The 281,972-nt window shown below is 38.8% G+C and overlaps 2 protein-coding genes and 1 long non-coding RNA gene across 8 annotated transcripts; 2 read left to right on the top strand and 1 right to left on the bottom strand.

The window, feature by feature from the left end:
- The first annotated feature begins 32,027 nt into the window (after nt 1–32,027).
- On the top strand, nt 32,028–61,647 carry SLC39A8 (solute carrier family 39 member 8). 2 transcript variants are annotated; one of them, XR_010884344.1, is made up of 9 exons: nt 32,028–32,318; nt 39,490–39,658; nt 46,606–46,775; nt 47,316–47,438; nt 48,607–48,774; nt 56,897–57,104; nt 57,626–57,810; nt 59,069–59,213; nt 60,421–60,504. XR_010884344.1 is itself a non-coding variant. In XM_067297566.1 (8 exons), exons 1-8 carry the CDS (start codon nt 32,157–32,159, stop codon nt 60,565–60,567), a joined length of 1,332 nt encoding a protein of 443 aa, XP_067153667.1. In that variant the 5' UTR covers nt 32,036–32,156; the 3' UTR covers nt 60,568–61,647. The 2 variants fall into 2 exon arrangements, 1 of the variants encoding a protein (XP_067153667.1); XM_067297566.1 differs by lacking the exon at nt 59,069–59,213 and having other exon boundaries at nt 32,036–32,318; nt 60,421–61,647.
- A 40,025-nt stretch (nt 61,648–101,672) lies between these two features.
- On the bottom strand, nt 101,673–254,964 carry BANK1 (B cell scaffold protein with ankyrin repeats 1). Of its 5 annotated transcripts, XR_010884343.1 has the most exons (18): nt 254,935–254,964; nt 233,817–234,215; nt 225,028–225,093; nt 212,903–213,051; nt 211,022–211,160; nt 209,302–209,444; nt 201,708–201,828; nt 186,550–186,746; nt 130,996–131,092; nt 129,075–129,392; nt 126,054–126,332; nt 116,131–116,199; nt 114,141–114,325; nt 112,259–112,322; nt 110,157–110,227; nt 106,702–106,751; nt 103,997–104,148; nt 101,673–102,336 (listed from the first exon to the last, which is right to left on the bottom strand). XR_010884343.1 is itself a non-coding variant. In XM_067297561.1 (17 exons), the coding sequence occupies exons 1-16, from the start codon at nt 254,945–254,947 to the stop codon at nt 106,707–106,709; spliced, it is 2,355 nt and encodes a 784-aa protein (XP_067153662.1). In that variant the 5' UTR covers nt 254,948–254,964; the 3' UTR covers nt 101,673–102,336; nt 106,702–106,706. The 5 variants fall into 5 exon arrangements, 4 of the variants coding, with proteins under 4 accessions (XP_067153662.1, XP_067153664.1, XP_067153665.1 ...); XM_067297561.1 differs by lacking the exon at nt 103,997–104,148; XM_067297563.1 differs by lacking the exon at nt 103,997–104,148 and having other exon boundaries at nt 114,141–114,322.
- A 1,119-nt stretch (nt 254,965–256,083) lies between these two features.
- Nucleotides 256,084–280,164, top strand: LOC136992178 (uncharacterized). The gene is made up of 3 exons (XR_010884247.1): nt 256,084–256,167; nt 279,490–279,590; nt 280,131–280,164. It is a non-coding gene; the product is annotated as an uncharacterized lncRNA (long non-coding RNA).
- Nucleotides 280,165–281,972: the final 1,808 nt, after the last annotated feature.

Genomic DNA, 281,972 nt, shown 5'->3' with positions numbered 1-281,972 from the left:
TGGTTTATGTGACGTGACTAGCGTCACACAGTTCTGTGTCCTCTTCTGGCACAGAAGAGGAGAGAATACAGTTCACCTGGTCAGAATTAAGAAAATAATCCTGTCTCTTCCAGCAGTTACCTGCTTTGTTTGCTATAATCCTCTCAGGTTTTGCTACAAAAGTCAGAGGCCCTATGGAAAGAAGTCTCTTTAACATGCAACTCTTCTCTAGAGAAGCCCCTTCCTAGCAATTCAGCGTGATACAGATGCCCTGAAGGGGCAAATTCCAGACAAAACAAAGGAAATTTGGTAAAGTTATGAGTGAAAATAATTACCTTTTAATAAGAAGTGCTCATCAATAGATGACACTGTTACTACTAGTAGTTACTAGTAGTGTTACTACTACTAATATAACCAGCCCCATTTGTAATGGAAAGGCCGACTTGTGGGTAGAACATAAATCTCAGAATCTGTGTTCTCGATGTAGATTTCCTGTGTAACTTTGGAGAAGTCGCTTTTAAAAGTACTTCAACGCCTTGTCTCATAAGTGGAGGCAGTACATTGCCATAACCATTACCCATGCTGTGAGACTTAATTAACACTGCCATGCAATCCTGTAATAGTATTTTTTTCTGCCATTCACAACAATAAGTCAAGTTTAGATCCCAGACTAAGGATCTGACTGCTTTCAGAATATTTCATTCTGTGGAGTAGAGCAATCCTCAGTGTGCAGCACTAATGCTAAGAGATACTTACCAACTCTTGTGTTGGTCATAGCTCTATGTTTTCTACCTTCTACCAAAGTTACTTTTGTTCTTGATTCTTTTAACTACTTACAGGCTAAAAGAGGCATAATAAGGTTTAAAATTACTGCTCCACAATAAGGAGCAACCTCAGAATGAGTAAGTGACATTCTAAAATATAGAACAAAAGCTATAATGCTGAATAAAGCAAGAACAGGAAGAAGAGGCAAGAACTATGATCATTTATGTCAGAGGCTGGAGAAAGAGTAGGGGGGGGAAGCTCAAACAAAGGCAATAGCTAGGGACCTATTCTTGTTTAGTATTACAGGTAACTCTTAGGTTATCTTTCACCTTGCAAACAAACAGGCAGTATGTCAAATTAGCAAATTTTCAAATCCTAGTTTTGCTGATTTAGATAACAGAGCATTTATTCTTATTTTGGTCCTCCACTGACACGCAGTAGTTTGATCTTTTGGTTGCATGAAACACCTGTGGCATGAAGCATTAAACCTTAATAGCTGCCACATGTCATACAGTCTCCCAATCTACCGACAGTTATGTTAAGCTGTGCCTGTTAGAATAGGGGCTTTAAGACCTTGAAAGAGTCTTGAATGAACTTGAAACTGGAAGAGACAGAGTCAGATTTAATCAAAATACATATGATTCATTTTCCACTTTTTAATCAAAATTTTTTGTGACAAAGTAGCAGTGTCCCCGTCTGAAAAATACTGTCTCCTTGCAAGTGGAGCCAGTGATTCCCTCTCTAGAAAGATGATTACGAACAGCACAAGTTGAAACAGAAATGCTGAGTAGGAAGGTAAACCCGGAAACTGGACTGCTGAGCTATAAAGCTCTGACGCCTTTTATCACCATGACCTACATAAAAAAAATCCACCCCCACTAACTTTCATCCAATATAACCTGAAACTGTCAGGCACCATTGTGTCTCAGGCATTTATTAGTTCTTTTGATGTTACTGAAATTGAAGAATTTTTATCATCCTCACTCTGAGTTTAGGAGAAAAATATTTCTAAAGTCATTGATGGTCTTTGCCCCCCATATAAGTATATACATAAATCCTTACTTGTGACAAAATACTGTAAAGTCATGAAATGATCAACAGTACCTCAAATAAGGACATAATCATCTCAAACTGCCAGGAGCCGCATGGTTTTCTGAGGATTGCACCAGTGCTTCTCAGTCAGACTGTGATTCATGTCTTTAACAGAACAGGTCAGAGATTTCAGTAGAGAAGCCCGATCACATGAAGCACACGCCCAAACCTGTTGCAGTTCTTTATTGAGGGGCCAAAAACAACCACAAGTCTTTCTTGTCTGTCACCTTACCCCTTGACAGAAAAAGCAGCTAGTTAGATTTATGTTTGTTATTAAGTTCTCTAAATTGCTATGCAAAGTGTCTCTTTTATCCATGGGTATATCAAAGCCATATCATTGTGGAAAAAAAAATAAAGAGGAGTTCTGACTCTTTAATTTTTAACTCTTGCGCATGCTTCAGTATCGAGACTGCTATAAAGACCTGAGCTGGACTCTGTTTAGAACATGTGCAATGAACAGAATACTTTGCCAAATTCCCACTGGCCATTTCTAGAAAGGAAAGCTCCCATTGGTTTTAAGGGCTAAATCTTTTCCCTTTTGGTTTGCATGGAAACACTTGAAAGAGGCATTACAGAACAGACATAACAGAAATAATATTCAAGACAGGGATATATCAAAGAGAGTCACATCTAATTGATGGAGACTACCCAAAAATTAGCCCTGCTCCAAAATCCACAGGAGAAATAGATGCGTTCTGTTTTCTAACACCTAGCTTAAAAGACATTTGACAATTTGAAGAAGCGTCCAGAATTTCCAGATTTGGTAATACTCACATGTCAGACATTTGTTAGTCAAGTACTTCTCCTGAGCTGTGAACAGCAGCTCTGGAATCTCCAGACTTGCTAAGTATGGCTAAAAAAACTGGGCGGCATGTCAGACTTCCTACATCAATCTAAACTTGTTTAACAAAGATGGGCAGGAAAAAATACAAAGAAAATTCTGAGAAAAAGGAGTCAAGATTTATCAGCGTCTTTCTTGGCCATGCAAGAAAGGAGACAAATTCAACACAGAACAAACACAAAAAGCCCCAGTGGATTTCCATCTAATCCATCACATTAAACAATAACCCACATAGACACCTGGATACAGCACTCTGCTTACCACAGCGTGAAGGGTTTCCACAACAGAACCAAAACGCCAAAGCATTGTAGCGCAGACCCAAAATCAGAGGGTCACAGAGTTAAGGGAAACACTATTTTAAAATAACAGCTTTCTAAACATTAAGTAGATTACCACAGAGAAGAAACAGTGTTTTTAGGAATACTAGTAAAGGCACACTAGTACTGCAGTCACCTGAAGAGAATCTTATCACCTGATAGAAGGCTTATTAAGGAGTCATCTGACAGAGAGACTGAAAAGTCCTAACAACAGCTGAAAGATCAGTTCTCTTTAGCTGCTATAGCATATGGTTTGTCAGGAAGATAGCAATAACAAAATGTATCCTGCTTTTTTTCATTATGTGTGGAACCTCTGAGACACTTAACAATAAGGTGAGCTGGAGTAAAGGTGTTTGTATTTAGGGATTTTGCTCTTTTTTTCCCCTCAACACCTGTAAATGCTTTTGTTCAGAGTAAGTGTGCTATGATATATCTTTTGTAAGCTTTTCTGTTTCTGAAGGACTCAGTTTTGTGCTACTGTGGGAAAGAATGTATTTAAGCTCCTGAGGGAGTCATGGCTAGGCCCTGTAAAGAGGATGTTAAGCTGCGTGTCTGGCTTCTTGGGGAGATGGATCTGTATCCCATGAGTGTTTTTAGGCTATGTCTTAACAGGATTCACCAGAAAATGAGCAACTACAACTTGTGTCCAAGGAGAGCCATAGCCTGGAAAAGGAGCAGAATCATTGAACCAAGTAAGCCTACAGCGTATTTGGTGATAGCAGGAGTTCAGCTACAGTTAGGAGGAAATTAGCAGGCTCTGCTTCCTTGCAAAGTACTCTTCCATAAGTAAGAGGCAAGCCAGTCCATAGACAAAGAAGCAAACAGATTAAAGCAGCCATCTCTCTCTGCAAGTAATACAAAATTTCTGGTTAAAGATACAGCAGGAAAGTGGAGGTAGCTTATTGTATGATTACTTGTCCCATGGCTGCATATATACATATAGTACAGGCAAATTATGAACCTCAAAGGCAATTGTTGCTTGACACCATGGTTTCTGAAATGGGAGAATCTGGGAGGCAGCAATTCATCAATGATGCTTTCTGTGACCCTGCTGAGTGGCTCTGCCTAGCGTAGTTCTCCCTGCCTCCCGGTGCTAATAAAGAGGAGAAAAGTATCAAGAAAGCCAGAAAAAAGGAGTTCTAGATAGGTGTTGGGTTGGTTTGTTTGTTTGCTTCTCTTCCAGACAACGACACTGTGCCCGCTAAAGAGCTGTCTTTACAGGAAGAAACCCTGGTTGGTAGAGGGAGAAACAGACTGATGTGATAGATGATCTGCCTACCAGGGCAAACAGATGACTGGCTTTGAGAGTCCAGAGAAGGCTACGTAATGAACTGTCTGTGGGGTACAAAGGCAAAAGGTCTTGTTACCAGTTATATGGACAGGCTTTTGAGAAATGCTAGAGAGGAACTGACTCCTGTGGTGATATGGCTATACTGACATAGGGAGGTTCTGCAGTCAAATTTAGGCTGTGATGTAGGAAACCAAAAAGCAGAACCTCCATGCATCATTTTCTGATATCCTTTTAATACTACATGCAGTGTCAGTGAGCTGGAGAGTTAGCTTCAATATCCGACAGAGAAAATGACATCAAGAGGAAGTGTTGAAAGTCGTCAGGAAGTGGGCACATAACATACGATAGGTTATAGCAGGTGCACACCGCAACATGCCTATGAATCCTGATCTCCAATTGCTTGCACTGGGGACCTGCCCAAAATGCATGTTCTTCCTAACTGCAGAAACCAATATGACAGAGGCATGTAGATTTTAATTTTTCCTTTGCTGTGGGGTCAGGACACTGTAGGGTGTAACCCACCATCTACAAGTCGGTCTGTAGCCAGAATTGTTACAATTGTGCTTCCTTCACAAGGTTATACAGAGACACTCCTAAAATCTCACCTTAAGAAGATGAAAGACACAGAGTTCTTCCTGTATAACTCTTACAGGTAGGTTCATCTGTCTTCATTGATCTGAAATGGATATTTATTATCAAACTAACATAATATTGGTGATAGAGCTAAGACTACTCTGTAACATCTGTTATCCATTTACAGCTTATAGAATTCAATAGGTTGTATGATGTCTGCAACCCATTGGTTACTGACAAATCCATTATATAATTCATACAGTAGGTAATAATCCATATAGATAAAATTGGTAGTGAAAGTAAATAGGACTAGAGGTTCCTCTCTCTACTGCCTAGTTTGTAGTCTGGTTTACAGATATCAGAGTTAGTTTGGGGGCTGCTGGATGCAGCAGTGGGTTCATTACAGATTGATGCAAAACATTTTGCTTTTGCCAGCACAGATACAGATCAAATCCAGAATTGGACTGATTTATTAGTGATAAAGTCAGATTATTGTGATTACTGTGTTGCTTTTCCTTGAATATTAATTCAGAATTAATTTTAACAGCAAAACTGTCCCTGAACTCTGGCTCTTAGGATCAGTTCCAATTCTGAACAGAACAAATCAATGAAGTCTTCATAGAGGACATCAGTACTGAGCCTAACTGATACTTAAAAAGCAACAACAAATCTTTAGACAAGACTACAGTGTGTGGGGGTGGCAGGGGGGAGGTTGCATGGACAGGAAGGAGGGAAGCAGTTGCTGCTGGAGCATTAGCGCTACATATAGCTGGGAGAGTGCAACTTTCAACCTTGCTGTTCTTTAACAGTATCCTATGTTTAGCAGTGGAGGGCTACGTCAAAAGGTGATTGTGAGGTTACATCTATTAATGTTAGAAGTGTTTTCATATTGTAGGGATGAAACATTTAAAAAAAACAACAACCCCCCCCCCACAAAACAAAACACAAAACAAACAAAAAAAAGCCATGGGCAAATCAACAACACTGCCTTTAGCCTGAATTCTAATAGGATTCACTGAACAATATACAGGAACACATTCAGAACAATGAAAATAGAACAAGATATTGCTGCTCGTGTGGTGAACACTGACTTGGAGTCTCATGTAGATAAAGGCAGTCATAATGTATTTGGATAAGATGTAGGTGCTTGTACGTGAAATAAGGACATACAGGCTGCTGACGCTTTTGTTGCTGTTTCTGATATTGCAACCATAACGTTCTTTTATATAACTACATGTACAAAAATACATAACTTCTTAATCATCTGTGATATTTGGGTTGCACCTTAACTGTGTTAAACCCATCAAGTAACTCAGAAACCATTTGAGTTCAGTTTGATCTTACTAGCTCCAACCCTGTGGCAGCCAGGCCAAAGCTGAGTGTCTCAGCAGTGAAACAACCTGGCTATTTCTAGTATGCTCACCAGTACGCACTATCTAAGTTTTATCTCTGATCTGCCATCGTCACTGTGAATGTCAAAGCACTGTCCATAAAACTAAATTTTATGGTTTTGAATGACTTTTTCTTTAATGCCTATTTGAGCTCTAGCCACTTATCCAATAATAAAGAAAATACAAAGGAGTGGTATGTTTTTAAAAATGAAGGAAAGCTGTACATTACATCTAGACATCAAAACAAGCCCATTTAACTATTAAAATACAACCGTAAATGATGTTTTGTAACAAATTACAACAAATCCCCCTCTAAGCAGCATGCCTGAAAAAGCATTAACTTTACTGTCTTAGATCCAGAACACGATCTCATTCTTGAAATAAAAAAAATATATATATTTGAAAATGAGAACATCTTACATCTTAATATTTTGACAACCACAGGGGCAATGCTTCTTTTTTCTCTTGGTTATGACTGTCCTCCTACCACCTATTTCAAAAGAAAGGAAAAAAATATTTTCTTGCCTTTTTTGTTTTGATTTGGTTTTGTTTAGTAGCTAAATGTGTTTGCAAAAGGGAAACAGGAAAAATAAATAACTGTAAAGCTACTGCCACCTGCAGTCTTGTTGTAAAATGTCAGCTTCAGAATAAAATACGGAGGTGTCGATAATATTGGGTCTCAATTGTTCATCCAGTCAGCATGACAATAAATATCAAATGATTTAAAATACATTTAGGAGTCACCTAAGGATTCTGAAGTACCTTTTCCAAGGAGATCTTAATCACCGCCTATTTGCCTAGCCTGCATTACCTGGTAATTGATTTTTCTTGCAAATGTAAGACGCCCAAAAAGTTCCTCACTTTCTTTTCCCCACATTATGCAGTGAACCATGTTAATAGCCAGCCAACAGCGGACATAAAGAGGAATGAGTTACTGCTGATGCCCCAGCAATGAACACTGTTGCACCAGCTGAGCAGAGGTGAGGTGCGTCTGGAGAAGCTGGAGGGTTCCAAAAGACATGGTTGCAAAGGGATTGTGCTCAGCGCTACAGTAAGTACCTCTGGTCTTCCTGACACTAGGGAAGCAAAAAATTGAAGGCAGAGAAAGAGATGAATAAGAAGTGGAGTCCCAATAGATCAGGCAAATAAAAACTACAGACAGTGGGAAGTTAATGCTGTCCTCTTTGGCGAGTGCCTTGTTGTTGGCAGTAAGGAACATTTTTTTTCCTTCTCCCTCTGTCTCAGTCGTTTCTAATAGATGTCAGCCAGCATTCAAAGGACACTGAGAAAGTGAGTAAACAGCATGTTTTTTGGGAAGCCATCATCCAACTTTAGAGAAAACATTGAAAACCATTCAGAATGGTTGCATGATATGTTTTCTCAGTTCTCTTTAACCAGCCCATGTGTTAAAGATATATTCAGTGGTGGTATTTGTGTCATTATGCACAGACACAGTCTGTTCCAAAAGTAACACAGGCTCTTGGACCTATGTTTCACTGGAAATCTGATACCAAACTTAACTTTTCGTAATGCCTCCTTATTAAACGTTGTTGTATTCAACAGCCTGTTTTCAGGTTTTAGGCTACAGTAGTAGTATGTTTAACTCCACTTGATGGCGATATAGCTATAGAAAGTATGGATTATATTGTCAGACTATAGTCCTCTTTTTAGAAATTTAAAAAATAGTAATAAATCAAATCCAACTCATATGGTCCTAAATTAATCACGTAGGCTTGAATTTTTCACTGGGTTTGGACAATGACCGTTTGCATACTTGTGTTTTCTGCAAAATATAGAAGACCTTTTGCATTATCTGACAATATGTATGTATGTATCTATCTGAGAATATGTATGTATCTGAGAATATGAACTAGAAATCAAAGGTAAACTGATAGGAGAATGCATGCACTCTCCTGGCAGCAGCTGATGTTGCCACCAACTAGGAACAGATGCTGCAGGTTTGTGACCGACTGTAGATGGAAGAAATCCAAGCTGTGAGCCATTCTGATGTTGATGGGTGAGGCACCCATGGCACTGAAGTGTCTTACTGTGGCTCTGGATTAGACAGTAAGTTCCATGCTCAGAGACAATATTAATTGGGATATTGGGATGCTTAAGAAGTAGGATATGGGTTGAGCATCCATCTCCTTTTCCTCTGGCAATCAAATAATTGTTGAGATGATATATACAAATGCAAAGATGATTCTGTGTGGTTAATGCACTACAGAAAGACTTGGACAGCGCGGGTTCATTTCTGAACTTTGTGATGGTCTGTGTGACATGGCATATGCAGGCCAAGGCCAATAAAAGGGCTTAGGCAGGGAACCCATGTTGGAATTTAATGAATGCTATACACTTAAATTTTGCTGTGGATTTATTCCTTGATCTGTTTGTGCCAGTTTAATTTGTCTGAAACAAGGATGTTTTTTCTCTCCTGTGCTCCAGTTTTGCCTAATTTATTTGTGTAAGCTTTTGAAAAAGGACTGTTCTTCACCAATATGTGGAGTGAGCAGTAGTATCCTAGTCTCAGTGGACAGTAAGATAATTCACAACGGTCTGTAGGAATAGTAGTGATAACCACACCCAGCCACAGGAAGAAAGTTGGGATAAGGGCTTTTGTTCTATGCTTGAAACTTATTTATTTCACTGACAGGGAGCAAAGGAGAAGCTAGGCAGACGTGTTTTGCCCAGGGAGCAAAGATTTCCTACTACAAACCTGTTGTAGCTTCTGATAGTCTCTTAAGTGACTAAGTTCTCTCATGACTCTACCAAACAGTAAATGATTTGTGGAAAATGAGGAAACTTAGAATGTTTTTCTGAATTCTTATGACTCAAAATCAAAAGAAAATAATTTCAGGAGTTGAGATTTTGGTATTTCATACTGTAAATAAGTCAGGACACTTTAGTGCATCACTTCTATTAAAAAAAAAAAAAAAAGTCTTGCCCTCATTGTAACACTTCCATTTTTTTGCCGAGTAAAATGTTGAAGGAAATAGATCCTACAGAAAGCTTAGATCTTTGCTAAATATCATTTTGATGGAAACAGATATGTTTAATCACTGCTTATTTCTAATGGTATCTTCAGTGATGGAACTTTTCTGAAATCAGTGGAAAGGCAGAGAGAGTGATCGGCTCCCATGGCAATCTTATGGACCCTGCACCGCTCAGACCCCATAGCTGGCGATGCCACATTGCTTACATTCCTCTTTAGAACCTTAGGGTGTTCTTCAAGTGGTAGTAGTTCCCTCCAAAATCCACAAATAAAATATATTTTAATGACCTCATATCTTAAAATTCCAGAAGAAGAGTCAAATATAGTCAGACTAGCTCTTGTAGTATCACTGCATTTTATATTTTCACCAGGCAAGCACTATAAATGGATGCAAATCATAGAACACATTTGCTCTCCTGGATGAGTTCTGCCTTCATACGAGTTGTATTTGTGAATTTAAGGCAAGTTCTTTCTGTCCTTTGTGTGATATCAGAAAGATGCATTAAGGGGGGAAAAAAAGCTCAGCATTCAAATATGGTGCCCAGGAAGGAAAAAACAAAGCTAGGCAAAACACATCCAAAATTTTAACAGATTTTTCAAATATAATATCTGATTAACAAGACAGTAAGTGAAGAAAATTACAGTACTTACCTCCACTTGCTGATACTTCTCAAATATTTTGGTAATTTAGTGAAATGCATCATTATATTAATGTGAAAGTGCTTACATCAATTGTATTATTCTTAAACATCGCATTTTTGGTACTTAGGTAACTAAGCCACTGTTTGACCTCTGTTAAATTATTATTATTTTTAAGCTTGCTTTTTTTTTTTTTTCCTTCCCTTCCTTTTCTTCTGGTTGGAGAAATCTACCATAAGAGGTATCTTCACCTGGCCCCTTTTATTCTGTAGCAATTTAGTGGTTTCTTTACTTCTCTTTGGGCTGTGTTTTATTTTTAAAATCAAAGGCTTCAGAGACTTAACTGGGAATGGAATCTTTATTCCATGACCACCAGTTTGCGTGCATGAGGCAGTGGCAGGCTGCAGCACCTGCTGTTGGAGGTTTTCTCTCCTTAGATGTGTAAGAAAAAAGCATGTTCTGAGTCTTCCAGTTTACAGCTACTGAGCAGGAACCTTTGAATCATTTCACCCTTTTTCTGGTCTGCCTAGATTGCACGTATTAGAGGGACTAGCATCCTAATATTTAGTGGTCATCCCACTGGCACCTTGATTTCAGCTGGTTTCTCTGAAGCCTATTGAAACCAAACAGAGAAAATTAACTGGTTATTTTTGTTTGGATTCAGACCTTAGCCTTGCCAAAGGCCTATGAATGAGAGCCAGTGCATGGGGAGTTCTGCTGAGCTGAGTTCTGAAGCTGGCCTGCTGTAGCTAGTCCTTGGGAACACAGTGCTGCTCCTTTTCTGAACCTCTTAAGAAGGCAGGAATGGGTATGCATTTCATGTAGTACTACAAAACATCTGGAAACAGTACCTACCACAGCTTCCCTGTTACTGTCACTGCAAGCATCTCGTGCTCAGAGCCTGTGCTCTCTAATTTTAATGTTGCATAATAGACTAGACTAAAAACTTTTCATAGAACAGAACACTAATCATTCATGCTTTCCCCAGATCTACATCAGAAAGAGGATTCAGTTTTACTCCCTCAGCCCAGATGAATTAGTTGGGGAAGAAAGTATGAGAAGCTCTTCCTCTTCAAGTATGCCTCACAAACGAAATTTAATCTCCAGCAGTGTAACTTGCTGTAGCTCCATCAGGATTAGTCGCATTGACTTGGATCATCTGGGAAGATGGTCAAGAAATCTTCCCTCTATGGCAAAGAAGACTTTATGTTGACAAGTGGGCTAGTGACTACTCCTTGATGAACAATTAATGCCAAAATAGCTAAAATACTTAAAAGGGTGCAGGGCTGCAAGCTCAGGTTAAGAGGTTCCTGAATTTTCTTCATGTTCAGTTTTTAGGAGGTAAATGGTAGAATACTACTATTGTAAGTTTGATAGAAAAGGGATTTTGCACAGTCAGATAAGATATTTGCTTATTAAGAAACTCCTGAAGTGTGGGACCAAATGCTATTGGATGTAGGGATCTTCCAGAAGGAACCTTGCTTTCCTAAAAGAGATTCGTAATATTCTGTAGGCTTGTTTGTTTGTGAGAAATGTACCTGTATGTTTAGAAAACAACTGATAGAGAAACTTAATCTCTTCATCTGGGGACGGTGATTTTAAATAAAAGTCAGACATACCCCAAAAGTAGAAAATCACACAAGAACAGCAGCTTGCATCTCAGTTGTTGCATTTCCTGAGTAAGGGCAGTTAAACGCTTGAGGCGTTCACTCACTGTCTGCAAGTTTCCACAGTAGTGAGTATGTGTTATCTGAAAACGCTACATTAACATTATAGTTACAAGGCTGAACACTGGCTAGTTAAGAAGTAGTGGTACTCAGGTGCTGCTGGTGTTATCCCTTGGCAAAAGATGGTTAGCATCATGCTTGGGGACAGGGGTTCTCTCTGAACGTAGTGCTCATAATGCGTAGTGCTCATAATGCTTAGGTTGTGTCTCTGACATACAAAGATGATGTATTGTAGAATTTCCTGTGGCATGTGGACTGATGCAGGACTTCCTGGAAATTACAGTCAGTATGGAAAACTGAAACTGATATTGGTTTGTTTTCACAGGCTGACTGTAAACTGCAGTGGCTCAGTTACTACTTCATGTGCTGCTCAGCTCACTACATAGTGGTAGGCTGTTTGGGGACAAGGAAAACAGCTGGGGCAGGGTACTGCTACAGTTATCTCATCATGCCTTCATATCAGTCAGAGCCGTCCATGCCTTCTCAATGCTGCTGACAGTACTTCTAAGTACTTTGAAGAGACCGGAATCTGGAATCTGTATGGGATAACTTAGGCATGTGCTGATGTGAGTAGTTCTCTATGTACTTGTCCCATATTTATATTTCAAGTGCAGCTACCATCCGTGACTAAAATGAGATTTTTGGGATAGGGACTGTCCTTGCTCTGTCCAGTCTTTAGTACAATGGGATCCTACACTGGGGTTTTTACATTACTATCAGAGGACTTTCTGATATAGCAATACCCTGAAGTGAGACAAATCTAGTGACAAAGTTTAAAAAAAAAAAAAAAAAAAAAAAAAAAAGAATTTTGTCATATCACAAAATAGGAATATTACAAGATGTACCAATAGTGATGGTGAAAATGGGGCATTTTGGGGGTTGAATTGACTAGGTGGACAGTTATGGTGCTGTCACATGCTGGTCAATGCTCCTTATCTTGATATATACTGCCCATTTAGTATCACTGCCTTTACAGTTAAGACTATGACTTTGGTTATCCTTCCATTTCAAGCCTGGTATAGCCAGGACTGTGTTAAAGATGTAACTCTGAGAATAAAGGTGTTAAGAGCAACAGACCCATAAGAAACACTGCCTGACTCTCTTTAGCTAAACTGATTATTTTCAGCAAACCTCTTCCATGCTGACATTAAAGTTTTATAGGAAGCTTGTGTCAGGGAAATGCACGCGATCGTTTCAATGCAAATCTAATTCCTCTGTGGGACTTCTCGCATGCTTAGCAAGTCCTGGTCTGAGGTTGATTGCCTCAGCTCTTTAGTGATTCTAACTTTTGAGACCAATGCTGAGAAACTGTCACTGCTGCTTAGAGGCCTTCATGATGCAGAACTGCAAATTCAGCACTGTTCTTGAGCTCTGATTTGAATGAAAAGCAATGACAACAACTAATGAAACAGTAGGCACTATAGAGAGTGCAAAGATGGTTTGAGTCTCTGGAACAGTCAAATGAAGTTAGAGATGGTGCCAGCTGCAGAGGTGAATTAGGGAAGGCAAAGGAAGCACTTCTACATCCTCCTAGCTTTACAGGAAAATACCTACTGAAGCACCATGCTAAATCCTGTTTCACATGCTGCAAATTACTTGTGCCAATGTGTTAAATGGTTATTTGGCCGCATGCAGCACTGCAGGATGTATATTAATCATTGTATTGGTTATTGCATGTGCAAAATTGATAAGAAAGAGCAAGCACTGTTGACAGTGCAACTGCAGAAGACTTTATGTTGACAACTACAGTTGCACAATGCCTTTCAGAATTATTTAGTTTCTCACAGTTAATAAGAGGGAAAAAACGAGAAGCATTTCCCATTGCTTTGAGGTGGTAGGAAGGTAAAGGACTTTGTTTTAACACTGCTTCATTGACTTAAAGATAACCTGAGAGCTCTCTAAGCTGTCAAAACTCCTGGAAAGGGTAATTATCTAAAGTATTTCCTATCTCCAAAGTATTTTCCCTACTTCCAGTGAAAAAAGCACAATGAATAAGCAATAACAGAAGTGCCACTGCTGATTCCAAATATTCAGAAAGTAGATTGCCTAGACTTGGGTTTGCTCCAGATTTCTTTTGTAAACATCTATGAAACTTCACAAATTGCTAAATAGAAGTTTGCCTGTACCTCTTACACAGAGCAGAACTCTTCTATATTATAAAATGTTTCTTACTATGCTGGAATGACAAGGACGTCAAAATAATCTCATGAAATAACTGATTGCATTTTTGTATTACTCATGTTGTGCATCCACTTATGATCTTAAAATAAAGTTAAGTTCAAGGTAGTCATACAACTCAGGAAACATCAGAGACTTCTTGCCAAGAGGTGTCTCCTCAGTTCACAGATCAAAAAACCTTTGATCGTATTGTCCTGGTGAAGGCCACTATTGTACGAAGCAACTACTTCAAGCATCAAGCAGACTGATATTTGAACAGGTCTAAGAGTTCCAGTGGAGGAAGTTCTTTTACTAACATCTTCCTTGCCAAATCATAAATCTCACTAGCATGCATAAATTAGTGCTACTTGTACTTTTGGGGGGGTTTGGGGAAGAGAAGGAAGTGAGGACACATTCAAAGATAAACTAAAGATAAATTAAATATTTAAATATTTATAAATTAATATATAATTAAATATAATTTAAATATCTCTCCAGTTGAGAGTACTATGACAGAGTATCACAAAACCACTTTTTTCCCCCCCATGACTTGATGTGTTCTTGTGTCTCCTAGTGGTTTGACTTGTGCTTTTGAAGGTCATATCCAAAACAAGTTTGTTTGGATGTTTGTTTGCCAAACAACAAACAATACATACTTATGGATTCTCAATCTTAACTTCCTTGTTTGATTACTAGATGACTGTATCTCCTGCCTGGGGACATAAAAAGGATTAACTGATTTCCTCAAGGTAGAAACGATAGCATGTTTGTTTGTTTCTTTTTAAATTCGTTGTCAACAGATGATAAAACCTTTTGCTGTCCGCTGTTCAAGCTATTGGAGGAGCCAGCTGTATGCCCCACAGGAAATCAGGTGACTTCAGCACTGAATGTTTTGTTCATTTCCAGAACTGGTAGATGTGTCTGTTCTGAGATGTGAAGAAGAAGGAGGTTTGAGGGAAGGTATTGGTGGCAGCAGAACAAGAGAGAAATGGTTCAAGATCTCTCTCCTGCTGCTGCTTCAGTGACGGCTGCTTTCTAGGTTTGTAAGCACATGCATCTCCTTCCTTCCCTGGGGTAAGGGCTGTATACAACTGGAAAGCTGTCTGCTCATTTATAGCAAGACTGGAGAAAATCAGAAACTGGGATCCAATATTCTAAATCTAAGGCAGTGGCTTTAGCAGGATGATCTAATGCTTGGTCCTTGGACTTAGTGAGGTATGGCAGAAACAGAAACCAGGACTTAAAGCTGTCTGGCAATGAAGACCATCTTAACTACAGCACTCAGATTGTTTGGAAAGCTTCTGATCAGTAATTGCAACTGTTCTGTTGATAGCACAAATTAACTGGTCTGCTCTGTGTGTCCTCTTAAGACTTTACTGGTATCTAGCAGTAGATCTGATTATTTTTAAGTAGCCGTCCTATGCTTCAGGACAGGACAATACTGTCTGCAATGTCTATATAGGGAAGGAGGTAAACAATAAACTTGCATTGTGTTTGCAAAAAAGTCCATTGTGACCTTGCAGCATAAAAATAAAATCTCTCCTTTTTTGAAGAGAGGGAGCACAACCTGATTCTTCAGTGTATGGAAGACAGTGCTGAGATATGAAGAATCTGGCTATCCTTCTCTTTCTCTCAGTGGAGAGAAAAAGAAAGATCTGAAGCCCAACTTGCTTGTTCAGTCCCTGCTACCTACTTTCCTATGTGCTTGTAGTTAGTTGCCTACTTTGCCAGCAACACAATATGTAGAAAAGTACTATTTCCTGGACGTAGTGTGTATAACATGCAAATCTAGCACTATCATCATCACTTACAAAAAATCAGAAATGGCACCACCACAATATGGTACCTCTCTCAAGCTAAACTTTCACCAAGGTTTAGTGTGGGTGCAATTGTAGTCACAGTATCGCTGTTGAGAGTTTAAGTGAGAACTGCTGAATTCTTTATTAAGCTAGCAAAGCTGTACAGCACAGTAAGTATCTCTACTTGAAAGCCCAGAAACAAAGTTGTCAAGTTCATTTACCTTAAACTTGCAGGAATGCTCTCTGACCTTAGGCATCCATAAAATGCGTCTGGAAGTTGTTAATGTTTATACAAACTGTAAAGTGTTTCCCAATGAACGCGCCATAACCACGGTACAGGTGAGGCAGTCATGGTTTGGAGCCCATGTACACAAGTCTTGTCATACCTTTACTGGCTCCAGGACTAGGAGTACAGCTTAAGGACACCTGAGAAGCTATAGACTGAGTCAGCCTGGGTTGTCAGTTTGGTCACAGTGCCCACACTGTTAGAGCTGGAGGACTGAAGCAGCAGCAGGGAAGAGGAGTTGGTGTACGGTGTGAAGCAGAGGAGGCAGCAGAAGCACTAGTGAGGTTGGAAAAAGATGTGGAAGAGGAATTAGAGAGAAAGGGAAAGGAGCTGGGCTGAGGGAAGGGTGTGGGGAAATGAACCTGTGGAAGCAAAATTTTTCAAGTAAATCTTCACAAGACTGCCACACCTGCTTTATAGGATGTGTTAAATTCACTTTCTGCTCCTTCAGAGTTGCCATGTTTGTGCAGGGAGAAGGCTATAACAGGGATGGCCAAGTTTTCAGTTGTTCAAACAAATCGAGGAGTTTCAAATTGTCCTCCTAACAGCATGTTTCTTATAAAACATCCAGCACAGTCAGATTACATCACTAAAAACAAAAATACAGTCAAGCATAAGGCCAGAAAATTTGCTACGGTTTTAGTTTATCAAGAACAACAAAGCTTTTATCAGAGCAGAGAGGACTGAAGTACTCTAGCATTTGGATACATGGTAATTAATGGTTCCTTAATAAGTACAGTACGTGGTGAAAGGCTGATATACTGGGTGTTCCCAGTAAGTAACTGAAAGTCATGTTACTGGTGTGGCAGAAACTCAGACCTGGATCCATAGCTGATTGCTTTCATTAGAGTCCTTGGTTCCTTAGCAAATGTAATTGCCCCTTTACCTGTCAGTTAGCTCATGCACATTGTTGACTGTGTCTAATGTGGAGACAGAATAGTAATGCAAAGGCCTTCTCTGCCCCTATCTACTGCTCCCCAAGGGGTTTTAGAAGTACAGACTTTTTCACTAACGCACCGGTGTGTGCTGCACATGTGCTTATAGAGTCTAGTTTGAGATTAACTTCTTAAAATCAGCCCTGAACTCTGTAATGGACTATACTTAAAAAAAAAAAAAAAAAAAAAAAAAAAGATATTGACGCTCCACTCAGATTTGGAGGCATTCAAGTTCTGGATTCTAATCTACACCTTACAGCTTGGTTGCCCTCTAATCAAGGGTAGCTTTCCGTGGATTAGAAACTGTGCTGTGTCTAACCGCAATGTAAATGACACACACTAACTCTTGCCCAGCAAGCATCAAATAACTGTTTTTCAGGGTAAAAGATGGATGAACTAGCGTCCGGTATCTATACTATGAAAAATAACAACCTTCCCAGGATGTACTTTATCTTTTTATTATAATGACAGACTTTTTTTTTCTTACTTCCATAAGAAATACTTAATTTTATGAATGAGTCCATCAGTGTTTGACTAATCACTGACTTGGAGATACATCAGATATTACCTCCATAGATAAAAGACCCATGTGATTGTTACGAATTGCAGCTTGACTTTGCATAGCCAAGGACAAATATTACAAATGTTAATAATCTGTCTATATTTACCCTGATTTCTTTTACAGTTCTCTGCCATATATGGTTTTAGGGCTCTAAAGTAACTGAAGACTACCATATGGAGTCTCATGTTGTCTCACTAATCAGCAAGTCCTGTATTTATATTGCCCTAAATCTTGTTTAGTTTAGGCAAATTGCATGCACAATTCTTGAATAAAAGTATTCATGTTGATCTATATGTCTTTGGTAGGAGGACAAAATCTTTAAGCTTTGATGAAGCTGCTTGGTATCGTTAAGTAGCTGTAATAATCCAGTATGGCCCTGATCTAGGAAGCATGCAGTACTTTTTCTGACAACAATGTGCTGGTTTCTTACAATGCCCATCTTTTTGGCAAAGCCCTGCCCAGACAGACAAAATTGCAACTCAAGGTAGATGGCAGCATCAGGATTTTTCTATAGATTTTTATGATCACTTTTGAGAATTGATCTCTCTACGGTTTGACAGGCTACATGCGTGTCTCGTGATGATATAACTCTTGCTTAGTATAAGGTAAATAATCAGGAATAACCTCAGTCCAGGGGGTGATGTGTTAAAAGTAGCTAAAGTTTGCTCAAAAGGCATGAAGTAACTTCCCACTGTCTCTCTTCCTGATTATGGTAACTATGCTTTGAGCATCGCTGTCTGTACGTAATCAAGAACATTAGCTTAGTAAGCTGAAGTACAAAGGGATTTGAATGGATAAGTACCCTTTCTTGCTTAAGTTCAGGCCAAACCCACTAATTGAGGCCTGCGCTTATGTTGCTGTTTTGAAAATGTGTAAACAGGGAGAAGGAGGAGAAAGAATAATGACTTGCCATGCTGCTCTGTGTGCTGCTTATACATGGGATCCTCAGTATTTAAACCTGATGAACTTGAAAAAAAAGCTCACTTTTGCAAGTGCAGTGTCTTGTTGTCTTGCAAGCAGCTTCAAGGGAGTCCTACCTATCAGTGGAGTACTGACAGTTGTAGGGTCACAGTTATTAAACAGTGGGAGCAAAACAGCTCCTGCAATTCCAGAAGAAAGTGAAGGGTTGGTGTCTAATGTTGGAGAATGGGGAGGTCAGACTTCATTTTGGGGAAAGACTGCAGTTTTAGTTGCAGGTGTATTGCTTCAAGCCAGATTCAGAGATCTAGCCAGCAGAATAGGGGAGCTCAAATAATTTAGTCGTACAAGCTGGAAGATGATGAAGAGCTAAGGGGCATCCTCTAGGATTTCTGGTACATATTTAGCTATGCTTAATTTAAAATGAATTTTCTGTTGTTGCTGTTCTAGCTTCTGTAGAAGTGCCTGCAACTACTGGCAGCCAGCATAATTTAGAGGAGCCTTTGACTTATGCAGGACTGTGAAAACACAAAACGCCTTTGCATCCTCTAGATCCCTGTGCACTTTCTGTGAGCTGGTTTTCTGACTTGCAGCCAAGTCTTCGTATGTCTGCAACTGTCTGCTTGCTTGAAATGCTGCCAAATGCCAGCACCTGTCAGAGCAGACCAAGTTGCGTGGGTACAGCCTGCATTGTTGGTCATCAGGACACTAGGATTCAAGGCGAGGAGGATGGAGGGAGGCCAAGGGGACAGCTGTAAATCTCTTGGCAGGAGCTCAGCCATGTACTCTCTGGTGACGCTTTGGGTTTGCTGTAACAGGACAAAAATGCAATGCCCTAACAAAGCAAATGTGTGACCTGTAGAATTAAAGAAAAATGCAAGATAACTGTGAGCTGTTACTGCATGATATGGGTTTGGGTTCATACCACTTGCTAGGTAGCAAGTGACAACAGTGTTTAAGGTAACACCACAGTGACTTTCTCAGGGTGATTGCAGTTCCCTGCTCAGCAGCTCCTTTGTTTACCAGACCCTTTCTTAATGCATGTCTCTGACTTCCCTCTCTGTCCCTTCTTCTATGTCAGCCATGACTACTCTATTGTCTGTATCCATGTCAGCCTGCTGTCTCTATGCATCTCTTAAAAATGATGAAACAAATTTCTGGACTTACACTGCAGATCTGCTACTTTCTTTTATAAACAGCTTTCTCCTCTCTTACTAGTAAGGAGAAATAGAGAGCTTCCCCTCCTTGTCTTGTCCTTTCCCTACAAGATGAACTAAGAAATCCTTGCTCCTCTGAAGATTGGAGAAGATTTTCTTTGGTTTTAGTGAGGCAAAGGCTTAGTCTGTTCAGTGCCAATATTGATTAGTGCAAGCAGAACACAGGGATATAGCTTATAAAAGGCATGTTGATATGGCTGAGGGCAGCCAGTTATAATTGTAGTTACTCTCAAGCCTACAGTCATGTACCATCATAGATTGTGATGAGGTGGTTACATTTCATCTCCAGCCACCTTGTTGCTGTGTATATGTTCTTGTGATTTTAAAATACAAAAATCCTTCCCCACTCTGTTTACCGGAACAATTGGTATCTCTTTGAGAGCTGTGCCTTTTTGTATTACTGATTTGTTTTCTTTTCTTATCAGTATAAAAACAGTAATTCAGGTCTTATTAGAATGTTAAATTTTTCTGTATCTTTAAAACTTGGCACTTCATAGCCCTAGAATTGCTCTTCAGCCAAGGCAGCTGCATGAGCCATTGATTATAATGCAGTCAGTTTATGTTAAAAACAACTAAAAACAATAAGTGGTAGCTTTTTACTTCCATTCGGAAGGAAGTATGATCCAGGTTAGATCCTGCTTAAACTGCTTTAAAAAGCTTTTAGAATCCAAAAGAACATTAATGGACTTCATGGCTTTACAGTGCAGATCATGAGCGGTGAACTTTTTCTTGCCAAGCTGGTTTTTTTTGTTTCTTTTTTCCTCCACCTCTTTCAGTACAAATTGTCTTTCAAAAAATCTTTCTTGATGACCTGCTTCCATATGTTGGATTTCCCTAAAGAGGGAATAATACAGAGTCTTTTTCAACATCAGTTTGGAAAGAATTAAAGCAAATATAGTGATTTCAAATTAAAATTATGTCAGATTTGAAGTTTCAGTTCAGGAATCTGAAATGGCTTTAGAACAATGAGCAATTGCTCATTTTTAAGAGCTCAGATATGTAAGTGTTAGTGGCAGTTTTCTGATGGAAACTTATCTTGGATAAATTATTTGGAAGAGTTTCAGTTGTTTGACACAATCTTTCTTGAGTGTTGGCAGTTGTTTTCACATATTGGAATAAGGAAGTAACTTCACAGTTAATATTAAGTTATGCTAGTCCTTGAATCTTGTAGCAAGAGGTGAAGGTTTTCTCATTCTTCAATTTAGCATTATGATTAACACCTGCCTGCCTCCAGTTTGCATATGGGGGCAATATCCTTGCCAGATATTTCATAATCAAGGAGTTGAATTCTATCACTTCATTAAAAAGGCCAAAAGGGAAATTGTGCAAGCAAGTAACTGCATTTAGCAAGAAACCTTTGTCAACTGGGCAACGTTAAAGTGACCATGGCATGTGCATTAGGATATTAGTCACTGCATTTTTCCATCATAAGGCTAACACCTCTTTCCTATATTTGTAATAGCCATCAAAATATCTCAGAGAAGACTTCATCTTAATTTTTTTAGATATAAGCAATGAAATAACTTTCAGCTTTCAGTCCAACCTTGAGAAAACTACATAACAAAGTATAGAGAAGGAGCAAGAACAAGTGACGCTGGAATGACTGCCCTTGGGTGGCCTCCTTAGTGTCCTATCCTTTGGCTTTTGTCAAAGGGGATGGCTTAAGGCCCTAGGAACAACTTATCGCTCTGGTTGCGTCTTCCTCCGCCCCTTGTACTCTCAGTACAAGGAGGTTTTGTTCTGTTTTCAAACATTCTCATGTTACTTACTACAGAGTCAAGTGAAGGACAGGGAGGGGAAAGTTTTGCATTATAAACAATTAGGAAAATAGCATGTCCGAGATGAAAGAAGTATGGAGATACAAATGTTTAAGTATATAGCCACAATACTTATGTAGCTGGCATGGTGACTAAATCTCTTCTCCATAAACAAAGGTATGTATACTCATCATGAAATTATCTGTATTTTATTTATGTTATCTTCAATTACCTAGTTAGGTGTAAGCAAATCCATTCTGAATTTGTGTTGTATATCTAATAACTGAAATTTAATTATAGCATTATTTTTCATCACAAAAAGACTATTAAACACATTCTTTCAGAGAGGAAAAAAAAAGAAAGAAAAAAAAACCTTAGGGATACTACAATGTCAAGAAGACCCTGTTAGAGGGTAAAACATGCCTGACACGCTGCAGGGCAATTTAAGGATTTAGGCCTTGGATACTCTGAAAACATCACAGAATTGGTAATTTTACAATGCAAAATGTGTATGTTTGTTGGGTCTTTAATGATATAATGTGTAATACTTTATCAATATTGATCAACTTCTCTAGAAGTTTAGAGCATAACAGTGCTAGAAGATATACCAATAAAAAATTAATCTGTTATTAATAATCTTCTATAAACATTTTAGCAAAATAAGGTAATATATGAGGCTGAGCTTACTAAGCCCAGAGCTGATTTCTATCATGGGCTCTGTTGGAATAACTCTGCTTTGTTCCTGCTGTCTTAAACACTTATATCTCTGAGAGCTTCTGATGTTACCAGTCTGTGAGAGATCATTTTGGACTTCTCAAACACCATCTGAATGGTTAAGTTAGGACTTGGTATCATTAGGATCCTTATTGCAATAAGGATGTCAAAGATGATAAAAGCATGAAAAATAAAATTTAGGGACACATTTGAGGTCCTTTTTTTAATTTTAGATTCCTCTTGCAATGCAGTTGCAGATTCCTACCCCCCAAGCAACAGAAACGGTTATTTGATGCTTTCCAAATCCTTACCTTCCTACTCCTTCCATGAGGTCCAAAGATCGTGTTCTAATGCTATTTTATCTGGTCTTCGGAAGACAACTGGTCTGACCTCTTGGCAGTTGCCACTTGACCTGATAACAGATATCTCAGTGATATAGCAGCTCTGCCAGACATCAAATTCTTTGCCTGTCATTTATCTCATAGGTGTTAGTGATGAATGCTTTCCTTACATAAAAGATCAATTAAAAGTTTGGAACTGCTAAGGAGGGTCACCCCTTGCCAGGGTTAAGTGATGCATGGCTGGAAATAGGAGTTACTAGTGTTTCTCCCATATATACTGTCTATCAGTGCTTAATCTTGCTTCCTCACCCTCAAACAAACAAAACTACAGCATGTCCTTAAACAGCAATGTTTTCTGTGCCCTGAGGTGGGGGGGGGGCAGAAATCTTGGTCAAGTTCTTAATGTAACTCTCAGGCTTCGGGTTCATCCCTTCTGCTTTTCTTACTAGGAACTTAATCTTATACACAGACTTGCTGTCATTGAATAGGGTTTGTACAAAAGCTGCTCTAGAGAGCGGGAGGGGATTGTGTGTGGTAAGTGTTAAAGAAGTGTGTTTCATGTACTTGTTTGCATTGAAACTTCACTATTTTTAAGCTCCCTTTTCCCAGTCTGTAAAAACTAATATAGTATTTCCTTCAAAACCACAGATGTCTTGGAAAGATGAGCTCTTTACACTCAATTTTTTTGAGATTCTGAGATGAAGGGCACGCTTGAGGGGCATATTGCTATTAAACTGTTGCTTTGGTTACCCTTTAGCGAGGCCTGAAGCTGTGTTGACTTAAAGGGATTAGACAGTGAATCTTTCCTTCCTGAAGAATCATAAGTAACTGCTAGCAGTTATGTGAGGAATCTCAGCAACTATGTGGTGTCAACCAGTAGACTGGTAATTATTTACTTATTATGAAGATTTCTGACTTCTTGTGCCGTGTTTTTCTATCATGAGGTAGTCTCTCCTGCACCCCCAAGTTCCTAAAGCAGTTGTCTAAGGCCATTTCTTTGTTTTATTGGTTCTCTTTCACTTATTAGTGATTTTCCACTTCTAAATTGTGATCCTAATTCTTCGTCTGTTCTGCTCTGACTCTACCCTGGTTTATACCAGAAAAGCATAAACTGACCCAAAGGACTTAACACAATGTATTTAGTCTTCAAAGAACTTTAGAAGTGTTAATTGACTTTAAACCCTCTACAGGATTTTAGAATTAAGATGAAAAAGGAACAAATGTGTGAATAGAATTGAAAAATTTCAAGCACTTCTGCAGTCAGCTTCCCCAAGCTAATGGTACTGAATTGGTTCTCTGTTTTTTTTTTTTGTGGATTTCTTTCATCTGACCTGCAGTAGTAAATCTCTGAGCCTTTTTTATTTTTCTTTCTTATTTATTTATTTGTATCTGTAGCTTCTTCAGGAAATATTCTCTGCCAAATGTTTGTATTGTGTTATCCTTTAGCTATTTTAACACTTTCTGTTCCAGAGCTGATAGTAAATTTACTTCTGTGGGTTTTTTTTTTTCCCCTCTTTTTTTTTAAGTTTGAGTCAGTTATTTTCATGTTTGAGTTGTGGTAAACTAAACCAATGGTTCTTTGGAGGTTTTGCTGGTCTTCTGGAAACTGTATGTTAACTTATTATATGGTCAAGTTTTTTAGTTTTGGGGGGTTTTTTGATTTTTTTTTTTTTTTTTGCATAATTTTTAGTCAGAAGCTTTCTGATTAAACTGAAAATCTCAAGTTATTTCATTCCTACTTTAACACTGATAATGCCTCCATACATCCATGACTTCCTCCTTGACCTTCTATACACATCATGTATAAACACTACTCAGCAGAACTGGCTGTACTTCTGCCTCAGTGAGCTAGGCTTAATGGCCTTAGGCCTAAAAGAGAGTACAAACTTTAAAAGAAAGAATAGCCAAATATGGAAAAAATCTGTGGTCATTCACACATGGTTTTCATCAGAAAAAAATTATGGACACACACTGTAACTTCCAACTACAGCACTAAATAAAATTCTTGAAACAGGTGTGCCATGGTAAAGTTACAAATGACATTAGAAGTCTTACATAAACAGTAAGCATTCAAAACTGAAAATAGCAACTACCATTTAGATGGAATATGTATTAAATACTTGCCTGTAACTGTCAGAAATAATTGTTCCACGAATATAGGCAATTTTGGCACTTTTATGAATACCAGTGACAGTTTGTTGAAGCTTGCACTTTATACTGCCAAGAGCTGTTGCAGACAAGTTAGTCAAATAACACTGAAATCTCACTCTGTACATGCACAATTTTCCTCTGCTGATAAGTGACAATGCCAAAGGAATATATGAATTTTGTATTTCTTCTCATGCTTTGCTCAACTGAGTGAAATACACTGCAAAATAGAGTACTGTGAGGAGAGTGGATGCTGAAATATTCCCCTTGATTAGAGAATTTATGTTGGTAAGAGAAGAAAACAATGAGTGAATGCTGAGAAACAACTGCTTGTTACTGGAAGCATTGCATCCTGTACCTGAGGAGCCCTAATAGAGATCCTGCTGCCCCTCCATAAATTCTGGTGAGCTCTAGAACAAGCCCTTATGTAAGTTGAATCCATTTGTTGGTTTATATCTGTGACTTAAACAGGTGCTTTTTCTGTGATCCTGCTCTAATCACTGGAGAAAGACCTAACACCAGCCAATATCAGAGTTATGCTTTGACAGGGCTTATTTCTCTCCACTGATTTTTAGCAAACAAAAATCAGCTCAGTTCAGTGCCTGAGGTCAGATGCATCCATGCCCTTAGTAAAAGTGTGCAAAACATCAAAACCAGGAAGAGCTCACTGTTTTAATTGAATTGTGTGTATTTTCCTTTAAGAGACAAGCATTCTAAAATACTTGAAGAATGTAGGTTGCTAACAGCTTTCAGATTCCCAAGAGAACTTTTTAAAAAAGATTCACAAACTTTATTTGCAATAGTACTGGATATAATTTTCTTTTCATCTTCCTTTATTAGATTCTTTAGACACTAGGTTTTGAGTGCTGTGCATAGCTGTACCTCTGGTTGTATCTGTTAAAAACTTTTCCTATAAATTACTTACATGTAGAATATCCTAAATACCTCTTGTTTATGTGCAAACACTTTCACATATTTAGTGAAATAAACATAGAAATGGATTCCAGTGTTATGTGAACTAAGTCCATAGTAATTCATACCCATAATGCTTTAGATGTAAATAACCTAAAGGAGAAGTAGGAGTTGCCTATGGTTGATCTAGTGTGCTCCTTCCATGGTAGTATATGCTTCACCTTGACACATAAGAAAACCAAACTTGAGTAATTAGGAAATAATTTGCCTGAAGGCAACCTTATACCTATTTTATCTCTGTGTAAGGGTTCATATCCTTTTCTGCTTCATTTTATAAAATCTTGTCTGATGTATGTGAGTGTTCCGACTATCAATATGAATATTCAGTCCTATTTGAGTCCTGTTTAGTTCTTACCTAGCCTCAAAGGCATCCTGGAGCTGCAAATTCTGCAGCGTAATTATGATTTGTGAGAGCTTAAAAAAAAAACCCAAACTATTTGCTAATACTTTCATCAGAAGCAAAACTTATTTTCATGTCAGAGTTCAGGCTTTGAATCTTAATCAAGAGCACAAATATTCATAACAAGTTTATGAAAGTACCAAGAATTCAAAAGCTGTCATGAACAGCATGCAACTCTAATACTCTCTTGATACTGCTGGTCTTGCAAAAGAATGATACAAAATATCTTTCAAAGCATGTTAACACACTTTGTTACTTGCCTATATCTGCAGTTAGACACAAAAATATGCTTTGAGAATAAATTCAGGATGTCATTAAGAGTGAGATGCTTTCTGTAGTCAAATAATATCCCCCAAATGACTGAACTGTTAAAATTTCAGACATGGCATTATCAAATCTTAGGGCAGTCATTTGGGAGATATTATTTGACTACAGAAAGCACCACAGTTTTAACTATATCCTGAATTTAAATTTGGCGTGGTGACATCATTTACTTAGTATTCCAGCCCTACATGAATTCTTATCTTTTAATTAAAACTTTAAAAATCTTAATGTTGAATGTATAGAAGGGCCTGAAGGCAGATAGGGCCTGATTCTGTACGATAGAAAACTGCATCCTGAACTAATGAAGACGTTAGCTGCAGCTGCAATTTTCTTCTGAAATAAGATGTCTTCTACCTGCTTTCCCTTCTCTCCACTCTTGCATGTTATCAGGTGTTTAAAAATTAAGCTGGGTTCAGTGCACATTTGCCAATCCCAAAGGCTTGCAAAGCACCTATTTTGGAGTTTTGACAGCATTTTCAAACTCAGAGCTGAGTGTTCAGGTTTTCACTTATTCAGGCATGTTTAGCAGCTGTATTTAAAAGAAATGAAGGAAGAAACAGGTGTATTGGAGGCCACTGACCTAGAGAAGTGTCCAGAAAAATTGTTTCCCTTGTGGGTCCTGTAATGGGAGCTGGTAACACTGTTCTGATCCCTCTCCAGAAACTCTGCTCCTTCATCCTACTGAATAATGAGGGGAAAAAAACTAATTGACTCTTGCAGCTGGTATAGCATTGCTCTCTCGCAGGGTTCATCTTGATCCCTGCAAGAACCAGCCTGTAAAATACAGCGCCAGCATGTTGTGTCTTAGACATCCTGCTGACACTACTATGCTTATCTAATCATACTAATATTGACATATGACTGCTGCTCCTTTATTCTGTGCTAACCCTTGTTCTTTAGCTACATACAATTCAGTACAGATATGTTAATACAATCTGAGGTTGTAGCTTTCAGTCATGTACTGCCCCTCCCCTGGGATCCTCTTGTACATTTAAAGCTCTTCATCAGGTAAAAGAAGTTGCTACTAGACACGTTGCTATAAAACATGTATTCTGTTTTGTTGGTGATTTTGAGACTTCAGAGTTGGTTTTGATCTAATCTTAGAACAATACAAAATTTAAATTCTAAAATGTTTTTAAAAGTCTTTTGGAAAATAGCTGAAATATTTCAGTTTGAATTTCATAAATGTAAAAGTACTTTCTGATAATGCTACACTTCAAAATATGGCTGCCTTGAAAGAGAACTCCAAACTTTTGAATCTCCTTTTTTTTTTTTTTTTTTTTTTTTTTTTTTTTTTTTTTTACAAAATTTCTTATCTCTGTATTCTGCACGCTTATCTTGCGTACTCTGAGTTGCAGCTGCTATAGGGTGGCTCAGCTCTCTGGGGACTATCTTGCTTCATACCATCCAAAGCTGTAGCCTAACAGCTACTGGATTTGTAAGTAAGAAGTCTGTATTTACCAACTGAAAACTAGAGATGGGCCTAGGCTAAAACTTCAGATTAAAAACAGCTTTAAGCTTTGACTCTAGAAATATTATCTAAATAGCCTTGGCCCTACACAAACAAGGTGGGGTCAGATAGTGTTTCTAGACTGTCAGTGGATTTTTTGTGAAGTTTTGCTTTCTAATGAGCTATGAATGGAAGATCCATTCTTTTGCATATCTCTGTTAAAAATAACTTGTATTCTTGTTATAATGAAAGACCCTTAAATATCTCTATATAATGGTTCTTGGAAAAAAAATAGCGAGGATTTTCATCTGCATACTTTATTACAGAGATTTTGTTAAAGATATGTGCTTAAACAATATTTAGTCCTAAGTAGGAAATGGATGGCATGTCTCTTGTCATAAACAGGGTATTTTACAGTTTCACAAAGATCTAATGAACTGGCTAGTGGAGAGCTGTGGAACAGGTAATGCCTCTTTGGGTGAAACCTATTGCATAATATTGACTTTTTTTTTTTTTTTTTTTTTACATGAGCTAAGCTTCTCAGGATAGTAAACAATATGCAAACATTACTGACAGTGCAACCTCAGAAAAGAAGCAAGTTATGACTGTTTTACCATGGCAATACCATTTCACAAACTGTGGTTATAAAATAGCGAAGAAATACTCTTTTTCTCCTGAAAAGATATTGTTCTTCTGAAGTACCCCAAACTGTGGTGAATTTGTGAAATAGGAAAATATTGGGAAATATAAAAGGAAGGCAAAACTGTAAAGGTGCCACAAATGGAAGCAAAGTCTAGTAGCACATCCTATACTGAATTTTCTGTGATGTATATGTTTTCCAAAAAACTACTTAAAATAAAGAGAAATATTTCAAGAATTGAAAGGTGGAAAGAGTTTGAAGAATATGCTTAATGTATAGAGTTTAGTATATTTTGTATTGTTAGTAATATGCCAACTACTTTTGCTGTTCGGGGAGAGTTTTTCATAACTCTTTTTATATCCTTTTATACTTATAAGCAGGGAAGAGGAGGCCATAATTTTTCTCTATCATATGTTTTATCCCTGAACTGCAAGCCAATAGACATTAACCTAGACTAAATTGGACATAACTCCCATTGAACTGACTATAAGTTATATCTTTTTTGCACTTTGCGGTCCATACTGGGCCCCAAACACTTGTAATTCACTCTTGAACTATTAAAACTACGGAATCAAAACCTCCTGCAAATCCTGAGATCCACTTTTCCCTTTGAATGTTTTAGTGTACCAATATTAAGTATTTTGGCCAATGTGCCTTAAAGAAAAAATCCCTTTTAATTCTGTAACTTGCTTCAGAAACTTTTCTAATCTGATATACATGGATGTATTTCTAGTGCCATACTATGAGCCCAAGCTTTCAAAAATGAGTCAAGATCTGCAGATTCATGAGATTCAGACTTTTTAGCTTAAGACTTTTAAATAAACCAATATGTTTTGTGTTTGGCTTCTGTGGCTTTGAGTTTTCACAGTACACTTTGACTGTGTTTCCAGAGCTCTAATCCCGAAATTTCAGTATTTGCAAGAGCCCAAAATTCAGGGGAGCCACAAGATTCCTGAGGTGGCAATATTGAAAATGATCTGAGTATCTGCCTCAGCATGCTATTAATCTGTTATTTATTTGACTGTGAGGCACTGGAAGCTAGTGTATAGAGGCTGTGAGTGTTGGAAAGGGAAAATACATTAAGGAGGAATGTGTTAGAGCTGTCAGTTCAATATTTTTACATATCTATCTAGATACTTCCACTGGAAAAATCCATTGCTAGGGATCATTATTTTCACAGGTGTTTTAATTAAAGGATATTGTCTTTTATTATTCCACTTAAATATGTTAATCTAACCAAGAGTTGAAAGAAAAAGGATGGGAATGTTAATACAAGGGTTGGACATGTGTATCTCACCTACCAAACTACACAATGTAATATGACTACTATTTTCAAATAGGTTATTTTAGTTGGCTTGAATGAAAACAAACACAGGGGGTTCCTCTGGCTCTGAGACATGTAAATAGCAAATAAGATTAGAAACCATGCTGGCTTTGATGTAAGTGGCTACAGCTTCACTGAATTTCCTAAGACAAACCCACTTCAGAGAGGATTTGGCCCTTTAGAAGATTGGAAGAACTGATTACACATCTTGTTGTTCGCTACCAGTCACCATCTGGCATGCTGGCACTTGGTGGTGATTTATACGTGACAGTCATGTTACGCAGGTGTAAATAACAAAGCAGGGAACAAAACAATAGTGAATCAGGACCATGAAGTACTGTTGGGAAACATTTGGTTTACAGTGTACGAACAGGTTATTCTTTCATTTTAAGAAAGAGAAATTGGCTCTGGGAGAGTTTGGCTACGCTTTATCAGAGCTGACCCGAACAAAAATCTGTCTTTCTGCTTGGGTCCTTTCATCACAAGAAAATACATAAATCTGAAGTAGTCCTTCAAGTGCTATATGCAGTTTGAAAGGTACATGACCTCTTGGGTCTTATGTTAGCATGCCCTTCTAACTCTTGGGGTCCTTTTCAGTAATATTCACTTTAGAAATGTCTTTTTTTTTTTCTTTTAAACTAAAGGAGTATGAATGCATCACTCCTTGAAGAAAAATTTTGACTGTCTCTTAAAACAGAGCATGATTTTCATTCTGTAGAGGATTGGCAACAGAAAACAATTCTTAATGGAATTATCCAGAAATTCCTTGAACTTTTCAGAATTATGCAAGTGCTGAAAACTCAAGAACTAATGCAAATATAAGTTCATTTAATTATACTAATTTAAATAATCCTTTATATTTCCATTACTGATAAAAAGAAGCCTATGAAATAATCAATTTTGCAATTAACCCTTTGGCCCTGCATTACACAGCACTGACAAATCTTTCTGAGGCGTCAGCAGCCTGTTTTGTTTTGCCTGTTTTAACCAGTTTGCAGTTGTTTCCAGTTTATCTATATATTTGAAAAGTGTTCTATGATTAGTAGACTTTTCAAATTTCAAAATGCTTTCAATAATCGGCTGTCATTAGAGCTGTTTTTAGAAACAGACACTGAAGAAGAAAGTATAGGAGGCCCCAGTTCAGCTACTGATGTAAACACTTTCTTGTGATTCCCTTAGTGGCAAAGGAGACCTTGTGTTGATTTCTCTGGAAAAGACCAAAAATGTGCATGTAGAGTGGTGGGTAGAGTGGAGCATCTTCAGGTGCTGGTGGTACAGCCAGGGCAGGTGGGGACTTATTTGGGCTTGGAACAGATTTGCAACAGCCTGCAACTAAATTGTGCCAGTGGTTGTTTTAGCCTCTACCAACCAGGCATCAGGGAAGCATGAAAGTACCTTGTTTTCCCACATTCAGCTTCTACTTCGGGAAGAGCAATGTCTGTGTTTTCCAATAGTAGAATTTATGACTGTAGGACTCCCTGGATTCTTCTGAGAGTTGGTTATATTACTGGCATTTTTTTTTCTTCTTGATGCTTTGTGCTTTGGAAATTGTTTATGAAGAATTTTTCCAAACAAGTTTCATTTCTTGTGAAGTATCTTTAACCATGCCTCCATCATGTTGCTGTTACCCAGGCTACTTGGCACAAGCAGTGTAAAATTCTGGTTTCAGGCTTTAGGAAAACTTGGAATTGGGACCGGTGTCTCACCTCATCTAATTTAGCAGCATTCCACAGAGACTTAATGAGAATCTGTTTCAAAAATATGTCTCTGTAAAAACATCCCTGTAGTGGGCAGTATCAAACAGTTCAGAAACAGCCCAAGAAATTTCATCAGAGTAACTTGGTGGTAGTAGATGTTTCTCCTGAGCGGGAGCTGTTAGTGCTTGGCTGTTGCCCTGCAGCATGAGGGTTTTTAATCTCAACCGTTTGAGTGACAGGCCCTAGGACTATGCCTCTGACCAGCCGCACATTTCCTGGGTTTGTTTGTTTGCTAGAAAGACTACATGCACTTACACTTTTTTTTTTTTTTTTTAGATGTGGATTAAACCTTCCTAAAGGGGCAGAGTGGATGCAAAGCTGTGTCTCAGCCTTTAGGAGGGAGGGGGGCCGCCCCAGGGAGGCGAGTTGCCTCACGCTGCGCGCGGCTCCGGGGCTTTGGACCCCCCTGCCCCTGCGGGGGGCGCGCGGGACGGCACCCTGCCCGGCTCCCGGCTGCGCTCGGGGCCGGCGGTGAGGCCCGACAGGTGGGCGGCCGCCCGCGCTTCTCCGTGGCCGGGGGGGAGGGGTCAGCCTGACCCCCGGCAGCGGCCCCGGCCCCGCCGCGGGGCGGCAAAGCGGGGAGGCGCCCTCGCGGGACCGGCGTGTGTGTGTGGGGGGGGGGGGGGGGGCTGCTGCCGCGTCGGGGCTTTACTTATGTCCCGCCCGCCCCGTTTCCCCACTACGCCCCCCGGGGAGGCGAAGGGAGGGGAGGGGCCGGCCCAGCCGCCTCTCCCGCCCCGCGGAGCCCCGGGCGCGTGGGCAGAGGTGGCGACGGCGCGAGGGCCGTGCGGAGGTGCTGCGCGGTGCTGCGTGCCCAGCGATCCTCGCCGCGTCCCGCGGGGCCGGAGATGCCCCCGCCCGCGGCGGCCGCTTTCGCCGACGATGTGCTGCGCGTCTTTGGGGCCAACCACAGCCTGTCGGCCGGGCAGCTCTCCGCGCTGCTGCGCCGGCTGGGCGCCGCGCCGGCGCTGGGCGCCGCACTGCCGCTGCCCCACCTGCACCACAACCAGGTACCGTGGCGGCCCCGGCGCGGTGGCGGCGGCGGGCGCCGGTTCGCCTGCTCGGCTCCGCGGCGGCGGCGAGGGCCGGGCTGGAAACGCGCGCCCAGGCGCGGGGGCGCCGAGCCGGGCGGGCAGCTCCTGTGGTGTTTAAATCCCGCTGCCGTCGTTGAAGCGGGGAGGGAAGGAGGGAGCAAAGGTCCGCGGCGGCGCTGGGCCCGGGATTCGGGAAAAGGTGCGAGCCCCGTGGGACCTGCCTGCAGCAAGGCAGGGATCCATCAGTGAGCGGCTGTGTGCGCAGCACGGGCTGCCTGTGGCATCGGCTCCGCCTGTTCACTGCTCGGCTCTTAAACTGGCACTTGGGTAAACAGCATCTGGGCAACACCAAAAAGGGCATGGGAATCTGCTAGCTTTTCTCCACGAGAGTTACAAGCAAAACTTCGGGACTTTTAACAAAATAAAATTGTCATGTGATAGCAAGCACTTGATTATAGAAAGCTCTACTTGTGTAAAGAAACTTTTGCAGAAATTTTCACATCTTTTCTCCAAGTTGAGTGCAAACTGTATGTTCATAAATGCATATACTACAAGCTGTTTAAAACGTCGTTTAATTTACTGGCTAAATGTTTTTGGAATAGCTGTCACTTTTCAGGAAAATACTGTTTAGTGACTCAATAAAAAATGCAGACCTTATTGCTACTTTTAAAGTCTACAGTAATTTAATGTTTTTCTAGTATCTTAGAATAGTATGAAGTGGTAAAGGGGAATCTTGAGGCTGGTGAAGATTTCTTTATGTTAAGCCAATTGTGAAGATGAAAGGAAAACAAGGATGACTTCGCTCTAATTTGATTTAACTCTTTAAGATACAGCAGAGGTATGCCTCTAGAGACCTTGAGAGAATTTTCTTGTGTTTGGAACAGTAGTTGTTTTTCTTTTGTTTGTTTGTTTTGTTTTTTACTTGTTCTGTAATGTAGACAAACCCTGAAAAGTCTGCAGCCGCCATTTGTCTTAGAGCGCAATTCTGATGTCTTTATCCTGAGTGGCGGTTTAACTTGGAGTTAATGCCACTAAGATCAACATAGTATTCAGTGTAAGCATGTCAATGGTTGCCAAAGTCACTGCTTCTATTCCACATTTCACCAATTGAACACTGTTATACTGTTAAAACACACATAGTTTGTTTAAAAAAAAAAAAAAAAAAAGATAAACATTCCCAGCCACATGCACTAAATACAGGTTTGAAGTGTTGAATATGGTTATGAAAAGAGGCTTTCTTTAAATGGGTGTGGAAATGACTAGAATCCTCAGTCCTTTGGGTTTTAGCTCTGCAAAAACACGTAGCCCTCGTACACAGGCTTTGGCATAGGCTACAGGGAAAAAAAAATTGTGATGCCTCTTCTTATTACTGTAGATGCATATTCCTCATCAGTAATTTGAAGTTTAACTGAAATGATTAAATGTTTTTACAGGCCTGTTTTAGTTGTGTCCTTTTTGAAAAATATCTAAGGTACTATATTGAAATGTGTATTCTTTTATATTGAGAAGTTGAATTCCTTCTTGAAACTGGTCTTACGGCTGCTCAGCTAGTACTGTTTAGGCACTCAAGAGCTGCTCCTGGATCTTGATCCCTTTTATATGGTATACCAATGATTTTGGGCAAATGCTGTCCACAAATGCACACTCATATCAAATACCTTAGATATTTGCCCACAACGTGTGTCATCACTTGAAAACACTGTAACTCTTTCTTTGTCCATGTAAGTTCGTAATTTAGAGCATCTGCTGATTATGATAGAAGACATGGAACCTGAAGAAGCTAAAGTGGCCTAACCTAACTTTGAGTGTCGTAAGGCACTGGAGGCCTAAGTTCTACCGATACTCTAGGAAGGAAAATAAATACCTCTGGAGAGTGATTCAGGTCTTGCTCAGGTAGGCTGAATCATCCATTGAGGCTGCATAAATATATGACTGTAGGAGGAGACAAGAGTTATCTTAGACTTTCAGTTCCTAACTCGAATGTCCAGAGCTAGTGGGATAACTCCAGACCTCTTTCCAACCTAGATAATACACTCCTGCTCTATCAAAAGAATCTGTCATCTAAGCTCAGAGTCATTTTTAGCAGAGAGCTGACCTGTCAGGGACAGGTGCTATAGCACTTAAAAATTGGCAGAAAGGAACAATCTCTTTTAGTATTATCCCAGTATTGGTGTTTAGTTTTAATGTTTTGCTCACATAACAATTTCAGTAACACTATTAATCTCACAAGAGAGGATCCACCAGAAGCTGATCCATTTTCTTAAAAAATTGGAAGAGTTTGGATGTGTAAGCCAGAAGAGGGATGCTTGATTTCTGTTTTCTGTTGATACCAGATTGACTTGAAAAGATAAGGCAGAAGAAAAAGTGCTTTAATTTGTGGATGATGGTGTTTGAACATATACTTGTGTGAAATTTTGTAAGCAATTATGATAACTTATATCATATGATGTCCACAAAGACCCTCATTTGTTTCCTAAGATATGCAAAATGAATTATGAAATATTCTGTGCAGTTTTGGAAAATTTGATTTAACTGTCTCCATCTTCTGCTGCTTTTGCTCTCTTTTCCTTTTATCATGTATTTTTATCATGTATTTTGTCATGTTCTCTTATTTTGTGTTTGAATTTCCATTGCTCTTTTTAAATTATCTTCTTAATATGTAAGCTAAGACTTATCACAGTAATAAGTAATAACTGAGCAGACTCAAATACTGTTCACTACTGTTTTTTCACATTTTACTGTGAAATTCCTACATATTTTATTCCTATTAGTAGGAATTAAAAATAACAATTTCAGTTTAATAGATGGTGACGTGTTTACTAACTATATGTTTTACATTATTAACAAGATGTAAAACCACAAAACTGTACGTGAGCTTATTTCATTGGGTTCATTGTAGTATGATAGCTATACATATGTATGCTGGAGGATAAAACTATATGCTCAAAAGTTTTTGTCAAGAATACTTGGACGGTAAGTGGGCATTAGAAATAAAGCTTGTTAATGCCGCCTTTATTTATGCTTTGGAATAAACAATAGATGCTAATATCATACTCTGATTTCTTTCTCTGGCTTCTCTAAGAAAACTATATGCACAGTCCTTTTATGTTATGATGGAATATTCTCTCTTTAATATATTTTATTTTTAAACAAAACATTTGGACAAAATAAAATTAAAATCTTTAATAATATTGCTGGTCAGATATCATTAGAGACTACTTTTCACCTAGAGATGAGTCAAAACTGTAACTCTACTGTTTTGGACGGAATAGAACTAAAGTAGTATCTGCTTTGATTCTGTTTTTTGTAGCCTTTCACTAGTTCCATCTTCTGCTTCTTAAAAAAAGGGTGAAGGTCTTGACAGAGTGCCAGAGTTATCATCTTGATCCAAAACCATGCTCAGAAGTTTCCTGGGCAGTGAGAAGATAAATAGGCTCTTGTGTTCTCTTGTATTCTTATTTCTAGAATATCTCGGTGAATCTCAGTGTTCATGGACAGCTTTCAGCTCCCAGCATGAACAGCTGCTTGGACTACGTCAGCATGTGTGCAAAATCACTAAAGTACACAAATGCACTCAAGCAGCTTCATCTGGTTTGGCTCTTTCTCCTGGAGTGCTGCTTTTTGAAGGTTTCTGTGTGGTCATCGCCCGGTTCTCACCTGTGCCAAGTCACCTCATTAGCATTAGATGCTTTAATCTGTTACTAATAAGTTTTGGAAGACGTACTACTCATTTGTGTCTATTCTGCTGTATCCAGTCTCAGTCTAAGTTAAAAATACAAGTCAGACAGGTATGCACCGCTTTGCTACTGTGTGGCCTACAAGGCCAGCTGTTCAGCCCTTGTGTGGACTAGGCTAGTGTTTAATCTGGTAACATCTAGAAACTGCAGTGCTGCGAATGGCAGGTTGCTGTAGGATAATAGCTTAGCACTTCACATCTGGAGCACTACAGATAGAACAAAGGTGGAACGAAGATAAGAATATGAATGAAGATCAGAAAGAGAAATGAAACATTTACAAGACATGAAATGTAGTTGTTTGGTATTTTAGCATATTTTGTTGTTTTTTCTGTCGGAAGTGTCTTTGCATTACTGTTGTCTGAACAATTATTCCATCGTTTCCTTGAAAGAATGTGGTGAGATGAGGTGCGCTTTTAATTTATAAAAGTATATAATGTGAGTGTAAAGAGATCCTAGATAGCTGGGTATCACTTTATTTCATTTACCTTCTTAAAAATCCCATACTAATCAATCATTTTTAGCAGTAGCTCACCAGGAGGAAAGTAAACATCTGATTATGAGTAACCTGGTTCATGTTTATTTTGTGTGTGTGTGTGTGTGTGTGTGTGTGTGTGTGTGCTTTTGTTTTTTTTTATCTGAACACTGTGTAATTGTGTAAATTCTAATGATTGAAGTCCCCTCTAGTCATTTTTTTATGACTTTTTCACAGTTCAGGGACATGATCAGTTATGTCATATCTTCTTTGCAAATGTGCATTAGCTGCTGGGGGACAGTCACGTTACAGCCAGTCCCCTCACCTGAGCACTGTGACAAGGCTAACCGAATAGCAGGAGACAGACATGATGGCAGACTTGTTGACCCAGGAGGTCCTTCTCAGTCCCCTGTTCCATGAGGCTAAGTTACCTTTCTGCTGAGATCAGCTGTCCGTCTTGCAAAATAAACAGCTTATGTTTTTACAGCAGTGTAGTTGTCATAATGTATTTATCCTCCAAAGATAAATATGGAGTTTTGCAGGGTGCAACATGGGTTGCTCCGATCCAAGGTTTCCAGTAGATTTAATCTTTTAATTAATCCTTTAATTGTGCAGATGAACTCATGCAAGCTTGTTTTAGCTCATGGATGCATGTAGGAGTTACTGAGAGGATGAAATGACTGTCCCTGATCAAAATAATAATAATAATTAAATAAAATGCTGTTTCTTGTCCTCACGTAAAAGAGCTCTTGTTCAGTGGTATTTCTTGCTTATTTGTTTGCATGTAGCCAAAGTTACAACCCTCAAGCTTACCTAATACATACTGTGGCTGATAAATATTTCCTATGCGTAATCTGGTCTCCTATTTACTACATGGTTGCCTTGCGTTTTGAAAAATGTAGCAAAATTTACTAAAATCTGTTTTCCCATTACAAACCCACTAGATTATATAGGGTGTCGTAATCGCATTTTTGTGAAATAATATTAATCCTAATATATTAGTATTTAAAATACTAGTCATCCATTTTATATTTCTCAGAACTAGTGGGTTACAGAACTAGCTTGTTTTTCTAAAGGCTGTTCAATGCAGGATTCCAGAAATGTCTCTGTGTGCCAGTAATACAAGAAGCACACTATAGGAGCTATTGCTTTAGACCACAACTGTCATCTCTTTGTTTCATGCTGGAAACATTTGTCACATAATTTGCATTATTTCATACTGCAGAGTTAACAGTAGAATGATTAGATGCAGAACCAATTTAGAAAACTCTGTAGAGTTCATGAATTAGGCTGTAACAGACTATTTCTCTCTACAATACTTCCATTGAGATTAAATGGAGCAACATGCTTTAAAATGAAAAACATTTTCTGTTAACAAGCTATGTTTATTTTAAATGTGAGACTGGAACATTAGCACTGACATTGAAAGATGAAAGTATATGTACATGGCTTGTAGACCTCAGTTCAGGAATTAAGTATATATTTGAATCTTCAAGCTCTGTTGGCTTCAACAGAACTTAGGCTTACATTTAAATTCAAACATGTTAGAGAAAGGACAAAAAAAATCCTGAATGTAATTTGGTTGAAGTCACTTGAATTGGTCTGAAGATTCTCTTCCTTCAAATTAAATGAGAAATAGTCACATTCAAATGATGTAAGGTGTTTCGCCTTTTGGACAACATGAGGAAAAGTATTTACTAATGGAAATGGAAGCAGCATTGCAGTAAATGACTTGCGGCTCTTTGGCTTATCTCTAAAAGGAATTTGATTTATAAGTAATCATCTTGATTTATTAGAGAAGAACTGTGGAATCTGAAGCTAGCAAAACTGAAAAGAGCAGAGAGTGACTATTTGTTTATATTTTGTTAAGGCTTCTAGTGTTCTACTTTTGGAACCACACTGAGGTTTGCTATAGGGAGTGTTATGTGCTAACTTAAGGTCTCATATAGAAAGAAAACACTTGACTTTAATTTTTGTCTTGAGACTCAGCCTTGGTATGTGGTTGTTTTACAGTCAGCACAGCAAAACATTTTCTTTTTCCCCCAAAAAAGAACTATTTTCTTATTGATCATTGTAGGAAATCATGAATGTGAATAAGCGGGAAGTGTTAGACAAAAGACTTAAGATAGTAGTAGTGTGGAATATTTCATGTAGAAATATGTGAGATATATACATACACACACCCGCGTACGTACACACACACAGAGTTTGTCTTTTATCTTTTGGGATGAAAATAACTAAGAACAACCAGCCTTGCCCCAGCCTGATTTAGACTGCTAAGTACCTTTGTTTTTGACCCTAGGTACTATTGTGTCCTGTGCTAAGGGCAAAATGAAAATCCAAAGTAAGAGTTTGTCACATTGGAGTATGGCATGGTTTTGCAAAATAATGTTTGCTGTTAACAATTATTGCTATGAGGTTAATGAAAAATGTTGGATGTAGCTAACATTTGGGCCATTTTGAAACAGCTAATTTGAGGAGGTAAATATGAAGCAGAGGTGTGAAGTAAAGTGGTCACTTATGTGAATAAACAGTTGCTGAATTACCAATCATTTTCTCACATACTCTGTCACTGAGATTTTAAGTGTATCTGCCCTGTTCTTAAAATTAATTATTTTGTAACTACATGTGATTTTATTTATTGTGAAGCTATTTTTCCAAATATATAATGAGATTTAACTGGCCTAGTTTGTATGGCATAAGATTCTCAAATGTCAGTTTAAGACACATTTCATTGATTTGTGAACTTATCTTAAGATACTTTGAATTCCTTTCACTTCACATTAAGCAAACACGGTACTGTCAGGCCCAGCATACAAACTGTATATGCTTCCTTAAAGTTATTGAGTTATTTAAAATGAGTTAACTCATATTAAAATATGATTTTTTTCTTTTTTACATTAATGTATTAAGCTGACCAAATAAATTTTTGTTCCAGTGCTTGACTGGTGAGGAAATCTTTTCTCTGCATGGGTTACCGAACAACAGTCAAGTATCAAATTCAAGTTTCTCCACAATATGTCCTGCTGTTTTGCAACAGCTCATTTTTCACCCATGTGATCTTCAGGAAGACTTTGTGGATACATCTAAACCACAATCTTTACAAGGTTAGTTAATATAATTTCATAGTATCGGGATTAGAATGGGGTTTCCTTGGATGAATTGTGAGCATTTATCTATAGATAATAGGAATGTCTTTTGTTTAGGAGTGTATAATTGTAAAGTGGGAGCATAAAATTAACGTGGCTTTTCAGATGAATGGACTATCTAATCATATATCCTGTCTCTTGACAATGATCTATTTAAAATGCTTTAGAGAAAAGCAAAAGAACCCTCCAGGAGGATGTTATGGAATAATTTGCCCATAAAAGGAAGAGTCTTTCTGACCTGTTTTGCTGGATAGTGGTTTGTGCCCTGAGGCATAAAGACTCTCACTAATAGCTGGTTAATAGAACAAAGGATGGAAGTAGGTAAGGGAAGTCTTTGCAAGTGGTTTGCAGAGGAAAATCGGCCTTAGCAGGATATGCTTGCATCTGAGCATCTCAAGCTAAAATTACCAGAAGGCTACATTAGAGTGGAATTATTTGCAGATGGGATTCAGGGAAACAAGGGAGCCAGTGGACTGTTTTACTGAGGAAAATACTCGAATTTCTTCCAAACTCCCACTCTTGCCTTCATGTCCTCTTCCATGCTCCCCCATCTGCATGGAACATTTTCATTTAATCTTCTTTCCTGCTATTTTTCTCATTATTATTTCTGTATTTACTGTGCACAGAAATGTACAGTTCAGTAAAAATATAGGGTAGGAAAGAAACAGTTGGTTAATGAAATCACTTGCTGCAAATGTACAATAGCTTACTTATTGACTTTCTATTTCAAATTAATTCGTGGTTCCAGGGACTCAACTGAAATAAATTTAAAAGTTGGGATGTCAGATGAGCTGAGGTCTACAATTTTACATTTCCGAATAGAAATTACATTACCTAAATAGTTTGGAAACTATGGCCTATAGTATTGGAAGGATCAAGGGCCTAGATGTATAACTGCTTTAGTAAGTAATTGCTGGATCTTATTCTTACCTTTCACCTTCTCTTTCTTGTCCGTTTGTGACTGCAGATAATTTTCACTGATGAATTCAGACCATTTAAGCATACAAGTTAGAGAAAAATTCCATGCTCTTATTGATGGCTGTTGAAATGCTGTTGGGTCGTAAAAGTTACCATAATAGTAATGAAGTAGAACATGTAGTGTTAAGCAGGAAGCAGTAGTAATTCATGCCACTCATGTACACTTTTTGGACCAAGTTCCTGTACTCTGCTGATGGAAGTCTTCAGTGCCTGTATAGCCATTGACTGTGTAGGTTTTAGAAAGAGAAAATTGTTTTCCCAGTCACTGTCGTTCATCTGCTCAGACCAAAGGCAGCTGTGTAAAGAAATGAGCTTCAATTTTGCATTAGATCAGATAATTAGTGCGCTGGACCAAATAGGCAGACATGGAAGTGTCAATATATTGGAATTCAGTTAGTTTTATATCACTCTAGTATTATATAACCTAGCATATAATAACACATCTAATATTACTAATTATGCACAATTCTCATTGCTCATGACAAATCAATCTCAAGCTTTTTTAAAGGTGCTTAATTAGAGTTGGAAGTACTCGCATCAGAAAATTTTGACCATCGTCTGTAGATATTGTCTGTATTTTGTTCAGAAAAGGTCTGCCCAGATAATTTATCAGAAGGCCCACATCTTCATCTGCTCTATTTCTTTTAACTCCAAGCTGGACTTAATACAGGAAGCTGAGCAGCAGCCCAGCATGTATCTTGGTCTTGCATACAGATGGAATATTCCGTGCTGATGTCCTGCAGGTTGAGTCTAAGCCAAAGCTAACTATGAGCTGTATTAAACAATAATGAAGACTTTATTTGGCTTGTTGTCCGGGTACAGACTAACATAGCCATGTTAGCTTCTATGTCAGACTGAGAGTCCTATTCTTGTCACTGTTAGCTTGAATAAAAGAATTAGTGGAAGGGCCATAGATTGCTTCTTTCTATTGTATATCTTATAACTGTTATTGGCTGAAAAAGCTATTGCCATTAGATGTAACAACCATTATGCTCTAGAGAAATATGCTATTAATTTCATGAGGCATTTGCCCATCTAATTGGCCTTGTTTGGATCCCTCCTTTCCTTTGTACGTAAAAACATGTGGATTGAACATATAAATTCAATTCTGGCCCTTCAGACACTATGGCTCACCCTCATTTAAAAAAATAATTATGAACACAGAATACTGGGCATTTGAAAATTTTATCGGCAAAAGGATTAAAAAGTTGTCTCTGGACCTTTTAGTAAGATTTAGATAGATTTTGTTTTCTCTTTCCACTACAGGGATTTATTTCTTTTTAATTCTAACAGTTGTGGCCTGGATCTCTAAAATCACTATGTACCACTGTTGCTTTCTGTACCTTCAGTGACTTTTACTCTGTTTTTTTATTTTTGTTTTTCTTACTGTATCAAACTATAAACAGTAGTGCGTACTCTGTATACCTTACTCTTTTCTGCCTTGGTACCTACAAATTCTCAAACCTTTTTTAGGAAAAAGCTCACTTTGCTGAGTTGCTCTAGGACATTACTTGATTTTAAAATTGGAATGGAAGAAGCAAGCAATATGCAGAATTAGTTTAGAAATTTGTTTTAAAACCCTTCCTCTGATCCTTTGCGCTCTTAATGCCCAACATTTCTTCTGATATCAAAAGAAGTTGTGTATGAATGGGATCCTGTATCAGGCTGGTGGTAGTATTTATTAGCAGAGGTACAACAGTGTTTTTTCATAACTTGTGAAATATTAGTATTAATAATATTATGATTAATATAATGTGGTAGTATTTATTAAGAACTATAGATGCTTCCTAAAACCTAGATATGCCTGTAAATAATTACAATTATATTTGATTAATCACTGAATCCACGGCATCAATTTACTGTGATTGTTTTAGACTTACAAAATGTGAGGGCACATATGGTCAAGAAGACCATAACCTCTGCACAGAAGTGTAGGATCTGTCTTTCCTTTTTTTTTTTTAATTTTCTTGGTGGTGACTAAGTAGGTTGTTCATGGAAAGCTTGACCCATAGTTGACCTCTTAAGCTATTTAGACCATCCCTCCTATTTTTCTTTTATCCTGCCAGCTCAGGAGCAATGTCCAGCAGCCAGATAAGCCAGGCAGCCTTCTCCCTGCCCCTCCCTTGGTGCAGTGCAGGAAATCTGTGAGGCCCTAGTTAGGGTGTTTTAAACCATGAACTCATGAGTCTATGATACATAGTGGTACCTAGTTTGAAGGGAGATCCACAGAAAGGTCCACTAATGCAGAGGCATCCCTCTACTGATCCTTCCTCACCCCTTCACAAAACAAATCGGTATTTTGGCAGCACTGAGACCAGCTGCTTTCAATTACTGGCCCTGTGATGCAAAATCCTCTCTGCATGTTTCCAGCTGTGCTTATGTGAATTTTGTGCCCAGGGACTCCTACACGCTTAAGAATATCTTGACCTCCAAAATATGAATAGACAAGACATACAGAACAAATCAGTACAATAGGCTTTACGGAGCAGCTACTTGCAATAAAAAAAAATGTGTTGCGAAAACAGAGTAAAAGTTAAAAGGCAGCATACAACACATCCATTTTCCTTGGTGTTTGTATATCTAATACCTAACCTAGCTGACCTTAGGGACATGCTCATGCCCTTCGCTTTCTTGCTCCTCTGGAAGGTGTGGGGTATAGAGCTGCATTAAATAGCCAGTAAGGCCCGGTGGTATTCCTTCTGTCCAAGGCAAACAGAAATGTTTTCACACCCCAAATTCCTCTTCATCTCAGGATTAGGCTCATGAGGAACCTGCCTCAGGAAGGCCCAGAGCAGTGGTTCCCCTTTTTATGGAACAGTGCTGAGCAATGATGTTTGGAGAAGAATATCGTAATTGCTTTCCTGCTGTTTTGTGTTTTGGATTTCTCATGGCTGTGGGCATCTTGGAAGTCTCTTTGTTGGGGCCGCTTTTCTAGGGACAGAAAGAATAATGGTCATTGGCCAAAGCTGTCTGTGCCACCACCAGTCATTGGGGAAGAGACTTGTGTGTCCTAAGCAGAATGCTCCACTCTGATACATGAAGTCAGACTAGCCAACTAGCTGGGCTGTGTGGACTCAGGAAGAGTTTAGTCTGGAAGAAGTCTGACTAAATAAAACCACTTTTAAGAGAGTGGTGCATACATGACTGTGAAATACAGTGCCTAATACAGTAACTTTGGTACCATTGATTATCTCATAGTTTTTGCAGCTTATGGTGTTTTTCTTGAAGTACCACTTCCTGTAATTGTGTAATTATGGGATAACGTTTTTTTCTTTTTCTTTCCAATTATACTTCAGGTCCCTGTGAACTCAAAGAAAAGCATGTCACAAGGCCCAAGAGTACCTTCCTGGAGAATATATTAAAAAAATCTGAGATTTTTATTTCTTTAAAAATTTCATTAGCTTTAAATTAGGCTTACTGCAGGATTTGTGGAATGCCTTGGATAGATAATATTTAATTTATTCTTTCTTTTTTGTCTGCTGTTATTTGATCACTTATTTTAATTGTTCATCATTATTTACCCATTTGGGGTGAGTAAAATGGAAATAAAATATCAATATATAAAAATCCCAAGGGGTTTGGGCCATCCAGATCTGAGCTAGAATTTTAAAAATAAAACCCCATCTGCCTTTCCCTGCAATGTCTGGTAAAACAGGAAGGAGAAAGGCTTTTGCTTTTAAATTTTTCGTGAAGAAAGAGTGCAACATACAGTGGATTAGAATATGTCCCCAGTTGCAAACACAAGTCCTTTAGTACATTGAGATATCTACCATAGCATTAAGCATATCAATGATGGTAATTGTATGCTTTATAATACATATTTCAAGTTAAGTGTCCTGGTAAGTTTTTTATTCTGAACAAAGAGTACCAGCCTGAATGTTGATTCATTAGTAAAGCATCTACTGGGGTAATAAGTACTCTCAGAATTTGGCAATAATGTCTTCTTTTTTTATATTTGCTTTTAAATTCTGTTCTCCTAACCATTTTCATCTTCTAAAATAGTACATATACATTTATGAATTTATCCTGTTTGTCTTTTGTTGTAAAAAGTAGTTAGTACTAGCTTGTTTTTTTATTGCAATTTTTGAAATTTGTTCTAATTTCCTGTGTCTGCTTAAGTATTTAGTGTACTTTCCCAAATTACTTCACATGTGGTAAATGGGTTTTATATTTTTTTAACTCAGTTTAAAATGTGTGTTGTGCACAAAATAATGGTAGGTGTTGACTGCATGCTAAGCAGAAAGAGATTCTTGCTTTTGTAGTATTCCCTAATTGTGCAAACCACCATTTGTGGTTCATGATGGCACTGGGACCCCATTTGATTATCACAGACCTCTCACAAATATCTTTTCACAAAGATATTTACAAGCTTAATTGCCATTTATTTTAATAAGTGGGAAATAAATATACAGGAAATGAAGCTCCTATATAGTTTAGTGAATCTAGCCATAACTAGTCCTGTGCAATTTTCTTGCTCTCTCCTGCTCTCTCAAAAAAGACAAGTGAACATTTTAATTGGCATTGACTTACCTTTTGCACCTGTTTTAAATGTTTCTAATGCTTTCTGTTCTTGACATCCTGTAAAATCCTTTACATAGAAAAACTGTGACACTGTGCAAACAAAGTGTATTCATCCTGGCTGCAGGTCGGGAATTTGGTCTGGTGTGTTTGCTGCATTATGATGCAGGAAAATTGGGCTGTAGACCATGATCTGATCTGTTTGTATCTATTTCTGCTATGCAGAGAGGAATTTCTAGTAATTTCTCTATATACATATTGTAAAGCTTATAATGAGACCATTTTATTGATACAGCTTTCTGGATTACACCAAACTGTTCTCATGTGCCCAACATCATGTTGGCTTTGATTATTTGTGGATGATTTTATAGACAGACCCACTGTTTATGTAGATAATTCTGTGGCATTGCTTTAGGCAGTGTTGTAGATCTCTTCAGTGCAACCTTTCAGGATTTTCTGTATACTCACAAGGGCTTGAGATGTTACTGGGGGAAAAAAGTTGGCATGCATAGAGGCAAAACTTTCCGATGCTTATGAACAGCAAAAAAACCCTCATACACTATAATCCATACTCAAGAATACTCACGCATGGTTTTGTACAAGTCGTGGTGTCTGAACTCTGAAAATCTGAGGCTATCCTTATAATGCAAGGAGCTAAGGTATGGTCAACCCTGATGCATTTGCCAATTCTTAGAAAAGATTTTCCTCATTTTGTTCCTAAATAACTTTTGCATCTTTTTGAACCTAGCACCTCTTTCATATATACTTTCCTCTCTCTATCATATTAACCTGTAATATCAGCTATCTGCCATCCCACCTGTTAGATAAGCAGTGATAGGCAGTGTTTGCAGCAAGCAGACATACTTGAACAACTGGAGGAGGAGGGGAGTTAGGAACAGAAAGTTATCACCTCGTGATGATTTGTAGGAGTTGTCTTTATCAGGAAGAATTGTTGGGTGTAGTACAGCCAAGACAGCAGGCATTCTTTGTTGGAGTTCCGTAGTGGTAAATGATAGTTGGATCTAAACCTGGAACTAGTAAGAATTTGCATCGTGAATCTATGCTATAGATACGTTGACTGTTGGTCTAAGCTTTGGTTTAAACTCTTCACTGACTTTAGAAAGAGCTGATTTATACTAGCAGCTTTTAGGCTGTCCCAGTTATATACTAGCACGGCTTCAGTTTTTAACATGGTAGTCCCAGACAACATTTCTAGCATTTCATTTTCCTTCTGTCAGTGGATATTTATCTTAAATATCTGTGTATTTTAAGATTTTTCTATTTGTAAAGTCTAATTTCAGATGGGGAGCCATTCTTTTTTTCACAGTTCCATGAACTGTTAGAAAAATCACAAGCAGCGTGAAGTAGGGATTTTACTAAAATGTTTGTTTCTGCTTGTTCATCCACAGTTTGGGGTTTTGGGTTCCTGGCTGTGACTCTGATTAACCTGGCATCGCTTCTGGGATTGATTTTAACTCCCCTCTTAAAGAAGTCGTATTTCCCCAAGATTTTAACCTACTTTGTGGGCTTGGCCATTGGTACTCTCTTTTCTAATGCCATTTTCCAGCTCATTCCAGAGGTAAGCAAGGGGAATCATTATTTGTTTTCCATACTAATTTCTAAAGTGTATTAATTTTAGAGGCATGCTGCAGTGGTGCTCTCAGTGTGGTTGTAATCACCAAAGAGTTGCAGTTAGCCTTCAGTGCAGCTGGCCACCCTCACTTTCCTTCTGATTGGGTGAGCAGAGCTGTCAAGAACCATATGTAGTTGTAACATGAGAAGGGCTGAGGGCTATTCTGCCTCTAGATGGAGGCAAGGAGAGAAATGCATTGGGTAAGATTCTAGTGGACTTCAATGGGCTATAGGTTAGACCTCCTTGTTTTGCAATTAATTGATAGATTCTGCATGTAAAATTTACTATATTAAAACATGGTTGACATTGAATCCAAATTAAAAAAATCTAAGAGGGTCAGAATCTTTGATAATTTCAGGCTCATTGAAACTCATGGGTGGTAGGGAAACAGTCTGTATTTTAGAGGAGTGGGGGGTTGTTTGTTTGTTTTTTGGAAAGGTACTAAGATTATTGACTAACCTCCATTGCTTTTATCTTCACTGGTAGGCATTTGGGTTTGACCCCAAAGTAGATAACTACATTGAGAAAGCAGTTGCAGTGTTTGGTGGATTCTATATTCTCTTCTTTGTGGAAAGGATTCTTAAGGTGATATTGAAGATCTATAATCAGGTAACAAAGGGTGTTACTAACTGTATGAGCCTCATGTTAAAGTAGCTATTATATTTTCTGAAATATTGATAGCTTAATAAAATATAGGGATTTTTCTTTTTTGTTTTGTCTGAGGATTTCAGCCTTTCAGAAGTGTTCTGAAGTATCTGTTTAAAATCAATATGGAGAGTTTCACTTTTTTCAGGCAGTTACAAGCAGAGCTGGGAATAGAATCCAGACGTTGTGAGTGTGGTCTCCTGTTGCTGGCATATGATCTAGCTGCTCTCAAGGGCCAAGTCTTCATCCTACTAGCTAAACCTGTCAGGAAAAAGTGGAAATGTGTAAGAGCTGGAAAGAATGGAGTTCTGCCTCTGGAGCTCCCCCTTAGGCAGGAGAAATCAGTGTGACATACACACCTTCATATTCAATCTGTAAAGTGTAATTGGGCTGTGCTGGCAAGGCTTCAATCTCACATTTACCTCTATGTTTCCCCCATGCTCTGGTACTCAGACCTGCTTTAGTGACACTGCAGTTGCCCATATTGCATCAGGCTTGGCTTTCTACCCATGTGTCAGAGTACTTGTTTTCAGTGCGCTCACATGAGTGAGACTGATTTGTCTCAGAGAAGGACTTCAGACTTTGTTTCTGGTCCTCTCTGCTCCTGTCTTGTCAAGAAAACTGTCCTCTGTTCCTCCCCTTCCTCACTTAGGGTCCCCCAAGCATTTGCTGATATTGAAGATTACGAAGATCAATTTTCCCTTGTTTGTAACAACTACACCGAAAAGAAGAGAAAAAAAGAAAGTAATGGATTTGTTTCCCTTTATTTTTTGGGACAGTTGACAAAGAGGCAAATGAGCTCCATTTGACAATCATATTACATTATGAATAACTAGCGAATGTTGTTTGGATCACTCGTGGTCAGACATTCAGGTGTAAGAATGAAAAATCCACACATATATTCTGATTAACTAAAAGTAAGAGATAAGTTAAGAAAAGTTAGAGATAAGTTAGGGAGTTACATAAGTTTGGATTTCAGTCTCCATGGACTGCTTATTTAAACATTTACAAAGTGTAGAAAGCACAGCAGTATGACTACGATGCCACCTGCTTTTTTTTTTATCTGTATTTTCTTATGCTTGTTATCTTGCTTTTGTTTAATTAGCTGCCTACTTATCTATTTTTCACTTAGACTGGCCACAATGACTTTGAAAATGGTGAACAGAATCATCCTCAGGATAAGACTAGTCCACCCAAACCCCCAGCATCCAGCAATGGGGTGACGTGTTATGCAAATTCAGCTGTCATAGAGAGCAATGGAAATCTTGGTTTTGACAGCATTAGTGTGGTCTCAGCACAGGTATGAAAATTGTGTCTGTTTCTTCTTATTTATTTTATTCCTGATAATTACTTAAGTATGTCCAGGGGGGGACTTAATGTCAACTTCTATTACTTTTGCCAGGTTTTTGTGAACCCTTAGCTTGTAACTCACTTGAGCCTTATGAAAAAATGGGGGTTTTGGGCAAAAGCTGAATGATGCATTCAGTTGGTAGCCACCAAAAAGAGCTAGTGTATATCAGTGTCAGGATGGGTAGGACATAGGTAAATATCTAATCAGTTAATTTAGTTAATTATGATTTGATATTTTTGTTTTGTTTAAAGAATGATAGCACATTCTAGATGTTGCATGATTCATACTGTGTTCCTGTCAACATGAAACCATAAGTCTGGGAACCTGGTTCTTCTGAAACAACAATTAATGATGGAAACTGATACAGTAACTGTTGTACAGTACACTGTGAGTACTGCTTGTGCTAGTCCAGTATATTTGGATACACTGGGATTCATGGAGGTAATATGCTGAGACAGGAACTGTTCCTCCTGGTTTTAAGTGTTCTTTTCTTCTAAATTTATTCTCTGTATTTGCTTGTTTTCATACTATGTATATGACCTCCTTCTGCCTGAAAAGAAAATGGAAGGAGACAGTTGATATGCTTCTCAACTCTCTTCTCCCTGTACAGAGAAGAACAGTACTGCCTCTTATTTAAAAAAGAGAAAATCGCATAAAAACAGCTGTCTGATGGCAAAGGTAGACTTTTCAAAGTAGAGCTTTCTGTTCTACCACCCATGCTCTTCACTCAGTAGGTTGTTTGGGGTGGGGGGGGTTCAGTGAGAAGCAGTGGAGGAAGCAGGAGGAAGGCCCCAAGAGCAACTGGGAGAGAATCTGTGGGAGAGAATCTGTCAGTTCTGCATTGACCATTGCAGGCTCGCAAAGCAATTGATGCACACAGTTTAAAGTACCAAAATTTTATTTTCAGAACTGTCATGCAGCATGGCAGATACTGTGGGATACTGGGCATTTTAAAGACATGTTTAGTAATTAAAATTGTATGGGCACTAAAAGGGAAATAATATTATGAGAGTTCCTAAAATTTTGAGGTCAGTTCTGATCAACAGTGGTTCTGCTGGTACCACAGTGGCAGCTTGTGGATAGAATGAGCTATGGTATGAGCTTAATAAAAACTTAGGTAACTTTCTGGATCCCAGCTGTATAAATCAGAGTTTCACGGCAGAACTTTTGGTGGTACTCCTACCTTGCTGTTCTCTGGAAGCGTGCTGGTGGAGTTGCATATGACCCTATTGATTCTTACTGTTTTCTTAACTGTAGGGAGCTGTGAACATCCTCTTACATGCATATTTTTTCTTAGGATGATGAGCTTCAACAACACAATTAATGTTAGAAATGGCAGCTATTTTTTTCGTTTGAATTTGCTAGCAAATAGTGCAGCGTAAAAGTGGTTATCTTAAAATATAAAATAACTTTTCTATCTGCTCTCTGAACTGGAATGTTTCCATTTACAATCCCAGCTTTGCAATATAAGGGTATCTCTGTACAGGATGCTGACCTTAGGTTCTCCAAAACAAATGGAAAGCAGGTCTCATCGCCTAAAGGAAGTTACTTCTGTATCTGAGGTGTAGGTTGGTCTAATTTGGGGCAAAATTGCCTTGTTACATTGAAAACATATTAAGTGTTAAAAATGCATATCTTATGAACCTTAAAAAAGTATGCTGTACTGAAAATATAGGGAAATATTTTTTTAAAGACTAATTTTGTGATGGGTAAAAGTATTGTTCATACAGAATGACAGCAGAGCTCAGCATAAAGCCTCAAATGCACCATCAAGTTGCCATGGTTTAATGAGTTAACGAAAGTCAGCTGAGGCATGGTAACTGCTGATGGGAGTGTTTTCTGAAATTAGTTTAATAGATTTGGTATAGGCTACAAGCAAGTCTTTTCAAATAAATGTAACTTTTTGTTTTTGCAGTGGGCCATTACCATGGCTGAGCTAGCATGCAATAGCAAGACTGCCTTTAAGCCCTGGGTTCCTCAAAACTAGCCTACTGTAATGAAAGATGACGAGAAAACTGTGTTCCATATTGTTCTTCTGTCTGTAGTACCACCAAAATTTAAAAATGTCCTGAAAAGTAATTGTATTTTGTAGGTTTAAAAAAAAAACCTACATTCCACTGCGTGTGGAGAGAGTCATCTCCAGTGACATAGGTATTGTTTTTCTGACAAGAAGAAGTTTTACCTGGACCCATTGCCTTACCTTTTTGTAGCCATCTGCTATGAAGCTAAGCCTTACAAGTAACATACACATAACAAAATCATACCATAAGCATTATAATCATCAAATGTAGCTATATAGTACTTATTTCTAACAACTACTTGCAGTGTTCGTGATCCAAAATTATTGCAGATCACCCCAAGATCATTTGCAGAGTACTTTTCCATTTCCTTTCACATACAGTCTTCTTTTTTATCAACCTCTTGGCTTTAAGTGCTTAAAATTTCATGAAGGTTCTCCTCCGCTGCTTATTGTTCTTTTGAAAATTCTTGCCTTCCGTTCTTTATTTCTTTCAATTTCTCCAAAGCCAGGAAGAGAATGTGTTCATCTGCAAATCTCCTGAAAGTAACAGGTTCAAGTTCACTTCAGAGCCAAGGCTGACTGCAGAGAAGATGGCTGAAGAATAAACCACGGTGGCGTGGCAGACAGTCTGCTGTTGGTATGGGAGGTAGCAGTGAAAAGTCATCATTACTTTTCCTCCTCCTGGCAGATTGAAAGGGGCCAGCATAGCCATCAGAGTCATCAGGGAGCTGGGAAGGGCTAGGATGACTAGGGGGTGTTGGGGCAGTTAGAAGTTGCTGCAGCACCAGTATGTGGGGAAGTCTGCCCAGTTCTCCCCAAGACTACCTTGTGGGAAGTAGAAACCTGTGGTGTGCTGGCTGGCATTAGCTTGGCAGGGGAGAATGTAGAGGAGAGAGAAAAGGGGAAAACCAAGGCCCCTTAGCTCCCTGCCTCACAGAAAATCTCTAGGTCCAGCTGACAGGTTTAGCGTACCCTGTCGAAGAGCTCCCACAGGACCCCAGTTACCAATTACAGCTACTTCATCTATCCCAATGCAGAAGCCCTAGAGAACATGTGGGCAGCCTTTCTAGAAGAGGCCAGTAATCGCCCTGCCCATATCCCTTTGGAGACAGCACAATGCTGGATATCTTGGACAAAGCTGGGATTTCTGTTAGAGGCAACCGTGGAATTGTGTCCAGAGGGCGGACTGTTGTGCTTCTCATCTCAGGGTCTGGACCTGTATAAACTATTATGTTCCTGGCCTCAACAGTCTCTTGAAACAGTGACCACTATATCCACTGGGTTGTGCAGAACTGCCTTTTCTTCTGTCAGTTTTGAAATTTTATCTTCCTGGTACCATTCATTATCTTGTATGTTTGCCACCTCTGTAAATGAACTGGATTCCAGTGTTTTCTTTTTCTTTTTTTCTTTTCTTTTTTTTAAATTAAAATGTCACACCTGCAGTCATTTTCACCATTGTCACCTGGACCTCTCTTACTCTGTCTTTTTAGGAAAGAAAGCTTTACCAGAATTTAAGACAGCATCTCAGACAAGGAAAGACATGAATTTATTTAATAGCCTTATACTATTTATCTGTTTGTTTGTTTTACTCCTATGTGGAGCCACCAGGACTAGGCTTCGTCTGAAACAACTCCCCTATGGAATGAGGGTTACTGGATTGCTACAGGGAAATTTAGTTTACATTTCTCTGTGTTGGCCACGGTGAATCTGCTTGCTGGAGTTAATGTTTCACCTTCATGTATGCATACAGGTCACAGCTGCTAAGTTCAGTGTCTCAAAGGTAGCTTATGCATTAAGCTTTAGAGGCATTTGATATTGATGAGGCATCCATTTGGCATAGGCTGACATACAGGTAGTAGATTTTCAATGCATCTTTGCCATCTAAAGCTTGTTAGAGAGGGTTAACAGAGTGCAGCCAGGAGAATTAATCATGTAGACTTTAAAGAGAGAGCTAGGAGTCTGACTGTGCCAAAGTATGGTATTTGTTTTCGTCTGTGGGGATCCAGCCATCTTTTCTCTTTTAATGCTTGAGCAGACTGATCATCAGAGTGAATGTAGATGTTTAATTAGTTGCATACTTTTAAATTTCACTTGCAGCAGGAATTGCAACCTTAGCAACCTCTTTTGTGTTGACCTAAAATTCATATCTACCATACCTTAAGATTATATGGTTTGAAAACAGTAACCTCGAAGAAAAGTTGTTTCAGAGACAAATGGCTGAAAACGTCTGTATCCCCAAGCACACCAAGTTAGAGTTGCTTAGTAAAATTTTACAGTGGCCTTTGGCACTGCCTACAGGGCATAAATACCGTTCCTACTAGGTCCTGTGGGCATATCCAAAGGACGCTATTTTTTAAACAAAACTTGTATTTCAGTGCTTGATCTTTTGCCTGTCTGAAGGAAGATGTTACGGACGGGAAGGTGGTGCTCCATTCTGACCACTGCTGCATCTTCCACTGATCTGCAGAATATTAACTTTTTCTTTTCTGCAAAGCTTTTAACAGACTGGGGTCCTGGTCCATGGCTGAGAGACCCACAGATGTATTGGATATAGCAATAGTAACCTGATGAGATATCATTGGATAAAATAGTATAGTCTCTGTATCTGTCCTTCGTAAGTTTGGGAAAAAAGGAGGGGCCATTGTTTTTAAAGAAAAAAAACTGTGTTCAGAAGAGCAAAAATACCGAGGATATCTTTGGCTTACAATAAAATGTAGAGATACAAATAGTACAGAACTGCACTTAATAAAAGTTGGACCTAATAGACAAGCTGTGTATTCTAGAGCTCCATAGCTGGCATCTCTGCTATGACCACCGCTAAAATACCATGACAAAGTGGGAACAGTCCAGCAGAGATAAACATTGTTCATTTTGGCTTTGGAATCTTATATATTTGTAAGGTAAATTTATCAGTATTCTGCCTTATCTTGACATTAAGAATATGTATTAGAGTCATTCATCTACTTCTGTGGAATCTATAGTAAAGTTCATAATGTAAACCTGGATGAGCAATGTCCTTGGACTTTGTATAATTTACAAAAAGTCAAAATATTATCTAAAATAGATTACGAGCAAGAATTATTATACTTCAAAGCTACACAGTAAATTGCAGATAGCAAGTAGCTTACAGAACCCTCTCAGAATCGTATTCCTAATTTTAAAGCTACAATTGTCTCTGCATTTTGAAAGATTGGATTAAAGAGGTAATTTTTAGAAGTAAATCAATACTGTTTTCCTAAATTAGTTGCAATGATCATTACTTTAAAAAAATTCTCCAGACAAAGCAACCCAAAACCCCCGGACCTCAGATAGTTTCTGGAGTCGGTCCCATTCATGATCCATTCAACAGCTAATTCTTAATAGCATCTTCTTACTCAATATTTGTTTTCTTCATACAGGCATAGAAGGTTCAGCATGCTTATTATTTATAAATCATTTATTTCACCAAAAAAGCACTTGAGGTCAAATTCTTCTTTGTCATACATATCCAGTGCTTTGGACTTTCATTGCACTTCCCCCTTGTGTAACTGGTACAAGAAAATGGGTCCTTTATTTACCTCTGTGGATAAATTGATTTATGCCCCTACAGACCTCGCAAAACTGTAGACATGCACAGGGTTCCTGAACAAAAAATGTGCATCGATGGGCACAAACATGAATACATATGTGCAAGTGATATTTCTGCACATTTGTATTACTTGTACACTGTTTTCATTGCTATTTTAGGAATTTTCAGCCTAATAAAGTCTTCTCATAAAACCATTTCTTTCACAGAGATGCTTGGCATTTGATGGGAGATTTTCTTTTTTTTTTTTTTTGGTAACAAAGTTTTTAAAGCACAAAAACACTACCACCTATCTTTTTTATGTGTAACAGAGCTTGCTAGTATGCCTTTTCAAAATACGGGTTTAATGAGTTTAATGCTGTTGCTTTATCAAAAAATAGTTGCCATGGTTGGTTTTTTTTCTTTTTCTATTGTTTCTAAAAAGAACAAGGTTCTTCCTTAGTAGAAAATCATATGAATTATTCAAAATGAAAATCTGTGCATTGCCTCAAACTCACTTTCCTTAGTAAAGCTTGAAACATGCCCATGAAAGATGATGTGCTTTTGGCAGAAATTGGGACTATCTAGGAAATGATACTTTCATCGGTTCTTAGGCAGCTTGAAGGAGGGTTACCAGGGAACAGAACTTCAGCTCGAGAAGCTGGAGAAATAGATGGAAGAGCTTGGCTAATTGTGTTTGGGTTTTATCATAATCATGTTTCTTTTTTCATTCGGTTACCTAATAAATACATTTTCCATGCCTTGCTTTATAATATTTCTTTCTTGAAGTAAAACTCAAGTTGCCTCTGTGGAGTAAGGGAGAGATTGATTATTCAGAAGTTTTCCCATCTCTAACAGAATTAGTATAAATTACTCATCTTCCCCTAAAAAGACTGGCGTTGCCTGTATGTTAGATGGGTTGTGAGAGCGAACCCTCCAAACACTGAAGTTGAACGTGTAGTACAAGTGTAAAACCTATGTATCTGAATCAGCAGGGAAACTCCCAATTTTTGGATGCTATTTTGCTTTATAAAAGTATAATTTCAGTATTTTTTATTTTCAATAGAAGCTATAACTGTGCTTTATGGTGGTGGTGGAACTGATCCACCAAGGTTTTATTAGCTACTAGTTCCAGGTACTATGATAGATGTTTGACTCAGAAATCCCTGACCTGAACTTTTGTCCTGTCCCAAGGCAGCTCCAACATACATGAATATAGTATGTCAGATAAGAGCTTGGTGAGCAAAGTATGAGACAGACCTTATTGCTGTGTTGTTAAAGATTTTGTAATCATTTATTATATATTTCCATTTGCTAAGCTCATAAACTTTAATTGCCAGGTAGCATTTACATTTGACATGGCAAAACTAAATGTGAAATATTCTTTTTTTAATAATTAAGGAAAATTTATTGGAATAATATCTTTCTACGATCCTTTCATAATCAAAGGAATTTGTGTATCCATTGGCATGTAGGGCTTCACTACAAGAGAGGGAGAGGTGTTTAAATGTGTATATATGCAGTCACACAGATATATTTTACTGCTTATATTTTCCAGTTTTAAGCACTAGTTAATGCCTTATATGCAAAGCCATTTTTTGCAAATGCTATAATGCTTACAAATGTAATGTAACTGCAATATACATGTGTATACGGAAATTAAAGAAATGATCAGAATGGATCATCAGGAATTTTTTAAAGGAGATTAGTTTGTGCTCCCAACTAAAATGACATTTCCTTTTATCTGCTTGAAGTTTTTCATTACTTCATGGCACCAAAGGTATAAATTATTTCCATTTCTGGGAGGAATTATTGAGAGGCCTGGCGTGCATGTGCATTAAAGTTTTCTAATAGCCTGTTGCTTTTATGCTCTTGAGCCTTCAGCTAACACAGTCAGAATTACCTACTGTGGTTTCTATTAAACATACACTTTGTAGAATATGATTTGAATGGCAGGACTTGGCTAGCATTGCCCAGAATTAGAAATAAAATTTATGGTTTACCTGGGTGTGTGTCTAGAATCATATGTGGGTGGCTGTCACTGGGGTGTCTATGTGTGCATCTGAGAGCAGGAGGTACTGGCAGTAGTTAATTGGTTGAGATCTGCTTTAGGTGGGAAATATAGGTGCTGTCAGTCGCTGTGTTCCAGATCCTTCCCACTGTACAGGCTTAATAGAGGTGGCTGAGGAGGCTATAGGGAGCCATATCAATTCTTGGCACGCTCTGTAATCTGAGACACGTGTCCAGAGAGATGTTCAGACCACCTGTGGTTGGAATTGCTTTCTGCGTCAGCTGAAGGGGAATTGGGCACTACATGTTAACTTGAAACAAAATATATTTGCTGCTGTTACCTGTACCTTTTGCTTCTTGGATCAAGGATTTTGGTCTCTGTAAGTAATAGTGCTTTATTATTTATGCTGTGTTCGTTTAAAGCCAGAGTGTGATTCATTGGCTTCTTTCTAGTAGTTTAATGTTTTAAGTAATTGTCTGTGATGTTATTTCTTCAGGAAGAAGAAAGCCAAGGCAGCTTGTGTAAATGTCTCAATGGGCGCCCCCTGTCAAAGATTGGAACAATTGCTTGGATGATAACACTGAGTGATGCCGTACATAATTTCATAGATGGTTTGGCTATTGGTGCCTCTTTCACTTTGTCTCTGTTTCAAGGACTTAGTACCTCCATAGCCATCTTATGTGAAGAGTTTCCACATGAACTGGGTAAGGAACTTCATTCAGCATGTTAACTGTGGAAATAGCTGCTGCAGGAGTTTGTGGTTGCCAAAAGTTGGCATAAATTTGAAAGGATGTGTATACAAATTAATGGAAAAAATATTCATCAAAAAATTACTGAACACCAAAATACACATCTAGCACAGGAAGTTTCTAAGTACAGGTGAATGGAAGCTGGAAGTATGTATTAGAGAGGTATTAATTACCCTGTTCATACATGCCTTTCTAGGCATGTACTGTTGTCTTCATTTGATTTATTTTTTATTTTTTATTTTTTTTACCCATTATGGATAGTTTTGTGTTCCTATGCTCTTAGCATCCTTGTGTATCATCTGCTTGTTTAGAATATTTCAGTTACCTTAGCATTGAAGGGAAATGCTCTTCATTTATTTGAATGATGAAAAGTAGTTGTGGGTTATAACTTGTATACAAATCACATGTTTTCCTTCAGACGTTCTTTGAAATCAAAAAATAATCACAGTATCATGTGCTGTTTTTTCTTTTTTTAGGGGATTTTGTCATCTTGCTTAATGCAGGAATGAGTACTCGGCAGGCTCTGTTTTTCAACTTTCTGTCTGCATGCTCCTGTTACATTGGGCTGGCTTTTGGTATATTAGTAGGCAACAACTTTGCTCCTAACATCATCTTTGCCGTAGCTGGTGGAATGTTCCTGTACATCTCTCTGGCAGATATGGTGAGAAACAATTTTATTTGCAGTTATTTATTTTTCTGCAAGAAAACAAAGGCTGCACTAGCAGTCTCTCCAGTGGAATTTAGTACTTTGTTCCTCTCCTGCCAGAGTCCTCTACTTATTATTATTAGATGCTAAATCATCAGTTATAACCTTAATGAAAACCTTTGATTTCATGACTTGGGCTGGTCGTATTAGTGAGTTTTGAAGGGAGACAAGCTCTTTGTGAATTTGGGCTGGCTACATTAAAAAGCCTTTCTGTGAATGCGTTTAAATAGTTTGTTTCAACATTTTGAAGTGAAATGCCAAAGCATTTCATGTTATTATTTTTAAATGAAATATCTGATTCTTTATTTAAACCACTTTAAACCATTTTAAAAGAAAAGCAAAAAGAATATAGTAAACAAAATAAAACTAAATTTTTATTTCTATGTTGAATATAATGTACTGTGTAAACAGTATTGATAACTTGGGGGTTGTTTAGGTGAAAAATTTGATTTAAATTCTGTTCTGGATTAAACTGAACAGTGCCAGCCCCAGCTTCTTGGTTCAGACTGAAAAGGTTGTGCTGATCTCTGTTCAAAACAGTCCATCTAAAATTTGTTTTTTTAAGTGTTATTAGAAGAGATAAGTCAAAGAGAGTCTAAGATCCAGATCAGATTTAGATGTTAGGATATAAAAATCTGGATTCACAGGAAGGCACCAATATTACATAAGTCCCTCTTATGATGATGCTTTATTTCCAAATGGAAGAGGTATTTATTATCTTTAATTAAAGTATTGCAAGAGCAGATGTTTCTTTAAAAGTATTCATATTTGCCACACGAGAATCTACTTGAGTGTAGCACTACAAGAGTGAGACCTGTATTTGAAAAGATTTGAGGCCCCAGTTTGGTTCTACATGAAGTACTGTATACTATTATAAAATAACTAATATAATAATTCCTATTATAGTTTGGATGATAATATAGAAGTAATCATCAGTAATTCATAAGTAATCTTGTTAGAGTTAAATGAACACACACAAATAGTTTCCTTTACAAGTTTGCAGTACCTTATTGCTAATGCTTTTCATTTAGTTGCACTCTTGTATTATGAATAGTACACTCAGCAATGATGTGTAAAACTCATGGCATAAATTTTGAATGGCTCAACTTAAAATTGTTATTATTAAATCCATTAAAATAGATAACATTCTTTTCTTCATATCTGTTGTCTGTACTCTCTTTCTGTATCTCTGTCTCTGCCTCTCTTTTTTTAGGTTTTGGATTGTATCACTTACCTATCTGAAAATTTCTCCCCCCTGAAAATCTGAAATAGGGTATGCAAGTGCTCTGTACAGAGATCTGATTTTCCACTTTCTCTTACGATTTTCACACACTTCTGGACTGCCTGTCCAGAAGCAGGTAGGATTAACAAGAATGTCATTTCTGCTTTTCTTCTCTCCTCCAATTTGAGCACCGGCCCAGTCCAGCCTCTGTCAGTAAGAATGCTGCATGGTAAGGCTGTGGGCGTGTGAGAATGTAATATGCTGAGGTGTGTGAGCATAAATGACCCTTGTCGTATGGCATGAAGTTGATCTGGTTTGTTGTTGTCCTTGCCTCTTGCGCAGAGAATTACAGCGTTCTGGAATGACTTCTGAGAAGGTTTGGCCACTTCCGCACTAAACCTAGTCTGTTCTTTGAGAATTTCATTGCCTTCGATAGTTGTTTTTGCCTTGTGAGATCAAAGAAAGATACAGCTTCTGAGTCATGCAGCCTAAAGGTCTCTAAACTAACACTGAAATTTACAGTCTCTGTTGTGTTCTGGTAATATTACTCTCAGCACACCAGCAAGATAGTTTAAAGTCTATCTGAGTATGTTTGTCAATGTCAACTGCAGTTTTAAACCTTTATCTGCAGCAAACATGCCCTGGATCACCCTATGTTAATGGGGACTTTATCACCAGCGTTCATCTGTCACCGCCTCCATTGTCTCTCTGAAGAATATCTTTGCTTCAGCAGTTAAAAGTAGATCAGTCATTCATGGCTACTATGTGGCCCTTTAAGTGCATATTGCTGAATGAAGATGGGATATACGTTACCGTTAGTTTCATGGCAGCCTTGTTCTTTCTTCCTTGCTTTATTACTAACTAATCAGTCAACCAGACCTTCCATTTGTAAAAGGTTTCCTATTTCTGAGGAGCTGTCCTCGTTTTCAGCTTCACTTTGTTTATTGATAAAGCAGAAGAATCCTAATTTTCCATTTCCTGAAAGAGGATTTCTCTGTCCACATTGGTGAAGGAAACAACACAATATTTAGCAATACAAGGGCAACTGCTGTTAGCAAGAGTTGGACCCTAGGAGATTCCTGAAGTAAAAAAGGGGAAATTTGTATGAGAGTCAACCAGGCAAGATCGCAACAGAGGAGAATAGAACACCATTTCAGTTTTCTATTGTTGGTAAAGTGGTTTTTCAGGGAAACTAGGGTGACCTAGTCCTGTGACTGCCTTTACCCTCCATTAATTCTATACTTCAGTCCAAAGCAGCAATATGCTTCAGTTCTTAATGCCTTAAGTTATACATGCTACCACGAGATGGCAATACTTACCTAAAAATATTACTTTTTTTCTAGTTCCCGGAGATGAATGATATGCTGAGAGAGAAAGTGACAGGAAGAAAGATGGATCTCACATTCTTCCTTATTCAGAATGCTGGTTTACTAACAGGGTTTGCTGCTATACTGATGATTACCTTGTATGCAGGAAATATTCAGCTGTAATAATGCAAGTGAAAATGGAATCAATACTGAAGACATCAAGTAAATTACAAATGGAAGACACTTGAAATCCATAAAGGGACATTCATTTAATCTACTCGGTTTTGAAACAATGACAAGTTTTTCCCCCACCCCTACAAATCACAGAAAGTTAATTTTTCTTCGGAACTTGCAGTCAATCCAAATAGTATGAGCTGTCAACTTCTGTACTTTACCAAAGAACTGATTCACATATTTATATTTCTACTTAAAATCATCAGACATACGTGAACCATGGTAGCGAAAAGATGCCACTTGGCCAGTAGAATAATGCAATACATGCAACTACTGCATGTGCATGTCATGCGACTCAGACCAAATGAAAGCTGAGGTCTTCCAGGAAGATGCTTATTCAAAAGGAAGTAATGAAGTTCTGTATATATATATATTTTTTAAACTGTGATGAAAGCAAACAGTTTCAAAGCTGGTTAATTTTCATGATTTCTGTTGCAGGGTTTGTGTAACATCCACTTCCCCCATGAAAAAATATCAAATTATTTCAGAATAGGTACTAATGAAGCTAAGATTTTTAATTACTAATTAACACTGGAAGGAAAGATACCAGTTACTGCTTTTGATCTTTTCTCTTTATATGTGCACTAGGGGATTGTTGATTTATTTTGAGAACCACTTTTTTTTAATTAGCAGGAACTTGTGTTAAATTTATGACAATTTATCAACTCCATAATATTTTAGAAACATTGAGTATTTTAATTTTTTTCAAACATTTTGTATTTTATGAAAATAGTCTTGTTTTATTTTTAATTCCACAGATAATCCTTTTAAAAATCAGTATTCCGGGTTAAAATTTTGAGAGGGTTTATTGTTAATTTTACAAAGTGGATTTTAGAAAAAACTTGTTAAAATCATCATTCTAGTAAGCTATTTTGTAATTTGAATAATTTTCTTGTATTCAGTTGGGTGAAAGTAAGTAAGTAAGTGTTACAAAAATATACAAACTTCTATCAGAATCTATTGTGTCTGAACTTTCTAAAATCATGCTTATATGTATGAGTTCTTGTGAAATAAATAATTCAGCTTCTCTGGTGTTGTGAGATGTATGTAAGGAAATTCATACAAATATATTCCATTTCAGTCGCCACTAAGCTTTGAAAGAAGCATTACTATTTTCCTAGCAAGTTACTGTGTTTTCATTGATTCCAGACAGGTTTTACTGTTTCAAAGGGAATACTGTTTCTTGACTTATTTCTCACCAGTAGGAATGGACATATCTTTTATTTTTCATTCACTAGTAAAATATGTTTTCTATGAGATAAATGACTTAAAATTACTTACTTAATATTTTATTTGAATCTAATCTATAATTACATTAGAAAAATAACTTTTCTAGGTGCCTGGTTATAAAAAGAAGTTTTTAAGGCAAACTGCACAGAAATTACAAATGATACTTATTTTAAAATATGTTATATGTGTTAAAATGTATTTATGATACTCTGTGATATTTGCTGTATGGAAAAAAGCATTTATTAGTCACCTAATGCCCTCTGAGTTTATGTGGAGAAGACCCACCCAATATTCTTTCCTTTAACCCTTTCTTTTGTTGAGTCCTTGGATATAAACTGCTTGTACATCTGACTATTATGTGTGACAAGAATGTATGTATTATGTATGACATGAACCTTTATTGACATTTTTAATCATGTGACCATACCTAGTTCATCAGATTATTGTAATAATATGCTTACATGGTACTTTTCACCCTTAAAACTAAACATGTTGCAAGGGAGGCTTGATTTTTGTTATCTCCCTAAGGAAGAAAACCTGAGACAAACAGGCCATTGAAATAACCTATTTTAGATCACAGAGCAGACCAGAGATGGAACAAAGCCTGATTTTCAGACTAGTGCTTTAGTCACAGAACCAAGTTGCCTTCTCTGGTAGTGGAATATTTAGCAGATGAGAAAGCTGTTTGCTTTCTGTATGAGTTGGGCTGTTTGTATAATCTTTGAATCTATTTCAATTTCAGAATGGCCAGCCATTTCCTGGATTTTGCCAGTGCATCCAGGGAGGAAGAAGCATGAGCAAAAACTCAAAAAATTGCTTGATTGTGACAAATAAGAATGCAGTAAGTTGCTCCCTGAAAGTTTAGAAGTCAGTTGAGGGAAAATTTTTATATTCTTTTCCATGTTAATTTCATCTGTAACTGTTCATCTTATACGCTGGCATCTCTTAAACCTTCTTTCTAACAAATGTGGAAAAATCAATAGTATAACCTAATTTCAATGGGCTCTTGTATGCTTATGTATTTGTTATTTCCATAGGTCATTTTATCTGACTTGGGAAAGTATTCTGTTTTAGCACTACTTAGATCACTGTCATAAACTTTTCTCTCTTTCATGATGTGGTTCATGACCCAAGACACACTTCAGTAAATTTCAGTGGAGTCAGTGGCTGAAAAAAAAAGACTCACCTATAAAAGGCTCTAAAAATGGAAGAGCAATTGATTTTGGAGCAAACAGCATATACAGAGGAACAATATGGACAAAGGATAAATCCTAGAGTGCTTCTGATTGCTTGAAGAAGGTATATACAGAAAAATGATCTAGTCTATGGGGAAACCTGTCAAAAATGTGATACGTGATACTGTCTATGGCTGAGGAAAAATGAATTGAAAAATTAAACTGGCGCTTAGTTTAGGCTTATTGCTTTTGACAATGAGATTTCAATGAGATTTTTACTGAATAAAGATTTGAAGTGTCTTTAAGTTGAAAATTTGGTCTCAGCTGTAACTGGCTAAATTAAGTATCAGCCGCATTCTAGTAGCAGTCTGTAACTCATTGTGATCCAAATGTCTGAGCATTTACTCTGCTTCTCCATCAAGTTTTGCAGCCTGCCTTAAGCTTTGTGTTGCCTCAGTTAAACTGCAACCAAAACCAGACCTATGTAGTTTAAAAGTGACTTGAACATGCATAAATTACATTCAATTATGCTAATGATAGCAGTGTAAACATCCTCATTTGTTGCACACAGAGAATCAACTGTGTGTGCTCATCTCTGTGTCACATTCCATATATACTTTTTTTTTTTTTAATCTGAAGGTTTGGGGACTTTTTTTGAAGAAACTACTTGTTTTACCAGTAGATACGTGAAAAGATTTACATATTTGTATGTTGTTTTGGCTTGTCCTGTAGCGTCTAATCTATGTAAATTTGAAGAAGCCTAAGATCCCGGGAGAGAACAGTCTTAGATGATTGTTTTTCTCCTCCATGCAATTCTAATGAACCTGCTTAGAATTGTGTTGAGCCAAGTTTAACTTTTTTGAATGTGTAACTTGTGGCTAAATTTGGAATATGGATTGAGCATATGTTTTTCCTGTAGCTCTAGACAATAATGCCAAACAGTAGAACTCAAGAAACCTTACAGAACCCTCAAAATTGCAACTTAAACTGGTTGTGTGGGTTTTGTGTTTGTTTGTTTTTAGTTAAGTACAAATTATTTGGATAGAAATCTAATTGTAGAACAGCAACTCATAACAAGAGATAGAGTCCCACTCTCCTTCCTACAGTTATGGGAGTTAGTCAGCTATAATTGAACTCTTAAGTGTGTCACACCAGTTTCAGGTGTGTTTCAGGCTTTCAGCATAGTGATAGGTGCAGTCAGGCACAGATGCTGTGAGGCCGTTCCCTAAAGGATCATTTGCTCAGGATTCCTCAATGGGAGTTGACTAAGTGAAAAGAAAATAGAGAAAATTGGCTCTAGTTATGCATGTTTTATTTCTAAAATCAGAAATATATGTGAAATTCTAATTATCCTTGTGCAGACAATTAGCCTGCATGGAATGGTAGGTCCCCGCAAACAGTTTCATGTGTGCGTATGCACCCAGTGAGTATATTAGCTCTTGACTTTTATTCTGCTATATAATAGCCCAAAGTTTCCAGGAATGCTGCAGCTGCCTTATCAACTCTTACAACACTTGACGAACAAGTTACCTCTGTAAGATTTTTAGAAGAAACTCCCCTTGCCATATCTTGAAGTTCAACTTAAAATGTATTGGTGTGACAAGCTGACAAGCATTGCTAAAATGAAAGCTAGAGAGAAAGCCTCGTGTCTGTTAGTAGTAGATACAATACATCTGCCAAAGATAAAGTCACATTGTATGTTTAGGTTTTATCCCTAATACTTTTTCATTTGTACTCTCTCCCTATATATATATATATATATATATTTAACTTACTACAGTACTTTAGAAGGAGATCATAACGTTTTCTTCTAATTTTTAAAACTTTTCCCAATTTCTACACCTTTTTCTGTTTTAAAATTAAGTGCTAAAGCATTTAAGGTTTATAGAAAAAAATTAGAGATATTGAGTGGCATAGGAAGTGAACTGCAAGAGAGATGTAGTTTGAATTTATGGATAGCATGTGAATTTGGAAGATAATGTAATTCTCCATAGTGTAGATCAATAATGTAACTGCTGCTCTAGGTGAAAGCATTTTAAGATTCATAGAACCCAAATATGATTTCTTTTAGAGAGATTTCAGTTACTGATACTACAAACAAACTTCTCTAATAAGGATTATTATATTCTTCAAGATGCAAGACTGAATCAAAAAGAGCAAACACAGAGCATAGGCAACTACAGCACCCACAGAGGTACCTAGATGTTTGTACCACACTCAGAAAGCTGTTCTGCCTTGTGACCCTGTCATGAACAGTCTTTGTCTTGTGCATAACAAAAGAATTTGGGAGAATCATTGATGCAGATGAGTAATAACACCTGTAATAGTGACCCACCAGGCTCTGTGGTGCTCAATATTCCACCTGCTCTCTCTCCTTCCTCTAGAAATTGTGGAGGCTGGTAGCTCAATACATTTCTGAAGGGGGCTTTTTCAGTTGTCTCTGCTCTGTGCAAGAATATAAGGAGAATGTACCTAAAAACACAACAGGAGTATAGTGCTGGTAAAGATGCCCCCAGGAAATACTTTTTTATATAGAACTTCTGCAAAGAAAGAATATAAAGTAGAATTATTTTGTAATAAAAATTATTTTTTCATACCAAAGCTACTTAATAATACTCCTCTTGAAGAAGTGTTCCTTTAGACCAAACTCCAGAAAATATATTCTGTAGACTTTCCATTCTTATTTCGTTTCTCTGAACCACAGGCAAGGCTTTTGTAGCTGAAAGCCCAGCACAGGTGAGCCAAACATTCCATTTATTTCACCCTGTTTAATCCCAGTCTAATCTTGTTTTTCCTTATCTTGTACACTTCCATAAATAGTTGTTAATAGGCAACTGATTACTAGCAATCTTGCATAGTCTTTTAACCTCCAATGTTAGTTTGTACTAGAGGAAAAAATTGTCAATATTTTTACTTTAATGTTGAATAAACAACCCACCCTCTCTATGATGTACTGCCTTAATTCCTGTGGTTTGATCTCCTACAAATAATGCGTAATTGGATTCTTCTATGAGCTTTGAATGTAAAATATTTCTACTGTGGTTGTGACTATGAGATCCAGTGCAAGTTAGGTTATGCATTGACTTCACATTGAAATATTTAGCTCTCGCATACTAATTTCTGATCTAGATCACAAACTGTTTCGTGAAAGGGGATCTCTGTAAATAACATAGTTTACAGATAGAGAAGTAAGTCAATAACATGAAATAACTTACCCTGAAGTAGACAAGAAGTGGAGTTAGGAGTAGAATTTGTCTTTTGTTTTTACATTTGTTAGCTATCTTTTAAACCATTTGAGAAGATTAATGGCATCCCAAAAGCTAATGTTATCTCCTTGCTTCCATACCTTTTCAAAATTATCGGTTACAGTCCATCCATTGTCTTCTGTAACCTTTGCACATGTGATGCTGTTACTGGTGGCACTGGGAGCAACACATGCATAAATGAAGTTTAGCTTAAAGGAGGAAAAAATGCTTTTCTCCAGCAATAAAATCCATACCTTACATAAGTGAAAAAATGTAATGTTTGTGAATGGCTCTTGCCTGAGATCATAAACATACTGCCTTTTGGAAACTCTAAAATCTGATTGCCACAATTCTGCTTTCTCTGTATTATCATGGCTCTTTACCTCATCATTCATAGCCAGTATTCCCTGATAGCAGCTACATACATCCCATTCTTATTTACTGCTTTTATCATCTTAGCCAGCACTGAGGAGGAGCCCATCATGATTTTGTTTGCTAAGGGAATATAGTTGGACTTATGAAATTACAGAAATTAGTGATATTTGTGTTTTGTGGAGTTGGTCTCAGCAATGCCTGAATTATTAAAAGAAAAGAAATAATAAGAACTACTAACCCTTTCAATAAAAGCATCTATTGATTATACCAGATATTTTACTATATAGAACAGTAATGGTATAGACACTCAAGGACAAGAGGAAAATCTAATTATTCAGTTGGAGAGAAAGCAGCCCTCATCTCTGGATAGATTGGTTCTTTAGAAGAAAACATGCACAGTGGCATTCTCCTACTGCTAAAGAGTGAGAAAAACAATCTAATTAGAAGAAACATGAAACCAACTGATGTGAGTCAAGTATATTTAGCTAGCTAGAAAATACCAAATAGCTTTGATGTCACTGACCTGAAAGATAAAGAAACTGCAATTGAACCCACTTTTCTAATTCATTGGTGAAAGCTAATGGAGTTTATGTCTCACAGTAAATACAGCAAAAGTACTGACTAGAAAAAGTTAAATCCTTTCCAGGTTGTTCTTGTAAATAAGACATAAAAAAGTTAATGCTACCTCACTGGTATATATTTTTATTCTTGCAATAAATTGCACTAAGCTGACATTACCATATTGTGCTGAAAACTTTTTTTAGAGTGCCTCTTATGTTGAGATAAGCATGCTTATGTGTGATGCTGAGATTATGAAATTATCAGGTTTTCATATACAGAAATTAATTGCTTTTAGTAAAGATTGTCACAGAGCTTTTGCTGTCTCTTCTCCTCTCTAATTTTCTGTATATTTCTTGCACTCTACAGGAAGCTCTTGACCATTTGAATAAGGTATTAGTAAGATAACACAGATCCCCTTTTGGTTGTAAAAAGTGTTGGTAGTAATTTGCAATAGGTAATTGTTCATTAGAAGTAACTTATGGTGCAATTTGTTTGAAACTTCCTATTACAAACAGTAGATCCAGGTGCAAAAAATGATTCAATTATGATTAATGTTCTCATATTAAAATAAATGGTACTCTGTGCCAACAGCAAAATTGTCCTCTGTTCACTAGAATTTTAGTAATTTTTCACCTCATTGGTATATTAGTGAAATCAAAGCTACAGATTCTGTTGGGTTGGTAAGTAATTATATGAGGTATATAATGTTCCCTGACCATTTTTTGTTTTTAAAAAGTCAGTCCATAAAAATTACTTCTCCCTTTTTGCATTTTTATCGCTCTTCCAGTCATAGCTAAATCTGTGGTTGCTTGTCTTACCATAATGGAAAGTCACTTAGCAGCTCAAAGGAATTATTTACATTGATAACAACAAAAGGGCCTTGTTCATTGAAGTATTTTTAACAAAATTCTTTTCTGATTCAGTGGGAGCTTTGGGTATGCAAGGAGCATAGAACTGATTTCTAAATACTGTACTCACCATATTTCACACTGAGGAATACATGTCCTTGAAGATGTCTTCTGTAAGATTGTTTTGTGAACTTAGAAACCAGTCTGGCACCATCTGCCTTGCACTGTGTATAACTTCTTGCTTGACTTACTGGAAAGGGTATGTCTGTGCTGCACAATGAAGAGTAGTGCTAAGATCTGCACTAGGTCAGGTAAACAGAGAAGTATGTACACATAAATAGTTCACCTTTCTGATTAGGGTTGACTGCCTTACCAGTATGGCTGTCCTTTTTCCTGCATACATTGTCATGAAGTGATAGCATCTCCTTATGTATTTGCATAGTAAGCATCAGGCATAGCATTGGTCATCTTAAATGTATATATCACTGAAGCTTTACTGCACTAAAAAATTGTTCTGTCATAATTGTATTCTGACATATTTGAAATAATAGCTGCCTATAGATCAATGTCTTCACTCTTTAGTTCAATTTAGTATACTCACTTTTCTGTTTTCTTTCAGATTAGAATGTGTATGCAGGTAGATGTTAATATTAAACTGTTATACCAAACAGTGAAAATAAGGATGACTTGAGGAACTTTTGCTTGTGCACTGAGAGTAAGACTCCTAACTTTTAAAATACTAAAGATGGTCACAGCAAAGCAGAATGTGCATTTTGTATCTTATCTGAAAAATCATAACCTTTGATACTTTCAGCACCATAATGTAATACTGGTTCAGCATAGGCTCTACAACAACTTATGAGTCATCAGCTCTTGAAGACTTTTTAATCACTTACTGGATTGCTCACTTCTTAGTTTGTCATACATCAGATGTGAGACAGCAGAGAAGCACACAAGCTAATGCACTATTTCCTATCCTACTTAGCTGCACTGAGGAAAAAGCTCAGAGGGAGCATAGCAGAGAGGTGTCAATCTATTAATAAGGCAATTCTCACCAGTGGGACTTAAGAGCACTTCTTAGTTGATGACCAGATGTGCATCCAGATGCATCTTGACTGCCTATTGGGATGAGGCCCAGGTAAGTAACATCCTCCCTCCACCCCCCTTATCTTTTGTGTTCACTCTAGTTTCCATTGGATGGAAAGTGGCTTGCCAGCAGGGATGGAGCTGTAATTCTTTGATTTAGGCAACTGGGGAACCCAGGACTGTGGCTTGTTCTCCAGAGCATACATGTCCTGCAGTTTAGACAAAAACATAGGTGCCAAAGATAGCTATAGATCACCAATGGGAGCTGTAACAACATTTGACTAGGAATTACCTGTGCATCTGAAATACCTATATCAATAGGTTTTCTGGGCTGTGGCTTTGGGGAGGACCTGCCAAGTTTCCAGCCTGCAGGGTTCATGGAGAATATTCTGTTTCAGGAACAATATCCTGGATCTTCAAAGTGAAACTGTATCCTAATTTGCAGTTCATAAGAAGTTTGAAAATGTTGGTATTGGTAGCAAATTTAACCCGTAACTAAATAATAAACTCTATGAACCACAAATCCTGCTTTTCCCCTAGCCATATCTACTCTATGTGTCTCCTGAACAATGGACTTAATAAGTTTAGCATCTGTATTAGCAGATCAGAACAGGATGTTTTTTTCCTGTTGCTGGTAAGTAGTGAAATGCTGGGTGTGAGGAGTGCTGTTTCAGACTACACTAACTGAACTTTCTCATTCCCTCTGATGGGGAAAAAAGAGAAAGTATACAAAGAGCCAATGTTAGAAATGCAAGTCGGGGCGATTCAAGATCTGAGAGGGCACAATTAGTAATATAATTGCACCACAGTAACAATAATTATTGTAATTACTTTTATATACATAGATTTAATTCTGCACTAAATGCTGTAATTAACATTATGGACACATTGTGATTTGTGGCTTGTGAAGTGAAAGATGATTCAAGCAGAACCTTTCCCTTGCACTCTGCCCAGTGACTTCCTTTTTGATGCTAGGAAATGCTGTAGTTTTATTACTTTAAATAACAGCAATCAATTTCTTTAAGAAACTCAGCCATGGACAGGAGCATATGGAAGGCACTTGCTCCTCACAGCACTGTTCAGTATTCACTGAGAGTGAAGGAGTTAGAGGTCTGCTCAGCTAATCATCTGAAGTCTAACTAATCATTGTGTAAACAGGAGTCTCCACATAAGCCTGCTATTCCTGGATGCTACATTAGGCTAGAGCCTCTGAAAGGTCCTCAGTAGTGAGTATAAGAAGGGGGAGAAGATGAGATGTGAATATGGAAAGGGGCTGGCACAGCATCTACTGCTGCTGTTTTGGAGGGAATTAAGGAGGAGATGCAATTTGTTGATCAAAAGCTGGAGATTCCCAGAGGATAGATCTTGCAGAAACTGATGGGAGAATAAATAATGAAGAGTACCCAGGGCTTGAGGCTAGCAGTGTTGTTGCTGGGAGGATAGAAGTACCTCTTAAGTAAGAGTCAGCTGGATGGTTTGGGGTCAGGTATCCTGAGAAAGCTGCGGGGGTAATGTGGGGAACGGATCTTTGGAGAAGAAAATTAGAAAAACTGCTAATGCTTCATCCAGACTGGAAAAGGGCACATAGAAAAGGTGGGTGACTATGGATCAGCATGCTGCATCTGATTTCTGGTAATGCCACACAAGTTTGGAGTTCACACTATAAAGAATTGAAAGAAAGTAGCATAAAATATCCTTCTTATGGTGGGAAAGATGGGCTGGGGCACACAACAGACTAAGTTAGTCTACTCAGTGAGGTGAGGTAAATACATATATGCTGTGGCATGTGTTATAGACGTGTAAGCTGTAGAAAATGTGGACTAAACCATGACAAAAGAGGCTCCTGGTGGGGTGGGCTGCAAAAATATGCCTAGGCAGTGCCCCCAGCCCAGGTGGTGTGCGTAAAGTCATTAGCTGTAGAAATTAACTTCACAGCTTCTCCCAGCTGCATTCAGGTGGCTAGCAGGGTGGTGAGGCTTTTGCAGGGCCAGGCTACAACCTGCTTTAAAGGCTTACAATATCTAAAATTGATGAAGGTGTATGCACTAAACCAATTAAAGAAGCACTCTTAAGGGTGTATGTAGCAGAACAACTGATTTCTCCTGGGCTTTACTGGTATTTTTAGTTATGTCTGCCTCTCATACTTCCTGCTGGGGTTGGAGGTGAGTAGAGGAGAGACTTCACTAGCTGGAAACTTGTAGGGGAGTAAAATGCCTGTATCTGAAAAGGGAGCACCTGCAGCCTGTATCCCACTAGGAGATTTTGGAGAGGAGGTTGAACTGCTTTGGACTTCTGTGCAGATTTGAGTTGAAGAGGAGGTAAGAGGGGTAATGTTGCTGGGTAGGGTGACCTATGGAAGCTGAAGAGTCTCTTACGTTGTTGATGGTATGAAGCTGGGTTTTGTTTTTTCTGCTTTTCTGAGCCTCCTTGGATGATACTGTTTCTGAAATGAAGTGCTGAGGCTGCTAGCTAGAGAGCTGTGCTCCATATCAGCATGTGGGAAACCTGAGGGAAGCATGAGGCAAAGGGACTGCAGTAGCAGGTTTCTTCAGGAGGAAGTACGCTGTAGTAGTAGCCATAGTACAGGAGTTTCATAAGGGAATCCTTTAACAAACTCTTTATGTTGTTCTGGATTATTGCAAGAAGACTTGGAAGATAGATAATTGCTGTGGGGTATAACCTGTGGACACCATAAAAATGGTGGAGGGGGAATTAATTGTAGGTTACTTGTATTTGTCTAGGTCACATGTTCAGCTGTATATCAACGTACAGCTAATTACAACAGGATGTTGGGAACATGAGACCAGGTACATAAGGGATAACTAGGGACTATAGCAAGTAGAGAGTGAGGGGCAGGATAATTGAAACATGTATCTGTGTGTTGGCTATGTAAATGAATTTTGAGCAGATCCAAAAGAACGTTGGAGCAAAGCATTATCTGGAAGTAGACACTACTATTCTTGCTACTGTATATGGCATTAGTGAGACATAGATATTTATTTAACTAAGTATAATAGCCTCAACAGTATAAGGCTGTTGATTAAAGCAGGGAGGGGAAACAAATCATAAGCCCCAGAATCTATATAAAAATTGGACAAGGGCATTAAATAAAAACTGGCCTTTTCTTAAAACTAAAACTTTAAATTGCAAGTGCGAACTGATGGTTCAATAGGGCATACATACCTTAAGCTCAGTAACAGTTGCATTCTCAGATTAACTAGCCCTGCCCTGTTAGCCCTGCTTGCTACATCTGTGCTGGGGAGTTACTCAGCAGAATGTAACCTGTGTTCATGCAGCACAATATGCTCGCCGCTTGAGCTGTTGCAGGAAGTCAAGGTGGAATAGTGGAGTTGACGTGCTGTACTGCCTGGGGTAATTAAAAATAATTGTTTATAGCTTATAAATTCCTATCTTTGTTTGGCTGTTGGGACTTGTTATTTTTAAGGGGGTGAGAAATGTGATTTCTGAGAAGTGTTAATGAGTTTGCTTGATTGTTTTCATCTAAGCATACAAAGTTTTTACTAATATATCATTCTTTCTCTTTTAAATGGGTCTGTTTTGTTAGGTGCCTAAACTACTGGGTATTTATTTAAAAGAAAAAGATGCTATTGTAATGAGGAGTGAGATCCTATGAGCTGCTGGGTGTCTTCTATGGGGAATGAAACCACAGGAGACTGGGCCATTCAAGGGTGCACAGCACCTTTAAACAATTGGGTCCCTTTTAATATTTCCTTAACTTTAAGGGATGTGAATGGGTCTTACTGGAGTGAAAGGTGTGGGAACCAACTTTTATCACTTTCTCTCTGCTCACTGTTAAGGCGGGGGGGGAGAGGGAAGCAGCATATTTCTGGAAATTATTTACCAAGGAGAAAGAATAGCAAGGAAGATGCTGTCTGTAAGATGGGAGAAGCAAGGAATGTTGAGAGCTCTCTGCTTTGTGTTTCAAATCTGTGAGATGGAAATTTCTTAACTGTCAGAAGCGGTATAAGCAAAATTCATAACTATGCAGGTATTATGGCGGCTGCTGTGGAGAAGTTCATAAGTAACATTTAAATAGTTTCAAATGCTTTCTGTGTTCTCCTCTGGAAAATAAGAGGTCAAGGAGAAGTAAGACTGTGACATGCTGTCACTGCAGATGAAGAAATATTCAGGCTGACAGCTCAGCTTGTAATAATTCCTAAATGGAGGCATGAGGAACATGGTCCAGGGAGATGCCCATGTTTCCTGGGTGTGCGACAGCATGTGACCAGAATAAGGATGACCATTCATGTGGTAACACAGCTAATGAGGAAGGCCAGTGTCTGGTTAAATGGGATATGAGTTTGTATGAATGTGGCTATGCTGTTCCCCAGATCATGCCAATTGGTCCATTTCTTGTGGATTTGTTGGCTAGCAGACAAAGGCAGATGATGTTTCCAGCTCAGGTCTGACTTCAGCTGCTGCTTTAATGTTGTGGAGATTGCTTAAATTTGCCTCTTTCCTTTAATTTTCTCTTCATTTTCCCTGCCCATCTCAAATGGAAATAATGGTCTGTCTTGTCTATCAGTTCAGAGCATTGCTAATTACACACCGTTAATGTTTGTAAAACACTTCGAAAATGAATAGTCATCTTGGGTGAGGGCAAATTGCCACTCTGTTCTCACCACCGAGAGAAAAGCGCATCAGTGTCAGCTTGCCTCAGATCCGCTTATAACCCCAGGCCTGATAACACTGAGGCCTGCACTCAGGGAGGCAATTTGTGACTCAGTGGCAGCTGAGCTATTTGCTGTCTCTTCTTCAAAAGATACACAAATTCAGGAAAAGTGTTTAAACCTTGGAGGTAAAACACTGCCTCTGTATTACTTCTTGGCAGGCAAGTTGCAGGGAAGTTTGTCAGGATAAAATCCGTGATGTTGAGCTCCTTTTGAATAGACTTGGGAATGAGAAGGCAATATACAATATGCTGCAAGTCAGCTGGGAAAAATGTGTGGGTGGCAGTAAGAAATGAAATTCTTATTCTTATAAAGGATACTGAGTACACTCATAATCCTGCCCTTCTGTATGTTCTATTAGTAAGTAACAAAAACCGGCTGTTTGTAGATATGAAGTCAGATTTATGAATTTCAACAGCTCTCCTTAGCTATCTCAGGACAGCAGAACTTCTCCTTTCACAGATATGGCACAGTTCTGCAGGCCCAGACGACCCAATGTTCATTACCTCAGTGAGCAGTCCTGGCTAAATCCTGGCTCTTCTTACAGGAGTAGGATTTAGCCTGGCTGGCTGCTTCTATTAACGTTAATCTGTCTGACAAACTAACTGGAAGTGTCTTTTCTAGTTCAAAATGCTGAAATGATAAGGTGGCAACTATCTAGTCATATCTAGTCAAGTGTTTAGCTACGGCTGAATTTTTAAGCTCTCGATTCTTTCGAAGAAGGTGGAAAAAAACACAGAAACTATCTGAATATGAACAGAGAAATGCAGGAGTCTTAACTGGTTTAGTCAAGTTGGAAGGACTTGCAGTCTATGTAGACCAGGTTCAGGCTGATGCTATGGCCCATATCATGGTCAAAGTAAATGAGCTGATGTTGCTTTTAGGTATATAAAATACGTGGCCCTGCTGAATACACTCAAGTTAAAAATCTCTCTTTACTGCAAATACACAGGCTGAAGTTGAAGGTTAGGATTAAGGTAACTGCTGTAGTATTTGTGCTTTTATATGTGACTACATATATGGTATATCTTCTATAGCAATTTCTGCTGGCTTCCTTGAGCACCTCCTGTTCATACAGTAGACAAGATCTTGGTCATGTCCTTTCTAGATAAAAGTAAGTAGTTGAAGGCCCAGTCCTTATGAGTGGCTGTTGGCTTTTGTAGTCTGGCTGGTATAACGACACTAGCCAAGACCTTGGCAACAGAATCCAGCCAGGTTCATATGCATGGGCTGTAGGTCAGAGCAGCTTCTAAGTACTCAGCGAAGATACCAAATGCTAGAGGAAATGCAGCTGTAGGGGAAATGCTTCCCAAGTCACACAGCAGTGGGTAGGGGAAAGGAAGAAATGAACGTGGCTTTTAGGCTGTGGCATAGATCAGAAAGTAACATTAGTATGCTTAGACTCTGGCAAAGATCTGTAAACTGAGATATTTGTGATTCGGGACCTGAACAGGCAGTATGGACTGAAAGAGATCAGACAACATTAGACTATAGTGCTCCCATCTGAGAGCTTAAACTTGCTTTAAAAGTTTTGTCCAAGTGATTTTGGAGACAGCAAGTTGGAGAAAGTGTATGGAGTCAGGCAGGCACTGGAGGCTCAAAGCAGAAATGGATTTAGCAGCTGGATTGCTGACAGTCTGCTGCTGGTTGCTTAAGCTGTTTTTTTGTGTAAGAAATGCCAAATTGTCCTGTCTTGCCGTAGCAACTGGATGCAACTGTCCTTTGCCACAGAATGAAATGAAGATATAATCAAGATTAGCTACATCAATTTTGTATTTAAGACTAAAACATATAGGGCAGCCCCCCCCGCCTTTTTTTTTCTTCTCTATTAGAAAAGTTACCAAAGCCATACTGAACCTTTGAAAATAAATGGGAGGAGAGAAAAGTGGAATAGGGCAATCTCTCTTTGAAGACTTATCTGGTGTAACTTTGCATTCTGAACTGTTAATGTCACTTGCCCTACTGGTAAATTTGACCAATTTTTCTTTGCTATTTATTGGTTCATTCCCTTTGTGGGAACTGCTTGACTCAACATTGGTGCAAAGAGTTCTGGTGAAATCAACAGAGCCATACCTGCTCTGTTTACTGTTAAATTTGAAAAGTGCTGGTTGCTCAAAATTAAGATAATCAGCTTTGTCTGTAATGGGTATACTCATGTGAGGTAACAGTGCTGCGTGCTGTAACCTCTCAGTGCCAGCTGAAGCTCTTGAAATTATTGTGGTATATTCTGTGGTATGGGCACTCAAAAAATGGAGGCTGCAGAAGCCCATGGCCTGAGCTTAGCTGAGAGGAAACACTGATGTGTCTTAGGAATTTCCTCCATTCAAGATGTCAGTTCTAAAAACCTTCCTGGATAAGAGCATCCAAACTTTCTTCTTAAAAAGGTGTTTTTTTTCAAGTGGCAGGTCCTGTGGTAGTGTTCTCTTTAACCCAGTAACTAGATGTATAAAAAGGTAAAATAAAATTTGCTTATGATGACAGACTAAGAAATGTGACTCTCTGTATTCTTCTCTTGGTAAACTGCAACTGATTCTATTAATGTGAAAATTCTCTGCTCATGAAAATCTCCCTAGCTCAATAATATATGCAATATTGTGGATTTTTTCCTCCAGCAATTGGTTGTTTAGTTATGGTTTCCAAGAAAGGTCAAGAGGAAAGTAACTATTATCAACTGTGGTTGAAGCCTTTCTGATCTTGCTGACTGATATAACAGCTGGAGAAATTAGTTTCCTAGCCTTGGACTTCTCTCTTTGCAATTTTCTCCTCTTTGCTATGAACAAAGAGTAATGCTTGTCTATGCTACAGATAAGCGGCTGCTTTTGTGATTTCTGTAGCATTTTCATTGCCTTTAGTGTTGTTGGCAACTCAGCTGATGATTGCGTGGGAGCATTGCCACTGAAATACCTGGTTAATATCTGCTTGTTTTCGTTTTCCATATGAGATATTTTACAGAAAAGTAGTGCTGATTATGCAATTGTGCATCATATATGAGCTGGGGAGAGGCAAGCTCCTCAGCTGGCTTAAACCGGCCTCACTCTTTATGCTGTTGTGAGGTTTCGTGCAGTGGTCCTGTAAGTATTGCCTGTATTGGAGAAGGCTAACACCTTCTTCTCAACTACATTACCCCAACTCTTAGTCACAAATGTGTGTTTCATTAGCTGAGGGATTTTGCGACCTTAGACCAGTGTTCTTTCTCAGTCTTGCTGGATTGCCATCTCCACGGGGCTATAACATAAAGGCCAGTTTCATTCTTCCCTTGTCATATTCAATCTATGGTGACTCTCTCCCTCCTTTCCAAGGGAAATTACATACAGAAAAAGAAATTCATTATCTTCATCTTCTTTTCTTCACGTATGATGAGTTCCTGCTAAGATCTTGTTGTAAATACCCTTTGGAAATACCTGAAAATGGATTTGCTACCATAATTTGCACCACCTTACAAAACTTTGAGCAGGGAATTTGCCATCAATTAAAATAGTGGCTAGATATGACAAGGAAAATAGGTTTTGATTTGATAGATTGCGGATATTTGGTACATACATACATATATTGAGTGTTCATATTTGGAAACAACCTTCCTCTTCCCTGTGGGAGAATTAAGTGAGAGGCAGGTGCTAACCACAGAATTGAAAGGTGCTTTAGGTTATTCTAAGGCAAAAACAACTCAGAGTTGTCATATGCTTATCACTGTCAATCACGTCACTTCCTGTCTCTGCATAGCTTCACTGCTGCAATAGGGTTCTTGCTCCACAAAATCTATGCTTATTTATGACATATATAATTACATGTTTAAATATCTCTAAACTGCCAAGTAGCAAACCAATCCCTAACTACTGGACACTTTCTTAAGTGGAAAAATTACCCCACAGTCCAGGGAAGACCTTCAAGACACTGAAATAAGCTAACTGCACTGTGGAGAAATTCTGGGACAGTTTTAGGGTGCCAAAAGTCCACCTTGCCTCCACCTCTGGCTTATGGAGGCACTTGATACCTCTACTAATTCTTCTCCAAAATCATGAGTGCTGTCTGTGCCCTGTTTGGATATAAAATTTATTTTTAATTCCTTAGCATTTAAATTATACTCAACAAAGTTGTACATCCTCTTCCCGGACACATGGGCATGTAACTATTCAAGCTGTCCCATCAAACTTAACTACATGTTCTTACCTGATGGGCAGATGTGTAGGCTGGTCTTCACAGACAGCTTCAGTTACGGCTGTGTTACAGGATGGCCTTCATCCAGTAGAGCTTGCCAGCCTGATTCTCCATGGCCTTGCAGCTTGTGCCACTTATCCTTATAATGTACAACGCTAGCCTGTCAGAATTCCCTTCTGGCACATACCTGCTTTTTATAGAGGGTTTGTAATAGAGAGCTAGTTTCTGTGTTGTGTGTATGTGTGTTCACTAGAAATGGCTCAGTGTGGTTCCCTTGGAGCATGATTTTAGGGTTGGATTGGTTGAAGGGAAATATATAGGAAAAATGGCAATGTTACAACGGCTTTGCTGAAGAGCTCCTTTCAAATGTGATACGAATTCCTGTCTATCTAGCTTGGTCGTTTCTGTACTTTTCATTTGACATAGGTGTTTCAAAAAGATCTTTATACTAGGGAGAAGAAGCTTGAATTCTCTTGCAAAGCTGAAGCAGTTTTATTCCAATTATATAAGAGGAGATCAGAATTTGAGGCTGGAATGAAGTGTAATCCCTTTGAAGTGCTGAACAAATAGCACCACCTTCAGAAGGACTAAAACTGACAATGCCTGAATCTTACTGACATGTAAAAGATACAGTGTTAGCTATTGGAGAAAAGGGGGTATGGTGTTTTTGTATCTCTGCTCTCATCCTTTTCTGCAGACTCTGTCCTGCCATGGCCTGGAAGTTTTTCATATGGTAACAAGCATTTTGACTTTTTTCTTTAATTGGACACTATGTAGCCAAATCATTCTGTGCACCCCTTAAAAACTTAGCAAATATACTTGGATGGACTTTGATTTCAAGTCTACCAAAAAGTGACTGAAGACAGCTCAAACAAGTAGAGGTACCACTACCAATGACTATTGTGATAATGTGATAATTTGAAACTTTTGTACAGCTGTCTTCCCTCCTTTCCTTTTCTAATCCCAAAAGTATGTGGTAAAGTAGAAATAGAGATTTTTAAATATCAGGATGATATAAAGTATGGTGAAATACAGCAACTAGAAAAGCTTCTGTGTGTATGTGTGCATGCGTGCACACAAAACTTATTTTTGCCTGCAGAATGTAACTTGCTACTTTTTAATTTGTGGTGCAGATATAGTAAATCTGCAATTAAGCCTTCTAGCAGGTCTGTAGGATTAGTAATTGTTTTGTAATTCTTCCTTGGAACACAGTAAATGCAAACAGTAATCACAGGTTTAATGAGTATAATCCATCATAAAATACCTAACAAAATACTATGTGCAATGTTATCTTCTGGTTCATGCTTCAAGTATTCTAACTATATTAAAGGAGTGCAGCAATTGCTGAGTACCTACCTAGAGAGGAAGCAGAAAACAGACTTCTGAATAAGTAAGCAATATGTATCTGAATGATAAACAAGAAAGCCTATTCAAAATCTGTTTTGCTCTCATGGAGGTTAATGGAAACTTTTTATTGATTGCAGGCACATGCACTTCTGCTACACTAAGGCCTAGTTTATCTAAAACCATTTTGGACAGATCACACTTAAGATGCAACACGACGTATAGGAGAGGTTCTTGAATCATGAACTGTAAGACTCAGTATTTATCTTAACTGCACCTCTGCTGAAATTCTTGTCCATGTCTTCATCACCTCTTGTCTTAATTGCTTCAGATTCCTCACCTATGCATTTACCTTTCAAAAACTGTGTAAAATACTCAGTTTCTGATTTCATGTAAAGCAAAGGGTTACCATACAGCTAATTACACAGGCTCAAGTTCTAAACTAGTCTTATACCCCTTTATAAAACATATCTTGGAGCATCGAGAAACTCTGCCTTCCCAGCTCCCTGTAGCCTTTCTGTGAGCATGTGTTACTTGACAGGATCATGTGAATGTTCCCAGTGAACTCTTGCTTTTAACTTCAGTGAAAGCAGCAATGAAAACTAATTCACAGGCTATGAGTCTGCAAGAGTCTGAAATTAAAACTCTAGTTGTTTGAGTCTTTTGTAGGGAAACTGGAAAGCTATTGATAATAGATAACACTGTAATTGTTTTGAACTGAAGTTTCTGGCCAGAGCCACTGAAGGGCTTGAAACTTGTACACTTGGAATTGGGAAATCTTTTTGTGAGTTCAACCTGAGATTAAACCAAATTTACCTGTCACTAGCTGTGACTTCAGGCAGATCTTACTGACCTTTAGGTTAACTAACTCTGTTGCTCCCCTTCTTAGCACCCTGAAATGTTATCAGAATTTGTTGCTTGAAAAGCAGATAGTTGAAATGCTAGCACAAATCTGAATCTCAAGGGATTAACAGTTTCTGCTGAGACAAATGCATAAATTAATCTTTCCAGTTTCCTCCTGAGCACACCAAAGAATATGCTATGGGGGAAGCTCCTTGCCTTGGTAGGAAGTTGACTTTTGAGTATATACATGTTCTGAAAATCCAGTTGCTGTGGTGCGTGGTTAGTCTTCTGTAGCTATCTTGTACTGCCACCAGAGAGAAATACCACTTGCTCCAAACTCATGCGTGAGAACCATTGCAGGTAATCTCCTAGTCCTTCCCTTGGTTTACATCAGTTAAATCCACTATGGAATCAACTAAAGGGAGTCATTTTTCTAGTAGCTTATATGGATTTCTTTTCATCTGACTTGCAATGCAGTGTTGTTTTCTGAGATCTGTCAGTCTGATGTCAGTATTAAATACAGTATTGTATGTCATGGGCCAACCATTTAATTCCTTGTGGCAATTATTTTTCTCCAATGTCTGAAGTTGTAATTAGGGAAGAAACGTGTGTGTGTGGGGGGACAATAAAAATCAAGATATTGAAATAATAAATGAGATTGCAAAGGCAAAGAAAGAATCTTGTAATTTATTACTCTGAGAAATATGGGAGCAATGCTAATTGTACTTATATGTCCTGGTTTAAAAAAAGATAACTGTTTTGATTTGTTTTACTTAAATCTGGAGATTTTGAAAAGCATTTTTTTCATATACTGCTAGAAATTAAGCTAATCAAGTAATAACTGAAAGGAGTAATACTCTTTGCAACCTCAACAGATAAACTCCAGAGTGAATATGCAAGTTTATACTGAGCTGCAACTGTAGAAAGGGCCGAGTGTACCAGCACTCTAGTCCTGTACACCCCATACGCGGGTCTGAATTTTCTAGCCTGAGTTCACTTCAAGCAGCCTGTGTTTTGTAATCAGAGGGCATTAGTCAGCGGTTGTTAAAGAGAGACAAATTTTGGAATAATCTGGCTCACCAAAGAGCAGTGTGAGTGGATTCAGTTTCATTAGATCAAGGTTAATTTACCTTTGAGAACTAATAATTATCATGGAAATAATGGCATTTCTGGTCACATGTAACTTTCAAACACTGAGGTGAACCATTCCCTGTAAAAATACAAGTGAAGGTGTTGACAACTTCAATTTAGTATCAGTTACAGCCATATTAAGTTTACAGCTATTAAGACTGAAAAGTTTGCTTGTGCAGATCAGAGTAAGTAGCTTGTGGAGGATATGAGGGGGACTGCTGGTAGGCAATAGTTTCCATCCTTTATAGCTTTACATAAAGCTACTATATGCTGTTAACTAGATTTGGCTTTTTATGGCAGCTGTGGCCTGTGTATGGTTCAGATCAGAGGTATTTAGACCAGCTGCCCCCTAAAGCAATATGTTCAATAAGCACCTTTCTGTCCCTCCCTGCCATGATTCAGGGCCTGGTCATGAAGAGAGCCGACTGAAATCATAACTGTGAAGTATATGAAATTCCCCTCTCCAGTTCCTAAGTGTTCTGAACATAGTTGTTTATCAAGTGTAGCGCTTTTCTTGGTAAGAAAGTTTGGAATGGGGACTCTGTCCTCTGCGAAATCCTTGTTAAAAGCCAGGTGTAACTTGGTGCATCTGGTACTCTTATTCAGCTGTGTAAGGTGAGCTGGGTTGAGTTACATCCCAGACAGACCTGTCCTCTTTGCCGGGACAGAGAAGCACAACAACAAGCAAGGCATCTTGAAGACATCCCAAGTAACATGCCACCGGGGAATTAGCCAGTGTGCAGTGAGTTCTTCATCTAAGCCAGTTTAGGCAGCTTTTCAGAACATTCTACTGTAGGACCCTACTTCTTGAAAGGATCCTAAACTGTATACAGAGAACTCCTCTGTGGCTCATGTTGGTTAGAGTAGATTTTGGGAATAAGATTTGATAATCCTGATAACCTTTGATAATCTTCCCAGAGCTGGGTACCTTCATCTTTGACCAGAGCTGTGTGGCTAACCCAGTCCTAGACTGGAAACTGGGGTGGCAGTTCTGTTTTCAGTAGTCTTTGTGCAATGGCCTCACATAGAAATGAAGATCCTGGGGAAGAGGGCTTGTCTGGGAACTGCCTCACTACAACTTTTCTCATGGCATTCCCTTCCTGTTATTATGCCCTTGTTCCTTCCATCCTTCTCCTACCTTTTTCACTGGCTTCTACTAGCGCTAGTGCAGGCAGGCTTGGAAAGTGGTCAGGGGAGCAGGGAGAATTTGTTTGCTCCAGAATTCAGCATTGTTCTTGGGCACCTGGGAGCCAAGGCCACTGGGAACAGTGGAGGATTTAATATGACTTAGTCGTTCATTCCAACTCGTCCTTTCACCTAGAGGCATTTAGCATGTAGGGAGAAAAGTAAGGAGTGGGCCTGTTCTTCGAGGCCTGCACTTGTACCACATGATGTGGCCTGCTCCTCCAGACCCAGGCTAGTCCAGATCTCTGAAGTACAGCCAGCAAATCTCCTGCCTTTGAGAAGGTGGCTGTGTAACAACTTTAGATTTACAGCAGACTGGCGGTTGCTGGGTAATTATTCTGTTTGCATTTTACTGCTTGGTGAATGAAAGAGCACTTGCCTCTCAGCTGCTGCTGGTGAGAGCTGGCACACAGCAGCTACCACGGCTGTGTCTGAAGGGCTGGGAGTCTAAATCGAGGAGCTTGTACCCTGGGCTCCATAGCACCAAGGAGTGCTCTGCCTACAGCTGTGCCAAGGTTTGCAATGGGTTGATGCCTTAGAGTTACTAAAACTCATTACAAAGAGTTATCTCAGAGACAGAGATGTGTTTGTGTGTGTAGCGTTTGTATACATAAATATATATGCACACACATACACACATATATATATATTTTTTTCATTCTCAATACCCTTCCTTCCCCTCCAAACAAGCTGCTTTCATTTCACACTAGAATCTCAAACAAGTGAGGTATGCTCATATAATATAGCCATTCTCCTGATTGTCAGGCATGGATTTTATATTGAATGGAACTTGCTGTCAATTATGCTTCTTATGTGGAGAGGTTGATGGTTCCCCTAATGGGATATTAGGTCTGCTTGCTTTTTAAACTTACTATAATCATATTTCTTTTTGTGAGAAACAATATATTGTGAAAGAAAATAAGACAACTAGTTGCAATATTAAATACATATTAAAAATGGAGTTAAGCCTCTAACCAATGAATCATATAACAGATTAATTGTGGGAGCTCATATTCACATTTGCAGAAGTAGTCTGCGTTTTGACTGCAGTTATGCTGTGTATAATATATGTATGCATATTATGTAAATAAATGGTGTGTTCTCTGTCTCATGTTGCTCACATTTTTCCTGAAGGTACCTTATGTGAACACAGAGAGAGCACTTCCTTTCTCCCCTGTAAACTGTTTTAGTAGGGACACTGATGCTCTGGAACTACACCTCTTTGTCCAGGGGGGTCTGATCACAATAGGAGCGCTTCTGTAGTACAAATTACTATCTTCTCTATCAAATACTTACATCACTTACAGAACGATGCTGCGACTTCAGTCACTTGCTTAGGTCATGAAACAATCTCTAATAGGGGTTTGAAAGAAAATTGTCTCTTTGACCAGTTGCTCCAGGAGAACCCTTTGAGTCTTTTACTAAAGCAGCTAGTGCTGACAAGTATTAGAATGATTTCTGAACTAAAAAAGTATACTTGAGGTCTGGACCATTCCAACAAGGCTGGTTTTGCCCTTGTTGGAAGTTCCCTTTTTTAAAAAAGAGAAGCTTCAGATACATCTGTGATCTCAGAACTTTTTTTTTTTGTCTTCTGAAGGTAACCACAGGATCTCTTGGCAAAAGTCTGTTTCCTGATTTGCACAAAACCATTGGAACATGACAAAAATAAATTTTTTCATTATTAAATCTATAGAGTGAATGCAGGCATAAGATGGCTTTTTGGTGTATGCAAACCTGTAGAAGTTACAGTCTTCATAGAGAAACACTTCCAAGCTGGTTGTAAAATACGGACTGTAGCTCTCCTTATGCCTGGCATAACTGCCTTTTCATAAATTTTGGAAATTACATCTCCTGAAAAGGCAAGTTGCTGAACTGGCTTTTGGGGTATGGGAGAAGGGAGAGAAGAGGAAAGTGAGAAAACAAAATGCTTTCTCTTTTTCATGAGTTGCCTGAAGAAAGGCTGCATGAGGTAGAAATGGCAGGCATGCCAATGGACAACCAACCAACCAACCCCCTCTGCCACCAGTGTAATGTGTATAACCGAATTCGATTCTTTTTCCTACTTTTGTATAGCTATAAATTATGTAAATATTATCTATATTGCATTCTATTCCAAATGTTATTCCCTCTTCTCAGAGTAAGTTGAACCACTGTTCTCTGTAAATAATACCTTATGCTAGCAGCAGAACAATTGCATTCAGTGAAACTAGTTATAATCTATTTCCAAAATAACCTTGAGGCAAAGTAACGGAATCTGCCTGTGTTTTATGAGTGGAGAGCTCTTATCCAAATAATCTCTCATGCTAATAGCATTAAATAGTGTTTTTTCCCCACTTCTCCACCAAAAGGTTTGAAAACTGTGCATATGACATTCACTTTTGAGCTGGAAAGGTGAGTGCGTGGGAAAGAGTGGTTCCAGTACTTCAATTTTGGAGAGGAGAGCCAGGAAGCAGGGAGAGAGGAAATGGGGAGAGGATGAAGTGTCTCTCTGTACTTGGTGACACCTGATTCCAAACTGGTTCAAGCAGCAATTGGGAATCATGAACCGGCTCAGGAGAAGCACACCTGTTCTGAGTTGCATTTTCAGCACACTGCTATGGGTATGGTAAAAGCTTCTGGGTAGTCCTTGAAGCTGTTTTGACTATGTTGTCAAAGCCAAATGCTGCAAGTCTGTGTCCCTACAAAGCTTGTCCCTATGCCAAAATCCATAATTGCCAATGAAATTAAGCAAACTCCCCCAGCTGCTGCCCTTTATAAAATGAAGGGCCTAGATTACCCACTGACTCATCGGTCATATACAGTGGTAAAAAGGTACAAAAACAGACCAATATCTTGTGCCAGACTGCACAAGTATGAACAAATATCCAAAGTGCAAGATGAGGGAGGATTAGCTGTAGGGCTCCACTTAGACACTTTCCTGTTGGTAGTAGCTAATGATTGACAGACCCCTTTACAATGAACATGTGGTTGGAATGTGTCTTCTAGGAGTGACATTTATTATTTGCATCTTATGACAAAATAATGTCACCTTGATGCAAATCAAAGAGCAGGGACTGCAGATGTGCTAGGACTAATTTGTTTGCAAAAGCTCAATAAAAAGAACAAAAAGAAAATGAAAAGTTTGGGGATGGGTTAGTTAAACATTTTGCATTCCCTTAAATCATATAAACAGAACTGCACTATATAAAAATGTATCATCTATCTGTTTTTTATGTATATAGCACCATTATAAAATTCCTTTTGTCAAAGAACACCAAAATGGGTGTGAATTATATTGCCTTTTACTGCGAGCACTTTTATGCAAGTAGTGTAGCATTTTTGCATGCAAAGAATCAGATTCTGTGTTCTGAAGAAGGTAAGATTTACTAAGTTGTCCTAACACCCTACTGAGGATTGTGTTGGCCTCTTGATGTGTCAGGCATCATTTGGGGATGTAGTGTGAAATAGTGAATTTCTTCAACGCTTTCCTGCTATGTTAAATTGCGCTAATCCAGTGGCTATCCTACATATAACGGATTATTTAAAGGAACAGTCAAGTGTCTGTGTTTGTTTAATATCTTCATAAATGATTGTTTAAAGTGCCAAAAACTTATTAAAATTCTAATAGCAGTTGAGAAGGAAGGAAATGGCAGTTTTGTCATAAAGAACAGCTATTTGGAGTCTACCATTCTTGAAGTGCAAACACTAAAACATTTCCTTTCCTTTCAGTAGAGGAAGAGAGATCTAGAAGCATGTCAAAGCAAACAGAATATCTGTCAACCACAACTACATTTTTACTCACAGTAAATATTCCTTTTCCAAATTGGTTGAACTCTGAGAGAGATATGGCATGAGTACAGCTTGCCGAGGTCATATACTATTGGAGAACAGACAGGGAGCAATGAGCTGAGTAACAGCATATCACTTAGCAAATGTAAAAAGTCAACTCAGGAAAAAAAATGAACCCTTAATAGTTAAAGGACACTCCTTGTAGCTCTTAATAAAATTTTCTTGCTGCAATAATTTGTTATTCATTTGCTTCTGGGATGTAACCCAAAAAATTCGATAGCAAAAAAATCCTAATTTTGATATATTTTAACCAATAATGCATCCAATGTGATGAGCATGTAGCCTTACAAATCTGCATTTGCTTGGAATGGGATCTGCTTGTGTTGCTCTGCTAAGCTTTTTCTTTGGCTTCCTATAAGTTACTTTGATCTTGTTGAGGGGTTTAATAGTCAATGTTTTACCACGAAGCGCAGAGGTGAATTAAGGTGGGTGTTCTTGAGCCCTCCGTGGTGCAACGCCACCACAGGGCTGGCTTTCTCTTGCTGCTTCAGCAGAGGCAGCTTGTGTGCTGCCTGTCTGTGGTAGGGCTGCACAGTGAGGGAGGAGAAGACCCACGGCCTTTAACTCCTGCTGGTTTCAAAATGTTACTCCTGTCACTGAGACCTGATAACAAGGCTGTGTTGTACTTCTTACTTTCAGGCGGATTTTTGAAGGACACGTGGATGCTTGTGTTCATTATCATGGCTTGCAGTGTTGTTTCTCATATATATATATTTTTACTTAAAACTACAAACTGGATCAAATGCTGTTTCCTTACCTTTGAGAAATTGGGTGGGGAATATTATGCACATCATAATCCTATGGTTGAATTTAAACAAGAGTTGGGTTTCTTTACATTTAAGTGTTTTCTTGGATACATCAGATTCCACAATAAAAAGAGAGCAGGGTGCAGCAGTGGTAGAGATAAGCAGCTTTTTCCTACTGTTAGCTGGGGGTTTAGCATGCTGTGAGGTGGGAAGATAAGCATAGGCTAATCTTATATTTGCTGTAAAGAATAGGCAGGAACGTAGAGAACTGTGATACCAATAAGTATAAAGTATCCATTATAGGTGATTTTTTTTTTTTTCCCCAAATCCAGTGGCTAGGTCCTGTCTTGAGGTATCCGTTTTATGAATATGTAAATCTTATTACTTATTCTTGTCAATATTCTTTTAAATTGCTGGATTTTTGGCCTTACTTATAGTTTTAGCAACACCTTCAGTGACTAATTTACACGTTTTTCTTTTCCGTTGTTTTTAAACTTGCCTTTTGTGATCACTGGAGACCTTTTTGTTTTGTATTCTGAAGGCACAGTTAATAGATGTGTCAGGTTTACTCCTTCTATAGCTTTACATATTCTGCTGTTATCCTTTTAAACTCGACTTCTTTTAAGTGGTGAGCTCTTTCTAGTCTTGCACAGTTTTCCTGTGGTGCTTATCACTTGCATATTAAAGACATGGAAAAGAACAACAGGTTTGAGGGCTGGGTATGTGAAGATAGTTAAAGCATGTTATCTAAAGAGGAAACAACTGATTTTTATAAATGACGATGTGTTTTCATCTTTATCCTCCATCAGTTTCTTACTACAATCTAAGATTTTCATTGGTGCTTTGATAACAGTTGCAGTTTCAGCAGAATATGTTATTGAATTAATCAAAGTGATAGCCGAGCGTTTCTTCCAAGTAAGGTGTATAATATATATCTCTATCTCTATATATAATAATTAATTTATTCAAGCTCCCAGAGGATGTATGGATTATTCAAACTAGAATGAACAGTGTGCCTGATTTCAGAACGTAAACTCAACCTGGCATCTTGTTGCCTTGTAACTTCAGTCCTTCTGGAGCTTGTCACAATTCTTTCTCTAGGCTTACTAAGTAAGAGACTTGGTTTATCAATACATCACGCCCCAGTGATGCTCAGAGGTTATCTGATGCTGGCTTGGGCTCTGGAATCAGCATTTGTATGCTGCTCCATGCAGTCTAATTAGCTTGTGTTCATTATCATTAGACATGTATATTCTATGTGGAATACCACATTTAACGCATGTGGCTAGTCACGCTTAGCTGCAGTTGCACTCACCTGGACAACCATGGGAGTCTCTGTGTAGCGCTATATTTTGCATTCTAGGCATGCATTGCAAAAATTTTGAAAAACAGAGGTGTAACTGAAGGGCCTGTCCATCTCAACACAAATATGAAAAGAAGCTGAAGGTATGTTATGCTGCCAGTTCAAAAGTTTGCTATTGGCAATTGCTTTTGATCAAAAAGAGTTTGCTAAAATTTAAAAACAATTTTGGGCAAATGTGTTAAAGCAGAAGTCAGATTCTAGATGAATGCTAAGATTAACAAAGAATATATCAGCTAAAATGTCAATTACAATTTATTCTTTCCTATCCAGTGTTGGAACTGGCATAGTGCAGTCTTATCTGCTGAGTTGAGCCTTCTCCAATTTTTTTATAATTAAGTTTTTTCTAGGCTTTAGTTTAGAGACTTTAAGAGTGAGAGAACTTCTTATGTCATCAGTCCTGTTCTTTGCTCCCACAGACAGAGCACTGAACTCTTTAATATTTAGAACTTAAAAACAAACAGCCCTCCCCCCTCCCGAATCCTGCATAAGCCTGAATTCTCCAGATACAATGATTAAAATGGCCTTCAACAGCACAGTGCGCTCTGATGAGGCAAATCTCCGCCAATTTTACTACAATGCAGGTGCCTGAATGTGGGGGAGAGAAAGCAAAGCGTGTTTCTGACAATGTGATTAATTATAAAATAATTTGCTAGCACAGCTACTTATTTTGCTCCGTTAATTCACATTTTGCAATGAGCACAATGAGAAGCCGTTTCACTTAATGCAAGGTACTAATTTAAAGCCTGCCTTTCTTAGGCTGTGGGTGTCTGTAAAAATGATTTCATTTACACTGGAGCTCCAGAGACTACCGTGTCCTAGAGTAGCTTGTGAAATCTCAGTTTAAGAATTATGAAGAAACAGTGTAGGTTAATGTTTCTTTGTCTGCTCAAAGAGATTAACATGAGGCTGTGTTGTTAGAACATGTTAATCATTGGCAACAGTGATTTCAGAATAAATGGCTTTTAAGCCTCTTTTATTTAAGCCTCATTTATTTAACTATCTTTAAGCATCTGAAGAGTGTTCCCCCCAATATTTACTTCCCCCACTGCTGCTAAGAAATATCTTGCATTTGCTAGATGCCTTTCACAGTGAAGAGTTAGACTCCAGGAGGCTTGCAGTGTTTGTGGATAACATGAATTCACCTATCTCTGCAGTGCAGCCAGCTGCAGAGCTGAAAGTGTCCTGCATCTCAGCAACAGCTAAACAATTTAGGACAGAATAGCTGAAAAGGGAGCTTTATCCCCTTGCTCAAGCTCTCTTGTATTCTTTGTCCGGGACAAGATGCCTGGCACATGCTGTAACACTGCCCTAAGTCTTAGCCTTGCAAATATAAACTTTTTTTTTAGCAGCACCTGAAGCCCACTGTGAGGGGTTTTATGCTTCTTAGAAGTAAGATGAAAACTGCTAATAGCCTAAGTAGGCCTGACCAGGCTGGGTTCCTAACAGGACGAAGGCCTTGTGATGTTCAGCTTCTCAGTGCTGAACTTCTAGGTGTCGCATCCCTAATTCCTTACAAGCAGGTATTTGGTCCTTTGTACGATGCAGCAAGAGCCTCAGAATGGGGAGTGTATTGCCACTGTGTGGCCAAACCGCTCAGGTGAGACAGTGGACAGTAATGTCCTTTGGGCTTAGATATTAGGGTGAATCTTTGACCTCCTCGTACTCTGTGAGGGCAGTAGTCACTAGACCAAACCTTCCAGGGCGTTATATGCATGCACCCGTAATGGGGTTCAAGCTGCTTCAAATGGATCCACAAAAATCCCAGGAAGCAGTGGTGCGAGAGGGGGAGGTGGAGCAGGGAGCCGCTGGCAGCCATGCTGGCTGCCACCCACCTGGAGAAGTGCAGTCTGCTTCTCACAACAGCGATATGGATGTTAGGGCCGCGTGCCCCAACTGCTGTGCTAGGATAACGCACCCTGCTGCCTAAGTCTCAGCTGACACTTTAACAGCAAGAGCATCCCTCTCTTCCCTCCCCAACTCTTGAAATGAGAGTAAACTTCGCAATATAGCGCTAGCAGGTAGTCACCGCACTTGAAACTGGCATACTTATTTAGTGGCCTGTGTAATTTAGGAGCTTGGTTTCATGCATTCTGGGTTGAAAGCCTTCCCTTGCTAATTATTTTTTCATGCTTTGCATATCGTGTTGCTATACAGTGTTTTGTGTTCACTGATGGTTATCTAGCTGAGTTGTAATTCAGCCCCTCTGCTACATTGAGACATGGTGATTCATAAGAAACCTATACCTACTCAGTAAACCAAATAGATTAAAATGACAGTTTCAATCTGTAGCAGCAATGGGGGTTGTTACAGTCTGGTTGCTGGAGAATTTACTGTAGTCTGTGTCGCTGCAATCAGTTGAGCGCATCGGCTGATAAGAGATTGTGGGTTTTGTCCTGAAGAGATGGTGAAATGTCAAATAATGAAGATGAAGTAAGGAAATTATGTCATTTCTGCTATTATGTTCCATGTCTGTGTCGCATTATGTCTTCCCTTTGCCTATCGTATATATTAAGTCATGCTGGTAACACCCAAGTTCATGAAGTGGGTTTCTGAGTGCTTGAAATATTGCATGCAGGGCTGATGTTGCATAGCTTGCTGCTGGATCAGACTGGATTTTTTGCTTTTTTAGGCAAAAGTGTATAGTTTTGCAGCTCGTCTTGTACTCAGAGAGGGAAGAAATGCTACTAGAAAAATGTAAGAAAAAAGAGTGCCAGGATATGTCCCACTGTCGTAGTTCTAATGGTGTCTGTAGAAGAAAATTCCCATGTCTTCTAAAACTTTGTAGTATTGAATTTCTTCTGTAATGATCCCTGGGTTGGGATATGGGTTATTAGGGGTGAAGTGGAATACATAGGGGAATGGCCAGGTCTTCCTCAAATAAGACAGGGTATTTTCCTGAGCAGAGGAAGAGCCGGGTAAGTCTGTTCTGAATGAAAGAAGGGCTGGACAACGCGGCACGAGAGGTAATTAATTATCTTAACTCTCATCTGCAGCTGATCCAAGTGCAGTAGGTGTCCGTTCTCTCGCCTTGTGGATGCAGAAGCAACCAAGAACATCTCCAAGTTTGGTCTGTCACACTGGTCAGAAGTCCTTTTCAGTCAGGTAGCACGATTGGGCGCATAGTGGAGAAAAGATGGTCAAAAGGGAAAGGGTGACTTTTCCCTTTCCCTCTCCCAGCTAATGCGTTTGGGCTCTCACTAGCCTGCTGACTAGCGAAACCCACGGAGCTGGGGCGGAAGCACTGCCAGTACTTGTTTGCCCTGGGGAGATCCTGCCGCTCAGCGGTGGGAGGCTTGTGCTCGGTGCAATGCCGGTGAGGCCGCAGGCAGCGATGGCGTGCAGCGGGGCACGTGGGGCCTGGCAGCAGCCCTTGCCCTTGGAAAGGATGGTGCAATTTTCCTGGGTATTTCTGTGCGATGGATCTGCCTGGGGGGGGCAGAGGAACCTCCAAGCGAGAGACTGTAGTGGGGAGCTGCCTTTTTCATGGCTATTAAGGCTGAGATCTTCAAATGGGCCTAAAAGAAGCGGGCATCTAGTTCTCTCTGGTTTCAGCTGCCTTCAGCTTCTTTGAAAACCCCATTTTCCATGTTTGATGGCTACTGATGCTGCCTCCAGGTCTAAAATTAGCAAGTACTTGCTCTTGCAAATAGCCCTTGGGGGCTGTTTCAGCAGCTTTGCGTCAATAAGCTTGAACAGTGGCACATTACATGCGAGTATGATGTAAACCTGCAGCGGTCCATCTTGTACAGCCTTTCAGAGGCTGCTCTCTCCACTGCTGCTCTTATTCTCTCAGTTCCAAAATCACAAAAGCAGTTACTGTAATTCTGAATGCATATGTGCAGCTGGGCTGTCAGCAAGGAACATATGTGGGCGAGTGGCTGAGGGAGCATGAATGAATGATTGAACAGAGGTAAATGCAACAAAGGCTGTGGGTGGAAAGAGAAGGCTTGAAATTGGCTCACCCACCAGTTTAATATATTCTTTACAATGATGTATACAAGCGAGAAGAGGATGGAAGGGTCTTAACTCCCCCAGTCCTTTGAATTCAATTTGTTTTTGTCTTGGGGATATTTTTGTTTCTGTGCTCTCTTTAGGAATGGGAAAAATACCCTAGATGTAAATGTTCTTAAAAGCATACTTGAATTTCCTGAATATATAAGCTGCAGCTCCTGTGAGTGTAGGGAATCTTGCTTAATTTACTGCTCCACGGCAAACTGCTAGACAGTGCGAGCTTGCTGTGTGAGACTCACCAAGCAACTGACCGCAGAATTTTCTGGTATCCTAAAAATTGCAATGTTTAGCAAACAGATTAGGTCAGTGGAGCAAAACAGGATTCATTTCACTAGTCTGTTCAATTTGATGATATTTTTCATCCTGTTCATGGAAGGAAAAAAAAAAAAAAGAGGAATGTTTTCGACCATTGATCTGGTTTCTCTCTGAGCTATGTTGTGTTTTGGCTGTAGGTGGTTGTGCAGAAAAGTAACCCCCTCAATGCCTGCGCGCCTGCAAAAGGCACGCCTTGGGGAAAAGCACATCCTTTATGGCCTGCTGCATGAGCAACCAAGCAGAAGGGAGAAGCGTGTGGGTGGGATATCAGCTTTTCTTCCTCAAGGCACATACTGGCTAAGATGGGTGGGAATCAAGGGATGAGGGGGTGCTAAACTGCGCTGCTCGTACAGATGCAGTAAGTGTTTGAGCAAGGTAGAACAGAAGAGAGACGGTCATTACTGTGGGGTTTCTTTTGGGCTAGGGGCTTGTATGCTTTCCCATATATGAGACAGCGTGTAGCTCACTCTAGACCTACCTAATCTCTTGATTTTCATTTATATTTATTTGGTATTCTGTGGAAAAATAGTGCAGTATCTTAAATGCCTTCTGTCAACTGCCTTTAAAAAAATTATCTTGTACTCTTGATTGTGGTTTGCTTTGTAGCCTTTGAGATATTACCCTGGATAGTGACCTAAAATAGTTTCCTCCCAGTTTCTCTTCACCGTGTTGTTGGTACCACAGGAATATGCACGCGTTCTTCCCTGCGTAATTCAATTCCCATGCCTTGTCAGGAATGCCATCCAATTTTGTACCTTGGCTGAAGGATAAGGGGGCCGCTTAAATTAGCATGGAGAAGTGGAGCCTGCCATAACTGTGTAAAATTTGGTTAGGCTTTGCTTCCACTTCAGTTGGAGAGTGACCAGATGCAGGTCAAATTCCTGCTTTTCCTCAGTAGTACCATAGGCGCTTTAAATTACGGCTTCCTTACAATTTTAACCATTACACTGGGCTATTTGGTGTGAGGTAGACTCTTGAGATTCAAAAGTCATTTATAGAGTAGTCAGCCTGTGAAATTTGTTATCACAGGGTGATAATAATTATCAGGCCCATTACTGTAAGGCCTGGATAACTTATAGTCAGTGACTGTGGTGTTGGACATAACATTTGGAATAGTCGGATCTCATGTGTGAAGTATTAGCTGGTCTGCGCAGGAGGTGGGGAGCTACGTCTTGCTACCACTTAAACAGCAGAAATGTGTCACTGTATTTTAGCCTTCACGCTATTAACCCCGTTCCTGAGTGGGGACTAAAGACAGCTCAGTCACTGCTCTGGGCAGGCTGGAAAGGGAAGACTCGGAGGAAGTATCCCTGCATAAGTTTAAGCATGGAGTCCCGTGCAGAGGTGTTAAGCCATCTTGCCTCGCTTGGCGTCAGAGGCAGGGAAAAGGAGGCTACTCTGGATCAACAGAGCTGGTTATCTACCTTCTTTTATAAAAGAGTACTACACCTGCTGTCCTTCCAAGAGTAAAATTAGTCAGTGCTTAACAGCGCTGGGTTGTAGGAAGTGTTACTTATTGTTGCAAAATAGCCGTTGCTAAGTATAGGGGTATAAGGGGTACTAAGTATAGCTTTTTCTAAGACTATACTGGGAATCCAACCTGTGCTCTAGACAGCTCATTTCATTAGACTCCTGATCTCTGCTTAATTTTGCAAACAAGATGTGCTTTTATTCTGAAATGTCTCTGGTGTGCAGTTTGGTTTGTTTATCTTACGTATTTTTGCAAGGTGTATGATTAGACACGTCTGATACCTAGTATGCAAAAATGGCAAAAGAAATAGGCACTATATTCAGATCAACAGCCAGAAATGGAATATAAGATGTTGTTAATGACATTTGTAAAAAATAAAAAATAAAAAATAAAAAAAATAATAATATATATATAAATAAAAACAAATTTGAGGTAACATGTACTGCATGGTGGTACATGAATTCAGCATTCACCCTCACTTAGCAGCACATAATATTAAAAATTGTCCAAAGAAGACATAGTCCTGCCTGAGAAGTTTTATAATGTGTCTTTCCTCCAAGCTTCTTTTACATTCACATCTTGTTAACTTCTACTTTAGATGGACAGCAGTCAATAATAAGTGATCTGACAATGCTCAAATGGCAATGAATTTATCAGACCAAAGGAATGCTGCCTCTTCTCTCTTTTCTTTCATTCTACCCTTACCCTAGCTGTTTAATGCTGAAAAAGAAAAATATTCTCCCAAGTAATTTTTCCTGTAGGAGTTGGATTATGTTACTGAGGTTTATCCTCCCTTTCCTTTAATAAATTAAGGCAAGTAAGGTGTGGAGTGAAGGTAACTTGAAATTTTTAGATGGATCAAGGAGAGAAGGATCTTCTGTAGAGCTGAGATGGAAGTTTCTTGTGTTTTGAGTTCATCATTTTTCTGCCAGTCTTGCTTAACGGAGCACTTGAACCACCATCGAGTCTGATGCATTAAGTGAGACTGAAACCATTTAAGAAGAAGGCTGTGAAGCTGTGCAAAATAAAACCCATACAGCTATTAGTGAATTTCCCTGTAGTACCTATATGCCATCTGTGTATTAATATCACTCCAAAAGTTTTTAGTGGATTGGGACTTGGAAGAGTTTGTTTTTAATAGTGTTGATATTAATAAAGAAGCTTGCCTGGCTCCAAAGGGGTTTAAGTGATCAGTAGAACATCAGCAGCTTCATTTATTGCATCCTGTGGTTACAGGCTGACTGAATCCACTGTAAAACATCAGACTAATGGAAGCTGTCTGTGTTGGCTGGTGGTAGAGCTTCTGAGGGCACACTTATACACAGGCTCCATTCTTGCACTAATGGGGCCATTTAGACCTTGCCTAATCCTTTCCCATTTTTCCATCTCTTTCCACTGCCCTCCTTCCCCCAGAGCAGTACGTGTCTCTCCATACTGCCTTTGCACACGACGAGCCCAAAGCTACGATCTGGGAGAGTGACAGCCAGCGCGGGGCCCTGTGTCGCAGCCAGGCAGCTTCTGGTATTTGCTGGTCTGGTTAATGGTAGGTGGCGAATTGTTACGCTGCAGCTCATGCCCGGGGCATAACCGCTGCTACTGATATGGCTCCTAATTTTTATTATGCTCAAGTGCCCTGCTGTCTGTACTGCGATTTTATTCGCAACAGTTCTGTGGCGTTCAGGAGTGCGAGGGAAGCACTGAAGCATCCGTGTAAGTGTAAAGGAGCTTTGACACAGCAGTACTGCATGCCGTATGCTGAACTTTCAGGCACCTGGTTCCAGCAGTGGCATTCCCATGCTTATTCTGAGCGCTGGTATTCTCTGGGTGCCTAGAAGTGGAGTCAAACAGCCAGAGCATTTGGGTGAAGAAGGGTGTTGAAACGTACCAACAGGAGACAGAGGTGTGCTTGCTTGCAGTAATGCTGTTTATTAGGCTACTTGTTGCTACCTCATGGTGCCCGATTCTTGCCTTTTGCTGTACAACTGAAGTCTAAGGTACAGACAGGGCCCCCCTCTGTATTATGTACATGGATCCCCAGCTCCTGAGGCACATGGGTTTTTCTGCACTCTAAGTAAACAGCAATGATGTGTGCCAGCCCGTGCCTGTGTAGCTTGTACGTAGAACTGTATGTTGTAACTTCAGTTGATGCACCTTGTTGCATCTTCTGTGTTTTGTGATCTCAATTTAATACAGGAAAAGTAAAATGCAGTAATTATTTTTCTTTATCTAGAAGTATCTTCCTATGTACAGAGAAGACTTCTGAGGACAGCACTTCCTCTTAACCTAGCAGAGCAAGGTATTACAAGAGTCAGAGAAGGGAGACTGATCTAGACAAAATTCTGCTAGGAACAGGTCATTTGGATACTAGTTACACCTGTGTGACTTGCCTTGTGTGCACAGGATTCAAGGTTACTTTTTAGAGAGATGCTGCAGCCCAGCCAGGCTTCATGAAATCTACTGGCTTGTCTTCTGCCAGGTATCAGACTGGGGGCTCGTAACCAGCCATCTTAGAATTATAGTTTAGGAACTTGAATATTAGCTGATAAAAAGTACTTACTGCTTTTTATATTTATGTGATTTCTTTTTTTCCCCTTCAACTGTTAGGTGTTCTCTCTGTATAGATGGCAACAGTATATTTCTGTTGGTAAAAATTCTGCATGTGTGGTTTTATGTTTTTGGACAACAAACGTGGCATAGATATCCCATATGAGCAAATGTCTTAAGTCACTTATGTCTGCAAACAACAGCAGCTACTATATGTATGTTTTTCTCTTTATAATTCTGTTTTGCACTGCCTACCATAGCAACAAGATATGCCTAACTGCATTGGGCGCTCTCTTCAATGATTACTTTGCCTATATTGAACCCTTTCTGTCTTCATATGCCAGCACTTTGCAGAGATTTGGTAAGCTGAGACCTGGGACTTTCATTCTTGGGCTTTCCTATCTGTAAGATAAGAAGTGGCTCATCCAAGGTTTTGTTTAAAAAAAAAAAAAAAAAAAAATTGTTGAGAGCTGGCAGTGATGTTGGCATAGATCTTCTGATTTCTTGTACTAAGAGTCTAGCGCAGGCTGCCTGTCCCCTCCCTGGGACCGTTTTCTCTCTGCATTAAACTCTTCCTGCTCTGCTGATGCAGTTCTTCATTTCAGTACTGGCAGCCTGGAGGTTAGAGGCAACTTGCTGCCCAAGGCATCTGAAGTGGAAAGGGACAGAGAACTTTTCCTCCCAACCTCATTTGTTGATGACACATCTTGGAGCCTGTTTCTCAAGTGATTCACTTCAGAACTGCGTTTTGGTAAAGCTGAAGTTTGTCAGGATGAATGTTGGTCACAGTAAATGATGGGGCCCAGCAGTCAGTGTACATGGTCCTGCCTCTCCCCTTCATTATTAACACCCCCTCAAGGACTGTCAGGATAACTCTTGTCACTTTGCTCCTGCTCTTGTCACGCTAGGGGTTTCCTACCAAGGCTGAAACATATCTTCAGCATCATTTACATTCCTACAAGATTATAGCTTCTTTAATAAAATCAAGGCAGGACCTTTAGATTTCTTCTCACTCTGCTATATATTACACTGCTGCTGAGACACTACAAGCCCTTTTTCATAGGGTGAGTGTCCAGCAGGGGCATGCTGCCCCCTCATGCATGGTGAGCTGTGCCTGGACCGTGAATCACCTCAGCAAAGAGTGGACAGTATTTGAGCACCCACGATTCAGCAAAACCGCTGCTGCAGGGAGGCTTGTCCTGGCAGCTCAGCCTGGCTGCCTGAGTCCCTTCTGCGGTCAGCACCGCGACGCGGCGGGCTTCAGCCTGCTGATAACTACAGTCGTACCGATTCTCTTGCTATTGTCTTCTTTCTCCTGGATGTTACTGTTGTTTAAAATACTTCCATATTTTTGCATGGATTATCAGGTGACACTTAATGGAATCTGCTCTGATAGCTGGAAGGGTAGAGTGGCTTTTCTTTGCTAATCGGTCAGTTGGTAAATCTCTTAGCTTATTGCGAAGATAGAATTGCAGAGCACCTACAACAGGGATCTCATCTCAGCCGGGCTTTTAGGCTCTTGTGATTGACTTAATTCTACATGCGCTGCTAACCAGTGACTTGCTGATGTTTCCTGTCAGTAATGCACTTTTGGTTAGCAAAACTTCAGGACTTTCTTTGTGTCAACATGCCTGCTTATAAATGTGTCTGAAGTTTAGTGACACACCTTGGGGAAGTATATGGAAACTTGCAGCAGAAAATAGAGCATGAATGCTGACTATGAGAGGGGTGGGGAATAGAAGCTTTTATATTTGCAGGATGTATAATGATTTTTACCTGTAACTTGCATGCAATTAACTACACTGAGATTCAGAAATTCCCTTTTTGCAGGAGGAGGAAGCCTCATTCCCTTCCCTTCCTTTCTCCACTAAGGCTGTGGCTGTCTGCCTTAGGTTATGGGTGGGGGGAATTCTCTCCCCCTCCCCCTGTGTGTGTGTGTGTGCACGTGTGTGCATGTAAAAGAAAAAAAAAAAGTCTTGTACTCGACTTGTTGCTAGCCATCATGGAGTTTTATACCATAGAAATTACTCTATCATGGATTACATACCATTTGTCAGATTTTGCACACTGACAAGAATTGATCTGAGATATAGGACATGTAAGACACTGAAAGGACTTCTCCTTCTACATTAAAACACCAGGAGTCAGAGGAGACATTAGACTATTAGTGTCAGATCCTCCCTCAGTTGAAGATCATAGTGAGGAAGGTAGGAAAAGCTGTGGTAATGCAAAACTTTTTCTTTACTAAAGTGACACTACGTGTCTTCCTCATTGACTTCTTGGATCTTTTTGAGACTCGTCTGTGCTCTGTAGGAGAGCTGTACTTCTGTGACAGTGGCAAAAACAGCTGTCCCAGCTGCAAGAATTGAAAATAGTTGCTTTTTTTCTTGTATCTACACCAGGGCTCAAGAGTAAAGTTGTTGTTGTGACAGCTTTAGCTGCTTTAAATATTTACTGTTATTATGCTTTTATTGTGTAACAGTGAGACACTGTCTGTCAAACACCACGTGCACTTGCTGCCTGAAGGAATGACACAGCCTTAGGAATTTGTGGGGAGATTAAAAAAGAAAAAAGAAACTATGCTGGCTGGGAGGGCTAGGCTGAAATGTGTCTGCATCTTTAGTGGCTAAAGCTGGCTTGTGAAAATTCCCTTCTAGGCAAATGCTCACTGATGAAAAATGAGAGGTGCCTCTGACCATCCTCTTCCACCTTTCCCGTTCATGGATTACAGAAGACTTTTGCCTTCAAACCTCACTAATGTTGCTAAGGCTTATGCATGTTACTTGAGGGCTGAATTTGACCTTTAAAATTCTCAAAACCTCTTTTTGCTGTTTTTTTTTTTGTTTGCCTTGTTACAGGGTAACAAACAATAATTTCTTCTGTGCTTAAATTTGTAGCAAATGGGAATTCCCTGGTTGTGTTCACAACAACTGAAACTGAAGCTAGACTTGGAAACCGCAGAAACCTGAAATACTGACCCTACTGTATTCAGGTATGCTTAGACTTGGGGGTTAATGAAGTGACAAAAGCAGCGAACAGAAGTTACTTAGGATTTCGGGCAATCCTAAACTACTCTGGGTTGCAAGTTGTGAAGTATAACACCATACAAGGTATAGACATGTAATACATGAACATACACGGAGAGAGCACTCCTTTCTTTCCGGAGAATTACAACTCTGTTTTTTTATAGCTTCCACAATGAGGGTTTGACACTGCTGTTATAGTGGTACATAAGTTTCTTCCAGGCAAAGGATAAGGTGTCCTTGAGGTAACTTTCTGCCTTTCCTTTTTGTAAAGTTCCAGTTCCCTTAGTTTCTTACCACCGACCTCAACTCTCGACCCTTCCCAGGTCCCTTCCTGCTGGAGCAAAGGAGCCACCGGGAAACCTGCCTCTCACTTGGCAGCACAGAGAGCACCCGGATCCTGCTCGGAGGTCTGTGAGGACTGACCCCAGAAAGGTTACTCTGTCTGCACCACTACAGAAACAAACAACAGAAACGTCAGAAAAGACACCAGGTACCAACCGACACGAAGAAGCTTCTTAGCTGCTTTGTATTCTCTCTTCAATTTATATTTTGGTTCTTTGGGAATGATTGCCAGGGGATACATTGACTACCAGGCTTTACAGGAATATATATATTTTGGGGAGGGAGCCTCTAAAGAGAAAGCATCTGTTAAAATAACAGCTTATATACATGCTTAAATGTCCAGGTAATTCTCTCCACCCTGTTTCCATATGGCCAGGTAAATCTAAAATATCACAGCTCCTCTCTTGTAAAGTCTAACAGTCTTGTGTCTCTCAGTCTCCAGATACTGCATTTTGAGATCTGGGAGGCGTTGTGCATTCCAAGGCTTTTGCTGTGGCTCAAATAGGATAAGAGAAGCGTTTGTCTGGAATACAAAGTTATGTTACCACCTAGTACAGTAGTCGCTGAATACTTATAACTTTATAGCAATACATCTGGTGTTGCAGAATTTCTGGGAGTTTTTCTAATGGAAATGGTAGGTTTCCCCAAAGAACAGATAATTTCCTGAAAAATTTTCATCAGTCCATTTAAAATAGCATTTTAATCAGCCTGAAGCTATATGTGGATACCAAGTCACAAGACTCAGTCATTATTATAAAATCCTGATACTGTCCTTTTGGATTATTTTTATTTTGTTACTTGCTCGACACAGTTCTTGGCACAATAATTTGCAAAAACTGAGGAAATAACATGACCCTCAAGGCTCATAAGACTGAGCATCAAATTCTCTCTTCCCCCTTTCCCTCCAAATTTTTGTCACATTAAAATGTAGTTTAGGGAGAAACATCTATTCATACTTAAGGATTTCTGACTTAAAGCAGCTTTCACTGTTTCCTAACTAAAGTTGAAGTGCAAGCATCTCCAAAGCACCTGCAAAGCACAGAATCAGACTACTGAGAGCTTGAGGGGAGGCTTGCTCCGAACAACCCCAGCGCCTAAAGGTAGCAGTGAATAACATGTAACTAAAAAAAAATTGTGATCTCTGTGTGTGATCTCCTTTTTTGGGCCAACAGTAAGTTTACCAGCTTTTTAAGAATGTTTCCACAAAGCTCAGACAAGCAGGGTGGGGTAAATCTATTTAAGCTACTACTTAATCTGAAAGTTAAAATATTCTCTTATACCCTCTGCCTGTTGCATATGCAACCTTTTTTTCCTTTATGTGTATGAAATGGGGCAAACTTTTTTACATCCTCCTGCATGGTCACGTGCTCATTTAAATTCTGGTGTATGTCACTATGTGAATGCAGAGTTTTATATTCACTAACCATACTTTTTTTCCTTTACTGAGGCTGCATAAATGCAACAGAGACTTTTGTGTTCATGGGTATCATTTACCTTATGCAGCTTATTAAACAAAGCACAATTTCCTTGTGAACATAATTCTTGTAATCACTTTAATGCAGTAGCAGATAATTAGTGCTGATTTACATTTTTTTGATTTATACAGTTTGACTTATAGAAATTAACTTTACTTTGAACATAATTGTTTGAACTAGTAATGGAGTAATATTATTCCTAGGAAAGACAAATTTACATACATAAATTTATACAAAAATGTCTTAAAATGAAAACTAAAAACTAAGTTCTATGTATCATAACTTCATAATTCCCTTGTGATTTTCCATAATATCCCTCTTGTGTGCATTAATATCTGCTTTTAAACAACTGTCTCATTTCAGTATCTCAGCCAGTGGTACTTTTCTAAAGCATTATGGAAAAACTGAAATGAGTTTAAAAACAATTAACTAAAGCACACAGTGTATATGTGTCCTGAGCTGTCATCTGGAGAAAATAATTGGCAAGGAAAAATGTAAAAATTCAGTGCTGACTTTACAAGAAATTTTACTAATTTGCTTTAGTGATACTGGACTTCTTCCATAGTTGGCCCAGGTAAGCATTTCCAAGACAGGGGAAGTGCAGCAATGATAGCATGGCCACATCATAGCCGTACGCCGTGGAGCCTGAGCCTAAGTCAAGGTGCAGTCTGGAGATGTACGGGAGGCCTGAAAGAGGAAACCAATGCGCAGCTGGCTGAAGAAATGCACTGTAAAAAAATAATGAAAAACGCCTATTACTGAAAAGGCTGTTGGTGTTTGTTTAGGATAAGATCAAACACAGTATTTCTTAAAAATGAGCAACAGAGACTCAAGAGCACTGCCTGTTCCTTCAGATCCACCTGCTGGATACTAACTGCAGTCCTCCTCTCCCCTTGCGGGAAGACAGCATGATGTACATATAGGCATGAGCAACATAGCTAGGAAGAACTTAGCACTGGAGTTGGAGGCTCAAGCACTTGGAGACCCTGCATGTTAGCAATAGATGCTAATTTTCTGAATGTTTTATCTGCAATTTTCAGAAGTAATCATATGCTCAAAAAATTCCCTGCAACTAGCCAGCAAAAATGCACCAGTATGAACCGATACTGGGCTGTCTTCAGATGTTTTTTTCCCTCAAAAAAAAAAAAAAAAAAAAAAGGCACAGGAAAGGGTCAGGTCTCCTCTGTGTACACCACTTCATAGCTGTGTAGGCTGCTGAATGTATTTCATCACTTTGAGAAAGACCATTAGAGCCTTTTTTAAATAGACTTCTGTTGGGTTTGTACTGAAAGTATAAATTTCAGAGATGCAGTTTATAGGAGATTTTAGAATTGCACCTTAAATTGTTTTCCAGTGGATGCATGTTAAATGAATAGTCCTCTTCCAACTCTGTTATCTTTCTGTTAATATGAGCTCTCCGTAAGTGGGGTAAAGGGGAGGAGAGAGAGAGGAAAAAAAAAAAACCCAACCCCAAACAAACAAGGGCTCTTCCACTACTTTACAGCTGTGGCACATGGCCCTCTCCATAAACTCTGCTTTTCAAATACTAGTATCTCTAATACAACAGTAGTCAGGCCTCCAAATCAACTTCAAGACAGAGAACAGCAAAAAAGCTATGCAGAGATCATATTTTGGGAAAGAGGGGATTGTCCGAGTTTGACATGGATAATTCTCAAACAGAATTGGTTGAATTTGCTGGATAAATTGTATTTTGCAAGTTCTCCCACATCTAATTCGCTCTCTCACCCACATAATGATTTTCTAAAAGTGACAGAGATCATCTATTCTAATCCCAGGGGCAATTCCCCTCCCCCCCCCAGTTAAATGACTCATCCTGCTTCAGCAGTCTGCAATTTATAACCATCACTGCTATTACTAACTTTTTCATCATAATAGCTTTCTCCAGCTACAGATCTTTTGACATTCAAAGCTTTTTTACCCATTTGGTGTAGGTGATTTGAGCTCTGCTGAAGGAAAGAGTTCTGCTAGCAACCCTGTGGAGGAGCTGAGGTGCATCCTGAAGGGGGAGGCACAATTTTTCATTTTCAGGTCATGCCATAAGCCTTCCCCCCCCCCCCCCCCCGAGAAGTTTGAGGGAGGGGGAACCTGAACAAGTGGTTTAGAGGGTAAGGACCAGGAAAAGAGGTACCTGTTTTACGGAAACCTAATACCATTGAGGGATGCTGTGACGAACACTGAGCCTACACCTCATCCCCTTTTGGTCCTCACTGGTTTGGTGTGTGTCTCCAAGGGGTAAAGCTGGTCTGTTGCAAAGCAGGAAGCAGGTCTCAAGAGAAAAGATATAGGACAGGCCTCACTGAAAGTATAATTTTTGTTTTAAGACTGCAGATTTAGTCTAGATCTAAATCCATATATAATTAAACTAACTTAGTATTTTCATTTCTTTTCCCAGAGATGCCTTCACTTTCCTGTCAATCATCTGTGGGGTCATTTTTGCAGCTGGAGTGAATTAATCTTGATGCTGAAGGCAAGGCCCTTTCCTTGCTGTGCTGTAATGACTTCCATCAACTTCACAGGAGCTGGAAGGAAGGTGGAGGAGAAAAAGAAAGCACAACATAAGAGCTAACACTTATGTCTTCAGCCTCATGCAGTAGGCAGCTGAAGGTCTGTGGAAGTCTTCCTCTGCATGTAGGTAAGCACTGACTCCTCCAATTTAGTTGAGTATTTGCACGTAAGTAACAGGCTGAGTAATGCACAGCTGATGAGACTGCGACACTGAGGCCTCAATCCCAGAAGAGACACAAAATGATTAGACAAGCAACTACAGCAAGCTAACTGAAAAACAGCTAAAAGTTGTAATCGCATGGAGAGAGAGACCTACTTTAAACTACATCTTTAGTAAGGTGTAGAGCTAGGCCTTAAAAATGTAAGCTGACAAAAAGAAAAGTGTTTTTTTGTTTGTTTGTTTTTTTTTAAATAGGTTTCTGCATATGTTCCTTTTCTGGGCAAGATGGTAGGGAGAAGCAAAAAAACACCTTTCTCCCTCTGGTGCCCATTTCTTATCCAAAACAAGGGAAAAAGCAGACCGGAAGGAAAACCTTTTAGGTGGTGCACCACTGGCTGTGACCTGGGAAAGAAGGCCTGCAGAGCAAGCAGCAGGAGTTGAAATGTTTTTGTAGCAGATACTAACTTTCTACAGTCTTGTCCTGGTAAGACACTTGCAAGCAAGTTCTCCAAACTCACCTTAGGCCTCTGGCAGTGGAAATGAGATACTGAATTTATATTCTGTATTAAAAAAATCCCATTGTACCTGTGGAACCCAAATAGAAATGCTGTTGTTTGTGTTGGAAGAGAGTCATACTCAGGTATTCTCCCTGTCCTGGTCGTGTTGCCATTCCCTAAAACATAATCTCAGCTGAAAGACAGATTTCTTGTGACTTTTTTCTTGTTTCTCTTCCACTGTCATTTCCTGTGCGCAGGCACTTTCTTTATCCTTCCCTTTTCCTTTTGCCATACCACAATTCTCTGCTCTTTTTTGCCCTGGTAGAAATGGTAGCAAAATATTAAGGAAACCGAGCAACAGCTCAGTCCTGCGGCACACTTGGGCACTGTACTCCAGCGGGCAGCAGGGCAGTGGCTCCAGTGAATGCACTTCTCACAGGAAGCAACTACCCTCCCCTTCATACAGAAGGGTGGCATAGAGGACCTTACTGAAGACCATCCATTTTCAGTACCTTAACAGTATAACACATCATTCCCAGGCCTGGAGAAATTGGAGAAGCAAATTGAGTCACCTTGCAAAATAACCGTTGACTAACAGGGCCTTTCTTACATTTGTCTTTAAAGATATGTTGCATCATTTTGTCATTGTAAACTAATGTTATTTAGTCCCTTTCACAACTCTAATAATGTAAATTGCAAATGCTATTCATATTTTAAAATGTAAACTTTAATTTCAAAAGTTTCAGTATCCCTATCAGGTCCTAAACTCATCTGAAGGAAAGGAAACTGAAGAAGAAAATCTAACTCTGGCTTTTGGAGCTGCTCAGCACAGACTGTTCTTGCAGACACCAATGAATTGAGAAATTCAGCACCTATGAAACCCAGGGTATGTGAAATTTATTAATGATTTCAAGAAAAAGATTTGCATGTGTACTAACAGGATGCAGACTTCCTTGTTGTGGGCCTTAAGCTTTTAATGGTGATCATTCTGCTGTGAATAGGAAAGGTTCCATGACTTCCATCATTTTCAGAGGGATTCAAAATAAGAAATTTCTAGGTGATTATTTACTGTACCCTATGTTCACAATGACTGTAAGATAACTGATGAAGTCTACAACCTCCACTGATGATCTAAGTGCTGCTCCTAGTAACCTTGTTCTCAGCACAGAGATTGAAAATGATATAAAAGACTGATTAAAAAAAGACAATGGATGCTGTAAAACAGATTTATTTACTTCTATCTCCTAGCAGCAAGCTTAATGATTACATTTCATTGAAAGCTAGACTTAAATAGCTTTAAAAATGCTATGCAAAATACAAGAGAGCACACAGGTAGTAAATAGTAATAAAACAAACTACTAAAGATCTTGTTAAATGTCCAAAAGTAAAAAGGTCACAATTGCTACCAGAATCATCAGAAAATTCTGCTTTTCTTGGAGACAGTACCATCACCTGTAGTATTTCTAGCACTTAAAGGACCATTGGTCTCTGTTAATGCTTGCACCTATACCTTTCAAATTTATTTCAATATTCAGTATATTGTGTGTGTGTTCAGTATGTAGGACTACTCTCTAAAAGCGCCTTCAGTTGCACAAGCTTAATTAGTTGTAATGACTAATGGGAACCTTCTTCAACTGCACCCACAAGTCAGTTGAGTTTCACATGGCATGCAAATCTGCCCCTACAGGAACAAGAATAGACTGAAACCTGACAAAAAATAAACTTGAATATAAACCGGAATGTATGACAGTTATGTTTATCTATCTTGTGAAATCGGACCTCTGATACACTTGATACACACTTCTGTTCTACTGTTAAGAGAACACACTCTGACAGAAAGCACTTTCACAAGCACTGGTTTCCATGACAAATAATAATGTCTCTGTGTGCATTTGTGTGCATGCTCTTACCTCTGTTAATTAGGCATCTGTTCCTTGTCTGTTGGGTTTCTAGTTGGAGACTAGAAAGAAATAGATGCAATTAATACATAGTCATGTATATATCAATGATAAATTAGGCCAGTAAGGAATGCCTTTCAAAGTTGAATAATCCACATAATACCTACCCAGTGTGAGTCACTTTTTATGTTTTCCTTCAAATGTGAATACAGCACGTGTCCCTGAGAGCAGGGTAACAACAGAACGTCCACAACAGCGTTGCGTTAGAGAATGGCACGAGGTGGATTTTGTATGAATGGAGCTTACTTTTAACAGCAGGTCAGTCCTCTCTTGCTGGTGTCAGGGTGCGCATTTGTGAGGATAAAGCAAAGTAGGAGGGGCTAGGAAATACATGCAATACTTAGTTGTCTCTGAGTTCCTCAAGCAACAGTTTGGCTGTGGGCTGGCCTCATGAAGGCCTGATACTGTAACAAACAGGAAGGAAACTGTGGGGGTTTGGGTGTTATTTTTTTCCCCCTTGATTTTAAATGTCAGTCTGAAGTGAAGCTACAAAATACTTAAGAAACTGGAAATAAGGCTAAACAGGCTAAAAGATGTAGCATTAAAAGTCCAAGGGCCATTGCCTTCAACAAACAACAAAAATATATTTTCAAGACTGACAGTCCTGATGATTGACATGCCTACTGGTCATAAAGAAAAAAACCTGTTCTATGACTTCAGTGGTATTTAACTAACTTTATCACTTTCCAGTGGCATATACAAAAGTCTGTCTATGCTTGATGATCCTGCATTTCTTCACCCTGGCTAACAGGGTGGAGTAAAGAAGTTTGAGTTCCTGTGGATACAAATATCAAAATTGGGGTCTGTGTTTGTTCATCTTCCCTACTGGTCTATCGGAGACAACGGAAATTGGTAAACAAACAAACAGTCTCAAAATTAAGAGCTGTTTTTCAGTGTTCAGTGTTTCAGTGTTCTACTTAGATACTACCTGCAAGCTGCAGTGGCATCAGCTGATGAATAAGCAATCTGCTAGCAACTTGGAATAAAAACAAGGTGCTGATGACGGCTGAGGACTGAAGCCAGCTATTTGGGACAGTGATCCTAATCAATAAACTGGCAGTTTGTGAAAGTTGCTTAGTGCTCTTCTGAGTATTTTTTGGATGGAGCTGAGGAAGAGATTTGGTCTTTGGCAGCTGGTTGGGCAAACTTAATTAAACTAAATCTGCTTTATTGTCATAGGCTTCTCCAGATTTGGAGATCAAAATTTGGAAGAAGAAATTCTGTTGAGGCTGCCTTTGCTGCAGTGGATGACCTGGCTGTATACAGTGCTTTACAGGAGTGGGTCACTATTAAACAGTCCACTGCAATAGGTGGTAAAGTTATGATTGTTCTTGCATATGAAGGCCACTTTCAGAAGCAGAAAGAAAGCAGTAATGACTAAACTTGTAAGTACCTATTGATTATCAGCTGATAGCTATGAAATAAATGGTTTTGGCTCATTTCCCTGTGAAAACTCACTGGAAAAAGCCCTTTTCCACAGCAGGCCACCTACCTTGCCAGTCTCACCAAAAGTGCCAAGAATGGAACAGATGCAAAGACTGATTTGCCAGTTTGCTCCAAAGGTGTATTTGTCACTGGAGGACAATTAAGAGTTCCCAAGACCTATCTTCACTTATAACTATTATGTAACTGATGACATTATGAAAAAGATCAGGCCTAATACTTGCTTAATACAGTATTAGTCTTTCGAAGCCCACCTGAGCTGCAGTTTGTCTTCTGTGACCCCTATCTTGCTCATTACCAGGCAATGAAGCAGTGCCACCGGCTAGTCTAGTCTTGCTGCTACGCTGAGAGTGGGAAATGGAGTATCGGTTACTCCCAGTTTTGAGGCGTCTGATGCTCTGCAAATGATATCCCTGAAATGGGACCAAGGCCCAGGTTCTACAGAGATCAGCTACAAGGAGATAACAAACTGCAGGCAATTTGAACTGTCTTATGTAGTTTCTGCAATCTTGCACTTATTTTTAGACTGTGGATGACTAAATCTGTGAGATGTGACACATAAGGCGCCATAACTAACTGCAATAAAAGCCAGATTTTTAAAATGCTTAGTCCCACCTTCAGAAGCAACTAAGTGAAATTCACATAGGTATTCAAATGTCTAAAGATGCAGATAGGCATCTAATAGTTTTCAAAAAAGTGTTTAGATGCTAGAAAGTATGGATGCATGTGAAAGCCCCACAGTCCCTAAGACTTTATAGGAAACTTGCCTAGTCATGCTTAAATAAATTTTGTCTAAGCTGCAGACAGTAGTTCTGCTGGTGGCCATGCACAAACCTATGCGAGTCTTGAGCCTTACCTTATGCTTAAGGGTACGGGCGAGAAATGAGCTACCTCAGAATAAGCTGAGGTGTGACCATTTGTACGTGCATCCTGCCCTGGTGGGACCCCCCAGCAGCACGCATCTGCCTTACTGTGAGAGCACAGGCTGCCTTCTGGCTGTCCTGGTTTGGAAATTTGTTTCCCAGAGGAGACCTGCAGCCGAGGACTTCAGATGCTAGAGATGCACCTTGTCAGTCTAACTGTTTCAATCCTTTTGTTCTTTCTAGTCTTCCTCTAGTTCAGTACTATAGCAGTTTCAGAAAAGATGTCAACAAAACTTTAAACACCCTAAAAAGTCTGGGTCAGTCATATTTGAAAATGAAGCTTTGGTCCCCAAATCATTTATATATTTCCATGAAATTTTACCAAAGTTATTTTTTCTGTTCTGTTAGCTGACTTCCCTTAATATCTTACCTTTTTTTCTGAGAAGAAAAGTATTGGTGTCTACGGATAAGACCATCCGTATATTCTGTAGTAATGATATTCAAAGTATTGTCTGCATCTGTACTTTCTGCACCATTCTACACACCTAGTCCTTTTTCATTTGTTCTTAAAATAGGCTTTTGTAGATACTTTACTCCAGGAGGAACAGAACTTTCTTTTTGCCTTGTAAGTGCAGATTTTTCTTTTCTTTTTCTTTTTTCTTTTTTGGTTATTCAGTCCTATATTAAACTGTCACAAAATGAGATGTGAACTTCAAGATAGTATCAAATGTTATAATGGAAGACTGAACTGAGTGCTACTCTCATTAATAACTCTCATTAGAGTGGAAGCAAGATCTAACTTACTTACCAGGAAACTAAAAATCATGTTCCTTACTCATTATAGCATATATTTTCTTTCCTCATTAAAATAAAAATGAAATTACTTTTCTAACAGGATTCTGATGTGATCTCTTTGAATCCTAAGTGAAGACTTACTTCAAAGAGGATCTCTGAAAAAGGATATCCAAAACTTAACTTCAACTGTGAAACCTGCAGAGAGAGGCCCATCTTTTTAAAGGTATGGCTGGTGAGTCTGTTTACAGATGTAAAAGAACTCAAATCCATTAAACGAATCAGAGGATTGCCAACATTCATACATACCGCTTTATTAAATGGCATGTAGTATAACAGGTCTCTAAAATGAATGCTCTCTGGTCTGCTTTCCTTATGAACTACAGAAAGAAGAAAAAAATGCAATTGTCACTTTTGCTTCAGGAAGTTTGTCTGGATTTAGGTATTGCTCTTCTGAGGTCTTGTTTACTCTTGCCATTAGTGTGCCTCCATCCCCAGGGGAAGTTTTATCTTTTAAAAGTTCTTATTTTCAGTAACTTAAATCTTTGATAATGAGTGCACTGTTCGGTAGGCCAGGGGCCTCCACGATGATTCTTCTCATTGTATTTCTACAGTGCAAAGCGGCTGGTTTAAATGCATCACGAGATATAAGGTAACGTAACAAAGGGCAGAGAGGCTGGGATCAGAAGGGAACATAGTGATCATTATCTGAGTTACTGGAGAACACAAAAGCCTCACTGTTTCACAAAATTTAAAATTCTCTTGTTGATGCTACATTTCTGTTGACCTGGCTGGTATGATTCCTTAACTGGACTCTGGAGCTAGAGGAGAGCTACAGAGCCAGGACTGATGTGGTCTTAGGAAAAAAATCCTACAGACAAACCCTGCAGCCAGATTCTTGCTTTCCAAGAAACACCCTCGCATCATTGCGAGCTCTGCCTTGCTTATAGCAAACTGACTCTTAGGAGCACTGGCCACGCAGGACAGGGCAGGATCTCCGCCTGTTCGCCTGCTCAGGATGCTGCACCTCTACCAGCTACAGAGGATTGTGAGGCTCAAATATAAATAACCTAGAATTCCTCTTAAAGGAAGGACTCAGTGATGACAAACACATTTCTGCACAGGACTTGGTCATAGGGGATATGTGGGGAGAGGTGGGGGAGGCAAGGCTAAAGCACTTACTTACTTAAACAAACCCACCAACCACCCACCAGCTATTAACACTTACCTTTTGGGTAAGTGGCGATTTTGCCCATTGGAAGGGGCTGGGGAATCCACTGTTGCAATTATTTCTGTCACTTTCTTACCTTACATGGAAGCACATGCTTGCTTTTTAAATGTGTTTCAAAAAGAACATAGGAATTTCTCCATTCATATTCAGTTTTGTTCCAAAAATAGTGGAGTCTAAATTGCATGCATTTGTATGCTAAGTAGAACCTTAAAGCCAAACCTTAGAACAACTGCCCTTATGTCTATCAAAAATAGTTCAGAGGGTATTACTATTTGATTGTAATGGATGGTATTAGTGTTTAGGTATGCCTTTTATCTGGTAATTCAGTCACTGATACAGCTAAAAGATATTTCAAAAAATTTTCAGTAAAGAGCTACTGATCGAATGCTACATAAATGCAGGTCTACATAAATGCAACACTGTCTAATGGAATAACGGAAGCAGTACTATGGATTATTTTCCCCTCTCTTATGGTGTGGAAATAACACACTTAGGTGATAATTATAAATAGAAATTTATATTGATGGTACTAAGTCCAATGTGGAAAAGAAATACTATATTTCATTTCCAAGAACTTGTATGTACTGATGTTTACAGAAATCTTGGGTCCAAAGTCAAGACTAACACAATATTTTCATAATAACAAGAGAAAATCATTTATAGAAATGCAGGTGATTTGTACTGATGAAGGTATTCAGTCCCAGAAGGGAAAAAGCATCTTAAATGACCAATTGTACAGCTTTTATTAATGAATCACACTACTAAATTGCTGTAGCAGTGGAAAGTTTATCAAGAATTTACAAGTGCAAACTGACAGCTAGTTTACAAACAAAATATTGAATTAATCAATTAAATTGTTCTAAATAAATGATTTATTCTAATTATAACAAAGCAGTAGAAAACAGCAACTACAGAAAAGCTGAGCCATGGAGAATTGATAAATTTTCTGCCCCATTAACTCTCACTGAGCTCATCTTTTGGGATGAAATCCTGACACTGCTGAAGGCCTGATTTTACACAGACACACACACTCTTAGATGTGGCAAGACATAGAAAATGCTCTTTACAAATCCAATTCCTGATCCAAAGGTCTGCTTATACTCTGCAACAGGCTGTTGCAGTATCTTTATTTACAGTTCAAGTCTTCAGTGTTTTGAAAGGGAAACCAAGTGTAACTCACCATTCAGATTGTCCTTTTCTAGTCTGTTTCCAATGTTGTTTTCTCTAAGGTTGCGTACTCTTTCCTTTAAGTTAAAAAGCAAGCATAAAAGCAGCAGAAGTCAGTAATGAAGGTTTACTGTAGAAATAATAAATGAATAAATACAAAATGCTGGATTCTTTAGCATTCTGAATACCAAGCTTCTCTATCCAGGAAAATAATTAAAAAAGACTATTTTTTTTAAATGAGATTTTTTTAATATCTTAAAAGGGATTTTAAAAATATCTATACTGCTTTACAGATTGATCTTATTTTTACCATTTATATACCTCAGAAGCCTTGTGGAGTTTTTCGCATCAGAAAGTTATGTTGATTCTGGAATTAGACTACAGAGACACTTATACTGAGACTGATTTTAGGGTTTTTCTCTTTGAGGATAGGAAACCACTGAGTTTTGGAGGTCTTCATTTTTCACTTTGGACAAGTGATTTTTAACTCAAAATTCCAGTGAAGACTAAACTACTGCCATGATAGTATGAAGTAAATTAACTAAGTAAGTTCATAATGGGAGTAACAGTGAAAGACTTTTCTAAGGTACAAAACCAAAGAAAAGTCAAAAATACAGTTCAGGATATAAATAACCACTAGAAAGTGGCTTTTTTCCTTAAGCAGTGAAAACAGGCCCTGTAAATCCTCCTTCAAACACAGATATCTTCTAGTTAACCAAGAAAAATGGCCGATGACTTAGTGCTGCTCTCTTGGCGCAAAGTAGGCGTCACCTTGCTCCACAAGCCAGTCAGTCCACTGCTGACGGAGCAGTGCCAGCACTTCCCAGCTGGGCACTTGGGCGCAGACAGCTTCAGGAAGCGGCAGCCACCACACGCACGTACTGCTGCCAAACAAGCAGCGCCGTGCTGCTGGTGTGCGGCCTGGAAACTGTGTGCCTCAGTCGCTCTGAGCTCTTGCGCTTCTGCTCTTAGTGTTTCACTGCGATGACAAAGCTAATGCATTTACTGAAGATAAATTGTAAACAAAAAGGGCATTTAACCTTTCCTTGTTATCAGCATCTGGTAGCTCTCCTATTCTGTAGAGCAGAACCAGACACTAACCATGGTTTTCCTCTTTCTATTAGATGTACTTACAGGACAATAAAAATATTTTTAATTTAATGCATGATCTAATGTAAAATAAAGGCATGACCTCTGCCTCCAATGGTCGTGTTAGAAGTAATTAACAAACCACCTCACCTTGTCTTTCTCCTTAGTCTCATCTAGCTTTGATGCAATTCTTTCAGTGACTCAGTGTGTGGGCTTTTGTAAATCCTGTTTTTGTGCACCTTAATTTACTCCATGTATTGAATAAAAGAGCTGAAGTGCATTTCTGAGAATTGTGAATTTCGCTAGGTAGCTTGAACACTTTCAGATAGGCCTAAATCATGATGTAGTCAATATATATTAACAATGTACATTTGAAGTAGTTATAGTTCCATTAGCTGGTAATGTTCAATAGCATGTTCAGTTTGCTCAGCTACAGAAGGTTTGTGGCTTCATAGAAGATGCACAGACCTAAGCAGTTTAGAACAAAAGTCTTTTAGCAGACCAACATGTTTACCTCAGGATTTTAACCAAATGCACCAGCACCTGAAGTTGGGCAAAATAAATTCAGCGAGACTCTCAGATCTTCAAATAACAATACAAACCTAACTCCAGTGGAAACAGGTACCTAAAAGCTTCAGTACCTTAAGCAGCAAGTTTGACAGGAGCTGATGGGCATGTAAATCATGGTGCTATAAATCATGACACTTATTTGAGACCTCACATATAGGGGTCAAAATGCAAGAGTGCATTTTTGGAACTTCTGATCAAGATTTGCACCAAGAAACATTAAACATTCAGTCTCATACCTGCTGAGCAGATTGCAGTCTGCTTTTTTCATTCTGCCATTGCTTAAATTTTTCAAGTGCTTCGTCCACAGAAATTGCCCCCTTTTTCACCTGTTTCTGCAAACGGATCAGATCTTCTTGTTCAGCTGCGATGGTGTGTTTCAAAGTGCTGTAAGTCACCATATCAGCATGGCCTCTGTGTGCTGCTATGAAACATAAACAGATAAAGGCAGAAAACATTAACTCTTTTCATTTCTTTTTCTTTATGATGCAAGTACTTTTTTCAAAAAAGGTGCACAGTGATTTTTATGAACCATTTTCAATTAAAATAGACCATCTTTAAGATGCGTTCTTTCTTTTTTTTTAATGGGAGAAATGCAATAAACCAATGAGCTATTCACCATCACTCCTTGGCAGCAGAGTAGCTTCTTTAACATTTCATTAATTGCCATTCTCTGATCCATACATTTCCAATTAGTGTCAGTTCATATAAAAATTTCCTTCTAGTGCTAAAGCTACAGTACTGACATTTTAAAGGAAGTCCTTGACATGTTAATGCACAAATTTCCACAGTGTCTTTTTCCCCTCCAGCTTTACGCATCACATTTCTCAACAGCTAGGGCTGAAATGTGTCTGGAAGCCATTATGTAGTTTCCCATGATTTTTTTTCAACTATAATCATTAGATACATCGCAGTGACAAGAACATGTTAGAACCTCTTTCTCTTACAAATTACAATGCAAGTGTATTGCAACTGAAGGGAAATAACAGGGATTTGGCACAGCTTGGTCCTAAGAGCCGTAGCACCATGTAGCTCCGGGATCCTGACACTGAAATGGCTGGTGTGGAAGACGCGAGCAGCCATGAACCAGGGCTTTCCCAGGCCTTGTATGAGGCGCTTGCAACAGTACATAAAGCACCGGCTTCAGGCTGTGTGGAGAATGCAGCTAGGTTGAACCTAAGACTTTGAGCCATCATTATTGATGGGGTTAGTTTCCCTGCCGGGTTATGCACAGGGAAGGTGTCTTTATTTTAAGTGAGGAAAGACTCTGCAAAGAGAAATACATTAAGAAAGCGAAAAAACAGCCACTTCTCCTACTTCCTCTTTTGGAGCATATGAAATACTAGCCTACACTGGGCATGAATCACTACTTTCTTGCATCACAGCTAATCATTTATGTCTTGACAGCAATGAACTAATGCTTTACATCTGACATAATTATTTGCAGATCAGATCAGTTTATGGAAAATTGCCTTTTTCATATCAGCAAAAGGATGGCATCCAGCAAAAGGATTTCCTCAGACCGTAAGAACTATTGTGTTTTAACTATATATATGTATATATAAATTTTGCAGAGGTATACTAGCAACACTCCATTATTATAGTAAGCTCTAGAAGGCTCTAAATTCCTTTCCTAAATGACTTAGCATTAATGAAAAGTGATGTCAGTAACACTGGAGTTTGCAGTGCCCTGGCATAGCACTAAATAGGCAATTGCATGCTGCTTTGTACACTTTAATCCTGATCTGCTACTTGTTATCGGAATACTGTTACTATTGTAATTTATTTTAGGGAACCATTAATGGAATTTACAGTAGCAACTTTTTGACATGTTACATCTCAAATGACAACTGGACTGCCACTGGTAATTCATTTTAAACAGATTTCAGGGCATCCAGCACAGACCTTTTGCTCCACTCACTACTGTTCTTCCATTGCTGGAATTAGTGCACAGCTCAGCCAGCCAGTAGTTCCTTTTCTTGATTTTAATCGTAGTAGAGAAAGCAAACCAAAAAGCATATAGTAACTCTGAGTCTACAAATCTTCTGCAAAAGACTAACTTTTATTTTTTTCTTATATCTGATCTCTTAATGCTGCAATAGCATTATGGATATAAATCATGTACAGAAAAACAAATGCTAAATCAGTCAAAATCAAGTTGCAGCAAAGCTCTACTAGTTGTACTGGAGAGCATCAAAGCAGTTAAAAGAGCCAAATTAAAATCTGTACCTTGCTTCCTGACATCGCAGCACATCTTGTTGTGGTCACTGGGTGTTCTAGCGGCCTTTTGCTGAAACACTGCAGCAAAATTAAGAATATAAGGAAGCTGGTGAAAATGGCGGTAAAAAATGTCACACATGCTGAAACAAGGAAGGAGTCTCTTGCAAATAGGCTAGAAGAAATTTCTTATTCTAGCTTAGGAGCACTTCTCAACCCACTTGTCAGTCTAATGGTAATTACCTGAAAAATTGTTCTGTTGTGCAGAATGGAAGGATTACTGATATTACAGACACCATGACAAGAAGCTTTGAAGAAAATAAAATAGACTTATCACATTAACATATTACTTGCTTGGAAAAAACAGCTAAACCTCTGAATTCTTCATATGGTACAGACACCTACTGTACCCTGCATCTTATTTTATGGGGGAAGCTAAGGCAGAAAAAGGAATTAACTGCGCAATAACACTAGGTGAGAATAATGACAATTACACGAATTACAAGAGCAATGCCAGAGTAAGAGTTTGTGCATATTTTTACCTACCTAGGTCGGGTACTGAGTACAGCAAACCCCGAGCGCTCACTCTGTCGGCCTACCTGATGCCCTTGCCACCACACCCTCTGTCGCTGGAGCTGCCTCACGCGCAGCCAGCTTGGCTATGCCCTCAAGTGCTGCAATCAAACTTGCGCAGGCAGCATACGTAAAACCCAGAACATCATAGAAATTGCTTCGTTTCTGACTTAACTACTGACATATGATTTTCCCTCCCGAGATTCTGTTCTGACTTTGGCTAAAAACTGATACTCTAAAATAATTCCTCACAGTGAAGTAATCTTACTGACATCACTGCAATGCAGCAAATGTGCCAGTTTAATGGAGCAAATACTTGTTTTGAGACGAAGGCCCAGTGCAGCGTAGCTGGGTTTAAGCTGCAGGGCAGGCACGTGCTGCACTGTACCCTGGAGTGCTGGCTTCTTGCTCACGCGGACCAGAGAGACCTGGCGGACTTTGGCTCCTTCCTGGTCTACCTGCTATGGCTGCCTTAGATGATGCATCAATTTCTATCAGGGAAACTTGTGAAACAGAGGATCAAGATCGCTCTGACATTTAAACTCTCTGCACCTGCTGCGCCTATTTTCATCTGTACTTGAAACAGTATCCTCTTTTTTAAAGTAACCAGAACACAGAGGTATTGCAGGCAGCCTGAATTTTACTGCATGAGGAGGAGGAGGAGGGATCCACTCAACAATGTCCCTGTTTGGGAAGTACTTCAATTGATAGGCTTTGAAATTTCTGCTGAGTTTTGCAATGTTGGAGTAATCAGAAATGGAATTACTCTTCCAGTTGTTTGAAGTGAAATTGTTAAAACCACTTTAAATGCTGCATCTTGCTGAAATGATTTCAGTTGGCAGCAAGTATTCACTGTGGGTGAAGTAAATGAAAACAAATTATTCCTGTTTCTGGAATGCCTGGAACGACGCATGCGCACACTGCTGTACGACTGCCACAGGTTTAGAGAAGACTCGAGTAATTTACTCTTTCATTTCCACATTCTAATTATGTCTATACTGCTGGAATGACAGACTTGGGGCATTTCGTACAGAGATATATTCTGTTCCTTCTTAGGTATGGAAGATAAAGTGAAAATTGCTTCAGTAAAGCAATATTAATATAGCAGTTCTTCTTTTAAATTTTAAAATACTGTGGTCCTTCCACTGAGGAAGGCTGTATATTTCCATGGCCTCTCTGGCACAGATAATCTGATTAAAAAGTTGCAGTACTTCTATTACACTTTTTTATTTAACAGGTACCTTCAATAATATCTGTATGATCAGAAAGAGAGTCCTTTAAAATTTGTGGTCACATTGTGACTGATTAAAGTACCTGTACCTGTCAAAATCTATAAATTAAAAGTATATAATTTTTATCCATGATGTATCTACCTTCTTTCTCAATTTCTCAGAATTAAGCAAGGTTGAGAGAACTAATAAGTAATTCTACTTCATTCCCCCCGCTACAGGGCAGAGATGAAGTTCTCTGCATGCCCTAAATACATTTTTATGTCTTAGATAGTCAGATTGCTTTTCAGGCATGTAATGTAACCTCAATATTTCTCCAGTAAAGCAAACTCAGAGAGTGAAGAACTACTGCACTGTATTCCAGTAGGTCTGAAAACAGAAAACAACATTTTAAAAGTGGGGCAAAAGACAAATTTTGTGGCAAATACACAGAACTCTAGGAAAATCCCTAATGGGAGGCTTGAAAAGTAAAAGGGGGATCTAAGGAACTCTGAATTGCCTTTTTTATCTCAGTCAGACCTGTTACAGATGCAGTTTCAGGCTGCCTGCACATGTAGGTAAATAAGCTATGAGGCTTGAAATGTGGTTAATATTTTCATGGTTACCACTGCATATATAAGGACTAGAAACATGATATCTAAGTTGCTGGTACATAATTCTGTACTAAGAGGAACATCCTATACATTTCATGCAACTGCAAGAAACAGCAAAGAGTATACAGCATCTAGAAGGAGAATTTGTAGATCTTAACAATGGCTGCAGGCTGACAAAAAACAGGAATTTCATTTTCAGAATTAACTGAGGTTCTAACAGAAAGCTGTAATGGTAAGGAATTATAGGTGCACTATGATGTATCAAAATTGCTTAGTGATAAGTAAGTCAGTAAGAAGCTATATAGTTAAAAATACAGGCAATCAAAAGGTGGAAAATTTACATTATAAGGGATGACTACTCATATCAATTAAGAGGTACTGGTCAATTAAGATATGGTTTTTAATTTAGTTTTTACTTTAACTGTCTAAACTATGAAGGATGTTTCCTAATTTGATGTATTAGCAATATTACTTCTAAAAATCAAGTAACTGCTTGGCACTTTACACTAGAGATTCAAATAAATCTAGACTGATGAACCTATCCTCTGGAAGGAATATGTGAGCTAATCACACCATCAGCATAATACTACCTATTCAACACTTCCAGCAGAAAAAGAGCAAGGAGGAAGAGACACAACAAAATCATTGATAAATATCACTAATTTGAACTCACCTTGCCTAGGGAAATTCCAGATGCATTTATTCATCAACTTCACTGAGTTGATGTACCAAACAAAATTATCAACTACCATAACAGTTTTATTTAGGAAACACTGAAAATTAAAATCTGGTTGATCAAAATCTTTATAAGAAACATAGGGCTAGGTGATAATGCAAATTAATTAATGAACTAGGGTTTCGCTTATTAACACATCTCCATTCAGTTGCAAATTAGAGCAAGTTTGTAAGCTTCTGCCTTGTTCTTAGTAGATTTTTGCTCAATTCATTTTACAGTTGTCACACAATTAACTGTCATTATTAAGGGAAGAATGAAAAAGGAAGGCTGAGCTGCAAGCTGGGATAAGTTGCAGTGAGAGACACCTATCTTTGCCCATTCCATTTTTTTTCCAATATTTAAACATTTCAACACATAAACTGCGTGCGCATAGTACCTAGGCAAACAAAACTCGCAGGTCCTTTTTTGGTAGAGATTAGATTGCAAATTAGATGTAGCACAGCAAGGGATGACAAATACCTGGAGAATACTAAGGAAGAAATATAGAAGAGTGATGCTTATTATTCAGGAGACAAGAACTCTGCAGATATTTGTTTTCACATCTTTTTAGATCTCGCTTTTCTTTTGTCTGTTCTGTTTACTAACGCATGGGGCACCGTCAGCAAGATGGCTAGGCAGAGGTCATCAGTGCAGTACTAACCAATAAGTTGTGCGTCAGGACCATTCTTAAAATTTATGCAGAATATTTCACATATTTAAGGTTAAAATACAAAAAATCTAGTGTTTCATGACATGAAATCAACTAAGGAAATGGGACCCTGTAAACAGTATGGCAATTATTTTTCTAAGGCAACACAGCTGGGCACAGGCATGTCGTATGACTGGGCAGAAGGGAGGCCTGTGCTGCACTGCCAAGGCAACAAGGGTAGCTCAGGAGCCAGAAACTGTCCCGTCACGGTAGCATGGATGTCCAACAGCACTCTCACCCTCCGAAAGGAAGGGGAAAGGACTGGCCAGCTTCAACTGTGCTGGTGTGAGAAAACCAGTTAGAACATCTAAACTGGTCCAAAGGTCTGATTTGTTTTAAACATGACTTAAGACACTTATGAGACCACACAATGGTCATTTCATTAGAATAAATTAAATCAGCAGTAAGTATTGGACTAAACAATATCAACCACCCTTGTGGAAACATCACACTGCTGTGCCGCTCTATTATTTGCAGCAGCCCAACACATGCTGTTGGAATTTTTCAGTTACAGCATCATATCCACTCACCACAACTTACACAGTCTGTTGTCAGCCTCTACCTTCTCTAGGCACATAATTAGTTAGTTGAGATTGAGAAACCCAGTTTTCTCAGATCAAAAGTAAAATGACTTTTAAAAAGAATCACAAGGCAATGACAAAGTGAAAACATTAATCCAAAAATAAATATAGACTCACCAGCGATTCTCCTCCCAATTTGCAGTCAGATTCTGAGTGTCAAATATGAGCTCAGACCCGTTAGCACCACAGCAGCCTTGGCCTGAGGGGCCCTCAGGAGACCTCACAGTGCTGGCAAGCCCCCTACACTGAGGCAAGACCGCCAAAGCAGTCCCGGAACGCCGTACTACTGAAGGAATCGAGAGAGGCTGCCGAGTTAGACCATGCGTACCGGTCAGGGTGACATGCCCTTCAGACTGTGCTGGCAAGGTACTTGCTCTACAATATATGATGAAGACAACTCTCCCACTGTTGCTCTTGTCAGAAACTTAACGTAGCGGATCTGGAAGGTGGAAGGACTCTAGCAATATACTGAAGAATATTTGTTCCAGTATGTAATCTGAACATACTTCTGCAGTCCCATTTTTCTTCAGCAGAGAAAAACAAAAAGGAAAAGACTGTATCTGGTTTTACCAGAAATATACTACTTATAACAGTTTGCTTTTCAACCAGGCTGCATCCTAAAAATATTTTCTTTTCTGCACCTTATTCAGCATGTATTTTAATCTACTCAAGTTAAAGTAGCAAAACATCTGATTGAATCAGTATGGCAAATGATGCCTGTATACCACTTTCCAAGCAGTTCTGTAGAAAGGGTCTGTACTGCTCTAAGACAGCTGAACAGTGGTTCCTACCATTTATTCATGGAAAAACATCCTTAAGTTGGGGATACATAATGGAATTCATCTGCAGTGCAGTACTTCATACTCACTGTAGGAAGCTACTGAAAAATCCCTTTGGGGGACATAAATATTTTGCAGTTTGCATGGGCTCCAAGGCTTCACTTTGGGAACTCCTGTTTTAGAGCATTTAAACAAGCTGCATAATAGGAATTTCTAACTCAGGACACAATCGCTATTGTTCCCAGTAATCAGCCTGTTAAGTTTCCAAGACACTAGCAATTCTGTGTTTGATTATTATTATTATTATTTTTAATTGCATTTGGGTTTATGCTGTCTATGCTGGACACAAAATATTCTGCCTCCCTAAAAATACCCACTGGCTGCTATTTTTGCTGCATACCCTGTGATTTTGATGAGCAATGGGTAAGCAATTTGTTCTCTTCCGGAATAGTAACTGTTTTTTCCACTTCTAACTTTTAACCCTGGTGTGAGTCTCACAGACAGCTATCTTTATATAATAAAATGTTTCCAGTGCACAGAGGAGAAATGCATTGCTTCAGGGATTTCGGAGAGGTCAGTAAAGGGACAAAGGCTGTAGCATATGAAGCAAAGTAGTAAATGGTTCTTCCAGACTTTCTCTAGTGACATATGAAGCAAATGAAGTTTTATTTATGCTGTTGTAGGACAGGTGTCCATGCTGCAGAGAACTTCATGGTACTGGTGGTCTCTGATAAGAGGTAAATGATTGAGCAAGAGTAATAACATAATCCTTTAGCCCCAAGGCAATCCAGGTAGGTCAGACTTCAGAAATGCTAAAAAGGCATTATAGGAACTCTTGCACCTGTTTGCAGAATATGCTAGGAACTTTGGTTTCTAGCTCAATCAATCTCGTATCAATAGGGAGCATTAAAATTTCACTGTAAAATGAAAACAAAACACCTCATACATTTATTTAACAGTTGTTTTGGCAGAACACAATCAAAAAACCCCCACTGAAATAACCTACAAAAGAATAGTAAGCACTTAAGGAACGGAAAGGGAGCACACGAAGAGTGCACACCATCTGGACAATAAGCTCTTTGGCACCAATTTGCAACTCAGTTGCTTGATGAGCCTTTCACATATAAGGCAGAATTCTTACAATGGTCTAAATAAAACAACAAATGTGTTCACTGTTTGTTAATGATGCAGTACATTTAGCAGCGTGTCCAATACAGTAGTTTGCACTTTCATTATAACTTGAAAATAAAATAAAGCAAACTAAAACTGATTAAAACACTTTCATTTTATGTCTTTCACTCACTTTTAAAAAAATTCACATATTTCTTAGATTTTATTTGTCAGAAAATCAAGTCCGCTGCTCAAACTTTGTAAATTGTGGTAGTTCAGTTCAGTTGCCACAACTCACATCACTGAATGTCTACAGCCTAGGTTTCAGTCCTGAGCTCATTTTCTGTAATGCAGCAGGTCCAGCGTTGTGTTCTGCAGAGCACCAAGTGCTAATCCACACAAAGCAGGCTTTTCGCATAGTGTGAATTTGTGTTTCCATGTATTTGAAAGCTATTTCTTATTACAAAGAGGGCTATTTTCTAGCTTGCTTTATCGTTATCCTCATGGAAATTCCACCACTTTTGCCTAAACCAGAAGATATTCTTTTGCAACTTCATTGACTTCAACGTGTGGTGAAAGCAGTCACAGGAACCTGAGCACTTGCTTTGAACTGATTGATAGGAAAACTAAATTCAAAAGCAGGTCCCAAAAGGCAATCCAGGAGGTACGCAAACATTTCTGCTACACAACACTTACTGTATTTTTGACCAATAAACGAGCCCAGATTTTTCCCTCACTTCCATGGGGGCAAAGATGGCAAAAAGAAGTCCTCTTCCTGCACCTCTGCACAGCACTATCACAACAGCCCCTACAATAGCAGAACAAAGCTCGTTCTTTCCGTGAACTCCTAGAGCACACGGGGGTCTAATTCTGGGTGACTGTGTTGCCTTAATACAGCCTTCCTGTGTATGTGCCTTGTGATCCATTCTCTAATCATGTTTTTTTTCCATAGGACCTATGTCTTACTCAACGCCAGCAGAAAATGGTTCTGAAGATCAACCAGAGCTGTGTAGTGAATATGATTTGTTTCTCATAAGAATATTATTTAATTTGTTTTAGAAATTAAAAGGTATTTAGCGAATAGAGAGAGAGTACAGAATGGCGAAGGGTGTCTCAGGCTAAGTAACTAAAAGCTGCTCTGGGGAATCAGATTTTTCCCTCCAGCAAAGCTTCTGTGTAGCTCCAGACAAGGCACTTCAACAAGCAATCACACTTGTGTGTCCCTTATCTTAGGGTGCTGACTAGACACATGAACGTTTCAATTTGAAGTTCTGAGCATTCACATTGGCAACTGAAATCAAGGGGATCTCTGCTTTGAATGAATGAAGTAGTATATAATGATGTTAATCTTAAACATGGGATCATAATTATTTCAGATCGAGTATCCAAAAACTCAATGAATACAGTGAAAATGAACAGTTTTATCTGCACAGGAGGGTCTGAAACAACACAGTGTAACTAGGGCAGGAATTATATTTTAACCAACACTAAGAATGAAAAATACATTGACCAGTTTTGCATCTCATGCTCACTTGTTTTAAATACTAAATGGAACAAAATATCTGTGCGATAAACAGCAGCATATGGTTATAAATTTAAAGACTGTATCACAATGTGTGTGGCAGGGAGAAAGAAGTAAAACTGCAAAACTATCTCAATTCTAACTTTCCGATTATTTGATGTTGCAACTTCAGTAACGCTCTTTTTAACATACTACATGAAAACAAAACCTGAAACTATCATAGGTTTGTATGAAGAATTAAAAATGTGTCTATACACTAGTCAGAGTAATTTGATATTACCCCAATTAGAATACATTATAAAGCCATCACTGCAAACACATCCAGATTTTAATGATGGACTGAAATGTAATTTTCTGGTTCTTATAGTTGAAACAACTTTTTTTTGATTGTAAGTAGTTCTAATATAATAAACTGGAAACTGGAATATTAGTAGGCCAGATGAAGAGTTTTTTAAACCATCATGGAGAAGGGCAAAAATTGCCAGTACAAGTAGCAACTGAAATCTTCTGGCTGGATATATCACTTCAGTCTAAAATGTCATTGGCTACCTCGGGAATTGAAAACAAGAGGATGAGAAGCCGCAAATCTGGGATTAACATGACAGCCAGGAGAAGTAAGGGCCCAAGCGGGTCAGTATCTCATTTTTCTTTTCTTTCTTGAACACTTCCAGTTTGCTTATTTATTGTATAAGTGAATGAACTTGGGACAGAGGCTGATTTCACAGAATGGTAGGAAAGGAATTTGCTTACCACTGCTTGCTTATAAAAGCAAAATTTAAAACCTTGGGCTCATATACATGGAGTAAAAAAACACAGTCCCATCAAAACAGTTACTCTGATAGTCTCTTTCTTAGTGAATAGTTAGGGTAGAGAAAGTAGAAATATTCCTGTGCAGTAAAGACAGTAAAAGCAATCTTCCAAATAATGCATCTTCACAGTAAGGGTTTTCAAATCACCGGCTCACCTCTGATAATGGAGGACCAAGATTCAAGGTGCTGCTCTACCCATCTCAGTAAAAGCAGCTATTTCAAGACCTTTGTACTTGTAACAGGTCCCCTATATGCATTGGTTCTTGGTTTACACTTTAACTGCTGTACTGATTCATACTTATACTTCCCGAACATGCTGAATAAAGAGCAACCAAATGCCGAACATGTTAGCCCACGCATTCTCGCCTTCACTGGGAGTGCTATCAGGCTGGAGGAAGGCAGCTGCGTAGGAAGAATAAAAGAAATCACTGGCTGAAATAGGGGTGAAAAAGGAGGTACTCTGTATTTGTTAGAATGATTTCGGTAGCATTGTCCCTGTTTTAGTTCAAAAGGATGGCGCAAGTAACCTACTGGTGCCCTTTTCAGCCTCTTTTTCTACAATTCCTTCTTATGCTTATTCTTATACAATTGGCAGATTGTTGTAGAGGAGGCTGGAAATGCAGAGAGTGTGTAATTGGGGACTTACAAGGAGATACTCCAGCTGTAAGTTCACAGGAATTCTTTCTGCTATTTTGAAATTTGGCTTCAATCTCAATTGGACTAATCAATACCTAGAATCTCCTCCAGCCTTGCATTTCCATGAAAAAGCTTAAGAAAGTCCACCAGTTTTCACAGGAATGGTAAAAGGACATAACCCTTCCTCCAGATGGCAATTTCTAGCACCTCCTTGCATTAAATAAAGGATATTTGAAAGAGGAATTCTCACATAGGCATTTTTCCCTACTTTTCTTATGAGAAGAACAGAATCTGCCTGAAATATAACTCTTAGAATTAAAAAGTTTGATAAAAAGACACAGAAAGGACAGGCTATTCAAACAGCATATTCTGTATCACAATGTTAAAAGAACACACTCATAGCTAGCCCAATGATTCTTAACCTTGCATCATGCTGTCATAATTCTTACAAAATTAAACTAAAAAAGTGATGCTATCTTAGATGCAAAATGAAAATTAACTTTAGTCAGCGATGTTTTCTGTGCATTTAAAAGTGAGAATAGGTTGACTGAATCAACCGATTCTTTGGTTTGAAAGTTACTGAACAAGGATCTCTATCTTTTAGAAAAATATTATTCATCAAATAGAATGCACACACCCATACTCTAGCAGCAAATATTTGCAAAGAAGCAACACTAACCTTGCACTATATAGGGAGTGTTCTCCTCTCTGACCGGTGAACATACAGGACGAGGGGCAGGAGCTGGAGGCCTGTTCACAATAAAAGACCTGCGTTCTTTCCTTTTCTCCTCCTCATCAGCCAGTATCATATCGTACACAGATTCATCCAACTTAGCAAAAGTGTACGGGTCTTCCTCCTCCTCCTCTCCCTCACACGTATCTTGGTCTTCTCCGTAGCACGCTGTTAAGTCTCCATCACCGTGTTCTCTTTCACTTCTGTCTTCCAGCAAATTCCTCTCTGAAAAAGAGAGGAATTGTGTTCAGCATACAGGTTAAAGAAAGGAGATTCAGACTAAATTACTGTTTTAGATTTTTCTCATGTAAGTCAGAGTCCTAACTTCACACATAAACTGAAGTGCTCTGATTTTCAGAAATTCTGATCATCTAAGTCAACAGAGAGGATTTTCCAAAGGAATACTTCCAACTTCAGGGCTTCCTCATGATTTCACCTCAGATTATCAAAAATGGATGGTTACGTATTGGCCCCAAATAAATGACCTTATTTAAAAGAAATATTGGGTGTCCCAGTTGCTCCCACTGGAGTTGCACAAACACGTCCTTTAACATTCAAGCGAATTAAGTGGCACTTGTGCCCTTGGCATTTTGGAAAGGCGATTTGTTAGCTGTTTCAACAATGACTTAGGAATTGAAACCTGTTTTAGAAAATGTTGGGTTTTACCTTTCCAGCATCTTCAATGTCCCATTTGTTTTTGAGGGTTTGACTAAGACGTACTGTAGGACAAGATGAAAAAAACAAAAAAAACAAAACAAAAAAGCCCCTTACAATGCATTTGAAATTTATGACCTCTTGGAACCTATGTTAAGAACATCCAAACCCACACACTCAAATAACTTCCCTGAGTCACTGTTTCTTCTGTCCTCCCTCTATTTCATATATTCCATAGTCCAACTAATCCGAACTTGCTTTCCATTAGCTTTTACAGCTTTTAAAAGGAATTAATAAGGTTCCTGTACCTGCATTTGTTTTAATTTATTTGTATTTAAAAAATCCACAAACTCCTAAGAATTAGAAGCTGTTACTGAGGCTCCTGATCCCATGAACGTTTATAACTTCCTTGTGCTGATCACCCACCTTCCCTGTACAAACACAAGACCCACTTGGAATTTTTGTACTAGGCCACATTTTCCCTTGTGTTGTAGTCTTCTGCCTGTACATGTGTTAACTGAGGAACTAGGCTGCGGTCACAACTGGTGTTTTAAATCCTTTGGCTGCTATTTAGAGTAAAGAATTGTTTTTATCTGTTTAGGGGTTCAGAAGAGCTTAATGATCTTTATAAGTGTGGTACAAATGTAATTTATAAATGACACACATTATTAGTATGTATTCTGGCTAAGATATAAAATGTTTTAAAAAAACAAATGTGATGAATACAACCGCCTTATTTAATATGAAAAATATTTTGTTTCCATGACATTGCAAAAGCTCTGTTTCTTTCTTTGCAGGATTTTTTTTTCTTTTAACTCCCACAGGGGGCACTCTCATGCCATTGCCAAAAGAAAGATACTTCAAGAAGAGGGCTGAACTCCGACTTGCCTTTTAGGTATTCCACAGCAATATCTTCAGTAAGCGGCTGACTAAAAATATGTAGCAATGACTCATTACAGCTTGTCTTTGAAAAGCAACTATCATCCCAATTTAGAGAATTCCTGATGTTTTCTCCCCACCACTAAAACTGAAACGATGAAACTAAGGCTAATAGTTCAGGAAAAGCATAGCTTGTCTTAAATGAACGATTCAAAGAGGAGCCTTTTTAGATGAACTCTACATTACCCTTGGAGTCAGCACAAAATCCAGCATAGCAGAGAAACTTTCTCTGCTGGTATCTGTATACAGGCATTTATATCAAACCTATACTAACAAATCCTGTATGCAAAACCTGCCCCCCTCATTTATGCACTTATACATCTACCGTTGAATATTTCATGGGAAAGAAAGGGTATTTTCAAAAGTAATTTTATTCTGCCTCTCTTTCTTTTAGAAACTACCTGTGACATCCTGTATGCAGCCAGCTTTTTCTTTTACAGTAGGAAACAGGAGGCAGAAAACCTGAAGCAGGACATAAGGCTAGAAAGCTATTCCTGTGTACTTAGGTGAATGCCAGAAGTGCTTGGAGATGGTAATTTAGGTCTCTGATAGGTTATGCCACATTTAAAAATAGAGTTAACAGTAATAAGCTTTGGAGCAAACTCACAAGCTATTTGTGTGCACACTTCAGCTTTTTTTTCTGACTACTTAAGACTGGTATTTAGCTTGAAGTCTCTTCTATATATTTTTTTTCTAATGAGAAAAAATGATAATCATCCCTTCGGAAACAGATGCCACCAGTATTTTAGGCTTTTCATGCTTGAATCAAACTACAATGCTTAATTTTAGATTTTTACTCTGGGGTCAAATTATTTAAAATAAGAAAAAAAAAAAAGAAAAAAGCACAGCATTTCATTAAAGATCATGATTTCTCCCTCTCTTGAATGTACAACACAATATATTGTTATATTTATAACCACAACACTGACTAAAACATAATAAAATACTGTTATTTCTCCCACACAGTCACCTTCTATTAATTCTATCTGTTAAATTCCAAACTGTATTCAAAATAATATTTCATATTTTTAAATGGTAGCTATTTAAGTCAACTTGACAAAAATATAAGCTCAATGCTTTAAAACCGCTGTTGTAAATCCAGTTCATCATGCATTACTTGGCAGTTCTCTGAGATGGGCAGAAGGAAGATTTGAAACCTGAGCCCAGCAGTCGACACCACAGTATTAGCTGTCATTCCGGGTCATGATAATCTTGATGCAGCAAAGCTGACAGGCATATACTTGCTTTACAGAATTAGGGCCATACTGTCTAGCTGCTACTATTAGAAGTGATTGTACACAATCTCTATAGGAGCACCTGATCTGAGTTTGTGCATATGCTTGTATTTGGGGGTTTTTCCTCCCAAGATCATACCTTGTGGTAAATTGTGCAGATCATCCTGTCTTAGGGTGCCAGGCAGATTTCGAGGGGGAGGAAGGGGTGGCATCTTATAGAAAAAACAGTCTCTTCTGTTCTCTTCAGGATCGTCACCACATATGTTGGCATACAAACTGTCAGGATTGTTGTCGAAGCTGTATGAATCTTCCCGTACTTTATCTTCTTCGTGTTCTGTCTCTATTTCTTCCCCGCTGTCTTCTACATCATCTTTCTTTTCTTCATCCACCTCAGCTTCTCTTTGGCATCTTGATCCAATTCTATGCTGATCCCCTGGGTTCTGCTTGGCTTTTAATGCTAAAGAATGCATTATTTCATTTAAAATTTGCCATCTGGAAACATTTCCTGTTTCAGGGTTTTCCACAGAAGTAACACAATGGCTAATAAAAATTTTATGAACTAATACAGTAGAAAAGCTGTCAAATACGCACTGTCAGTGAACGGCTTTTAAAATATTTACCAGATCAACTGTGGAAGTTTCTATTATATTTTGCTACTCTGGCACGCAACATCTTTGCGCATGCAATACGTTAAACTTTTCTAGAGTTATTGTCAAATGGAATCACACACACTTACCTTGCTCTGTAATTTGTATTATCTGATTTTCAGTGCGGCACAGCATACCAGTTAGTAAAATAAAGCCATAGCTCACACAGCTGTGCAACTTGTTTTTAATACCCTGTGGAGGCTGGCTGCCTGTTTAAATCTCTAAAATGAAATAAACGTTGCCCTTGGGAGATGAACTCCACTTTCCTGTGGAAACTGAGCACTTATGTCTTTAGTGACCCATGGACCACAGAACAAGAATACAACAGAGGGATGTACAAGTGTAAATTTTCACCACCTTGTATAGCATCAAGCTTTGGGTAGTCGACCTAAGCAACATAACAGAGCAAATTATACAGCTCCTTCAGCAGCCTTATAGCCAATGTGTAACAGGTAATGCACAGCCCTTGAGGTAGGTTTTCCACTCAGAGTTATCCTTTGGAAAGGCCTTTCTTTCACCACTGATTAAAATGGGAGGTTGGGGCATTTAGCTGGTTAACACAGTCAGCTGTTATGCTCTGTGTTCTCCCTTCATGTGTCCATCCCAAGATGTTCCCATATAGTGTGGAAGTGTAACAGGGACAGTGGAAATGTGACAGGGCTAATCAGACTTCTAGCTCACAATTTCATGGTGTCTACTGCCTACCCAGATGTGCTAAAGCAATAGGCTTAAACTTAGCAAATGAGCATCAGTTTCATACTGAATATGAGACAGTTAGAAAGATAAACTTGTCAACAAACAGATAAGATAAAAACAGGATAAAGTTTAGCCTTGCTTTATAGATACGTGATACTGTAAGATATACATAACTATAAGAAACTGCCATCAGTAAGTGCAAACAAAACAAGTTTGCAGCTTTCAAGGGAAATACATATGAGTACATGCATTAGCAACAAGCTTGGGATCAGCCTATGCTTAGATGTATGAAGAGCAGGCTGCAAAAAGTCTACTCTCCGTGCCTCTGCACAGAGGTTGGCCACACCTGTAGGCAATCTCCCCCCACACAAGGCTGTTCTCTGAGAACTTGGAGAATTCAGCCATCTGCCAGATCACTAGCAGATACCACCTATTTCCAGAACTTACCAGGAGGCGCGCTTACACTGAGGTCTATTTTACGGAGCCATGACTGTATTAGCACAACTAGGCAGTAAATAAATCCCTCACCTGCCTTCCCCTTCTCCCAGGACATTTGCTCACCCTGGAAGTTGTGGTAAAATGTGGAGATGGAAAGCATTCAAATAATTTGACCCCGCCATTTGTATTTAACCCCACAGAGTCTCCAGATTTCATTATTTCTTACTGAACACAGCACATGATGTGTTACCTAAAAAGCTGTCTCACAACATGACTTACTAATGGCTGGTTGAGTTTCTAAGCCTAACATAAGGACGTAAGTGTCATCCTCTTCCGCTTCCTCCTCATAATTGGTGAAGTTATCTGCCGTATTAATCTGGAAAGAAAAATAAAGCAGAGTACATGTTTTGGTGATGTAATCCCCAAGCAAAGTCATGCAGGGTCAAGGAGGAAACCATTATCCCGAGGAGAAACAGCCACAATTCCTTCATTTGATTCTGTCCAAGACCTCTGCATATTTTGCAGAGACTTCTTTTCCATCTGCACTCTCAGCTATGGATAAAATCCTTAACATCCTTTTAAGGAGAAAATGGAGACAGAAACGTAGTACATTGGTAACTATGTAGTGGTATAAATACCTACTATAGACAGAAAGAGTGAGTGTGTCTGGGTAAATGTAGACACAAGGTACTGACATGAAGTGATATCTAAGTTTGCCTAGCAATACAGTTGTGCCACTTCATGCTAACTCATCTTTGCTCAGCACTGGGCTGGGCTGTCCAGACATACCCTCTGTTCCCAACTGTGAAGCACCCATAGGTAATGGGTGAGATCAGTAACAGAAAAACAGAAGGTCTACAGGGCATTCCTGAATAGCTCAGGGGTACACAGCGTGCAAGAAATCTCTGCAGAGCTCATTACAAACAGTTCTGTATCCTAGTGCTTGGTACCAAAAGCCACACGTGAGCTGAAGAACCACAAACGGGGCTGTGAAATATGTTAGCAGGTCTACCTCAGTGCCCCAGTGCAGCAAAGCTTTGTTTCTTGTTTCTTTGTTTCTCTAGAAAGCTGTTACGTTCACACAGCACCGTTCAAAATTAGCCTCAGGAGGGTCTGAACACTCTTCTCTAAAGCTTTATCACTGAGTAGGCACAACCAAGTCCTCAATAATTATTGAGGAATTTGGAGTCACAAAATGTTAACTCTGGGTTAACATTAGAGTACACTAACCCAAAAGCAGGTGGGGTAACAGTGTGTTCCACGTATCATGTAAGATTAATTACAAGCAGATTAGTGGACAGTAAAGTCAAGAGGGACAACCGATGAGCCGTTATACCCTTCTGCATGGCACAGTAACTGCTTCCTATGAGCTTGTGCCAGACTCTCTAAAAGATATTGTTCCCAGTATCCTTCTGCCTCCCGGCACCTACAGCCACTCTGTCTCAGGGACTGAGAATTCTCAGGCCTTAAATTAATCACCACAGTGTGAAAGGGGAAAAACATGGGGGAAATGGTGCATTTTTCTGGGGAACTGAGAATGCCCTCTCCCCTGCCTCTCCTTGTACATGGTCATCTCACAGGTGTCAGTCTTTATGACAGCGCAGTCATCGGATTCTGCATCGGGGCCTCCCTTGCACGCTCTGCTTTGCTGTTTAAAAAACATACCTAGATCTCAACAAAGCTATACCTTCCCCCAACAATAAAGCGTTAACCTGTATCTTCTATGCCCATTTAACCTATACATAGTTTATAGAATCTTCTGTTTTGCCTGAACTTCCCCATTGTTTATCTGGTTCCCCATTACTTCACAGAAGCAGATACCTCTAAAAACCTATGAGATTAGAGCTTTGCAGAATATAAGATTTAGGTCTGTATGTGCTAAATGCAACTGTGAAGTTGAGAAAAAAAAGTCTCTGACAAGTTCTGTATTTCTCCTGTGGCACACAAGACCCGTGCAGAACAGAAGAAGCATGTGGTGAGAGCTCTAGATGTATTAAGCTCTCTCACTATGACAGGGGAGGCCACAACAGAGAAATACTGTCAAGGTGTTTACTTTTCTCTTTGCAAACAGAAAGCATCCATGGATATATAGTTTGTAGAATGAGGTCAAAAGGGAGGCAGGGAACGGAATCATTTATACAACTCATTAGCTTTGGTAACTATCTCTGGTAAGTGGAGGGAATAAACTTCACTGTCTGATTTTCTTATCCACTGTAGATATTTTTCAGCTGAAGGAAACCTGGTGACTCACAGAAAACCTATAGAACAGATATGATTAATAAGCATCTTTAAAACCTGAATGTTTCAGAAGACTAAAGTTGCCCTGCTCTGCTATCTTAAAGGCTTCTTTGATAATGCTGAATCTTAGAGAATTCAGAAGGCGATTGAGAAGTTTAGCCCCTGACTACACTTCTTTAAAGTTTCCTGGAGCTGACACTCACAGAAAGGCTGGCTAGATGGAAACTGTCTTTAACTAAATCTGTTTATACTAGAAAAAAATCTATGTAATTCATAAATTAATGGCAAACCTCCTGTGACACTGGGCATGACAACAGCGGTGCAGTTGAAAATGGTGCAGAGTCTCCAAAGGAGGAGTTTGTCCTCATTTGAGAACAGGAAGCAACATGGCTGAATCAGAACCATGCCATGGCTGAGCTTGCAAGCCTTGCCATGGCGCCCTGAGTCACTACATCACTTTTGGGACTACAGTGTCTTTCATATGGGCTGTGTCGTGCAATGAGAGTGTAACAGCATGGCTAGCCTGCCGTTTCTGCAGTAGGATTTAGGGTGTGCCGTACAATAGCCACACAGACCTGAACATTAAAGTCTTTTGAGTCTGTTCAACTAAAACGGCTTCTGGATTTAGAGATTTTTTAAGGGTGTAAAGTCACATGTCAAGGGAAGAACAAGTTTTGCTAGAAACCAGTATTACAAAAAGAGATGAAAAAAAAGCTGTTGTCAGGAGAATAACTGCTAAAAAGAGCTCTGAAGGTCTGAAACTCTAGTTTGTAAGTTAGCAAATAAAATCTGGTTACTTCAAGACGTTACAGGAATGTTGGAATTGAAAGGCCTCTGAGAGACTGATGTTGTTTTAAGACAGATTAAATACCACCTCTTAACGTCAAAAGGTAGATATTTCCCTTTCTTTCAGTTACATATTTTAACTGTCTTGATTAAGCCTCATGCTGAACTAGAGACTTTCAAAATGGCAAAGTTTTTGAATAGCTTCAAAGCTGTCCCTCTTATGCAAAGGTTGCATTGATTTACCTCAGTTGTTATTTCTTTAGGAATGCCATTAGTGACATGATTATAGCCATCCTGTCAGGATTTTCAGCAACGTTCTTGCTGAAACACCACCCTTTTTAAGGTCTGTTTTCTAAAGATTTCCTTTTTCTTCTCATACAAAGGATTTTCTTATCCCTCAAAAATATTTTTCTCCAGTGAATACACACTGACAGAGAATCCTCCTCTTGGCAAGAGCTCACAGCTGAAATTTGTTGCATCCTATCTTCTTGCACAGTGATGAGCTAAATTAAAGTACACAGAGGAATCTAATCCAACAGTGATACTGGATACAGTGATGGTAGGAGTGAGAAGCACCTGGACATCAGCACTTCACTTACAAACAGTGACTCACAGGTAAGTCTATCAATCATAGTTCACATCGGCCTTTACATATATGGTATAAATAGACTCATACTTTGTATTCCTAGAAACAAAGTAACACAGAACACCTCAGGGTACCCTGCTCAACAGCCTGCAGAATCAGGAGCTTCATACTTAAATTGGGCCTGAGACAATGCTTAGGGTGATAATTCATCAATTCAATTGATTCTTAAGCGCTGGCCTCCACCATCTCCCAGTTGCCTCTTTATTAATTGTCCTTTTCCTCCAGAAAATTGGCTCTTAATAAGTAAGGTTGAATTTCAAGTGTGTGTGTGTGTGTGTATTATATATTTTACACAGAATAATTACATCACCTATGAGTCTAAATTCAGAATCACATGTCTCTATGTCATCTTCTTTACTGGTATTGCTTAAATTTTTTTTTTTTTGTAACAAGAGGCTTCCATACATCTGCTGTAATTTGGGAATTCTTCACCTGTAACCCCACCTGTTGATTATCCTCCCATTTCTTCCAGGCTTTTCTCCTCAAGTCACAGCTCTCTCTTCCAGCATTCAGCGTCACTAAACCTGATAGCCCACATGCTGCTTTGATAATCTCTTTAATCTGATCAAGGCATGTTATTGAGAAGTAGGAAATCCTTTACGAGAACCACTTACAATGCTAAATGAAAGGTGTACTTTCTGTGTGGCTCAGCAGTGAATCGTTCCATTAAACACCACAACTTAGACTATTTTATTCCCTCCATGTAATTCAGGCTCTGTCAAACCTACCAGGATATACTTAGCAGCAGTCTCCCCAGATATCCTCTGCTTCAGGGTGAAATAACATTTCTGCATCTGGTGTAAAAATGTCTGAAGGACATCATGCATTCTTTCCCCCTTGAGACAAACTTCTCTTTCCTGAAAGTCAGTGCAGTACTGGCTGAGCTATGAGACCCTCTTCACCCCTCCAGTAAAAATTGTTTTTCCTGTAACCAGGGTATCCAGTAGGAAAGCATGAGAAATGCAGCTCCCTATGGCCAGACTCCCAAAGCCTGTAATTTATAGGCTTACACTAGGCTGCATCTAAATTCTAATATTAATCTTAAAACTAAACTAATTCAATTTGCACACCTCAGTCAGTCCATCTGCCTACCAGTTTTCTTCATTAAGCCTTATTATTGGAGAAGCAAGACTTCAAACACTAGATTAAATTGAAGGCACTGCCTTTAATTTGATTAGGACAAAGGCTATCTAATCCTCTTCTAGACTCTAGATCATCTCTAGCTGCTTCTTGGATAGCATTCATGCTTGCTATCAGACATCTCTAAAACGTTATCCAGTCGCGCTGAAGTCCGTTCATTTAGAGCTGAGATAGCTATGGGTGCTTGATTTGTTTATAACATGCAGACATGACATTCCTTCTAATACTGCTCCCAATATTCAAAGTCTGTAGCTTTGCTCATTGACCTATCTCCCACTGCTCTGTGCCTCAGCATTTCAGATCAGAGGAGAGGACAATCTTGGTAAGGCTGTCCTGCAGACACAGCCTTAAGGATCTTCCTCTAACTACCAAGCGATGAGATAACTTTGCCAATCATCTGGAGCTGAATCCGGGTGCATGATCACCAGAAGAGAAAGAGAGAACCGGTGTGGTTCTTTGAGACACGCTGGTCTGATAAAGCCCACAGCTGCCCCCTCCATGTGCTAATTTGGAGCCCTAATTCTCCTGGGACCTTCAGAAACAAGTTGCCAAATGCTGGTTAAAGCTATTACAGTCTTTATGGTCTTGCTGTAGAGGCTATGAGGGCATGTAGAGCACAGGTGCAAGCACAGCTGTGCTTTAAGAAAGACCTGACACTATGTGCATGGGTATATTGGTGCCTAGGCCTTTGGGGTCAGTGCAGCCCAAAGAAGCAGTCACTGTCTTCTCTAAAGATCATGGTGAACCAAAATCAAGGGAACGTGGACTCACTTGCACTTACATTTTCAGGGTCCATTGAAACTGAACACAGACCTCAGTACTGCACATCGTTCTTTCATAAAAGTACGTAAAACCAACAGGCTTGAAAGCCTGGAAGAAGATGTGAACTTGGGACATTTCTGTAACTGAATAAGACTATGCCCAACTATAAATCACCTTGCTGAATCATGGAGCTGAAAGGAATTTGAAAAATCTTTCTATTATCTAAATTGCTAATGGAATACGGACTAGTACAGGAACCAGGACATTGTGCAACCCTAATCAATAAGCCTTTCCATTTTGACAATGAATTGTTGAAAATTAGCCTTATAAAAACATTTATTACCTCCTATTTCCCCTGTTAGCTGCATTTCATTTTGTGCCTTCATAATGTCCTTAAGTGCCTGTGCTACACTGAGTTTGTCCTTAGTAACCTGATACAGTTTCCACTTCCTGTGGACTTCCTTCTGGAATTTGGGGTTATTGGAGAGCAAGCTGGTCTCTTATTATGCTTTCAGTCTTTCTTCTACAATAAGGTAAGTTTGCACTTCTGTTTCAATAGCATTTCTTTAAAATGTCACTTCTTTTTACCTCCTGTGAGCACACAAGAAAGCTTCCTTACCAAATCCCTAAACTCACTGAAATATGTTTTTTTCTGAAATCTGCTATTATTTTGTTATTTCTCCATCCCATCATAGGAACTGTACATTACAATGTATGTTAGATGCCTCTCTCTACTGTTACCTTCTGTCTGGACATTCTCAGTAAGTTTCTCCTGACTGATTACAATCAAAGAAGAGAGTCCTGTAACTATTTCCTTCACCTTCAGCATCATAACCTTACTGAAGCTTTCAAAAACTTGCTGGATAATCTGTGTCCTGCTGTGTTCCTTCCCAAGCAGATCCTGATGTTGTCAGAATCCCTATTACAGGTAAATCCTATGCTCTGGATGATCCTGCCAGTTAGTTACTCACGAAGTCCTCCTCTCACGTGGTTTGACAGCACCTACAGCACACAATCTCAGACACCATCTGTCTGCTTTTCAACTTTGCTTGCCCCCAGGATGTCCAGCAAGTTTACCACAACCTCTGTACGCTCTGGACCTTGGCGCAAGCCCATGCATCGCTGGAACACAGACACAACACTTTTTCCCATTTCCCCAAGTCTGTGCTTCTTGAACAAGCTATGCTATTTCATATAAGTCATGTAAAATATTCCACCAGCCACCTGTTATGCAGATTAATTGTAAATCTGGTCATCTAAAAGAACTGTATCCTTATCCTAATTTCTATACTTTTTGTATTTTTATACAACTACCTAAGTTTTTCTGAGGACTGGCCTATTATTCTCCTCCTTGTCCTTCCTTTAAGGTAAATAAACCTCTAAATGAAATTGTAAATAACCTTGTGCCTTTCCAGTTTGTGGATCATTGTACAGATCACTACCAACCAGTATTTAAGATTCTAGAAAAGGTACTTAGCATAAGTAGCCAAAGTCTGAGTATATTTTTGACAACAACAAGCTCAAATATGATCATAAATTCTCTAATCCAACAGAGGGAGGGATGGTTTTTCATCTATTCAATTCAAAGCAATGGCATGAACATCAGAATCAGATATGGTAGCTTCCTTCTGAAAAGGGAGTATGCCGGATCTTTTAAAAAAAATCAACTTCTTAAAAAATGAAAACAGTAAAACAGCTTCTACACTCTCTCAAATGCAAACTAGAAAGTCTTTTCCAGACAATTTAAAAAAGAGAACAAGAAACCTGATTTTCTAAAGTGACATAACTTTTTGATAATTTCATTTCATGTGACTTTCTGACCTAATGGAAACCTTATTGATCTCTTCACAAACTGCACAGCTGAAAACCAAGATTGCCTCTGATAGTTTAGCAAAGATAATTCACAGAAAAAACTCAGCTGGTCTTACCACAAAATCTACTTTCATGGATGGTAACCAAGACTGTAAAGATGCAGAAATAGATTAAACATCATTCAAAATGGTGTTACACTTCACATTCTAGGCCTTATGTCAGTGTTTCTGATCTCAGGAGTAGAAAAATATTTTCTTAAATGTTTCCATCAATTAGTGTTTCATTACTGAATCATTTGCTGTTTGTGACCTTAACAGGCTCATCTGGAAATTCAACTCTCTTCCTTATCTAAACTTAAAGCATCATAATATATTTGTTACCTCTGCACTGCTTCCAAATGCCTTCCACACAGCCAACTTTGTCTGCATTTTAATGTTAGTTGGTTCTGGATGGATGACACATCCACATTTCATTTAGAAAGGACTTAAATTCTGCAACAGTAGGACTAGATCCTTGTCAGAACAATGATTTTAAGGCTAGTACTATGCAGTACTTAGGGGTAGTTTCCGATGAACAATCATTCCCTCATTTTGACAACGCGGACAACCTTGCCTTCCAGGGAGAACTGATGTTGGGATCAGCACCGGGAGCCCTTCCCAAAATACATGGTTGTCTCTCTGGCCTACCCTTAAGAATTAATACTCCATGCCAATTGCTCCTAGAAGATGGTGGCAACAACAAAACACTGCTTCCTCTGTTTCTAGATATCAAGCGGCACACTTGGCAAGTTTTTTATTTCCAGGGGAGGTGAACTGTTTTGGCAAAATCTAACGACCTGTCCTCTAGCCTGAGCGGGTGCTGGGTGGAGGAGGAGTTCTTTCCAGGGCTTTGAAAACTTTTTTAATCAAGGAGCCTCAGTGCATTCATGGCTGATGTGGATACAGGCCTCACCGGGCAGGGATTAGGGAGGTGGGAAACCCACATCTTTCACAGCACACAACCCTTCTAGGTATTCAAGGAGGGCTTCAGGGAGACTCACCCTAGTTCTGCACCCTCCTTACAGCACCACAGTTTGCATCTCTGAGAACATGCCCTTGGTCCTTTCTCCCTGACACCAGCAGCACCCTCTGAGGTAGCTCCTCTCCTTCGGTGTTGCTGGAAGCACTCAGCATCGAAAGATGCAGAAGCCTTCACCCGCATGCTATCACACTCCCTTCCACAGCTGCTGCATCCTCTCGCTGGGACTAAATGTAAGCGTAGAGCAAAAAAGGATGGAGATAGGGTGAGTCATCTCAGAACCTCGAGACAGAAGAAATTACTTTCCTTAGATGGATGTTTCCTCCATTCCTCTGTCATGTGTGTAGCAGATTCACTTTCTAAAGCAGTCATTCTTGCTCTTAGTATGGAGAAATTGGAATGAAACACAGTAGTTGGGCTTTTTTTTTCCAGGTGATTTGCTCATACTGCTCCTCAGAGCTGCCAGCACTGTCTGTTTAGCCCCCAGATGCAACAACAGAAGCAGAAGGGCCCAGGGACATGCTGCCATTTGATACCCATCTTCCCAGTTGTCGCTCTTTTTGTTCCACCCTTCCTACAGTCTAGCCTGTACTATACCCTTTGGTACTGGGCCTGTCACAGCTTTCCCGAATGCAAAGGTGAGAAGCAGATATATTGTCAGATGTTCTCCATTTGCACTCCCACTACTTCATGAAATGCAAGCAGACAGTTTGGCAAACAATCTCTTTCATTCAGTTCCACCTGTATCCCTGAGCTGTAGCCTAGTGACCAGCCATTTCAGTTATAAAAATTTTTCTAACTCTCAAGTTTGCATTAACATTACCAATATTCACATATTTTACAATGTAAAATATTCATCAAAGTATTGGGAGTGTTTAAGTATTTATTGCTCATTTTCCCCAAGGCCCCATATGAGCACCTGGAGAAATGTCTGAAGAAGCCAGATTCATAAAGTTGATTGCATGCATAAGGACAGAACCAACACCGCTGTTCATTAGCTTTATTAATGTTAAGCACTTTCACTACCCTATTACCTTGCTTGATAACTCATGCTTGCAAAAAAATCAGATGATGAGACAATACAGATTTCTGCAAAGCATGAGCTCAGTGAAACTTGTTCAATCCAGTGTTACAATCAAATGTAAAAAAAAAAAAAAAAAAAAGCACTCAGGAATCTAATCTGGTTTTAAAGCCCCAGTTCTGCTGGGCAGGTGGGAAGAGAGGAGGTGGAGAGAAGTTTTGCTGCACATGTTCTGCCACAAAATGCTGAGACAGAAAGCAGTTTTACAGCAGTGTGGGCTGAGTAGCCCGGGGGCTGAATCCAGCCTTTGAAATAGTTGAACCTGTGGCCTCCTGACCTCAGCAAGTCTTGTCTTAGAGAAAGCTGAAAACAGCATATATTATCCTGCCAGCTGAAACTGCTGCCTTCCCCTGCTTGCTCCCTATCCGATGGAGCAAGCAGCTTGGTGGCCAAGGCACTCAGCCTCCTCAAAGAGCACAGCCGCGCCATCCCCCACGTGCTTTGCGCTGCTGTACAGGGTGGGCCCTCGGCTCCCTTTTTCTCACAGCAAGCGAGCGAGTGCGAGCACCTTGCTGCCTCGGCTCCACGCTGCATTTTTGACTCACTTGCATCCCAGGCTGCCATGGGGAACTGCAAGTGAGGCATTGCTGAGCCAAGAGGTCAGCACAGTCAACACCTAAAAATGATTTAGAAGACCCTTCTCTCCTCTACTCGTTTATAGGAGAAAATCAAGGGTATGAAAAGTTCCTAGGATTGTTTTGTCACTGATGCTGTTCATTGCTATATTTTCCATTATTTCCTCTTAGTTTTCCATGCATTATTGAGGCCTTGCGATATCGACAGATGACGACAGCATCCACAGTGCCAATGACATCCATTAGCCAGCCGAGCTAGAAGTAACTGGCCTGAACTTGTGCCACAGAAGTCAGAGAGCAAAAGTATTGAAGTATTGAAGTATTGAAGTATTGAAGATCAGTAACTGTACTTTTGAATAAAGCTGCTCATTCTATGAACAAAAGGCAATGATTACTCCATTACTCGAAATGACTTCTAAGAGTAGCAAGCAATCATATTTTATTGCAACCCCCTCATGCCTTTCTAGTTTCTCATGCAGCTGCTTACACCATGTGGCTTTTTATCAGGTGACTGGGCATAACAAATGCAGCAGTGCTGTCACTTTTAAAATATATGAGCCCTACCTCAGTGGTACACACAATTTTCTTTCAAAAACTTATTCCCTTTGCATACGAACGCATCATCATCTTTCCTAGTGCCCAGATTTCTCTTCTGGGGTCTTAGGTGTGTGTAATTTATTTATTTGTCTATATGGGTTTCAATTTAAGTGGCCAGTTTCTCCTTTGCTCCTATTAGCTCAAATTAGAAGTATCTCACTGTGTCGTAATGGACTGGCATATTTATTTCCTGACTCAATTAATCCTAACAAATTAGAACAAGACAACGCATACTAAATTAGGTAGATGAGCAAGTAAGGTAGTAGAATGAGTAAAAATAATACAGGAATGGAGAAAATGCCCATATTTCTGGTGACATTCATGTAATTTGCAGAAGAATTTCTGCACAGTTTGCTGAAGTCCTAACAGCCACCCGTTTTCTGCAATACTGAAAGACAGCGAAACGTTAGAATTCTCAAGTCATTGAAAGGATATTAATGCACACTTAATCACTAAAGATACACGACTAGGCAGACTAAAAGAATGAGACATGAAACATTCCACTGCCAAAATCCAGTGATCTGAGGAGCAGCTTGAAGGCAATACATGATTGAAATACATGATTTGCAGCATATTAAGAAACCAAACCAAACTGAAACAACAATGGGCACCCAACTTCGGTCTCAAATATTTTAATATGAGCAAAAAGAATTGCTTCATTTGAAGTAATCTATTGTAATCTTATATAATTTCCTTCTGAACTCTCTTACTAAACCAATTCATCTGCATGTCTGCCTTTAACTTCATTACAAGCAGATTTACTGCACTGCATATCAGCCAACTAACATCCCTGAATTGATCCCTATTTGCATCAATATTCTGTACAACTTCACACCTGCTTTGTATGCCCGTCTACAAACCATGGTAAACTTTCTCCAACTTTTTGTAATTCCTCCTTTTAACCGAATTTCTGGAATGAAAAGAAGCCCTCCCTCTGCTCAACCTCACTGCCCCTGACAAATAACCAGTAACAAAAAGCCAAACAAAGTGAAAGTTCGGTGTGTATATCTATAAATATAGACCTCTTGGCATTCTAAATGTCCATTTATTATTAGACAGCCTTCATAACTACAAATTTTACAGAAAAAAATATTACTGCAGGAGAGAGAAAAAGAAACTTCTAATCAGAGAACTTAATTTACTGCTATATACAGAAATGCTTTTCCATCAAATCACTGCAGTCTCCATTTGAAGAACTTGTGCTCACTTTCTTTCTTCTAAGTATTTCTGCTGTTCTCTAATCCAACTACTGAGTATCAAGGGATTTTTCTTCTGAGCGTTCAAAAATAAAATGCCTCCTTGACTCATTTTAGCTCATTTCTCCTTTAACAACAATTCTTGTTACTTCACTTTTCACACACCCCCGCGACTTTTTGAAAGACTTTTGAATATTGTAGAGTACTGATTCTGCTGAACAAAATATCCACTGCTGTTTGACAGGCTGTGTAATCACTGCAAACTCCACAAAAGCACTCCCATCTCGCCAACAGGTTAATTTTTCAGTCTAGCAGGATACAAATTTTTCTTATTTTCCTTAATTTTGCCTGGCCAAAACAATAACAACCATTCTCTACAGAGCTTCTCTTTCACTAGAGGACAGTTACACTGTTTGAACTTTTAGTGTAGTTACTAAATTACTGCTCCCTTAGCAGACCGACTGGTAGCAGAGAGAGAAGGCAGTAGGCAGATTCATTAAGCAGTATCCAAGGTTTGTGTACACAGCAAGATGAAGAACCATTTCCATAAAGACACCCTATGGGAATCTGAATGGGACTTAAGCAATAAATATATATAAATAAAAAGGGGACATGTGTATGGCATAACTATCATTTCTAAAGCCTTTCAGGCTGTGCTGTCAGCATCGGCCATGATGCAGTTGAATGCTTCCTCCCATTAATTCATGACAGTTCTCAAGAAACAGTAGTCCAGCAGAAAACTGCCCTAGCATAGCTTCATCTAGCCCCCTCAACCCTCCAAAACTTGCCCCTTTATGGAACAAGAATGTTATAGATACTCTAGAGGTTCCTCCGCTGAAAAGAAAAAGAGCATTTGCGCTGTCTGACTGCTAGGTAGGAGGGAATAACAAGATGGAGTTTTACATCTCATCCCTCCTATTTATTGCTGCATTTGTTTCTCCTAGATTGCACATATCTAAAACTTCTTTTCTCCAGAGCAAGAAAAAGCCCACTAGCACTGAAGAGTTTTGTTTTATTCTCCTGTGCAACAATGGTAAGAAAAAATAAGAATTTTGCTTTGTAAAGCATAATTATGTTTAGATGACCATAATACGAACCAGTAGCATGAAATGTTTCAAACACTGCAGGGGCACAGCAGCTAAATGGGCAGATGGAAATGCATCTGAAAGGGTCACAGGCTCGTGGAAGAGCAACACTGGCAGATTTAGATTAGCACAACTGCAGAGCTCCTGCTTAAGACGGAAGAGTGAATAACTGGCTTGTAATGAGGTGTTGGGCCAGTGAAATAACCAACAATTCTACCTGGAAGGAAAGGAAGAGGATGGGTGGGGGCTGAGTAAATGCAGCACCCCTACACCTACAGCCTGCGAGTCTTTCTACCCCTTTGCACTTTAATGAGGACAAACACGGTCTGACTGAGCAGAAGAACCTACAGTCTTTCAGGACGGCGCATTTCAAAGACCCACGCTCCTCATTACCTAAAAGCATGTCATGCACTGGAGTCAAAGGCAGTTGCATGTATGCTACTGGCACAACATTTATGATTTATTAGTGGGCTGTAGCTCTACAGCATAAATAAATTATTTCTCATTTCCTGTCCTATTTTCTATATGTACACTGCATATAGTGTTACTCTGGCAAACAGAAGCTATATTTTGTATTAGAAGAACTACATTTTAGAAGCTGATAAAGTCACGACATTGTTTATGTTCTGCTCTCAAATAGCAGAAATTTCGAAGCTCTCTGGTGACCTCTGAGATTTAGCTCTTTGCCCTGATCTTGCTGCATGCCCAGAAGTTTTTCTTCTTTCACAGAAACCAGTGGGAGTTTTACTCTGCCTAGCCTAGATTTTTCTATATCAAATTTAAGGGGAGCGGGATAAAGGACCTACATCTGTGAAATACTGTGGTACTTCTACAATATGTTCTGCACACACAGGCTATCACTAGCCAGAGTTTTCAGATACAGGTGCTTATATTCAGGTCCTTAAAACCAACCTTACATTCCTAAACAATAGCTAAGATAAAGAATGAGAACAGTAGTTGAAACAGCAGCTATTATCTGTGCTTCACTCAACTGTGTCCATTAAAAAGCTACTGTTCTCAGGCTGCATATACAACACCGGGAAAAATTATCATGTGAAACATTTCTTCTGTGGGGAAAACATTGGTACAGCATGTGGTAAAATTAGGCTCTTTTTCAGAAACAAAAGAGGGAAATAAAGTAAAACAATTCTCCCTTTGAAACATATACCATGTAAATCATACCTCTAGTCAATCAGATAGATTATTAGCTTTTGAATGCATCCAGACTTGGTGCATGTATTGGTTTTCAGATTCAAATATTATAAAATTGTTGCGAATACCCTGATCATTCCACATTATTGTTTTCGTTCAGGTACATCTTCATGTGTAAACTGAGGGACAATGATACTGCAGTCAAAACAACAGAAAGCAAATGGGAAGATAGGCTCTGCTAGAGACACCATCTCCTTCTTGTTCTGTAAAATGGAGATGATAATTTACCTGCCCAATTTAAGTGAAACCCTTTCTCCCTCTCCCAAAAGACAATCTATGCTTTTGATCAGTGACCTTTACACTTTTCTCTTCAGACAAATAATTTCCCTTTAAGATATTTTGTTATTTTCATATATTTGTGCAAGAGTTGGTTTTACTTGATGACTTGGCTTTATATTTGTTACTTTTAAACCGCAATCCGTAATCCCAGAAATACATCCTGCATTTACAAGAAACAACCAAAAGAGACAAAAAAATCCAGTCTGCTCTGGGTCAGTTCTGCAAACAGCATGCAAACAGCCTAAAGTTCACTTTCATGGGTCCTACAGACCCTGTGCCAGTCTAGAGCTCCTGACAGAGCAGAGAAGAGGCCTCTAGAGGAAAAGAATACCAAGCTACTGGGTTTTGTTTTTTTTTTTTAGCCAATCCAGGGTACTTGCAAAAAAAATTTTTTTTCAATGATCTGTTATGTAACAGAGTAATTTAATAATAATTTTAATAATAATTTTAACATTTAAGTGTACTTTTAATAATTATTAATAATTTTAATAATTAGTATAATAATCATTAAATAATAACAGTATTTTACTTGCACATTTGTATGGTGAGAAGCTCTTGTGACGTTTGAACAAAAATTACACAACGTGGAGTGTGAGTTCATAGGAAATACTACTGAAAGAAATAAAGTTTGATCTGTCCTAATTTTATGAGGCATCTCTTTCTACCATGCTCTCTTATCTTAAGGAAAATACCTAGTTATCTCACTTTGTTTTTTCTATGAAGAGCAACAAACCAACAGCGTGGGTTCATCTCTGCTGCGATACTGTTCAGAGAGGACTGCCGTGTCAGTTGTACTTCAGTTCTCAGGGACCTAGTGTGAAACCTGGTGCCGTGAGCAATCCTTACGTCTAGACGAGAGCATCTTTCCTGATTTACGGGATTGCACTTGTTCCAGCTTTCCTTCTGCCTCAACCTGCCATAAACTATGCTGCTGCTTTCCATATAAACCCAATAAGCATATATCTGTTACATATGGCACTGAATCCCTTCTGAATTTTGTATGCACAAATAAGGATTGAATAGCATAATGCATTGAGTTGTATGCTATATACCACAAAATCTGTCTTAGTTGAGGAAAGGTTACACAAATATGATTGTTTTGCATGAATATGAAATAAATATAACCCCTAACTGATGACTGAACAACAATTAGTTGCTGCTTGCAGGAAGCAACCAGCTATCTGCTAAAAGTCATACAAATTACTTCTAATCACATGATATTTGTTGAGACCTATTTCTACCTCAGGAGGGCTAGAGAGAAGAAAAGACAAATTTTAATTTTAGGACACTGTTCTATGTAAATTCTTTTTAAAAAAGTCTCTAGATTTTTCTTTTTAATTTAAGCGGGGGGGACGACCAATCAAAATTGTGTAATTGGCCTTCTTTTATGCTAATGACAACAGCATTAGAAAATGCTTAGCAAGCACAGTTCACCAAAAACGTATTTGACAGCCATTTTAAAGGCAGCTGTTACTAGCTTAGAACTTGATATGAATATGGATCTCAAGTATTACCTTTTCAGTAAGCAGTTTCAGTTCTCAAGACCAGATGCCAAAATTCAGAAAGAAGGAGAAAAGGACAAAATAAAAGTAGAGGAGGAAAGAGGCTATTAAGCAAGACAAAAAGAGAAGAAAGCAACTTACGTCTCACACTCAGCGTGTGGCTTCCTACAGCATCCCATTTTTATTTAATACCAGTATATTTGTCTACTGCAATTAGCTTTGCTGCAGCTTACATTTTTTTTATTTCGCAGTCAGGATCCAGAAGCCTAGTTACTCAGCTTTATAATCTAGAGCAGTGGGCCAAGTTTTGCATTTGGCAGACCCACCTGCTGCATTAGAATAAAACAAGATGCTAATGAACCTGGGACATAATACATTAGTGGATTGTTTCTTCCTGCTTCCGTCTCTCTCAGACACCTTGTAGCCACTAGAATCGATAACATAATGCTGTATAACAGAGCAATCTAAGCAAACAGAGATACTGGAGTTACAAAGCAACTGGTTTCTACTTTTTCACTTTTTTTTTTTTTTTTTTTAAGAGAATTCTTATTTTTCCTAACAGGATATATAGCCATTTCTCACTAACTCTTTCCCCTCCTTCTGCTTTCCTCCAGCACCACACAGTGCAGTAGCTATTTAATGTAAAGGCCGGGCAAATTTACAAGAGCTCAGTGGCTGGAAGGACCCCAGTAGCAGACTAGAAGAAGGGAAAGTACAGTAGCAGTCAGTTAGAAAAGGAGACCCATTTTATGCTTTGCCCTGCAGCCTCTGGCAACCATGTTATACACACTTTACTACAACACGTGCACGCAGGTTAACACTCTTGGGATAGATCTTCGTGTGCAATAAATTATCTGCCAACCTCAAAGAGACTATAATAATTTACATGGAACTTTAAAGCTTGTATCTTTTATTTTTTGTCTAGATAGCTGTAGCAGGGTAGGAAGAATGTCTGAATCTAAAAGTCTATAAAATGGACCTATAAAAACTGGTCTGTGGGGAAAAAAAAGAGTTCCAGACAAATGGACTATACTGCTGCTACCAACTAGCACTTTGAGTTCACTTGTCACAGCCGACCTCCTATTAAACGCACTTATCCTGGCAGGCAGGAATCACAAAGCAGGATAAAGACTGCACTGTATTAACTGTTCCCTATAGCACTCCGCTATTGTTTTTCAATGGACTGCCGAGTGTCTTGCCTGTCATCTTGTTTCTCCAACTGTTACCGTGTGAATTCCCCTTTGTGGAAATCTAATAACGCGTATAAACCCTGACACGCAGTTCCTGTGATGGGCAAGCCTTTGATACTCACATTTCACTGAACAAACTCACAGTATGTGTAACTTCATACAGCAGGGTATGATACTGAGAAAGTTTAGAAATGGGATTTATTGTGGAGGGTGAAAACTATTTTTAAATAATCTCTAATACTGAAGAGAGGTTATTTATTGTCACAGCAGGCAATTTTAGAGCATTGAGAGATATAACTGCTTATTCAACAGGAATAGGTGAATAGGAAACCTTAAAATTCAATATATTTTTAAATTCAAAAGCTTTAGCAGACACTATAAAGAAGATACAATTCTGTTGCAGAGGAATTAGGGTGTAAAGAATATGAAAACCACATAACTCCGGTGTATTTCATATTGATATTTCCATTCCTGCCAACAATACTTGAAAGGTTTGCTCCCCTGTGACTGCCAGATAAACTGCTGTGCTGCAGGAAACCAAGAATATCCAAAAAATTAGCACGATACCTGGAACAGGAGGAATGCACATGACCAAATATCTAGCTTTACCAAACTGGTTAAAATGCCCAAGCATTCCATAAAAATAGGCAGTCACACAATAGATGTGTGGTAAGAGACTTGTAATTTTGCTCAGTTACCAACCTGTCTCTACTTAAGCAGCTAGGAGGGCAGGTGTAGACTGACAGGGAACAGAGATAGAGACTGAGAGATGATCAAGAAAATCGGGGCCTGAGTCAGGAACTCACTGACTCAATACACTGTGGAGCGCCAGGCTCTAGCTAACTCACAGAATCACAGAATGGTTGAGGTTGGAAGGTAATAAAGAAATATTATGGTGTTTCTCATCACAGCCCATCTCCATATACTTTAATAGTGGTCATGATGTTTCATCCTAAATTAGCAAAATGGGCAATTTACAAGGTTTACGAGGGACAGATTCTATTTACATTTTCCAAGGTATGTGTTATATTTGGTTTATTTTTCACTTTGTTTTACTGTACATGTTTGGCAGTTTGGCCAGTCAAGATGTTTAGATTTCCCTTTTTTCCCCCGTTTCATTTTCTGATTGCCATATATAATAAAACACTGTCAATATTTAAGATGCAACTGCTCCAGTTCAGAAAAAATGTGCAACCTCCAAATTGGTTTTGTTAATACAAGAAAAACAAAGAGAAATCTATGAAAGAGAGAGTGCTCTAAACCCCCAAAGTAACAGCACAGCAAGGGCTTACGGCGAGGATCCTGTGTCTCCAGACAGCGTGGGAAGCATAAACAAAGAATTTGTCTCACAGTTCTTGGTGCAGAGGTAATTTCAGATGTACTCTCAGTATATGCCAAGCTACCTGCCATCTCTCAAATTTCTTCAGAACACACATTTTTTCCTCAAAATACGAAGTTATAGGCCTGATTCTTATCTCACAGTTGTTAGCTGTAGGCCACAGTAATTCCTCCAGCTTCAGCTGAATTATTCTGGAATTCCCTGAGTATACATGAATGGAGAATCAAAAAATTAAAAGTTTTCTCTTCCTCAATTCCTGCAGGCCAGCAACTGCCATCCCAAAACCTTGAGATCTGATTAGCACTAGACTCCTGTCTCAGTCTGCAGTTTTGTGGAAGTCATTAGTGTTTATAAAACATGCTACAATGCTTCTAAAAATCCACCATATGCCTCTAAGTGGCCCCTTCCAGCAATAAATTTCACAAATGCAATACAAGAGTCCTGTCTTGCCTTGGTTTTGGATTCACTAACTTTTTTCTAAGTGAGGGTGGTAAGGACAGTGTTGGTCATTAACTTTCTGCCAGTTTGCCTTACAGACATGCCACCCTATAAGCGCTCCTCACACAGTTATGACCTTCTCTTCTCCAACTATGCACATAGAAGACTTAATGACACAAAGACAGAGGCTACTTGCAGAAGACATACTAATAAAGACCTATGGCAAAATCTTGCTTCTGCCCCCACCTACCAAATGAGTTAATGTGAATATTTTCATTGACTTCAGCAGAAGTAAGATACCACTCCAAAAATGTTGGGGGCTGAATTTTGTAGACCATTTACGAGGAAATAACAATATCAGGACCTCAAATAAAAATGTGAATTGAAATAATAGGAGAAAGTGTGTTAAAACAAGCTAGCTGATAAAGATTCACAAAGGTAAATCAAAATGGATGAAAAGTAGGAAGGACACGGAATAAGCATATGCAGGGAAATGTTTCAAGATTGCTGCTCTAGAGTTCACTTTTGCTCTGGAAAGCCATTTTTACTGTCTGTGTCTAGACTGCAGGCAGTGGCCACAGAGACTACGGGACCTACTGTAGCGCACCATCGTTCCCTTCCTGTGGGCCCATGGTTCCTTCCAAAGGGCCTTCCAGAGACTGCACCTGGGAACCCAGGCTGAGGGACACCCTGCAGTGTATCTGCCCTGTACTGTAGAAACAGCTTTTATGGATTTTTCAGATGCCTTTTTGCCTCCTCATCTATCTCATTAAAGAATCTTATTCTGGAGGCCACATGTTTGCCAATTATGTCTTTACAGAGGTGGAAGAGCATTAGGGCTGAAGGTTGACTGGAAAGCCATTTATTGCCAATAAGTGATGGGCCACGAGCTGCTGTATTCTGTGCACTCAGACACGCTGTCACTGAACTTAGCAGGAACTGCACACGAAGTGGGAATTCAAGACAAGCCCAGGATGTGTTTCCCTTGCTAGTGATGTCAAGATCCTCAGAGATTATCAAAGTGATTAAAAAGAGCGGTGGGAGGAAACCTAGTGTTTTCAGCTTATGCCAAGTACAAAGTTTGCTCTTCTTCCAAAACTAATCAAATAAATTCCTTTTTATATTTATTTTGTGGCATTTGACATATTTGCATAATGTCTTTTCTTGCCCCTGTGCTTCTGCCCCTCAAAATCCAACCTCATTTGGTATTCTGAAACAAATAATGAAATTGCAATGAAATTAAAAAAAAGAAGAAAAATAAAGATTTTAATTGAAAAAAAAATTCCACAAGTGACCATGCTATCGCTAACAATTTTTATGTCAAAAGCAGGAAGACAGATAATACAGTGAGGAGCGATAATATATAAACCTAAAATAGAAAGCTCTAAGTAACATTTATAGGTTAAAAACGTTGAATATTTGCAACTGAACACACAACAACACTTGACTGTATTACATTCTGTGGGGCAGATCTTCAGACAGTGACTTGGAGTCATGAAATCAATTTATGTTAGCTGAAGAGCTGCCTTACGAGAGTCTGAAGCTTATATTAAACTGAGAATACCAATGCATGTGCTTACTTTGTACCTCTTGACTAGAGGTCTTGTTATTATTCAAGGGATTTATTGGACTGCATTCATGAGTATTGACACTGTTCAGTGGGCTATTTTAACTGTTTTTATACTGCAATGCATAACATTACTTCCACTAGCAGCTGGGTAACCCACTGTCCCACAAATATTGAACTTATTATTATTTTCTCAGCTGATTACATTAATCCCCCAAATATACACACACACACCCTGATTGTTAATTCTGAAATACCGGAGCAACATTCACATTGCCATTATGATTTTCTGTTCTCCGTGAAAAATGAACTTTTATCCTGAATTATGTTTTATATTAGAGAAAACAAGGAGGAACAACCTGTCCATGAGAGATTGGTACGTGTGCCTGCTAGGGGCAGAGGGTTTCAGACCTGCAGACAAGCACAAGTTGTATGTTAGTTTCTCCAAGCCACTTCTACAGGTTCCTACAACAAAAGCCACTTCACAGGTCTGTACATGAGCTTTTCGGTTCTCAGATTTTCTTTGCATTCAGCCTGTGTATCAAGCTATACCACACACTCAGAGTCCCATTTCCTCTTATCAAATGCTAGCTCAGTGTATTTGGAGAAAAAAGAGCATCCTAGTTAATGCACGAGAGTAGCAATAAGATCTTTTCCTCTCAGCTTTTAAAGAGACTGCAAATATTGTCTCCCATGTGGTATTAAAAGAGCGTTACTTTGTTTTTGCTTTGCCAATCAATAAGGTTGCTTAGAACTTCAAATCAATGCAAAGTAACCACAGACATCCATGGGAGTATCGCTCCTGCACAGAAACATCTAAACCAGTTCAGCAGAGGTTCATATACAGTATAGTCTTAAAAACCACACAACCAATGTGCTTTCCCTGCTCTGCTGGCGACCAGAAGCGGAAGACTAGCACAGTCCTCCTGCAGCTGTGCAGACATAGGATGAGGTTTGCACAAGAAGAGAACTGCCTCCTTTCCCTAAAAAAGATTACAGCCTAAAGAATAGTAAAATCGAGATAAGGATAGACAAACATCAAAGACAGAAGCTTACAGGGAAGAGCACGGAGACTGTTAAAAGAAGAAACAGGAATTAAAAGCCATTCTCCCATTTGAGGTAGTGAGAGATGAAATGGCAGCTTTCTCCAGAATATTCTAGTCGGCTCTATGCCCACATTGATGGGCACAAATGAAAGCTGGTGTTTTCCATCTCTCTCATGGAGTACAGTATTTTATATTCAACACACAATGGTCCACCCGGCTTTGCTGAAGCAAACTCTCGAAGAAACCAGTGAGGCGTAAGAGGGGCACTTGTGTGTGTCATGCATAGGCCCAGCCCACATACCCCTGTTTAGCAGCGGCAGAAAGCGTACACCTGCCCCGTGACACACCACCACCAGGTCTTGAAAATAAAACACGCTACGCTCAGAACAACATCCCTTTGTTAGGAACAACCCAACAGTTACAGGACCTGTTTCATGCTTTCTCCATTTAAATGCAAATCTCTGCCTTGACACCAAGAGGCCCAGCATGGAATTCTGTAGAAGTAATAGAAAACAATAGAGCTCGTATCATCTGCAGATAATGATGCCTTTTACAGTTACTGTAATTGTTTTCATGTCCCTAATTTATATGCACATATTTCCTTAAGGAGGGAGTAATTTTTAATATAAACCTAACAAGAACGCCTATAATGAAAGATATGAGCTTAAACTAAGTTTTCTGATGTCAAACAATAAATTCTATGATAAATTAATAGAAACAATAGAAGAAGTAGCAGAAGAAAATTAAGATAAGGAGGATTCTAGCTGATATAGGCTTTTCTAATCTGAGGGTCTAACAGTTCCATAAAAAGTAGTAGACAAAAAGAAATAATGGCAAAGTTGTTATCACAGTAATAGTAATACATAATAAACAATCAGTCTTTCAAAGAAAGATAATGCTGTGAGTCAAACTTCGTACCAAATTTCTTGAGCAAAAAATTGACTGCCTATAAAGTTAGTTTTTGCTTTTTGTTCTGGTACATATGCAAATGAGAAGCAGCCACTGATCTTAAAATAGACAGCAAATTGGTCCAGTTAGAGAATTTGCATAGCCACCTGAATAAAACAGGAAGAAAAACTAAGCATGTAAGCCTACGAACATAGTAGTTAACGGAAACCCACAACTAGCACTCCTCTCTGGATGACTGTCAAAGAACACTGCTGTAATACTGAAACGATGTCGTATGGAAGGAGACATAAATCTGCTCTTCTCTTTGAGATTTAAATGTTGATAAGTTTCTTTTCTTCTTTTTAATTTCGGAATTGTGCAACCACCTTTATGAGGGTAAAACTGTACAGGCAAATTCTGCCATTAGAGCAGCTGGCATTTAGCCAGAGCAGCTCCTTTAATTTCAGTGAAGTTACTCTGCACTGATGCCAGCATTAAGGGAAGCAGAATGCGACTCAGTTTGTAGCACTGATGAAAGAGGCCTAATAACCTTGATTTCAGATTTCAGTTACTTTTTTGTTTTGTTTTGTTTTAGCTCTAGTGACTGAAAGGCTGCGGGGATGGAATCAGAGAACTGTATCTCCTCCATAGGTGCTGTGTAAGTGCCAGCCACGCTAACCCCGGGCTGCCTTCCTCAGACCTTCCTGCAAGGCCATAAAGCGCTGGCCCAGGATGACAACTCCCCTTGGTTTATAGCACGTCTACATTATTGCAGTTTGAAAGAAGTCTCTTGCAATAAAAAGGTTCAGATGAGGTAATGTGTACATTTGTTTTCGGTAATTGGATAAACAGCGGTGCAAAGAGTGGAGGAAAACAGAAGGATATTTAACAATTCCTGCTAAAACAGCCAGTCAGTTTGGTCAGTTCTGTACAAGACTACGCTGCTTTTAAGCACTAAGTGCAGGTTCTCTAGGACAGGGATTGTCTTTATTTGTGTAACAGTTAACACAGGAAGACCTTATATTTTAGACATTACAAATAATAAATGAATTCACTGACAAACTTCTCCATGAGGAAAAGGTGTGACACATGGAATATTAGTGAGTTTGACCTCACTTTCCTTCTCCACCCAATAAGTCAGTCAGGGGACAACGTTAGAAAAGGTTTGAAAGAAACTACAGTTGCAACTCCTTTCTGTAAGAGCCTCGCATGGTCCCTGTGCACTGCTCCATTAGAAAGAATTACCAAATTAGCCACTATCACTTCTTACCATCTCATCTGGAATCCCAGGGCAAACAAACTGGCTTGCAACATTTCTTTCCAGTAGAAAATAAAAATGAACACACTGGGTCAAAACAATGGTCCATCTGACCCAGTTTCGACAGCAGCCATAAGGGCTAAGCCAGAACAGGGCAAAATACATCTGATGCTCTTCCCGTGTACTTTCTCAGCTTCCAACTATTTTCAGCTCAAGCGATGTCCTGAGCCAAATACAGTTTCTCTCCAGTTATTAACTTCCATGATTTTCTCTTCCAAGTACTAATGCAATCTCTCTTTGACCTTAAGGATCCACTTTTAAACTCCGAGCATTCACAGCACCGAGGGCAATGATTTCCAGGAGCGTACAGCCTGCTCTGGGGAAAACCACATCCTTTCATTGGTCTTGAACTCAGCTCTCCCCAGGGGAGACTCAGCAGACCCAGGGGTCTCTAGCTCTTGCGCTGGGGGAGATGCTGCAAGAGAGATGCCTACCTCCCCCCTGCCTGCACCTTGAGATGCCTCTGTCCCTCCCCCTCATATTCCCCACGGATGCATTGCTGAGGAATACTACTTGTGTAAAGAAATTTCTCCAATAAGCATATGGTCCAACAGATTCACACCAGTGTTGGCCTAAGACTGATAAAGGATTCCGATTTTACCTATACTCACTGTTATTCCTGTGATTAAAAACTATTTAAAAGATCTAGCTCAGTGCTCATGTAATAGTATCTTCTTTTTTAGAATAAGGTATCAACTGTATCCGACACAGATATCCTGTCCTGAAAGAGAGCTGCTGCTTTCCTAAGTAAGTTGCAGCAAGATGCTGTAAGAATAATACCACTGCTACAACACTTTCCTGGCAGAACTGCCAAGAAGTTCCCGACAGAACTGTATTTTATTCTTCTGAACTGCAACAAAGTGTCATAAAAATCCTTCTGGCTGTTTCTGAATTATAAAAATGCAAACACGTCTTTCAGTTATATTCACATTTAAAATTCTTGATATTTATTAAAATACGTTCCTGAGATTGGCAGTTGGAAAGCAATTGTTTCTAACAGTCAGATAATCATGGAGCAACTTTTGTCAACATGATAATCTTTGGTCACTAAAAATCATCTGACTATACTTTTCCCATTATATGCAACATGAAATCTATCACTTTATGCCACACATTCTTTGGAACACTCTACTTCTTACTTCTGTATGGCGGCAGAGGGTAACGCACACCAAACAGGGAGAATTATTTTGATGCTTTACCTTCCCAGCCCATACTTGGAATCCATATCTAAGTATTTCCTCAGCACTAGTGAGGTGAGGGTTTCAAACAAGAAAAGCCATTGTAATGCCCCTGGCATTACTCGTAGGTCTCAGATCATCACCTCAACGTTCCTCTGCAAATACTGTATTACAGACTTCACTTGCTTATATTATCGAAACAAGTGGCTTTATCTTCTCTGTGTTCTTTCAGCCAGATTACATGCAGGTATAAACCAGGAGCAATTCCACTGCAGACCAAGGAGTTGTAAAAAAAATCAACATGAGGCCCTAACTATTCAGATTGTTGAGCTGTCATGTTGTATTGGCTTCTGCTTCTTCACCTTGGTGAGTTCAGAAAATGTGGAAATGTCTCTAGACCTGGTTTTCCCCATAAACTAGGACTGAATAAATCAGGAATATCACTGCCATAATCACCATTGTGTGTAAGAATCAATGGACTTCTTCCTCTAAATTCCACTCTAAAATTCTTGAGTTACTTTTAAGGCAAAACACATGATTAATTCTGATTTCACTTTTACCAGCAGTATATCAGTTAAAAAAAGTAAGAAAAAGGTTACAGATGAGTTATAGCGATGAAATAAGTGAAAGCTTTTGAAAACTACTGTTATCTAAAGAACTTAGATATACAGGTCCCATCAAAGTAGCTTATCATTTTAAGAGTCACAGATGTTTTTGCAAATCCACTGCATTCAGCTAGACATGAGTTTACACATTTTGCATAATTTGTGTTAAACTTGACCAGTGCTGCAATAACCTGAGGACAGAGACCCTTTGCTGAATCAGAGTGCTACAGATTATCATTCTGCAGGAAGAAATACTGTAAGAGCTGCCAGTAAGCAAGGTACCATAACTTCATTTAAATGGACGCTGTTTACCTTTTTTCAAACACCACAGAAAGGTATGAAACATTAAGTTGACAAACTGCTTCCTGTGTCAAACCAAAGTTTTGAGAGGGCAAGAAATTAAAAATGTTTCTGATAGTCAAAAGGTTGTAAATGAGTCCAGTGAAAGCAGGCAATCATGTTTTCATTTTCTCATTGCACTGTGCGTCTTTCTAGTACCTGCCCAGACAAACACCTGCAACAGTGAGGTCTGCTGTGGCCTTTAGGCAATGCAAGTGAGCTCCATTACTAGTAAATACTGTGGGCAATACAGTTGTGTTTTGGGGCTAGCATCCTCCCAGTTCATTTTGCTCCTGAAGTGCACAGGACAGTATTAAGTATCATTCTGCTAGAACAGAGTACTGCATTAATTTAACATTTCGTTGTGAAATCACACCCAGTGGGAATAAATTCCCTATATTTTGGCCCAGAAGAGCAGAACAATCAGCAAATGGATTTCATGGCTAGGAGCTCCCTGAATGCAGAGAATCAGAAGCCTGAGTTTTTGCCATCCTTCAGTGAAGTCAAGCACTGTGAGCTCAGAAATCAGCATGAAAAGGGAGGAGAGGACAAGTACTGTATTGTGAGGAGGGGGAAGACCGAATGGACTTTCAGAGGCAGTCCCTGTTTAAAATATAAGTTTTTCTTTCTTTCTTTCTTTTTTTTTTGTTAATCTTTGACAATTTCCCAGGATATCAAATCCATAAAGCAGCAATGGATAAGGTTGAGACTAGACTATTTGAAGCTTTCCAGTTTTAAAATTTTCTGATTGACCTAATAGTCCAAGGGTGGAAAGATCATTTCAGGCTGACAACTTACATAGCCACTGTGATCAGAGTGCCTGACAGATCTGGCTATATGAATTAATTTTTGGCCTGAAAATGCCAATATTTGACTCTTATCATTTTTTTATTTTAGTCACTCCGGTCACATATGAGATCACTTCAGAAGGATTTTGCAAACTTGTTCTGACATCAACTCAGCTTTTAATGATGGTAATTTCATTAACTAGATTTGAAGCTGCACCTAATTTGAGACATGTTGCAAAAAAGGGGTCTAGTGAATGAAACTTACCTGAAAATAACCGAGTTAAATTCAGTGACGATATAAATGATGACATAAACCGAGTGGAAAATAGGTGTGAGATGCTTACTACATATATTTTTTTGGTCTTAGTCTCAATTAACGCACATAACCAAGTTTATTGTATATGACATCCTGTATCACACTAATGGAAATGGATTTAGCTGTGGTCTCCACTTCTAAAGATATTATTCACTACACCAATATAAAATCTGCAACATGAGCTTCCCCTGAAATGGCCACGCATTACAGGAAAGGGAGAAAGCTGGAATGAGCAGTGAACTTTCTTGTATCTGGTATAGTCAGCTCTGAGAAAAGAGAGTTTTTCCATCATTAGGGTGTCAGTAACAACTTGTGAGAGCTCTCAGTAACGGCACATGGACTCACATAGGCTGTTCTCCTCCCGGAGCCCCTTTCTCAGGTCTCTCCTCCACACTTAGCTTTTCCTATGAAATCTGCAGAAAGCAAGCGTCTTTAAAAGGTAACAACATAATGAATTGCAAAAGGACCTATCAACCTGAGCCCAGGTCGGCTTTTACAGACAGTTATGGCAAAACTCATGCAGAAAAGACTGTGCGTTTAGTGCAGATTACCAAAACTTCTATGGAAACTATAGCAAACAAGCAGAAAAAAGACTTTGCACTGAACATCCTGAAGACCCTGAAGAAATTTACATAATACCACAATGAAAATGGCTTCAATCCATTATGTATTTCCAGCTGAATGCAGTAAGATTCCTGAATTATATATTCAGTTATACACACCATGACTTTGTGACTAAATACAGCATCTTGCATTGGCTAAGTTCTCACTGGGCTACCTTCACAAATACGCAAGCCTCTGTATAGCTCAGTTGCTTGAATTACTTTTTCGAAACTTAAGTATGTCTTAAGTATGGTGACATCAGGTAATAACAAAGTGAGATTAAAGTCTTCTCTGCAGGCGGAAGTGGTTTTAGTTACAGGTCATTTTCCACATTTCTTCAGGTTTGCATTTTATACAAGGAGAAAACAGTTTTCACACTATCAAGGCAAACACTGCAAGGCACATAAGCTTTCCTCTGTCACAACTGGTTATGTACACTGCAGCACTCTTCCAAGCAACTAAACCCAAAGAAACAAGCCAAAACAGCAACTCCTCCTTCAAGTGTGGCTTTCAGGAATTACTCTGACACAGAAAACTACCATGCTGTACTCTGTGGCAGAAATTAATTCACAGTGCTGACTTTGGGTATATTAAAAAGGAAGATGCAATTCAAATGTTACTACCTTCTGAGAGGTCAGCATTGTTTCTCTAATTTATAGATTCATTACACTACTCCTAAAGATGATCTTTCATTTTTAATTTGTTCTTGTGGTGTCAATCCAGGATGGACTCTTCTCCTAAATTTTGTACAATGAAATAGCTTGCCAAATGAATGTAAAACACCCATTTTATTAAGAAGTCCAATTTTTTATATGTTATAACACCAGAGAAGCAGAGAACTTCTTTTTAACACGTTTAACCTTAAGAATTTGTCTTCCCGCAAAATAACCACAAGAAACAGTTCTAGCAAAATCCATTTACAGATACTGTTTTCCTTCTGATCCACAAACTTGCTTTTTTGTACAGTATGTACTCTTCGGAACATGTTATTTAAAGCACTTGTTTGAGCTTCCCAGTACTTTATTCTCCTGTCTTTCAGTTTTCAAGTAAGCCATAGCTGCATCTGTAGGCAACTGACACAGGAAACTAGCTCCACTGCAGACTAAGCAAGTATTTGTGCTGATGGGGAAGAAAGAAGTTGAATGCCTAAATCCTTTTTATACCTTTCAAATAAGTCTCACCTAAAATGTTTTGGTAGGTCAAGGGCTTACAGCAGTGCGATTAAACTAATACTAGCATAGGTACTACTAGTTCACACTAAGCAGAGCAAAAGAAGGATCGTGTCAATGACATTGGTGGGTTTCACGTCAGGTTGTTTTCCTTCAATTTACAGCCTTCAATTAAACTCTGCAGACTTTAAACCTTAGAAGATCTATCACTGCTCAATAACGTGCAACCTAAGCAATTTATCAGTGGACAAAACAATTCAGTTTACCAAGGGACAACTATCTCAAAGTTATCATTTCTTGCCCTACTACAGGGTGTAGGAGAGTCAGAATACGCTTGTCAGATATGCTCACCTGGCACAGCAACACTCAGCAAACACAGCTTTCAAAGCACTCACAGATCCCTTACTGCACTCTACTGTATATGGGTCAAAGGAATTATATATAAACAGTAGGAAGTTCAGCTAAATGAATCTGTGGTCTCTAGGATGTACTTGAATTAGCCTTTGACACAGATTATGAGAAAAGCTTTTACGTGTTCTGTGAATAGTTAAATTTATGGTTAGTTGGTTTATGATTCCAAGTGCTTCATTTTAAATGTGAGAACATAGCTCTTGGAAGAAATCCGAAGAAAATTGAACAAATAAGCAGACAGATGACTCTACTAATACTGAACTCAAATTATGCATATTCATGCATTTTTTTCATTTACAATACATGACTAGTTCTGGCCTGGCATACAGTAATTAATATCCTAGGCAAAGAAATAAGACTCAAGGGAGCAAAGGTCCAGACTCATAAGTCAAATCTATACTCTTCTATATACTGAAAAACTCCATTGTTACGTATCTACCATTGTTATTAACCAACGATTGGAACTTTTTATTCCTCCATTTTCAGTCTTTCTCAGTCATTCCTCTTTTCACACTGTTCCCACGTTACCTTTGAGATACCAGTAAACAGCCCGTATTGTAATATGTTGGGATAGCCAGAATTTTGTTTCCACAGATAGTCACCTTCAGATTTTTACCATTAGCAATTTGCCAGTTCAGCTGATGTAAACAATACAGACTAAAGACAGAACAGAAAACTGAAAATTTATATCAATGTAGTCAAAACCTAACCCTGCATGTGGAACTATGACATACCGAGATTTCGTAGGTCACTGAACAAGAACAATAGGAAGAGCCAGTTTCTAGCAGACGGCTTATTGTTCAGTGCTTGTACGTAAAACCAGTGCCCAAACGCTTTCCAAATACGTGGGAGAGAAAATTAAAGACAAGCCTGACATTTAAATCCCAATGGTAGCTAAGTGAAATGTATCATCCTGAAATCTGACTCATGCCCTTCTCATTTGAAGAACATTAGTTTCAATATGTTAAAGCACACTAGTACTACATGAAGTTTGCCAGACACAATAAAATGCTGGAATCATCATATCATTGTCATTTTGTCAAGCAGCAGTAGTTTTGGGTGCTTCTGGAAGAAAAAAGATATTCAGCTAGTGCAAACTCTTTATAAAATTTGCGCTGTATCTGTTGTACGCTGAACAGAGGTGCAAGAATGAACATTAAAAGAGCAAGCTCGCATTTCCACGTGCAGAAATACAGCTCTGGCAAGCTGCATTCACCCCCACAGCCAAAAGCAGCTCCTTTTTTTTCAAACTTTGTTTTCAAATTTGCTCCTCTGCACATTTTGTTCCCTTATCCCATTTGCCAACTGACATTTTAAATTCTTCTGTCCAAGTCTGCTATTCTTTGACAGCCTGAAGTTCTGTGTTCTTTTTTAACCTAGTAGATGGAGGCGTTGCAAGTCTTTTTATCTGATTGTTTTACAACATCAAGGAAACGCTGGACAAGTCTTACTACATCAATGTCACCTAGAACCAGTTAATCTAATCACTTGCATCAAGAAATGAATGGTAACAGACATGCACACAAGTGCCCGTCAGGTGCAGTTGCTTCAGTCAGCACCCAGGGGGCTCTTCAGGCAGGGGCCCTTCTAAGGAAGCTTTGTTATCGAGTCCTTATCACACTAATTCATAGGGACCATCTGCCCAAACAATATCATACTCTATTGGAGTCATCTAATTATGTTCTTTAAGGAGTAGCACACTCTTCTGAGCATGGCAGTCCGCCCAAATTTTGATACCATTGATTTCTCATTTTATATTATCTGCTGATTAACAATAACAACTCTTTGGATGCATCACCGTCTCCCTCTCCTAGCACACAGGTTTAAAAGAAAGGTAGGTACAGAAACTGCTTCGCTGTTGTCTCCCCGTCCCGGCTAGCAGCTTGAAACTTTTGCTTCCTGGTTCTGTTTTGCAAACATAAAACCCTTTTTAAGCTAAGTAATATCCACTTTTATGCATTGTCACTTCTTTAATATACCTCAAAATCATTTACAAGCAGAAATGAATGTGCAAATTTGGACCAGCTCTATGAAGACAAAAAAGGCCCTAAACCAGTACAGAAATTTCTAGTCAAGAAAAAATCACCATGGGATGAATTGACCTTCTTTGCGAATTATCAGGGACCGAATAATAAGCATCTAAATAAGATTAGGAAAAAATTTCATCAAACTGTTAATATGTATTACTGCAAAGCCCTCATCATGGACAAGAACGCCACTGTTGTACATGCTCTCACTCAAACCCACATGTCCATTTGAGGTTATTTCTTAGCTTAATGCTGACTCTCGTCTTTCCCTTACAATTCTGTACTATGACTGATTTGCCTTGCAGTCAAGGTACTAGTCAATTAGTATTCTAAAAACTGCTATAAATAATCTGAGGAAAAAGAATTATTTACAGCATCCCAGTGTAGTTTTTCTTGTAATCTACTCAAGTATTCCGATGGGCCTCCAGATTAAGGAGTTGTAGGCTTTTTTTCTTTTCACATATCAGAAAAATCTAGAATATTTCTCATAAAGATGCTAAATTGTCAGCTGAAGGCTGATTTATTTGTTTGTTTGCATAGCTAGGAGAAAGAAACTGTACAGATTTCCCATGCTGCTTTGCCTTTGAATTCTAGCTTGGAAGCCCATCATCCAAGAGAACGTGTGCTGGCCTTTGCACCAAGGTGTTCAGCAAAGATGACAAATAACTGCCATGGTGACAGTACTCTGGAAAAGTAAGGCAAAAGACAACAGCTAAATTCAATTTGTAGCTGCCACCTTTCAGGCTCTGCTGCTGTGAGCTAGGTTTGAATGGCTGACCTAAAGAGACGGCACTGCAGATGCGAAACATGTAGTTTCCAAACAACAAAGAAGAATTTCTACACAAATCTACTTACATGAAGTAAATTACTGAAGAATTTACTGTTTGTACAATAGCTCTCATTTTCCCACTAGTTTAATTAGACAAGAAAATGAAATGCCTCGCAAGGCAGATATCATTATTCACTCTCCTACATTAGGGCAGCAGGATTGCTTAGACACAGAACAGCTTAACCCCTTGGGCAATACACAGCCAAAATCTATTAAAAGTAAGGGAGGCAGAGAGCGTCGCAGAAAGCGGGAATAGTTCCCACATTTGACGGACTACATCCTCCTGGTGATATACGTGCTATTCTAGTAATCATTTGTCCACCCCCATCTCTGCTGCTGTCAACAGCGACGATGAGTGCCCCAGCACTGTGCTGTGTAGCTTAGCTAGTACAGAGATTTGAGCCGCTGCTGTCCGTCATCTAATCCTTCTCCTCCTACAAACTCCAAAGTGAAGGAGAGAAAGGAACTTCCTGCCAGCATCCATTTTCAGACTTCAGAGGAAAGCAAGCTGAAAATGTCCAAAGCAGCTACACAGCTTCTTTCTGCCCCACCCCAAACCTACTCTTCTGTATCTCCTCATTTTAGAGGTTTCCTTTTTGCCACAGCTGGGACTTTTTCAGTCCTCTGTGGAACTCAGGAGAAAAGGGGAATAAACACATAGTTTTATAAATCCTTGATCTTCCCTTCTACCCACAGGCACTATGGGAAGTGCAAATATTTTTGTAAGACACAATCAAATTCGGAGGAAGTATATTGCCTTAAACCCTGGAGGCCATGTCAGTTCCAGAACCAAAAGGTCAGCACAGCACCACTAATGCCCCATGTACAAACAACACAGGCTACTTGCATAATGATCGCTCTCTTCTGACCTTCAAATGTGAATGCAAGCTGTACAGTCATACCGATAAAACTCCACAACTTAAACTAAGTTACTGCCTTATGAACTGTGTACTGGAGTCATACCCACTGTGGACCCACGAGCAGGGGGGGAAGTCTCCCGCCTTCCTACAGCACATGCATACAGTTCCCTGACAGCTGAACCAGTAAGAGCTTCCAGAAAAGGCTGGCATCTCTAAAACAGAAAATCACCTGCACACTCATGAAGAAAAAGCTTCAATGTATGAACTAGGCTGAATAGCCAAGACAATCATGTTCAGAAGGTACCTGTACACCCCTGCCTTGGTGTTTCCAAGGAGACTTGAGAACTGTGCTCTAGTCTGATGGATACAAGGTTCGGAACCTAAATAGTATCCGATTCCAAATACTGGATGATATCCAACTTCTCTTCCCTATAGCCTCTAAAGAGCTCCAACTCCTGGGTCTAATGCCACCAAGAACACTTTTTTTTTCTGGAAACAGACCCTCTCTAGCCTTTTCTTTTGGTATTCTTGCAGCAGAAAGAGGATGTAAAGTGGTGGAGGATATGGCTCTCTCCAACTGTAGGCATTGCTATATACAGAAGTACTGTAGCAAATACAAAGCAAACATCATGCCAGTCTACCTCCTGAGCCTTGTATACAGAATATCTATGATAAATCCATAGATATATGTACTAGAAGAGGATCCAGTTTAATGAGATGAGACACGAATAAAAAGATCAAGATTCTATCTTCATTTCAATACTCTATTATATATGCACCAGAATTATGAAAGTTTTTTTTTTTCTCCATACTGCAACTTGTGCAGAGGTTAGGGGAAACTATCTTATTACTCAGATAACTTCTGACACAGGTTAGGAACTTCCTCATCTCCAAATGAAAAATATCTTCGGCTAATGTCAAAAGTTTCCATACAATTCTTTTATTCCTAAAAATAGGAGAAATGTACTAGGGGCACTGCTTTACTACAAAAATAAAATTAGAGTGCAGAAAATGGTAATCTTTTAGCTTGTCTGATGGAAAGAGAACAATTGCACTAGCAGCATTATTCCCATAAATTAGGATCAAGTTAATCAACGTTTGATCTGCAAACAGAAAGCAATTATTTTCAATAAAATTATGAAAACAAAATAAAAATGCCAAAATAAAACAGGCCTTAAAATTAAAGTTCCATGAAATTAACATTAAGTATGCAAGGTAAAAATGACAACATTTTCTTCTCAGAAAAATTTAACATATATATTTCCCCCTATTTTTCTATTATTTTAAAAATATACAAGTAGGGGGAAGTGATAAAAACAACAGATGACAGATGTCTTCTGCCACGTGTCAAATCAAATTAAATCTGTGCTCTAAAATACACTTCAGCCATGAATACTGATGGCTAAACAGTGACCTGCTGTCATACGCATCTCGAGAACAATCATGCTTGAGACATTCTGACAAAACTACTTCCCACATACATATGTCAGCTCAACATATTTGCACCAGTTCAGACTGCATTGCTAGATCTAAAGATCAATAGTATTACAAAAACTGGAAACATCTGCTTAGAACACATTATTGAGTCCTGTGAAATCAGACTCTGTCCTTCAGCATTATTTTGATAGCTAGCATCAAATATTGTTAGCTGAAGTCTTGTTCAAACACAACTAATACAGCATTTTAGGCACGTACAAACATGCGCAGAACTGGAAACCAGAAACCGTGCTCTAATCATTAAGAATATTTCAAAAGTGCCAAACAGCTTTAAAATTTAAACATGCTGAAGTTCTCTGGTATCTTCTCTTTTGCTTACAAGCTCATCTTTGTGTTTGCTTGTGTTTTATTGAAGCCCTACACTGTTTTGCTCAAAGCTTAAGACAAATAAATAAACATTCAAAGCTTAAAAGAAAGAAATATGCAAGGCCAGAGAGTGATGTTTCCCAGCTGGCAATGGCAATTATTAGAGTGTCCAGAGGAAGGCTATTTGGTCAAATTAAAGATTTATATATAGTAGAAAGTAAGACTAGGTTTTATAGAAAAGATACTCCTGGTAGCCATACTTTCCTTGGTTAGAATCTCTCATGTGGGTATAAATGACAGGCACTACTAAACCTCTCAGAAAGGTGCCATAGCAAACAATGCTGATGATCCCCTAACAGGACATTCCACTTCGTGAAAGCCTTACTGTGCTTGAATTAAGTACTTATTATTTCTGATGGTTATGCATTTTCTAGAGTTTTCACAGAAAATGAAAATGAAAAAAAGGAGAAAGCACAAAACACCTCCTAAAGAACAATGGCAAAAATGCTTTGTGAACACTAATTTCAATCTGTCTGAGGTCGGCATGCTTAACATGTCAGCTACCATAAACAGTGTCTTGCAAAGAGAAAGTTCTCTACTAACTGCATAGGTCTTATTGGAAAAGCAAAAATACTCAGTTATTGAGAAATCTGCAAAAATCACTGAAAGATGTACGTATTTCCTGCATGCAATGGGCTAAAAGAGAGACTAGCTCCAGGAGTAAAGCAAATGAAATTAAAAGAACTATCCTAGGATTAATTTGGTGAATAATAAATCAGAAAGATAATACATTAACACCATCACTGATGTTAGCGCATATTACCAATGACTGGGCATAATATGGGGCTATATTAATTTAAATTATTGTGGGTTAAGAACTAGTAAATCAGTAATGCTTACCATTAGGCTAAAAAACAATAATTTGCATTTAGAAATCACATTTGTCAAGGCTTCTTTTTATTTCAGTCTCTTCGATCCTGAACCAGTAAGGGAAGCAGTTTTCCCCAAGCAATTGAATCAGAGAAAATGAGTATGCACGCTTAGTATTATACAATTCTACAGAATCTCCTGTGTGATTTATTTCCACTCCCAGTTCCAAGTAAGTCTTAATGGACCCACAAGCAGAATATGTTTCCTAATGAAACTCAGCCTTGTTTGTGGATTGGGTGACCCAGAACTGACTGGGTGATCCTAAATGTCAGGCTCGGATTAGCACACATCAAATTAGCAAATTCAGATTAGCACTGGTCTCAAATTTTGATTAGAAATGCATATAATAGCATACAAAAATGGAACCTTCAGCACCAGACCCAGGAATTCTGAGACTAGTCAATGTTATTAACCTAATGTGCTCAGTAAAAACGGCATGTGTATCCATCTGTGAGTTTTTCCGAACTGTTGTAGTGTAAAATCACAACCTGAGCTGTACAGTTTACCAGTGTCAAAAGAAGGTGGTAAAAATCCCACCGGCCTGCAGGCACCCTTTAAACTTCTCTCAGTGGTTATGCAGACCTTTTGCTGTGATCTCACAGCAGCAAGGAGGTCCCAAGCATGTACCCCAACGTAAGTGGAGCTGGGTATGGTGACTCTGCATAGATCAACAGCAAACTACTCCTCTCCTCACACTTGAGCATGAAAAGGACAGGGAGACTCTTCCCTGCATTGGTCCATTCACAGGAGACATGGCAGATCCATGGTATCAGAAACTACTTAAAGTCTGAAGGACTTTTCTGATGGTTTTACCAAAAAGACAAGACTCCTGCATTAGTTACTTGAGCTCCTGCTGCGTGAGTCCCTTCTAAACTTGTCTGTTTTGTAAGGAAAGTATAAATGATACAGTAATACTGAAACAGCTGTGAATAGACATCAGCTACAGTAAACACCATTCAGAAAGTCCAGATGAAAACAGCTTGTTAACACTGCAAGTTTTGGGAGCTGCAAACACCGGACTAGACTATCCTTATCCCCAGCAAGAAAGGCAGCAAGTTCAACAAAGAAATAACCTGGGCAATGATCTGGGGCAATTTCTGTCCCTGTACACATGGACTTGCACAATCTGCTGCTCTTCTGGATGCTTCAAAATCATCCAGAAAAGCAAGGAAGGAGTGGCAAGATCTCTCCTTCCAGATCAAATAAAGTGACAGGGAAAGCAGCTCCTTTCCTTTGCCCTCACTTTTCCCTCTGTGCAACTCTTGTGTACCACAGAGATTGGAGAGTAATGGTAGATTGTATCTTTCCTTGAGCTCCTCATACAGAGTCTGGCTATCTCAGTGCATAGATAGCACAGCACTATCCACTTTCCACAGTTTTCTGAAGAACAGCCTGCAGTTCCTCATGAAAAAGAGAAGTGAGATAATGTGCACAAATCAATTTGGGACATGACTCAAAGGCCAAAAATGCACAAACCTTTCACTACTGACTTTACATTTCATCAGTCACGGCAGTACAAAAACCCAAGCTAGATCCTTGTCGTGTTGATTCCACTGGGTGTCAAAAACAGTTTCCAGAACTAATGTTAGCAGTTTCCTTTCAATATATTGTCCTGCTGTTTTTTATAGATTGCTGTTTATCATCACCTAAATCTAGGTATTCTTTGCTATTAGAGAAAGACTTAGCAATTATAGACTGTATGATGAATTATCTATATATAAAAAACTGGTAAACATACCTTAGTTGTCACTGGATTTACTCTGTTACCTTAATATGGTTGTGAATTTTGTTACTGTACACTTTACAACAGAATCTACCTATAAAGTGGTTTAAAACTATCATAATACACAGTAACATCTCATTCTAGCTCCTTCACCCACTTAAATGTCCATAGACTTTGTATTAGAGAAAAGCACAGACAGAAACTACAGCAGGCAAAAAAACCCAAGCAAACACAGAAGTCTGTCTAGATTTTTCCTAATTTTCAAAATAAATTGCACTTTAGATTTTACTTCTTCAATACTTCCCACTTAGAAGTTTGCAATTCTCCTTCTCTCTGAGCCCATCCCACATGTATTTTTTATAATATAATTGATCTGCAAACAGAGGTTTACATAAGCATTTTAGCTGTGTTCATCTCTAGCTGTTCATCTCTAGTCTCCTACTAGACTTATAGCAGGACTATGATTTGGAAGCACTTAAAAATACTGGTTGTCAAATATTCTCTTCCTGCCTGCCTGCTTTAAACACCACAGATTTGAGCTAAGTACTTAGAACTCAATTTTCTATTTTGTCACAGAAGCGTTCAAGTTTTTTAAAGGAAAGGCTACACACAGGAATATCTTGCACTTCAAGCTATAATATGCCTGTGATCATTTTGTTGAGGATACCGTTTATTCAACTAAGTCAGGATTTGAAGACACAGGAGTTCAAAGGAAAGTCTGTGTGTGGAACAGTTACTGATCACCTAGGAAATTTTTTTTCTTTACTGCTCAGGCCAGCCCTCAGGAACCCCAGATCCTGGAGGCAAGAGAGAAAGTCTGGAGAGAGGAAGACTTTCCCTTGGTGGAGGAGGAGTGGGTTAGAGATCATTTAAGCAAACTTGACACCCACAAATCCATGGGCCCCGATGGGATGCACCCACGAGTGCTGAGGGAGCTGGCGGATGTCATTGCTAAGACACTCTCCATCATCTTTGAAAGGTCATGGAGGACAGGAGAGGTGCCTGAGGACTGGAAGAAAGCCAATGTCACCCCAGTCTTCAAAAAGGGCAAGAAGGAGGACCCAGGGAACTACAGGCCAGTCAGCCTCACCTGCATCCCTGGAAAGGTGATGGAGCAGCTCATCCTGGAGGCCATCTCCAAGCATGTGGAGGAAAAGAAGGTGATCAGGAGTAGTCAGCATGGCTTCCCCAAGGGGAAATCATGCCTAACCAATCTGATAGCCTTCTCTGATGGAATGACTGGCTGGGTAGATGAGGGGAGAGCAGTGGATGATGTCTACCTAGACTTCAGCAAGGCTTTTGACACTGTCTCCCATAGCATCCTCATAGACAAGCTCAGGAAGTGTGGGCTAGATGAGTGGACAGTGAGGTGGATTGAGAACTGGCTGAATGGCAGAGCTCAGAGAGTTGTGATCAGTGGCACAGAGTCTAGTTGGAGGCCTGTAGCTAGCGGTGTCCCCCAGGGGTCAGTACTGGGTCCAGTCTTGTTCAACTTCTTCATCAAGGACCTGGATGAAGGGACAGAGTGCACCCTCAGCAAGTTTGCTGACGATACAAAACTGGGAGGAGTGGCCGATACGCCAGAGGGCTGTGCTGCCATTCAGAGAGACCTGGACAGGCTGGAGAGGTGGGCGGAGAGGAACCTCATGAAGTTCAACAAAGGCAAGTGCAGGGTCCTGCACCTGGGGAGGAATAACCCCATGCAGCAGTACAGGTTGGGGGTTGACCTGCTGGAAAGCAGCTCTGCCGAGAAGGACCTGGGAGTGCTGGTGGACACCAAGTTAAGTATGAGGCAGCAATGTGCCCTTGTGGCCAAGAAGGCCAATGGTATCCTGGGATGCATCAGGAAGAGTGTTGCCAGCAGGTCGAGGGAGGTGATTCTCCCCCTCTACTCAGCCCTGGTGAGGCCACATCTGGAGTACTGCGTCCAGTTCTGGGCTCCCCAGTACAAGAGGGATGTGGCACTACTGGAGCAAGTCCAGCGAAGGGCCACAAAGATGATTAGGGGACTGGAGCATCTCTCTTATGAGGAAAGGCTGAGAGAGCTGGGCCTGTTTAGCTTGGAGAAGAGAAGGCTGAGAGGAGATCTTATCAATGTGTACAAGTATCTGAAGGGAGGGTGTCGAGAGGATGGGACCAGACTCTTTTCAGTGGTGCCCAGCGACAGGACGCGAGGCAACGGGCACAAACTGAAACACAGACACTTCCATCTGAACATGAGGAAAAACTTTTTCACTGTGAGGGAGACAGAGCACTGGCACAGGTTGCCCAGAGAGGTTGTGGAGTCTCCTTCTCTGGAGATATTCAAAACGCGCCTGGACACAATCCTGTGCAATGTGCTCTAGGTGACCCTGCTTGAGCAGGGGGGTTGGACTAGATGATCTCCAGAGGTCCCTTCCAACCTCAGCGATTCTGTGTGATTCTGTGTGTGTGAAATCTGTTTCACTCAGAACTACGTTGGCTCACCAGGGATAAGACCAGTGTCATCAAAGAAGTGCAAATCTGTACATAACAAGGAACAAAATTTTCTGAATAAAGAGGGCTTCTAATTTGCACAAATACACAGGAATATAAGCTATACATGAATTTAAATTCTAAATTTAACAGTCATGTCTCCTTTTTTTTTTATGAAGTCAGTTAATCGTTCCAGTCATTTTCTTGTAGGACTTGCTCATGGACACATCTGCTTGAATGCATACAGTTACAAGATTTTTAACAACTCCCACACTGGTATAAAAAACTGCCATGAAAATGTGGTTATCATCCTATGATCACCACTATTAACCTCAGGACCCTACTCTTCTTTCCCTTCTTTTCTGGACTAACTGCATTATTTTCCCACAGCATTATCTGCTTTTCCTTCGATAGAAAAAAGGCCATGGCACGCATCATACAGACAAATTCCTTCTCCTCTTTAGAAATAATGTTCAAACCTGCTTTACCCTCCAACTGTGTAACAGCCTGGGTCACGTTTCCTGTGTTCAAAAAATTATCAAGTCCCTGGTTTCTGATCTAAAGATCAAAAAACTGTCTCATATTCCTCCAAGTGTGGAAAACAAAACAAAAAAGCAGCTATTCCTGTGTAGATCATTGTGGCTTTTTGCAGTCACCAAAAACAGCAGACAAAGCTATGCTTGAACCTTTGCTACAGTCATTTTCTCTTCTTTTTGTATGATGAAAAGCAGCATAAGTAATATTAGATAGGGTAACCTGTAATTTCAAAAGGGCAGATTTGTTGACTTTTTTCTAAACCTAGAAGCTATTTCAAGGGCAGAGCCCCTAGGCATCATCATTTACATGTACTCTGAATTCCACTGATGGCAATAAATGGAGCTACAATGGTGAAGAGAGAGAAATCAGAGACTCATACTTCAAAACAAAAAAAATGCTTCTGATTTAAATACATGAAAGATTTCTCTATATGGAATAGGAACATAAGACTATACAGCAAGATCACTGGCCAGAGCCCTAGCTCAGAGAAAATTAATGCTAGACTAGCATATCATTACACCTTAACTTATTTACATGTCATACATAACTAATATCCAAGCATATTGTATGAGCACCATAATTTTACTAGCATATATATTTTAGGTGGAGCTAAACAAAAAGCCTATGTGTATATGTATGTATGTATGTGTGTGTATACATATATGTATATATATATAAAACATTAACCTAACCAGCCTTTTTTAGCAATAATGCCTAACCATCATGTACAGCCTGCACAAGGAAAAGAGGATTAACTATCACAAAGAAAACACACTAACAAAACATCATTAACAAAATTTTGACATGTTTTTTGTGTATTGTTGGGATTGTTTTCTGGGTAGAATGAGTGTCTTATTTATGACGTTAAAATATCCAAAATTCTTGTGCTAATGGAAAAAACTTAAAATGAAATTGCACCTCATCCTTAACGAGTACCATATCAAAAATGTGATCATAATTAGAAATGGGCTGAAATCACAGACTGGATCTGACTTTTTGTTGGTTCAGGCATGTTGCATGCGCATGGCTCTGGCCTATTTCAGACATTAGCTATGACTGCAGTATCCACAGCCCACAACCAGACTCAGAAGCTTCCAAATACCATGAGGGTTGAGATTCCTTAGGTCCATTCCTTACAAATAAATAAATAATACTGCTCCAAAGCCACTGCTCTGACATCATCTCATTACCTACACTTGACTAAAATGTGGAATAACGTGTAAAAACTGTGACTCAAAACATTTGTCTCTATCCCTCTTCTCTATCCAGATGTCAAATATGAGCTCAGTGGGTTAGAGGCAATGATTCTCTTAGGATTTCTGCATTGAGGTCTCTAGTCACTTCTGCAGATCAACCACAATGATGGAAACAGAGGGGGTCTGATTTGAATAACGTGTGTATTTGCCAAATAAACGTAAGGCTTTCTCCCTGAAAAAAGTGAGTCTCTGAGCAAAGAATTCTTAAAATATATTGGAGCTGAGCCATAAATTGGTAAGACTGCAATAAGACTGCAGTTCAGTAATTAACTGTTGATATATAGGGCAACAAATACTGACAGGTTTTTGTAATTTAAGATAATTCCAGTCATTATTCATAACAACATATTTTATACGTGACGTTTTATGCATCTGATCTGTAGGAAAGATCACCATGTACTTTTACATGCAAGCTATACTGATACACACATATTACTTTTAAAGCAATATTTAAAGTATATAATCAAGAACAGCTTTAAAATGACAAAATGTTTCACAAACATAAAACCATAAATTTTATGAGCCAAAGACCGGAATCAGTTTGTTAAATCACACAATTTATACTAATTTAGAGTTAGGGATGCTCATATATGCTTCCTCTCAATGCTGAGATCAGAAATTGAAGAATTCAATAATGCAGAAAGCATTCATTCCCACAGCTGTCAGGAACAACTCTTAACGACAGTGCTATCCTACATGCCAGCATGCTGAGCTTGATGCAGTACCGATGGAATCAACCGCACTCACATCACCAGTTATGATCACCAGCCTAACACAAAACCTCATCCAACCAGAAAATACTTGCAAATTCATCCAGAGCTATTATCTAAATAAATACTAGCAGTATTTAAATAATATTTCACTGCTAACTGAATTATAACGAACACAATAAAAATTCCCAGCTCTTAAGTTTTAGAAATGGAAATACCTGTTAACTAGAGATATCCAAAAGAAAGGACAGATTAAAATTCTGAATATCATACCTGACTCACATAAAAACTTACAGAGGCTATGATGAAGTCAAACCTCAAAATGTATCAGGGAGAATGTTTGAAATGAACATCATGAAGCTAGGGGTTTTTTGCAATTAAAATACTTGCAATTTATTAACTAAACAAACTAGGAACATTCAATTAATCCAGGAGATTCCCTGTAAACTTGGGTAGATTTCCAAGTTTTCTAAAATATATCAATATCACTGCTGTCAGGTAGCAGGAACCCACTACTTCTGGATGGGTTAGATCCTGCAGTTGAGATGGCTCAGCCTTCTATGGTAATCTGCTGTTAGTCTGCAAAATAGCCCAGTATCTTTCCTGCAAACATTGATGTGTGCAATCCCTGAGACTACTCTAGAAACACATGGACTTGTGGAGACTGTCTCTTGTGGAGACAGCTGCTAGTTCACAAATTCATGGCGAGTTCTGACTGTTATTTATTGCTCTTGCCCTGCACATACACAGCAACTGCCCTCTACTTCCAAGGGCACAGCCCATGATTCATTAGCACCGTTCTGCTAAATTACAGGATTTAACATGGATCCAAGTATGATTCTACAGCCTTGTTAGCACATAGCTGCTTCTTTAATACCATTTTTCACTAGCCTGTTAAGAATGAAAATAATGAGTAGCAGCACTCAAATTTTTAAACCTGTATCTAATTGCAAAGCATTTAACTCTTCCCACTTAACAGTAGTCCTGATTTCCAGGTCAAGCATAGTGTATCCAGCAAAAATAGATTTGATAGAACTGATCATCAGTTTATCTAATTTTTTTTGAGGGATTTTGAAAGAACTTTCAAATCTCTCTTAGGGAAATGAAAATAACAATTTAGAATAATAATTCTTCCTGCCCCAGCAACATAAACGAATCTATGTCTACTTTTCTCTAGGGAGCCAATTCTTCGCATGCTATCAAAAAAGAGTTCTCTCACTTGACCTGGTCTATATTTTTGTCATGTGATAAGTCTTAGCTATGTCTCCAATCATATGGCTTATTTAGTGCAAGTATAAAATATCTTTTTCCCCCCTCCCTCAGATTTTTCTGTTCTTAAAGGCTTTTGTATCCTTTTATATTTTGTATCCTTATAATGTATTTGCTCAAGACAGTTTAGAAGTTTCCAGTCTCATCCCATTAAAAATGAGAATAAGAGTAAATTCCAACTACCTGGCAGAAAAAACTCTCATTATAGCAATAACTGGGAGCAGCAGGAATATGCAGCCTTCAGTGTTTTGTACGACTGTTGTCATTACTTTCCACAAACTCTCTGTAGCCTTCTTTGCAGTAGTTTGCAAAGTTCACTTTCATCAGTTCAAATTTTTTAATTTGTCCTTTAGAACCAGACTGCTGTGTACTGTATTCAGATTGCGATGCTGTAGCAAGCCTTGCCCTGAGTCTTCACTCCAACCCCCTGCATGCTCAGATCTGCCAGATGTCTTCAGGCAACACTAACAAGGTGGCTTATGATCTATTTCATTTAACACTGTTTTTTTAGGAAGATATTGATCTTTCTAAATTCTTGGAATCCTGCCAAGTCGTTCTCACTTGTTTGGTATAATAGCATTTATTTTCGTTACCACCAATGTTACGTAAAGCCACAAGTGTCAAATTTTGAACATATGCTAGGAAAGCATGGTGTCACACTGAATCATGCTCCCACAGTACCTCAGAACTCCAGCCACTTTAAGGACCATCTTTAGCTTTTCCATCTCTGCTTAGAGCAGCATACCTTGCCCAGTGTTTATTTTCACTTGCTGGGGTTCTCCAGTTGCTGGTAGAAACAGCCAGATTAGAAATAATTCCGTAAGAACAAATTCCCAATTCCAAATAAGTACAAATCCCTGTATCTTCTTTTACTCCAAATCCCTTTAATTTTTCCTCTTCTACTGCAGTGGGTAGTTAAGTGAAAACTTCAGCTCTAATAAAGGTATGGCTTTGTTCATTTATCTCCTGGGTACGTTATTTCAGCTCTGTGGAATGGATCTTTTTGTTTAACAATAGCCCAGCAGCTCTGCATTTTCCCAAGGTTGCTTAAAGCCTCTGGTCACGTACTTCCACCAGCTATTCCTCTTTCTGCTGGCATCCATTACTTGCGGATATAGAGTGAATCACTGTTTAAATCCTCTCCAACTGTTTGCCACATTTCTGGAGAATCTCAACTCTAAGAAGTCTTTTAACTACTTCTAGCTAAGTGCTGCCTGAACAATGTGCTGCATTTTGCTGCTGGCACTGTGCACTTTTTGTTTTTCAGTAATGATTCGCAGCCAAGGGTCCAATAGAAGCCTGTTTCTTAGAGTGCCCAAGTTCTAACTTAATACATCATATTTCATTAGCCACAGCATAACACAGTGCAGTCAAATATACTGTATATGCACACTTGCTTCTTTGTCATTTTACTAACTAAAAAACTAGTAATAAATATCATCCTTCTCTTTGTATTACATAGGTACATTTAATATGCACAGACACAAATTAAAATAACAAACTATTTTTTAATTAATAATCTTGGAAAAAGGAAGGAAATGGTTCTTGCTAACAAGTTCAATCATGCTTGCTTTCAAAATTCTGAAACAATCTTTTCTGGATTTTCCGGAAGCCCTTTCTGTCTTGCTCTGTATGTGCATGGCTAGTTCATGCCTGTGCCTAGGTACGTCTTGAACTTTTCCAAAGAGAGGGAAAAAGATCTATAAAAATCACGAGTTTTTACAGTTATAACTTTGCAGATTATGTTGTCAATGACAACAGGTGTCCCTAGGACAAGCCGGCTAGAATTTACTGCAGATCCATACACCAGTACTAGATTTGGTCACCTTTAACCTCTTCTCTTTACAACACAAGACTTTAATTAATTTGAAAAGCACCCTGGACTCGTACACAGTCTCCATGGAAACTTTTGTTGAATACTTTGACCCTTTTACGTATGCCAGTACATGCTATCAACTCGCACCATTTTTTTTTTTTTAATATAACTCATTAAAAACGATCCTTGAAGTTTTGACTAAGTGTTCCAGTTCAGAATTACACTCATAACTATATTACTTCCAGGTCTGGTACAATACTGACTTCTGTGTTTTCCTAGGCATCCTAAAAGGAACCTGCTAGTGTCTTCCATATGGCAGGAGACTTTTCTGCCTATGTTTATTCTCATAACTCTCAGAAAGTGGTATTTATTAATAGCAGACACATTCAGTTGGAATTCAGAAGGCCACAGGCGGCCAACTGCAGGTCTCGAGCAGTTCTCCAGTAATTCAAGGATGGCTCCCAGATCACTTCTATGACTGTACAGGCACAGCTAAATAACCTGAAATCTCAGGAGTAAGTAAAATCAAGCCAATATGGCTCATAAGACTGGCATCGTCAGCCAGTGCTAAGATCCAGTTATATGCCCCATAAGTCATCCCACATTTACAGTAAGAGCTGTATAGAACCATTAACTCCTGCTGCCTGAGAACAACTCTCAAACCTCTGACGTACGTACTTTGCTGCTGCCAGCCACATAAAGATTTTGGCACATAGGTCATGGGGTTGAGGAAGGCTGCCTGCGTCTGCAACAGATAGCATACAGTTTGGATCGTAATGATTGCAAAGGATATTAAATGCGCATTATAAGGCAATCTATTAACATATTGCTTTTCTCTGTGAAAGTGAGCATATATGCCAATTGCTTCATGCTCTTTTGAGCTTGGTAGAATACAGGAAGCCCAATCCATTTTTAAGTCTGCACCAAACATAAGAAAAGCAAACTATTATTGCTAGGTACCCTAGAGTCTTGGCAATGAAATATTGAATCATATATTGTAAAACAATATATGGGTGCGGAAGGAAGAGAAGGCAAAATAAAGAATGAGTGTGCCTTCTGTGCAGGGTCCTCAGACAGAATTATAAATGGAGACTCTACTTGGCTGTGTTAAACAGAACTAACACTATGCAGGGCAGAAATGGATTTTTTTAAGCAGTTTCATATAATGGGCTTGGTAGCTTTGAGAAATGTCTTTCCCTAATGGTCATTCTATTGATGTAGAGCCTAAAGACAATTTTCCTAATTAAGCCATAAATTACAGCTGTAGGAAAGTCTGGTAATTCACTATTAGAGCTGTGCAGAGCTCTGAACCTTCAGATTGCTAAGGATATGGCAAACCTTTTACCTAACTTTACTCATTAATTCTTGCTTCTTCCCCTAGTTTTTCTTAGAGTTTTGGGATCAAAGATTCCCTTCATATCTCATAATGTCACTCAAAAAGTAGGTGGGTTTGGCCTACAGATTATATTTACCACTGTAAGAACCCCTTTCCTCTCCTAATTTCCTTTCATTTTCCTCCATCAAGATGAACTTCCCCTTTTTACAGTTTTGCTCTTTGTTTTGGGTTTCTTTTTTTCCTCTCTGAGAGGCTGGAGAAAGGCAAGGGTGACATGCTATCTTTTTTTTGTACTCAACAACTTGTAAGATGTGATAGATGTTTGATTTCTTCCCAAATCACTGGGAGGCAGCCAAATGGCATATTCCAGATAGCCTCACTGAGAGTGTATACTGACAAGGTAAACCTGCTTTTCGACACTCACTCATACACGTTCAAACCTCCATCTGACAGACGTGAGACCCCAAACTTTCTTCTGGATGATCCACTGGAACGACCCACCACTACATGCTTTGGGGCTCGTGCAGTAAACTTGGAGCTAGCAGATAATTTTAGATCATGTCACCTTTTCTTTTGCATTGTAAGGGCTTCTGAGATGTCTGTATCTGAGGAAGAAGAAATAAAAAAGCAACCTGCTCACCTAATGATACCGAGTCATTGGAACAGCCAGTGTAGGAAAGCTGCTGGAAAGGTCCAAGGAACTGTTCTGGTGGACAGTTATGAAATAGCTTCCTTTTGGGAGTTTCTTCCTTAACCTCATGCAATGGGTTTGCTCCTAGGCTATAGGATTCATGCTCTCGTGATGAAAACAAACAAGCAAGCAAGCCATACTGCATACAGTGACTAGAGGTTCTCGACAACCATAAAAGCGTACAGACTGCTGAATCCTTCCTATGCTTCTGGTTTCAGTGGTATCTTAACCAGCTGAACAGGGAAATTACATCTTACCTGGAACAGCATTTTGTGTCAAATTTGCTACATTTCACTTTTACTGCCTGTTACCTTATCATGAGAGAGGGTAAACAGGAGTTTATTCTACGTATCTTTACCATATCCCTTCTAACACCTCTTCAGGCTAGTACAGAGTATTTATCTGCCTGAACAATTTATCACATATTTTCCATGTTTCTTTAGAGATAAAGGGTCCAGATGCAGGTATGGCATAGATTTATACAACAACATTGATCATACAACAACATAATGTGGTCGGTTTTATTTTCTCTCATTTATGCAAAACATTTTATTTGCATTTTTCATTGACCTAAACTGTCTAGCCGTGCCTTTTTCACACGCTCAAACCAGTTCAGAGCCTAGCAACACAGATGAAGGATCCAGGTGATTCTCTCCAGCCTAAACACTACTGAAAAAAAGAACACAACAAACCCTCTTACATAAGCATCTTTGCTGATGTTGCCCTGTCACAAAATAGTCAGCAGGACCTCTGAAAATCCCTTGGCTTTACAAACATAAATACAGTTAAGAACCCAGGTATTGTCAGAGAGTCCTTTTTCATTTTCCTTGTTTCTAATTTACAAGCATTTTGTCTGAAATTCTGTTAGCAATCCAGTTCTCTTAAAAATTGTAAAGGCTTTTTGAAACACCGAATTGCAAACAACTGACTTCCACTCCATCACTGCTATAGTTACAGAATGGCAGAAGACAAAATATCAGACAATTCTTTGGAAAAAACTTGCTAGTTCATTTTAAATTATACACAAATTTCAACAGGTATCTCATACAAAAGTAAGCTTTCCAAATCTGCAGTTCCATTTATCATTCCTTTCGCAAGAATTTTGTACTAAATTGCACAGTTATGACAGAAGATTTAATCACAGTTAAGGTGTAAGGTTCTAGGCTGGAAAACAGTCTGCACAGAAACTTAAAAAATGTGTTTAGTTTAATGTCTATGATTTTTTTAAATGAAAGATCTAGCCTTTTTTCCTTAAAACTGAGCTCTTCCATGCTCAGTCATTACCCTAATCACTTTACTAAAGCATAAATTGATGAATCTGACCCCAAAAGGCAGTATGTGCCTGCAAGCTATCATTACAGGTAGCCTGGCCCTCTGAGAACATGTGAAAAGAATAAGAAACCTTATAAGACACTGAAATAAAAATAAATTCTCCAAACAAAATCCTAAACATAAGACACCAAACACTGATAATGGGAACCCTCTCCACAAACAATTTGGGGTGGGGGGGAAGCAGGCAGAGGGATCCCACCGAACAGACACCTCATTTAAATCATAGGGTCAGGTTTGTCTATCAGCTGGCAGAGGTTCACAGGACTCCTCAGCCCAAACTCCCCAAGAAGATTAAGAATTTGATTTCATTGTCAAAGGTTTGTGACTATCCGCTCACTACAAAATATCAAAAAATATGTCAACCTATTCGTTGTCATTTAAGTAACTTCCAGTGTAACAAATGATTCATGTAACCAGCAGCGTTTCTGAGCACTAAAATATTGTGGAAAGAATAAAATCCCAGCAGGCTTCACTGAGGAATCAGGGGTGGATTGGTACAAATTTTAGAAATCAGACTATTCCCCTTCTCTCTTGCATACTCTTCCAGCTGTTTGAAACTAATGAGCAGTGGGCCAATGCAATACTAGAGTAGCATTTAAAGTAATTAAGTAAATATTGATAGTGATCAGATTCATTGCATTTAGATTCTTTAATATATATCTATTTCATCTTTCTACACATGGTCCTTCCCCAACAGAAAATTAATTGCTGAGGAAGAGATTGCAACCAGATCTACAGATATAAAAGTTTCACACTGGGGAGCTCTTCCATACTATACAGTCTTGTATAGAAACACAAGGTTAAACATAGATGTAGGAATACTTCTATGTCATAAAAAGCTGATTCCTGATGAGCTTGTAGGAATCACTATTCCAAATCATAAGAATATTTGTTGAAGAGATACCTGCCACCTGAGATCTATTGTCATTTGGAGGTGGCAGCTACACAGCTAAGGAAGCTTCTTTTTGCATTTCTTTGCAATAAGAAACGTGCAGATGCAGAATTGCATATAACAATTCTGAGGAGAAAAGTACCCTCAAAATCCACAGTACACAGTTTTTTTTCTTTTCTATTTCATCAAGATATTTGAAGAAATTCTGGATTCTGGTTCAGGAGATTGCATTTTACTTTCCATTCACTTCAAAATAAGACAGAGATGAAAGGGAGAGGTGTACAATGGTGAATTATTTGCCAACCTATATAGCTGCCCATCTTTTAAGTTGGCTAAGATTTACAAAAATACAGCTCGTCATTTAAGAAAGAAATTATTTTTTCAATATTTTAACTAAAACACATACGTCTTCCATAAAACAGGCTCTGAGTGAAGATTATGAGCACCAGTATGTTTATGCATCTCTCTACTCCTGAGGGAATTGCTAACAAGGGCAAACTCAGTAACTAGGAATAGGAGACGCTGGGATTTAGACTTTGCAGGGTGCACCTCAAAAGATGTAGAAAATATTAAATGTGACTCTCTCTTTTGAAAGCAACAGTCTCCTCTTGTACAAGGCCTACCCAGGGCACTGTCCCAGCCTATTGAAATCTAAAAGAACGTCACCAATATATACAGAATAAAATGCCTATTATTTTTTCAATAGCTGCGTAAGAGGTGCCTGAAGCAGGAAGATGTAGAAAATTATATTAAACAAGAAATCCAGAGAGGCTTTTGCTCGTGGCAGAGGAAGAAGCTTTTTTCTCTCAGTCCATTGTTCTGAAATAGATTGTCACAGGTCTGGTCAAAGGTCTTGGAGAAGTTAAAAAAGCTCAGTTAACCTGTATTTTGTGCTGCAGATTTTAGGCAACCAGTTCTGAAATGTTACAAGGTATTTTAAAAATCAAAATGAATTTGTGCTGTCTTGACTGTGTGACAGCAACATGAAATGACTGTTTCAATTATTATATTTAAATAACATTTATGTCACCCCTAGGAATCTGCTTTAAAGGCCAAAGTCGACAGTCAGAAGCTATTTGCATTAAACAACCAATAAAGTGCTCTCTGAATTGCATTTTTCTTAGAAACAGTGACATATACTACAAGAGGTACACAGTAATCTTCCTGACTACAATCCATTCAGCAGCATAGTTCTTAGTACAGCAAGGGAGAAATTAGCACCCCGAAGTGCTGGAACAAGGAACTACGCACATACCAAAGCATAAATGCCTAAATTGGCTATCAGTGCGACCTCCAATTTTAAATGGTGAGGTCACAGATTGAACATAGCCCCCTCATTAGTCACTTAATGCCTGGAAATTCTCTCTCATCTATTTTTTAAAGTCTTTTGCGATGGATGAGAACTTCATTTAAGTGACTGCATTATTTTCTGGAGGCAGAACTTCTGTGGATGCTTAAAAGACCACCGCTGGCAACAACAAGCTAGCGTCAAAACAGCTTTCAGATACAGAGCATGCTCAAAGACAAATGTCTGAAATAAGGCTCAGACATTTGAGTAAATGACTGCGGCTTACCAAGGTACTACCTATCATAGATACAGTAACAACTGACTGCATGCACGCTTGGAGCCTGTGGCTAATGGAAAGCAAAGTACTTGGGACTCTCTTGCTCGAATTTGAGCCATCAAGGGGATCAACTAAACTTGAAAGGTTCATCATTTCGCCTGTTCAGATAATATGAGCCAAGGATTCCTGCCAGTATTCCCACTGAATTTCACTTACTAGTTTTAAATTCACACGCCTGATTCAACCAATTCAAACTAAAAGCAATTATGGAAAAATTTCAAATACTTGATTCTATACAGGAGCAATATCATGAGAGCAAGTGACAAGCCAGGGTGGTATCACAAAACGTTAGATGATATCCCTCTTCTATGCTATCAAAGAGGGAATTACTTCATCTAAATTATAATGAAACATGTAAGAATTGGAAATAAATGTCCATTTAGCTGGCTTTGTGCTAAAATGCAAGAAAAATACAATTTCCTTAACAAACTACTGGTACATTTAAAACTGAGCTTTATCATCATCCCCATTAAACAGACTTTTTTTTAGGCATGACTCCATCAATAATACAAATGGATTGAGTCTTGCAATGTTCCTTCAGGACAAGGAAGACAGTTTCAAGGAGCTTTTGAAATGCAGTTTTCTGAGAGGCAGGCTCTACCGCTTGTGTGGGCATACATTTATATGGGTTACTAAAGGGGATGATGTCTTTGCATCTAAGGGCCCTGCATATAACACAGACGCTAAATGGGGAAAATCTCTTTTCCCCCTCCCACTCCATTCATACAGCTGTATCAACAGAAGCATGATAAATATTGCGATCTTCCCTTGAGCCTTGTTTTTAAACAAATCAGGAGATCAGCCCCTAGCATGTCAGCAGAGCACTCCAGCTCTGCCTTCTATGTCTGTAACACTCTCCACATAAACACCAGCAGTGTCCAGCTCCAGAAGAGAGATTTCCATTTTAAACAGGGACAGGGAACTCACTGTACACAGATGATCCAGTGTGCAAGTTACACAGCTCCTACAGCTCACTTTTGCCAAAAGAGCTCTGAGCAGCCTTACCAGAAAGCCTGCTGGACATGGGAGCTATCGGGCTGCACCAGAAAAGGTGCATCACCAGCGAGCCGCAAGGGCAGCTCTGCTGACCACACACCAACCACAGCTGCACAGCAAAGCCCCGGGTTCGAGCACAGAAGTAGTAACTGTGCTGTTGCCACTTTCCCTTTTGCTTCTCTGTCTCTAACCTTCCCAGGGGATTCTCACTCTCCTAAGGATTTCCCAGCACAAAGGCAAACAAAAGACACTTTCCAGGGTTTTGGACAAATTCAACAGATGTTTTAATGCACTCAATTTTCGGGAGCCCTACTGCTCTTTTAAGATAAATGAATTACTGTGAATATTTGGGGGTTATTCCTTATAGGAATGGCAAAACACAGATAACAATTTTAAAAACAGTTAGAGAGCCAAGCACAAAACTACTTCTCTTGTAATAATGAGCAATTTTGATACTCCAACTGTAATGGGAAGTTCCTGGAACAGGGTAAACTAAGTTCTGCATGGCTCTGAGCCACCCAAATATTTCTTTTCCACATTCCCATCAATTACAGAAGTACAGTAAGTGTTTTTGTTCTTAAGTGCACTATTACTGGGGACACAAATAAGCCATTTTTCTTCTAGAGTTTTGGAGCTAATATTTCTGAAATACTATATTACACATTTGGCAGGCTTGAAGCATGATCCAATTTTTACTTGTGTAAGCTTAGTAAGCCAAGCCATTTGAATCAGCTGAAAATGGGTAATACTAACCAGACTACATACCCTTATGATGGTAGCTCTAATGCTAGTAAGGTTGTTTTTACTTCACTGCTGGTATAGGTATTCATATTTGGGAGACCAGTCATAGGAAGCTGAAAACAATTATTTTTTAATTGTTTACATGCAAACATTTGCAGATATATATCATAAAGGAATGGCTTTTGTGAAAAATCAGATTGTATAAAGTCAGATTTACTATTTTCCATGATTTTGGCTGAAAATTTTACACTGAGACTTCATTAAGACAAGTTTATAATCCAGCTAAAAAGGAATAGCTAGTCACAGGCATGCATATACTTTGTTAGGAAGAATTTATAATCCTAGAGTGAAATACACCACCCTCACAAATACTGCCTTCGAGCACTGAGCAAAGTCTATCAAAATGTAAAGAGACTAAAAGAAGTGCAGCGTACTCTCTCTCAATGCATGTCACTTGTAGGCTGCCTTTACTGCGTGTGCTTATGTCGGCTCCTACACAGACATCCCAGATTACAGCATTAGGTTGAATGTTCTAGGGATAAAAATAAAATCATTCCTTTTCTGAAGCCTCTAGTCCTGTGGGGGGTATACAACATAGACACATGACTGAAGTACAGAGGGATGAGTTTCTACAACACTAGCATAAAGATAAATGTCCTATGGAATTAACCATTATCATTAATCATGATAAATTAACCATGGAAACTATGATTAATTTATCAGCGCTGAATTCTTCGAGTCACATGACTGTTTTCAAGGAAAACCCTGGGACTCTGACTGAGAGCTAGGTATCAAATTATTCACATTCTGCCTAGCCTTACTAATCCTTTACATATAGTGCACGCTAGGGGAACGTGGCCTTATCAAAATGTCACTTAGATCCACAGCTAGGGATGTCGGGGAATACAGTTCCACTCTCCTAAACAAATTGGTACAACTCCAACAGTATGTCAGACTGCTACCAGCAAGGGCTCTCTGACCAGTACAAAGACGGCTGTCAGACCATTATGGCAATTAGAAATTGTTAAATATAAAATTACTAACATGTTGATCTAGGAAGACACTCTCCAACTGATTTTGTGGACAGCTTTATGCTGGATGATAAGGAGCATCATGTTTTCTTTGGTTACATTCGATATTGACTACAGCGTCAGAAACAGGAGTAAATGCATCACCTCTGTAGTACAGCATTCCTTTGCACTCCATCAGCAGAAAAAAAACTCTACAGTGCTTTTGAGGTGTGATCAGATCTATCACCTGGTAAACAAGGAACTATTCCCTGTCACTTCAGAAAAGGCACCAGATCAAATCCTGAATTAGGTATGAGCTTTCTTTAGCAATATTTTTAGAAAAGGAGAAATATCTGATTTATAGATATTGTCCCTCCCTCAGCTTTTCTACAGCCTGCATCAATAACTATTCAAAGAGAAAAAAGTAAAATAGCACATTCTCATTCAGCATCTTGACCACTAGAAAAATTCTTTACTTTCAGGCCCTCGAGACTGCAATTTTTTTCCCCTTGAACTCATTAAAAAAAAAAAAGGTAATAAAACACTACTGAAGTCATCTTCATGGTTCAATACTGTGACCACAGTAAATTTTTTTTCAGCTTTTCCAGTGCCTCATTCACCTTTACATTAGATGCAAACTGTATTAAGGAAAAAGCTTAGCCAAACCCTATGACTTCGATCTAGAATTTTAGTAACTAACCTTAGTTAGCCAGTGTTTCCATTCTTTACTACATCTCTTTCTCCCTTAAATCACCTTTAATTTCTCACTCTCTTTTCCTTACTCATGTAAAAAACTCTCACTTACATAATCCACATATCTATTACCTTGTATTTCTTCAGATCCTGTCTTTGGTTTCATGTCTATCCATGGTTAAATCAAGCTGACTGTTAACAGAGAAGTGAAACTTCTGGCTTTCCCACTCCTTGTATTTTCTCCTTTTAGATGCTTGATGTTATCTTTCTTTTTTTTTCTTTTTCTTTTTTTTTAATAAACACAGAGTTCAACACCAAAAAAACCCACATGATCAGCAAAGCTGTATCAGTTCTTCACAACATAAACTCACTTCTGTCAGTCTTCACATCCCTGACTCTCTTCTGATGTATCACTTACTTGATTTGTTCTCTAGGCTTTGAAACCCCTGGGGCAAGGATTATCATCTGTCCTCATATTATAGTTAAGTAAAAAAAACTTAAAACAGATTAACACTGTCAAATGTTACTGCAGTATACTGCTTATTATACCATTAATTCTATTAGATTTTATTGGCAATAGCTGGCTTATTAGAGCTAACTACAGACCATATTCCATCATTATTATTCATGTGAAAACGCAACTATTAGCCAAAACCCCCACTGCATATCCAAGAGAAGAAAGATTTACTCCATCTAACAAAGGGTGGTAGAGTTTAGTAGTCTTTCACAAAGCGGACAGCCCAGACAGAGGCAGTACCCTCTGTCGAATGCTAGAGAGAGACAACACTCAGAAGTCACTTTCAAAGTGACTTTTAACAAAGTCTTTCTCCTACTCTAGAAGGCTGGGCTAGATTACTTGCAATATAACCATTGTTTGGGTGCCGAAAGCACAAATTTAGTTAAGGCCACATGAGGTACTTCTGATAAGCTATTCTCTTTCCATTGCATGCCTAAAATTCAAGCAGCACGGAAACTCTGTTTTCCATTATAACATTGCACAAAGAAAGTGGCTGTTTCCCCTTTTGAGCCCTCTTTCTGAAACAGCAAGAGTAGGACAATATTGTCAGACAGATGGACTGCCGTATATTAGGCTTTACAAGAGCAGATACTATGGGATCTCAGTAGCACAATATCATAAACCGTGGTTATAGACAGCATATGAAAAAGCGTATGGACTCACCAAAAAATCTCTGATTAATTTTTGTAGTTCCTCGTGACCATGCTTTCCAGCAATACCTGCTGGATTGTCTCCATCTTTGTTGGTTATGTTGCAAGCCTGTGTGGCCTTGGGACACCTGAGTAGAAGAGCAGCAAGGTTCTTTAATCCAAATTTGGCAGCACAGTGAAGGAGAGTGGGAAGTTCTTCCAAATGGCTATCTGTATTTGGAAAAAAAAATTTTTTTTCATAAAGAACAATTTTGCTTTTATAAAACACCTGTCACATTCTTCTACAAAATTCCTTTGCATATTAGCATTATTGAGTAGTAGTTAAACTGGCACCCAAAGAACAAGTCTTCTAGGAGTTTTACATTTCACATACTTAAACATTTTAATAAAGGAACCTTCAACATAACTGAGAAGTCTCACTCTTTTTTTCCCTGACAGAGGCATTTCAAAGCATTTCAGTTCTATTGAGAAATAAAATGTTTCTTCCAAAGGAAAGAAAATTCAGCAGCCTGGGCATGATTTGCATAGGTGTATATTATTTAATGCTTTAAATATATTTTTAACCTGGGACATGCAAACAGAACATTTTGGAGGTTTACAGTGATATGTTTTCATATTACAAGACATTTCTGAGAATTTGCGACTACCAGGAACCTGCAAAAATTTGCTTAGCACCTTAATGAGAAATCAGACTATTTAAAGATGGATGTTTCAGCTAAAGATTTTTAGGATTTCTATGAAAAAGCATGATATTTGTCTGCATTACAGACTATTTTTCACCTTGAAGAATTGGGACAAAGCTAAACTGAAGTCAGCTTATCATTTCAGCACTTAGACCTGTATCTTGACTCTAACAGGGACCGCAAGATGCCTATAGAAGAAAAAGAGGTTAAGCATAAGCAATACTTCCGCCTGCCTTCATATTCCAACCCCTTTTTTATCACTTGTGGTTTGTTGTGTTGTGATTTGTCTGTATATCAGCATGCAGTGCATCTGTCTTCCAAGTATGTGTCCAGTCTGCCCCAGGGCACCGTTAACTTCTTGCATCTTCTGGGTCTTTTGGCAGTGTCTTTATTTCCCACTGCGTGAAGAGCCGCTTCCTCTAGTTTGTTTTGAACCTGGCTCCTACTAGGTTCAACTGATAGTCCCTAGTTCATACCACACTCCATCCCTATCTGCCTTCTCCACATCGCTAGTGACTTCTGTTATAATCCCCATGCCTCACTCCCAGAATTTCTTTTCGGGATTGAAGAGCATCAGCCTACTTAACTGTGCCTTGTAGAGAATCTATTCCATCACCCTCACTGCTCTTTTCTGAGCCTTTCCCAGTTCTAATACATCTTTTTTGAGATGATGGGAGCAGAACTGCACATGATAGTCAACTTGTGGGTGAAACTTTAATTATGCACAGCATTACATAATTATGCATTATGTAATTTATGCATCGTCATAATTATGTCCTCTGTTTTGTTCTCTATTCCTTTCTAATAACCCCTAGTATTTCATTTGCTTTTTAATCTGCTGCCTAGCAACAAGTTGACATTATCATGAAACTGTGTGGTCATACTCCTGAGTATTAATATCTGCCCAAAGCGTCTCATTTTGTATGCCAGCATAGTATTGCTTTTCCCACTTGCATCACTTTGTTTTTACCTACACTAAATATCATGTCATTTTATTGCACAGTCACTAAATCTCGTAAGATCCTTCCCCAATTCTTCCCAATCAGCCCTTACTACCCTGAATATTTTGTACCATTATCATAAGTTTTTCGCCTCCGGTTTTTTAGACAATTATTCATCCATGCCCAATCAATTACCAACTTGATCAGGTTTCCAGAGTCTTGTTAAGATGGAAGTGTCTGTGTTTCAGTTTGTGCCCATTGCCTCGCGTCCTGTCGCTCGGCACCACTGAAAAGAGTCTGGCCCCATCCTCTCGACACCCTCCCTTCAGATACTTGTACACATTGATAAGATCTCCTCTCAGCCTTCTCTTCTCCAAGCTAAACAGGCCAAGCTCTCTCAGCCTTTCCTCATAAGAGAGATGCTCCAGTCCCCTAATCATCTTTGTGGCCCTTCGCTGGACTTGCTCCAGTAGTGCCACATCCCTCTTGTACTGGGGAGCCCAGAACTGGACGCAGTACTCCAGATGTGGCCTCACCAGGGCTGAGTAGAGGGGGAGAATCACTTCCCTCGACCTGCTGGCAACACTCTTTCTGATGCATCCCAGGATACCATTGGCCTTCTTGGCCACAAGGGCACATTGCTGCCTCATACTTAACTTGGTGTCCACCAGCACTCCCAGGTCCTTCTCAGCAGAGCTGCTTTCCAGCAGGTCAACCCCCAACCTGTACTGGTGCATGGGGTTATTCCTCCCCAGGTGCAGGACCCTGCACTTCCCTTTGTTGAATTTCATGAGGTTCCTCTCTGCCCACCTCTCCAGCCTGTCCAAGTCTCTTTGAATGGCAGCACAGCCCTCTGGCGTATCGGCCACTCCTCCCAGTTTTGTATCATCAGCAAACTTGCTGAGGGTGCACTCTGTGCCTTCATCCAGGTCATTGATGAAGAAGTTGAACAAGACTGGACCCAGTACTGACCCCTACAAGGAACTCCAAGAAATCTATAAAGCTAGACTTCCCTTTACAGAAATTTTCCTTTGTTATAGTTTCTACTATTTTGTCTGGTAGAGCTGATACATTAACCTTCTGTAGTTCTCAAGGTGCCAAGAGAAACTGGGTTTTGTCATCATATTCACACCTTCTAGTACTATGGAACTGAATACACTGCTGTTAGTAATCCAGCTATTTTATTCTTAAATTCCCTCAGAACTCTTTAATGAATCCCATTTAGTCCTGGTGATTTCTTAGTGTTCATTCTGTCCATTTCTGCTGTAACTTCATGATTCTTTCGACTCCAGACAGTCCCTTGCCATATGTCTCCCAACCAGGACTACAGCATGGGAACCTACAGTTTCTTCTAGAGCAACCACTAACACAAAGACTTTGTTCAGTTTTCCCTGAGCAAACACCGATGCAAAGAATTCATTTAGTTTCTCTGCATTTAAACTTTTAGCTTTCTTGAGTTCTCCTTTACATCCCAGTCATGTCAATATGGAAGAAGAGTAAAACCTCACCCCAAACATTAGATATAAGGATTCAAGAAACAGGAACAATTCTTGCAATAGGCACAACTAATTAAGTATTGATTGAACAAGTTATTAGGACAATGTGTTTTAGTTTATATTACTTTGTATCTGCAGCATGTTTTATAATCCTTTGAGTTCTCCTACTAAGTTACAGAATTACAATGAGCAATCTTAAAACAGTAATAGCTGCTAAGGTTCTTGAGAGAAGTAGATACCGCACAACTTATTTACTCCATATTGCTCAACTTTTTAGTTAAATTTCCACAGACTGGACTTCATTCCATAATTAGAAGAACTACAAATGTTACTCCAGAGTATAGCCATTAGAATTCTCATTTTTTTCTGTTTTGCTAAACTCAGGAAAAAAAATTAAAAAAATAAAAACAAACCTCCCACAACCCTAGGGAAATACACACCAGCTTAAGGAGCTGCCACATCAGCAGTAAAAGTATATGCAAGTAATTTGAAGGCTGGGACAACAAAATAAAGGTAAGTCTCTTTTCGCACATTACACAGGATTCTCTTTAAAAAAGTCCAAAACACAGTAATATTTCAAAAAACCTTCCATTAGTCATCATCAAATTGCTCATCTTAATTCTTCTACCTTTTGCAATTTATCTGGGTTTTTTTTTTAGGTGTCCAGCAATGAAATAGGTGCTGAGAAGTAATTTTAGAGAAGAGCAAATATTACACAGTCTAACCAATAGCCTGCATTCTGTTAGCAGACTCTAAAAGGTCAATATTGTCAGTGAAAATAGCCTTAAAGTATTAATAATATGCTCCAAGGAGTACTTCCACTCCTTGCTAATGAAACCTGAAGTAATTGGCTATGAATGCAAAAAGGGAATCAATTCTACATTATCAGTGGATTCAGACACCAGCCGATTTCTTCATCAATGTGAGGAGAAAAAAAATCCACTGGCGTTCATAAACCTGTTCTAGGCTTATATCTGAGTTTTCAAAATGACACAAAACATGGGTATTACCTGATCAACTCCATTAAGCAAGATCCCTATAACATACATCTCTGTTCAAGACCAATCATAGGAATCAAAATATCCCTTCGGATCCTTCCCACTTGAGCTGTTTTTTTCTGGTAATCACTCAACTCCTCCATAGCTAGATTTGGTATTCAAACAGGACGGCCACTCTTACATCCTTGGAACATTACATCCTCAGACTATCCCATTAATGGATGAAGTAGTTAAGGCAGTCATGAAGGATGGTTAAATCAGTCAATCAATAGATTTCCTAAGGCAAACATAATAAAATTTGCATATTACTCCCTATATTAAGCAAAACAAAAAGCTGTATTTGGATATGAGAACTGCAACAGCAGCACTGATCATGAGATCTTGTACATAATATTCAAAAAAGTCTCAAGTGAAACATGTTTTTAATACCACATGAACAAAATTAAAGCACTCCCCAAGAACAGGATATACTAGTTCTTTCATTTATTTCTTATTTTAATTTCAGAATAAGCATTCAAATAAATCTTACTTGTGCACCTTGCAACCATCAAGAGCTGCATGAACTCTGTTAAAAAAAAAAAAAAAAATACAGACTCCAAACGTTGGTTCTACTTGTGTCTCTAGCTGAAGAAGCCATTGAGAATGGTGCTATTGCTGCATACCAACCTATCAGTCAGCAGCTATGAGCAGCAACTCAACAAACTACCAGCCCTTCTTTTCAGAGTGCTTTCCCATCCCAAATTTTTGGTTTCCCTAAAACAGTGATGCGAGGAAAAGAGGAAAAATATTTACTGATAGATTACCTGTCCTCTATCATCATTAGATTGGCTCCAACTTTTGATGGTGTTGAATTTCTCTGATACAGAGTAAGAAACTAAATAGAAGCCAACCAAAAATCTCCATGAGCTAGTACTGCAGAGACAATAAACTGGTACCTCTTACCAATGACCTGAAAGCTAAGTACTACTGAAGACCAAAGTTGAGATTATTTTTGCTTATTCTGTTTGACCTTGAAAGCTAAGTTACTACTGAAGGCCAAAGTTGAAATTATTTCCACTTGTTCTTAAAAAAGTAAGATCATTTAAACAGGAGATACAAGATACAAGTATTACTGTGTGGTATCACATTTCTTTCTAGAAAACTCAAAAGCAAGACCACAAGAAAAATTAAGAGTAAAAGGAGACCACATTACTGGGCCAATCTTGCCAAAGATGCTAATGGCAAGCCCACACTGCAGACACTGCATAGCACACTGATATCAATAGGTATTTTAGGCTGAAGAAATGCACCAATATGGTATGCAATGTTAATGACTTTAAAATCACTGGAAGTTTTGCCACAGACTTCAACAGCTGAATTCACCTTAATACAAAGTAGGTCTATCCCCAAACAGGGATAACCAAAAGATAAAAATTATTATGTATTTCATTAATCTTCAGTCATGAACTTAGAGGGTGTTAGGAAAAAAAACAACCAATCAGCATTAATTTCCCATAAGAAACATATCTTGCCGAAACGCAGTACTTCAAACAAGACGTATGCAATGTCAAAACCTTCAAATCACCTGTCAGGAGGCGGGCACAGATAAAGACATTATATTTGATGTACAAAACATTTTTTACATTTCACAAGATTTAAGATATTACTATTAAAATGAAAGTTAGGAGAGAGCATCTAAATGTGAAATGGACCCAGATTTAAAGTTTCAGCTGCAGCAGGTAGCAATACAGATTAGCATGTCAGCAATAATATTTGAAAGGCTTATGCTTAAAAAAAAAAAAAAAAAAAAAAAGAGGGGTGGGGAATCTGAGTGATAAGTGTGTTTAGTCTGAGAACATATGTACCTGAAGGGTAAGAAAATGGCAACTAAAGGAATAAGAATTGCATCTTCTGACTATGGTTCTGCATTTAAGCAAGACTGTTTTCAATATTTTAAAACCTTTCTCCCTTAAGCCTTAGATCCCAAATTAGGTGTTAAATAAAACTTTCCTATACATTCTACATGTTTCATATATGCATATATACATACACACATGTATGTATATGTCACTAAGCATATTACTTATCAGTTATATTCAGATAATATGTATTACATACACCATCAGGAAATTCAAGGATAAACATTATCAAGTTCCTTAGAGGTATAAACCTACAGTGGTTTGTCACTGAGCTCATCTGTACCAGTATGTATGCAAAGCATGTTGAGGGCCTGATTTTCAAAATCTGCAGTTAGGGATAATATCAAGGAATGTATTCCCCAACTATGAACTGCATGAATCATTAGTCAATTAACATACCTCATGTACCATTATCCATGCCTCCACATACCAATTAGTGCCCTAAAAAGATATCTGTTTCAAAGGTTTCAGAAAATAGGCCTTTTAAGTCTTGTTCATGAATAGCATGGCAACTGAGATGGATATACTTCTCTTATCTCGCACTTTGAATTACAAGCCATTCCAGCACACCTGTGATTTTACAAATGCACATACGTGTATGCAGATACAAGCAGGGTTTTTTTGTTATTTGATGGCAGAGGGTTGTTTTCCTTGTATAAGATCCAGAAAGACCTTAGATTGAAGGGCAATTTCAAAAAAGGTTAATTTTCAAACGGACATAAATGCTGGCATGGCTATTACATCTCTGAACAAAAAAGTTGCAAAGATTGCACTATTTTCCTGAAAGACAGAGTGTTAAATCTAAAGACTGAATTTAATTACTGAAGTGTCAATTCTGAGATATTAATCTTGCTTGAGATATAAATCCACTGACACTCTTAATTAATAATTCCATCTTTTCTATCTTTTTATGGCATCCACTTCAAAAAACAGCATAAAAGGGAAAGTTCTGTTTAAAGAGTGATCCAAACTACTTTCTTTCACAGCATGAACATCCAACCCCACCCTCAAAACAGGTGCAACACATAAGAGTGCCATCAAAATACTTCAGTCCAGAGAAGTAAGACAAATCACATAAGTTATATCAGGATTACAAAATTATTATAATCTATCTCCCCATTTCATTTAAGAGCTGCTTATCCAACATCTATTGTTACAACATCTATTGTTACCAGAAACGCTATGGTGAAAAACCATGTCTATAATACATGCATTTTTAATACCTTTAAATAAACAAATAACTGCCCCTTGAATTGGAATTCTCTCTGCAGTGCAAAAAAAAAAAAAATGACAACAGAGCAGCAAGTTTTACAGGAGTTGAATGGTCTGGAAGGAAACCCATATATACTATTAATGGTATACCATTATTCAAAATGATACAGAGTAAAATCTGTTGCCTGAAGTGTTCTTCATTGCAAAATACATAGTTTATACTTTCTGTGATGGGACTTTTTCAGTCATAAACCACACATTATATTAAACCAACTTCTTCACTAATATGACTATTTGAACTCGCTCCTCTTCCCAGCAAAGATTTAGCAAAATGTAGCTTTGACAAAACACTGGATTTTTGCCAGGTGGTACAACCTAATATTAAGTATCACTGTCAGCTAGTGGACATCACAAAAAAGAATATATTGCCACATTCAAAAGTTTCTAGTCCTTCTCTTTTGACATTAGTGAACTACTCAGTGCTTCTACTCTGCTCAGAACAGGCAGAGCCCAAAGACCTATTTTCTTGCACAAAGAAATCTGAACTACACAGACCTTGTATGTTGGGGTGGTTACATGCTTCCTAGCAAAAAACATGCATCAGATGAACACAAACATGCTTTCTGGGGCTCCCTATTGTAGAGATGCATTAAGGGTGAAGAGCTGTCTGAACCTAGTGTACTGCTGTCACACAAGATCAACCACACTGACGGAACAATCCCAGCTAATAATATTCATCATCTCGCTCTCCTCAGCCGGCATCCCTACTCCCAAGTGAACACCTGAACACTTCTTCTTTGACTAAAAACTGGAGTTTCTAACTGAAAAGCCCACCTGGGGAGACTCTTCCCTTGGGGAACCCAGACATCATTGCACTATACTACTCCCGGTACCTTCCTTTGGGCTCCAACTGCTCCCTTTTTGGTGTGATGATATTCTATTTCCAAGCTAGGCTGGGTACTAACAAAGTTGCAATTAGAAGCACAGAGAGCTCTACTCAGTCGCCTAAGGCCTTCCTCTCAAGGAATTAATGTCAGACATGGGACTGACCCAATTGCTTTTTATGAGGAGCAGCGAAAAATGTAGGAGGCTAAACATTTACAGCCACAGAGACTGCTGTTTCTGCCTTCCAGTCAGCCTTGAATGGTCTCACACATCAAACTGTATGAGACATTGCCAGAGATGGTTCATATGTACTGTGTGGTGGGGAGGGAGGCAACCAAACAGAACAAACACCAGAAACCGATGTGGAAAGCAGGTATGTGGCTTTATCTATTGGTTCTGGGCTTTAAGGTTCCATTTCATTCAACTTTACGTCACTTTTGGGACCATGATAATAACTTCATGTTTGAGAGAGACAGTCGTGCACTTAACTGTTTCTCTTATATGGGGGATGACCATCTGGGATTAGAAAGCCCCTGACTTGTCACCTTGCCCCTCCACCCACTGACTCATAACTACATCTATTCCAGATGTCAATACATGGTGACATGTAAGCAGGCTCTCAGCCCGCAGGCACTAACCTTCAGCCTTCTCTGATCCTTTAAGCACAACCAGCCTTACTCTCAGAAAGGGAGAACCTCCCCATATTGTTTCAGTGCTGTCCAAAATGGGTTGCCCAGTAGAGCAGACCCACACACAGGCTTTACTGAGTAGTTCTGATAGATCCACCCCAGTTTCACAAATTTAATTTCTTCTCAAGAGAGCGCATTGCATTCTTCTGCCCATTAAGCCAAAGCCCATTGCCGTCGAGCTGTGACACAAGGTGAAACATCGTGAGGAGCAGGTGGACCTCACTGAGGTACACCACTTTAAGACAGCTTTTAACACTGCTTTGCAAAGCCTTCTCAGGCAACACAACTGGCAGCCCCCTCTGCTTACATAAAGTAGGATGCAGTTTTCACAGGCAAAATCTTCCAAGTCTTGGCGACAGAAACCTTGGAACCATTCTCAGATGCTTCAGACCACCCTGGCACTATCCTTTTCTTGGCCGCTTTTCCCTTCAGCTGCTTCAGCAACACTTCATTGCCCATTTCCATCTTCAGTAGTCATTTTCTGCCCTGTATAAGTTTTGTCACTCACCCAGAGAGGGGTAAAAACATTGTTGGACCTGGTCTCCCGTAAGTTCCTTCTCTAAAGACATATTTAATTAATTCAGCAACACAGTAAGACTAATGACCTTGTATAAGAAGACTGAAGCCCACTGGCCTTTTTGCCCTCATTCTGAAAAACAGCACAAGTCTTTCCTTAAATCCCTATCAAGTTATCAGGCAGAGGTGAAGAACTTATCTCTTTCCTGCAGATTCTGCAGCAAAAGTCAATGACAACTAAGGGTACAATTGTCAAAATAACCAAGTAAGAATAACCCACTTAAAGATCTATTTGGGTTACTGTTTTTTTTTTTTTTAATTATTATAATTGTTCACCTAATTGCCAATTCACAAAATTCAGTGAGTTCTTAACACAAATTAGATGTTTTACTGTAAAGAAAATTTTTACTATGCTATGTTTAACTGCTTTAACTGAAGCTTTGTATTATATACACTAGCAAGATGCTGTAATTATTTGAAAGCACACGTGCTTTAGGCAGAAAATAACCATTCTTGAACTTGCAAGTATGCCACACTGAACTGAGGAAAATTACTGGAACCTTTGTCAGCTGTGAAGCAGGAACAACCAATAGAGTTAAATATACACAACTGAACAAAAGTAATAGTTTTGGAGGTAACTAGAAGTGAAAAAATTTTAATCAGTAACAGTTCTTCAATGAAGAAGGTTAAAAGCAGCAGGTCAACAATCAGAGAAAAGCTGCTGCAGTTAGGCAACTACACAGAGAACTAGATAGCTGGGGATCATAAGTGGGAAGGAAAGGGTAAAAAGTGACCAAACAGCATATTTTAAATGTATTAAGGTGGCATCTTCAGCTTTCAAGCTGACTTTGAACCCAGTGCTTGCTCTTAATTACAAGTTTTAGTTGACATATGTAAAGTTAAAAGGGAGCTGCTGTTTTATATGCTTTGGCCTCTCATAATCCCTTCTCTTCTGTTTTCTGTAGAGCATTCTGGAACAACTCAGCTATAAAAGAAAGCATAAAATCTAATATTACTGTATTGTAGCACTGCCTTAGCCTGCAGGAATTTTCATAAAAATTTTAGTAAGCAAACAGAACAGCCTACAGTCTGATATTTCTGCAGATTTTGTAAGATAGACTTCTTTTATTTCCCAAATTATTGATAGAGGACATTACTTTCTTAGTAATTTAAATAGGCATTTAAAAATCACTTCTACAGTATCTATACCAATTAAACCAAAGGAAAATGCTTAAAACCCTGTCTGTCTTCTGTTCTCAGTCTGTCTCCTCTCCTATTGTTATGCTAGCAGTTGAAAATCCAGACCATCTCTTCTGAGTTTGATGTTTCAGCTTGAAAGAAAGAATCAGGGAAATCAGGATAGGATTTGTATTGCTGTTAACAATGGCAGGTGATATAAAAAGCAGTATAGAATTTTTTTGAAAATGGCAGGTGAGGATTAAGCCTCAATATTTGAGTTAGTTGGAGCACTGTTAATAGTAGCTTTCCCTTTTTTGAAAGTTGTGTAATAGCAGAAAAATGAACAGGCTTTCCTCAAGCAGATACCTTCTCTCACATAGCAATCAACACAAGGACAAGAATTCCCAGACCTGAGCATTCAAGAGCTGAGTCAGAGCTTTTCAAGCTGGTCACAAAACTCAGCTAAGGAAAGTTTTTAAATACCAGTTTGGATTTGTTACGATGTTTTGACTGGAGTCTACCAGTATACAAAGAAATAACATACATACAACGAACCCTGAAAGCAGCTGGGTACAGAACATACAAAATTCAGGTCAGAGTATCTCCTGCTTCAGTTACCTTGTTCTCCATCCTTGTAGAAGAATGTATCTTATTGTTCTCATTGACACCACTAAAAATCCCAGACATGCCTTGGCTCTGTCTTTCAGTTAGTGCTGTATAATTAAACACAATGTTTTTTTCAGTGGCTTCTGTTCAGTCTGCTTTTAGCTTTCTCAACTGATTGGGCTTCCAGTATTCCTCTTCAGAGACTGCAGAATAATCTCTTTAAATATCACTCATTATTAAAACATTTTTCCCCTTGATAAGCAAAATAATTCTTAATGCCTCTATGCTGCTACTTAGTAATATCCATGCGTAACTGTAAATATACTTTGATAATGTTCAAATACTTAGATCTTCTTTAGATGTTCTTCAACTACAGAAAACATATCATACAACAAAAATGAGTAATTAAAACAAAAGAGGCACAGTTCAAGTCTGAAATGTGCACTTTATTTCTGACAAGCTTTATAAATACAGCAGTTCTGGCAATACTTTACTGATAGAGACTCATGTTTCACTTTTCAGTTACTGCAATAACTATTACTATAGGCTGCTTCATCAAAAGCAGAACACAAGTTGACCTTATGCATAGCAAAATACATTCATGTGTGGCTGTCATTAAAAATCATGGTTTGTAAAAGCAGTATGAATTGGTATTTTTACCATGTCCAATGCTCCATTTTAAAAATCAATTTCATTTTAGTAATACTGGCAAAGTTAAGGAGATCAGACAAGAACTATAGATAAATAGTGTCACCATTGCCTCCATTTAGGCACAGATGTTCCTTCCTTCCAGCAAGTAGACTAACAAGTGAGTCACATGCAGGAAGATTATTACATGTATGCTAAGGTGCTCACAGGACTACAGCCCTAGGTTTTTATTTTGCTAGAAACTTTGAAAAGTCTGATCTGTTGCTCACACAATTCTCATTGTCTAGTTGACCTGAAACTCAAGTTTCCAAAATATGTATCTGTGATCCATGGCATCTTTTGCAAAAATTTCCCTTACGTGAAACCATTGTACTTGGTGGTATAATTATCCTATGCAGGTACAGTTGTTCTGTTAAAGAGATTATGGTCACATAATAAATTTATTTGATATCACGTACATACTTCGGTTTTCATCACCTAAATAATGACAATGAATTTCCTGTGGGGATTCTTAGTAGAAAATAAAGACATAGTTCTAAGTTATAAGGCCATCTGAAACTGCACATTGAAGAGTGAACTAAAAGAAGCTTTAGATAAGAGAATTATTCCACCATGTTTGTAATAGATACATTAAAAGTTAAACAATATCAGAGCTGATCTTTTGCTATGCATCTTAGCTTTGCCGGCCTAGACACTAACCTCTCACAAGTACCAACATTCATGATGTGGAAGAAAAGAATTGTTGAACAGCCATTCTGGAAAAAAGGGGGCAGGGATGAGTCTTGAAAAGTTACGTAAGCAAACATGCATCTGATGATTCCCTGAAATAAGCCACCATTAATATAGTCAAAGCATCACAAAAAGAAACTTGCATTTTTTTCTATTTTATTTTATATGTAGTTTCATAGTCCTAATTTTATAATCAATCACACAGTTTATATTGTAAAGTTCAACCATGCAATTTTTAAATGATCAATAAAATTAACGAGTTCTTCATTATTTGTTCATTTTGACTTCATATTGAGAAATCTCAAATACAGCAATTTATCAGCTGCATTCTGATGTGTCAGCTATAAAGTTAAAATAAAGCTGCAGGATTGACCTTCTGCAGCTGTGCCAATGGCTAGAGCCCCAAAATTATTTCAGAAGGATATGGTTTAAAAATCTTTCAAGCTAAAAGATACAACAGGTTTAAGTGAGCGCATCTACTTTCTTTGGAAACAAGCTAGAGGTATCACACCCAGACTGGAAAAGCCAGAAGATTAAGTACAGGTCACCGAATGCTAGATGCATGAAAAGCTCCAGCTTTTGGAGGAAAAATACATATTCAAAACTTTATGAACTAACTGTCTGATACTAAGTCTCATCAGAAGCGCTCTGTATAGAGTTCAACGGGCTTTTAAGTCTTTAGAAGCAAAGTCTGGAAATGGGCAACAATCTCATCGAATCACATACAGGTAGTCACTGAAAAGTCAAAGTACTGATATCAGCACTAATTTACACATTAATATATCAATGTTCCTCTATTTCAACCAAGCACCTTTCAGTGCAAAGTGCCAGTATCCCCCTTGGAAACAGATAATGGGAATTCTGGCATAAGTCAGCCTATTTGGACCACTAGGGAAAAAGCAGCAAATATAGGAATTATGAAATTATCTGCCATTTGAAAGATACAAAAATAGTTCATCTCATTGCCAAATAGCTTTTTGGCTGATAGTTTTATTCCCTCTAAAACTATTTTATTCGTTTTCATTCTTCAACATTTTCTCTTTGACAAAAAACAGTGCTTGGAATAAAACAATACAAAATGGTTGAAAAAAGATGCCAGTCCTCTAATAAACCTGATACATCTAGTGCCTGTTTGGGATGCTTTTATAGGGTGTCAAAGACACAGGTTTACATACTCTTTAGGCAGAAGGTGGATAAGAACCTCGGCATCCCACATTCTGAGTACTTCCAACTCTGCAACCACATCCTCCTTCTAGGAAGGATTTGAACGTCTAACTTCATACTTTCTTGTCGCAGGTTACGTTGAAGCAGTTCATTCTGGGAAGGCCAAAACCACTTGACTCTAGCTCCCAAACAGCCAACTCGCTCTTGAACTGCATGGCCCTTTTTGGGAGGGGTTGTGGGTTGGTAAAAATTATTCTCACTATTCAAATAATGTGCCCAGATCCAAGTTGTTACTAGAAGAAGCAAAAAAATCTTTTGCTTATCAGAATGAACTTTTTACATTAGGAATGATGCTCTAACAACCTATACATCCCCATCCTGCAGTCTTGCACAGTAACCTGGCAGGGACAAGTGCCTCACTTAACATCCTACTGGTTTGTTTCCACCAGCGTAGAGTCATATTTAACTTCATTCACAGAACTGAAGAGAATTGGAATCATATTTCCTTAGTGCAAAGTGGTGAATTTCATCAGCCAAACCTTACTCAAAATGAAAGGAAGCATGATGTGATTATAGAAGAGATGACTAAGAGCAAGTAATGTTTGAGTTTTCACTCTCCTGTTTTGTGTACATGCACCGTGTTTTTAAGAGAAAATAAACTCTCTATATTCAAATGTAATATAACACTTAATTCTCATTACCTTGAAAACTTGCTATATTCAGTTATTTCAAAAGGGAAACATCCATTTTCTTAGCTTTTGTTTTCTTTTTACAAGTCTCATGGAAAAGCTGAGGTATAACACACATCCAAAGCAACATCATTATGATGTTTTTAAAGTATAAACTAAATCACATTTTCAGTTTATTACAATAAAAATTTGCATCCTTAATAAACGGTTAACTGAATTCAACCAGGACTCTGCATTTGGCATTAGACAGTAGCTTCTGTTTATAACCTAGTGAATTGTGCATATGGTGTGTCTATTTCTATTTTATAGCCAAATCCTGTTTTAACTCACTAGGATTTTAAATATAGTTACCTCTTGGTCAGAATAAAGTAATGCAAACTATTAAGCTCATAGTTACTAAAATGAATAGAGATACTTAATGCCATTCCAAGTTCAAAAGCCATCCATTCCCTTCAGATGTGGAAGTCTTTCACTTTTTGTATCGCTTCTCAAACATTTCAGGAAAATGAAGTGTAAACTGTATTGCTGAAGAGCAATTAGTAAAAAATATAGTGCATAGGCTTCTCTGTATTAATCATTTCTTGCTGCCTATTTTCCCCATAAACATACATTTGGACAGGTGCAAAGCTGTCAATTTGCAATTAATCCAAAACTGATCCAGCATCCAAACAAGTACAAATACTTAGTACTGACTCATGAAGTAATGGTTTAAAAATACTTTTTCACCATTTTTTCTCATTATGATGTCTTTACTGCGGATTCCCACATTTCACTAATGGCCTTAATTTAAATATTTAAAGCTTGTCTTATTAATCAATGCATATGAGAAAGTACTCACTAGCTTGTTGATGGTGCTTTTCTTCACTTTGGAATGCGCTGAATCCATAAGCAGACATCTTGCTTTTCAGTAACAAAGTCAAAACATTGTCCAGCTTCTCTACAGAAGAGAACTCAAAAGCCTGTTGGGGGGGGGGGGGAGAGAGAGAGAGAGAAAGAGAGAGTGCATTTGGTACGTATTTATTTTGTAAGTTTGTACTAGTGAATCAAATTATTCAAATGCAATGAATATAAACTCACTCTTAGTAGGATCAGCATATTTTTTAAAAGCCATAGAAAAATAGTAACATGCTACAAGTAGCCTTATATAGAAGGATCATGACAATAAGACCCAGTTGAAGAGAAACATGTATTATAGCTATGTTCAGCCATGACTGAGAACTTCTAAAGGAAAAGAAGGAGAGGAAGATTTGTACTTCTCTACTCTTGATTTAGCTGTGACAATGTAGTTTAATAGCCAGGAGCTTTTCTGACAGATACCAGGTACCAATGAAACCAGGGTGTCATTACAACAGTAATCTGGGATGATCTTAAAGAACTCAGTAGCCCTCTGTTACCTGAAACCTTTACATTAAGGTTGCATACTGTACTAGATAGGAAACAGCTTCAGTTCCATCAGCCATAGTCTAACATCAACTGGCAGATTAAGAAATGGATAATGCACACCAGTTAGATGAGCTTCCCTACTAAATACATATTCTTTAGACAAGGGAAATCCCCACTGACTGCAGTGAGATAGTTTTTTGATTGCCTAATTTTGTCTGGACAGAAGGCCAAGATCTATTCCTAACGACTCTCAAGGTAGCCATAATTAAGTGCTTATTTTCTTGATGTGACAAGTATGACTACAAGGATTTGAACACTGAAGATATTTTACACTAAGTACTACAGAGCTGGCCCAGTCTTTGCTGCACTGCCTGCAGGTAGAATGGTTTGGGCACCAAAAGCAGCTCAGCCACAGCAGAGGAACACTCACTGAAGTTTGCCTTCCCATAGCTCAAAGGCTGCTTGTTGGAACAGCTGTTAGATAGCTAACAGGGATATATGCAGAACTATAAACTTATATATTTTATATATAAACTTGAAAAAAAAACCCTGTGACAGACATAATGAGGAAAAAAGGACAGAGGTGACTGCTGAGAAAACATGTAGTTTAGTTTCTGCAGCTATTACAAGCGAATAAGAAAATAATAAAGAGTATGATGTGGTCAGAAATAAAGCTGGTCACCCAGACAGGATAGAGTTTTGCTGAGTTCTATATGAATGACATGGAAATTTGAAGACAAGTTTGTGCAGTAGGGGAGCTAGCAGTAATAAAGTATGATTATTTTTCCCATAACTACCACTTGGCCTTCCAGTTTTGATTATGACACATAAGAATGTTATATTTAGTAAATTGTGACCTATTTTTTCCATAATTCACCCTTTCTGCACTGCTACATTAAATATTCTCTGTATGTTATTCAATAATTATGAATATACTTTTTAGCCCTCAATAACCAAAGCATTAAGCATAAAAGACTCCTCCTAGAAAAAGACCTGTTCTAAAACAGAGATATAATCTATATACCAGATTTACAGAGTGACTGAAGAAAGGATATGCAACCTGCTCCCTTCCCCTTACCCTGAACTTCATATTAATAATTCTTTTTGGTAGATATTTAGTAGAATAGCCACATGAAATTAAAATATTAAGACAAAGAATATTAGAATCTGATTAGGAAAATATATTATTCTTCCTTATCCCAAGAAGGTCTTCTTAAGCATGGTATTGTCATTGGTACTATCTTAATAGGGTTCAGGCTAAAGCAGGACATAAAATAAGTTATAACACTAGCTCAGATGAATGCATATGCAGAAGTTACACCATGAAGAAAGTGGCTCAAAACCACTGGTATTCACTGAGGGACACAGCAGCAACAGTATAGTAGAAATTCCACTTTACAGACAGTAAATATAATATATACACACACACACACACATGTATAATATGTATATATATAAATATATATATAATATATAGAGGGGCTTCTAAATAAAACAGATTCGAAGTAACATTTTAATTCCCCCATATTTATATTTTGTTTTTTCTATGGCATGTGTCTGGAGCATAGAAGAAAACTGTGGTCCTCTCTTAACAAAACATAAGAAAATGGCAGGGACACACCTCACACATTTTGCAACCTATCTAGCTCTCTCTGTTCAGCTAAAGGAAACCTTTCTCTTATTATCTGTCCTGAAATGCCTGAGAAGCAATTTCAGGCAGAGTCCATTCCAGGCTGCCTTGTGTAATGAAAGCCAAATAAAGACCCTGCAGTCCCCTTTAAGAAAGCACTCAAGGTAACCTTGCAGGCAAGGCTCTTCCGCTTTAAATATGAGCAGAGGCATGATCCTTCCTTTCCTCTCTCTCTCTCTCTCTCATTTATTTATTTATTAAGGCAGAAATCTGGGGGAGGAGTAGCTTAAGAATGTATAGCTCTTAGATTGCACTCAGACAACCAAGTTTACAGGGGATAAAGCAATGTTTCTCAGTTTCAAATGGAGCAAGTTCTCACGCTGAAGAGGGTGCACAACTTAAGCAATTTGCAACAAAACTCTTAAGGCCCTGAAACTTTGCATGGCTTAATCCCTGCCACATCAAGTTGGCTCAGTTTTTACAAGCTGCCAAGGCAGGCGTTAGACTGTCCAGCCTTCCAAAGGCAGCAGATGAAACTGGAGCTAAACTTCCCATGCTTTAACAGGTCTGCCTTCCACTGACCTGCCTCTCCGTTCTTTTAGTATCAGAGTCAGGCATAACGCACCTGTTGTACACAGCTGTCACGCTGCAGTTTTCTGTAAGTTTTTCCCTCAAATTTTGTCTCTTCCTCCAGGTATCTAAAGTCTAAAGGCTTGAGCCATGATTTAACAGGTCATCTTGTTACCCAGCCCTAACAACTAGCTTTGCTCTGCTACTCTACAAGGCATTACAAGAAAAATTAGTTTAAATTCATATACATATAAAACTATGTTAATACCTTTCATTTCACATATAGCAGGGCCTAAAAACAATGCTTATTTCTGTTTCATTAGTTATGTGAAGATGACAGCAGAAATAGCAGTGAAGCAGAACTAGCAATAGGACCATTCTGCACTATCCAGCTAGCAGGAGAGAGCTCCACACCAACATAAAGGTCATCCCTGCCACTTAGGAATTCAGGTTAGGGACTTTACTACCCATTCCTGCTCCAGAGCACTCATGGACTCCAGATACACTACATTTGTGTATTTTGATATATCCCACACAGGCTTCTGCAGCACTTGCTGAGAAATGCCACCAACACTATGCACCTAAAGTTCCCACTAAAGCCTCTCCAAAGTCAACAGAAGTAGGACTGTACTTAAAGCTAAGCACATTATAAGGAAAGCCTAACCTTCAAGAAAGCCCACATTTTACCTGAATAAAGAATTAAAAAGTTAAAACATGACAGAAAAGAAGTAAAAGCACTACTTTCTCCTTGTAGGCAAGTTCTTCTTTCCAGGAGCTATTCACAATTAACTCAGCAAGTTTCCAAGCAGCTCTTCCCAAGCCCTCTGAAGCACAGCTGGCTGCTCCCTGCTCCTCCCTACAGTCTTAGCCCTTCTGCAAGAGCTACTACATGCCTCAAGCCAAGCCTCCAGAAGCTTGTCCTTGCTCAGTGCCACCCCAGGTGACAGCACTCTCTCCATCTCCCCCCTGCTGCCTTTCCAGAGCAATAGGAAGCACCTGTGAACAGCAGAGATGCCCTGAGTGATGTCCATCACACCTGGGTTTCTGAAAACATTCTTAAAAAAGGAAAAGACCAAGCACATGCTTTGGTACTTCTGTGAATCATGACCTACATTCTTTAATAACTGTTAACAAAACCCTGAAAATGTGTGCCAGTGAAGCACAGCATATGCAGCCAGTAAATTAACATATTTCTCACAGGCTTTAGAAGTACTAACAAGGTCATATTTACAAAAAGATGAACTACTCCAGTAGTTCTTACATATCAGACACTACTTTATATGCACCTAAATATCTAGATTACCTCTGACAAAGAGAAGGGGGCGAGGCTTAAAAATCACATAGGCTTTTCTGACAATTTTACCCACTGATGGAATATGGAAAGATTTCATATTTAGAGGTAAAGAAAGAAACATTTTAAAATAACAGTTGCTGACATGACTTAGAAGATTGAAAACTATTAAAAATAGTTTCAAAGGAAATATCTTAGGAGATCAAGTTAAGGAACATACGTACTATCACTGCATAGGGCATATATCTATTTCTTACAGGTTTTCATAGAAAAGTTTATTTTCATTCTTCTTTTTTAAATATATACCGTAACTGGAATCCTGTTTGATGACTATGATAAAAGCATCCTCTGATGGATCAAGTCTCTCAGAATCATAGGAATATTATTCAACCAACGTCTGTCATAAAGATTTCCAAAGTTCTCTAGATACTCTAAGTCACTCAAATTACCATGAATCTCTCAATTTCAGTAATAAGGATATGACCTCGGTTTCCATCATTTCTTAAAAAACCTAAGAAATCTGTACCCAGAAAACCTCAGCACTAAATATTTGAATCAATACTTGCGTTTGGTAGAAAGTCAGAAAGAAAAATCAATACAGCATATAAATCCACCAGAATGCTGAAATAAAAAGTTGATGAATAGTAAAAAATGAGATATGAAAAAGTTTAATTATGAATTACAATAACCTTATGATCTGATCTGTACTCAGGGTTACTATAAGAACACAAAATCCCTAAGACAGTTTCTTTATGCAAAATTATATGGAAGTGAGAGAACAAAAAATTCATAAAAACCTATGCCCTATCTCATACGTTCTGATAGCAAGTTCATTCAGCATAATGATTGTTTCTGTGATTTCAACACTACTTTAATACAAAAAACCTTTTTTAATATAAAATTTCAGATTGTTTTCTTTCAAAATTTTTACAATGAACCTTGTTTCATTTTTTATTTTACTTATTTTCTTACATTTTAAGTTTAAATATCTTACATTTTAAATATTTATTGGGTTTTTGGAAATGTCTTGCTAATGTTGGTCAAGGTTTTCATAAATTCAGACAAATATGGAAAATAGAAAATAACATGGCAGATGTGGCAAAGAATATCATCCAAAAACATGATTTGTAATAATCTTCACGTTAAAATATGTTTAATCTAACAATTGAGCTAGTGTTAATCTTCAATTCCTGTCTAAAAAGATGAATCCAATAGGTACAACAGTAGCATACTTTGTTAGTCCCCTATGACCTGGCTTTCAGTAAAAGGAACAGATGGCTGTAAGCCTAGTTATTGGGTTTTTTTGTTTGTTTGGGTTTACTTGCTGGGGAGGGAGGGGAGAAAGGGACAATAATCTCAATGTTGATACCAACTCAAAGTGACTGGAAAGGTCAGCAATACAACACACAATACTATAAAAGTGTTTTACCCAAGCATTGTATCTGTGGTATGCATTAGTGTAGTAATTTGCTTTCATCACAAAATTTTAATAACGAGATGCTCCTCAGATTGCAAACATTTGTGAAAATCTTGAACTTTTCTTGGAACCACAGAATGTAACTGCTTTGATCAATAATTGCTGTAAGCTTTTCTATTTTATTTTAATTCTGTTTTCCATTGTGTTTGATTGTTACTATGCATAGATAAACCACTATTGCCCCAGGATACTTTTGCAGATAAGCTGATAGTCTCAAAGGTTTTAATTATCCCGGTTAAACAAAAGTTACTACTACTCCTGCTACTTGATGGGAATTCTAATTAGATGAAGGCTGTTTTGTTTTTCCTTGCATGACTACATTTTTTAAGATTAAGTTAAATCATGTTTTGTAAATTGCATCTTTACGATGTATCTTACTGCCATTAAATCATATTTACACGAGCGTTCAAAAGATTTAAAAAGCTTGAAGAAATAGTTCAGCTACCTAGCTAGTGAATCTACCTCACTCTATGGCCCAGTGGGTACAATTAAATACAATGACAAATCTTCCAGCACATACACAAACATACAAATGAACTACCATTAATACACTTTCCCACAGAACAGCCCTGATACTGTCTGGATTGTACCACTTACTTGATTATAAAAATTTTCTCAGCATTAATTTTTAAGTTGCCAACACAAATAAAATTAAGAGCCAGGCATACAATGTCTCCTCATTTAAACCCCTGCTTATAATACAGATGAGAAAAGGTGACCAAATTATTAAACATACCTGACAGTCATAACACTGCAGCTGTATTTCCTGGTGTGCACTACTGCTCTGCATAGAATTACTTCTACATTTGAATATAATTTGAATTGCATGCATCTTACTTACTAAATATTAGTCATGCTGGTTAAATGAAGGGTCAAACTCCTGAATAACACAAATAAATCTCCAGTGGAAATATCAGGTGTGCTGTAGGTATCTAGGTTACCATGTTAATTATAATTTTTAAATCACTGTGACACACTTCTTAAGCATAAAATTTTAAAACACATCTGTAGAAAGTTCAATTTCAATGTCTTTTAATCTACAGTTTAAAGAATGATAGATACTCTAAAGATTTTAAGAATGCACTTGTACTTAGAGTTACACTATTTTTATTGTGCCACAAGTCTGTTTTCTTAAAACAGAAGTGAATTGTATTTGGAAGGAATCTACCCCCATCCTTAACAGAATACTAATAATGCAATACATCATTTTTTATTAATCCTTTCGTTATGAGTGTAATGCCTTAGGTGGTAGATAAGGTAGATTTGTCACAAGAAAATGAGACTGTCTGCATTGGAAACACAGACTATTATTTTTGTTCTGGCTTTGCAATTACAATATAGACATCATGACAAGTCTGCTTGGGCTACCCACCATTGAACATATGATACTTGAGATTTCATCCTTTCTTAATACGTGCTTTCTTTTCTTATTATTTTGTATGTGCCATTAGCAAAGGAGATACTGCAAAGCACTGCAGTCTGCTGTGCTGATTTGAAGCCCAGCTTCAAAACCTGAATTCTTCTAAATATATGCAAAGAATCTGCATGGCAACTAGCAAACCACATGAATGATAATTCAGCAGCTGTATACAGACTCTATATGAAAAGCAACCTAATGTCTTCCATACAAATTATGCCAGAAAAATCCTGTTTATTGATGAATTAATAATAATCTTCCAAATACAATGTGATTTAAAATTACTTGTTTCTATTGGTTTTATAACACACTCAAAAGAACATTTTTGATGGAGAGAAGGGCAGTTTTAAGTACTATTGTTTGTTATTATTTTCATCCCCTGTAATGCAGGTTGTTGTCCTTTGGGCATACACAGCAGCAAGAATATTTATGTCATTGTCTAAACAACAACAAAAACAAAAAGAGAAAATTTGTTTTCACTTGTCTGATTTGCTTACAACTAGACATCTCAAAGACAGGCCTCTAATCCTGAGTCTACTATTGAGCCATTACTCATTACTATGCAATCAAAATATAGTCTTTACAGCACAGTGCATGTTTCCTTAGCTCATATTGGCACTTAGATTCTTCTTTTCTTATTAACTTAAAGCAGATGTCAACTTACCTGACAAGCAAAAGCTATTGGGTCAACCACTTTTTTGAGAACGTTCTCGATCTCCCCTAGTGCAGTATAGTATTCGATCTGCGTTGTGGCCTTAATGACTCCCCCGCAGTAGACATTTACATATACAGGGCCAGCAGGAAAATCTTAGAAAAAACAAATCAGAACAGCAGCTGAAAATATTTTACAATCCCAGACCAGAGGTCTCGGGGAATGAGTAAAAGAGCAGAGGAAAATATCACAGAAAATGCAGAGAGGCAATGAACAGGATTTGCATTTCACGAATGATTCAGCGTCGTCAGTTTTTTATCCAGGTCTTTCTGTCTAACATTCAAAAACTGACAAAAGAGACTATATCTCTGTAAATCCTTATAAAACAAAGCCACTGTATTCCTTCAAGTTAGAAAAACAATGAAAACTGTATGCTTCACATTTCAGACATCCCTTTGATGGACTGATGACCTATAATCAGCTCCCTTATGCCTACAAATTACAGAAAGGTTCATTTATTACAAACTGCAGAATTGCTATTTTTCTTTTGAAACATTTTCTTAATTGTAGGCAAGGTTCTCAAAATTGGATTTGAACCAGACTGCAGTATAATTACTTCCATTCCAGTTGTTTACCTAGTAAAAGCTAAGGAAAGAGGCATTTGTACAGTCTGTTACTTTAAGTACGACTTGCTCTAAGTATGTAGCGTGAGTCCTCTTTAGGAACACATTTTATAATTCATTAGTATTCATTGTGCCAGGAATCCTGCTGTAGCATACCAGCACTAGCACAGTTTTTTAAAAATTCTAACTCTCTCCACAAAAGAACAGTCCAAGTGGGCAACCCTGAAAATGTAAAAGGGACAAACTACACAATACTAAACAGCTCTCAGGATGCAGGGACAGTGTTCAGGATGAAAATCAGGTCACACATTTAGTCACCCAAAGGTAGCTCCAAGAAGCCTTAGTTCCAAACTGTAGCATGCATTTTTTTTCCCTATCTAATGTTGTATTGCAGTAGTTTTAAAATAAAATATGTAAATACTTTGAGGAATTCACATCATGCAATGGAGTGGCAAGCTAAACTCTGAATGCTGAGGTGGAAAATGGTTTAACTCATAACTCTCATCAAGTGAATGAGGATTGGTGTGGCCCTTAAAACTGTGTTCTAGAGCTCAAAAAAGCAGTGGTTTTTTTGTTTGTTTTAGCATGTTCCAGGTAAAATAGGTAAATAAGGCAACTAAAATTATGGATAGAGGAGCTGGAAAAACTCCTAAGAAACCAGCAGAGCTGAGTCATATAGAGAAATGGCATGGGCATGAAGAAATAACCAAGAAAAGAAATGATTTCCTGTGTCAGTAAGAATTATAGAGAGGAGTATAAATTTACTGCATTAGATATAAAATGAAACATCTTAGTAAGACAGTAATAAGAAAAGAATATTAGCTTTGCATTTTATGGCAGTAATTTTGAAGAATGCTAATCTGTGACTAATCAATGACATTTTAAGACTGCCACCTGCCATTTAACCATACAAAAACAATCTAATAGAACTTAGTTTCCCATAAATCATTCTCTGCATTATTAATAAATGTTCTGTATGCAAAACCCATGTACAGGAAGCACCTATAAAGTAATACTAAAGTCTACTGGGAAGTGAAACTACTTATCAGAAAAAGTGAAGGGAGACCAAAATTTCCAGTTTACTTAAAGGTAAAGAAATTCTCTCTTACCTAAGGCTTTCAGGTACTTGACCTTCTGATTCCAAGAGGCTGGCTGTGTCCTAATTCGTTGATTGTTTGCTATGAATTCAACTTCTAAAGTTTCATCATCTATTTCATCTTTCAACAAAATGAATATTTCACCAGGGTTCTATAAAATCAAAATATGTTCCCATTAGTCCTTCACCCAATAATACTGAAAGTGTAAAATGTAAATTAGAACATAAGTTTAACGGAAAGTTCTTTTAACAATAGCTTCATATAAAACATACCATAATATGTAGCATTTTGAATTCAGCTTACCTAATAATATTTTAAAACAGTACTTAAAAGACATATGTAGATGTATTATTATTTTTTCTAAGACCATTTTACTTTATAGTCTAGAAAAAAAGACATTCAGCCTAATAAGAACCTAAGATACTTTGGACTCACTTAAATTTTTAGAGTGAACTAACAGTAATGTGACACAGAAACAGTGAATAAAGTGAGGAATAGCCCTCTACTGCCTTCTGTACCAGAGGGAATTATACTCCCTTAGAACTTTACTAATCTCAGCAACGAAATAATGGGTATAAGTCATCTCTGAAAGATGGTTTTATAAAGTCATCTTTCATTATAAAGTCATCTTTTGGAGGTATAAATTAATTTTAATAGTGCAAATTACACAGTCTTAGGTAGACTGAAGCAGAAAAAGAACTAGCAAGAAGTTATAGGATGAAGAGTTTTCTTGTGTCTGTTATTTGTTCTCTCTTTTTAGGTTCACACTTCGACATCTCCAAGTACAAGTGACAGTGGTTTAAATTGTAGTGACTTACATTGACATACTGACCTATAATTTTGTTCTGTTTATTTCCCCTTTGAATTTAGACTGTTGTTTTGTGGCACTTCTATTGATTTTCGGTGGAAAAAATATACACTTATGCCACCAGAGAAACTCTAATCTTTGATGAGCAGAAAAAAGAGATTTAATCCATGAGTAACAATTCTCTAGTAAGACACTATCATTTACAATACTATTTCAATCTCCATAATGCAGATTTCTACCAGAGGTAATAGCATTTTTCAAGATTACATTTGTTTTAAAGATGGCCAGTTGCAATTCTCATTGAAAGCCTTCAGGCTTTTGAGTAATTTATAGAGAAGCCAACTTGTATTGTAAGAGAGCAAAACAAGTCAAAATATATCATGTCTTTCATTATTCAGCTGGTAATCTATTACCAAGGCCTGACATATGGAATGGTCTACTGACAAATATGTGCCATTCCATGTACACTGCAACCTTCATATCTGACTATGGCTATTCACTATATGTGTAAAGGAATGTAGCACTGGATATTGTACTTTTTCTGTTTACATTCTCACATATTTTCTCACAGCAACCCTGATTAAAAACAAACACATATGAACATCTGTGTTCATTGGAAATGCATGCAGCTATGCATATATAAATATTTCTGATTTCAACTTAAAATTAGGCAAGGTGCATACACACACAAGCTCTCTAACTCACACAAGCATGCAGGTACCAATACACCCATCATTGGTTTTTCCCAAGAGACTCTTCACATCTCTTGAGAAGTCCCTGCCTTCATGCTTCCTCTAAACTACAAGTTCATGATGACAGTAATATCTCTACCCAAACTGCCAAAAAATTTTAATAGAGATGAAATCCTTTGGAGGCTCTCTCAAATCTATTTTATCTGCAAATCTTTTGGCTGCAGTGTGGATGTGACACAAAGGCAAAATAAATCCCACTGCAGGCTAGATGCACTTTCATTTTGGCTCCTCATTTGTGATTTGTTCTCAAAACTGACAGAGTACGAATGAGATTACAGCAGGGAGAGTAGAGAACATTGTTATCCCAAAGATTTTAGCTTCCCAAAACCTTACTTCACATGATATCCTAGCTGGAAGCACCAATGCTGATCGCCGGTCAGTTTCTAATGTTTCAGAAACTACCTGTGTTTCCAAAAAAAGATCTGTTTCTTCTGATGCTCCTCTGATATTTGACAAGTTAACATCAGTGTTATTCTTGTAATCTGAAATAAATAATACGGAATGAAGATACTGTTAATCATCCCAGATCAATAAAACATGGCAGTGAGGTGGTTTATAACATATTAGAGATTCACATGGCATCTGGAGTCACATTAAGGGCATTGCATGAAATCCTGGCAAAATTCCATTTAATTTAAATGTGGCAAGATTTTCCCCTCTAGCAAAGAGCTTCCCTCTAAAGTTCTGATCCTGCAGTCTTTAGCTGTATGAATAAGCTGTGCTCATATGCTTAGTCTCGTTGAAGTTAAAATAGATATGGGCCTTTTGACCAAGTTTCTGTGACCAATGAGGTCACAGAGGTCAGCCAGTTTTGTAGTTTCGATAGAACAAACCTTTTTTTCTGACAGCATACACTGAGATAAACTGGGATTTTCACCACTCTTGCTTTTCCTGTATTTAAACAAGCATATGCTGCACCTCTGCAATTTGCAGCCCACCTGTCTACAGCAAGGATTTGTATGAGTGCAGTGATACCAGTGAACATATAACTATGATAACAGCCAGGGCATTTCCCTAACACAAAGACTCCACAGCATTTGCCTTCCTTCATATACAAAAGGTAGACGGAAGGTATACATTCTTTTGTAGGATATTCTGGGTTTGGAAGCGCTATGCCAATCATAGCTTGCAACTAGCTTCTTTTCTGTTCTACAGTACCAAGACAGGCCCAAGAGCCACAGTGAATCCTTCACCAAATCACAGAATTTTAATGAGGAAATATAAAAGAATTGACAACTGCATCTGCAGAGCTCTGACTAAGCCTGTGTTTCAGAAAAGCTATTCTTCACACCTGCTGCCTCTCAGCTGTATTATTACTACTCCTTTCCAGACATTCTACTGACTATCATCCTGTACAAAACGTTCTTCCCACCCATCTCAGAGGATTCCTGCAGCTCTTCATCAAGCAGGATTATTCGGTATATTGCAGTCACCTAGTTAGACTAATGATATCATCCCAAGCAGCTCACAGAGCTGAAAAATCCAGACTGGCTGATGAGAGAATATCCTGAGAGACATCAACAGTAACTTGTATTACTGTAAATTATGGAACACTCACAGTCAATTACATTCAAGAACACAAATAACTTTCAGGCACATCTTTTCCTCTTAAATGGATGTAGAATATTAATATAAATTAGTGATGGGAGGAATACTGAGCAGGAGCAATTTGGCTCTGTCCAGACAAGTACCAGAACCATTTTGATTTTTTTCCAAAAGCAACCAAGTGACTGAGGTACACAAACCACTCAGTGCTCCTAAATGACACAGAACGCTTCCCACTCAGCATCAGTACTGGTAATTTACTATCAGTTTTCCCACTTCTTGCTTGTCTTTATTACCCCAGGTATATCCATTTGTCTAAAATTAATGTCCCCTCTCCTTACCCACCTTGCCTTGCTTAAGAAGGCATAGATTTTAATAATAAATGCACCTGCTAAGTGAAGCTATGCCAGGGAATGTAGCAGAGAAATTTGGGTATGCTGTGTCTGATATATGTACTTCTTTTCAGAGATGTGTTTTGATTGTTACAGATGTCTCAGAAGGAAAAACGTATAATTTACCCATGTTTTGTAGAAGCTAAAGGTTCATTGAATATCTATGCTGGGTTGTTCAGTGTTCATCACCAGCTAGTAAAATTTCCCCAGCCCACTCCTGCATATATCCTCATGACTTTAAGGCAAACTAAATCTAATTTTAAGCTGTGAATTCAGTGTAGATTAGTAAAATTGCACTGGAGCTATACTTTGCACAACTGAAGTAGTTTTAATTCAATTTGCTTTAAGTTATTTTGAAAGTGAAATAAACTAAACTGAATGAAGGCCACTTTGATTCTGAATGAGAATCTACCCACAGTTTAATGCAGTTTAACTAATACAGGTGAAAAACTAAGTGCACTGATTTCTCTGATTATCACTGTGTAGGCTAGACCTTATTCAGCACTGCCCTTCAGAAAGAGTCTGGAAGGCCTGAACCCTTGCAGAAGAAAACAACTACAGCCTCGTGTAGGACAATGTATGCCCACAGGATATACTTTAGGAATAGTCTGTGTTCATATTTTAAGTCACTCATAAATTTTATACCAAAGCAGATGGAACTTATTTCAGAAGACAGCTCATATGAGGTGAATGCTTTTTCTTCTGAAAGATTTTCTGCCACTTTAGGCAAAGGATTCTTGTAAAGACAAGAGACATTTCATTACCAGGCAAAATGAAAAGGCCTGAATAGCAAATCTGGTAGTCTCTGGATTCTTGGTTGTTAGCTTTCTAGTTATCATTCTTTGAGCATTGTGTGGACACATTCCAATCTATGTGAAATTCATGATAACTTTATTTCTACAGTCTTCAATCTACATACCAAAAAGGAAAGTAGTTGGTTTCACCTTTTAATGTCTGCAATAATTCACCTACTGAGAAGGTCAATGCTAGAGCTAACAGTTTGATTTAAAATAGGATAAAGTCTTTTACCACATTAATTACATTTTAATATTTTTATTATGCATAGTGATGTATAACTACAATGTCAGGACTTGAGCCCAGTCAGTACTGGGATTATATTACTTCAGAGTTTAGACAAGTTGTTAAGAAATGTGGCTCTTACATCAAAGACTTTGGATGAGGGATTCCGCTGCTGACTGTGAAAGTGGTTAGCAATTTATTAGCTAAAAACCACCAAGGAAGACCTCTCTCAGTATATGTCAGGTCCACATTATCTAAGTATAAATGAAAGAGAAGTACAGCAGTCTAAGAATAACGGGGATCTATACCATTACCACCACCTATTTAGTTGCTACGCTCTAGAACCACCATTTCCAGCATTCAAATTCCTACCAACAGTGTCAGCAGCACTGATCCTAAAATGTTGTGGAACACAAAACAACAAAATGAAGTGTTATTTGTAGATGCTGAACAAGCAATACACCAGGGATTAAGCAAACCTTGGACTGGTGGCGTCAGCTAAAACAATGCAGCTTTTAAGTGATTAATACCACACTGATGAGATTCTAGCAACACAGGTGGAGTATGTGTATAGATACGGTCTGATACGCCCCGATACGCCCCTGAGCTCTCTACTGCATTTGTGTTTAATGTGGGTAGAAGGTGTTGTTTGATGTACAGGTCTTTGGAAAACTTGAATTTTGGACATCTTCAGTATGAATCCTCTTTACAGCCTTTGCAAGTGATGGTTAGGGAATGCCATTAATTCTTAAGGCTTTCAGAAAAATAATCTTTTAACAAGAATTTACAACTGTATGTATAGATTAGCTTAAACAAAACATAAAAGGAGCATGATTATAATGTTGAAGTATCTAAGAAGGGATTTATTAAAGACTATTTGTTACTTGGTGAATGTGTTCTGTTAAGTTTGTATATACAGTGACCTATCTGTGAGGTTCTTACAATGTGGCACTAACAATTAAAATAATGGATGACTAAAAATGTACACTTTCTTGTAAGATCAAAGTATAAGAAAATATTAATAATTTCTAATGTTGCTTAGACAGCACTATGAGCTAGAAGCTAAAAAGAAAGAAAATATATGATACTCTTCCCTTGAGTATTCAGGGTACTCCTGCTGGGAATTATAGTCTATTATAGAGGGTAATAGACCATCACACAGGCCGCTTTTTTTGGCTTGCTTTTTACAAAGATCTATCACTGATCATCACATTGAAAGGACAGATCTTAAATTTAAGTTCATATTTAAATAATCAAATATTACATACATTTACTGTAACAGTTATTCATTTAATTGGGCACAGTGCCGATGTTTTCAATTTTACTTCAGTCTTCTCTCTTAATTCATATAACTTAATACATCAATTTATTATATTTTATACAAAAGCTTTTAGAATACACTATTGCTTTCAGTACCGCATTTTTAACTGAAATCAGGAAATGACTTTGAACTTGCATTGCTCTGCATAAATTGACAAATTTTAATGAAGCCCTTGTGGATTCAACAATTAATGCCTCACCATGGCTTCTGAACAGCTTTCATGTCACATCCAACCTCCTCCCAAAAAAGGAATTCTAACTTTTCAAATATACTTTTTGGTTATCCCTATTGCAGTCTACATGAGGATTATAAACTGTCTCAATGTTTTGACTACTTGGTACTTGCTACATGTTTTGAGTCAACAACGTATGTGACAGATTTGGGTTATTAAAAATAGCAGAAAACTTATGAAAGATAAATAAACTCATATACTTTTATAAACTTATGAAAGATTTATGTTTTCTAAGGTTAACAACAGAATAAGTCTCACAGCTGGTTTTACAAAGGCAAAATGCCTGCAGACATTACTGAATTTCAGTTATATCTTAAGCCTTGCTAAAGCAATGCTAGCTGAGGAACTGAAACATACACTAGCAAACAAGGTCCTCATATATCCCCTAGATCATACAGTGAAGAAGAGGATGACAAATAAAGGCAAGTCAGGTTAGGAACATGACAAGGAATGGAAAGGTGATTAAGCATATGTGACCAACTTGCCACGTGAAAAAAGAGCCATGGTGTCACAGTGTCAAAGATTAAAACAAAGAGGACCACAGGGAAGGGCACTTCCATTCAGCAGACCATTTAGAGTGCATGACCGATCTCACGCAATACAGGGCGACCATTCCCAAGCACCATGTGAAGTATGGGCAGAGGCAGTTCCACTAGGTTTTGTGAGATGTAACAGAAAATATGCTCCTGTGCAAATGATCTGCTGAGTTATTTGCTATTCAAAAGCTTAAAGTCAAACACATTTGTGAATGGTGAGCAGAAGATGGGGACTTAATCTAGGAAAGTACAGCTGTACAGAAAAACAAGGTAACCCTCTGTAATGTGGAGAAATCAGGAAAAAGAATTTATGCATATCATTCTCCCTGCAAGCCACCATAAGCTTATGATAGACATTTATGAAAGTTAATGCTCTTAAAGTACAGCTATTTCTAAATGCTATATGACCAGAGCAGAAAGTGCAGCAGAGTGGGAATCAAAGTCAGCCTTTAACTGCATAAATTGCTCTACAAATGACCTAAGAAAGGCTGTGAGAAACATGGAGGAAGAAAACATCCACCACGTCGGGCCTCATTCAGTAGCTTGTTTTACTCAGCATGAACTTGGGGTTTATTCATTTTTACCATAAGCCCTTGCTAAGATACAATTTCAAAGCCAGTCCCCTTTTTCTGCTCTGCTGAAAAAGTTTTCTTTTACTGATGGTGAGAATGGTCTTGGGAATTTAAAGGTTTCTAAAAATCACAGAAAATGATTAAATATATACTCGAACATATAAACATCTGACTGAAATCTTAATTTTTTTCATTTGTTTTCTATCATGTATAAGTTTCAGAGCAAGGTAATGTATTCATTATTGAACTAGTGTTTAATTATGTTTCTCTCTATGCTGAATCATCTATCTTTTGCAAATACATTGACAGTAAATATTTTCCTCAAAATCATCTTCAGTCCCAGTTTCTGCTTACATGGTTGAGCTTGTCTGTCAAAAATAGCAGTTTTCTGTGAGTTAGCTATTTTGTCCATGTCTCCAAAGTGGGTCTGTTACTTTATTTATGGTGAGCAATTTTTCTTGCAAATAAGCATCAGGCTGACAGTTCCTTTAAAAGCTATAAAGACGAGTGCTTCCTTTTCTGAGTATTTGGAGTTGCTGTTTATGTCGTCTTAGCAACCGATGGTGCTGCAATTTTCATTCATGTCTATTTCTCTACTGTAACAGAGTAATCCCTGGAATTCCTCCAAACCTATTGTTTTATGCATTACTATATACGTACAGGCACACAATAAACTGTTTGTACGTACATTTGATTGCAAAGGTGCATAGCCACCTACTCTTACATTGATCGGGTAGGTTTGTATATAACAGTTTATCACTAATTGTAGCCTAATAGAGCCATCATAAAACCATCTAATGGCAATATAAAAGTCTTATTATGTGTATCCAAATTGGATTTGATAGTACCAAGAAAAAATCCTACCTTCAAAAAAGCAATTTACTACGCACTTATCAATAATCTTTATTTAAGAAATACTTTGTACGAACTTGTAGGTGTTTCTTTATATATATACTTTCATATGATTTTAACTGTATATTCAGAGACAATCTAGAGCTATGACAATTAATCAGTACCTAACTGGACTACTGTTTGAAAGAAGGATTTGCCTTAAACACAACAATCAATGTTTCAGTTTGGATGCATACATTTAGATTAGAAGTTTTTTGGGACAGAGTCCATCTCTTACTACACATCAATTCTTGCTACGTATTATTTTTATTGCAATCATATCGAGGATTTCCGTGCACAGCAGTAGAACTAATAATATGACCAGTTTGCTGAGCATTAGACACATAGTTAGACTGTCCCAAAGGGTTTCTAAACTATCAGGCACACCAATTGGTTTGGAAATAATAACTACCTGCCTGAGGTCATTTAAATGCTGAGCACAACTGTTAATGGAGCTGAAGACTCCTATCTCCCAGTTTCTACATTCAGCATACTTTCATCCTGCCTGCTTTCTAGGGGGGGCAAACTGAAGGCTGGTCCTCTGTGTGAACTGACAGTTCTCAGATATTTAAGTCTAACATTTTATTAAAGAACCCATATATCTACTTCAAGTTAATGGAGTTCTACCAAAGTGAGAACACTTTGGGATTTTTGTTCCAGGTCTCTATGGTATCAATGAAAGTTGTGGATACAGACAACTATACCGTGAAAAGACCACCTACCAATACAAACATTTGTCTTGGGACACTTAGCTGTTGTGGAAGTTCAGGCAAAAATTTGAAAAAGATGGAAGCCTTCTGAAAAGGGCCTTCTAGCAGGGTACATGGAGTAGCACACACACATATCTCACCTATGTTTCACTGAAGAATTGCACAGCACCAAACATTGCCCCAAAACTAAGAGATGTGATGTTGCAACAACAAGAACAGACACAAGCTGTCCTCCAGCTGCTGACTCAGATTACCACTAAAGACAAAAAGATAGTAGAAGCCTCCAGTGTTGGGGAGAAAATCTTCTCCAAAACTCGTTTGTCTTGTAACAGAGTCCCACACCTTGCTTATTATTTCCAAAGGGGCTAGCTTTACCTGCCTAGTAGCCATATTATCACTAAACTACAAGCCAAGCTGTGTATAAACAGCCTGGCCCAAACTGCACACAGTGCTTAGACACAGAAGTGGCACATGACTACATTTTGAATTACACAGGTATAAAAAAAAAAAAAAAAACGCAGCTAGATGGGGGTGTTTCAGAATCAACTCGTACTTCAGGGAAGCACATCTTGCAAGCACTCAAAAGCTCAAATTTGAGGCCAAATGTGAGTTTAAGTTTTTACAGATCATCCTCAAGGAACTACTAGTAAGTAGCCAAACTCTTCCCATATGACCAGGTCTGAAGCTATTCTATTGATGAAGAATATTCTTCTCTACGATCTTTAAAGTTCAAGAAATGACATGGCTGAAAAGACATGAAGTTTAACATAACTGCAGAGTCTTTTAACAACTGCATTGGGAAGGGTGGGGAGAGAGAGAGTGGCAGCTGGCATCCTCAGCTTCACCCAACTCAAAATATAGGATACATATCATTAATAGTATCCAAACTTTTACTGACACAAGACAATGTGCTCCACATTATAGCATCCCTTGAATCAATCCGGTAACTGAAGCTGGCTTGGCTGTGGCAGCTCGTTTATCAAACAGCATATCTTGCTCTGAGTATGACAGCAGAGCTTGGATACCTGCACAGGGGTCTTATCAATCCCTGGATGAAATTTATGATGCTGTTCTTGACCTGTAGAGCTCTAAATTATATGGGTCTTGCCTATCTAAGAGATCATGTGTCTCCTCATCCCATGCTGCCACAGCTGCTGTCAGCAGAAAGACTCAAGCCAGACACACTTGGTATTAAAAAAGAAGTAAAAAAGTGAGTTGTCAGCAAGGCTGACTCACTAGGGGACAGGCTGCTTTACAATTTACTCCCACCTTTGGTTTGAAATAACTAAAATCTATTGACCTTTAGGGCAGGCTAAAAGGCACACTACTTTCTCAGGAACACAATAAAGACTGTTATTTTTAGATATATCTAAAAACTGTGCTTGGTTTCTAACACCTGATTATCTTCCTTTTTTAAGGTTATGAACATCAAAGTAATCTGAGGTCTTTATCTTTTAAGATACTGTCCTTTAATCCAACTTCTAGACCCCAGAATAGGCATGTTTTATTAAAATAAGATTATAGATAGTGTTATAAGAAAGAACAGCAGAGCAGAGGTTCTCCATTAGCTATTCTTTATTTCCAGAAGTGATGCCATCTATTTCATTACAATATGCTGACCTTTCCCCAGGTCAGAATGGGGCAGGAAACAGGTAACGCAGTATGTACATATAAGCTAAGAGGTCACAAGACCTCTGAGCAGGGCCAAAAGATGTCTGCTGTTAAATTAATAGGCAGACAGCTACTATATGTTAACATCATCTTGTGCCCAGCTTACCTGCCCCCGATTGATTCAGTTAATTAGATCTAGGATACAAGCCTTAATGGCAAATGTTAAAAAAGACAAAGCTGTACTACAGAATGGAAACAGCTTGTCTGATGACACCTAATGGGTATTTTAATTTGAGGTTAGATGTAGTTTGCAGGTGAAATAATGAAAGCCAATTCAACAATAAGGCATTCACATTTTTAGCTATGAAGTTATAAGGCTGCAAAGCTGTATACCCAGATCCTAGTCAGATTGCTTCACCTTTCCAACCTTAGTACAAATTATAAATAATGTTTCTTGGGGGAGCAGAAAATTTCCTGAGGAACCACAAGGGAATTTCTCAAAATACAGCTTTCTTGTAACAAAAAATAAGTCTATAGACTTATATAGAAATAAACTTGGAATAAAGTAAACACATAAGAACATTTGTGAGTAGCTACAAGAACTGATTTGTACAGTTTTCAACTACAGGAATGAGTCCTTATAAATTCACATTATGGTGATTAGCATTCCACAACTGGATCTTTTCCATCACTCACAGATACTAGCAAATCAATTCTTTTCACATCTGCTTGTAGCTCATATTTCCCCAAAGGGTCTCAGGGATCATATTGTTTTTCCATTTTCCAATGTACTCTCTGACCTTTTCCCTCAAGACCTTGCACAATTCCCTTTAGTCAATCACTTCTTATCGATTGTTAGTGCTTGCTCATTCCCCATCTATCTTTGCGTTATTGGATATATTGTTTGGGGCTTTTTTCCATTTGTCTTGTCAGCCACTTGCTGCTCTTTCCACCCTTGTTGCTTTAGATTTCTCATTTATGCTTTATACTTTTGATCTGTTCAACTTTCATTCCAGCTGAAGTCTAAACTCCATCTTCTCTCAGCTTGTCCTTTCTTTTGTGCAATATTTGTATACCCAAAACAGACTTTCAGCATGGCAACCTCCACTTAAAGCCTTACCTAAAATGCTGTTCTTTTGTGAGTTTATAGTGTTCCAGCAAAAATCCTTCCTTGGTTTGTAATTTCTCCAGTGATATTGACACTTCTGTTTTGTGCCATATATGCAGTTTAGCACTGTATACACTCTCCTTTTATTAGATAGAAGCAGTCACTGGATAAATTTTTCAAAATTCATCCAGAGTCAAACCTGTCTGGCTAGCCTGAAGATTCACCTATTTTCCACAAGGTACAAACACTGGTTCATTTGCAGCTGCTATCTTACCTACCTTTCTTGGTTTCTAAAAGGCTGAGTCAATGAATCTTGGAAACTGCAACCATTTCACTTCTTGAGGTACTTTTCCCTCCAAAGGTTTTCAGTGGTAATTAGATTATTCTAGGATTGTTCTATGGTACTGCACCACCACAGAAGAAATCTTGACCACTTATTTTCTTACGATCAGTCAGGAATCAGTCTTCTCCTCACGTGTAAGAGATTTTTACGGGAAATCTCTTTTCTCTAGTTAGCCCTTTCACTCATCACAGAAGCGAGAATCTCTTTGGTCCTCTTAGCCATTCCTAGACATCATTAACCAGTAGAGGTTACAATTGCAATTACATAGCATCCACTTGGAATCCCCTAAGACTTCTTAGCCACCAGCAGGAGGAAGGTTGCACTAGGAATGCAAGAACTGTGTGATGCTCATTTTACTGGTGTGGTACATGAGTCTCCTAAGTGGTGAGAATGAAAGTGAGTTTACAATAGAAACAACAAGTTTTCAGACCTCTCCTTCTCAAGTGCTTCAATACAACCAGTGCTATCAAGATGGCACCCAAAACCTGACTTAGAGCTGTGGTCTGAAAGGCAACTCCAGCAAAGTTTAAGTGAAATTGTTTTCTTCAGTACAATACTTTGTTAGTTAGAAAATCATAAATTCATTTTATACCAACATCAGCCATTCAGCTGATGGGAAACTTCGACTTAAAGCCGCTCTTCAAGTCACCATATAAAAGCAGAGAGGGATTCATATGAACAAAGAGTCAGGGTGTAAAGGGGGAGTAACTCAGGGAACATCTCCCCATCTCTTACATCTCCCCTTTCTTTTCTTGGGCTTCTCCGTTTTCCCTAAACGTTCCCTCTTCTACTGGCTTATTCTCTAGAGAGTGAGCCAGTAATGACAAAAAACCCTTCTTTTATACTAGCAGACTTGTTGAAAGCACTGAGCCACAGCTCATCCAACCCAGGACCGAAAAAGACATCCTTAGAAACCTTGACAATAGTCTGTGGGGATAAAATAGTGCAGCTTTACAGCAGTTTTCTGCTTGAGATCACACCAGTAAGCCTGAGATGCTAAGAAGGTCATGAACAGACTTGGCTGGGAATGAGGGGAGACTAATAGGAAAAGATTTAGTAGAGTTGTTGCTCCTTAGTACCCACTTCCACACTAAACACATTTCAGAGGGGCTTAGTTCTAGTCTGGACCTGTGGACTGCACACCTGTTAGCGTTTGAAGTGAATCCAGCGAGCTCCTTGGGCACACTTTCCATTTTCGTTTGTCTTGAGAAGAATCCAGTCCATACATTCCAAGACCATTCTGCATTGTGAACCAAAGTATGGCTAGTAGGAATGACTGGGATGTTTGCATCAAAAGTACAAAGGTTGATGCCTCTGTCCTGACATTAACTCAAGAAGCTAAAATTCTAAACTCCATACACCACCATGTATATTGAATTCATCCCAGTAAAGAAGAGCCAATGAGCTTGCAGCATCCTTCTGCTTTAACACGTAGCCAGCAAAACTTAACCCTAGAGCCAGTAGCCTCAGAGTCCAGCAGCACAGAACTGATAAGCCAAGAATTCCCCAAAAACATTTAGTTGGCCTCAAAGCCTTCTTCAGTCAGCAAGCTGGTGGTGCTGAGCCAGTGACTTCGCAAAGGTGTCTGACCTGGTTGGTGTCAACCCAGAGTTGTTTCAGTTAGAATTGGGGATACAAAACATGTTATGTGGCTCTTTGCTAAAAGCAAATGGAGATTTCGCCCTTCCCTTTTCCCCAGTATGACTCTTCATGGGCTTTCATAAATGCAAATAAACCAGAATGACAAATGCCAAGAGGAGCTGAAGTCTGGATGTAGAACTTCTCCCAAACTCTGGCTGTTTCTGAGTGATGCTGCAAATGTAACACAAATAGGATTTTTCTACCCAAAGTCTCAGATCAGCCCCCTTTCTACTACATAGTAGAAGTACGATGGGAACAGAAAAGGAAAGCTTTCCACGTCTTCCTTTTTCTGTACTCTGAAATTCAAGGAAAAGGGAAATGTCCCTGTCAGATCTCTTCCCCTTTTCACACTCCTCACAAGAACATGTGGGTTGTGGATGTGTGGGTGGATGTTTGAGAACAAGGCATGTTCCTCTACACAGCTAAGGCAAGGTTAGTTTATTGCCTTTCATGTCTGACAAGATGTAAGAAAACAAATTAATTTTCTGAAGAGTACTGGCTTTATTTTAGTAAATGCAAGGGGAATTCAAACTCACCATCTGCAAGAACTGCTTCATATACATAAGACAGAGAGTCCTCAAGGTTTTTGTTCTGTGGTTTACCTAGGAAAAAAGAATAATTTGTTAATGGGTATCTCCTTGGAAATAACTTTAAATGGTCATCAACTTTGATGATAGTGACCATCACTATCCTACTTGAATGTTTCTCAGAATCTTTAGTTTGCTCTCAGGAAGATCGCAACATCAGAAATCAAACAAAAAAAAAATCAAAAATCTAAAATTTGGCAAAATAAAGCAGAGTTAAGAAAACAAATGAACAAACAACCTGGTACCTCAGAAATAAGGAAATATCAGGACACCTATTTTCATTTTTTTAAATAAAATTCTGGATATTATTTTAGATGTAAGACAAAGCTATTTTAAAGATACAGTTTCACAGTCTAAAAAAAAAAGGGGGGGGCGAACTAGGGGGCATGGAGAGGAATAAGCCTATTCCTTTTCATTAAAGTTCCCTGTAACAAATCTTGCCGATTTACTATAGCATATAAGAAATGTGGGCTTGAACCTGTGAGAAGTTTCCCTGAAGGTCAACATAGCAGACATAGGGAGAAAAGTTGGGCAAAAGGAAAGAATAGGACCATATGTAGGAAGGTGAGAAACTGAAAATGGATGGGAAGACTGGGGTCTGGAAGATAAGACAGCTGTGCAAGGCTGTTTGACAATATAGTAAATCTGTCCGCACAGTTTCTATTACTGGATCAAAAACGCCATGGCCACATTATGCAAAGTACTGGTCAAATATTGAAAAAAACCTTCTGTCAATTCAGATTTGTTCAGAAGATTTTGACAGATTAATAAGTACCAGGAGACTTTCTATCAGATCACACAAAATCTGTCTGTGCCACTCTTTCTTTATGCTGGATCAAGTTACTACCCATTCTTCCACATCTGGTAACAATGGCATGAGAGAGAGGCCTGTTTGAGCTCCATACTGTGACATCCAGCAAACTCAACAGAAATTCTATTGTACAGTACTTGTGGAATCACTCAAAAATTACCTTTCTCCTTTTGAGGAAATTGTTCACTATTTTTTTTTAAACGTGATCTATACTGTGGACAGTACACAAGATAGACCTACTACTCTGGTATGGACTTGTGGTTTTGTACTAAAAGAAGCTGCTGTCTATCATATTCTTATGCATTTATTCTTTTAATAACAGGAGTCCAGTGAATGAGAAGGGGATTCCAGAGACAGAAGGTGCAGCGATATTCATTGACTGCTGCTCTGGAGAATTTAAGTCATTCCCTCTGTTACTATCCTGGAGTTTCTAGGCAAAATACTGGCAAGCCTTTTAAAATATGCTTTTCAAAAGGGCTCATTAGTTGCGTATTGCACTTTCTGTGAATGACCAGCTTAAGACTTTACAGCTGATCTGCAGACATCTGACCAGTCACAACTGCAATTGAATTTAAGGGGAGTTTGGATATGGACATAAAAAGCACTATATACTGGTAAATGTTCTGAAAAGTCATGCTTCAAAGTGGTATTAGAAGTAGTAGAAATGTCTCACCTTAATCTTGCTAAATACTAATATGTAAAATGGTGATCAAATCAACTAACATTTGGATAGCACTTGGATACTACAGAAATCAGTTATACAGAAAAGCACATCAGGAAAAAGCACAAAGGAAATCAATAATTCTGTTTTCTCAACAGGATTTGAATGGCATTCAATATATAAATAATGTGACCACAAACTCAAACACAAAAAGTATCATATAACTGCTAATTAACTGAGCACTATTTATCCTGTGTACTAATGAGGCCAGGTTCTTAAGGGGGGGGGGGAAAAGGATGCACTTACATAATTAAAGGCAGTCAATGCATATGAACAAGGGGCCTAATTAAATTCTAATAGGCTACTTTATATCTGTTACTTTCTTACTTTTGAACACCTCATTTTGTAACTTTATTAATAGTTTCTGGACCAAGCTCTGTCAGAGCCATTTAAGTACGTACAGAGAAATCCCACCAAGAGCAAAATTTGATTCTATACAAAAAAGCTGGGGTTTTTTTTGTTTTTTTTTTTTTGCTATCCTAATATTGATTTTCTTCAGTATGAATTTAAAAAGGTATTCCGCTTCTTTTATTCAGAGACAGTTATTACAATTCTTTTATTCAGGAAACGATAATGACCCTTGCTTTATCTCTTTTCTAAGAAGCTGACACTGGCTTAGCAGAAATACATCATGGTCAAATTACAAATATCACTTTTGTTATAATGACATTTGTGTGCCAAAATAATATACAAAGAATGCACTTCCAGAGGATTCTATAGATGCCTTCCAGTAACAGTTTTTCAATAATTATCATAGTTAACCATAATATAAAACCAGACAAGAGTTTGTAAGTAATATCTTATATGAAGGACATGTGTGACTACAGATTCACATAGCCATTTTATAGCTCTAGCTTCAAAATACCTGCTGGAAATCTTAAACTTCAGTTATTTGTGAGCCTTACAACTGCAAATAAATACTGACTAATGTCTGTAAACAAGACAAGCTTTGATGATGTCCACTTGCAACCTTGAAAAAACAGAGTAATGGCAATAAAACCAGTCATTCATTTAAAAAATAAAAAATGTATAAGCTATAAAAACAACACTAAAATCACTGTACATTAATTAAAATTAAAACATTACTCCTACAGCATGTACATGTCCTATGTCTTATAGCATTAATAAAACTCATTAGAAACTTGTCCTAAATGTTGTTAAAAGACATTCATTTTAAGATGTCAGTGCATTCACTTTTCCAGGTGTAAGCAGTTTTCATCCAATTAGTGTCTAAAATAAGAGAAAAACATCACATGCATGATGCATACTTCAGTATGCAAGGGTACAGATCACCATGACTGGCTAGACAGATCAAAACTTGAACTGTCAGGAAATCTGACTATATGATGAAGAAAAGTCTTCTCTGGATTTTGCAGATTAAGAAAAGGAGGAGCAGAGAAGTCAAGCTGTTTAACTAGCAGGGCCTGGCATTCTCAAGAGCCTATCTATGGTTGCCACCTCCAGGCTGCCAGTTCAGTTTCACTTCTGGTTAGAAATAGCCAGGATCAGGTGCCATATGCAAGAAGCTAGTGATGCTAATCACATTTTTTCACTGATACTTGTCCTCATTACAAAGAAAACCCTGCCACTGCATTGGTGCCCCTGCAATCAGTCCGCATGGAGATGGAGAAACACAACATGTCAGAAAGATTAATTAATCCAGTAATCCTAGCAGCAGCCTCCACAAAGCGGTTCAGAGACTCATTGGCAGGGCAAAATGGGAAAGAACTATACTGTAGTATATTTCAGCTATCCAAAAGCCCCTTTTGCTAGTGATAAATTCATCCAGATTATTTTGGTTTTAATCAGGAAGAAGTTTAATCGCCATTTGAGATGCTCCTCTGTAAGCAGAGGACTTTACTGTCTTAAAGCACCAACAGTAGCATCCACTGTCCGAATCTAAATATGTTGGGTGAGAAGGAAAAGGACACAGTTGTGCCTCATCTACTGCACCCTCTACTAGCAGCGAGCAAGGCCAGAACCACCTTCTTACTTCCCTCTATTTATTCTGCCATGTGTGTTCACATGAAAAATCTTTACAACCCAGGCTTTAGTTCAATATTCACAAAGGAAAGAAATCACACACAAATCACGCTGTATTCAGTATTAATGCCCCCCCCCCCAAAAATAGCATTTTTTGTTTCCTCTTGACCTTTAGTTCTTTTTAGCACTTTGCCTTCATTTCTTTGTAGCCTCCAAGCCATTGTCAAAACCTGGCTGAAATACTTGCCCACTGAAGCCAATGGTAAAGATCTCACTTAAACCAGGCTTTTTGCTCATCAGCACAAGTCCTGCCGACAATGAAAAAAAATTCACATTTTGATTACTTACTCCCATTTGAGTATCAGTGTGAAAGAGGATTTTATAGGAGAATAAATGAACTAGTGGATCCAAAATGTGAGGTATTATTTTGGTATTCAAACATTATACCCAAATTCATCCCTGGTATAATTCCAATAACATTAACACCAATGTGCCGGAAATGAATCAGGAAACTGATACCATAAAGGTTTATGGTAAGAATATATTGGTTTATTTCTCTTTTCTGTGACCTGCACAATGGCAGCCATACATTTGAAGTGGGCTGAAGACTTTACATATGTTAAATCCCATTTTAAGCACAATTAAGAGACAAATACAAAATGCTGGTATCTCATTACTCCAGAGCTATACCTTACTAGTAGTTGCAAAAGCAGTTTTTCTTAAAACCACTCTTTTTGGTGATTAAAATTCTGTGCTGGCATACTGAATACTTTTCAGTTAACAATCAGAAATTAATGGCATATTGCTGTCTCAGGCAAAAGTTACATATTCCTTCTGAGAACCCTGCCCAGGTTGTCAAAGACTGTGGATGCAGTTTTCTATCTGGGTTATCTTACTTAATGCACCTATTTCCAGTTTTCAATATAATAGCAGATATAAATGGTTACACATGGGTTTCTTGAGCAGTTCTTAGCCGCCCATTTTTATAGCAGCAGATTCTCTTCATATCATGGCAAAAAGAGCCTGCCGTTTCTTAGAGAAAAGGCCGGAAATAGAAGTGACAAGAATCGTTAAGTTTTTTGTGAGCTGTGTAAACACAATCAAACCTAATAAAACATCGAGCAGACTAATGGATACTAAGACGCATCTGAACTGAGAAGTCCCACAAAAAAGTCTCATAAAAGTGTCAGCACGCTTTAGAAATAGTGACACAGGGACATACCTGTACTAGATAAGAACTGCAAAACCTGTCTTCCTTTTGCATCATCAATACTGAGGCACAAATAATTGCAAGAGGAATTTACGGCTTTTAGAGATTAAGTACTTATAGCTGCAAATATTTTGTCTATCTATATCTGCAAATCACTTGCTTAAATATACAAACAGTCTGAATTTGAAGTACAAGTGATTTCAAGACTACGCAAGTTTAGGCAGAAAAAACCCAAGATATTCAATTAATACATCAAAAGTATGTCAATTTGACAAGAAAGAGGTACACAGTTCAGCAAACTGAAGTGGTAGAAAGGAAAAGGACTGATGCAAACAAAATGCATCTTCTGATTCTACTTTCACAGAAAGCTGCTGCAAAGAAAAGTCAGAATGCTAATTAACTAGAGTCACACTGGGTCATCTTCGATGATAACACAGAAAAATAAATTTTCTGAATATTCCACTCTTTCTCAGAGTGGAATATACCAATCTGAAAAACAATACTAAGTCTGAATGTAAGAGTTTCAGACAGTATTGCTGTAAAAATGCTTTTGTGAACACACCTTGATAAATGAATCTCTTGACAGCAACAAAAATATTTGCATTCTTCTTTATGTGTACAGTGAGTATAATAAAATCTGTCACCATCAAGGAAACACATGTTAGAAAGGTCAGTTTCCATGTCTCAGTTTTCCATTTGCTCCCCCCAGAATATGCACAAACAGGGAATGACAAACCCTTCAGATTTTGTGTTTGAATACTACAGGGTGAACAAGCTCTGTGTTGGGTACAAAACCCCCTACACCTTGCATTTTGTTTAGCTTTACTGAGTATTTTAATTAGTAATACTTTTTGACTAGCATTTTTGGGATACGTACTGCTTTAGAGGTAGAAGGAAGTGCCAACAAATAAAGAGCACCACCTGACCCAAAGCGATGAATTTGGCACCACCTGGTAGGTGAGAGGCTGTTCAAAAATAATTGGGGGGCAGAGCCGAGGGGGGGGAATAAAATTGGATTTATTCATGTACTCTTTCTATCTCAGACTGTTCAGACAGTGCAAAGAGAATGGAGTCAAGAAAAGAGACTGCTGAGAACTTACCTTGCCTGGGAACTGCAGTGTACAGAGAAAGCTATAGTGGCAGGGTGGTGCTTACTAGCACCTAAGCTACACCATTAATAACTCTCTTCAGGACTGTAAGATAATGACCTGAATTAGCATCCATCTTCCATTGTTCTTACTAATTCCGAGCTGTTCCCGAACCCTGGAATCAATCAGACCTAGCACCTTGAGGGCCTGCTGTCCTATGGGATTAACTGAATTTAGTTGTGGTGGAGAATAACAGTGTGGTCCCAGGTAATCACTGTAATTAAAGCATGTCACTTCTCTACAAATTCTGACACTTGTAGAGTGACAGCTCTTTGTTAATACTGAGGAGACATGAAGGTACAAATGTATGGAGGAAAAAAATTAACAGTAATGAATAGTGTTTATGAAAAGAGGGAAAGGAAAAGAATGAAGAATACACGTAAGTGTTTTGATCACTTTCTCCAAAAGTAGAAATATCAGGAACAACAGATAAGCACAGAAAACAAAAGAGGTGGAAGAAGATGACCTATATGAAGAGAGACAGGAAATCCTGTGAGCGCATAGTCCTGAAGAAAGGCATACAAAAATTGTGCCACAGGAGAAGCCGAGTATACTTAACAGCCTTAGCAAGCCATTTTAAACACAAAGGAAAATGTTTTTCCCAAATGCACAACCTGTCAAAATCCCTGTCACAGATATCACAAAAGTGAAGAGCTTAACAGAACTCTACTAAAGAGTAACACAAATACAGACACTGCAAACAGTAACCATTACATTTAAGCAGAGATAAATAATGATAAGAGATGGACATCCTTATTCCTCAGAGCTTAAATTAACACCCAGGTAACAGCAAATTTGCACTGGGAATATTTACATTGTGTAGAGTTCTGCTAGCAAGCACTGTATCTCAGCTGGCCTACCTGATGGCCGGGGCACATCAATGCAGAAAAAACAAGGTCAGAGCATTTATCTCAGCGATCTGTATGGAGGAGGGCTTACACCACCAAGCACCAGGCAGCAACACTACTCCCAGTCCCCAAACCAGTTCAGTCACCTGAACTCGTCTGATCTCAGCTGCAGTCTGTGCATGCCTTGCAAAGATGTACACACTGAAACCAAAGTCTTTGACAACTATTCATTAACTCATCTTTGTACTCTTCTCTGAAGCCGCTGACACCAGCCACTGCCAAAGAAAAGACCATTTGAGCACCTATTGATTGCTTGACGTTACATTCTACAGTAAAATCCTGAAGGCAGATGCAATAAATATTTTGTGAATGTGCAGACCAAAGTGAAGAACTATCATCTTTCTTCTAGGAAAATGTTTATCTTTTTAGAAGAGTTTGCAATTTCTTGTGCATGAGTCAACTGACAGTCTCTGGGACCAGTTCCTTCTATATACACACACATACATGGCATAGACCATTGATTTTATTCCACTGAAAAGCTGCTCAGGAATTTTTCTCTGAAGCTAAATATCAGACACTGTTGAAAAGTGCAACCATTACCTCCTTAAACCAAACTGGGCGACTTTAATTAGCTCCAAAACCTAAACCATGACAGACGCTCAGAAGAAAAGGATATACTGACGAAAAGGTTAATAAATACTGATCAGCAAGAAATGTTAAAAAGAAGAGATTTTGGGAAAGGGGGAGAGTAAAACTTAGTTTTGCAAGCACAGATCTGAACTAGCCAGACTGTATAGTCAGAACATATGTGTGCAGACACATTTGGGGCACATCTGAAAGCAATATAGCCTGCTTAAGCTTATCTGCTCAAGCACAAGGCAGCACGGACATCCAACTAGCTCACTCTGACTCAGCTGGGGTCTCTGTGCCTGTGTGCTCAAAGGAATACCCTTGCTTGCTTATTTGAATCCAACATGCTTCCAGATACAGGTTCATCTCAGAGTAAAACTCCTGAGCTGCAGGATATCCTTCTCAAGACCAAGCTCCTGTGCCAGTAAAGTGGCAACTTGCAGATTAACAGGACAGAACCACAATGTTCTGCTCAGCACACAAAACAGCACGAGCTGAGAGCAACAAGAGACTTAGAGACTACAAAGAAGCAACGGTAAATATGCTCTCAAAGGAAAATATGCAGCCATCTGTCTGAAACCTGTCCATAACTTAGGTCATCCCTCCAAAGTGGCCGAGACGCCTGTCTTCCCAAAAAACTACTTCTCAGTTACATTTGTGCAGTCTGCCAAAGTACTTGCAGATTAAGCTTAACCACATGCACAGACCAGCACAGGACCTCTTTGCCACTTCAGTACCACCCATCCTCAGGAAAAAAAAGTTTTTCTTACATTTCAGGAAGGGCTAATTTTTATTTCAAATGCTTCTTTGTTGCTTCCATGGATGTGCAAACATATACAAACATGGATCTTCCAGAACAGACTTTTTTCTTGAGTTTGTAAAAGGGAAAGGGAACTTCTGCTCTTACAGCTTGTGTGACACACTGGAAATGATGCCATCCACAAAATTGGGGCTTACTAAGTAATTATTTTTCACGCAGTCAGGTTTAGCTAGAGAGATATATGTTGTCACATTAAAGCATTCTGAAAGACATGAAATATAAACCCAGATTTTTGTACAATTGCTGAGATTTGTAAACTCAGGAAACAAACAAGTGCATGTCAGCTCTTTAATCTTACCATGACAGGGTGATGGTAGGTTCACAGATGCCAGTGGCAGCTTTTAGACTTTCCAAAGCTGCTTCCTTGTGAAACTGAAGCTAGACTAAGAATACAACAGTTTCAACAGAATTCAGTGGAAAATGCTTCATCAAGAAAACTAAAACTGTTGGACCAAGCTGAAAAGTGATTATTTCTTCAGAAAATTTTAATTATCACTTTTTTCCCTTTCAAATGATATTAATACAGCTAGAACACTACATTAGTAAAAGTTTTGGGGTTTAGATTACCTGATTGAATAATTCCAGTAACAATGGAGAGATATTCCTCAGGTTCTTGATCAGTGGAGATCTCTTTGCTGCCTCCATCTAAAGTCAGCATGTCATAAAGAATGTCTGAATTCTCTACCCCACAAAGTAGAATCACCACATTATCTGGAGGTTTGAGAACTTGCTCAAGAAAATAACCTCTCTTTTGATTCAAACTTTTAAGAAGTCCACATGATAGTATCAGCAGTTTACATTTGTAACAGGATAAAGAAAATAACTCCAGGTGCTTGACAGAAGAAGTCTCAAGACTGTAGAGTAAGATTCCTTCTTCATTCAGGATGTGTCTGAAAAGAGTTTTTAAATACAGAGCCCACTCTTCTGCTTCTTGTTCATAAATCACGAGAATATCCTTCGTATGTTCTAAAGAGAAGAAAACATTTAAAAATCATTTAGAACTCATTTTAAATATCAGAAGCCAGAATGTTAGTTTCTCCCCCCTCTTAACACCTTGAGGTGCTCAAGAAACAGGACAGAAACAGGATCAGCCTGAAATGACAACCAACTCCTTATTTCTAGATGAAGGCAGAAAGATTGTCCACAAAAATGCTGACAAAACAGCTCAGAATATGGTATGTTCACAACAGCTTCAACTAGTATTTAAGAATAAATACTGAAATTGCAGTGTTGAAAGCAGTGCATTCACACATTCCGCTCACTCAGAGATTATTGATGAATGGGTGATACCGTTAAATATGCAACAGTTAGCTTTTAATGACAACAATAAAGAATATATATTTGAATACTGGACATGATTTGACTTCACTAGAAACAGAATCGATGTGTTTAGGACATTTTGGTAGTATGGTATTAAGATGGTTGTTAGTCTTTTTCTACTGCCTTTATTCTAACAAAATTATTTATGAATCTAATAAAAATACATCTAGAATGGCTTTTTCTAGTTCTGCTTTCTCATTGAGATGCATAACAATGCTATTAAGATGACTAACATTCATCCACGCTGTTAATAAGGGGATGGTATGAAACCATACTGATTTGCTGATCAATACAAATACACATTAAAATATCAAGGTAATTTAATCCCACTGGAGTAGTTCACAATCACAGGGAGCCTCACAACAGCCATGTGGGGCAACAATAAGACTTGGGAACAGATGCAGCTGCTGCACTTCATTTCTGCTGCACTCCATGGCATCTCCCAGGTTCCTGATGAGCCAGGCAATCTGACCAGCACTTGCTTGTCATGCACCAGGGCTGCTTCTTCAATAATACCAAACGAAAGGAAATACAAGGGAAATGGTGGACACACAGAGCTAAAATGTTTCTTGAGCACACATTAGATCTGGATACTGGGATGCACTTTTGGGTAGCTAAGGAGGATAAACAGCTTGTTAGGAGTCCCATAGAAAGTCCACAGTGCAAATAAGAAATTGAACCTAGACTTCCAGGGTCCAGGATTAGTGCTTTAACCATTTGACCTTTCGTCTTTTTAAAATATTTCTAAACTTTGTTCATTTATTTTTTACTCAGGAGAGATTTCAAACAAAGTTTACCCAGGTGAAGGCAAACTGAAGATTGTAGAACAGAGATGCTATGGCTTAGCCCCTTGAGTTTATTACTTGTCTATAAACAGCCTTGAGGAAAGCTGCTTTCTTTCAAACATTTGAGAATGTTCATCCTTTCAAAAAAAAAAAAAAAGTTTTGTGTCATAGGAAACCATACAGGGCTGCACTGAATAGGATAGTGAATGATGACATTTCAGGATGACTGACTCTGAATAATACACTTAAATGGTGTGATATTTGTTAAAATACATTTGGAATAGTGAAGGCCACATCTGCCATGATGAAAGCAAAAAAGTATTCCGAAAAATGTCTGCTGTTGCTGAAATGCTAAAATTTAATTATAAAAATAAATAGTACTGTATTCCTTTTTTAACTCAGAACAAAATTGTGTTTTATGGCACTAGAATAAGAAGTCTACTTATGATTTTACAGAACTTAGCTGCACTGTTATTTGTTTTCAGAATCTTGTCCGATTTTCTGTAAGTCTCACAAAGAAGTAAAGAGCAAAAAGCTATGAAGTCTCCTGTGTAGTTTCAGGAGAGGAAATTGTATTCAGAGTAGTCAGGCCAGAAGGTCTTTCAGTCTGACCATACCATTTCATACCACAGGAGATGGAATAACCAAACAACTTCTATTTCCAGCCCATAATTTCTAAAAGCACTACAATGGTCCTTTAAAAGTACTGATTTAAAGAGGCTGCCTAATCTTTGAATTTAGATTTCATTTGAATTTGTTCAGTTTCAGTTTCCAGCCACAGAATGTCATTTTATCTTTTTCTGCAAATTTGAAGAACTCTCTGCCCCAGAAATCCCTCCCTAAGGTCTTCAGACCTCATGAAATGACTCTTAGCTTTGCCTTGGTTACAGTTCATAAACTGAGCTTATTACATTTCTCACTAGGAAAGATTTTGTAGAACTCCTACCACTCTTTCTGAACTTTTGTGAACTCTTTCAGCTTCTCAAAATATTTTCTGAGAAACCAAAAGCTGTATACAGGATAGCAGTTCCTTGATACAGTATACAGGAAGAATAAAATCTTAATCTCACTTGAGATTGCCTTGGTTATGCACAGAAAGATCACATTCAGTCTTTAAGTTTAAAGGCGTCATCATAAATTCATGCTCAGCTGCACTTCTTATTAGGATGGACTTGGGCAAGGACATAGCTAAGAGGAATTGCAAGGAAGGATAAAAGAGGTTGGGTTCTGAAGCCATGTTTGAATTGAAGGGTAAAAGCATTTGCTTTCCTGATTGCGCAAAGAGGGATCTACTGGAGTCTGCCACAGCATCTGGTTGGCCAGGACACTGGGTTTCCTCTCCCCATAAAGGACAGGACTGGGAAGGAATGGTGCACACCTGCACCACATCCCTGTGCAGACTGGAAGTGCCCAAGAGGCACTCCTAGATCCTGGAGCAGGAAAGCACACCAGATCTGACCCTTCAGGAATAGTTCAAGAGCTCCCAGTGTGCTGGGCATAGATGAGTATGTTTTTAGGCAGAAATATCTGTAAAGAGCTGACATTATACAGTAATCATAATAAAACTATACACACAGGCATGAAGTCCACCCTTGTGCAAATGGACAGTACAAGACTTGAATACTTAAGAAATTCTAAAGATAAAAGTGAGGAAGTTGCCTTAAAGTGATAAAAGAAGAAGTAGTAATTCTTCTTCTGTACAGTGTTTCTACACCTAAGTCTGCAGCTTTGATCTTAGCTAAGAGTGAATGAGAGAGTTTTAAAGATGTTTATTGAAGGCTTGATTGCATTTCTTTTTAACAATAATGATTTTTAAATGAGAAAGAATACTTTATTTGTATACAAAACAGGAGTGAAATATATCTAATACCAAACCTGATGGAAGAAAAGCTAAGACATGCATCTCATAAAACTAACTTAATACAGCTGCCATATTTCATTTGTCTTTTCTATCTGTATAAGAGGGAAGAGCCATATCACTGAGTAAAGACTCCTACTGAGCTAGGTTTTTATGCTGCAGTTTGGTGCAACGCTTTTTGGCTTGAAGACGACAACTAGTGCTATTAAATTACCTATAGCTGGCTTTGATTTAGAAGTGGGAAACCAAATGTGGCTTTATTTTGAATTATATGCTTGTATTTACTTTTTTTCTGCCATTGATTTGTTGCTTTCCAGAATATCCCTCCAGGTTATGAATTAACTTCAATGTTGTGAATGAATGCAAAATTATATGCTACCTCCCCAAAACTGTATTAATACTGAAAATTTTAAAATGCATGCATGACTTTAAATGTAGAGCCAAAGTTCACCCCAAGAATAATTACTAAGTCCCCTATTTATTCCATATACCTTAAACTTTTTTCCTTTGTTTTCCTTAGAAATATTACTAAGATGTAGATGCGTGAAGAAGGCTTACTTGAAAATTACTGTCTACCCAAAACTATGCCTTCAAAACAGTATCATTTTGATGTGAAACAACAAAAGCTGAACTCTAGCTTTAGTGCAACATTGCCCAATACTGAATACACAGTCACACTTCTTAATTTTTCAGCTAAAGTTTTTCTCCTTCATTATTTTCATCTCTCACTGAATATTTCTTTGAAGTTACTGCATTTGATATATAATGTAAGTTAAGGTGAATTTTGTTCCCTTGAAAGTTAATGTAATAGAAACTGTCATATCCTGACAAAATTAAGCCATGCTTCAACTGCTCTTACTGACTCAAAGGTAGAAATAAAATGTATTATTAGTTCAGCAATGAGAAACAGTAAGAGAATTTATGCAGTCATCCATAGCACAAAAGGGCTATTCTGAAAAGCAAACTGTTCTCTAGTTGCTGATGTATGGCTGCCCAAAAAAGTGCAGTCTCATGAAACATGCCATCTGAAGCCTTGTTTGAAAAGGCCTGCTGACAAGAACCAAAAGAGATGAGAGTATCTTTGCAGACTAGTGTGAGTGAGTGGGTATCAAGATCTTGCACATGAACAAGGCAACAATTAAAAGATATATTATGAAAGAAAAAAAACCAAGAACAAGTGTATTAGAAAGTGAAAGCAAATCTCCATGCAAAAACTGTGATGCATGAAACACATTAGGAAAGCAAAGGAAAGAAATGAAAGGTTTAGGGCTTGTAGCTACTTTTAAACATGTACCTCTGTTTCTGAATTTAAACAAATCTTGCAATCTTGTAGAAGTCAGATTCTGTTCTTCTAGAAGTCAGATTCTGTTCTTCTAGAAGTCAGCAAGAAGTATTCAGCTACACTACCCTTTGATAATACTGACAGATCACAAAAGCAAGTCACCTTCACAGATGCGAACTTATCCTCTTCCCTTAAAAAGCTTAATGTTTGCAGATTCTTTGCTCTACTTTTCTAGAGATCTGCATTTTACTACAGTTGTTTCTAGCAAATCAGCATTAACATACTTTGCTTGACCTGAATAAACTTAATTTCAATTAGGCTAGGGTATAAAATGGGTTGTACAGTCCCACTGCCTAAAGTCTCTTTGGTTTAAATAAAAAGTGTGACTTCAATACCAACACTTATGCAAGTTTTACTAGAATGATGGGGTCACCATACTTCTCTGGGTGACCTACAGCCTTCTCCTGTTAGAGCACTGGAGCACAACACCATTCCCTATTGCTCTCCCTGCTTTCCAGGTGTTCATATAACCTCAACGAGCTTGTCACAGTCAACCCTAACAAGAAAGTAACTACAGTCATTTCAAAACCCTTGCCCCAGTGGCATCAGATTTTGGTATCTGTGTGGAGAAAACTCAAATTGTTCTCAAACACTATGATGAGAAAGGAAGGGGACCAATGAAATTTGTGTACAAAGAACTCAAAGGATGGGAAAGGGCAGCAAACACAGAAGCCCTTTGTTCTACTAAAGGCTGACAGCACAGAGGCTTCCTTCAGCTGGTCTGAGAAAGGAAAGCTGATGGTGATGAAAAGAAACAGTATGAAGAAAGCAAATGGAATGGGCCTTTTATTCTGAATTCCATCCTCCTTCTCCAACACACACACACACACACACACACACACACACACACACACACACACACACTTACAGTGGTAGAAGTCAGAGAAAGTTCTGGGGAAGCCAACTGAATGACGATAGCATAAAACTGGAGAGAGGAGAATTATAAAAGAATAGATTTTTTTCTAAGCCAGCTTTCAATGTAAGTTGTCTTCCCCAACCCCCACCCCCGAAGTGGACAAAGAGGATCAACTACTAGAGAAAGAAGAAAATTCATCCTTTTTATCTCTTCCTGTAACAGAGGTCCTCACTTGTGTGTAGGGTAGGGTGGGGTTATTTGTTTTTAAAATATCAGACTTAAATGGAAAAACATTTGAGAAATAAATGTATAAGCTTTGTCAGCACATAATGAGCTACTGTCCATCAACAAGAATTTGTTAAAACAAGTACACTGGCTGGATATCTGAAAAGAGAAGTGAAAAAGCACATAGTGGAAATTGTTGCTCATCTTCTAATACACTGATGAAATGTATTAGAGGCAACATAAGCATGGATGACATCTGTTCATCTTTAATTCCATTGTGAGCAGTGGACTACACTCTCCAGGATTATCATGAGTCTCTTCCCAAGCTAAACTTTCAAAGAAGCTTTTTTTTTTTTAAATGAGAAAAGGAGAGGCACAATAGGGAAATTTAAGATTCTAGATTACCTAAAATCTCATTAGATTTTTTAGTATCTTAATCCTAGTTTCACTGACCAAGAACAACATCACCCAAGGCAAGTATACAGCATATTCTACCACAAGTTCCAGTTCCACAGAAATGCTCTTTTTGTCTGCAGAATCTTAAGTCCACAACTTTGCAAACCACTAGGGTTTGAAAAATGTCCATTTTCTCCCTGAGGCACCTCCTCTGCTTCCCCTTTCTCCCCATTCTCTTCAACCTGCAGAAAATAAATTGCATACAGTCAAGAGTCATAATCTTATGACAAAAAATGGAATATGGGAAAGGGAAGGAAGAGGTCCAGATTCCCACCCTTGCACAGTTTTGCAAAACATTTCTTCTAATCTCAGGAAAATTCATTTCCATTTGGGCCGTATGTAGGACAAGAATGGAGAGCATACATATCAAGCACCTCTAGTTCAAATGCTTAGACTGAGACTCCAGAAACAAAAGAATTTTAGCCTCTTGGCCCCTACGCAATCTTTTCACAAAGAAATATCCACTGATCTGTTCATACTCCTTTCCTGATCACTTAAAATGCTATAACAAGGAACTACAGAAAAAGTTTCACTGGCACTCCAAACCACCCCTGCAATTTCACATTTCGAAACAGAATGGGACCATTTAATTCAGCATTAATCAGTGGCCCTAGCACAACAAACTGCCCCTCACCCATCCAGAATGGATTGATTTTCCCAGTCGGAGCACCTGACACACATCCAGTAAATGTATCTCAAAATGCATCTTTAGTTCTTGGTTGCTGGAATTCTGCAAGGCAAATCCCCTGAAGCAAGCCAAAATGGATTCATCATGGGAAGGACAGCAGAAAGCACTTTAGAACTACTTGCAGATAATGGAAAATGTTTTCAAGTCAGTCATGTTGCTTCTCAAAAACATTCCACTAATGGAAATGAAAATTATAAAAGCCTGCTTGTAAACTTTAGAGTGAGATCACGAAGTAGCTAAATTGCTGCAGCATTGTGGCACACCTGTTTCAATTAAAGCAGTTATCTTAAAGCATGGGACATTCCTGCCATCACTGTATCAGCGCAGTGGCTGCACTTCTACTCTCAAATGCCTATTTAACTAGCATGTAGTAAGAACATTTTCATCATTTATGCACCTTCTGTTGCTAATTGCTAAGTTGTTTGTGAAAACAAATACTTGCTCTATCTGTATACAGTCAGGCCTCATCTCTTCATCATTCTCCTCACTGAGCTCGGTGAGGTTTGGAGTGGGCAAATTGAGATTCACCACAGAAACAATTTTCCTACAAATGGGATGAATTTAGGCTTGATCTTTCAGGCTTTCTCTGTACAGAAATCCCACTGGACTCTACAATGACAATGGGAACACAGAGCCAAATAAGCTGGAATACCTTTCCACAGCATAGTATTGCCCCATGTAGACATAACCTTAAGAATTGGAAAGATGCCTGACTATAAAACTTGACAAGGTTAACACTATGCCCAAAAAGCTGTTTCTGGGCCCCTCTACAGACTTAACCATGTTGTGAAAGAAGTGATAAGGCCTCCTCTCCTTGTTTAGACTTTTCTCTGATCTGTCATGTGAATGCATGTGCTAGTGTAATGATCACCATTGTATCTTCTCCTGTGAGGCCATGTCCATCCACATATGGATACCAACCAATGGACTGGTACTTCTTTCATCTCTAATGAACAAGACTAAATATGAAGATGGGATAGAGGTCAGAACTCAGTTCTGTATTTCAAGGCATGCTGCCTCCTCCTCTATCACCCTCCCACCAAGGCAAAAATTTTATCATTACAGTCACTTCCCTGAGAGCAAGTTTTACCATTGGTAGGTTTTAGCAGAATGTAATCAGGTAACAGGCCTTCTAATTCAGAAATGCTTCAGACACTAATAAATCCTGAAGAGAAAATATAGCATAATGACAGTATAAAGAGCTAAAATAGTATGCTACTTTCTTCTGAGGACTGTGGAACAAGTCTTGAAGGCCACATGATAACCTGGACAAGCTGCATCAAGTTTCTTTTAACTGATGTTATTGCTACTAGAAAAAACCACTGCCCAAAGCTTACTCTTACACTACCACCAGAACTTTTGTTACATAAACTGGAAATATTTTAAAAATATCCCATCCCTTACTTTGCAATAATGGTTTCAAAATTCCATTGTTTCATTTCAAGGTAACTGACACACATAAAATCCCCTGACCTCTTCAGTGATTTTGGGCAGAAGAGAGGAATGCACAATGATTAAGAATGTGTATTTCTCACCACTTTTCCAATTGTCCCACTTATCTTCAAGCTTTCTGTTGTAAACCACAAGTTGGAAAAATAACCTATGTTCTTTTCCATACTTCTCCCTTTCCTGCCTGAACAAAACCTCAGTTTACTGACTTTTTGTGCTGTTCTGATTTCTCAAATATTTATTTATAGGAAGGACTATTACACACCAGCTATATATGATGATGAAACAGTTCTTTCTTCTATAATTTTATAATCTAAGGCAAGCATCCAGACTCAGGTCATTGAGAATAGCCATAGACAAATTATAGATAAAACATATTGATTAACTTCCAGAATAGCAGCAACTGGTCCTCTTAAGTTGGACTGAAATGTGGACAGTGTAGAGATTCTGAAAATGTGAAGGAAAAAAAGACCCATTCAGCATTTTCTTGATGCCCTGTAACATAACAATTTTCCTTCTCCCAAAGAGCCGTCAAAATCAGACTCTTCAACTCTGGCCTCTAGGAACATCTCATTTTTACCTGTTCTCTGATAAGTTGTTGGTTTTTTTTTTTTTTTGGGGGGGGGGGGGGAAGAGAAGGTTGTTCTTTTCTTTTCTTTTAATTCTTGTTCTTGCCACTGTTTCTTGTCTCATCCTTCAAGGTTTCTCCAGGTTTGCCTATCCTGAAGTAATTAAACTCTGCCTGCTTACATTAAAGCTCCTTGCTTTTTCTTCTGCCTTCCCTTGTTTTTTTCTCTGCCATCTTTGATTCCATTGTTACTCCAGTTTCTCCAATTCCTGTCTCTAATTCCTTCAGAATAAAGTACAGGCTTCCAAATAAGAACCTGAGAATGGAAAATATGCTCTGCAGATATTAGAGGAAACAGTCAGATGAAATCCAGTACACTCACCTCTGTCACAAGAGAACATACACCAGAGAACAGTGCATACACAACATTCACAACAAAATGGAAAGCACCAGTTTTGCAAACAGGAACATTCTGGGCAAACTGTTGTGGTTCCAACTGCTGCAATCTGGGGGTCATATACCTTTGCACTAAAAACAAGGGAGATGTCTTACATCTTAAAGTAATGTGATTTGTCACCTGAGACTTGTCAGAAACTGACAGTCAGACAATCATTATGTCAGTGTTTTTCAATAAATATGTCTAGCAATTTCTGCTCAAAGAGATTTCTGTGTTCCCTGCATTTGTGACATAGGGTCAAATACACTGAATTAACTATAGAGGACATCCCAACAATTCTTAACAGTTAGAGATTATCATTGACACAGGAAATATGCCTGGTAGAACTCTCTTATTAGAGCTCTCATACTGCCATTAGATTTCTAAAATAATGTTTTCCTTGCCATAGGTCAGCAGAGAATCCAGGGAAGATTCCTGAGCCCCCATAAATCAAATGGCTTCATCTTCTCCTGCTTTTGCAGATTGGTTTTAAATTGGTTTTACGCATCTCATTTAGGTAATCTGTCATCCAGAAATCAAAGGAACTATGAGAAACAGTTTCTATTCAACGTATAAAGTATGTTTAAACCATTGTGCTGTAGTAGAGAAAGTCCTATGGTTTCAGCTCACTTCTTTTGTCCCTTTCTTACAAGTATGTGACAGTCACAAAGAAAAAAGAACAGAACAAATCTTTGATCGGTGTTGGACAAACACTTTGTTTTTGTCATTGACCTTGTTAACAACAGTAGTAGTAATGATGCACACAGAAGGAAGTAAATGAAGTAGGAAATCATTACATAAGTATGTATAACTTCATAAAATGAACAACAGAGCTAGCAGTCAATTAGAAACAAAGCTAAATAAAACAATTTGCAGTATGTTCACCAACAACTTCAGTAGAAAACTGACTTCTCTATATTAAATCCACCTCAGTATCCTCTAATGCCTTAAGACAGAAGTTCTAGACACTAACTATATAACAAACTATTTTTATTTCTGCCCATCAGACAGAAAGAAATTGGGTTAGTGTGAGCCTGCCTTCACACAATTCATCCATAGTATTGCAAAATCAACCACAATGCCCAAATTCTGTTAAAGCTTACATAAGACATAAAAGAAGTTTCTCCAGCAAGCATGTCTCCTCAGCATAAGTTTAATGCATTATCTTTTCCCCTTGCAAAATCCAAATTCTCAAATTATTACTAGTCCTAAAACAGGACCCAACCGGGGAGTCCTCTGAGTATTCATTTTGGGTCTTCCTCTACTGGATAGCCCTCACAGGAAGGTTTAACATGTCTATGACTGTCTTCGAGCAAATACACTGTTTCCTGAAAATGAACCAGTGGGCGTTCCGTATGTTCAGGTTCTTGCAAATGGATTTTACATATTGCACTTACTGTTCCTGATATACATTCTCGCTATTGGATAACAGAGGGTAACTATGTCTATATAATTATGTAAATTGGAAGATTTATCTCGCAGGTCATTTTAGTTTTCCAAGCACACTGTCTTCCATGCCTAGTTAGAAAATACAGAGAAGAAAATGGAAAAAATATCCTTCTTGAATCACTTCTGAGACCAAATTAAACCTTACCTCATTACAGTCAGACAATCCGTGTAGTAGAAGTCAGAAGGACTAGGTGGGACTAAGGAAGCATTCTGCTTCTTAAATGATCAAGCCCCTCCCACATCATTTTACCAAATCCATATAACCATTTTTTTAAAGAAAAAAAGAAAACAGTAACAGCTTGATGCTGTCATAGATCTGCCACCTTCTTCTTTTTGCATACATTTTATTAATTCCTAATCTAAGCTATCTCAAGACACCCCAGCTTAACATGCTATCGCATGCCAGCTGCTCAACAACACCTGACTGGTACAGATATGAAACACAATGTGCAACCTTACATTTCTTCCTCTGAAGTTTATACTGATCACGCTCCTTCTTTCATTTACTGCAGATTACTGCTATAACTGCATGAATATCTTGAGAAAACAATAAATTGCATTGCTACCAGATGCCCTGCACACCTTTATTCCACAGCTGCTTACGCCCATCCCAGCAACCTATTTTATTTGCCACTTGACCTACTCCCCAGCCTGCTTTGCCTTACAGCTGCCTAAATGCTTCTGTTGTCACAAGGGAAAATGAGGCATGGGATAAAAACAAGCCTCTTCAGTTACATGGAGGCAAGAACAGCCACTCGCAGCAACAGCTATGGCTTAAGTAAGTCTGTGTTAATATTCAGCTGTCAGGAGTATGCTTTTGAAACAAATCTGATTGTCCGCACTTACCATGCTTTGGCTCACATCAACTGACCTTGAAGCACATGAACTGCATCCCTTTTGGGTGAAAGTAAACCAGATGTGCTTCAGAAACACACCTAATGTGCTCCACTTGCTAACACCACAGGACCAGCCTGGAGTGAGTCCAAAATACGTTCCCCCCCCACCCCCAGCACCAAATGTTGGGCTCTACAAATGCCCTTCTGCTGGGAGTGCTATTTGCCACTGCAGACATAGCCTTATGGTATCTGGGAAACTAAGCCCTGAAAGTACACACTGACTTGGTCACTGCCACTCAGTGCTAAACTGCAGTAACTTGTGTTTGAATCTGAGCTCCCACTCACTCTTGCACAGTTGTACCAAAGTAGGTGCCTCAAATGATGTTTTTGACCATAACCGGTCTCACTGAATTCACACCTGTAACAGACCGGGATGCCACAGACAGTCCTGTGGAATTTAATTTGTTTACAGTTACCTGACTTGGCTACTTAGGGCAACAACAAAATGAAACACTTATGAAATACTTTTGACCTTAAAATATAGCAAATAAGACTTAACTCTAATGATCTCATGACCTACCTGCAAGCTAAAATATAGGAATATGAATTGCCATTTAAATGAATTCTATAATGTTCTTCATTGTTGAAATACAGGCTGCAAGTTTGCCAATGAAACAGAGCTGCTCTAAGCCCTTGTAGAAAACTAAGTGACAATAATTTGGCAAGAGCATTAAAAGAAAATTAAAATGAAACTGTCCTGAATGTACTCTGTTAGCAGAAAAAGCTTCTGTTTCCAAAGTGATAAATGTAAGATCCGCCTCTAAACTTTCGCAGAAAATATTTTTTCTCCAATTTAATCATTACAGACTAGGTTTCATACATTCAAGTCAAAATTAGATTTGGCCTCCTCTAAAACAGTTAATCTTGAACAGGTAACAGAATTAATAAGGGAGAAAAACAACTTTGGAAGTTTGATAATATTATGGAGTTACAATAACAGAATGCAATCTGTTGACTGAAATCCTTAAAAACATTTTTGATTAAAAACACTGGCAAGATTCCCTCTGATGATGCATACCAACAGGGCTTCATGGATTAAATGGAGCTACTCTGACGTGCACTACCTGGAGAATTAGCCTTACTTTTTTTGACATGGAAGATATCTGAAGCAATTAGATTCAGTGAAATACCCTAGTAGTAGAAATTTTGGCAGGAAGTAAAGGAAGAAGGTGGTATATTGAGTTTTCTGCATTTTATTGGGTTTTCTAGGGAAAAAATTGAACATCCTTTCCAAACACAACTTTTTCTATGATTTGATTCACACTATTAAATTTCCTGGTCATGTAGCCCTATCTTTTTAAACTGCTACTTAAAACTTTCAGATAAATTTGGAATGTAAATTATCTTTGGGTATTAAAAAGTAAGAATATGCTGCTAGAAATCACTTTCTGGACATAGCTAAAGCCATTTAGGCACCCATAAAGATGTTGTGTGGTCTATGTGGTTTAATTAAAGGCTCAATCAACTTTCCTTGATGTAAACAAGAAGTTAGACTCAAATCACATGGATTTCAGTTTCCTTGAACAAAAGGCATTTAAAAAACAATGATGATCAAATAGTCATTTTTCAGAGTTTGGTTTTTGTTTTAATTTTTATTTTTTACCCCATCACCTCAAGTCAGCTCCACAGTTGTAAACATGTTAAAAGCTCTGATTCAGCCAGCTTCTGTTTAAACGCTTGGGTAAATGAGCTCATAATAAGTAGTAGTTTTTCTAGGTAGATATATTTTGCCTAAGCACTAAGTTGTCTGGCCATGTTCTTAGGATTTTTCATACATATACCCAAGCACATACTCCTCTCTGGTGTTACATGCACATGAGTCATAGCTGAATTGTTTGAATGTTACTGCAAGCACTTCCCAAAAAAAAAAATCTTAGTAGTAAAGCCTCAGAGAAATCACTACACCACAAAGGATCTGAGACAGAGTAGTGCACATCTTTCACTTTTACTTACTATATTTCAGATTTTTAAAGGAAGCTAATCAAAGACAGAAGATACCTGTGTTTTGCTGCGTACATGGTTCATTAATTAAATATGTAATTTCTGTCACTCAGGTGATATTATAGCGTAACAAAGAGCAAGTACCAATGACTACTTTTGAATTATATAAATCTTAAAATCTGATGAACACTATACTTGTGGCTTCTGATAAAAGTACTGCTTGTTTTTATTTACTGCCCACTATCACATTAGCATTAAAATGCTTTGAAGCCAGTACTGTATTTAGTCTTTCATTATTTACAGAAGACACTAACATTACTTAAGATGGAGGCTTTTATTTTCAGTCCTCAAATGGCTCTAAATTGTTCTTGTTCAATTCATTTGAGGCATACTATTATATTTTCTTCTTTAGCTATTCAAGTGTAAATGTTTCATGAATAAATGAAAATGATGAATAATAAAAGGGTGCACTATGTGAATATACATTTAACATATATATTGTTCAGTTCCTTAAAACCTCAATTTGTAAACTCCATTCAATACATTTCTGTTTTTTAAAATGCTTTCAGAACTTTTCATATTTTCCATTAGAAAATAATGCTTCCTATTTCAATTGTATCTATAATCTGATATTAAAAAATAATTTTCATTGACTACAGTCAAACACAAGTTATTCATTCTTCATGAGTTAACACCCCCCCTATGCTATGGAGAATACCAACTAAAAAGTTTAATATTCAATATACTTTTTTTCTTCTTTGGAAGAAAGTATAATGATAAATAGCAAGTGAAAATATTATTTCATTTTATTTTGACAGGAAAAATGCTTGCTTTGTTCAAGATGCAGAACATACGCACTTCCTAGCACTGAGGAACCTGGAGGGTAAACTACCTCAAGGCATGAGCTGATCTGTACATGTATACTCACACACAGTGAATACATTAGAGCCTTTGTCAAGGTTTCAGTCAGGCTTAGGGGGTGTGTGGGGGGGAAGGAGGTGGAAGAGCTATTTCTCTTTTAGTGTGATACTGTCTTTGCTTCTTGGGAGAAGATTCTTTCACTTGGCTAATATAGTATGGCTAAGTTAGGGGACCTAGGATCAAGTCTTAGCTCCTAGATCCAGATGCACTGTCTAGCTGCACCTTAACTTGGTATTAGGGAAAAACTCAGGCATCCAAATCCTCCTCTGATCTTGATCTCAATAGAAAGGAAACTCAAGTATGTATGCTGGACAGAAGCTGCAGTACGCTTCAGCAGAAAGACCAGATACAATCAAAAATCACTTGCTTGATATACTGGTGTTTTCCTTGTGGTTTTAAGAGGTTTTGTTAAATAGACAAAATAAGATGGAGAACCTTAGACATAAGAAGGAAACCTCCTCATTTCTTCCAAATTCTTTACCCCAAACTCATGTGCAAAATCAGGAAACCAGCAGAACAAGTTCCATGAGTGCAAAGAGAAGAACAAGAAATATGTCCAGGAGCTATGAAGTTCAGAGGCAGCAGAGGGGATAGAAGTTTTCTTATAAGCTGAAGGAATTCAGAAATACAGGCATCTATTGAGATATTCTCAGGGTAAAGGGGAAAATATTTGCAATTCTTTGTTTCAGTTATGGAAACCTTTAAGATTCAGCAACTCCCTGGCAGTAAGTTTATCAGTAGGTACAGAAGTCTAAAATAAGGAACTTCGCAAGCATATTGCATTTTGACTTTATAGTCTTATATGAATCATCTTTAGTGCTTAAAGAAAAACAGCAGTTACAAAACCCCCCATCTCCTTTTTCTAAAGGACAGGCTTACATATATGCACACATTCACACAAACACATGCATATTACACTTACTGTGTGCAACAGAAATGTTCAAAATACCAACAGATCACCAATGGACAAATGTTACTTCACTTGGGGCTTTTTTTTTTTTTTTTTTTTTGCTTTCCCTATTTTAACATTGTATTTATCAATAGTAACATTGAAATATTGCTCTATAAATCTGTACTTGATACAAATACAGATCTCAGCCATAGAAATAAAGCTACAGGGTAGCACATCAACACAGCTGGATATGCTAGAGACAGTGTCTTCAAGAAAAGCCCACTACTCTTAAGACCTGTTTTGAGGAACACAGCCACTGCATCAGCCACAGGGGAAGTGGAACATGTGTTTGCAGAACCATCCCCACTCAGGTCTCAGTGTCCTCTCAGAGCTTCTCTGGACAGGAAAGTTAGGTCCTACATGCAAGGTCACAGACCCCTGCTGTGTCCACATTCTGCACAGGTGCTGAAAAAGGTTGCAGATGGCTGAATAGGCTTCAGAATGATTTTGGGGTTAAGAGCAAATGTGTACTCTATTTTTTCTTACCTAGAGATACAATGGTCTTGGATTTATAACATTAAGACGCTGGTATTTTGGGTATTCTTCCTAGTTCTTGGACAAGTCTTTTTATGGTAATATTTAAAAAAAGAAGAAGAAAATGTCTTAAATAGTATTAAAGTAAGTCCTTCAACACCAAGAATCTGCAACAAGTTTGAATGAGCTATTGTAAATACTGAAAAGAATATAACACTTGTGCGCAGCATTCCATCTGAGTGAATTACTATTGCTAGGACTAACGTATTCTTTCTCCAGATCCTAGTTCAGGTCTATCTGCACAGGAAAGAATTGCTTTATAAAAACATACCTTTTGCTTTTCTTACAGTATGACGACACCCTGCACATTTGATTTTTTTTCCCGTTACCCCTATCAAATATTAGGTTTGCTTAAGACAGTGTGTAATCCGGTATTAAGTGTACTTGTACCAACTTTTGCTCTCATCTGACAGAAGACAGATTTTACATGCACTAGAATGCTAACAATAGAGTTCCAGCATTTTACAGACAAATAAGAAAATAATTCATTGGAAAATATCTATCATTCTGAGAAAAATACTCAAGTCAATATTATAAACAGACAGCGGAAGCAAGTCACAATAAAGAAATGAGTAAATGTATCTCTTTAATTCTCCCCCCCCCACACACAAACTGAAAGATACCGCCCTGAGAGTTCCTGTGCTGTTGATCAGTTAACATTTAGGATTACTGTGGATCTGCATATTTTTGGTACCTGCCTTACCCAACCAGGACTTCATTTCAAAAAGACTGAGTACTCACAAATCCAGCTGAGGGAAAGGGTAACAGTGATTCCTAAGCACTTTGAAGGGAAAGCCCAAGTATTTCAAGGAAGGCAAACAAACAGGACTTTGAAAAACATGTGGACATTTCTGGAAGATCTGACTGAACTGTCTGTCCCAAATTTTCAGAAAAGCCCATCTCCTAAAAATAATAGGAACTATTTTGCACTAAGTGCTTTTGAAAAATCTTGGCATCTTGTTTAATAATCTTTGTCTTTCTTCTTCTGAAGTACACTGATACTATCCTTGTGATTAGGACGAAAAAGGAAATTTGCTTTACTTTTTTAAATTAAAACCACTTTTGTATAATGGCAGCATACATTACTGCGTACTTCAGGTTTTGAATGCTACAAATCAACACTCAGATGACACGCTAGTACAACAGCACATTGTTACCTGATGAAAGCAGCAAATGAGTATCACTGAATGCTGATATCCAAGGTAGACTGTATTCAGGCAGTAACTGTGAGCAGTTCCTACAGTAGCTTCTATAGATATGTTGTGAATTTTCATTTATCATAAAAGTCATTTCAAGATGGTGGTAAAATAACTTGTACTTACTGTTGTAAATTTGTTTTATAATAGTATTCAATACTTGGCAATAGCAAAGTTGGTTATTGGTCATATGACAAAAAACATTACTCATCACACCTATACTTACAAGCAATGAACCAAAGCCACAAACTGTAGCTATTTATAAATACCTGTATAAAGTTTCAAGTCACTTACAGTTGTTGAGCGTGTGATCTAACTCAGTAACTCAGTTATCCCCCTGCTTGAACTGCATCAACATGTCAAAACATACATGTAAGCCTTAACTTTTTAAGTTGTACATGAGGACTCACAGAAACATTGTGAAACAGCATAACGATGGGCCTGTTTAAGATCAGTTTGCTTTAACTGTCAACTCAGAGTAAAAATTACTTTGTGGATTAATACAAAGCCTTGCTTCCTTACAATGCAGGGAGCCAATGGACACTAAGTAATAATCAATATTATTGCCTGAAATAGATGCCACTTTAAAATTTAGATCTTGGTATTTGCTACTTTCTTCTTAACTTCATGACAGTTTCAAAATGCCTATATATTTAAGATACCATTTGAAATCCATTAATACCTCTGTTTACATTTCAGAAAACTCAGCTGTGTATCACAGACCACATTGTAATAGTTGGATTTTAATTTATACAAAAGGTCAGAGTTTTGTTTTTTTTTTCTTAAATAGTAGCCAGAACTCACTGGATCTCCCAGAAGAATATAATTACTCCCTAAGCTATTACTGTGCTTCACATTGTGGCAGTTATGCTTATTACCATATAGATGAGTTGAAACATTCTTTATTACCTACAAGCAAATAAAGGAGTATATAAGCTAACCAAATGCTCAAAGACCACCTTCAAGAGATACACAGACAAAAGCAACACTGTGATTCTCAAGTCCCTGGACACAGGTGTTCTTCTTTCCAGAAACTAAGATTTTTGCTCTTTCACCTTTACTGTGGCATCAATGATACAATTTTTCAAAACTGAGTTGCCAATTACTTATATGTAAGCTTCAGTGACCACTGGATGCAACAGAGGTGAGATCAGAGAATATTAACATAAGGGAAACATCCTACTAGGATCGACTTCTGATCTGAATCAGCTACCCAACAATTCTGGAGGTAAATGATAGTTTTGTCTTGGAGTTCTTGAGTTTCAAAGTTTAACGGATCCCATTTTCCTTTTTTCTCATACAACATCTTTTAAAAATATGAAATTCTAGTTTCTAGCAAAGAGACTCGTCTGCAAATGCTGCACCTAGATGAACACCTTCACTGTGGATAAAGAAGCTATCCCGAGATTTCCATTTTTAAGTTTTCAGGAGTCGAATTTCAGCTTTAAAATATCTGAGTACTATATATTTTTTTCTCACTTGAAACAGGTCAAAATGTACCATCAGTAATGAAAAATGGGAAGTTCCATTCTGAATAAGACATTGTAAACAGATGATAGCAACTCTTGCAATACTTGCTTCTATGATACTCAAATTACTAAGACATTATTAATAGTAATATCAATAATTCAATAATAATTCTAATAATTGTGTTTTTGCTGAATCTACTTAAAAATTCAACCCCTAGACCCCTCATTTTGAAGCAAGCCATGGTCTAAACACTATTGCTTCCCTAAAAAATTTTAAGGCTACTAAAATTCAAAGTGATCTATGATTCTTGAGAAAACAAAAATCAACTATTATTTGTGTCTATTCACTGGCTTGATTCCCTCACAAAACGTCTGTCACAAATACTTATTGTCTCAGAAGCAGCTGTAGGCACAGAAATGCACATTGTGTAAATAAAGAGTACATCATAGCAGATCTCCATGACAATATTTATCTTCACAAGTGTGGAGAGGAGTGTAACTCAAACACGGCACAGCCATTAGTAAGTTAACCTGTCAGTGCCTCTTGTCTCAAGTGAAGACAGATGTCATGAAGGATCAGCCATTATGGATGTTTTACCTCCACTAGGTACAGTATGTTCAACATGATTTGCATGAAGAAATTTGTCTAGATTAGGATTTCTTACAGAATACTGACAAATCTGTCTCTCCTACCATGCATCCCAAACAGTCTTCAGACTCTAGCTTGACTAGATTTTTGGGCAATCACACCCAAAGTAACTTCAACCTCGTAACTAGCAGTCCATTGGGGAAAGCAGACTTTTCACTGTGAAAAGAAAGGTTTGGTGCTGCGGTTAACCTGCAAGGGAGAGGTCTGTGGTGGGAGATCCTAGGTGAGGAATGAAGTTTGCACAGAGCAGTACACACACACACACACACACACAAAGACAGACAAATGACGGCAGAGTAGAAAATCAGCATATCCTCTGCTGGCTGAACCTATGGTCTCTGTTTCCCTGCCAATGCCAACATGCTAAACTGGCTGCAAGCAGCCTGAAAATTGGACATCCCTCTATGGTGCTCTTGGGTATTCGGCCTTGGTAAGTCGGTTTGTCTTTTCATCAGTTTTCTCCACCTGTAAAATGGGATAATAATGCATTCTTGTCTACCAAGAGACTCGTGAAATATACACTAACAGTTTTGAGGCACACAGGTAATACGACGAACATCATAGAAAATGTAAATGAGGAAGTGAATATTTCAGTGCAAAGTTTAAAGGGGTTTTCCTGTACAGTAAATAAGGATAGATCACATACTAAACTGTGAAAGACTGAAAAAGAAAGAATAATTACTAATGAATAACACAGCATGCAATTAGCTAATTAAGACTCTATCCCAGAGTGAATATACACATAGGACAGAATTAAAATTGCTCATAAAACATTTATTCTGTCATTTCCTAACTTTTTGGTGCTAGACTTTGCACTCTTTAAAAAAAAAAATTAAAATAGTATACTGTAAGACAATAATAGGTACATTGAATAAGTCTTGAGAAAGAGGACAATTTTCAAAGAAAAGTTATGTAAAATTGCTCTGAGGTGCTAAAAACAGTCTCCTAAATAAAACCTTCTCTGCAGTTCACCATGAAAACATTCAAAGGGGCAAAATTAATTAAAACAAGCAAGGAGGAGCAAATCTTTTTGGGGCTAGCCACATCAAGAGGGTATATACACCAGATAAGCACACACAGAGCTTCAGGCTTTTTTGTGGCCCTTCTTTACCAAGAAACAGCCAGCAACACATTGCACAGGTTTCTCCACTCTCAAACACAACATTTTGACAGCAACCTGGAGAAGCAAAGAGCTTCAAAGTCCGGGCATGTGACAGTACATCACAGCAATCATACCATACACTGCCAACTTCACCCTCTGCCCGCACATCCTCTGCTCCAGCACCCTCACGGCACTTGGGAAAAACCACCGTTTGCTCTGACGCGACACTTCTCCCTCCTTCACGCGGAGCCCTGAAAACACCTTTACCACGAGGCTTGTCCACACGCGGCTTCACCCGGTCGGCCGGCCACCCACCGCAGCAGCGCCACGCACCTCCATTTCTGTCCCTCCTAAGCCGCTCGGTTGCCCCCCGCGAGATGGCGGCGCCAGCGAGCCCGGGGCGTCACCTCACCCCTTCCCCCCCCGCAACAGTCGCTCTCAACGGCCCGGCGCGCGCCCGCGAGCGCGAGGCGCCGCCTCGACCCCCCACAACGGCCGATTTCAACGGTCCAGCGCGCGCCCGCCCTCACACCCGCGCCCCCATGAGGGGGAGGCGGCGGCCCGCGCGCCCCCTCAGGCTGCCGCTTGCCCACCTGCGGGGCGCATGGCGCCGCTGCTGCTGCCGCCGCCGCTCGCTCTGCCTCCCCCGAGGCAGAGGGCGCTGCCCAGGCCGGAAGCGCAGGGCCGCCCCGGGCTCCTCCTGGCTGCCGCCCGCGCCGGGGTCGTGAGGGGAGCCGGGGGCGGCGGGGCCGGGAGCCGCCGCTGAAGTCGCGCCCCCCTCCCTCCGTTTCCCCTCCGCCCCCCTTCCCCGCCCGTCAGACGCTGAAAGAGGCCTCGGCTGTCAAAACTTGGTTAGTTTTGAAGAGAAAATGAGGTGGGAGCCGAGTGTTTTCCAGCTCTAAAGAGTTCAGGGTTTCCTGCTAAGCCCGCTGCGGGTTTCCTTCCTCGCGGGGAGCCACTGCGTTGCGTTATTTAAGCACATGGAAAGCGGGCCGCGGATGAAGGGTGCTTGGGAGAGGTCCCTCTCCACACGCATGCCGAGATCTTTATCAAAGCGACACAGTTTTAGTGCCCAGCGTTGAGGCGTTCGGAGTCGGGGTGATTTAGCACCCTTTTGGTATTATGCTGTCTGATAATTTTTTGACATCACAGAGAGGAAAATTGGAAAAATTGTTAGAGAAAGCAGCCTGTGAGAGACTGTAAATGCTTCAGCCCACTGCTATGCTAGCTCTTGAATTTAATCAGGAGCCATTGAGCAAGGGAGCATTAGCTATAAGGCCGGATCCACAAGGAGGAGCAGGAGTTGGCCCTAAACTGGGATTACAGGAAAGCTGAAAGTACCTTCTGGAAGAAGAAAAAGTTAAGTTGGTTTCTGAAGGAAGCAAAGCTTGTCTGACTGCACTTTGCTTGTGGGTGTGTATTTCTCACTTGTCTGAATTTCTGTCTACGTTCCCCTTCCCCACCAGAACTTTGATGCCCGGTGGCTGATCTTAGTGAAATTTGTCGAAGGTTTTATTGGTCTCCGAGATGAAGTTCCTCAGTATTGGTTTCAGGAGTGTGGGTGGCCAAGGTAGAGGAGACAAATGCTCAGCTCCGCCTGGACTGAAGGAAAGGCTGCAGAGTGAATTCAAACAGTATTAGATGAAAATCCATACAGAGTCAGTCTTTAAAGATGCCTCAGTCACAACAAAAACTTCAGAGTTTGCAATCAACCACAAACTGCAAATCTTCAGGAAGCTCGGCTTCAGTCTTAGAGCTAATTTTGTACTGCCCTTGGAGGCTGCGGGGAGCCTGAACCATCATGATCGGTTCTTGTCATTATGCAAGTAGGTATTTCTTTTTTATTTGGTCACGTTTTTTGTTTTGTTTTTTTTCGGTGGTCTTTTTTGCTAATGAGTGGTTGCTTTTGGTGAACTTTTGGCTTGGCCTGGCCTACCATACAGCGGAAACCTCTGGCTACATATCCACAGGGAATATCCAGACTTCAATCATATCAGTCTGGATGTGCATCAGGAAGAGCCTGAAATAACTCTCTTTGTTCCTTTCTGCTTGTTTTTCACTTCAGGTTCCATTTACTGAAGTAAGAGGTGTCTAGGCAATACTGCATTCCCGTACTGTATTTTTGGAAACAGGGGACACAGCACAGCAGTGTTGGTAGTCTTAAGTCATGAGCAGGATGAACAGGAAGGAGATACCTTATAATGGAGGAGGGGATGTGTCAAAGACAAAACAATTGGGAATGATTTATCTGGCTAGTTTGCTAAGGCAATAATGATTGCTGCTCCGTAGAAGACAGAACAGGTAGTGGAGTCGGGATGCTTTAGCAGTCTGAGCTATGACTATGGTCTTCACTACGGAAAGAAGATCTCAAAAGAGGAAAAAAAATTAAATAGAAATATATTTAAATATAAAAATAACTAAAGTGAACTCAGAATTCTGTTATTCCAGTAAAAAATCAAGATCAGGAATTGTCTCCTGAGTGTTAGAATGAGGGACAAACTTGAATTGTGATAGGCCAATTATTTGCATTTTGAGAGAACAGAAAAATAAGCCTACACCATGGAAATTAGTCCTAAAAGAAAGAATAAGATTTGTTCTAGTCAGACAAGCAAGCAACATATAAAGCAAAGCCTATTAAAAATTGTATAAGCACGTAAAATTCATATAAAGCAAACAGGCAGGCTTCTACTAGTCAAAGAAAGATAGGGCTTCAGCAAAGTCCAAAAGCGTGAAGGGCTGCTCCCAACGGAGGCCTGGCTGAGGCCCTGGTCAGTGCACACTGTACACGTGAAGGCTTGCAGTGGTACAGCCAAAATGTGCGTTCCTATCAGGAAGGGAGGAAGGAAAGATGGTGCTAGGCACAGAGTGATCCAGAGAGGGCTGGAAGGAGAACATCTAGGACAGGTTGCAGAGAAAGTGCAGATAGAGATGGTATGTAACGCAGAAATTGTGCTGTTTGATCACAGTTTAAGGAAGGATCAAACCTGACAAGGTTTGAGGCAGTTTTAAGAGAGACTCTTTGCTGTGATGCAGACCATTTGTCAGTAGTACGTGCACTTTAACCTGATGATAGTTAGGCTGAATGTGTAGGGGCTGTGCTTGTATGTAATAAACCTGGTTGAGCCGAGCTAGTGTTTAAGTCTGAACACTGAGGTTTTCCGGGCTCTTTTGCTGCCCTCACTGTTTTTGAGACCACGATACTGGCCTGTCCGTGACACCGATGAGAACAACAGGGTTAAGGGTGAAAGCATGGTGCTGCTTGCTGACCTGTCACAGCTCAAGACAGTATTGCAGTAAGCTGTGGTAAGCAGCCGTATTTCTAAGAACAAAGAAGCTGAATTTCTCAGCTGCTGCATCATTGTCATCAGCGTATACTTCTCCTATACCAGCCCAGTCATGAAGTTTATCTCTGGTGAGATGTAACTTGCACATATGACTAGATATTCCTATCAATGCCATTCTCCAGCAAGGAAAATAGCCAAATTAAGTTTGCTGTGAAATCTCTGGTGTTGAGTTCTTCTCTACAGGTCCAGCAGAAAAAGAATGAGCTTTCCCCAATTCTTTAACTTTCTAATGACCAAATTTTGTAAGTATCATAAACTCACGGCATTCATAATTACAGCTGGCAATGTAAGAACGCTTACTGTTTCTAGGTGAGAAAGATCTATTTAAATTATTAAGCAACCTCAATGCTTGTCATGAAGCAGTGCTATATTAGAGGAAAAACAAACAAAAAATCCACTTTTAAACATAATGAACATGCCTCTGGAATGATGTCAATATGGTGTTCAAGTTGTCTGGGTGTCCTTAATGTGAATTTCTAACCTTACTTCAATTTAATTGAATTTACTTTAAGTATAAGCTTGTCTCTGAACATCCCAGGCTTGTAACACTCATTTTAGGATGATTATATACTTCTGTAATGCTTTCTACTTCTCCAAACTACCTTCCTTCTAACACTGTTTTTGTTTTTCCATTTGTGAATATGCTGCTATTATAGAGGCTTTTAGTTTGGATATAATTAGTATCCAGTACACTGCTGTTGTAAATGACTGCATGTATTACATGTTTGTTTCCTATGGGTCTGCTAAGGTCTGAACAACTTTTAGTCTATTGTAGAACTTGAAGTATTCTTGAAAATTTTACTCTCAGTTTGTTATTAACACTTCATGTTACTCACAGCTTTCATTGTGAAGTCCACTGATAATATGGTTAGGTTATATTATAGTACATATAATATTTCCCTAATGGCTAATATAAGCAGTTGGGAGCATTGTATTTCAGGTGATGCAGTTCATTTTTGTATCTTAGGATGGGGCTGCATATGTGATGTTTTTTAGATTCATACTGTGATCATGCTAGTTTATCTACCTGTGCACACAGATGCTTCATTTTGATATCAGATACTACTGTAGGAATTAAAAATGGATTTAGCTGAGTGTCCACTCTTCTTGTTTAGTGGAAAAAAGGAGAAACTATGTAAGTGTAAGATTTATTTCCAAATACGGGTTAAATCTTATGAAAAAGATATTAAAGAATTAGGAAAGGGTTAATCAGTTTGTATGATAGCTTTTGAGGAAGCAAGAAAATACTGGTTGGGACCATCATTTTGTTAGTTAAATTCATACTTACTAAAATAATCAGTCTTAAAGGGAACACGAGTCCAGAATGCTACTATACTCAGTAACAATGTCAGTTAAGGAAAAAATGGGTCATGTGAGACAAATCTAATAACTTCTTCCTCTAGTACCATTATGATTAAATTGGTTAATGACAGAGATGAAATATAAAAGAATATAAAATAGTTGGCCTATAACATAAAAGCACTGGCAGTATGTCACAAAATGATTCGTATCAGTCTTTAATTTCATTCTTATATAAAAAATTACATTTCCTCCCTATTGTAACACAGCTTTCTTAGTAGTCACAACAGAGTTTTATATATAGTATTGAGGAAACTTAGCAGGTATAAATGAGAGCAGGAATTAAAAATTTCAGATTTTTTTCCTTGCCGGTGGAATATAATTTAATGTAGAATTAACTGTGATTGTGATTTTGGTTTTAATATGCATGTGCAGGTAACATTAAACATCCAGATTTTGCTTAATCAAAATCTCCACATTGGATGACATTTAAGCCTTCAGTGGTTACAAGCTGAATTAGTTGTGTTGTCATTAGAAACCAGTGCAAATGCAGTTTTTGGCATAAAAAGTCAACACCACAGTATAACGCTATTTAGCAAACTACTCTCATATACTTGTAAATGTAGTATCTTATGTGTCTTATCCCTGTCTTATGGTAATTGTTGGTGAATATGAATTTTTAATGCCTACCATCATGGTTGTTTTATGACTTTATTTGAAAAATCTGTATTGGAGAACTACTCCACTAATAAATCATTTGATGCAGTGCCCAACAGGATGTTCTTAGAAAAAATTAGATTGAATTGACTTGGACTCAAATCCCATTAAATAGACAAAGGAGTGGCTGATGGATTAGAATTAAAGCATGGTCATAAATGAGCTATTGGTTTGTCTTCCCATATGTGTCCCACAAATAAAGCAACAACCAGAAGGACAATAAACAATTGTTCAACCCAGCCCAGACTCTCAGTAGCAGAATAATGCCTTTGCTGCTGCTTTTCGCTGAATGCGTCAATGAATGCACACACTCTGGTATTGCTAGACCTAGATTACTCTCTGTCTGTGGGATATATTCTTGGTTCATGCAAGTCAGGTGTATCCCCTCTTCATTCTCCTGGAAATCCACGTGCATACTCTCCCATACATCACTTTTTCTTCCTTTGTATCTTGCAGTACATTCTTTTCAAATCAGTAAAATATCTGGCAGTATGTCTAATGAAGTGGTCACTGCTGGAAGCACACAGGAGTAATGGTTGGATCCTCTTTAAAATCAAATATTATAAATGATCTGGAAGATAAAGGAAGGGGATACTTTAATTGCATTCAAGAAAAATAGCAACCTTATGTGTTGCAAACATGGGAGGACAAATTTAAGACCACTTAATGGGATTGTAGCAACATGTGGTGATATAAAAACAATGAGGTTATTTACCTCAGTGTTTGAGGTCTCAAAAAGATATCCAGAATTATGAAATGAGAGTGAGGGTGATGTATAGGTACTGACCAATAGTCAGCACTCGCTTCTCATTGATTGAATGTGCCTGAGAAACTATACTGTCATCATTTTCTTCTTAGTAGCCAAGAAACATGCAGTCCTGGCATTTGATGTATTGAGGACTATTTGTAATTATTCAGAGCATAATTATTTTACTGTGATGGTTTGTTATAAAATAATGTTTATTTACAGCCTCTTTCTGTTAATTTGGTAATGAGCATACCTTCAACCTTTGATCTTAGAATTAATTTAGTTCATATTGTAGTCGTTATTCTTCAAGTAAGAAAATGCTTTTCAGATACAGCTCAAGCAATAAGAAGCAACCAGTAAAGTGTCTATTAAGGAATATTTTCGAATGGCATGAAGTTTAACTACCTTGTGGTACAGTTTTCAAAGACAAGTTGTCAGGTGGCAAATGAATTATAAAGAACCTTTCACTGAAATGATCTTATTCACTTTTTTAATTGGAGTTACTCAAAACCAGGTTATACAAAACACTTCAAAATGAACAGCTCAGTCCTGTCAGAACAGAAGAAATAGACCATGTGACCTAGGAGTTTTTTGCTAAAATTATAGTCTAATTTGCCAATATTTTACTTTTCAACTAATGAGAAAAATCTAACAGTTCCTGTTGCAGAGGCAATTTAGTAGTACATTTCATTGCCATTTACCTGCAGTTAACTACTTGCGAAGATCTATTTCTGTTTCATATTTGCCTCAGCCTGATGTATTTGTAGGGTTTTTTTTTCCATGCCTTTTTTTACAGATTGGCCAATAAACATGAATAGAGCATTTTTTCTGTCTTTTTTTCCTCTTACTGATTTCATATCAGAGAAAGACAACTTTGCAACATAGACCATCTTGCAAAGAACTGTCATTATAGAGTCCCATGAGAAAAAACATGAGATTATTTAAAATAGCTAGTGGTGCTAATTTACGGAACAGAAACAAAAGATTAGTAACAGAGAGAAAAATAATTAGAAACTGTTCACTCACCAGAGTGGACAGTTTGCAATATTACAAAATGTTATTTCAAAACCCACATAGGGGTGTATTTGGATTGGTGTATTTTAAATTTCATGGTAATTACCTGCTAATTCATCTATTGTAATATTCTAAAATTTTATTAAGCCAAGAAGCAGATAATTATGAAGAAATTCCTTGAAGTGTAATTACTGTAATCTTCAAAATAACTGCTAAGAGCCAGTTGGTAATATTAGTCGTTGAACTACAAATTGTGAAGGAAAAATACGCTATGATTTAGGTTAAATGTTCTGTCTGATAACACCTCAGCGTAGTAAGAATAACCCTGAAAAGCCTTTCCGTCCTCAAATTCCAGTGCTGAGAGGTGATCATTTTACAGTTGTACATACTGTACAAGCTGACTTTGTGTTAATGCTAGGTGTGTGTGAGAGAGAGAGAGAGAGAGAGAGAGAGAGAAAGAGATAAACCCAACCCCAAAATTTTTATGGCTGGTCTTTTGCCTTGTGACATCCCTGGAGGAGCAGCTTAGTGCTTTTTTTCTGCTCACAAAGGAAAGGAAGGTATGTGGGTCTCAGAGAATTGTTCAAGAAGCAATGTTTCTCTCTTAAGTTGTTTGCTTATAGGTCACGTTGAACTGTTTTGGTTTTTTTTTTCCTCCAGAATTTTATTGTACTGAGGAAATAAGATGGTGACTTTAGATCCAGATAGAGCCATGATAATTTTTATCCCATCTTTCTGTGTGGGTTGATACTCTTTTTTCCCTCTTTTCTGAAAGCTGGCTTGCAAATTCTGGTCTCCTACCTTACTGTCTCACTACATACAAATCATCATAGTATCTAGATGCATCACAATTATTAATTAGTTTATCCTCTCCTTGTCCTTCTGAGACTGGAAGATATTTCTTATCTCTACTGAGATAAATTTCTGTTGAGGCTGGATTATCTCAGTACTTAAAAAAAAAAAAAAAAGTGAACAATTTCTTGCAAGGAGCACAGCACATGGAAGAGGGGCAGATCTAAAAATAACAGAGCTTGCATTTGGGCTGGTCCCACATCCGGTGCAGTAGAGTGCAGAAAAGCAAATGTAGATGTGACTCATTTCCCTCTGTTCTGGAGCAAACAGGCTGTCTGTCAGGTAGCTGGGACTCCCAGTGACCGAGAATTGCCTCCTCCCCAGCACCAGAGGCAGGGCTCGTTTGATCCTGCCAGCATCTCGTCCATGCTGTTTTGTGGGAGATCAATAGAAAGGTGGCATAAGGAAGTCTGCGGGGTTTTTTGCCCTGTGTAGCTGGGTATCACTTTTTTGGACTTTGCAGCTTAAAAGAGAAAGAATAAAATATAGCACTGAAAGCAAATTTTAAAAGTTGAATGTTCAGCATACACAGTATGCCTTATTTTTCTTTTTTTACAAAGTGCCCATATGTAGGTGGGCGCTTTGAAAATAGGACAGCGTGATGAGAATGACTGTTAATATTAAGCATACTTTATATATAATAGCTTTGCCTAAAGTTTTATTTGAAAAATGACTTTTTTATTCCTTTATTTTATAAAAGTCTTGTGGTATATTACCATGATCAGTTTTTATAAGTACAGTTTGGAAACCCTTTATTGTTAAATCATTTCCTTCCCATTTTATAAACTTCTTCTTTCTCACATTAGCTGTCTCTCCACCAGTAAATTAACACATATGAAAGAAACGGTCTGATCGTTTTTAAAAGCCCATCAGAGGGGAAGGAGAGAAAGAGAGAGATGCTCCGTTGGTGATGCTTTTGCACATTCAGCCTCTTTTAGCAAAGAGAACCCGATGGAAGCTGCCATCTTTGAGAGCTATGAAATGCTGGGTATCACTGATCCATTTTGAAGGATACATAATAACAACTTAATGTACTTTATATTGGAGAATAAAATAAAAGCAAGAGAGTTTTCTGTCTGAATATATAATGCATGAATGACTGCTTTTGAGACGCTGATACATAAATTATAGACAGCCTTTCAGATTCTGCACTACGTATTATTAATTAAAAACTAAAGATCTTCATCTATACCCGGGTAACACCCTGATATCTAGGCCACTGGAGAACACGTTATAGTGTTGGAGACTACATACCCCAGGCAGAATGCAGTAAAATGCTGTCTTTTTGTCATTTATGGATTGCGTTTCAGTACATGAAATGTCCAGAACCTTCTCCTATTACAGTGGACAGCAGGGTTTTTGCTTTCTAAAGAGAAAGCATGAACAAGGGTGAAGATGATCTTATATTTTCTTTAGCAAAGAAAGAAGAAGAAGAAATATTTGTATCATGTTTTGCCTAGATTATATAATTTTCCAAACGGCACAGTGTGCTCTAGGAGATCACTCTTTCTTCTCTCTCTCTCTTTCTCCCTCTCTCTCTCCTCTCATCCCTCTCTTTACAATAGATTTTAATGTCATTTGATGGGTGCTGTAGTTGCCCGTTAGATTCTTTCTCACTTAGAGGTTTAAGAGGGCAAGTGATGAAGACCATCAAAATTGTCTGATATTCTTAACAGCTGAGCTTCTGAAGTGAAATCAAAGAGCTACATAACAAAGCACATAATCCCTGCAAGCCATGGTAAACTGCATTGTCTTTTGTGTTAAGATGGAAACAGCCTATCCTAGATGGCTAAAATGTTGGTTAGTGATTATAGATTCATATTAAAGTGTTTACTCAAGGAATGTCCATTGCTTGTGATGTTTCTTGTAATCTGAGGAAAATGTGCTATCATCAACAAAATGCCTTAAATTGTGTAAGGCAAGATACAATTAAAATTAATATCAGGCCCATGTCTATAATCACAAATTTAACAGTGATCAGAATATTTCTGCCCAATTCTGACTAACACTTAAAAACATTTTTTTCGCTTGTTTTACATTGAGGCCTACAGAGGGTTGCATGTTTGTTTACACTGTACGAATCAGTGATAAGGTCTGCAGTACTGTATGTTTTTGTAGGTTTTCATTTTTGTCAGCAGAATTGTTAATGCTGGGACCATTACACAGAAGAGATATGAATTGCATACAAAAGTAGCACAATATAAATAAAGATAAATGCAAGCTCCAAAAAATATAGACTAGAACTAGAGCTTCATAGATCCTATAGCTATTGCACTAGAAGCAGAGAAATTGTTTGTTGAGAAATACACCTTCTTCAAAACCTGTACAAATCTGAGATGTTCATTGTCTCAGAAATCAGATCTTGTTGTAGCTTCTGTAGGCAAAGTTTCCAAAGACACCAGGGGGATTGTCACAGCAAGGCTCAACTCTCCAGAATGCATACATGCTGTATTAGAATAAAAATTGAAGAGGGAAGAAAATTCAGTGTGAGGGCTGGCAGGTTCAATCATTATTTCTTAGGAATGAAAAGTTTATGTTAATTAAAATGTTTTCTTTGAGGGATTTCACAGCACTGGAGAAATATCCAAATTCACTGTAAGGATGGTTCAGCGTGTTTCAATCAACTTCCAGAACAGAGGAAGAAGATCCTTCTACAAAGTTTCTGATAGCTGAAATTAGTGACAAAGCTTTTGAAAAGTCAATCTAAGAAAATGAAATTATTTATTAGCAAAAAAAAGTATTTTTCTATGATTATAGTGCAGCTCATGACCAGAAGTCTATGTGCCTAGTACACCTTGATGTCTTTAGGCATTTCTCCCAGGGAAGCTCGTCTCAGACAAGTGAGGGTAATATCCATATTTTCTTATTAGTGGTGAAAAGGTAAAATAGCTGCCATTTGCTTATGATACAAATAAAAATTTTTTCTCCCATCATCTAGCGCTCTCTTGCTTGGAAGTAGCTGCCTCACTGAGCTCCTCATTATATGCACCCATGCTATATATGAATTGGAGTCAGCCCACCAAACAGCCATCACCCAAATATTTGAATCAGTTATTTTCTGCTAAATAATCTCCCCGCGTCTCCTTGCAAACTAAATGAAGACGGAAAGAGGGATTGTGGGGGGAGGATTCTCTGTCAAACTGTAGTGGGATTTATAGGTTGCTTAGTTTTCGTTTTCCTTAGAGAAATAGCTGATTCAGTATTTGCCGTTGGGCTTTACACTGAGGGCTGAGGAGGTCTGCTTGTGTGACCAGCACAGTCAGAGCACTGTAATCATCCCGTAACACCGCGTCAGTAAACTTTCAGCCTTGACCTGCAATGAGCTGCACATTTGGCTGCTTTGCAGCACTTGGTAACAAAAGACACTAATAACGGCAAAAGCAGGGTTTCCAAGGCCTGTCTCATTCCCCAGACAAAACACAATAGTCATCTCCATCCCTCATGCCTTTCCTCAGCTCCACATCACCTCCTTTACTCTGCCTGTTGCCTCCTTCCCCTGCCTCTTACACAAACTGGTAGGTCGTGGCCCAGAAGCCCTGAGTGTTGCGGCACCCTGCAGAGTTCAGGGTCAGAGCAGGCTCAAATGAGCCAGGCCATGAGTGTAGGAAGTGCTCGGGGAAGAGGGCATGGCATGGGGTGCACCGCAATCGAGACAGATGTGACACTTCAGAGGAAAGGAAACCTCTGACCGTTTTCTATTTCCAGGCTCTGGGAAGCCCACATGGTCAGAAGCTGCTCTCATCATACGTTGTGAATAACCCCCAGGGGCACAGTGATTCAGAGATACACACTGAGTCACAGATCACCACAAGTGGCTTTCATGAAATATTTTTCATGCACTTTCTAGCTAAACAGAATGGCATCGCAGTCAAAAATTATTCCAGTCTGAAGACAGATGGAAAAATGTCCAAAGTTACCTCACCTAGCAGGAAAAATTTTGGGAGTGAGATTGACTCTGGAATCTTGAATTTGAGACAAGACCTCAGATACAGATGCTGGACAGTTTCTTTCACCTTTATTTAAAAACTCTGATGCTAAATATTATTAGGGACAATGTTCGGAACTAGGTGTACCAGAAGTCGTATACAGAGTTACACTGCCTTTCTCTCCTGCATCTCTGTGCTTCATGGGAGAACAGAAGTTAGTATTTCTCATTTACTGGTAACAAATCATATGTTCTCCCATCAGTTTATATATGCAGGAATACATATATATATTCTTGCAAGTAAAAGGAATGGAGTTGAATTTCTGCCCATTCCTTGTTGAATTCTCACCCACCTACTTTAGTATACCCTTAAGCAAATAGATTATACTATTTTCAGTCTTGTGTGCAGAGTTTTATGGTGCGTTTGCAGATATGAAGTCAAAGGATTCAGGCAGTGATGACTTTCCCCTCATGTTCCCAAGCTTCAGAATGAATCGTGTTGTGCTTTCCATTAGTATAGTGCAGTTCTTCGGGGTTTGCCTTTTAAATACACTATTTCAAAACAGGTTTTTGAAAATAGTTGTTGTGGCAGCAGGATGCTGAGTGGCGTGTGGGCTGTGTGAAAGTGGCTCAGAGATGTGGAACGCCAGCATCATGGCTCACAGAGATTACTGGACACCAGGCAAGTAATGCAGTAAGAGCTGCAAAGTGAAGGCAGTTAATCACTGACTTCCTTACTATAAAAAACAATTGTTTCTCTGAACCCTTTTACTCATTATATTTGTCCAGAAGAGGGAAGATGAGACATGATAAACAACAACTGTATACAATATAGTATGTTTGAAATCCTCAAAGCTAAAACCAGGTTCTTCTCACCAAAATTAGAATTGCTGTTCATACTGAAGATCCATTTAGTCATATGTTTTTGTCTCTGGTTGTGGTTAGAGCTGCTTCAAAAGAAGGAATAATAATTATTGTCAGGGCAGGCAGCCTACGTGGAAGCTACCTTGCAATGTCTGTTTCCTAGTGTTTGACTAATGCAACTAGACAGGAAAGATTTAGCTTCAAAAAGCCAAGCAATAGTAAACCTAAAAACAATGGCATACTAATGTTCCAGACAGCTATTCTTTCTGGAATTTTGTAGTATTGTATTGATTATCCATTTCTGTCTTTCTGAAGCCAATGTAGTTAACCAAGTCCATTTGAAAACAGTGGAAAAAATCTCATGTGCTTCAATGGATTTTGGATCTGTCCTTTAGACCTATGGCTGGCTTTAGAAGCTAAAGGATGCAAAATTAAATGTAAAATTTTTAAAATATTTTATGTGTATTTATTATAAAGTGTTTATGCACACACACACACACACACACACACACACACATATGTATAAAACTTCCTTAAAACATTCCTGAAGCAATCATGTAAAATGAATGGTATTGACAAGATAATGGTTTTAGTGGCAGTCATTCGTTATGCTTTAACTGCAATGCTGCTCATGAATAATTTGATACATTTCATGCCAACTGAACTCTTCATGTTACACCACACAAATTACCTACTGCATATACAGACACACATATTCAGGCAATACCTTGAAAGTATTGTAAAGCTGTGTAACAAATTGCTTTTATCCCTTATCTTTGATTAACTAACATCAGGGCAGTTCAGAGTTGAAATGCATTACCTTTTTTTTTGCATTCACTCTTTCTAAGGAGGTTTAGATGTTTATTTAGTTCCTTGTAAATATAGAATGTTGACATCATACATATAGATTTATGTATATGTATGGATACTGCATAGATGTAGTGTACATATATACACACACAGCATTTTCTGTTACATATGCTGATTTTATGTGTCTCGTTATATTCTCTAGAGATTGAAGAGGAAAATAATTTTGGGTTAAGCAGTTAAAATTACGTATATGATAGACGATTATGTAGAGATCTAAAAATGAGAATGCAGGAATGTTATAAATATTGGCCATATTTTTAAAATGAGTAGACATAGCACTCCTTCCCACAACCAAAGCTGCCACTTTATATTTGGAATGAGAAGTGATACCTTTCTGAAGCAGACGCAGGCATCTTCTTTGCTGAGTTACCTCCTTATTCAGTGAAGACTGTGTTCCCTCCACTTTCCATTCCAATTAAACTGTAGGGAAAAACTCCTATATTTTCTAAATACAGCAAGCATGTTCCTTTTATCAGCATGTTCTAGTGGTACCCAGCAGATGTTCCTATCAACAAAACATTCCATCTTATTTGGCCACTCTTGTATAAATACTAAAAATATAAGCAAATACAATCTGAGATTAAAACATTGCAGCACATCGAACTATTTAGATCACAAGTGATGTGAAGGATTTATCTTATGTAAAGAGTTAAAAACTCCAAATTGAGTCCTGAGCTACCAGTACAATTTGTAATGTGAAACTTCTACTGGCTTCAGGTGATAATCTGATTATTCAAATATTGCATGTGCCAATGAATATGAAATTGAAGCTCCAAGTTAATAAGTTTTTCAATGAACTTCTTGCTGTTTTTTTCCTGCTTGAAAAGTGTTGCTTTTTATTTAAGCGGGTTGCATGGCCATAGCAAGGAAGGTGGGTACAGAACCTCACTCACGTTGTATGTTGGGTGGCACACTGTAAGCCAACATTTCAGTGTCTTATTTAGAGCAGGGCAGAGAACAAAACGACCCTGTAACACATAGGAAATGTGAAAGAAGCATGCGGGTGAAGAGAAATAAAGGCCTTGCTGCAAAGTGACCATGATGTCAGATCCCAAGTGCATAGTCTTGTATTCAGGTGATTTGGGGCCCTTAAAATACTTCCTTTCACCAACAGTGCCTTCTGAATACTTTCATTGCTAGGATTAGGAAAGCAGGGTTTCAAAAGAACTGAAGATACCACTGACTTCCCTGAATCAAGTCCTTTGTTTGATCTGAACAATGTAAGGTCTTCAGATGCAACAACTAAACTGCTCAGTGCCAAGCTACTGCCTGTCCCCGCCCCCCCCATAGAGTTTTATGGGGGCTTTTCATCCATTTGTAACTTGGCCACTTGAGATGACCATCAAAAGAGTCAGGAGGAAAAAGTCTGAGAAAACCTCAATATGATATTTCTCACCCCTGCAAGCCTCTGACCCCAGGATTGCTGTGGATGAAACGTGATCCAGGCTCAGGAGCGGTGCATCCCTATGAGTAGGAAGTCAAGCAAAGGAGGTAGGAGACCTGCATGGATGAGCAAGGAGCTCCTGGCAAAACTCAACCAGAAGAAGGAAGTATACAGAAAGTGGAAAGGGGGACAGGCCACTTGGGAGGAATATAGGAACGTTGTCAGAGTATGCAGGGATGCGACGAGGAAGGCTAAGGCCCGTTTGGAATTAAATCTGGCAAGAGATGTCAAGGACAGCAAGAAGGGCTTCTTCAAATACATCAGCAGTAAGAGGAAGACTAGGGAAAATGTGGGCCCTTTGCTGAATGGGGTGGGTGCCCTGGTGACGAAGGATGCAGAGAAGGCAGAGTTACTGAATGCCTTCTTTGCTTCAGTCTTTACCGCTCAGGCCAGCCCTCAGGAACCCCAGACCCTGGACGCAAGAGAGAAAGTCTGGAGAAAGGAAGACTTTCCCTTGGTGGAGGAGGAGTGGGTTAGAGATCATTTAAGCAAACTTGACACCCACAAATCCATGGGCCCCGATGGGATGCACCCACGAGTGCTGAGGGAGCTGGCGGATGTCATTGCTAAGACACTCTCCATCATCTTTGAAAGGTCATGGAGGACAGGAGAGGTGCCTGAGGACTGGAAGAAAGCCAATGTCACCCCAGTCTTCAAAAAGGGCAAGAAGGAGGACCCAGGGAACTACAGGCCAGTCAGCCTCACCTGCATCCCTGGAAAGGTGATGGAGCAGCTCATCCTGGAGGCCATCTCCAAGCATGTGGAGGAAAAGAAGGTGATCAGGAGTAGTCAGCATGGCTTCCCCAAGGGGAAATCATGCCTAACCAATCTGATAGCCTTCTCTGATGGAATGACTGGCTGGGTAGATGAGGGGAGAGCAGTGGATGATGTCTACCTAGACTTCACCAAGGCTTTTGACACTGTCTCCCATGACATACTCATAGACAAGCTCAGGAAGTGTGGGCTAGATGAGTGGACAGTGAGGTGGATTGAGAACTGGCTGAACGGCAGAGCTCAGAGAGTTGTGATCAGTGGTGCAGAGTCTAGTTGGAGGCCTGTAGCTAGCGGTGTCCCCCAGGGGTCAGTCCTGGGTCCAGTCTTGTTCAACTTCTTCATCAAGGACCTGGATGAAGGGACAGAGTGCACCCTCGGCAAGTTTGCTGACTATACCAAACTGGGAGGAGTGGCCGATACACCAGAGGGCTGTGCTGCCATTCAGAGAGACCTGGACAGGCTGGAGAGGTGGGTGGAGAGGAACCTCATGAAGTTCAATAAAGGCAAGTGCAGAGTCCTGCACCTAAGGAGGAATAACCCCATGCACCAGTACAGGTTGGGGGTTGACCTGCTGGAAAGCAGCTCTGCCGAGAAGGACCTGGGAGTGCTGGTGGACACCAAGTTAAGCATGAGGCAGCAATGTGCCCTTGTGGCCAAGAAGGCCGATGGTATCCTGGGATGCATCAGGAAGAGTGTTGCCAGCAGGTCGAGGGAGGTGATTCTCCCCCTCTACTCAGCCCTGGTGAGGCCACATCTGGAGTACTGCGTCCAGTTCTGGGCTCCCCAGTACAAGAGGGATGTGGCACTACTGGAGCAAGTCCAGCGAAGGGCCACAAAGATGATTAGGGGACTGGAGCATCTCTCTTATGAGGAAAGGCTGAGAGAGCTGGGCCTGTTTAGCTTGGAGAAGAGAAGGCTGAGAGGAGATCTTATCAATGTGTACAAGTATCTGAAGGGAGGGTGTCGAGAGGATGGGACCAGACTCTTTTCAGTGGTGCCCAGCGACAGGACGCGAGGCAACGGGCACAAACTGAAACACAGACACTTCCATCTGAACATGAGGAAAAACTTTTTCACTGTGAGGGAGACAGAGCACTGGCACAGGTTGCCCAGAGAGGTTGTGGAGTCTCCTTCTCTGGAGATATTCAAAACGCGCCTGGACACAATCCTGTGCAATGTGCTCTAGGTGACCCTGCTTGAGCAGGGGGGTTGGACTAGATGATCTCCAGAGGTCCCTTCCAACCTCCGCGATTCTGTGAGGCTGTCAGTGCTGTATCAGTCCTGCATCACCACCTCCAATGATGAAAACTGAGAAACCTTGAACAATCAAGCAGGCAGATAGAAAACCACTGCATGTGTCTGGCCCCAAGGAATCAGGTCTTAAAATGAGACTTTAAAAGTACAAGAACTGTTGTATTTTTCCTAATTACTATCTGATCTTGGACCCTCTTGGAGGTCAGGGCACAACTACAGCACCCAGAAACTTCCATTTCTTTAAAAGTGAAAACTGAGATTCTCATGGAGTCTACGGACAGCAGTACCTGGAGCATTAAGAGAAAGTACCAAATGCTGTGAGATTTTCCAATAACACAGCAAATTGGCAATGTTGCAGAAGCAATTAAACTGAGGCTGTTCTAGACACTGCACAAGGGATGTCCTGTAGCTAGGATGAGCTAATATAGGACTTTTTTAATAGAAGCATCTTAGCACTCTGTACTGCTCCTTCTGCCAATCTATGCTGTTGTAGGTGGTGAGAAATGGAAGAAATATGCTTGAAATTATAGTTTCCCAACAGATTGAAATTAATAACTGGCAAACTGTCCCATTCACAGTGGCTATTTTTTCGAAAGTGTTAAAATGAGAAACCAAGCTTTTTAACTTTTTATGACCTGTGGCAATTTTTCCAATTACCTGAGAAACTTATGGTGCAGGATGACATTGGAAAAGATATGTAAAGGACATCAGGACTTATCAAAATAATGTAAGCAAGCACAGTTTTCTGGTAGGCTACCTGTTGCTCAAGTCAAAGGTGCGAGTGAAGACACCTGATTGTAGGATGCCTGCGTACTTTCATCCCCAGTAATTGTCAGGCCCAAGATATACATCTCTGGACTTCTGCCACACATACCATGGGTATTGTACTGAGCGGGAATCATAGCCTGGGTGTAGGCCCTGACCAGCTTAATTGCCCTCTGTGACAAGCAGGGATGCAGTATGCGGCTGTGTATTTGTGTTGCTTGTATTGCAGTCAGTAAGAATAATGATATAATCATATTATAATCATACCGAAGATGTAGTTCTGGAAGTCAGCAGGCCCATCTAATAAAGTGTCAGCAGCCACTAATAGTTTCCCTGGCAGGTGTTGTGCAATAGCTTGAATGATGTATGAACAATTGTTGACATATCTGATATACATTGCCCCCCCCCCTTTTTTTTTTCCTGGTACATTTAGTTTCTGGTCAGTCTGATTACCCAGAGCACATGCATTCAGTCCCTGAAACCCCTGCCATTTGCTTCCCTTTCCCTGCCATCCTTCATCTCTTGTTATTTCTCCCCACTTGCCTTTTGATATATCTCCATTCCCAGGTTTTGCAGAAAAATCTACACTTATCATCATAACAACATTAATATTATTAGAAAGATGTTTCTTTGATCTTTTTCCAATAAAATCATCACAGCAAATTTCTAATTTGTTCAGAAAGAGTGTTCCATAAATCTTACCACTTTCATAAACATCAACTTGGCATTTCACAGGCTTTTTTGAGAAGAAAACACTGAATGCATTTAGAATATTACAGCTAAAAATATAAGGTATAATAAGGGATAGTGATCTTCTTCAGAGAAGGCAATCAGACCAGTGGTTAGTGAAAGTTATTTATTTGTTTTCAAAGCATGTTCAGTTCTCTTATTTTTATAATAATCAGAGCTATTTTTTTGTTGTTCATAGACATTTGTTGAAGCATTATCAAATATTTGGAGAAGTACAAATACAGAAAGTCTATTATTTTATTTCCTGTTAATTTTGCTGGCATTGCTCATATTTGTGCAGATATAAAATGAAAGAATTCCTTTTCTGAAATGACTTCCAGTGTAAGTAGTTTAGGTCCTACACAGACAGAATAGAAACAGGAATGTGATGGAACTAAACTTCTATGTTATTTTCCTATTTCACTCCTGTACTATATGAAGCTTGACTAGTTAGCTGTTTACTATCCTCTCTTGTATATGATCACTGCAATTTTTTTCAATGTCTTCATTCACTTTGCCTTTGAATATCTTACTATCTTCTCCAGACTGAAGCAGTAAACCAACGTCACAGTAAGCCAGGCTTCTATGTAAAATGTTCCTGTGAAATCTGGTAAAGACTTCGCTCATTATCTTTAGTCCCTATATAATTTTTTTCCTTTGTCAATCTTAGTCTTTCTGCAATTTCTGAAGCTGTGCAGGCTCCCTCTGGTGGCTAGCTACCACTGGCAAGTCTCTGGTTTTCACTAAAAGAGAGGTAGAACATAGGAGTTTAAAAGAGAGATTAGTTCATATATTCTGCTTTTTATTTGTCATTAGCAATATAAATTTAGTTATCATTAGCAATATAAATTACTATAGACACAGAAATATAATAAGATGTTACATGTCAATATACATAAATATAAAAATATAAAATAAAATTTGTGGTGATATTCTAACATTCTCCTAAATGGAGACTCCTACTTCATTTAGAAATATTTTAATATCTTGCAAACCAAGCACAGTTTCTTTCTTTCAAAAATTGCAAGGCCAAAAAAGTTCATTTTAATGGTCTTTATCATAAGACACTGATATGAGGGCTAAAAGGAAACAACCATCTCACCACTGTTCTTCATTTCTATCTTTCCAGATGCTGTTGTCACCTCTTTTCCATTTCCTCCTATGCCTTGAGCAGCCGGAAAGTTTTGTTAGTTTAGCCATTTAGACTTCATATCAGCAGATTTGGGTTCTTGTCTTTTCCACTGCACGGCAGCCGCATGGGCTACATGCAGGCCTTTTCAGCCCGGCCCCTTGGGCTGGGCTCGCAGCGGGAGCCATGGTGACCCCTCGCTTGTTTGCAAGTACAGTTTACTGTACAGATAAGACGTTCTTTTTAAAACAGAGCATGGCAGTGCTGACCATTTACCAGGATAAAGATATCAGACTTTGTTTATTAAATAAAGGGCATCAGAAATGCTTTCATTTCCACAAGGCATTTTCTAGTATTTTGTTATTCCCGTCTTGTGTTTTGTATGTTTTAACAGCATGGTGCAAAGACTGAATGTGAACTATGAATCATTTCTTATGTTATTCTTTCAGGCTAATCCAGTGCCTGCTAAAATCAATGGAGGCCTTTTCACTGACTTCATCAGAGGTATATCATGCCCTTAGTTAACTTATATTAAAAAAAGAAAAAAGGGAAGGGGAAGGGGAAGGGAAGGGGAAGATCACTTCCCTTCATGTTTTTACAATTGCAGAACAGATTCTTACTTTTTCTTACCTTAATTTACTTTCACTCTTTATATGGAGCAGAATGAAAGCCAATAGTATTTCAGGCCCTGCACCATAATGGATTGTATCAATGGATACTTTCTTAGTAACTATAAATGCTGTGTTGGCAATTGTAACAGAAAGGAAATTCAGTCTTAACAGCAAAAGATACATACTAACAACTCGTCCAAAACCACCAGGAGTCCAAGAAAAGCAATTTTTTATGGTGAAAGACATTGGAGTTTGACGTGTTTTTTTTTAATTTCTGTAAAACTGATGATGCTACATCAGCGTCCTACCAAGCACATACTTTTGTTGCCCTTGCTGTCAGCAGCGCGGCCTGTGGAAGGAGGTGTGCAGTGGCCCGCAGCTGGGAAGGGATGCTCAGCCTGCCAGGGGAGGGCCGTTGAGGGAACCGACTTAAGACACCATGCAGGCAACTGCACTCTGACACTGACTGGCCTCAACTCTTTCATAGCAGCACAGACTTTATGATTTTTTGCCCCTGGGGAAAGGACATGCCCATATTCAATGGAAAGCACCCCACCAGTTATCTGTCACCCATGATCAGTGGCCCGGAGCCTGCCAGGCGGCTGCGCGCTGCCCAGTGTATGCCTCCACCTTTGGAGGTGCCAGGGCAGCTCAGAGCACTCAGCCACCTTCGCCATTACAGCTGGCTCTTCTCTCTCTCTTCCCCTGCCACACATGCAGGGAATGGCACAGGAAGGGACGAGTAGCAGCTGCTTGCTGACAGCAAAAGTGCTTTCTTACAGCAGCTTGCCCTTGCCTTGCCCCCTCCCTCAGACCCCTTTCTCACTATAAGGAACAGTTCAGAATACATTTTGGGGGAACTGCATATGTTTTTTCCAGAAAGGAAAGAATAAGGGAAAAATGATGTTGACTTGGAGGAGCTAAACTGAGCATCTGCAGCTCTGCCTGATCCCAGCAACTTGTCCTGCATTTCGCACTGAAAGCCATGTTTGCTGCTGCCAGCTGGCCCTCCTCCCCTCTGTCGCTCAACCCAGCCCCTGTTGAGACTTGGGCCAGGGATAAATGAATTGTTTTACAGCAAGAACCTGAATTAACTATAGCAATAGCAGGAAAGTAGGGCTGTATTGGTTATGTAAGAAAGGAAGACTGAATTAATTGTTTAACAAACCTGAGCAGGGAAAGTGAACCTCAAAACAGACCTTCCTGGAGAAATGATGTGGTTGATGGGCCTCCATGTGGCATAGTAACTGCTGTGGCTAAGCCGTGGAGCCAGGTCTGTAGGGACTGTGTGAGAGAACAAGGCCAGCCACATGCCTTCTCCACAACATCCCAGGTTCAAACCAAGAGCCATGTTATTCACCCCACTTTCCTGTTTGCAGCATGTTGCAAAGCCAGCTTATGTCTTCAGGAGCAGGCCATACGATCAAAAACACTGCAGCCCCAACTGCAAGCATGTGGTGCCAAACAGGTCGCACACACTCCAGCCATTTGCTGTGCATTTGGGTGGCATGTGCCTGTTACTGGTGAGCGTATAGTGGATTAGGGCTGTGACACCACACTTTCTTCTGTGGTAGTCCAAGGGGAGAACAGTCAGAGTCATCCACCACCCTCTGAGACCACTGTTACAAGGAAATAGTGGGTCCTGTGCAGACTCCCAGTATGCTGAGAGCCAGCTGGGGTCAAGCACTGAGAATCACTGCAACAGCTCAGCAACTGGGCCATCATTTATGTACGTGATCAGGGACTTAGGGCTTAGAAGCACCAAGGTAGAAAGATTTCTTCCATGCTGCATTCCTTTCACATAAATATACTTGGCAGACAAGGACATCTGAAGTACCTCTCTGTGGATTTGGCACAGTTTGGCCTTACAGCCAGAGGAGAAATTGTCTTTTGCACTGTAGGGAATAGCAGCACACTGTTTGGGAAGGCAAATCCTGCTGACTTTACACATAATCCCACTGGTTTGACAGCTGTGCCCCTTAGGCAGGAGATAAGAATGAAGGAGACACTACACCTCTCATCTAGAAAAGCAAAAGGCAAAAAAAGCCAATTGCCTCTTTTGACAATTATGTAGAATACTGAAAATAACTCTTAATTTGTTACGTTGTACCATGTGAGTGATCTGAAAGCACATTCTGCCTTGGTGTGCACTGATACAACTTCAGTAAGTCCATTGGTGAAGCTAGGCCAAAATTCTGGTTCTGATTAATCAAATCAAGGTAGGAACCAGCCATAGACCAGACTGAGTGATCCTGAGGTTTTCTGAAACATTCATGAAAAGAAATCCTAGAAAAAATACCTGACAAAGTATATGTTACATTTTCCTTGAGTCTTTTGCTGTCTATATCTAGATATGTTTTATGAGAATTCTATGTAGTTCCTAAACTCTATTTTGAATTAAACAGAGAGAATTAAACAAATAGACCTAGAACTGTGCTCTTTTTAAAACTCTGAATCATATTTAAGCATGGTAAATAACTCTTGGGTTTACAAGGATGAGATACAAATGTTGCTAATGATTTTAGAGTGTTTGGGCAGAGAAATTTTTGTTTCTGAGCAAGTTAAAAGATCTCTGGTCAGTTCCCTGACTACTTTGGAAAAGGACAATTCTCTGAAGCCAGTAAGGCTCCAGTGCATCCAGCTGTGTCCAAAATAAAGGAAAAACATTCAATCTCCTTCTTCCCTTAAAATTAAGGAGGCAACAATTCTGTGTGGCAAAGGATTATTTTTGTTGACATTCATTGACATGTTCCAATTCCCACGTGAAGTCCGATCTACATGTCAATAGAATCATTCAGATGACTTCTCCAATTTCAGTAGTTCTGAATGGATGCTCAGCTTTCTGAGTGAGACTGACATTTTCACACCAACAGATCCACAAACATTTAAAAGTCTATCAGGAGGTAAAATCTCGTATACTTCACTTTTCAGGAGGTTCAAAGAAGCAGGCTGTGAACTTTGTAAAACTATTTGCCTAGGGACCACCTGTGGTTCTATTTGTAGCTTCTAGGTCGACAAAGCTTTTGCCCACAGGAAAATGAGCTGGTTCACCACAGCCAAACTATAGGAATCTGAATACAGTCCACAGATCTTAATCAGTTCAAAAGTGAACATTTCCAGTAAACTTTAAAATCTCTTCCTCTTGCTAACAGGAAAAAAGGATTACTGTGAAGGATTGTATCTAATTCATACTGTTCATGAGAGTGAGTGCTATCAGCTCCAGCTCAGCTAGGCACAGTAACTTATTTTACTGCAATTGCGACTAAAATCAAATTCAAACCAGAGTCCAGGTAGACTGGGCATGTCTTCTTTGATAATCTAATATAAAAGTAATCTCAATGGAGATTAAAAAACCTGTATACAATTGATACAGAAGGAAAACTCTTGTAAAACCCCCCTTTTTATAGAAACCCTGCGTGTGGCCACAGCTATTCACTTTGAGAACAGAGATGTAGAAAGAAGAAAGCAGGGAAAGTCACATCAAAAGCATCAGGAACAGCAGGAGAACTGAGACAGTTTTGAAGCTAGTTTCATACACTCATTTATTTTTTAATTGCTTTGATCTTTTGAAAAGTCCATGTTATGCACTGAAAACTTGGAAGATAGAGCACTCACATTACTGCATTTAGTAGCTGCACTTGGAGGTGGAATACATAAACACATTTCTTTGTGTGGACTTTATTAACAGAAGAGCAAGAAATAGTGAATTTTAATATATTTTCATTAGAACATTGGGCTTTGCATTTTATGCTGCTTCATAGAAGATGATTTTCCTGACTCTAACCTTCTCATGAGTTAGGAATATGGGCTGTTGGGAGATATAAGAGCAGGGATGAGAAAGGGCTATAAGTGCTATGCTGGGCTGGTCCAGTAGTACTTAGTGTAACATAACAGCATCAGCTGATCACGGTAACTGGCATGGGGAGAAGCACTCCTGATTGCTGCATGGCATCTGGAGTGGCATGGGAGAACACCTGATTGAGCAGCATGGCTGAGGGTATTTCTGTGGAGGGACTGAGCTGATGTGTGGAAACGCCAGAGTTGCATCATTTACCAAAATAACTGCTATCAGTGTTTTATTGCTTGTTTGCTCTGCCCTCTGCCATATCCAGGGCTTTATCCTTCCCTGAATGAGCATTGTATGACAGGAAGGAAAAGGTGCCACCTAGTAGGTAGGGCACTTTATTATAGTGAAAGGAGAGGCAGACTAGGGCTCTATCCATATACCCAGAACTCTGTATTATGTAGTAACAGTTTTCTGGAAAACTGCAGAGTTGGTCCTTCAAGCAGGGACTGGGACGTGTAACTGCTGCAGGATTGTGTTTGTTCTGTGTTCTCCTTCTCTCCTTGTATTTTGGAGATGTGGCACCATGCAGAAAGCATTCAACAACACAAGTGCCAGATGCCTAAGCTGCCAATAGCATGGTGGTCAGAGCCCTCTCAGGAGAGGGGGGAATCTGATGAGCCTTTTCAGCATGTTCTGATGATGCTTATGTCAGAGAACATAAGTGAGAATTTCTGAATCACAGTGAGACAAAGATGGGAGAGAAGGCTGAACAAATATGCACTGTCAGTAGTGAAGGACTTTGGCATATTCATAAAATAGAGCTTTTGGCACTGACAGCACTGAAAGGTCACAAGCCATGGAGTTTGGTGGCAGACAGCTAAGTCTCAGGACTACAGTTTTAGTCTCATGCTCCTAAATTCTTCTTACATTCATCTTAGACAACTAAATGTCTCTCTCTCTCTCTCTCTCTCTCTCTTTTTTTTTTTTTTTTGTATATAACCCTTAATTGTTTTCTCTTTCAGCTTCCTGTCATATCTTCCCCTCTCCCTCCATCTTGAAAGAGATGCTTTGAGGACATGAATGCTTACTGCTTGGAAAACACTTGGACATGACAGCAGGGACAGTAAGTATCCAGATAGTAGTAAAGTAATGTAAAATAAAAGCTCTCTGATTACAACAGCTCTATGCACACAGTAGGCAGTTTAATTTTTTAAATGATGTGTCCAGGAGTGTATTGTTTTAAGCAATGGACTCACAGTAATGTCAATAAAAGTCTAGAATTTTGAGCAGAAGTATCAGGCAGACAGTTTTTTGTCAGGACTCATCATCATACACATACAGTGCAGTTCTTTACAAAAATTAATAATCATTATTGAAAATCTGTACCCCACTGACCTGATCCGAGACATTTCTGCATGAGCTGAAAACTCTTATTTTCAAATGCTAAGTACCAACTGAAAGAATATAACCATTCAAAAATTTTTAGGCTGTAGTAGGGACCAGTAAATCACAGCTGACAGGTCATGTGGATTTCCTACTATGATCACAACCTTTTCACTTCATATAATTCCTCCAACTACATGGTTCCTGGCCAAAGCCTTAGAAAGTATGTGAGCCAGGTTTAACAAGCAAAAGTTATGAAGAATCCTGTTTCTTTCTTTAGGAAATAAATGAATAAGCCAAGAAGACAACTGAGCAGATTACAGGAGAGCAGATCCTGCAAGGGGAGATATCACCTGTCTGCAGATGTCTTGGCTCCCAGTGTAGTTTGTGTGCAAGATCAACATTGGTAAGCTAGCCTGAAGACTGTATCATTCTCCATCAGCAATTAAATCACCTGATTAGCATAATTAATTTAACAAGAGTACTTAAAGGGATTAAGAAAACTGTTAGAGGAGCCTTGGATCAGGAGAGAAAAGTAAAGCAAGGCAAAAAGGTGATTTTATGGGGCTTATAGACAAAATACTAAAAGCACATTAGCCTGCAAGGGGTACACTCACCTTGCAGGCCAAACAAGCTGTGTAAAGGGAATAGTCCCACAGGAAGCAGATGCTTTCCTCCAGAGGACTAATGAGAATGTAAGGACAAAACAAAGTTGCTAAAGTGATGTAAAATAGCTTTCTTATGAAGCAATAAAACCAAAGATCTGACTAAGACATCTCAGGTTGATGTATAAATCTGTAAGGCTGCCCACAGATTGTATAGGAGGCAGCAGCATGAGCTGCAAAAGAAAAAGAAGCTTTTTCTATGAAAGGGATAGCTACTGGGGTGTATGCAACCTCTTTAAACTGGCAGCTGTAAGTGGTGTTGATGATAACACCACTGCCTCCTGCATGTGAGGAAGAGGTTTGTAGGGCTGGTTATCTCAGTATTGCTTTGGTATGGCAGCCTTTTCTTTTTCATGTTTGACTGGTGTGAGGTTGACTGTGGGACCTTCTCCTTGGGCTCATGCTAGTAATGTTTTAGAGCAGGGAATAAGCTGTCTTCATTAGCTCAAGCTTTGGGAGGGCTTTACTGTTTTATTGTTGTTGTTGTTTTGGGGGGCTTTGGCTACCCTCCCAAATATGCCAGACCCTGGCAAAGGTGCTTGGGTCAAACTATATTGAGGAGGTGATGTTGCAAATTCAAAGATGCATTGTGCAGAGGGGTGTGTAGAGGGACCATTTCTCTGCTAGATGGGGAATGGGAGAAGACCTCCTTTTGCCTCAAGGAGGTGGGGAGGGGGAATTTGGGCTCCTGATGTCTGACACAGGGGTGCTCCTACCTTTTCCTGAGCATGTGTACAAAGAACAGCTTCTGGGACATGGAGAAAGGTTATGGAAGGTACAGATTATAGATGGATAACCTATGTTTGTTGAGGTTATTCATTCAGGATAATTTGCTGGTGAGAATACTAGCAGTAACATTTCCAGGTTTGTCCAGTTAATTAAGACTGCAGCCAAGCTAGCCCTTGGTCCCCTTGTCTTCCAGCTCTGCTTGGCACAATGAGGTCTGTAATGCTAACTTTTTCCGAACATGCCAAATGTGCATTGCTTTTTATACAACGGGGCATTTCCTGAATGGCTGAAGGCACTGAGCCTTCAACTTCATTGCAGCAGTAATGTATGCGACATACAGTGACAACTGGGTAACAGCCCGTTAGGGCTCATTACTATATATTTTCCATACACTGCAGTAAACTACAAAAACATACAAAGTCTCTCATTGCTTTTCGTAGACTAGATGTAATTCACATCTCCATTCTGGAATGAACAGAAAGGAATAGTTCCTTAAATATAACTTCAAATATTTCGGTTAATATTTCACAAAAAGAGAGGAGGGGGAAAATGAGGTAAGACTAAATTAAACTGTGGAGAGCTTTGTCCTATTCCCTTAATAAAATGGAAAAATTAAAAAGCATACCTTCTACAAACTGGTAAAATTATATGGTAATTTACCATTCATTATTAGCCTGCAAAACAACTTGTATTATAATAAACTTCATAAAGTAGTCCTACTGGAATTC

The sequence above is a fragment of the Apteryx mantelli genome, chromosome 5 (assembly GCF_036417845.1).
Source record: "Apteryx mantelli isolate bAptMan1 chromosome 5, bAptMan1.hap1, whole genome shotgun sequence".
In the NCBI taxonomy this organism is placed as follows: domain Eukaryota; kingdom Metazoa; phylum Chordata; class Aves; order Apterygiformes; family Apterygidae; genus Apteryx; species Apteryx mantelli.
The sequence above is the reverse complement of the archived record's forward strand: the minus strand, read 5'-3'. Positions and strand labels throughout refer to the sequence as shown.

Bases quoted from the DNA above. Each gene is read 5' to 3' on its own strand.
- SLC39A8 (XM_067297566.1), top strand. From the start codon at position 32,157: ATGCCCCCGCCCGCGGCGGCCGCTTTCGCCGACGATGTGCTGCGCGTC. The intron at 39,659-46,605 runs GTTAGTTAATAT...GTTCATCCACAG, and splicing joins TAAACCACAATCTTTACAAG to TTTGGGGTTTTGGGTTCCTG. The intron at 47,439-48,606 runs GTAACAAAGGGT...TTTTTCACTTAG, and splicing joins TATTGAAGATCTATAATCAG to ACTGGCCACAATGACTTTGA.
- BANK1 (XM_067297561.1), bottom strand. The intron at 225,094-233,816 runs GTAATCTAAACC...CTTTTTTCCTAG, and splicing joins TACTGGAATTATTCAATCAG to GTAAACCACAGAACAAAAAC. The intron at 114,326-116,130 runs GTACAGATTTTA...TATGTTTCATAG, and splicing joins CTGCGATGTCAGGAAGCAAG to CAGCACACAGAGGCCATGCT.